Raw genomic sequence first — 205,530 nt, 5'->3', positions numbered from 1 at the left:
AACACTGCTTGCCTACCTCCCCCTGTTTTCTGGAAAAGAACACCATTCATGGTGTTGCCTTTTTCAGAAACATCAAGGTAAAAAGTCTGAGAGTAATTGGGTGCTGTAAGAGCAGCTACCGTTGCTAGTTCTTGTTTCACTTGAACAAATGAGTCCTCTGCTTCTGGTGGCCACACCAAGGGATTAAATCTATTCTTCAGTCCTTGTTCGTTAACTAGCCGGTGAAGTGGGGTCGTCTTGTGGGTGTAGTCTCTAATATGATGACGGCTGTAGCCTGTGAGGCCCAGAAATGACATCATGTCACGAACTGTTTGAGGCTTGGGATATCTCAGAATGGTGTTACGATGCTCTGCAGAAATGGAAATGGCGTTACCGGCGACTAATCTTCCCAAAAATGTTACTCGGGAGCACGCACATTGTAATTTGGATTTTGACACTTTAAAGCCTCCTAAGGCTAGGGATTTCAGGCATGCCTGGGTGGCTTGTAGACACTCAGATTCAGTTTGCCTGCGGCAATGAGAAGATCATCAACTAGCAGAACGGCTTCCTGGTCTACTGGGTGCTCCACTGGGTGGACGGCTTTTTTGTGTTGGCACGTCATCATCACAGTCTTCGCGCTCGAAAACAATGTCACATTTCAGTTATCCTGGCATAGGTTTGTGATCTTTATCACGTGGTTTTGGTGTCAGTGGAGGTCTGTCAGGTAGCATCTCTCTGGGATCCCATCCTCTGGAGTGAGGCAAGTGATATTCTACTCCTGTTCTTGTCTGTAGTTTTCTGACTGACATCCATCTTTCATCAGTACTGGGCTTTGCACACTTTTTAGGGGGCTCAGGGTTCAGTAGGGGGTTTACAAACAGTCTGGGTTCTACTGTAGATCTGCTTTTTTTTTCGTAGGGGCGGGTTTGGTCAGTCTTGTCCTTCTGTGGTTTGTCACCATTATTCTGTAGTAGTCCACCACCATATTCTTCTTCTATGTCTCTATATGCTTGCTCATCTCTCACTCTCTTCTCCCTGTCCTCTCGACTTTCCCTGTTTCCACCTTCATTTCTCAGTCTCTCTTCTTCGAGTCTCCTTCTGGCTTCTTCTAACTGCTCTCTCACCTCATTGTATTCTCACTGTCCCTGTCCACCGGAGGCCTCATCCTCCTCTTCCTCAAACTCCACCTGTACATCTCCCTTCACTGAGTAAACAGGCATCTGCAACACTGCCGCAGGCGCTGGAGGTGCCGATGGACCTTAGCACGGAGGAGGTTTCTCCTGCGTCCCTTTCCGCGTCTGTATGTGACACCTGGTTCCAGCTGCCATGGCCATCAAATGCAACATTGCTCTCCACTCATCTTTCTTTTGACCTGCTTTAGCATGCTTCTGTTCTGCTCAATCTGCTGGGTTTCACTTTGTCATGATCCATCACTTCATCATACGCCGCCTTCTCATCCACACACAATCTGTCCCTAATACACTGGGGTCCACCGACTCCCCACCACTTCTGTCCTTTACATTGTTTAGTGTATTCATCAAGGTTCTGTCTCAATGTTTTCATTCCCTTGTCATCACCACAATAGCCAGATATCGCCTGCGATATGAGGCCTTTCCACCACATCTCCCACTGTTCACAGTTAAGTTTATCATTGTTTACCATGGTCTTTCACAATTATAATCAGACAATACAGTTCAAAATTTTGCCACACACACTTATAGAGGTGTCAGTGGATCTTGTCCTCCTCAGTTATCTCTCCTCATATGCTTCAACGCTATCCCAAGATAGTGTGATGAGGAAACATAGGTCTGAGAATTTTACTGACTCCTCACCAAGTGTCCAATCCCAAAATTCCCACAGACCCCAGAGACACACAGACTGGGTAAGTAATTTTAATCGGAGAGGTTGCAGTTTTCCCAACAAGCTTCTACCACTCGATTTTACTGAGGGGCGGATGTTACTCACTGCAACAGTCTCATTACTTATTCTTCCCACTTGGTCTGTTTTGGATGCCTCAGAAACCACCCACACAATTCCCTGTGCACGTATTTTTTTTTTGACGTCTTTTACTTCTCTTATTCTTCTGTAACCTCTTATTCTTCTGTGACTTCTTCTTTATGAGTTGTTAACTCAATGGACTCCGACACTTAAGCCTGCCAAGCCCGTAGCACCAATTTACTGCTGTCCAATTCATATGTTCGGGGGACTCTATTGCCCCGGGCCTCGAACCCACTAGCGCCATTTAAGTCACTATATTGGACCCTCACTCCAATATTTTAAATCGGACCCTCACTCCGATTAATTTAAAGTCAAACCCTCTCTTCGACCTTTTATGTCAGACCCTCACTCCGACATTTTAAATCGGACCCTCTCTCCGATTAATTCAAAATCGAACCCTCTCTTCGATCTTTGATCATTTCTTTTCTGTTAATCTTTGACGTGTTCAGTTCACTATGAATGACGTTGGTCTTCACAATTCTCTTAATTTGGATTGTCCAATGGTAGTACTTCGATACAACAGGTGACTGCTTACCTTATTTTATTGGCACCGTCAGAGAATTGAGAAGTCCGAAGTCACTCCGGGTGGTCCTCAATCGACCGAGTCACCGATGTCCTTCCTTCATATCACGTCGGGGTCACCAAGTTTCTCTGTAGGAATTATTCAACAAGTCATCATTAATCAATCAGAAGGACCCAAAGAGTCTATACTGCGCCGTTCAAAATCTGGAGAGGACACCTTCCAGTTGGTTCAAAAGAATTTATTCAGATCAACAGGAAAAAATACAGAGCTCTGGAGATCGTGGATCTGGAGTCAGCATACGCAGATGCATCGTCCCTGGCGTTGGGGCAAGAAGTCCAACGATCTAACTATCTCTCCAGTTTTATGTGTTACAAGGAGGTGCTTATGTGATCGCTTCTGTGTGCAAGTGTGTATTTTTGATCTTCGTGTTATTTTGCAGAATCTTCTGTCTGACCCCGTGCCAGCACCATCTGTTCCCATCATATACTTCTTGTTGCATCTGTGAAGATCAAAACCTCTCTTTCCCTGATTCACGACCTTGCTCTAATCTACTTCTGACTCCCACTACTTCATGCTACCGTAGAAATTCTGTGGACTCTGTTCTGACTTAATTAGCTTGAGGGAGTGATGCTAGCCATGAGCTACACTGCTAGTCCCTGTTGTGACCTTTTCACCTGTGTCCACTCTTATACAATCTGGTCTGCGCTTCACTGCCTTGTGTTTCCTGCACTCTATTTTAAGTAAATATATGTATAAATTTAACTACAGTTTAAGCAAATATATATGTATGGCTTAATCTTCAGTTAAAGCAAATATATGAATAAATTTATCTACAGCCCACCGTTCTTCCGTGAGAAAATCCGGAAGTTGTCGCTCACTCCGAGGAAAAAAAACAAACATTTTTAAAACTTTATCTTTTGATCAATAAGACAATCAACAAATTAATTGAATTTCTGGATGTTTATTCAACCTACAAAGTACATTTGTAACCATTATAGACCTAGCAATCAGCATTCAGAATATAAACAATGATTAAAACTAATGGGCGTGGTCTGCTGACGTCACATCCATCACATAGACTAACTCATGCACTCAGAGGTGGCCTTTTAATTCTACCATTTCACGCTATATTTACAGATTTATTATTGAGTGGAACAAACCATACTTATGTCTGGGTTAATCAAGGATATAATTAAAGAAAACCAAACTATTTGGCAAGTTAAACTTATCCTAACTGTTATTCATATATTATGCTGGTAATGTCATGTAATTTCTTTTTAAATGTGTTTTTTTTTTGTTCTGATATGTGTATTTTTACTGCTCCAACAAACCTGTTCCTCTTCTGGGGTAAATCAATCATTCAGGCAATCAATAACTGAATGTCTCTGATGCTGTACAGTAGGTATTGCATTACAACAACACCTTGATCCTTCCTTTTCAAATGTTTTTATTGTGTTTCTCTTATCAAGTGTTCAAAATGATTACAATAAAAATAAATAATTTATATTAAGCTTTGTTTCAAACAATAATAATTTATCAGGAAATGAGGCCTGATGGGCTGAAATAGCAGGCTTTGTGCTGTTCAGTGACACCTGCTATGAAAAGGAGTCAAGGCGGTTTTAAAGATGTGAAAATGTTCCCAAAGATCATTCTTCATTTTTGTCTTAGAACAAGATTGGCTTCAGGCCTTTTTCCAAAGGAGCTCCAAAAGGCTCACTTAACCCTTTAAGGCCTGGCTGAGACATGAGGCCTATTGACCCTTTGACCCTGTTGCTCTTTTGCTCTCATTTGGCCTCTACAGTGGATACAGACCTGAAACTTGAACTGTGAGGCCTCTAAAATTTATAAAATCATTATCTGGTGGAATAATTCTATAACCCCCTCCCAAACAGGAAGTAGCTTCAGGAAGGAGGTGGGGCTTCAAAATTTTAAATATTGGTTTCTGGCAGAGGTGTGAACTCATCCCAGAAATCTCATCTCATTTGGAGCAACTTTGACCAAGTTATGATACTTAATTGATAGACTTTATTGGACTTTGCCACGCCCTTCACAGACAGCAGAAAGGACTTAGGGGGGGTCCAACCACCACAGATGGGATCCTTATGGAGGACAGAACAACATACTAAAATTTCAACTTCCTTGGTTAAAAGAGAAAAAAACTATCCCCTTGTGAAACTAGACAAAATCAGGGTCTGTGACTTCTGCATTCCTAGACCCTTTTGGAGCAGAATTGAGGATCAAATCTGGGTTCTGGTATTTCTACTTGGGCTACATACACCAAACTTTACATACATAATATAATGCCCTAGAGTAGCATGAGTTGTGAAAACTGTTGCAGCTTCTGTTCATTTGCCTATTGTTAATTGTAAATTTGTTTTATATAACTTCATTTGGTGTTAATTTTGGTTTAGCTGTACAAGGATTTGACCTATTCATGCGGCTGAATAGTTTAATTGTACACTCTTTCATTTTTCTTTTCTTTTTGTGCTTGTTTTTTGAAGTACATTTTTTCATGTATTGGTTAGATTTTGTTGGGATTTGTCACAATCCCTGTCTCGTGTTTCCTGTTGTGTTGTGTAGTCAGTGTCCTGTCTTCCTGTGCTCCTCCCTGTGATTACCTCATGTGTCTCACCTGTGTGATGACACCACGTGTGCCTCATTTCCTTGCTTGTGTATTTAATCTCCGTGTTTCCCTTGTCCTTGTCAGGTCAATGTCAAAAGTGATGTTGATGTTGAGAGTGTCATTGATGGTGATGTTTCACGAGGCTCCATTCTCAAGTCTCCAGTCACGAGCCTCCAGTCACAAGTCTCCAGCCTCAAGCCTCCAGTTCCCTGTCTTAAACCTCCGCCTCCTGCTTCCCTCTTGTGTCCAGTTTCAGTGCTGTAACCAATAAACACCCCTCTTGTGAACTTTCCTTGTCTGTTTTGGTGTCAACTTCCACTCAGCACTCCATTTTTTCCCCTTCTCTTACCATGGCTGTTGATAAAGGTTGATGTAAATATCTAACTCTGTTCAAAATTTTGTTCAAAGGCAAAGCAACAGTTGGATTTGGGCAGCCCTGCCAGAAGATTTGGTTAGGTCTATATTTTTGTGTTTCTTGTGTTGTAGCCACTGGCTCAGGGGTAATTTCAGGTGGTTTGGCATAAGCCTTCAAACTCTTCTTGCCCATACCCAGATGTGAGCTTGGGCGGAATTAAAGTTTCTTGCTTGGTAGATACTGTCACAGAAAATTTGTTCCCTAAGTATTTAGAGCCTTGGGGTCAAGAAAAGCTCTAATCTAGTCACGAGCCACAGCTCTGTGCAGCTAATGGGTTGGCCATACCCTGCATTGGTTACTTAGAGCTAGAAGTTGAGCTTTGTGGTAGGTCCATGGCTGGTTATCATTTGTGGTGGTAAAAGACCCCCCGGTGGTGACTCTTCTGTGATTACTGGTATGTGGGGAAGAAATGTCATCCACAGATGTTACCGAGTCACTAAGATCCCCAAGTCAATCTTTCGTCAATCTTTCAGGCATGAGTATATATGCATATTCTGCCATCAGATAATGAGACGGTAAGGAAGCACATCAGCAAATTCCTTGATGCACAGGTGATTAGGAGGACTAGCAGTCCCAATGGATCCCCCCAGAAGGGTGGCAGGTTGCAAATATGTGTAGACCATCAGCAACTGAACAGCATGACCAGAAAAGATGCCTTTCCTCTTCCTCATATCAGGGAGTTCCTTGATGCTTTGACAGGTTCCTGCTGGTTTTACACCATGGATTAGCTCATGAGTATAACCAGGTTCCAGTCCTAAAGGCTGACCAACTGAAAACAGCTTTCTGCACTCCATTTGGCCTCTTTGAATGGATCTGCATGCTTTTTGGACTTTGCTACATGCCCAGTACCTTCCAGAGATTGATGCAGCAGCTCTTTGGAGACCAACAATGCCAATCCTCCTTGGTGACATTCTTGTTTTCTCCTCCACTGTCATCTGGAGAGGTGGGAGTTGGTGCTGGGGCAGCTGCAGCAAGAAGCACTGAAGGCAACTTTCACTAAGCATGCATACTTCCAACATGAGATACGTTTCTTGGGCCCTTTGATCTCTGACAGGGATGTCTCTACAGATCCTAGTAAGGTAGAGGTGGTGATCAACTGGCAGACTCCCTCTACTATTTATGAACTGCAGTCTTTTCTTGGTTATGTCACTTACTACTGTCAGTCTGTTTGAGGGTTTTGCAAAGTTGACTGTCCCCATTCATAGACTAATGGCTTAAGTGGGTAGTACCAAGACAAAAAGGTCAGAATATGCAGTTGTCTGGAACTGCAGTGAGAAATGTCACCATCGCTTTGAAGCACCCAAGACCAAGCTCACCTAGGCTCCAGTGCTTGTTTTACTGACTTCTCCCTTTCTTTCATTTTGGAAGTGGTCACAAACCAATGTGGCCTGGGAGCTATTTTGTCTCAGGAACATGGTGACAGGGAATGGACAATAGCTTAAGCAAGCAGAGGTCAACAGCCCACAGAGCATAATATGACCAACTAAACCAATGAAATTGGATTGTTTGAAGCACAAGTGGGCCATGAAAGAAAAAAATAGAGAATATCTATTTGGCCACAAATGTTAGTTCTATGCAGACAACAATCCTCTTAACCATCTCCTCTGCTAAGATAAGCGCTACTGTAAAACATTAGGCAGCAAAGTTTACATCCTTTGATTCTGAGATCAGCTATCACCCTTGGAGAAGCAACAAAGTGAGCAGCATCCACCTGGAGTACAAGACATGCTCCCTGGCAGGGCCTGTTTTGGCAACACCTTGGAACGCCAAACACCAAAAAAAAGAAAGAAAGAGACAGAAAAAGGCAATTCATCATCCACCTAACTTCCTGGTAATGGTATCAATTGCCTTTTTAAATAGGTTTATCTGAGTTAATAAACAAAACAAAACTATGTATGCAGAGGTAAACAGCAGAAAAGGTGTTTTAAGTCAATGAAGACACTTCTATCATGTGATCATAACTTTTCCATACTATAATTTTCATTCAGTTTCTGCCTAAAGATCCCAATTAATGATAAACACTGTTCCTTTTGACATGTCATTAGACAGCAATCCAGTATGGCAGATTGCCCTGTTTTCATCAGTAGGTCTCCATATAACATACAGGCAGTTAATCTTGAAAATTAAGTCTGTATGAGACTGACAGTATTTTTGGAATTAGAACTGTAACACTGACAGTGTACCTTCAGGGGGCTCTATATATGACACCAATGAAACAAGACAAACCTCCTGACCAGACCACCTGGGAATCAGATTTCCAACTCTGTGAGTCTGAGAGTAAGTAAACACAGAACTGAGAGCTTTTGTACTGCAAGGAGAGAGAGACAGTGTGTTTGTGTGTGTGTGTGTGTGTGTGTGTGTGTGTGTGTGTGTGTGTGTGAGAGAGAGAGAGAAAGAGAGAGAGAGAGAGAGAGAGAGAGAGAGCTGTGAGGCAGAGGAGCACAGATTTTGCTGGAATTTCATCATACATATGCATTTGGAGTTGACTTCCCAACTTGAATTATTATATTTTATTCTCGCTACAATGTTCAGAAGGTAAGATCATTTAAATATTTCCTCCACTAGTTTGTGCATGTAAAGGAAGCAGGTTGGATTAAATTGAGTATTCCAATTTTATTCCTTCACGAAGAGTTACTCCTACCCTGGGATGCAGCAACATTTTCTACTTGTCATGGTTTCAATATATTAATATTTTTTATTAAAGTTAAATTTACAAGGAGCAAAAATATTTTAAGTCTATATTGTCTACAAGACAACACATGTTTAAAGGATTTTTTTATCTATCAAAGTCATCCTGAAGCTTCACAAAGAGAAGTTTGTATGTGACCGATGTTTCTCCTCAGGTTGTCTCTTGCCCTTTGCCTTATCATGCTTGGCTATCTGGCTGCTGCCCTACAAGTTATAGAAGGTAAGTTTCATGCTGATGCAGTGGCATATATACAGTATATATAGTTGAGTTGACTCCTTGTGAGTAGACAAGTTGGAGGAAAAAAATTATTTGGCTTTGAAATAACCAAGCTTCATAGCCAAATATATGTTCAGATAATCAAGTGACATGGTTTTCTTGTTTAAGATAACTGTCCATGAATAGTAAATGCTAGTGCAAGATGAAAGCCAATTTGCTGACCATCAGTCATCAGACCAACATAAAATAATCCTAATGTGCGTGTCCTTGTGATTACTTCAGCAAAGACCTGGTGCCAAACATTCAGTCATAAAGTTGCGATTAGATTTTATACTCTGAGTAGCTGTTCTTACTTAACAGTTAAGATAAGGGGAAACTCCTTAAAATGTTCTTAAAATATTTAATTCTGCCACTAAACAGTCCATATCACCAGAGACTGACATGGACTTTTCCATTTTCAGATCTCTGCTTTTGTGATACACACTGAGTTGCTCCCTGCTGTGAGACTGTTATACAACTCTTTAGAAGATAGATTGTTTGTTTGGCAAGAGAGGGAGCTTCCTCTCACCTCCTCATCCTGTGTGTGTGTGTGTGTGTGTGTGTGTGTGTGTGTGTGTGTGTGTGTGTGTGTGTGTGTGTGTGTGTGTGTACTTGGTTTTTGTTATCTTTTGAAGACCTTTTCTGATATAAACACGAACCTTATCAGGACCCCTACTCCTCATGGGGACCAAAGACCAGTCCTAATGCAGCAGAACTTAATTTATGAACACCTTGTCAAAGTAAGAGTGAAGGTGTAAATTGCAGCTAGGTTGAGGTTAGGCATCAGTTGGTTAAGGGAAGGATTAAGATTAGGGTTTGGGTTAGGATATTCACATAAATGGAAGTCAATGGAATGTCTTAATAAGGATAGCTACGCAAACCTGTGTGTGTGTGTGTGTGTGTGTGTGTGTGTGTGTGTGTGTGTGTGTGTGTGTGTGTGTGTGTCAGACAAGTCAAATGCTGAACTAAAGTGAGACGCTAAATGTTCACTTTGTATAGTAATAGTGTGGGAAGGTAAAGTTCCAGCTTGTGTTTGAGAATATGGGCCAGAGAGGCTATTTGGGGAGTGAGGGAGGTAAGGAGGATGGTGTGAGGAGGGGGTCCAAATTTTATGCTGTTTCAAATGGTGTTGTGTCTACCATCAATGGCTACAGGCCATTTAATTCAATTACTGTTGTTGTTTTACATGAACAAGGCATAATTGATTTACACAATACACATAACATCTTCCAACTGGTTTCAATCAGACTTTCTTTTTGTTAACAAGTTAGCAAGTGGCTTCCCTAATAAATGGGCGTAAATTTGAACACTAACAATGACATTTATCTCTTTTTAAAGAAATATGTTTTTTTTTTTCACCTTTGACTATGATGCTTATTTTACCTTGACTGTTCATTGTTCAGCTCTGTGTGTTTGAAACCAGTAAATCCATCCCCCACCACATTATGTAAATGGTGGTCCAGCATGGAAAAGAATGATTGTTCACATGTATTTTAAAATTCTAGTTGTCATTGTTGTTCAACTAACACAATCATTAAATTTGTTCATGTACATGTTCAAGGGAAGAGCCCCCCGGTGTGGAATTCACAAAATGAAATTTGGGATCCCCAAAACAACTGGGAGCACCAGACTAAAACACTAGATCACAACTTGCTAGAGTGACATTACTTTAATGGTCTTATTGATCACATTATGTTAGCATCCTTTAAAAAAACACATTCACAAAAATCATTAGAAAGAAGTAAAATAAAGAATACTTTTCAAATATTTTATGACTGTGGTTATAATTCTTAAAAAAACATTTTAACATGAACAGCTGACATTTAGTCCTGTCCAAAAAGAATGATTTGTTTTCACTTCTGGCAAGACTTGTGAGCCAGTTGTATAATGATGTTGGCATCATTATACCATGTGAACATAAAGTACCATACTGATATTATGTTTGTGTTATCAGCAATATTGGCGTTGCTATCAAAAATCAGGAATATGATGGTAAGTAGTGACACAGTGGTACAAAATCCCCTTACTTGGAGACAAATGAAACCAGGGAGAATGATGCTGCATTTAATGGGAATTCCGTCTCTTTGTGGTGCACTGGTTAATTTGGTTTGTTATCACAATAGGATATTTTGTCTGTTCATTTTGTAATAGCTGATTATTGCCATCCAAATTCTGTCTCTTGAGATGTTCACTTATCTTTTCTGTTGTTTTACACACACTGTTGATTGTCCTTTAAACTTGTCAAAGCCCAGTCCCACACCTTCTGATAGTATGATTGACATAGATTTGATCTGATATGGAAGATAAATTGTTTTGAGTGACACTAACGCCCACAAAAATTTCTGTCTCTAGAAGAATGTAATCCATTTAGTATACATTGGGGAAATTACTTAATTTTTGTCACATTTTTAACATTTCTTTCCAGCGCTGATTAAACTAAAAAGCAGTCATGCATTAAAGTTGTACCTATTTGTTCATAGTTTAATAGCTAAGAACACTTTTTGGTTGAAGTACCACTTTGAGCTGTGTTTCCTCTGTTATGCCATTTTAGTCCAGACTAATTTCACATAAGAAACTTTCACTCTTGAACATTTTCAGATTAGACTGGATTCAGAGTTCCATGAGAGCATCATGAATAGTGTCTACAAGTGCCAGCACACTATCAAAACTTTTTCCTCTTCACTTTGCATTTGCCCTCAGTTGAGTAGCTCTGAAAAGATTCCATGTTTAGCCAATATAAATGATTGTGAGGTGAGCCCAGTAGGAGTTTGCTCTAAGCGGGATGTTTCTCTGTACAGTAGAATGTACTTACTCTTGATAGTGTCCACCCTTCCATAATATTTGTTTTGATAACTGCAATTCACCTTAAGAAAGCAAACTTTTAAGCTTTTGAAAAATTTGATCTTCTCATTTTCCATGAGTGCAGCCAGCCTCTACATGTATTTTCAGTATCTGAACCATTTCCAATCTTGACTTTATAGGGTCTGTAATACTCCACTGAGTGATTTTATGAGACTGAAACCTAGAGAGTAATCATGTAATAGAAGTGTATGAAAGAGCCTCTGAGCTAAATGTCTGAACTATATTGGAGGACTGGATGCCCTCAAGGCACAGTGGGCCCAGTGGGAGTCTGGAATGTGCTCATTCAGCCAGAGTCACTTTGATTTAAATATGGTTTGTGCACAATGGGCCAACTGTAAAAAGGTAATGGTGTAACAGTCAGATCTATGGCCTTTTCAAAGGAAAAACATTTTTCATAGGAAACTGGAGTCCAAGACTAAGAATGGGCTCAGAAAAAACTTCATTTTCCATGGTGTAACATTCACAACGATGTCATTTTTAAGGGCTTCCATTGCTTCATAGAGGAAAATAGTGTGCTATAGTTCAAACTAAGGCGTCATTGAGCCTGTATTGGACGGATTCAATTTTCTTTTCGAATACAAATGTAACTGCTTCACAGATCTTGCAGATAATAATAATATAATAATAATAATGATCAGTTAATTAAATTCAGTCTTCTTGGATTTTTTTGTCTTTCATTGGCTGTACTTTATAAAGTAGGCATAATCTGGATTTATCATGACGTTTCACTGGAAACTAGGCTTCATCTGTGTGTGTGTGAAACTGATCTCACAAGGATTTTCTTGCTATCCTGCACATTAATCCAAAAATAATATTTCTTTTATGCAATCATGATGCATTCTGAATTGTAAAACACAACATTTTATAATAATATAAGATAAACTTTCATTTGTCACTCAGTGAGGAAACTGTCACTGTTAAAGCAGCAGAAACAGAGAAGTAGCAGCAGAAAAAGTACAGGGGCAATAAATAGTAGAAACTCCAATGAACTACAATAAAACTGTAATACACTATAATAAACTACAATCAATTAAAATAAATATGAGCAGCATTGGCTATTGCAGTGTTGGCTATTGCACAGTACAGTGTTGTGTAATAGTGGATAATAATAATAACAACAAGCACTTTCGCCTCAGAGCAAGAAGGTTCTGGGTTCCAGCCCCAGCTCAAGCACAGGGTCTTTCTTTGTGGAGTTTGCATATTCTCCTGGTGCCTGCGTGGGTTCCCCGGGGTATTCCGACTTCCTGCCGCAACCCAAAAATATGCAAGAGGGCACTAGGTTAATTGGATACTCTAAACTGACCATAGGTGTGGCTGTGAGAGTGAATGGTTGTCTGTCTATATGTGTTGGCCTGTGATGGACTGTCGACCCATACAGGGGGTACCCCGCCTCTTGCCTGAAGGCAGCTGGGACAGGCTCCAGCCCTCCCACAACTCTTAACAGGTTAAGGGGTAGAAAATGGATGGATGGATGGAAGAAGAAGAACTATATAATTGTTATTATTATTATTATTATTGTTATTATTATTAGTGGTGGTAGTAGTAGTAGTAGCATCAGTATTTACATTGTACTTTTTTAAAACAAGTTATAAAGAGTTCACATATAATTAAAGTAGAATAACGGCTCACTCCTCCTCATATTCACATACACCCCTCCCTCCTCACTGACGATTCCATGGCTCAGCTCAGCACACCTGTTCTCCCTCACCAATTTCCACATCTGGCTTCCATTCAATAATCAACTGCTGCCACTACAAAAGACGAGTCTGCACTTCACTCCACACCAGAGCTTCACCTGTCAACACGTATGTCTCTGGATATCCAAGCTCACCTGAGCCAACCTGCGGAGCCACCAACACTCACCAACTCCAATTCCTTTCCCAAGCTCTTTCCATCCTCAAGGAGGGTTCTGTCCCTGAATTTCGCATTCTTGCAGCCCGTTGCTAATGGAATGAGGCCGCATTGTTAAGTGCTTTCCGACAGGGTTTGGCAGAACACGTGAAGCCTTATGACCACGTGCCTTAGCTGGCAAAGAGTGGCCTGCCACCTTGAATCAGCTCATCTCCCTCTCCATCTGTCTTGATGAACGTCACCAGAAGCATAGAGAGGGCTCACCAAGGCTACACTGCAACCAGGCCACTCCCCCCACCTCCAGTGAGTCTTAACTGGCCTGTTCAAGCCTTTCCTGCTCCCTTAACATCTACTGGTGAAGAGGAGCCTATGTAGCAAGCATGTACTGTGCTAGTTCAGCACACTCAGGTGACTCTTGCCCAATCCTGCCTTCCAGAGCCTCCTCAGCTTGGCTGCCAAAAGCCAGGGCTCACCTGCTTGGGGGTTCTGAGTGAGTCACCTATTCAACTCCAGCAAGGCCAGGTTCATCATGACTCTCGCCTGGCAGGGGCAGAATCTCACCACTGATTGACTCTGGGGCTGATGAGAGCTTTATTGTCCATCACTATGCCCTGGAGGTAGCCCTCCCCGTTACACCTTTGGAGAGGTCTCTCTCAGCATTTGGTTTGAATGGATACCCCATGGGTCCCGTCACTCACCAGTGCGAGGCTTTCACCCTCACTGTCTCAGGAAACCATGTGGAAAGCATCCGTCACTACATTATCAACTCCCCTGACACGGCATTCATCTTAAGCAGACCTTGGCTGGAGCTCCACACCCCTCACATCAGTTGGCGCTCAGGCCGCATCCTCAGCTAGAGCATTCCCTGCCACGCCCACTGCCTTCGGTCCACCCAGACGCCTTCCCCGGTTGAGCAACTCCAACTTCAAACCCCTTGTCAGTGCTACCATCTTCACCAAGTTGGACGTCCGAAGTGCGTACACCTTGCACGTATCCGTGAGGGAGATGAGTGGAAGACTGCTTTCAAGACCCCCGTGGACGCTACGAATACTTGGTCATGCCCTTGAGTCTCACCAATGCACCCACCCATCAACCCACCCCTCACAGACAGCTCCAAGGTTTCCAAGGATTTGATTGGGATGTATTGAGGAAACGTGCGTGGATTCTGGTGTTCACACATATTGATACATCTGGATTATGTTTTGCGTACGCAACTCTCTCTCTTCTTGCAACCGCAAGTTTTTAGTATGAGATCCACGTGGCCCCAGGAAAGCTACAGAAACTCTGCTTTTATTCAAGTAGTGTAAAGTTTGTCAAGAGGCAGGCGGTTTCTGCAGATGTGTCATTATCTGACCAGCAGTTCTGAATGAGCATACTGATCCCTACAGGCACAGAGATGCACACAGTATCAAATACAACACTGCAGCATTTCATTTGAGCAATGGGTAATTGTTAAACAACCTCAGTTGGTGGATGGTCCTCTGCCAGTGGCACTGTTATGCAGAAAACATGAGATTATATTTTCCTGCCATAATTATTTCAAGGTTGCCTTTCATTCTAGACAATTTACAGTAAATCTCTGCCACAAAGAAAATGAATGCTCTGAATGCAACTAACCAACCCCCTCCACGCACACACACACACACACACACACACACACACACAAATTAAATTAGGGAATCTCTCTTCATTTCCCTGTACGTCATGCATGCATAAGCAGATATATTTACAGAAACTGTCAGATATCCTACAGCAACAATGGATGACATGGAGGCAGCATTGTGCCTATTGCTCGGTCAGTGGTTTTTGCTTTAACTAAAAGTGAGGGACAACAGACAGGCAAGGCTTGAAGTGGCGAAACAGAACACTCAAGGAAAGTTTAAAAGACTTGAACAAGTGATCGACCAGTATTCCGCTTCAGCCAAGATTATATGAAGTAGACGACATAAGCAGGTAAGTTACCCAATCAGCGCCCCACTATATGTTTATGTCACATTTTAGTCCCTGCTCGGCTCACTTGGAACCACAGCGGTACAGGGACCAAAATGGTATCTATTAATATTATGTTGGGGCCAGTAAAAATGGGGCCAAAAATCCAACCCCACACCACCGGACCTGAGCCAAAGTGAGCCAGTGGAAACGTGCCCTAATACTGCCAACTCTCAATGCTTCCAGGAGCGCAACTGCCGGTGTGTTGTTTGTGAAAAAACAAATCAAAATATATTGATAAGTCCACTCACTTGCTAGAGGCAAAAATGGGTGATAAACCCAGTTTCAGGTCAGATTTTTGATAGTTTAAAGTCAGTACAGTCTGTAACATGATTTCCAATTTGGCAAAAAGCAATTCAGATTCTTCTTACACATTTTATTAGCTGAGTTAAAGCTGATGAATTCATATGGATATTAGTCCTGATAGGATATCATAAATAGTGAGATACTAAATAGTTATGAATACCTTTTGTTTCTCTTCGTTTGTATGTATTTGCGTGTGGGTGGGTTAGCTGTTCTGATAAATCCTTCTCTCAGGTCAGACTCCTGATAACCTCTCTGACAAATGCTTTCTTCCTGTATTGTCTCTTTTCTGTCTTTGCCCTTGGGGCGGCATGGCTCAGATGTAGAGTGGCCATCTAGCAATAGGAGGGTTGCTGGTTTTACCCTCATTCCCCTGGTGACCATGTCAAAATATCCTGTCAGCTGGGATAGGCTCTAGCCCCCCTGTGACCCTCAACGGATAAACAGTATTAAATGAATAGATGGATGGATGAATATCGTTGTCCTCAATCTTGCGGAGGGCACACTCCTCTGCTAGCCTCCAAGTTTGTCCAAGCTGAGATGACATGGTATAATGGTATGAATCTATGTTTAGTCCTCAGCAGCCACAACTGCTACTTCTACCATAGGAGTAAGGGGATAATAATGCAATTTCACTGCTGAAACCAACAACTGGGTGTTCACTGTATATTTAGATATTTATATGGCCAGATATCAAATCGACCTGGGTTTGATTTTTTCTCTAATTCTTTTCATTTTAACAAAAGCTCATTATCTTCACAGAAACCCATCACCAAGATCTTGAGGCCTTTCTTACCAAATTTAATATGGATTAAATAGTCAGAGATGTAATTTCCTGCTGCAACCAGGTAGCGCTGTAACCCATTTAACCTTTATTGAGTTCTTCTTTTGCCAATACTACACCACTCTGCCATGTTTGGCGAATTCAGCCTAATAGTTTGAACATAATCTTGCTGACAGACTGATAAACAATACCAAAAAGATGAATCAAAAAATCAAAATCAAAAGCCTTTATTGACATTGTGTAGCATACAACGAAATTTGAGGAATTTGTTGGTGGATGTCATGATTGTAAAGTCACATGGTCAAATGGAGTATATAGTGAGAACAAAGACCTGCAGAGAGACACCCCAGCTGGATTACAGGCGGGAAACATTAAACTGTCAAAGGGATTTTTACAAAAATTAGCTCAGGAGTTGTCACCATAACACTTCAGCCTGGATCTCAGAGGAGGCCGGTGTTTTTGTCAGTTGATATAAGGTCCTTGATAGTGCGTTATGTGGACAGGAGTTCTGTAATCTAAGAGCTGGCGAAACCATCAAACACAGTGTAGACAAACATCAAGATTTATACCTCAATACTTAGGCCAAAGGGCTATGGGAGTAGGGAGATGAGAATGAAACTAATCTGCCCCCTCCTTTTGGCCAGTTTGGATAAACTGGAATGCATGAATAATATATTTAAAGACAATGTGGATCTTCATGATTTTTAATTTCACAATTTGACTGATTGGTTCATCAAACTTCAATCGTGAATTGAATTTGACTCCAAGATGTTCTGCGTGTGATTTGGCAGATGGGCTGAGATGATGAAAAAAAATTCCCATTTTGATTTTTGATATTGACCTGCAGGTTCAAAGAGAGAGAGAGAGAGTGTGTGTGTGTGTGTGTGTGTGTGTGTGTGTGTGTGTGTGTGTGTGTGTGTGTGTGTGTGTGTGTGTGTGTGTGTGTGTGTGATTTTTGTCTGCCTTCCAAGCATTCTCCTCATCCCAACCCACCCACTGGAACACGAAAGAGGCGTGCACCAACAGACAGTCAAACAAAGGGGTCAAGTGAGCAGAGCTTCAGATGCACAGTACTTCTCAAAGGTGCAGAACCTGAGATCTCAACTTGATATGCTGTGACATTATATTGTATGACAACAAACTAACATCATGAAACAAAGTCCTTCATTTATCAAAGAAACATACTCTCGGAAATTGGCTTATGTTGGGCACATATAGTTTTATAGTATATTTTATTGTATCTTGATGCTAACACTTCCAGCTCAGCACCTTGAATCGGCATAGTCGAGGGCAAGCAAGAATTGGTTCACCTGAATACATGATTCTGTCATGTGTTTACATCAAGGTAGTAAGAACAGTCAGTGTTAGTGTTAGTTATTTGTTTGTTTGTTTCATTCACATCAAAATGTGTGTGGCTTACTGAGCAATGACTGGATAAACATGTGAATTATACTGATAGCTATTTTACAACCCCCCCCCCCCCCAAAAAAAAAGCATTTTTCTGATTACTGGGAGATGTTGCTTAGGTTTTATTTATTTATTTATTTATTTATTTATTGTATTTGCAAACATTTAATTAGACATAAATAGGAGTAAAGTGTAATATGAATAAAACAAGCAAGAAATAAGAAATTTAAAAAAACAATGGACAATAACAAGAGAAAAAACAAAACACAAACAAAAAAACAATAATGGCACAACAGCAAAACAGTCAAGCACACATGAGACAGCAGTGGGGAGTATCCGTCACAACTGTTCAAAATGTATGGTAAGGAAGGTGGTGAGTTATGTGAATGTCTTGGTTTAGTAATACTTTATATAATTTTGTTAGTCGTTACTTTGTGTTTTTAAAGTCAAATAATTCTTCTGTCAGTGCTGGAGGTTGTAGGTTGTTTGTAGTTATACTGATTTGGGCTTTGATAAGGGATTTTAATCTAAAATGCTGAAGATACTGGTTCGTCCCACCGCTGTAGGTGTGAATGACATTTTCAAATGAGATTAATTTATCATGTGGATGATGTGGTGTAGGTGTGTGATTCCTTTTTCTTTCCAAGTGACAGAATCTAGGAGTGAGTTTTTTTTCTGTGTAAAGTCTAGGTTATTCCAAATTGGGGTATATTTGCAGGAGGTTAAAGTGAATTTGAAGAGCTTGTTCATTTTCCACCAAGCTGTCAGAGTTGTCGAAATTACTGTATTGTTGAATGCACTGTAACATTTTAAACTTGTGTTGAGAAATTGGAGGTCAGATATTAAGATGGGTTTCCATTGTGCTTGTTCTAGTTCTGTCCATGAGTGAAACTGTGTTGTGTGATTAATCCAGTTATAAATATATTGTAACAAAAATGATATTTTAATATTGTAAAGAAAATAAAAATGAAAATTGGGTGCCTCTAGACTGCCTGCTGTTATACTTTTTTGTAATGTTGCGAGTTTTTTTTTTTAATTTTTCCAATAGAATTTGTTTTTGATAGAGTCCTGTGATTGAAACCAGTTGGTGGTTTGTGTTGGGATCACTGTAAAAAGATAATTGATTTTGGGTAATGCTGACATTTTGTCTGATTGACTCTGTCGAAGGTTTTTTTCAGCATCCAGGAAGGTGATAATGGTTTTGAGGTTGTTAGATCCAGAAATGTTTATCAGGTTAAAAAGTCTGCGCATGTTATCTGAAGAATGTCATCCTTTAATGAAACAGGTTTGATCAGGATTTATTATATGAGGGATTATTTTTTCGCTGTGGATGGTCAGGGCTTTGCATATTATTTTAATGTCTGTGTTGATTAATGATAGAGGCTGGTAACTGGACTTGGGTCTTTGTCGGGCTTTAGCAGTAATGAGAAGAGAGCAGTATTCATGTGTTGGGGAATTTTGGAGGTGTGTTTGATTTCTTGCCGCATTTTCATGATTAGTGGTGAAATAGTGTTCCAGAAATGTTTGAAGAATTCAGCAGGGAGGCCATCCCGACTGGGTGCTTTATTGTTTGGCATTTTGTTGAGTTCCTTAAAGTATTTATCTTGCATGAGTGGTTTGTCCAGGATATTTGCTTGGTCTATTGTTATTTTGGGAAGATTAAGAATGTCTAAAAATTAATCAATTTCTGATATATCCAGTTCATGATCACAGGTGTATAGTTTACTGTAAAATGATCGAAAAGTGTTGTTGATGTCTTGGGCTGAGAACATTGGCCTTCCTGCTGAATCCCTTACTACAGATATTATGGATTTTTCTTTGTTATTTTGTAATTGGTTTGCCAGGTATTTCCCATTTTTATTGTTGTATTAAAATTGATCGTGTCTTAATCTTTCTATAAATTGAGTTTTTTTTTTGTGAAGTATTTTGTCCAATTGGAATTTAACTTGTCTTCGTTCATTGTGGATAGCTTCTGATTAGTTATTTGCATATGAGTCATTCAGCTGTTTGAGTTTCTCTCAAGTTCATTTCAATCTCCATGTCTTTTTCTTCTTATATGATGAGTATGGTATTATTTTTCCTCTTTTTACTCCTTTTGTCATTTCCCACAGAGTTGCTGGTGAGGTGTCTGGAGAATCATTAATATCAATCAGGAATGCCCACTCTCTTTTGAAATAAATGTCAAAATCAGGATCTATAAGGAGGGAGGTATTGAAGCGTCATCTTGAACAGAAAGGTTTGATAGTATGATGGGTGTTCGTGGAAAAGATACATGGGCCTGGTCACTTATTACAATGGGATGCATATTTATATCAGAGAGTGGATATGATGGTGATGCTAACAAGAAAGAAATCTATGCACAATATTCCCTGGATGTTAGGTTGTGTAATAGGTTGTAAAGCAAACTCATTTATGTGTTGTTTTATTATTTCAGATGAAGTCTTTACTGGAGCCTATAAAGGACTGTATATTCACCTAAGGGGGATGAGCTAATTACCTAACTAATTAGCAAATACTCCAATTTAAACTCGAAGACCCAACCTGAAGAGGAGTGAGAGGAGACTACCAACAAAGTTAACCATGTAATAAAGAACCACATAAACCAATATACAATAGTAGTACACACACACACACATACACTGATACACACTCACACACTACCTCCCTAGCGAGACCTCCCACACTAATTCAATCACACACAACACACACACAGTCCGACTTGAGGCCCCCTGGCAGGGCCAGATGATCATGAAGGTGCAGCGCCGCTGAATCAGTGGTGCGTGTAAGAAGGGGGAAAGGGGTGAGTTGCAACTGCTGGATACAACAGGGGCATTGGAGAGGGGGGACACCTCCCTATGTAGAGAAGGGGGGGGGGGTGCAGCTTGGCTGAGCCTCCTGCCGGGGTTCGCACTCGCCCCACAAGCACAGTCTGGAGCGAGAGCAGAACCAGCCTCTTCCTGGATCACCTCTCTGTCGACTTGTCCGCGAGCACATGCTCCTAGGATTCTTCCCACTCTAGCCGCAAGTTGTCCACCTCCCTTGCAGTGATGGAGCCACGATAGCGTACAGCTACCGTTAATATACAAACTCACTTTGTCTTAACTCCCCCAAAAATGTCCCACAATCTCTCGTTGTCTGACTGTCCACATTCAAAGATGAAAATAGCACGGCTGGCTAACACCACACACACTCTCGGCTCTCACACGTCTAAACCGCACCCGCTTGACTCCACCGCAGACGGGCTGGACGCATGTGCAAACTTGCCCGTAACCATAGCAAAGTTAAAACAAATCATTCTGTACAGAGACACACTGTAGGCTCCCAAAACAACACACGTGAACTTGTAAATAAAATAATCCCTTCACAGAAAACACACTCCTGTAACTGCAGAACCAAAGGGACAATTACACAAACATGCAAACCTTCAGATCAAAGTCCATGGTTTGAAGGTGCTTTGGGTGTACTATCTGTCGAGTGTGTGATCTATAATTGTATTAAAATCTCCTCCGATAATTAAAGGTGAATCAGGCTTGTTATTGAATGAGGAGAGGCACGTGTGGAAAAAAGGGGGGTCATCACTGTTGGGACCATAGACATTTGCAACTATGTAATTTTCACTGAAGAGAGAGGCATGGATAATAATGTGGCGTCCCTCTGGATCTATTTTTGTTGAATTTATAATGAGTGGAATACTTCGATACTTAATTAGAATTGGGACCCCTCTTTTTCTAGAGTTGTATGTTGCTGAATAAACTTGGTTGTATTGTGAAGAGTTTAGTTTGTGTTGTTCAGATGGGCAGAGGTGGGTCTCTTGTAATTGCCAAATATCTGCTTGTAATTTGGTTAAGTGGTTAAGGACCTTGGTCCTTCTAGCCTGTGAGTCTATGCCCCAAATATTCCAGCTGACAAACTTGATTTTACTTATTTTCTTTCCTTTATTAAGTCAAAAATAAAGAAAAGAATGATCCACACTTGAGTGATACTGTTTCTGATCGTGATTTAAGTTATAGTTCATTTTTATCCTGAGTGATACAAAATATAACAAATATATTGGATATACATACCGGACAGACAAACAGAAAACAAAGACAAACAGTCGGTGAGACACATAGACTGACAGACATGGGGACAGACAAAAGATAGATACACAAATGGACTGACAGGTAAAGAAAAAAGGTGCCAGGAGGGTTATGTTCATGTGAGTGGTCGTTGTTCAGCCAGGTTCGCGTTTGGTCACAGAGAATCCATTGAGAGATTCTTGTGGCCAGATTTGAACCTCTGACTGCTATGCTCTAAGAGGCCCGACTAAATACGTTTCCATCCCGTCACGGTATGTGAACTTAAACATGCATCACAGCATGAAGAGCAGCAGTGGTCTTCCTTCTGTCTATAGTACTTAAAATCCTGAGGTGTCTGAAATCTGCTTAGGTTAACTTTTGTCTCCTGACTCTTCTTTGGTGCATTTCGTAAGTACCAATCTCAGCAATTGACTTCAAGCATACTTTACCACACTGTGAGAACACTTTATGTCTTTTCCTATTTGTTTCATAGAACATCCAGCATCATGAAGCGCTTTAATACAGACATTGAGCTCTCAATGTTTTACCACTTTGAACAGAAATGAGGAATTGCGAAATGAATTAATCTTTTAATAATCAAATTTTAGGCTGCTCCCTGGGCTTCTCTGAGAAGTCAAAAATAAATCAAGGAAAACATTAAACCACTAAAACTGACTTTTCTGATCAAGAAGGCAAGTTAATTACTATAATTTGACATCTTGTGCTTTTTGCTTTATTATTTTTCCTATTTTTGTAAAACAGTAAATTTGAAAATTCACAGATAACAATATTTTTTTTTAATTAAAAAATAATGTCTCGGTGAAAGAGCTTCAACATACTTGTGTATTAACCACTAGAGAAACATAATTTTGGTAATCGTTTAATGCTGTTAGGGCAGCTGTGGCATAAAGCTGACATTAAGTGGTCATCTAATAAATTTAAGCATTTTATATACAGCATATTCTGAATATGCATTTTTAATAGGGGTTTTTACAAAAAGTTTATGACTTGTACTGTACAGCCTCTTGCCTGTACTAGGTTTATATTCTAGCTGAATGCAATGGTGTAGATACTGTTAAATGATATAACTAGTCTAACTCTACACAACATATGCAGTCTTATTAAACATTGAACATGTCATAGCAAAGTAATCAAACACTTTTATTCACAATTACATCTTTAATTATGTCAGCATTTCCTAACTGAACATGGCTGAGACACAGAGTGAAAACATACCGTAGGAGGAGTAGAAGGGTGCTGGAGGAAGCAGGAAGGGGAAGGGGGAGGTGAACGAGAAAAACAATTTAACAACACTGGCTCCATTGATTACATGTGAAGTTTCTATGCTGTGTGTGTTTGTTGTGCGTGCGTGCGAGTGTGTGCATTAGTAAGCGGGTGTGTGTGTGTGTGTGTGTGTGTGTGTGTGTGTGTGTGTGTGTGTGTGTGTGTGTGTGTGTACAATAACCAGAGAACACATCCTATCTGTTGACCTTTATGGCCCACCCACCTATGTCTGCTTTGGAGCTGGCTACGGGGATGCACCACAAAGCCTTTCCAGGGTCATGTCAAATATACAGTCCAGTAAAAATATGCCTGCAATCACAGAGATGATTTTATGCCAGTTTCATAAAGATTAAGGCATGTATCTTTTAGATATTCCATGTGAGCAGGGCATAGCAGAGAGTCATAACTGCATCATCACTGCATGACTCATCCTATCGTAGTTATGAGCATCTTGTTTTCATCATATAGTGAGATTTCCATATCCCTCTGTTTTTTGTTGTTTTTTTACAAACTCACTAAAGTAGGATGTAGTCATACATTTTTTCCTACATAAGATAAATATAATTAAAGCTGCAAGCAGCGTTGAATGGGCCTTCGCACCCTTGAGCACATCGAGGTGCGACGCAGTTGCAGGGCTTATGACACGGGCATGTAGATGTTTCAGACCTGGACTGATAGCTCTGACTTTACCCACCCCCACCCTTCCTTCCCTCCTTTTCCCTGTCAGTTTGTTGAGGATTCTAGAGTAGTCTTGTTGTGACATATCGTCATAAATCCCATGACTTTAGCCAAATCTTACATTAGAATTCACATTTTAATAGTAAAATTTGTCCCAAATCCAGTGATAGTTGTTAGAAAGTGGTCAAACTTACAGTTTAGATGTCAGAAGTCTCAGTTTGACCCAAAGTATATGTCCAGAGATTGCCTCCCCATTGGTTTTCATTGTAAGGTATAATGTGACACAGCGAATTTCAGGGCTTACAGAATCCAAACCGTTTGAGTTATTACAAAGTTTTTAATGATTTTGTTCACAGTGTCATAAGTCATGTATCAAAGTTTGAAGGCAAAACCATTAATGCTCTAGGAGGAGATAGCATTTGTTCGGGGTCCAAAATTGGCACAACCCTAACCTAGGTGATGCTATGGAGCACATTTTGGGGGCTAATTTCTACATTTTATCAATTTTTTGACCAGATCTGATGTGCGTGCCAAATTTGGTGAGTTTTTGAGCATGTCTAGGGGGGAAAATTGAGGTCTAACATGGCAGAATTATAAAAAAAGAAAGAAGACATAAACGCAACAGATACAATAGGGTCTTTGTCGCTTTGGAGCTCACGCCCTAATTACAATCAAAAAGTTTTGAATATTAGTCTTGGGACCTCCTTCTTTTTGTGAACTTCAAAATATTATGATGTGAAGACTGTGTTTATTGTGGCATGAGTTATGTCTCTGGCTCACAAGAGGCAACATAGGGGAGTGAAACAATGGCTGCAAAAAAACTAGGTTTATTGGTAACAAAAGAACAAGGAAGAGAATGGTGTGGAAGTTGGCAGCATGGCTGCCGACCCTGGCTGTGGTCTGAGGGAGAGAGGGGGGAGGAGCCTGGCTGGGCCTTTTAAAGGTGAGCGGTAGGTGCTGGCTATTGGAGATCGGGAGAGGAGGGGCTCTATGATAGAGCATGAAAAACAGTGAAACACCTCTGGACATAACACTCCCTCCCATAAGCTGAAGGACGTTCATACGCGTGGGCACGCGGCCACCAGGCTGGACAGGAGTTCAGAGTTTGGCAATCTAACCCGAGAGATAACCTCTGTGTTGCTCTCAGGTACACAGGTTGGAGTATCCACTGCGACAGCCTTCACGTCTGACGACACAGCACCATTCCTGTCACAGTAGGGTTTCAAAAGATTAATGTGACATAAACATGTTTTACGATTCCGATCGGGAGTTCTCACCAGATAGTCACACTCCCCAACCTTCTGCTGAATTACATATGACCCACTGTACCAAGCCTGCAAAGCAGAACCGGGAAGTGGAAGCAACACCAATACCTTGTCATCAGGTCCAAAGAACCTCTTCTCCCAAGTTCTTCGTGGCCATCTCACAGGCCTTCTTGAGCCTCAATCAAAACCAGCACACAAAATCTAAAAGGTTAGTCGGAGGATGCTGGTCTTCAAGCCAGCTTTCCTTCAACGGTTTCAAGGGACCCCGCACCGTATGGCCAAACATGAGTTCAGCGAGACTAAACCCAAGGGACTCTTGAGTCACCTCTCTGGATGCAAAGAGGAGTAGAGGAGTTCCATGATCCCAGTCCTTCTCATCGTCTTTGCAGTAGGTCCTCAACATTGTCTTCAGAGTCTGATGAAACCATTCCAGGGCTCCCTGAGACTCTAGGTGGTATGTGGATTTAGTACAGTGCTGAATTGATAACTGCTGGAGCACCTGAGAGAAGACACGGGACATGAATTTCAGTCCCTGGTCAGTTTGAACAACCCTGGGAAGACCAAACAGTGTGAAAACCTTAATAAGGGCCTTAGAAACTGCAGAAGCTGTAATTCTCCATAGGAACAACCTCAGGGAACCAAATAGCTGCACACATCATAGTCAGCAAAAGTTGGTTACCTGACTTGGTACGAGGGAGTGGACCAACACAGTCAAGCAGGATCCTCTCAAAGGGCTCTCCATTAGCAGGGATTGGATGTAATGGTGCAGGTGGAATTTTTTGCTTGGGCTTTCCAACGGTTTGACATACATGACATGTTTTACTGTACTGTGAAACGTCAGATTTCACACCGGGCCAGAAAAAGTGCCCCAACACCTGATCCAGGGTTTTCCTGACACTCATATGCCCTGCAAGACAACTATCATGAGCCAACTGTAAAATGTCAAACAGATATGCGCAATGAACCACAACTTGAAACACACTACTCCAGTCATCTTCACTTGACATCCTGGGAGAAGTCCACTTTCTCAACAACCCTCCATCATTAACAAAATATTCACAGGAAATAGCTGCAATTTCTTCTTCAGAAACCGCTTCCTCAATGAGAGGGGACAATGTGTTGTCTTTCCCCTGTTCAGCTTTAAGTTCTTCACGGGAGGGGAAGACGTTACCGAACCCCAGTGTTTCATACTTTGTCAGGAAGGTGTCAGAAAGTGTAATCTCCGAACCCAGGGCTTTATCCTTCTCTCTCTCCAACATGCCACACCTGGTAATGCAAACTGAGAATGTGGCTGGATATTTCCTCTGGAGCTCGTCTGGATGTGGGCGCCACAGGAAGGGGAACCACCTCAGGAGCAGCAAGCACCAGCCAGATCGTTCCCTAGAATGAGTGACACACCCTTAATGGGAATGTAGGAACAAACAGCCACAACAACATCAACCAAGACCAGAGCTGTTTCTAGGTGAAGGCGATTCAGAGGCAAAGACAGGTGACCCCCACTGAACCCTTCAACGATGGAGTCAGAGCAGAAGACAGATTTGTCACTGAACAGGAGGACATCCTGGAGGATCGGGGACTGAAAGGCCCCACTGTCCCTCCAGATCTTAATAGGTTTTCTAGACGGATCACAAACAAGAGAAACAAAACCATCCATGAGGAAGGACACAGAGTCAGCCAGCTCACACTTTGGAGTCGGAGGCTCCATAGCCTCAGTTAGACAATGTCGTACAGACTTAAACAAAGCAACAGGCCAAGCAGATTTTTGTTTTCTACTCAAAACAAGGCACTCAGCAATAAGATGACTGGGCTTCTTACAGTAGAAACAAGCCTTCTCTGACGCAGCCCCAGGAGCTGACCTCCTGGTGAAAGGGCTGAAGGCAGAGGGGATTGGCAGTGAAGAACGAGGTCCGTTGAACGCAGCCGTCCCCTGCGGCTGAGCTCGTGCTTTATCAAAGCTGATTTTGTTAATCAGCATAAACTCATCTGATAAAACACCAGCCTTATCAATAGCTGTAACTCTCTGCTCATTAAAATAGGTATGAACAACGTCGGGTAGACAGTTCTTGAGATCTTCAAGCAAGATTAATTTCTGAGGTCTTCTTTTGTGTCCACCTTCTGCGACTTACCCCACTGGGTAAAAAGTGTTTCTTTTTCTTAAGCAAAGTCACCATAAGTTTGTTGGTCTGTCTTACGAAGACATCAGAAACGCTGGCGGTACGCCTCAGGGACAAGCTCACAGGCTCTCAATATAGCACTTTTCACAATCTCATAGTCAAGACTTTCCTCTAGGCTTAAATCAGAATATGCGTATTGTGCCTTCCCCATGAGAACACTCTGCAACAGCAGGGTCCACACATTCTGAGGCCACCTTTAGACTGCAGCCACTTGATCAAAATGAGGGAAAAACTTCTCAACGTCTTTCTACACAAAAGGAGGCACTAGTCTAATGTGTCTAACTACATCAAATTCAGATGACCAAACATTAGTGGGGCTCCTTAAGCAGCATGTTTGAGTTTCAGGGGCCTCATGAATCAACGCGGTTTACGCAAGAAAAACTTGTGTACGCCAGGATCGACGCTCACGCTCAGATGTATCAACGCAAAAAGTCGTCGATACTTGTGCTGTTTCATGCCAACTCCGGAGGTGCCATAGAAGTTGGCGGAAAGCCAATTCTTGCGTTAACTGCACTTTGGGCCATTGGTGACACCCTGTGGCGGTGTTTGGTAACTGACATTATTTGACAACTGCACATACATCGGGCACAAAAAAGGCTTCCAGCGGGAGATGGCGGACCATTCCGGGGTGAGCCAGTCGACCCTCAGCCAGGCCATGCCCTTGGTGGTGGACCTGATCATCCGCCTCTCCCACAGGTACATTAAATTCCCTTACGCTGCGGTTGAACAGGCCAATATTAAAGTGCATTCTGTAGCAATAGCTGGATTCCCTAATGTAATCGGAGCCATTGGCTGCACTCATGTTGCCATAAAAGTGCCGTCCCACGAGGAATAGCTTACATTCATCGTAAGGGTTTCCACTCCATTAATGTGCAGATCATCGATGCGCAGAGGCTGGAGGGATGGACGCCGATCCCGGCCGAGCAGCCATCCTTGCATGCAGAATTTCCACACTGTGAATGGGTAAGAAGCGATTACACGATTCATGAAGCCAGATTAATTTATTTGTCCACGAAACGTTCCAGAACATTTATCAGGTGGTCAAGCCGCTCATTGATCCCCGTTATGTCCTCCTGCGACTGCAGAACCACCTGTGTGAGGACCCTCCCACTGGATCTGTGTGGGCTGGAGGACGGTCCGCTGCTTGTCGGCCTGGTGCTTGTGCTGGGGCCGGGGGACGGGCTGGCCCGAATGCCGCTGGTCCTGGCAGATGACTCTGAGCCGGCGGACAGGCTGGCGCAGGAGCCAGCAGGGGTGCTGCACGTATAGCGGCATGGCTGACGGATCAATTTCTGTTAAACATATTGATTTATTTAAATGGCTGATTCTGTGTATTTGTTGCGTTTGCATCCGTGGCAAAGCATGTGGAAATGTTGCGTAAGAAATGAAGTTGCCACTTACCCTCTAGGCTCTCAGAGTCAGTGTGGGTGGTGGCAACACAGAGGTGCTGCCCATGACTGCCACCACCCGCTGCTCAAAATCTGTCAGGCGCCCCTCTCCCTCACCCCCACTTGTCTGGCCCGCTCTCCTCCGGAGGGCAGCTGTACGCTGCTTGACCTCCACCTTGAGGTCCTGTTGTGCCATTTTTAGATTTAATTCATACGTTTAGCTTGCATTGTTTAAGAAGTTAGAATTGCAGACATGCATTAGAAATAGAGAGGAAATCTTTCAGAGCGCCAGTAGTGGTGCAAGCTTATGACGTAGTTATGCTCGTGCAGGTTTAGTGAGGAAAACTGTGCTTTGTATCACTTTGATCGTTCAGTAAAGGAGGAGCGAACACTTTTCTACCGTTGTCATAAAACCTCAAACACGCATAGCAACTCGTTCTTTCCGTCATTAGAAGTAGTTAAGATGTATGAACATGATGATAAACAACACTGGTGATTAGACGGGAACTTTAGCCAATAACAGGTCCGACCACTTTTTTTCATCTCCGCGGGCGTGCGTTGCTCCGAACCTACCGCGTTCACCCTCTCACACTTCCCACTCACAACGTTCATTGCTTATACTGACACCACTGGTCAGGCTGCCAAACAAAATATGCTGTCTCTCCTCCACCTCTCCTACCAGCACCTCCAGCTTGCAGGCTGTGAACCTCTTTTTCTTTGACATGATTTTGCGAGTGCGGACAGTGGAGACCCTATTTAGATGAACTTGTGCATTTATAGGTGGGCTTAACGGGGGCGGGCCTGGTCACACCGACATCTGCGCTCAATTCCATGCTGATTGGGATGTATCATGGAAACGTGCGTGGTTTCCAGCACTCGCACATATTGATACATCCAGATTTTTTTGTGCGTATGCAAGTTTTGCGATTCTTGTGACCGCAGTTCTTTAGTATGAGATCCACGCAAGTATTGATACATGAGGCCCCAGGTCTTTAAGGGACCGTTCATGCTCAAAATGCATTTGTCTCTCTCTTAATTGCCGCTCTCTATCCCTATCCTCCAGCTGCAACCTTTGCAATGCCAACTCTTTTAACCTCAACTCAATGGCAGCGGCTGACACGTGAGGTGGTGGACGTGGTCCAGAGGCTGGTGGAGGTGCAGGTTTAAGAACACCATGTTCAGTAAGGATAGATTTCAGCGCATCTTTAACACCCTCTTTAAGACGTTTCTCACTGCTGGTAATCTCGACATCAAAGTAAGCAGAAAGTTTCATGGAGGTTTCAGGCTGAGGCAGCCCCTCTGAAGGTGCACGAATAAAATCATCAGTGGTTGCCATATTAAATCTCTTGGTTGAAATTGCACCAAACTGAAGGTTATACTGAACCCAACACACACAGTGCACCCTCAAAAAGTGTCCATCACCACATCAGCTGAATCACATCACATGCTCTCTCCACATCCTGGCTATCAAAAACCACCAACAAATAGTCACAAAAGTAGACCCAGAAACACCCATCAAGCTACTGAAGTAGCACAAAATGTTACTCAAATGAGTAGCAAAAAAAAGCCGAATAGTGAAGAAAGCAATTCAACCGTCATCGTCGTCATCTTCCACTTATTCGGTTGGTCCCGGCAACAGTGTCAGCAAGGAAGCCCAGACTGTCCTCTCCCTAGCCACATCCACCAGCTCTTCTTGGCATTCCCAGGCCAGCTGAGAGATATAATCCCTCCAGTGAGTCCTGGGTCGGCCTCCTCCCGGTTGGGCATGCCTGGAACACTTCCCGAGGGAGTCATCCGGGAGGCATCCTCACCAGATGCCCGAACCTCCTCAATTGACTCCTCTCAACATGGAGGAGCAGCAGCTCTATTCTGAGCACCTACCGAATGACTGAGCTTCTCACCCTATCTGTAAGGGAGAGCCCAGCCACCCTGCGGAGGAAACTCCTTTCGGCCGCTTGTATTCGCAATCTTGTCCTTTTGTTATTACCCAAAGCTCATGACCATAGATGAGGGTTGGAACATAGATTGATCGGTAAATCAAGAACCTCACCTCTTGGCTCAGCTCCCTCTTCACCACAACGGACCGGTTTACCACCCACATCACTGCGGATGCCACCCCAATCTGCCTGTCAATCTCCCGCTCCATCCTACTCTCACTCATGAACAAGACCCAGAGATACTTCAACTCCTCCACCTGTGGCAGGACCTCTCCCCAACCTGAAGTCGGCAAACCACCCTTTTCTGGCTGAACACCATGGCCTCAGACTTCGAGGTGCTGATTCTTATCCCAGCCACTTCATATTTGGCTGCGAACTGTCCCAGCAAGAGCTGGAGGTTGTGACCTGATGGAGCTAAGAGGACCACAGAATCCACAAAAAGCAGAGACAACATCCTCCAGCCACCAAACTCAACTGCTCCCCTTAGGTGACAGACAATTTGCCAGAACCTTTCTGAGCTGACCGATAGTCATTCTCCATGGCCTCACCAAACTCCTCCCATGCCTGAGTTTTTGCCTTGGGGACTGCCATGGCTGCACACCGCTTGGCCTACCGGTACCAGTCGGCTGCCTCTGGAGACCCACAGGGCAACCATGCCCTGTAAGCCTCCTTCTTCACCCTTACTGCCACGACCACTCACAACAGCCGCCTCAACAAAGGCAGAGCGGAACATGGCCCATTCGGACTCATTGTCCCCCACTACCCCCGGGAAATTCACTGGACAGGACATGGTCAGTAATAATTTTACCCTCTAAATCAGAGGTCCCCAAACTTTTTGCTGTGTGGGCCACATAACTTTCCCCTTCTCTGATGGGGGGCCGGGGTCAGTTTGTAACAGAAAAAGTGTGACGACCGTGGGGGTGCCTAAACGTAAAAATGTATTGTTTTCCAGAAAGCCACACAACCAAATAACCCTCTCTGGGTTCTTCACAGAAAAAAAGTCAGGAAATATATAAAGACACTACCAAATAACCCTCTCTGGGTTCGGGTCTAGGATTTATTTCTGGGGTTTGCCAGATAGGGGCACAGACTGCAGATGGGTGGAATAGAATGTCACGTTCTATGCGTATATGAAATAGTTACTGACTGTGTGCTCACACCAAACGTCAATGTGAATTTTCGCGACGCTTTATTCACGAATATAAACATATTGATCCAGCGATCAAATTCGCACGAATACAGTGACGTGAAAATTCGCGTTGCGTTTGGTGTGAAGATTAGGGCTGCAACTAACGCCTATTTAAATAATTGACTAGTCACCGACTATTGAAGCCATTAGTCAACTAATCGGATAATTATTAATTTTTTCTTAAATTTAGCGTGAAGTTGATTTAATTATGTGGCAAATGATAAAGAAGAAAGATGGGCACAATGAAAAATTCAAAACATTCATTAATTTAAAATACGTTTGTCTGGCACAGTGTGGCATAATTCTAGAGCTCCCTTTTATAGCGAAAATACACTTATAAAATGTACAATGTATGTCATAAGAACCGTATTGGCTTGAATGTTACTTGAATCTCACCGAGGCGAGTCAGACTCTGTTTCGTTCAACTGTCCGATGGGCGTCTTTAAATGTTCGTGCATCACGGAGGTACTGCCATGACACCAAGGTCTGCTTTGCAACCTTTGCAAGTAGTCTTTTTATTCGCCGTATCCAGGCTAAAATGCACCAAACTTTAGAAGTTTTGGTACGCGTACCTGATGTTGATGCCGGGTTCCTGTATGTTACCGCTCAGAGACAGAGACGCTATTGCGCATTAGCGATATTCGGCAGAGATTATAATCAAGTGAGATGCCTCACTCTGTTGGAAAAATGCGTGTGGCGACAATAGTCGACGATGGAATTCATTGTCGACTAATCGTTGCAGCCCCAGTGAACACACCTTAATAGTTAATAATGAAAATAGTTCATAGCAAGTTATCAATTTTATTATCAAATACAATTATACATATGGAAAAAAATCAAAATGTGTCTCTGATATTGTTCAGGGGGCCGGGCCAAATGTGGAGGCGGGTCGTAGTTTGGGGGTCACTGCTCTAAATAATGTGTGTGTCCCAGAGAGTTTAAGTCGCTCTGTATGGTTACAGTGGTTTTGGAACAGATTTTACGAACTTTGTGAAAGAGTAACTGTACTTCAAAGACCAACTGTTAGACAAACAGATAAAAAATAAAAATTCCTAAGACCTTGATATAAGACAGGTAGACAGAGCACAGGATGGAGTTACAAACTCCAAAGGACTCTTTGTTGACCTTGTTTGAGAAATGACTCAGTGATCACGTCAAACTTTAGAATGGAGTCAAACACAGGAGACAAATACTTGTACTATGTTTTCAATATTTTCATAATTGATTTTTCCTCAAAAATCAATTTAAAGTTTCTTATTTTTTCAAAACACTGAATTCAAGGAGACTGTTGCCACACCACTCCACAAAAGTAGGAAGAGCACAGTCATGGTCTGACTCCCCCTGGAGGAGAGACAGGAGTGCAGTCCATCCATCCACCCATCCATCCATTGTCGCTCTGATACCACTTATCCTGTTCAGGGTCGTTGTAGGGTTGGAGCCTATCCCAGCAGCCTTAGAGCCATAGAGACAGACAACCATTCATACTCACAGCCACGCCTACAGTCAATTTAGAGTATTCAATAAGCCTAGTTACCATTTGCATGTCTTTGGACTGTGGGAGGAAGCTGGAGTACCCGGAGAGAACCCACACAGGCACAGGGGGAACATGCAAGCTCCTCACAGGAAGATTTCAAGCTCAAACCTTCTTGCTGTGAGTTGACAGTGCCAACCACTGCACCACTGTGCCACCCAGGACTGAGTGACTCTGAAAATTTTATATGAATGCTGCCCACTTAAAAAGACCTACCGTATTTTCCACACAATAAGGCGCACCTAAATGCCTTTAATTTTCTCAAAAACTGACAGTGTGCCTTATAATCCGATGCGCCTTATATATGGATCAATATTGGTTAATTATGGCTACCGTAGTCAGGGGGCATCGCCGAAATAACCGGTAAAAACGGTAAAGGGGAATTCCTGTCCCACACCACTTGTGTGTGTATAAAGACCCCAAAATGGCACCTTTCAAGAGACATGCTTACGACGCAGAGATAAAACTCAAGGCTATCATTCACGCAGCCACCGGTACGTACGGTACCGTATTGTGAATGCACTAACTTGTTTTGGGAGTGAACAGAGTTGTCAGAATGTTGGTTTGTATTCTATTAATAAAGTTTGACTTACTGACTTATCTGACTGTTTTGTTGACATTCCCTTTAGCACAGCTCCATCTAGTGGATGCATAATGCAACCCCAGCCACTACAGTAGTTTCTATTCTATGCGCCTTATAATGCGGTGCAGCCTGTATATGAAAACAGTTTTAAAATAGGCCATTCATTATAATCCGATGCGCCTTATCGCGCGGAAAATACGGTACTGCTTTTAGTGTACATAATAAAAAAAAGAGGTGAAAGGATGCACCCTTGTGGCCAACCTGTTTTCAAAACCAAGAAGTTAGATATAGTAAAACCTATTGCATTCTGCTGGTTAATAATTTAATTTAATTTGAAACAATGTTAAAAGCTGATTATGTAGGTTAAAATAAGAAGTAAACCTCTCAATTAAATATGAGACTTCTTCTTATTAAAAGCTGAATAAAAATCACATATGAGCTTTCGTTTTTTTCCAGGTGTTTATAACCTTTATCATGAATAAAACATTTGACATCATCTACTCCATGGATTCTCAAACTTTTCAGACAAAGTACCACCTCTGAAATTCGGCTCTACAAGGACCACGCAGAGTCACGCTTATTCCATTTACTACAATCACTTTTTTTTTTTACATTCCTTTTGCACCACTCCACACCGGCTACTACTGTCAAGAGTTTCCAACTAAAGGGATTGAAACATCTAGTTCTATTAGCTTTACTGATCTTTTGGAAGAAAACCCAGTGACTGTTATGAAAGTGTAACTGACGACAAAGAAAAGGCCGTGTGACAGCATGGAGAGACAGCTGACAGAAGGAACTCCACCAGGCAGAAAGCCTGAGGATGCCCTGGAAAAAGAAAGAAAAAGCCAGAGCCGACTTCTACAAAGACCCTTTTAAATTTGTGAAAGGCATATTCACAAAGGAGAAGAGAGGATCCTTAAAAACATCAAAAGACCAGGTTAAAGAACATCTGAGAACTATCTATACTGATGAGAAAAAAGATAAACTGATCATTGTCCCCACTGACATCCCTTCAATACAACCCTCACAACATCAGTTTGATATCAGCCCTCCCAAGCTGAGGTGAAGCAGGCAGTTAAAAAGGCAAGATTGACATCTGCAGCAGGCCCTAATGGCGTACTGTATAGTGTCTACAAGAATGCTCCAGATGTCTTGAAAATCCTGTGGTAAAGCATGAGGGTGGCATGGGACAAGCAAATCATCCTGAAATCCTGGCGAAGAGCAAGAGGAGTGCTCATACCGAAAGAAAAGAACTCGACTACCATTGAACAGTTCCACCAAATTAAACCTTCTAAACATTGAGGGCAAGATCTTTTTCAGTTTGTTGGCACAATTGCCACAGTATTTGAAACAAAACCACCCAGTTGACACAGCAATCCAAAAGACTGGCTTCACAGGCTTTTCAGGATGCCTTGAACATAACAGCACCATATGGCATCACATCCAGACTGCAAAGAACCAAGGGAGAGATCTCCATGTCTTGTTCATTGGTCTGCCAAGTGTCTATGGATCAGTCTCTTAATCATTACTGTGGGCTGCCTTTGATTTCTTCCAGGTGCCAACAATCACAAATCTAGTGATTGAATCACAAATATAGTGCAGAAGCATTTCCATCATGAAAGGGCAAGTCACAGATTTCGTGTCGGCAGAACACTTGTCCTAACTGTTCAGAAATGCCAGTAAAGACATTGGGAAGATATGATGCGAAGCTCAAAGACACAGAGCAGTTTGAACAACTAAAAAAATGATACCAACACACACATGTAGCGCATCAACGAGACCTTGTTGCCAGGAAAACTCAAGTAGTAGTGCTTTCTGTTTGGCATACTCCCAAGACTCTTGTGGCCTCTAAATGTGTATGAGATCCCCATCACAAAGGTTGAAAAGTTGGAAAGAGTGATAAGCACACAAATGAGACAGTGGCTTTGAATCCCAAATTGTATCACTACACTCCTTGTACCACTTCAGGAAGCTTGTGAACCATAAATTAAGAATCACTGAACAACTCCCTTACTGATTTGACAAGCATCTTCCTATAAAAATTTTTCCATGACTTTTCACCTCAAGAAAAGTACTAAATGTCTAAATTAATTTAATTCTCTGGGGTTTTTAACGTTCAGATTGGGAATTATAGTTAGGGATTTCCAATTTATGAGTGACTGGCAGCTGTCAATCCACATTTGTAAAAGCTTGAAAAAACTTCACTGAGTTGATCAGCACAGCGGTGCAGAGGCCAACCACAGATGGAACCAGGGCTTGAGGCTTTCCTTTACCCAGTTTATTTTCATAAAACAATGACCTACTCTTTAGATATTAGTATATAACTGTGGGGCACTCGAGAATCCTGAAACCTGTAAACATCTTGAGTGAAGTTAGACTTTTAAACTGTGATAAAAGTACATGGTAATTTCAAATCCTCAACTCTGTTTAAACTGATAGGCTGCTTGGTCTTAATAGCATGCTGATTGATGGATAGATCTGATCCCCTGCCAGGCTGACCCGAGGCTGCGATTCATGTTCTGTTTTTCATTTTTTTCCCTTGTGCTTGGCCATTGCTATTTCAACTTTACTGTCTCTGGAAACTGCCTTTTTCTCTGAGGTTCATTGGAAAAACAACTTTTTTCGCAGGGATTACAGACTCAACACAAAGAGTAACATAGTCAAGAGGTCAAATCAATTTTATTTGGATAGTGCCAAATCACAAGAAAAGTTATTTCATGACACTTTACAAGTAGAGCAGGTCTAGTACCACACTCCTTCAATGAATTTACACCCAACAATTCTCCATGAGCAAGCACATCCTGCAACAGCAGCACTGAAAACCTTCCTTTTAACAGGCAAAAATGTTGAGCCATTCCAGAGTCAATAGGAACAGCCTTTTGCTTTGACCAGTCTCTGTGTTTCCACAGATCCACCAGAGCCCCAACCGCCGCCTGCATCGCCCCCCCCCCCCCCCTTATTCCCTACTGTTACACTGGCCTGCACTCCCCTTCCATGAACCAGTCTGCCATCCAGTCCCCCATCAAGCTGGCTTGCTCTCCCTGCCTCCCCTACCAGAAGCTTCCTTCTTCAGCTGTTATTAACATTTCCGTGTTTCCCACATTTTGTATTGTAAACTGTTTTCTTGTCTGTAACAACATCTACTGCACGTCTGTCCGTCCTGGGTGAGGGATCCCTCCTCTGTTGCTCACCCTGAGGTTTCTCAGATTTTTCCCTGTTAAAAGGGTTTTCTATGGAGTTTTTCCTCAGTCGATGTGAGGGTCAAAGGGCAGAGGATGTTGTTATGATGCCATGTGAAGCCCTTTGAGACAAACTGTTTGTGAAAACGGGCTATACAAATAAAATTGCCTTGCCTTGCCTTGCCTTGCCAGTTGGGGGGAATGAGAGCAGGAGAGCGGGGCAGAGACAAAGACAGATAATGGAGAAAGACAGATAAAAACTGTAGAAAGAAAGCAAGGGGGAGAGAGAAGCCCAGTGCACCATACACATCCCTAGCAGTCTAAGTTTATAGCAGCATATCTAGGGGCTAGCCTAAGGCAGACCTAAGTACAAGCTTTATCAAAAAGGAAGGTCTTAAGAGAGGTTGTCTGTATCCTGGACCGAAACTTAATACGAACAAGCTTTATCAAAAAGGAAGGTCTTAAGAGAGGTTGTCTGTATCCTGGACCGAAACTTAATACGAATAAGCGGAAGACAATGGATGGATGGATGGATGGGTTAACTAGTTAATAACGTGTTAACACTGACACCTACAGTATAATTCATATGAATGAATTTGTTGAATAGCTAGAAAAGCTAGGAAAATGTGTCTGTAATTTTTAAAGTGTTTACTAGATGTTTAAATCAGCAATTTTTCAATTTAACAACTTCTTGTGGTTATAAGCTGCACCCTGTAAGATTTCTACTTTAAAGAAAAGCATCAAACAATAAAAAACACAAGAATGAAAAATAGATTTTAAAGTATAATTTTTAAGGCATTTTGAAGGCAGCCCTGTATATTAGTGACTGCAATCATAAAATACCCTGTCAGAAGGCAGAGTATAGAACCCCAAGCATGGTGAGATATGGCCCACCCCCACAATCACCACCACCCACATGCACATGTCTCATTTCCTTACCCTTCTTCAATGCATCTTATCCCACAACCACTCATCTCATCCTGTCTCATTTCCTTACCCTTCTTCAATGCATCTTATCCCACAACCACTCATCTCATCCTGTCTCATTTCCTTACCCTTCTTCAATGCATCTTATCCCACAACCACTCATCTCATCCTGTCTCATTTCCTTACCCTTCTTCAATGCATCTTATACCACAACCACTCATCTCTGCGTTACCCATGACTAATTACGCTTACCCACATAGGGCAGTTCACTGACCCTCTAACATTTTGAGGCTAAACCCATCATCTGCTCTGTTAGAGTCCCCCACATTCTTTTCCCACAACTGATTATGTGTTAGTGTATCTATTCAGCATTGCTCCTTCAAGAGTCTTACTAAGTGTGGATTTAGTTGAATTACTTCTACTCAGGATAATAAATCTTCACACTTCACAATACTACACAGAAGTTGTTAAAAAAGTGAACAAATGCTTTTTACACAACAAAAATATCTATTTTAGTGGTTTTCAAACTTGTTAAAAATGTAAAAAAACAAAAACAAACAAAGAATACAATCAAAACAGTAAATACCATGAAATAAAATGAATGTAAAACAGTTAATGAAGACTAAAAAATTATGATTTATTTTCACTTGCTGTGCATGACTGTATGAGAGGGAGGGCTGCCCATTAGTGAATATGACAGCAGTGTGGCAGAGATGACAGTTGTAGTTATATGCCTTTGCACATTGTGGCTGACAATGGCCAACAAAATAATAAATTATAGGAATAAATGGAATTAACCTGAGATTGGTTGAGTTGCCCGCCTAAATTAGGCTACATGACTGTTTTCTCAACTTTGATCATAGTGGTGGTACTCGCAGAGCCTAATTTTTTTCGGCGTGAAAAAAATGTAAGAACCCCTGATTTGTTTGATCTGGTCACATTTGTAAAGTTTTAAGGGGCATCAGTTAAGATGTTTAACATTACAGTTGACACATTAACGAACTGTAATTTTATATTAGACGAATTGTTACAGCCATCACATTAACCTTTGGCAATCTAATCTATCTGATCTGGAAACATTTGGGAAATCTGTAGCGCACATGATTAAATTATTTACCATGTTTGCTGGCATTCTGGTAAAGAGCTAATGTAAGCACCAGTAAAAATCTGTGAGAAAAGACATTTCTCACAGATTTTGACTTATACTAACTTGACACTTACAAGAACATCAAACTGAACTGGGATTTTATGATTTTGATCTTAATGATTTCACTAGAGTTGTGTAAATATGAGGAAAAAAATGGCCCTCTGACTTCCTATTGGATGAGGCAATTAGGGAGGCCCACTATATCACATTTTTTTTTCTGAGTGTCAACAATGTAGATTATTGTTTAAAGGTTGGTGTAGTTTTCTTCACTAAATTTTACTCAATGTCATGCACCACTTGTTTTCTAACTGCTATCACCTATGTAGTCACCATAATATGAAACTGTGACCAAAGGCCAAAAAATGTAAACATTAACCATTTAAACAAATCCTTGAATTAAGACTTAGAAATTGTTTAATGTATATACATATATATACATATATATATATGTATATTCATGTGTGTATATTATGTGTATATACTATATATATATATACATATATATTTAATATTTCTCATGATTTTACATTTAACCCTCATCCTCTTTATGAATGGACAGTATGTTCCTCAGTTTCTCTCTTCATTTCATTTCATTTTCTTCATCACAGTTAGATAGTCCATCCATCCATCCATCCATTTTCTACTACCTATCCTGTTTAGTGTCGCGGGGGCGCTGAAGCCTATCCCAGCTGCCTTTGGGCGAGAGGCGGGGTTCACCCTGGATGGGTCACCAGTAGTTGGGGATAGTTTGTTTATCAAAACCTCAATGCTTTCCTGAATGGTATTTCTAGGTGGAAAACATGCAGATTATGGTTTAGTTAATCTTTCTTTGATGTTAGAACCACCATCACAATGGTGTACTGATGTCAGCACAAAGTAACCGCTCAAGGGATTGGTAACTGTGCATCTGCCCCCTTTAAGCACAAACTCTTGCAATTTTGGGTGGTTTCCACAATTTTCTTTTGTTTAAAATCAAGAACAATATATCTATGTACAATATACACAGTATATCTTATAGTGGAAGAAGACTTGATGTTTTTATAAGAATAATTGGTTTTAATAATTGGTCCTAACATGAATATATCATTGTGAAGTGAACCAACACCTTCAACAACACCAGGCTCTATGTTCAACAGCAACCTCATCCTGGACCTCACCAAACATTCAGCAGTGCAAAAGAACAGACACGTCTTTGTAGTCCTCAGTATGGGGCCTCTCTGCTTCCACAATGAGCTGTGGCACAAACAAAGTCCACGCTTAATAATGGCTTTCATTCCAGCTTTTTTCAAGTTTAAAAATTCCCACGTAACATTAGTGAGATGGTTCACAAATTGTATATTTATCGGTCACCTTACTACACATAATCTGCTTTTGTGGTGTTTAACTGGTATTGCTTGCTGTTAAGAGGTTAAGGTTGATGAGGTAATCAGGCTGGCTGTCAATAACTGAGATGGTCAGACAGTGTCCTTAGTGGCTGGCTTCAGCATGGAATATTGAAGGGAGTTGCTGCTGTTTTTTTTGTTTTTTGTTTTTTTTTTACTCAATAATGTAAGGTGCTTATTAAACTGAAACAATAGAAAAGAAAGCTGGAATGGCACAGTAGCAGATGATGGGGTCAAGGAGAAAGAATGTCATTGTCTCAGAGACAGTCATTGACTAAACCATGTGTCAGATGTGGATATAATATCATTTATAGTAAACGTATTCGCTGTCATTTCCTGCTATGTCCAATTCAAACACAGAGAATAACTTTAACCTCACTTATGACTAGTCAAAAGGATATTCCAAAATCACAGACCCAGTAAATTTGAATATGCTTGGAAAACATATGCAAAGTCTTAACAATAAAGTAAATAATCCTTGCTTGTGATTGCTTACCCATCATTGATTTAAATCAGTTACAGTCTTTTCAAAAGTGCACTTGTTGAACTACTCTTGTCTCAAGAGATGGTGGAAGAATGATTGCAGTGTTACCTCAAATACCAAATGACACAATGCTTTCTGATGTTTTCTTTTTGTGAGAGAAACATCCATTCATTTTCTACTGCTTATCTTGTTAAGGGTCACGGGGGGGGGGGGGGGGGGGGTTGCTGGAGCCTATCCTAGCAACCTTCAGTGTGAGGCAGGGTACAACCTGGACAGGTCGCCAGTCCATTGCAGGGCATATACAGACAGACAACCATTCATACTGCACCACCATTTCGCCCTGTGAGAGAAACATTTATAAAAAATATTAAGTAACAATTTATGAGTTCTCAAACATTCATATTATGCCATCAATTTGAGATGCTCATTTTGGCATAACATTAAGCACTGGTGTGGCGAAAACTACTGAAAAGGACTGAAGCATACAACAACTAAAAAAAAAAAAACATCAATGGTTTCTTCTTTTTGATGTTAAATCACTAAGTTTGTGCATGTATAAAATCCTTGTATGGTGTATAGTTTAACTCCATCTGTCACTTTTTATTCATAGTTAAACTGTGCATTTGAATGTGAAATGAAAAGCCTTCGAACTTGAATAATCTGCTTGAGGTTCAGTCTTAATTAGCTCATCATATATTCGCCAACAGTTCTCTTGTTGTGGCACGGTGGTGCAGTGGTTAGCACAGTCGCCCCACAGCAAGAAGGTTCTGGGTTTGAGTCCCTGACTGTGAGTGTGAATGGTTTTCTGTCTATATATGTTGGCCCTGCAATGGACTGGCGACCTGTCCAGGTTGTACTCCACCTCTCGCTCAAAGGCTGCTGGGATGGGCTCCAGCCCCCCAGTGACCCTTAACAGGATAAGAGAAAGAAAACGTATGGGTGGAGTTCTCTTGTTATCCAACAGAGGGCACGCTAAAACTTCAGTATCTTAACCTATTGCATGCCCTTTGACCTATCAATAAATATACAATAGCGAGCAAAGTGAACCTGAGTGGACAATCACGGCACCAAAACGTCTGAGAAGCAATGTGTGGGAGTACTTTGGGTTCTACATCACAAGTTTTTCAAACTCTGTGTAACTCTGTTAAAGGCGGCGGTTACTCATCACCTGCTCACCTGCTGACAACAGCTTACATAGCGGAGGCTCCACAAACTTGAGGAACAGCGCTGTTTAGCGTAGTTTGACTGCATGCTATTGGGAACACTCAGCCTCAGCTGGCCCCTCGTCAGAAGCTTATAAAAGCCGTGTGGATCGCTATTCAGCAGCAATTCAGACTGATCCATACCGATGACCATGTCACGTCAGGAACTCAGTAAGTCTTGGGGACACAGACATCATTTCGCCGTTATCCACTGCCACGTCTGAGAGATTGTCATTACCCTCTCCTATGTAGCTGGCCATTCGTTAGCGGTATTCCACTGCAGTCGAATATTGAAGATGGTTCTTGATCAACTTGATTTTTTGAAAAAGTGACAGGGTTTGGTTTGACGCTGTCAAATAACGTGCTAAAACCTTACAAAGTGGCACACATCTTGAGGCAACACGACTGACTCATGTTGGATTTCATTAATTAATGTCAAATAGCTTTGAATTTAGCAGGTTAGCCCCTTTATTATTATGGATAGATGGGCTTTGAAGTAAGAAATGTTTAGAAATCCTACCATAATGCGTAATGTCTGCAGATGTTTGACTCTGGCAAGCTTTCAAGCCGACATTTGATGACTAGATGGTCTTTACACATATAAAAATAGGTAGATGTTCGCCCTCTCAAAATTCCTCAATGTGATGACAAAGTTTAGCAGCTGTAGTGGTATACATGAATCTGTATCTGTGTGTGTTGGTAACCTCTATGTTGTTTTAAGTGACATGAGATTAAGTCTGATTCAGTAAGAGCACACAAAGGAGATGGAGGAAAGAAGAAAACGAGAAGCAATGAACATTCTATAATTTGCTTGTTTGACTGAGGGAGAGAAAAGGGGAGTGAAAAAAAATTAAGTGCTGTGTTGTGGAGAGCCTGAGGAGGGGGAGTCAGTTATTACACATACAGAAAGGCGAGAGGGAGAGGGGGAAGAAACAGAGATGTTGGGAGGTACAAACATAGCAAGAGAGACTGATAGTGGAAGAGGGGATTTCACGACAGAGGAGAAGAGGCAAGGGCTGAAAGCAGGTAAAAGGATTGTTCCTTTTTCCTCCACGTAATTGCTTACTCCAGATTTACTTGGACACCCTCTGCTGGACTCTTGAAGTGCCTTTGATACTGCATGCAACTTATCCCAGCTGGATACATTGCACTGAACTTGCACTTATTTACTTTGGTATGTGTAGTACTCTGTAGCTACACTTAACAGAAACAGTGTCCATGAACATCCATGCAAGAGACACAGAGAGGATGGGAATCTTGCTTTTCTCTATTTCTCTCTTCCTGCTCCTGTCATCTCCTGTACAAGCTCAGTGGTGGAATTTCTTCTGGTCAAGCCCAAAAAGCAGCCCCAGAGTCTCTTCACCCTCAATCATCTCACAAGACCCTTCTGACATCCCGGAGACAACAGAGTGGGTGTGGAAGGGTGAGAGGATGACAAAGAAAGATCCAGACAGCAGCACCCATCCGGAGATCACTACACCCACAGTGTCCATGTCTGTCCATAGCACTGCAGAACCTGGGACACTACCTCCACATGAGAGTACAGGTGGAATAAGCAGCAGCGATGCCAGATTCCTAATCAAACCTCTAAAACACTGGAAGAGTGGTGAGTGTTTCAGGGGGCTGAGAAGATGAGGGGAAACACATGGACAATTGGAGGGGTTTGTAGGACTTCAGATTGCTGAAACAAGATCTGCTTGGTTGCAGTTATATTCATATTTAAAAGTGGTTCGGCTCATTTGTGATCCTTGAGACACATATTGTTAGAGCAAGATGAAAGATATTTCAACAATCATTACTGTATTCACATTATTTACAGTTAATCTTTAAACCCATCTTTAAAACCATTAATAAAATTAAATCAAAAGTGTATTTTAATCATAATATTTCAGTAATAAATATTGCTGTTCCCTTAGTATATTGTTGAGTTTGAATAGATGTGAGAAGATTAGGGAGGTGAAGATTAGGGGCATCAACTTCAGATTTCAATGTACTTGTCAGCCTTGCACTCACATATGGACATCATTCATGTTATGTCTAAGTCTATTTGTAACTGTGATCCTGGCAACATATATGTACCTCTTGTGACAGCCCATCACAAAAAATATAATATTAATTTGTTTTACTCTTGTTTAAAGATGTTTTACTCTCCTTTTAAAAGTTTGAAAATCAATAAACATATTATTTTAAAAACATAAATGAATGTTACAAGAGCTGCACAATAGATGTCAGTTACTGAGAGTTACTTTGGCATACGGCTTTGCTTTCTTACTGTGAGGCTAAATTTAGAGCATGTACAGAGGCTGTAATAGCTGCCAGCTCTGTTGCATCATTCCCATATATATATATATATATATATATATATATAGAGAGAGAGAGAGAGAGAGAGAGAGAGAGAGAGAGAGAGAGAAAGAAAGAGAGAGAAAGAAAGAGAGAGAGACATATATATAGAGTGAGAGAGAGACTTAAAGCTTCTTTTATTACAAATAATTACAAGGATACAAATTATTCAACAAGTCTTTTCAAAAGACAAATAATTTAAAAGAATGAGAAATTTAAAGTGTTTAAAAATGATAAAATTACATATAACAGCTAACACGCTTCAGGCTGCACGTCTTCTAACAGACTATTGAATTTCAAGGTTTCTTCCCTGAGAAAGCATTAAGCACCTTTATAACGCCATATGTTCTCAAAGAACCCAAGATCCTTCATTTCACTGTAAAAATGAAAAGCAATTAGAACTGGTGATTTCACTAAAGTCATAAACACCACTGAAATGTTGTACCCTGAGTCAAACTCTACTTTGTTTCTCCTGCTCACATATATGACCATTTTGGCTTGTCCAAGCAAGAAATTCAGGAGTTGACATTTAAACCTACATTTCTGGCAATATTTAAAACCAAAAATAAAGGTTTCCATTGAAAAGCATTCATCAAAACATCCAAATAATCTTTCTAACAGAGAAAACAGAGGCTTCAGCCATACACATTGCATGAAAGCATGGAAAATGGTTTCTCTCTCAGTGCAAAAAGGACACTGATGACTCAAAACAGGGTTTAAAACTGAAATAAAGAATTAACCACCACTGCCTCATGTAGAACCCTCCATTTCAAATCCCTACATTTCTTATATATATATATATATATATATATATATATATATATATATATATATATATATATATATATATATATAATACATGTAAATATAAATGAAATTAGTACTCTTAGAGATTACAGGTTTTGAAAAGATCCCAATCACAAGAGGAAGAATCTGTGTCTCTGTTAGGGTTAGGAATTGGGTTTGGTTTTACATATGAAAGTCATTTGAAGGTCCTAACTAGGATGGCTGTGCAAACTTTGTTTGGTGTGTGTGTGTGTGTGTGTGTGTGTGTGTGTGTGTGTGTGTGTGTGTGTGTGTGTGTGTGTGTGTGTGTGTGTGTTTTGTTTCCACATTTTGACTGGAGTAGAAGCACACCCTAGTACACCCACACACACATGCCAAACCCTCTAATCAGGTATGTTTCCAGTTGGTTAGACTGATGAATTAGAGACCCCCAAATCCTTGGCCTGTCTGGTCCTGTCTGAACCTTGTGTGTGTTCTCAAGGGTGACATGTCTGAAGTGTGCGCAAATGCAATTTTGTGTGTGTGTGTGTTCTCATGTTACAATATTTGTACAGTCTGAAAACCAGTAGCCTATACTATAAACCTAAATTTGCAGGATCTGATGTGCTTTGTCAATTCAAAATGCTGGACCCATTACTGTTAAATGGCTGTTTAAGGGTCAGGGTTAAGGCAGGCATCTAGTTGTGATGGTTAAGGTTTGGGGAAGGGGCTAAGAGATTGACTGACATACGCAGCAGGGTTGAGCTTGCATGGAAGGGTAAGGTGAGGGTTTGTCACTCTGGGAGATAGTCTCCATTATAGGGGAATCAAAGGAATGTGTTGCCATCCTTTCACACAGTTGCACACTAACACCCTAATTGCCACACATTGTGTGTGCGGTTCAACTTTGGAGGATTATGTCCATATGAGTCAGAGCAGTGAGGCATAGGCAGAGTCAGTAGCAATCAAGTCAAATAAAGGCCACATCAGGATGATTTTCCAGTTCCTTTCTTCCTTTAGCTAATGGGCTGTTTGAACCAGTAACATGGGTTGCACACATGATGGTTGATGCTAGTTTGTGAGAAGCTTGAAAAATACTAAGAGGAAGCATGGAGAATATGAAGGGCTGAAAGAGGAGCAAGATAATATGTGGGGAGTAAAGGTAATCGTGGGGCCAGTGGTCATGGTCATTGGAGCACTAGGGGCTGTGACCCCCAAACTGGAGAGTTGCTCCAGCAGATTACAAGTACCACATCTGAAGTCTCTGTCTGGAAGAGTGCAGTCCGAGGAACAGCTGGGTGAGAGGAAGACATGTTTATATAGGTTCTGGTCAGTCAAGCAGTTACCCATCTTGAGATAAGGTCTTCCTCTCTCTCTCTCTCTCTCTCTCTCTCTCTCTCTCTTTCTCTCTCGCTGTCTCTCTCCTCTCATTTTTTTATATTGTCTGTTTCTGTTAGATCGAGGCTCAGGAAGTCATCTGGACTTGACAGCAATAATTGGCATACCCCTTCCTCCTGCTGTTTCCTTCACTCCTGGCTTTGAGGGCTTTCCAGCCTACAACTTTGGACCCAAAGCCAATATTGGCCGTCTCACAAAGACCTTCGTGCCAGGGTCATTTTACATTGACTTTGCCATCATTGTCACGGTAACACTCAAGTTTCACTTCTTATTGTTTTTTGAAGTTGACAAATGATTTTAAATGTTCTCCATTAGACATATGTGAACAGCTCACATATAGTGTCTACAAGGCTTATCACAGAACCAAGTAAATGCATATTTCATTGGTCAATTTCAGTACAAACCTCCGTTTTTTTGAGTAACGTCAGACAATGACACCACCTAGTGGATTTCTGCTCATAAAACAGGAGGTGTATCTAGCTACTCTGTAGTTTGATTGTTCGTAATTAAATGACAGCTTGCTGTTACAAAGGGACCATGATTAAATAAGTATGCAAAACATTACAAATGATGCTGGGTGATACAGAGTAGACTTATCCTCTTATTTCTGAAAGTTATTAGAATCTGAAAATAATAAACATTTTTGGGAGGCACAACAGTTGATCAGCAGGATGAGGTGATCAGCTGGAGTTTAGTGGATTGTGAATGACAAGTAGATACTATATGTACTCTGTATATGTTATTTTATGTTTGTGGAGAATTGTACATAGAATCAACTTTTCTAAAGAAAGGCTTTCTGGTGGGACACATTTTCATTATTTCAATTACTTTACAGGATTTATATGTGTTATAGATATGATTTGTATGTCTAAGTCAGCCCTAATTCATTTTATTGTGGATATTATATCTTCAGGAGAGGAACAATTGTTTTAGTGGGTACTTGAAGTTCTTGGTACTTATTTGTACATTGCTACAATATGTAAATTGCTGTTGACAAATCTCATAGCATGAAAATTTATTGTCTCTACATTATGACCCCCTCTACTTTTCCCCAACCCTAGGTGCGTCCAGCCAGCCAGAGAGGAGGTGTGCTGTTTGCCATCACAGATGCACATCAGAAGGTGGTGGAGCTGGGTTTAGCACTCACTCCTGTGAGTGCTGGCTTACAAAGTATTTTACTCTACTACACTGACAGAGAGGAGACCTCCCACAGCAACAAAGCTGCTGCCTTCAGTGTCCCAGACATGACTGACCAGTGGACACGTTTCACTGTAAGCTGTATCCATATATTTATACACACATTTATTGCTTATAATGACCTTTTATCCTTTTTATTAACAGCTTTATAGGCTTTTTAATTGCTTTGATCAAATGTCTCCTCCTGTAAGGATAATGAATCTTAATTGATTTGTGCCTCCCTGCCTTTTTGATGAATTGCCATTCATGAGTCCTCAGGGTGGGCCAGTCATAACTTAAAAAAAAAAGACATTCCAGATCATTTCATCAAGCACCAGTCAAACTTTTCTCTTTGGCTTATTCTGTACATTAATTTATGACAAATTATGCACAAACTGATGTTTGAGCCCTGTTTTGAGCCTTAGCTATATAATGTGCTAGTTAAATACATGATTGTGTGTTGTGTGTTTATATATTTAAGTATATATATACTATATATATATATATATATATACACACACAGTGTATATATATATATATATATATATATGTATGTATATATATATATATATATATACACACACACAGAATGATGAGTGTGAAGCAAATTTCCATGAATTTTAAATGAATTTCATAGCTTTTGTATTTTTTTTCAAAACTTCTCCAAGCCAGGATATCACTATTTTAATTTTTCATGACTATTTACCATGTTTTAATCTATTTCCGATTTTATTATTTCCATTTGAAACAATGACTCTATGAGACTGTACTGAGGAATAGTTGTGCTTTGAGCTAAAGGCCAACGCCAACATAAAATACAATGCCCAATATCCTATTATTTATTAAATGCTCACAATCTCATTCCCCCTCTAGGCCAGATAAAGCTGCTGAGTGTCAAAAAATCAAGGAGTACGGCTCCCAAAACCATAATATATTGGGGCATGACATTTAAATGGAGATTTTTATCAGTCACCATATATATCAATGGCAGGTCATTCATATGCTGTGATCATTGATGTACAACTGGTTTAATTAATTGCATGTGAGTCATCTCTTATGCCTATTCCTATGCTCAGTTTGTCAATGTTGGTTTCTACACTGGGTTGATAAATGAGAGCTATTATGTTAATGCTGTGTGCTGATTTTCGTCTTTTATTAAATTTCAGTGTATTACAATAAATCAAAATCACGTTTCATGCACTAATTAAGATTAGAATGAAATCATATACTTGAATGGCCATAAAGATCATTTGGCTCAAATACATTAATAATCCCACACTACTTGGACTTTACTCTCTGTTGGAGATAAAAGGTAAACAGTGCCCACAATTAAAAGATTATATCTGATTTGTTAGGTTGTGGTGGAGCATGAAGAGGTACGTCTTTACATGGACTGTGGTGAGGCCGAGAGGGTGACCTTTCGTCGGAGGCCAGAAAGACTCACTTTCTCACACAACTCAGGCATTTTTGTTGCAAATGCAGGAAGTACAGGACTTGACAAGTTTGTGGTAAGTGGAATAAAAGTCTGCATTGGTTGATGTGCCTGTTTTAAGTTGAGGAGTTTCTTCTTCCTAAAAAATTCCACAAACAAAAAATACTCCCCTTGTCAGTATCCGTGTGCAGTTTGTGGGCATTGGCCTGGAATTTTTTTTTTTTATTGTACGTGTACATGTGTATCTCTGGGTAAGTGTGCATATGAAGCAAGGAGGGACTTGCACACAGAAATTGAGGTTAATTAGTCATCCCAGGTCTCTGAGGAGCATGAGTGAGATTTTTCCCCATACCCCTGATTGCTGTGGAACCAGGAATCGTCCCAAATAGAACCCCTCTGTTTCTGTTGAGTCCCCAAAAATAGAATCCCTTCCTTGTTCAATAGGGCTGAAATCTCACTCTGTAAGAAGCAAGCTGTCTCCTCCTGTGCTTGGGAGGAGATTGAACCACTGAGTTGAGGGAGCACTACAGAGAACAGAAGCCTGTAGCCTCTGGCAAATGACTATTTGCATTAAACACTCTTTGCTCACCTCTGGGTCATTGAGTTGTAAAATGGTGTTCTCTGGTGGACAACTGTGGTAGCTGCACCTGGCCATCATAACACATTAATCAGTCCAGCAGTTGAACAAAGGCCCTGTGCACTCTTTTTATTTAGATCCATCCTGATGTGATCCGATCATAAGTGGATGACTGTACTGAGTACGTCCCAACTTGGCTTTAACACACATCTCCACACGTGTCTCCTGTGGTCGGATGTCTCTTCCCTGCTCAGTATGTGAATAAACACACATAATAGATACATTTGCATAGTTTTTATTTGCTGTTTTTACCTGCTACAGTTCGTGTTTATTTTAAGCAGCACAAGTGTGTCACTCAGAATTTGTATTGGTGAAACATGCCCATTTGCTGTAGATCATGTAGATCTATAGATCCACCAATGTAAATCACTGATATTTAAAATACTACAGAGGAATCCATCATGTTTTTGACATCTGGTGTCTGGCAGAGATCAGCTGATGAGCAAGACACATTAGCTGCACAGGCAGCATACTTTACAGTCAGAGATTAAAAGCAGAAGAAATCATAAGAAAACCATAACGATCCACACTGGGCTTGTTAAGCAGCATGTTCCAAACAAATCAAACCAAGGAATTATTTTGAGTCAGGTCAAGTTAATTTTATTTGTATAGCACCAGATCACAAGAAAAGTTATCTCATGACACTTTACAAGTAGAGCAGGTCTAGTACCACACTCCTCCAATGATTTACACAAAACAATTCTACCATGAGCAAGCACATCCAGCAACAGCGATGACAAAAACCTTCCTTTTAACAGGCAGGAACATCGAGCAGATCCAGGCTCAATGGGGATGGCTTTCTGCTTTGGGGGAAAGAGAGCAGGAGAGCGGGGCAGAGACAAAGCCAGACAATGGAGAAAGACAGATATACAGAAGGAAAGAGAGGGGCAGAGATAAAGAGAAAGGGAAAGGGAAGAGACTGATGGACAGATGGGGATGTGAGCAGGTGGGGCTAAGGGTGGCGGCTTGAGGCTCTTTGGGTCTGTAGCTCTGTGGGGAGCCCGAAGTCTCCAGAGAAGAAGATGAGTTAGGAACAGAGAGGAAAGTGAGGAGGAGAGAGAAGCCCAATGCACCATGGGACATCCCCTGGCAGTCTAAACCAATAGCAGCATATCTGAGGACTAGCCTAAGCCAGACCTGACTATAAGCTTTTCAAAAAAGAAGGTCTTAAGTCTGCTTTTAAATGCAGAGCGGGTGTCTGCATCCCAGAAACTCAGAGGCGGTTCCACAAGAGGGGAGCCTGATAGCTGAAGGCTCTGGCTCCCATTCTACTTTTAGAAACTCTAGGAACCACAAGTAACCCTGCATCCTGAGAGCAAAGGGTTCTACTTGGATAACAAGGGACTATGAGCTCTGTCTAATATGAAGGTACCTGATTGTTGAGGACATTGTATGTTCGAAGGCGAATTTTAAATTCTCCTCTGAATTTGACAGGGAGCCAATGCAGAGAAGCCAGTACAGGAGAGACACAGTCCCTTGCACCAGTTCTAGTCAACACATGGGCAGCTGCTTTTTGAACCAGCAGGAGAGTCTTTACGGACTCTTTTTTCAGCAACCCTAATAAAACTTTCTATGAACTTTACACATGATCTAATGTTGCAAATATACGCCACTGTTCACATGCTTATTAGTGTGTATTTCCAGACCACCTCTAAAAGATTTCAGTGAATGGGTCTAAGAATTCATTCAGGACACATTTAGTATGTAGTATTAAAGCTGGTCAATTATGATTGGATCACTCTGGATGGATATTAATATGGTAGACAGAAAGTGGACAGTTTTTGAGTTTTTTTTCCTTGAAGTTTTTGTGTTGGAACAGGGCTTTAGACTAACTTTTCCATAGTGATATCAACTTTCTCATTTGGTTGCATGTGCAAATAAATCATGTACTTATGATATAATCAATAAACTGCATTCTAATAAATAATCCTCTTAATTAACATACCTCATGAAAGATTGACGGTTCTTCAAAACTTGATATCGGCAAAATAATTTATTTGATGACTATGTGCAATGTATCTGTGCGTGTGATGAAGGGGCAGAACCATTTGTATGCATGAAGGCTTTTCAACCAGGCACGGGTGTCGGTCAAGGCTGCTCCACAGCAAGCTGAGCTTATCTCTGCCACTGTAATTTCCACCAGAAGCACCAAGGCATGTTGTGGCTCGGTGCACCACTTTGCAGGGAATACATGGTGAGACAGATGGCCCAACAATCGACCTAGCTGTGTGGCATGGAGCATTGTCCTGCTGGAAATAAACAATTCTTAGAGTTGAGAGAACATTATAAGAGTAGAAGGAAGCAAGTTTTCTTTCTGAAAAACCTTGTGCATGGCTTGATGTCACAAAGATAAATCTGCCTGATTCCACCTTTTCTGAAGCAGCCCAAGATCATCATCGGTCCTCAACCAAATTTCACAGTCCTTGCGAACCACTGTGGCTTGTAGGCCTCTCAAGATTTTCTTGTAACCATTTAACAATCAGGTGTTGAGAAAATTCATCTTCTCTGACGAGTCCAACTTTGAGCCTTTCCCAAGTCCTCACAGCCTTTTGCAAACCTCAGCCTGGCTCTTTTTTGATTTTCATTGAGGAGGGACTTTTGATTATTTTGATACAGTACTTGGGCATTATATCTAGGAGCCAGTTTCAAACCATTCTCGCTGTGAACTTCACTCAGCTGCCATTTCCCATATTTTTTGTAGGTCACTTTAAGTCTTCCTATGGTGACTGAGGGAAATTCCAATGAGTTCAACCTGGTCAGTAGAGAGTTGTTTTCACCCTCTGCTGGACTGTAGATTTTTTGTCCCCAGTGTCTGCTGCTTGACCTTGTTCTTATAAACTGCCGTGTAGACATTTTAAGCATGGAAGCAACCTGATGCTCTACCAGTTAAGCTGGAATTGAACCCATTTTTTCCTCATTCAAATAAAATTTTGTCAACTTTTTTGGCATGGTCAGTAGTTATTTTTTGATTCCAATAACTTTGAGGTACTGATAGCACTGTTTTTACCATCTAGCTGGTCCTATTGGAGGAAGATAGTGCTGATGACAATAGTGAATTTTATACTTTTCCTCAAAAAATAAGATTTGGTTCAGGTAATCACCTAATACGTACCTTACCTTACATACGAAAAAAACTGCTGCAGTCTCTTATTTTTTTTCAGAACTATACATATATTACCAGTGAAAAGTTGGGACACACATTTTCATATATCTATTCTTTGAAATAGCCACCCTTTTCTTTGATTACTGCTTTGCTCTTTGTGTTTGCTTGCCATTCTCTCAACGAGTTTCATGAGGTAGTCACCTGAAACGGTTTTCCAACAGTTTTGAAGGAGTCCTCTGAAATGCTGAGCACTTGTTGGCCCATTTGCCTTCACTCTGAGGTCCATCATCCCAAACCATCGCAACTGGGTTTAGGTCAGGTGACTGTGGAGGCCAAGTGATTCGGTGCAGCACTCCATTTCTCTCCGTCTTGGTCAAATAGCCCTTACACAGCCTGGAGGTGTGTGTGGGGTCATTTTCCTGTTGAAAAATAAATGCTGGTCCAACTAAACGCAAACCAGAAGGGACAGCATTTGGCTGCAGGATGCTGTGGTAGCCATGCTGGTTCAGTGTGTTTCCAGTTTTTAATAGATCCCCAACACTGTCACCAGTATGTAAAACTAGGGATGCACCGATGCATCGGCCGAACATTGGCATCGGCCATCAGCAAAAAAAGATGACATTCATCAATGGCAGTGGCTGATGTTTATGTTGATTTAAATGTTGCATGAACGCTGTGCTTGGGAGGAACCTTTCTTTTTTCCCTTTTTTGGGGAGGAAGGTATAATTATGCCCACATGAGGACGCCCACACACTTTTCTCTGTGAAGTAAAAGAAGATAACGACTGTGTGGGAATATTTTACCGTCTCAGAGGAAAATCTGCGTCATGCAGTTTGCAATGCATGTAAAACTGATATTTCAAGAGGTGGGACTAACAGAAAGTCATTTAACACATCAAATCTCAATGGACATTTGAAAAGCAGGCACGTGGTGGTGTACAGAAATTGCCTGCAAGCTGACCACAAACGGAAAAATGAAGCTGCCAACAAAGCGAAAACAGCCACCGCCGGCAAGACTCAGACTTTAATTGACACGGCCTTTGGGAGTGTCAAACTTCTGGCTCCAGACAGCGGCAGATCTAGACAATTGGAGCTCCTTCTGGGGAAAGCCTGGTCTGATTCAGAGAGATGGCGTCCATCCTACTTTGGATGGTGCATCTCTCTTATCTAGGAACATAGGCCAATTTATTAGCCATACTAATCCCTGACAAGCAACCAGAGTTCAGACCAGCAGGCAGAGCTGCAGTTTAACACGCCCCTCTGCTGGTTCCTTCGTGTTGTCACCCACCCAGCCTATAGAAACTGTGTCTGCCCCGAGGCTGTATAAGCCTGCACCCAAATCTGGAGGAGTAATTTATAGCAACTTAGTTAAAATTAAACTAACTAACTTATCACTCCTTAATTACATTTGAATTTACTTTAACAAATAATATCCTACCTGGGAAAAAGTCCCGCTTCAGTAGATGTCTATCTGACACTGCTGTTTCTAGATTTAAGGAGCTTATTCCAGCAGAGCTTGCTGCCACACCTTGTAGTGATATAATGGGCAGTTATGCTGATTTCACCCCCTCGCAGGTAGACTATCTTGTGGACAGCACTGCAGCAGCACTCCTTGGGACACTTGATGCTGTAGCTCCCCTGAAGAAGAAGGTTATCAACCAGAAAAGAATAGTTCCCTGGTACAGCCCAGAGCTGCGTGCCTTAAAACAGAAGACCAGACAACTGGAAAGGAAGACACATTCCAGCCAGCACGAGGAAGTCCGCCAAGCCTGGAAGGAGAGTTTATTAATATATAAAAAAGAACTCCGTAATGCCAGAAGCGCTTACTACTCGTCCCTGATAGAAAAGAATAAGAACAACCCCAGGTTCCTCTTCAGCACCGTGGGCAGGCTCACCAAGAACCATAGTGCTGTTGAGCCATGCATCCCCCCAACTCTCAGCAGTAACGACTTCCTTTCTTTCTTTACTGAAATGATTGTGAATATTAGAACGAAGATTGCCAGTAATGGAGGACAGACTACAGTCCCCATAGAAGCACCTCCCAGACTTGGTGCATACTTGGACAGCTTCTCCCCCATCGACCTGTCAGAATTAACTTCTGCAGTCGGTTCCTCCAAGTCAGCCACTTGTCTGCTGGATCCCATCCCAGCTAGCCTCCTTAAGGATGCCTTCCCTCTAGTCAACACTTCTATATGAAATCAAATTGATCTTTCCTGAGTCACAGGTTATGTGCCACAGGCCTTTAAGGTGGCTGTCATCAACCCTTTACTTAAAAAAAACCTTCTCTTGACCCAGATGTGTTAGCCAACTATAGGCCAATATCCAACCTCCCCTACATCTCCAAGATCCTTGAGAAGGTTGTCCTGGAGCAGCTACATGAACATCTGCACAGCAACGAGCTCTTTGAAGCCTTCCAATCTGGATTCAGGGAACACCATAGCACTGAAACAGCACTGGTCAGAGTCTCTAATGATCTTCTTATAGCTTCAGACAGAGGTCTTGTCTCTGTGCTTGTCCTTTTGGACCTCAGTGCTGCATTTGACACCATCGACCACAGCATCCTGCTACAGAGACTAGACCATGACATTGGGATTAAAGGAACTGCCCTAAAATGGTTTAAGTCCTACTTATCTGACAGGTTTCAGTTTGTTCATGTTAATAATGACTATTCAGAGTACAGCAGAGTTACATATGGTGTACCTCAGGGTTCAGTTTTAGGACCGATTCTCTTCACTCTTTACATGCTCACATTACGTGACATAATCCGGAAGCACTCGATCAACTTCCACTGTTATGCAGATGACACACAACTTTACTTGTCGATGGAGCCAGACGACACAAGCCAGCTTACTCATCTGCAAGACTGCCTGAAAGACATTAAATCCTGGATGTCCTCGAACTTCTTAATGCTAAATTCAGATAAAACTGAGGTAATCATTTTTGGACCTAAACACCTCAGGGACACACTCTTGAATCGGATCTCTACTCTAGATGGCATCACCCTAACTCCGAGTACAACTGCAAGGAACCTTGGGGTCATTTTTGAGCAGGACCTTTCCTTCAGCTCCCACATAAAGCATGTGACTAGGACCGCCTTCTTCCATCTGCGAAGTATCGCTAAGATTAGGAATATCCTTTCCCAGAGTGATGCTGAAAAACTGGTGCATGCATTTATCACTTCTCAGCTGGACTACTGCAACTCTCTCCTGTCAGGATGTCCTAAATACTCCCTGAAGAGTCTCCAGCTGGTCCAGAACGCTGCAGCGAGGGTTTTGACGGGAGTTAAGAAGAGAGAACACATCTCTCCCACTTTAGCTTCGCTCCACTGGCTTCCTGTAGGATCGAGAATCGACTTCAAAATCCTTCTGCTGACTTATAAGGCTCTCAATGATAAAGCTCCATCCTATTTGAAAGAGCTCATTAGTCCCTACTGTCCGACCAGAGCACTTCGCTCCCAGAATGCAGGTCTTTTAGTGATTCCCAGTATCAATACAAACAGACTGGGAGGTAGAGCCTTTAGTTACCGGGCTCCTCTACTGTGGAACCAGCTCTCTCCATGGGTCAGAGAGGCAGACACTTTAACTATGTTTAAGTCCAGGCTTAAGACTTTCCTCTATGACAGAGCCTTCAGTTAGGACTGGTTCAGGTAGCTCTGAACCATTGATAGCTATGCTGCTATAGGCTTAGACTGCTGGGGGACACATCAGGTTCCATGGAGCCCTTCCCCCCTCTCCTCTCCTCTCCTCTCCTCTCCCCCTCTCTCCTCCCTGCACATTTTTGGAACTGTCATTACCACTACTTGTTGCACTTTGTAGTTTGGCCTTGGTGTCTCGCAGTCTCTCTGTGTTTCCACAGATCCACCAGAGCCCCAACCGCCGCCTGCATCGCCCCCCTCCCCTCTTATTCCCTACTGTTACACCGGCCTGTGCTCCCCTCCCATGAACCAGTCTGCCATCCAGTCCCCCATCGAGCTGGCTTGCTCTCCCTGTCTCCCCTTCCAGAAGCTTCCTTCTTCAGCTGTTATTAACATTTCCGTGTTTCCCACATTTTGCATTGTAAACTGTTTTCTTGTCTGTAACAACATCTACTGCACGTCTGTCCGTCCTGGTTGAGGGGTCCCTCCTCTGTTGCTCACCCTGAGGTTTCTCAGATTTTTCCCTGTTAAAAGGGTTTTCTATGGAGTTTTTCCTCAGTCGATGTGAGGGTCTAAGGGCAGAGGATGTTGTTATGATGCCATGTAAAGCCCTTTGAGACAAACTGTTTGTGAAAACGGGCTATACAAATAAAATTGCCTTGCCTTGCCTAAACAAATAACAAACAAGGTGATGTAGTTCATCGCTCTAGATGACCAACCTTTCTCCGTAGTAGAGGACGTGGGGTTTCGGAGTCTGATGAAGTATATGGAGCCACGCTATACGGTGCCTAGCCAACGTCACTTTGCTGAGGTCTGTCTCCCTGAAATCCACAACATTGTGACCACACGCATTCATGAGCTACTGGCCCGTGCAGATCCAGTTGGGGATGAAACTAAAAAGGCGAGAGCAGGATATTTCCACTCGTTGGAATCGTACATTTTACATGTTGGAGAGCATGCTTGAACAAAAGGGCACACTTGCTACATGCCGCAGACTACAACCTCCCCGCCACTCAGTGCAAATCATTGGCAATTAATTGAAAACCTTATTACTCTGCTCTCCCCGTTTGAGCAATTCACCAGAGAAGTTAGCTCATCAGAGGCATCAGCTGCCGACGTCATTCCCTCTGTGATAGCCCTGAGACATCTTCTGAACAAGCTGTTGTGCCAACACAACCAGGACAAGAGATTAATTCTGAGATTTTACAACTAATCCATCTGAAGAAAGGTCTTTAGGCCTTTGAGGCCTATAGAGGATTTGATCGGAACCTCAACCGGTCACCAAGTGACAAAGATGTAAGAATAGACCATAGAAAGAGATAAGAGTACAGCCGACGGGTTTTTTTCTCAAAGTCTCACAAATTCTACAACACAGAGAAACAGAAGTTGCCCATGTTGAGGAAAATCCCCCTCTCACATCTCATCAACCTATCTTCATAGTCAAAGAGGCGTGTATTTTGATTACAGATGTGTGTGTGTGTGTGTGTGTGTGGGGATATGCGTGTAAATGTAAGTGTGTGTCTGGGTCATTCCGACTAGTACATTCCAAGATGCTCTTCCAACTCTAGAGAGCTGGACTGTCCAGGACTAATGTGTGTATGTGTGTGTGTGTGTGCGTGCGTGTCTTGGTGACTGACATTGTTTTGGTGCAACGAACTTCTCGGAACATTGCACCCCTTTCTGAAGCCTGCATTAGGAGTGACCACACGCTCTTAAAACAAAGGGTCGTAAAAAGGGGGACCATCTCTGGCCACTGCCCCCCCCCCCCAAAAAAAACTCGCGCCTCGCTTGACCGGAAGTTCACGTGCCGCGACGCTATTGGCTGAGAGCCAGCACCAACCCACAGGAAGTGACATCACCGGCCTGACCATATAAAAATACCGGGTAAAGAAACACCCGATGTCTTTGGATCTGCTCTTCGGTTCTCTTTGGACCTCTTCGCACCTCGGCCAGGAAGTACAGCGACGGCGAGAACTCCGCAAGCAGTCACCTCTCCCCCCTGTCTACTCACCGAGACAAGACACCGTTGGGCCACGCTTTCAACTTTTCATGTACATTTCGGGATAGGTGGGTTTCCTGCAAAAATAAAACTTTATTATTCTCCCTTTTTATTTTTGTCATGACTTTACTCCTCTTAACAGGATTATTTAATCCATTTACATTCCAAGAAGCTATTGTCAAATTGCTATATCCCATAATGATATGTTTATACAGCTGGCACACGTGGATTAACCTATGTACTTTGAAAAACAAAACAAAAAAAAAACACTTACATGAACAGTAAGAACAAATGCAACATTGACTTCCAACCACAGGGTCTTACACTGCCCTGACTTCTTCCTACACCTACTCATTCTCTGGTGGAGAATCAGTCCTACATGTGGAGGGGCTCCCTCTTCACATTAGCAAAGTGTCCCTTTCCTCTTGAGCCAAATCATCATGTACTCTCCACCCAATCAAGTTAACTCTTGTATGTGCATGGGGGGGGGGGGGGGGGGGGGTTACTGCTGATGAAAATCTCTGAGCCTTTCACAGACGAGTGTGGATCGATCTCTGTCCTTTCTGTTCCAGCACGTGCCCTGGGTGAGTTTCTGTTCCCAGTTAATGGTAGTTTTTTGCAGCAGGTCGAGCTGAAAGCCTCTTTTTCCATCTTCGGTTACTTCAGTTGCATTGTTATCGAGGCACGGTCCATTATCCCAGTGGATCTTTATCCGGGCAGGGTAAGGAGGAGTCTGAAAACGTATCTGCTTTTCTTTAAGTATCTTCTTTGTATCCCTGTACTCCCGGAGTCTGCTGTTAATTTCTGTGGGGAAATCGTGGGCAAATGTGACTGGTCTCCCGTCACAAATGATTATCTTTGACCTCGCATTCTTCAGTATTTTATCTTTGATGTCACACCACTGGAAGTTGACTAGGATAGACCTGGAAACTGCTTCATCTTGAGCTTTTGGGCTGATAGATAGGTGGGCTCGTTGGATATGTAAATCAGCAGTGCTGTCCAGCACTAGCTCCGTCTTTATTAAGTTGTCAACAAATGTTAGAATCGAGCTTCCTTCTGTGCTCTCTTTAATGCCATTTATGCCAATGATATTATGGCGCGATCTTCCTTCCAGCTCTGTTACCTTATCTTGAAGCAGTTTTTGCTATTTCAGTGAGTCGAGCAAAGCATCCTTCAGCTCAGTTTTAGCATTCTCCATTTCTTCCACTCGTTGCTCCACTTCAGTTAGCCTTGAACTGTGGTTGCAGACATCGCTGGTACCACTTTGTATCTTTTGATTTTTCTCCGCTCTTAAGTCATTAAACTCCTGCTTGATGTCGTTCTTGAAGTCCATTAGATCTCACTTGAATTCTTTATACATGCTTTGAATGTCTTAAATCAAGTTTTGAATGGCTTTGGTCACTGTGAGGTTCTCCTCTTCACTGTCAGATTACTCCATGCTAGCTGCGTTTCTGCAAGCTGTTTCTTCCCCCCTCTCCTCATCTTGAGCTTTGTCTTCCTGTTTGTTGTGCTCCTTGTCCCACTCATCCTAAGTCCTATTAGTTTCTTGCAATCGCAGTATTCGTAGTTTCGTTGGTTTTTCTATGAACTTGACCGGGAGAGCTTTCTAGTTATGCCGCCATCTTGCAAGGCTCACCGGAAGTCCGAGTAAATGTACTTTTTTATATATAAATAAATAATAATTATAATAATTCTGTTCAGTGTTTGTTATGTAATGGCTTTTCCCCTTTTTTGTATGACTTACATATGTTTTGCATGTCTTGTAATACCATATACACTCACTGGCCACTTTATTAGGTACACCTTGCTCGTCCTGGGTTGGACCCCTTTATCCTCCAGAACTGCCTTAATCCTTCGTGGCATAGATTCAACAAGGTACTGGAAACATTCCTCAGAGAGTTTGGTCCATATTGACATGATAGCATCACGCAGTTGCTGCAGATTTGTCGGCTGCACATCCATCATGCGAATCTCCTGTTCCACCACATCCCAAAGGTGCTCTATTGGATTGAGATCTGGTGACTGTGGAGGCCATTTGAGTCCAGTGAACTCATTGTCATGTTCAAGAAACCAGTCTGAGATGATTCGAGCTTTATGACATGGCACGTTATCCTGCTGGAGGTAGGCATCAGAAGATGGGTACACTGTGGTCATCAAGGGATGAACATGGTCAGCAACAATACTCAGGTAGGCTGTGGCATTGCAACGATGATCAATTGGTACTAAGGGGCCCAAAGTGTGCCAAGAAAATATCCCCCACACCATTACACCACCAACAGCAGCCTGAACCATTGATACAAGGCAGGATGAATCCATGCTTTCATGTTGTTGACGCTAAATTCTGACCCCACTATCCGAATATCGCAGCAGAAATCAAGACTCATCAGACCAGGCAATGTTTTTCCAATCTTCTGTTGTCCAATTTAGGTGAGCCTGTGCGAATTGTAGCCTCAGTTTTCTGTTCTTAGCTGACAGGAGTGGCACCCGGTGTGGTCTTCTGCTGCTGTAGTAGCCCATCTGCCTCAAGGTTCAACGTGTTGTGCGTTGAGAGATGCTCTTCTGCATACCTTGGTTGTAACGAGTGGTTATTTGAGTTACTGTTGCCTTTCTATCAGCTCGAACCAGTCTGGCCATTCTCCTCTGACCTCTGGCATCAACAAGGCATTTTCGCCCACTGAACTGCCGCTCACTGGATATTTTCTCTTTGTCAGACCATTCTCTGTAAACCCTAGAGATGGTTGTGCGTGAAAATCCCAGTAGATACTCAGACCAGCCCGTCTGGCACCAACAACCATGCCACATTCAAAGTCACTTAAATCACCTTTCTTCCCCATTCTGATGCTTGGTTTGAACTGCAGCAGATGGTATTGACCATGTCTACATGCCTAAATGCATTGAGTTGCTGCCATGTGATTGGCTGATGAGTAATCTGTGTTAACGAGCAGTTGGACAGGTGTGCCTAATAAAGTGGCCAGTGAGTGTATATATATACCGGCATGACTCATGGTTGCTCAACTCATACAAGTTTGTTATCATATGTCAAGTAAGGCTGTTGTACATACGGTCACATTAAATACTTATAGGATCTCAAACAATATAATTTCCCTAGCTTAAAGACATGTACATATTTATGTGTTGTTATTTAAGTAATTTATGGACCTAGATGTCTATCCCACAAAATAAAGTGTTTTTGTTATTGCTGTAAAATATTGTGTTTATTTGTTTGTCATGAAAATCAAAGTTCCCAAACATGAAATGTGATGACCTTTGTTCTATAGGAGTTCAGTCAAATCTATGGCCCAAAATCACAGTGGTTTGCAATCTATAGAAGGTATGATACCCTGACCTTACAACTCCTGAAACTAACATTATCACGGGTCAGACCACCATTTTTGCAAGATAAATGCTCTTATTGCTGCCATAGGATGAGGACTCAGGACTATATTCTGCTTGGTTAGGATAGCTGGACGAGAAATGGGTCTTCATAACAGAGCATATCACATCCTTTGTGTATGTATGCATGTTTGTTGGCCAAAGGAATGGAGAGAACCATTGTTCAGTCTGTCATGTTTTAGCTAATATGCATGTTTGGGTGCTGTTTTGGAAGGAGCTTTTGGTCTCTGGTGATCTCAGCAAATGAACTTTTGGTGAACTTCTACTCACCATGAGAAAATTGGACTGTTATTTTTTATAGTTAGGGTTAGCTCACGTAGATTATAATTGTGTTCAAATCAGTCTGTATAAGATTCAGTTTATTGGACATATTTTTACAGGTCTTTGAGGTTTGGTTGGTCCTTGTGTAATGTCACATGATGACTTGTTGATTATGGCCTGAAGAAACATGTTTTCTTGCCATGATTGTTAATAATCTTTGATAAATCCTATTGTTTTCATTTATCCCTCAGCTCATCAGCTTCTTCTCTCACTCGAGACACATGCACACATTCACTGTGGTTATCACAATTAAATGATAGAGTATGTTCTGTCAGCTGAGTCATCATTCTGGGGAAAAAAAATGTTGTTTATGCGACATTTTAAAAACTCCTCTCTTTCACTTCCCAGGGATCCATTCAGCAGCTAGTGATTAAAGATGATCCAAGAGCAGCTGAGGAACAGTGTGAGGACGATGATCCAGATGTGAGAAACGCATAAACACAATGAACAGTATACTTGTATTGTAGAACAGTAACCCATGATTGACTAAACAGAATTAGACCTCTTGGCAGTAGTTCAAATTTCTGTATACAAAATGGGTGCGTGAATCAATGCGACCTTATGGTGTTGAAATATGTATTTATTGTGCGAGTTGACTGTCTTCTACAGAAGAGTATTAGGGCCAGGGGGAAAAATTGTGGATACATTTGGATGAAGTACCATTTTGAAGAAGTAGATCAAAAAACTGACTGTAAACATAACATCAAAATTAATCCAAATTAATAGTGTTATACAATGTCTCTGTAAAGAAATTTGTGAAATTTTCATTGTGTTTATTAACGAGAACATTCTTTTCTACATGTAACTGAAATACTAATGTATATACTGTACATGTATGTGTGTCATACAAACTAGTCTACTCCATGTAATGTCAAAAGCATTTCGAAAGAAACAAAAAGATGTTTGTTCAAACCATGAAATCTACACATGAATCTTTCTTTCCCATTACTCTCCTTTCCTAATTTTAAGTGTCAGTAACTGGCTGTAACATCATTGGTTTTGACATAAACCTGTTTTCCTAAGTTTATGCATAATGTGATGTTTGAATAAGGCCTCAGGATATGCCAGTGGGGATGATGGTCTGGAGGACAGAGATGAAGAGATAGACAAAAGGAAGAGGATGCAGTGGATAAACCATGACACATCTCAGGTACTTGGCATGAAGGGTTCATGAAGTAATGGAAGCATTTGTCTCATAAGAAAAAAATTAGCTCACAGGCAGCCTGAGTCATTGCAATTAATAATTATGAATGATAACACAATGCTTTCTAAATTACTTTCATAACATTATACACTAAATATTTTCTTTGACCCTGACAATTTACTGTCATATGTAATTATGTCTCCTTGACAATGATAGCGGTGGGTTGAGTTATTATATTTTTGGGTTATTTGTCTATCTTATTCTTGTTAATGCAATATCCAGCATGAATTGCAGGATTTTCAAATTTGGCACAAGCATCCACTGGGACTCAAGGTTGAACTGAAAACATATTTTTTGTTTATATGTCAAGGTCACTGTCAGGTCTAATGTGCATGATGTCTGTCCTATTTTTATAATGCAATATCTCATAAATGCATTGAGGAAATTTCCTCATTTTTTCAGAAACATCCACTGGGACGCAAGGGTGTTATGAAAATATTTCTGATGTCAGAGGTCACTGACATCTTGCATGTATGCAATTTCTGTGACATTGTGACATCTGTGTTAATCTCATATCTCAGGAGTATCTTGAGTGAATATCTCCAAATTTGGCTCAAATTCTCATGAGTGTTTCTCCTGAGAAAAGCACAGTGCTCTCCCAAGATGACTGTTGCTTGGAATATATATAGTATGTATTTGTTAAAGAGAGAAAATGTGGCCTTTTGCTGTTCGTGACGATCATGATGCTGACTTTCTTACATTTCCCCACTAATTATTTCTTGTAGGAGGAAAGTGTTCCAGTCAGAGTGCCTCCCACTGAAGTTCCATGGGAGGAAAGCGAGGAGTATTCAGGTCACCAGACAACAACCATGGCCAATGAAGAAATGTTCAGGAGAGGTCAGAATGAGACATCAAATACTGTAGGGTTATCATTCGTTCTCTGTTTGCCTGAGTCTGAAATATATTGAGACAATATAATTTCATCTACAGTGGGGGTTGTGTTCTTCATATTTTCAAAAGCAGCTTCCAGATATGTAATCCTTTTCTGAACATTATGGTGGCTGATGCATAGAGAACACACTGTACTGTACCTGTTTGACCATATCTTAGTGTTGTATTTGTGACCATCATTGTGAGACCAAATTCAAGACCAAGATCATTAAGATCCAGGACCATCTCAATCTGTGTTGACATCTGATATCATACTACGGGGTCAATATTGCAAAAGGAAAACATGTTACTGGCAATCAACTGATAGAGTTAAACAATTCATGAGTGATTTTGGGCTTGGTGATAAAACAGTACATACCTTCTTAAAGCCTATCCCAGCTGCCTTCGGGTGAGAAGTGGGGTACACCCTGGACAGATCGCCAGTCCATCGCAGGGCCAACACATATAGACGGACAACCATTCGCTCTCACAGCCACACCTACCGTCAATTTGGAGTATCCGATTAGCCTAGCCCCCTCTTGCATGTCTTTAGACTGTCGGAGGAAGCCAGAATACCTGGAGAGAACCCATGCAGGCACAGGGAGAACATGCAAACTCCAAACAGAAAGATTCTGTGCCCGGGCCGGGGCCCACCCTGGAACCTTCTTGCTGTAAGGCGACAGTGCTGACCACTGCACCACTGTGCCCCCCAACATCTAATAAGGCCACTGCAAATTTAATGAGGCTTCGACAAAATTATTACAATCAAGCCTGCTATGCTTCTTGCATGGCCCTTAAACAACAACAGAGGGGACAATTATAAGGATAGAGGGTGCAAATGGGAACATCACTATCAAACCATTGGAAATTAACACCATATTTAGACACTACTACGAAAATCTTGATAAATCAATCTTATATCAATATCGATACCCAGACCAAATTCTTAGACAAACTTAATATTCCAAAGATTTCTAAGGAAAGTCAGAACATGTCTGACAGAAAATGAAGTACAGTCAAAATTCTGAAGCTACAAGTGCGTTGAAGGCAGGCAAAACAGCAGGAACAGATGGCCTTCTAATTGACTTTAGAAACATTTCAAAGACAAATTGATAAACCCCTTATATGAGATGTATTTAGAATCCTACTGTAATGGTGACTTGCTTGCTCTATGTGTGAGGATTTGATTATCTTGCATTCAAAAGCAGGGAAAACTAATAATAAATGTAAGAATGTGCATCCTATAAGTTTAGTAAACACAGACACAAAAATCCTCAGCAAAGTTTTGACGAAGAGGTTGGAGGGAGTACTTTAAAACATTGTGGGGGATGGTCAAAAGGGTTTTACAAAGGGAAGACAAAGGTTTCACAATCTAAGGCAGGGGTCTCAAACTCAATTTACCTGGGGGCCGCTGGAGGCAGAGTCTGGGTGAATAGAATAAATAAGAAACTCAATCAACCAATCAGTAATAAGTAAATAAATAAAACAATAATAATGAAAATATTAATTAAAAAAAGATTCTGGTTCAAATGTCTGTATTAACGGTTCTTTAATGTTTAACCTTCTTCTGAACATGAAGAACATGAACTGTTCTTCTGAACATGGCTTCTCTTGCCCACTCCTTGCTGCTAGAGACCTCGTAGCGCTTCCTCTCACATAGCCGAGCCACATTTGGCTTGAGGGGGGAAGCAGTTGAAACCCTCAGTATGACTTGAAGATGATCATCGGTAATTCTGGACCTGTACTTAGACTTATTGAAGTTCAAGGTGGAGAAGAGCTTTTCGCACAAGTATGTGCTCCCAAAAAGGCACATGATTCACTTGAACATCCGGGAGAGCTCAGGGTAGTTGAAGGGCCAATTCTCTTAAAAATTGCCCAAGCATGTCTGCTTTTCCACTCACCTCCCTGAACTTCGATTTGAGTTCAGAGTTGCACTGCAGGTCAGTGAGCTCCATTTGAAGCACAGGAGGGGCATCTTGCACATCAAAGGAGAAGGGGTCCGCAAAAATTTGAAATGTGGCTCTGTGCATCTTGAAGTCTGCAAATCTATGATCAAATTCCTCCTGTAGCTTTACAATGGCATCAACATGCTTCTCACCACTGAATGGTGTGCCTGCATCCACGAGTGCCATGCATGCTGGGAAATGGCAAAGGTTTGTCTGGGAGAGCTGAGCTTTCCATAACATAAGTTTTGTGAAGAATGCTCTCACATTGTCATAAGCAGCACTGAAAAGTTGCCCCTGGAATTGTAACTTCTTGTTCAGTATATTAAGCTCATGGGTGATATCAACAAGAAAAGCTAAGTCCATGAGCCATTTTGGATCACTTAGCGCAGGAAAAGCCACTCCATCCAACTCAAAAAATCTCTTCAGTACGTTTCCTCTGCTGAGCCAACAAACATCAGTGAGGTAGAGCACATCGCCATATTCTGACTCAATTTCCTCTCTATATATATCTCTATCTATCTATCTATCTATCTATCTATCTATCTATCTATCTATCTCTCTCTATCAGAGAGAGAGAGAGAGAGAGAGAGAGAGAGATCGATCTATATACACACACATGTATATATACACATATATATACATATATATGAGTATATATATATATGTATATATATATATATATATATATATATGTGTATATATATGTATATGTGTGTATATATATGTATGTATATATGTGTATATATATATATCTGTGTGTATATATGTGTATATATGTGTATATATATGTGTATATATGTGTATATATATATGTGTGTATATATGTGTATATATATATATATATATGTGTGTATATATATGTATATATATGTATATGTGTATATATATGTGTATATATATGTATATATATGTGTGTGTATATATGTATATATATGTATATATATTATATATATTATATATACACACACATATATACATATATATATATATATATTATATATACATATTATATATATATACATATATACATATATATGTGTGGATATATGTATATATGTATGTGTGTATATATGTGTATATATATTATATATATATTATATGTTTATATATTATATCAATACACACATATATATACATATATAATATATATACATATATATTATATAATATATATACATATATAATATGTATATATTATATATTATATATGTATATATGTATATATGTGTATATATGTATATGTATAATATATGTATATATAATATATATGTGTATATATGTATATGTATAATATATATATATATGTATATATATATATGTATAATATATTTATGTATAATATATATAATATATATATATGTATAATATATATATGTATAATATATATATATGTATAATATATATATATATATGTATAATATATATATGTATAATATATATATATGTATAATATATATATGTATAATATATATATATATATGTATAATATATATGTATAATATATATATGTATAATATATATATATATATATATATATATATATATATATATATATGTATAATATATATATATATATATGTATAATATATATATATATATATATATATGTATAATATATATATATATATATATATATATATATATATATGTATAATATATATATATATATATATATATATATATATATATATATATATATATATATATATATATATATATATATAAAATGTCCCGCTGGGCAGCAATTTAAAAAACAAATTTTTGGGGGGGTTAGGGTTGGGTTAGGGTTGGCAGCCAGCCAGGCATGGTAGAAAACACCCCATGGCAAAGCTGTTGTAACTTTCACCAATTGAATTATGTTTTTCTGCTTGCCTCAAGCCCGGCCGATGTCCCGTAACCGAGAGCCATATAACCCATCATGATTGATAGGTTCGTTCAGCTCTGCACACAACACTGAAGTGCCATACATATCAAACTCGCAGGCCGCATGAACATGAAACTTTCATATTAAGATGAGGGCCACAAACTATCGTTTCACGGGCCGCAATTGGCCCGCGGGCTGTGAGTCTGTGACCCCTGATGTAAGGTGTCTTCCTAACATTATCTGCAACTGAAAGGAAGAAAGGGATACAGCTCTTTTAAAACTTGATGATGAAAAGGTCTTTGATAGGGTTGAATGGCATTATCTCTTCAATGTCATCACCTGATTTTGATTTGGAAACCCATTCTGTAGTTTGATTAAACTGTTACATCTTATCCCTGTAGCTAAGCCACGAACAAACAATGTATCACCCAAACCTTGTCCATAGAAATTATGAACAGAACCATAAAGTGTAGCCTTGGCAGAGTCCAACCCTCACTTGGAACAATTCTGATTTACTGCCGGCAACGTAAACCAGACTCTCACTCCTCCAGGAGAGAGAATGGCCCTTTGTAAGGGGCCATCCACCCCATACTCCTGGAGTACCCCCCTTGTAGTGTGCTCCTGGGAACACGGTCATAAGCCTTCTCCAAATCCACAAAACTCATGTGGACTGGTTGGGCAAACTTCCAGCACCCTCGCGAGGGTAAAGTGCTGATCCACGGTTCCATGGCTTGGATGAGAACCAAATTGCTTCTCCTCGTTCTGAGGTTTGACTATCACCCTCCTCTCCAGTACCGTGGTGTAGACCTTTCAGGGGAGGCTGTGAAGTATGATCCCCGATTGTTGGAACAGACCCTCTGGTCCCCTTTCTTAAAGATGGGGGCCACCACCCCCTTCTGCCACTCCAGAGGAACTGCCCCCGATGTCCACACAATGTTGCAGAGACGTGTCATCAAGACAGATCTATAACATCCAGAGCCTTGGGATACCCAGGGTGGATCTCATCCGTCCCTGGAGCTCTGTCACCGCAAAGTTGTTTCACTGCCTCTGTGACTTCTGCCCTGGAGATTGGGCGATACCCCCCCCCCCCCCCCCAAGACCTCCCCCAACTCTGTTTCCTCCATGGAATCCATGTTGGTGAGATTGTGAAGTTCCTCAAAGTATTCCTTCCACCATCCAATTATCTCCCCAGTTTATGACAGCAGCCTCCTGTTCCCACTGAAAACAGTGTGGGCAAGTTGGCGCCATCCCCCTCTGAGGTGACGGAGGTGTTTGTGAGACACAGCATCCCATGTGAATTGTTTACAATGACCTGCACTTTTCTAGCTGTGTTTGCTTCCTTTGCCAATGAGTGGGGATTCCAACACTCTACCTCAAGTCCCACCTACCCAAGAGCTAATGGCTTGGCTGAAAGCTCTGTAAAGACAGTCAAAGGTCTGATGAAGAAGGCTGAGGACAGAGATGACTTTCAAAAGAGCTTATTGATCTACTGGAGTGCACCCTTGCCGAACAGCCTGTCATCAGCCCAAATGCTGATGGGTCGGCGCATTTACTCCAACGTATGTTTTAGTGACAACTCGATGACGCCCCAGAGTGCACACAAGGTCAGGAAGTCAAAGGAGAGACAGAAAGTGGAACAGCAACAGCTACACGACAGGACAGGAAATAACTACCTACCTAGAAGCCTGGAGACAGAGTACATCTCAGGGACATCTCCACACAGGAGACAGCAAGGACAAGTGGAGGGAGAAGTTGCTTCCCTCTGTACTCCTGCTCGTCCCCCTCTGATACGCAGCCAATGATGGCTGAGTCATCAGAGAACTTCTGCAGGTGACAGAGGTCAGAGTTATAGTTGAAGTCTGCAGGGCAGAGGGTGAACAGGAATGGAGAGTGCACCTTGGGTGCCCCCATGCTGCTCCCATGCTGCAGGTTACTACATGTGACACACAGCTCACTCGCATACTGTGGTCTGTCAGATAGGTAGTCAGCTGTCCAAGGAGCCACATGTTGGTCTCCTCCATCCTCCCCCACTGCAGTGATGGCTGGATGGTGTTGAAAGCACTGGAGAAGGCAAAAAACATGACCCTCACAGTGCTCCCAAGGGACTCCAGGTGAGATAGGGCCCAATGCTGCTGGTAGATGATGGCATCATCCAACCCGATGCCAGGGGCCTGCAGCGGGTCCAGCTCAGAGATTAGTAGTGCGCATGTGCCAAGGTGCATAGCAGCCTGTAACCATTGCTTTGTCTCATGGTGTGAGCTGAACCATCTGCAGCTCAGTGTGGCAAACTCAAAGGAACTGGTGGTGGACCTAAGGAGCACCAAGTCTCCTGTGACCCCTTTTTCCATCCAGGGGGTTGACATGGACACTGTCACTCCAATGCCTGATCAATTTATCTAAAAATAATTAGTAATTTGGGATCAAAAGGAGATATTTTTTCTCACGAAAAAGGAAACCGCTTATACCTAGACATACAAGATGTTTGCAAAATGACAGGTTGATGCATTTTAATCAGATGGACCTATGTGGTCAAACCTGCTGATGACATTGTTTGTTATTTATAGGGACAGCGGAGCCAGGCAAGAGATCTGGAGATGTAAGTTGAGGTGGACTTCATCACCATACTTTACTTCCTGAGGGATTGAACATATTTTACTCTGTACAGCAAACATTTTTTCCATCTTTGTCCCATCATCTATAGGCATGAATGATCTGAGATGTATTTATTTCCAGGGTTATCTTAAGTATAGGTTAAAAGGAGAACCAGGGGATCCTGGACCCAGGGGCCCACCTGGCCCCCTTGGCCCCACTCATCCACCGTGGCAAGCTCAGCCTGGACTCAGAGGACCACAAGGACCACCAGGGACCCCTGGATACCCAGGACCACCAGGGAAAGATGGACAGCAGGTGTGTGTATATCAAAGAGTGTTTTATTTTATGAACTTTTTTTGAAATAAGCATGTTTGGAAAGAAGTTTTAGCAAATCTTAAAGATTATCACACTTATCTTTTTTGTTTTACTGTCATTTTGATGATTTGTACAGGGGACAAAGGGTGATAAAGGCAATGCAGTAAGTTATTAATTTTTTCAGTTCCTCTCCTTCCTCCTTCTGCCTTTATTAACATTTTACATGTCGGAATTATAATGTGATTTTACCTCCAGGGTCAACAAGGATCTCAGGGATATCCAGGTTTGGATGGAGGGGCTGGAATCAAAGGAGAGAAGGTACTAAAAATGTAGCTACATTGAAATGATTTCAACAACAAATATTATATTCCCATTCAAAGTAAAGTTTACATCTGGGTTCCCCATGGTATTTTTTACTTATCCATTTACTCCTTTGATCCCTCCCTACAGGGAGATCCAGGTGTTGGTTTACCTGGCCCCCCTGGCCTTCCTGGGCCACGTGGACCCCCCAGGTCACACAGTGTACCTGTAAGGGCTGAGTAGTTCTTTTTGTATTTGTTGTCCTGGATATATCTGTTGTGTTTAAAACATCAATAAGTACAAATCCTTATCAGGACAATATGTTCAGGAACCACAAGTGTGTGTGTGTGTGTGTGTGTGTGTGTGTGTGTGTGTGCGCGCACGCGCACTTGCCCTCTGTCTTTCAGTATGGACCAGATGCCTTGGGCTCTGGGTTTGAAGACCTGGATAGTGAGAGTGAACTCATCCAGGTAAAAGGCAGACCTCTGGGATAAGCACAAGTCTCATACTTGTTAACTGACAGACTATACAATATAAATAATATCTTTGCACCAGGGACCTCCTGGCCCACCAGGCCCTCCAGGGCCCCCTGGCCCCCCAGGACCCAGCCTGTCATCATCAGACAAGGCTGAGGGGCTCTCACATGGGTATGCTGGCCCATCTGGTATCCCTGGCAAAGAAGGTCTCCTGGGAGAACCTGGAATTTCAGTAAGTTATCCAGTTGAAAAACATAAATTTACTCCATATGCCCAAATGTGTTGCCAATAGTGGCACATGATTATTATATCACACACGTGTTTATGAAATAACATTTGAACATTTTTATAACCACTGTGATCAAAAACCTGAAATCATTGTGAAGTAGGATGATTTCCAGGTTTTTGACACCTTTTTGTCTGCCATCAGCTAAATATTTGTTGAAGTTTTGTCATTTGACTATTGGTCTTAGCTAAATCTCAACTGTTATTACAGCAGAAGCTTTAAACCTTTTTGAGTGGTGACCTCCCAGAATAATCAAATCAGTGCCCCCCAGCCCTACCCCAAAATACCAGATTACTTTCAAACCCCTCATCCTTACCTACAAATCTCTGCATGCACTGGCCCCTCAGTATCTAACCGACCTCCTTCATGTTCACCATCCCTCACAGAACCTGCGGTCTGCAAACTCCTCACTGTCCCCCACACAAGCAGGCCCGCCTTTTGGAGCAGGGCCTTAAGTTTGGCAGCTCCCACTCTGTGGAACTTGCTCCCAATACATGTCCACCAGGCCCAAACCCTGGAATCCTTTAAATCTTTTTTGAAGAGGCACTTGTTCTCCCAGGCCTTCGCCTGTTAAATTTGTTGTTTTGTTGTTTTCTGTGTTATGGTTAAGCGTCCTTGGGTGTCATGAAAGGCGATATATAAATCAAAATTATTATTATTATACACACACACTCACACAGACACCCCCCAAAACACACACCTTGCGCTGTCCAGTCCCGGCACTTGTTAAAACCTACAAAGTAGACATCCATCACTCAGTCTTTATTGATATAGAGCCAAATCACAACAAATCCATCTCAAGGCACTTTACACAAAGAGCAGGTCTTGAACCATACTCTTTAACATAGATGAAAGAGACTCAACATTCTCAAATGAGCAAGCACTTGGTGACCGTGATGAGACAAAATTCCCTTTTAACAGGAAGAAACCGAAGGTGGAACCAGGCTCAGAATGGGTGGCCATCCACCTTGACCAGTTGGGGTTGACGGGGGGGGGGGGGGGGGGGGCTGGGGTTGGAGAGGAGAGAGGGGTGGGGGGGGCAGGGGAGGAGAGCGAGATGAAGGGGTAGAAAGGAGAGATAAACACAGGGCTAGGGCTATCCATCCATCCATTCATTTTCTACTGTTTATCCTGTTAAGGGTCGCAGGGGGGCTGGAGCCTATCCCAGCAGCCTTCGGGCGAGAGGCAGGGTACACCCTGGACGGGTCGCCAGTCCATCGCAGGGCCAACACATACAGACAGACAACCATTCACACTCACAGCCATGCCTTCAGTTAATGTAGTGTATCCAATTAGCCTAGTCACCTCTTGCATGTCTTTGGACTGTGGGAGGAAGCCGGAGTACCCAGAAAGAACCCACACAGGCACAGGGAGACCATGCTAACTACTGCACCACCATGCAGAGTAGATATAATTTTTTCAATTCTGGCTTTATTGTTATATATATTTCAATAATTTCATTATTTTGTGTGCTTGTGCCTTACAGTAGATTAATGGAAAGAAAAACATTGTCATAATACAAAGGTGTTTTTAGTCCTACTGGGCTGAGATAAACCCATTTAGACCAAAAACACCTAGAGATGTGCCTCCAAAAAAAACTGAGGGGAATTTTAAACAGCCCTTTAAACCTTTATTTCGATGCCTCTATGTCAGTTAGAAAGATAAAACAAAAATTAATACAAAAAACAAGACCAATGGCTTCAATGTAAAATGGCTTGCCTTTGTCCTACTGTTAAATAAATTGTTTTTAAAAAGTCCTGAAATTAGAACAAATTAAATGGCTAATAAAGTCTAAATGGGTTAAAAACTTTTTTCATTTTTTCACCTTTTTCAAGTACCTGCACACTTTTGACTTACACACACTAAAACAAATTATGCCAAGACAAATTAACAACAAAGTTTTGAATGATACATCACAATTAATGCCGTCAAGATCAAGGATTAAATGATACTGTTACAAATATCACAATTTTAAGCAACAATTGTATATTTTCACAAATGGAATATAGTATTTGCAGGATTTGTTCAAGAATTATCACAAAGTCTATTAAATTGTGTAATTTTGTCTGAGAAACAAGCTTAAGGAGAAAAGTTACACAAGCCAAGAGTTATAGTGAAATGCAGATCATTAAAGTTGGACATCAAAGTGGGGAATTTTACAGTATAGAGTGAGTAAAACAAAGCAGTTCCTAATTGAATATAAATCTAAGGTTCAAAGTAATTAAAAAAATTATGTTGCCACTAAAACTATTTATGTGTTAGCGTTTAGGATCATTTCATCACTGAGTGTTGTCTGTCACTTCTTCCTTTTAGTCTATGATTTCATCTGATATTTTTGTATCTTCTCTCCCATCATGATCAATATTTGTGTGTTGCCAGAGACAAACCTGTTTTTTTAACTATTCATCTTTTTCTGTCACCCGCCACTGTATTTATCACCCTTCATCTTTTCCTCCTCTTCACTCTGTTCCAGGAGTGTGAGGATTGGTTTGGTGGCTTTGGGCCTGATGATTCAGGTTTGAGCTCAGCGCTGTACTCTGGCCTTGGCTTGGGTCTCAGTTCAGGGTTCAGGTTTGACTCCAGTTTTGGCTCTGGGTCTGGTCTTGAATTAGGGTCTGCTTGGGTGTCAAGCAAGGTATACTATCTTGGTTCACTTAATGAACCTGCAAATAATAAAGCAGTATTACTGTCAAAGGCCTGGGCACTGCGTCCGCATCACTCATCTAGTGCATGAGTACTTACATGTTGATTTGAGATGGTTGATATTTATGAAATATATACTTCTTTCTCAATGCAAACCAAACACCAGCACTCCTGCGAAAGTGCAATTTCAGCTCACTGCCCCAGTGATCCCCAAATGACTACATTCTGCAAGCATGTTTCAGCCTGTGAACTTTTATTACATTGTGATGATCTAGCTAACAGCCAATGTTACTGTTTTCATATTATATGCTTCAAATTTTCTTCAAAAAGTTTTGGTTCTTTCACTACCAGCCCAGGAAATTGCCAATCTGTTATTAAAGCAATACTTTATTCAAAAAAATTTATGTAGCCCACAGATAGGTGCCTTGCTCTTACAAAGACATTTCATCACTCTTACATTACTTCTCTGTGACTCCAGTCACAAAAGAGAGTCTCTTTTCCAATGCTGAACGAACCAACCACCAGCTTGAACAAACAGAAAAAAAATAATAGCAAAAAGCTGCCAAAAATCAATGATAAACTCTCTCAAATGCTTGTCTGGAATAGTCCCTGTCTTCTTTATCCAGCCATATGCTCTGTAATCCACAAACACTTTGATTTGAGATAAATGACAAATTAACAAACTTCGATGCTTTCTCTCGGCACTACTGTGAATAAGCAGACAAGTTGGTTCAGTTCACTCACACTTTGCATTCCTGCTAATTATCACTAAACCAAAATGATATTTTGTTTTCTTTTTAACTGAAATGAAAGTGTTTTTTGGATCATCCCACTGGGTATATGGCTGGTTAAAGAAGATGTGGATTAAATCTGACGATGTGTATGAGAGTTTGTAAACAGATGTTTTTGAGCGTTTTACTGTAACTGGCCCTGCTGTATCTGCATCATGGAGTCCTCAAAGAAGTCATGCAGGAGGGAAAAATAACAGTGAGCTCAAGACACCGAGTTATGAATACTCGACAGGAAAAATAGACTTTTGGATAAAGTGTCGTTTTAAGTGACAGAACTGGAGAACAACCTTACGGAATACAGTAGGCATGACACCTCAGCTTGAAATGCCGTTTTGCATCTATTCCAATTGATCAATGAGCGGTGATTTTGTTGGGGTCTTTTTTTTCCAGTACAGTGGTCCCTTGCTAACACGGATCACCTTTCGCGGCCTCGCAGTTTTGTGGATTTTTGTTTTAGCACAATTTTGCATGCCCTTTATTTTATTTTTATTTTTTTTACAGCGCATTGTGTTCTGCGTCCTGATTGGCTGTAGACCAATGTCAATCAATGTCCTCCGTGCCGTGTCTCCTGTACAGTACAGAATGCGTTCAGCCAAATTTACATAAATCTTTGACCGCTAGCAGTGTGACTCTGAAGAGCTGTACTGTATGTTTGCAAGTTTTCTCCAACAAACCCCACAATGTCGACGAAACGTTCTGCACTGTCAAAGGCACCTGCGTTAGCACCCAAAAGGCAAAGGAAGATGCTAACCATCACACAAAAAGTTGGACTTCTGGACATGCTAAAGGAAGGTAGAAGTTACGCGGCTATAATAATTGTAAAAAATAAAGCTGACTACTTCACAGATTTCGCCTGTTGCGAGTTATTTGTAGAACGTAACTCCCGCACAAGGGACCACTGTATACTAATTGCATGCAATGGTCTCTCCCAACACACAGTCCCAAGGCATATTGATCGATTCACGCTCTGATTTTGTTCACACTGTATTATTGTGAGTAATGCTGTGTTAAACCCCTTGCTATTTGTGTTAATATACCATGAAACTTTTGAATCATGAAAATTGCATTTTCAAAGATTTGTGAATGTCAAGTTTCCTGTTAAGGTAACAGTACTTTCAGAGGAAATGTGCTCTGCTAGTCGGTCAACTAGTTGACACACCTGACATAATATTTTTCAGTATTTAATTTTCACTCACCAGAAATTTAATGGTCTGCGTTTCTACAGCCAATTATTCAGGCTGCCTTGGAAGGCAAAGTTTTATAAAAAAAACTCTGCTACACAATGCTGTATGTTGCTGCTTCTTGAAAGGAATACACTGAACTTTCAATAATGGCTTCCAAACTTTCCTAGTAAAGCTTGAATACATTATATTTTTATATAAATGAGCATCTCTCATGTTCAAGCTCTGGTCTAGAGTTCACACAATGCTCATCAAGTACATTGGTGCATCTCACACTAGATTGTGTATGTGTTTAAGGTTGAAAGATGTAGACTGTTCATGCTCTATCAGCAAAGTTGGCTACTTCAGGTTAGCCTTCTAAGAACTTGAATATGGATTAACAAATTGAACAATCATGGTGTTGCACTTACAGATTTTCCAAAAGTTTTGGGACAAAATGGATCAAATTCAACAGTGAAATGAGTGTGTTCAACAGAGAAGTAGTTTATCGGCTGTGGCCTACTCCAGTTTACCCCTACACTAACAAGTTTGGCTAAATGATTAAATCATGTGGTTCTTATAACCTTCCAAGTATTGTTAGAACAAATGGATCAAACTGAGTGGGAGTTGTTGCTGGAGGAGTAAAGATGGATAGCCTACATCATAGCCTATGATGTGATGTTCCGCACTATAGCTTTAAGTAATGAGAAGTGATGGGCAAAACATTCAGTGCCTTATGCTACATTCCAGCATAAAATCAATAAACACCCTGCAAAAAGAGAAGTGCAGCCAAATTTAGTGTGGTAGATAGAAATTGTGATATAAAAATTTAAGCTAGTGTTACAGACTAAGACTTAGGCCTGTCATCTAATTCCTGTATCATTCAGTACTGTTAATACTGAAGTGTTTGCATGAAGCATTAAACTGACACTAACAATGATGGTGTACATCTCATCACATTGACAGGGCAGTTTACTCTTTTAACCAATTGTCACATTAGAATTTGGCCCCTTATTGGAATGGTTATGGGGTCCCCTAACAGCTTAGCACTTGCACATTTAGTGTCTTGTGACTCGTGATTAATGAGTCCATCACAGCTTTTGTGTCCATCTTTTTAAGGGTCCAGCAGGGCAAGATGGGGCTCCAGGACCCCCAGGAGCTGTAGGAGAAAAGGTATACTCATTTGAACTGGACATGGTCCAGTTTCTACCCCAATGCAATGTGCCACATTACCATCCATCCGTTTTCTTCCACTTATTCCTGTTAAGGGTCGCGGGGGGGGGGGGGGGGGCTGGAGCCTATCCCAGCGGCTATGGGCAAGAGGCAGGGTACACCCTGGACAGGTCGCTAGTCCATCGCAGGGCCAACATATATAGACAAGCAACCACTCACACTCATATTCATACCTACAGTCAATTTAGAGTATCCAATTAGCCTAGTCCTCAATTGCATGTTTTTGGATGGTGGGAAGAAGCCGAAGTACCCGGAGAGAACCCACGCAGGCACGGAGAGAACATGCAGACTCCACATCGAAAGATCCCGTGCCCGAGCCGGGACTCGAACCCGGAACCTTCTTGCGCTGAGGTGACAGTGCTAACCACTGCACCACTGTGCCGCCATGCCACATTGCCATCCGTCGTCATCTTCCGCTTATTCCTACACATTAAGGGTCGCGGGGGGCCTGGAGCCTATCCCAGCGTCAACGGACGAGAGGTGGGGTACACCCTGGACAGGTCGCCAGTCCATCGCAGATGCCACATTACCATGTAGTTAAATTTTCTGGGAGGACTTAACAACAAGGGCATCGTAAAAATCTTTATTCAAGGTTTAGTTAATCATTAGTCATGCTTTGGTAAACATTAGTTACCAGTTAACAAAGGCGTATAGGTTTTATGCTAACGGGGGGGGGGTGTAGAAAACATGGATTGAAAAACTGGGGGTGGTTGGGATTTGATATTAGAGTTAAGCTGATGTGATGCATGTATCCTCACTTCACAAGAATCACAAAAAGTGTGTGACCCCTTACAGAGTCAATTAGGTTACATGTGACCTCTGAGTTTTTGAGTCATTGATGTCATTTGAGGTGTTCAGTCATGTCTTGCAGTGATTAGATTTTGTTTCAGTTTCCTTAAAATTCAGGAGGTACTCTTTACTTCATTTTTTAAAATCTTCTTGTTTTCCCTTATTATCTAGGGTGATCAAGGGTTACCTGGGTCCCCTGGACCAAAGGTAATTTATCCTAATTAACAGATATGGTAGCAACATGGTATCTCAATTTCTGATTGATTCACAGTTTAGAAACATGAAAAATCAAATACGAAATAGGCTGGCAATTAGGCTTTTACATTTCTCTTAATCCTTTCAGGGTGAATGTGGCATAGCAGGTCCTCCAGGGCCTCAAGGGCCTAGCGGTCCACCAGGGAAAAGAGGCCCAGCAGGTCCACCAGGACCCCCTGGGCCCCCTGGATCTCAAGGAACCAAATTCTTTCTAGAGGTGACCCCATTTCTCCTACATCCCTCTTATCATGTCACCAAGATTTTAGGGTGACATTCAACTTCAGACTGTTGTTTTCAGGATATGGAGGGGTCTGGAAAGACCGACATGCTCACTGGAGCAGGAGTCAGAGGCCAACAGGTCAGTGTGAGTGTTTATGTTAGCTGGACATACACTAGACGATTTGGTTACAGCATTTTCAGTCCTAATCTGCACCTGTTTGCAACAAGTTCTGCGAGGTGGCAAGTTGGTACAGAAATCTGTATAAGGTATTTGATTCACTCACTTCTAACTCCTGAGACTGTTTACTTCCATAACCCCAAATCTTTCCCCCCCAACAAATATTTTTTTCTTTTTTCTGCTTTTTTCAGCTAAGTTCTCTCACCTCAATCCTTGTTTACTCTATGAACTCTCTTTCTTGCAGGGGCTCTCATTAGAGTTTATTGCATTCAGATGGTGTCAGCTGGAGTAAAGAGTTATGTAGAGTATGATTCCTAATCCTGGCATAGTCAACAAAAGTGTGATTCTGAGTTTTTCAGTCGTCATTGAACAAAAAAAAATCTGCTGACCCTAACCTATTTGAATTGTGAAAATTATCATTAATTATTAGGTTTTATATCAGAAGCATTGTGTTTGTAGTGTATTTTTATTAATTACTGTACAATATAAATAGATTCATTAGATTTTGTGTTTGTGTTTCTTCTAGGGTCCCCCTGGTTTACCTGGCCCTCAAGGTCCTAAGGTAGTACTTCTGTAAATGAAAATGAATGATTCATTTCTCCAGAAATTAGTTAGTATTCTGTTTTCATCAGCTCATGGTAGAGTATGCACGTATGTATATATGTATACCTCTGTGAGAACTACAGCTTTGCATACACACATCTCACTGTTCCTGGTTACTGTTTGATAGAAAGAAGTTCTCTGTCCTGTCTTGTATAGGGTCAAGATGGAACAACAGGTTCTCCAGGGCTATCAGTCAAGGTAAGCCATATGAATGTGACGGCTGCATAGCAGTGTGTTCTCTTCTGTTTTCATCTGTTCCAGTTGTCAAACATAGATTCTTCCTGTAATTCGAAAGCAAGTATAAGTCAATACAGCAGCACAACTTCACAAGTGGCTTGCACCTTTTTGTTTTTCTGTTTTCCCGATTTACGGTCATGCAAGCGAGAGGAGGATGTACCAAAATTTTCTCTGTAGACATTTATTTAAAGAAGAACAGGTTATATAAACAGATATAAACAGAAGAACACAATACTTGGTTGAGCAGGAAAGAGTGAGATTGGCTCAAAAATCTAATTTCAATGTGGGTACCAGAAATGTATATTAATACCAGGTGTCAAGGTATGTCGTCAAGTGCTATCTGATAATCCACCAGCCAATCACAAAAACAGATTTTACGACCTGTTGTAAGGGTAGCATACTGCAAAGGTTCTTACTACAGCACTACATAAGACAGTACTGTAGCTATTGTAACTTTTTTCAAGTACAATTCAAAAGCTCTCCTTGGAAATTATATTACTTGTCTGTACTGTGCAGGGTGAAAAAGGTGACCCTGGACCTGAGGGTCTTCCTGGTCCTGCTGGATTACCAGGTGCAAGGGTAAGTCAAGAGCTGGTATTTCAACAAAAGCAAGTAATACTACTCAGAGCATCCTTAGAATCAGCCCCATTGTATATATAGACAAGTGCTTCAAATGCGTTACTTGTGGGTAATGGCATTTTCTAAAAAAGGGTTTTTAACAACATTTTAGGATAGTACTGTAGTTGTTTGCCTGCTGATATGAGGCAGTTGCTAAAGAAAGGCCTCAAAAACATATTAAATTATCAAATTACTTTTTTTGGCCATAGCGGCGGAGCTATGAGGAAGTACTACTCTTTTTGCTCAGTAACTTCAGAATTGTGAGCAAAAGACACCCTCCTCATCTTCTCTCCTCCTCCTGCTACCCCCCCCTCCCCCAGTGCAGAGTTGTACAGTTTGTTTTGTTGGCCTGAGGGACAAAGGAGGTTTTTGTTCTGTTTGTCTTGGTTCTTAGTTCTCTGCCACTGAACAAGCTTCTCTGCAAATTGATACACTCAAAAAACTACTGGCTATTATGGATGATGCCAGTCACCCTCTGCATTTGCTTGTCACAGAGGGTGACTGGCATCATCCATAATAGTCACCAAGGGATCGAGCCCAAAGCGAAATGCCATTACACAACTCAAAGCCTGATACATCTATCACAAGCGGTCACACTTATTACAGATTGAAATTAATAATGGTACATTTCTGAATTTAACAACAGCACACATGCATTTGTTGTGTATGTACGCTAAACTTGAGCAGTCCGTTGACCCAATGGAGGCAAGTGAGAGTGAGGCGTCGCAGCGGAGCCGCGCAACCAAGCCCGGGTGGGGCAGGCTGCAGCCAACAGGCGCTGCCACCCCAAGGGAGGTGGAGAGGGCAGAGGCGGGGGTCAGGACACACGGGGGGGGGGGGGGGTTAGTACGTGCCATTTGCGTCACCAAGGCAGAAGGAGTTCTCCTGGGGGATAAACAGTGGCAACACTGGCAACCACAGACTGATCATTTTAGTAATTGTACTCATTGTGAAAATTAGTTAGTCACCAGACTGGGTAATACCTACTGTTATGTTCTTTCAACTTTTTGACCTTAAAAACATATCAATGTAATCATATAAACAGGAGAGATAGCCTGGACAGCCTTTACTTCCTACACAGTAGCACAAGGGGGTGAGTGATGATGGAGGCTAGTAGAAGCCAGGAGAGCTGGTAAGAAAGAAGACTTGGACCCCTTTTACACCTGGTTTTAAATCATTTTTTGTGATAGGTTGCAATTGGATAGGGCACTTGAGATGCAATGAGGACCGGTTGTGATCAAATCAGCCAAATCAATTTCCGAGGTGGTTTGGGACACATTGTGACTCAGCTGAGGTTTAAATGCAAATGCATCTCCATTTGGTTTGCTCTGTGGGCTAAAACAAATCATTGATATGGTTGAAACTACTGGTGAAGGAGGAGGAGGGAGAGGTGTTACTTACTGTGGGGAGCAATGATAAAATGACAGCTTTGAATGACAGGACATCCTTTCCAGTTTAATAATGTTTCCGGTGCCTTTTTCCTCCTGGAAAATTAATTTCATGTCTCTGCAGTGACATCAAGTCTGACAGACTTCCTAAATGCAGTAACAGATGACCACTGTGCTCTTGATACAAAAAACATTAAGAAACAGGAGCGATAAAAGACCTGAAACTTGAACAGTGAAAAGAAAGCAACTGCATAACACTGCATCCTCCTCTGCTTTCATAGGTATTCCAGCTGTTGAAGACAGCATCGTCCTCACTTCCTTGATTTAGAAAAGTGAGCAGAAAGCCCATACGACAGCATAACTTTACATGTAGCGTGTTTGCAGGAGAAGACAATGCTGTGACATCCTGTGCAGCAAGAAAGCACTGTATGGTGACTATCAAACTTTAATTAGTCACTGAGAGGGAGAAGGCAGGGATCGGTCTGACACGCTGAGTTCAAGGAGAACATGAAACTGTTAATGCAATTTTAGGATGTTTATTTATCCTTTCAGTAAGAATAAAACTTTACATGATGTGCAGATTGATTACTGGACGTTTAGATGGAAAGTAACTTTGCGGTCAACAGAAATATGGACACCCTGCCTCACCCTCACTCGAACAACCAAAAACTGATTCCCAGGCAGGTACAGGTTATTTCAATCAAGCCATCACTCCAGTGACACCCACTACACAGACACACCCTTAGCCCAGTGACAGGTGAGAAAACACATCCCTGCTCTTACATTCCGGCCCCTAATTATTATACCATAATAATTACCGAACAACAATAGCAGCACAGAATGATCAATGCATAATACTTGCAAACGAGATGAGCAGTTTGACATTGTTTCTTGTTTGTTTGTTTTTTCAAACATGGCAAAACATTTTCAATGTCCTTGAATATGTCTCCCAGCGCCAACAAAGTTGGTTCCGTTGTCTGAGCAGATTTCTTTAACTTGACCTCGTCTTGCTATGAAGCGACGTAAGGCGTTGATGAAGGAATCAGTCTCCAATGATGTAGCTACTTCGATATGCACAGCTCTTAAAGCTAAACAGGTGAATATCAAGCCATATCTTTTCACTTTAGATCTTCCCTGTTTCACCTCAAATGGACCAAAGGAGTCCACTCCCACTGCAGTGAATGTTGGCTCATCCGGAGAGATCCTATTGAGTGGCAAGTCCGCCAGCTTTTGGCTGCCAGGTACTGCCAGAATCCGTCGGCACAAGATCTTCCATATGGCCACACTGGCCCCAGTGATCCAATACTTCTGCCGTAGCCCTACCAACATGTGGCTTCTTCCTCCGTGGCCAACTTCCTTATGTACTTGTCTCAAAATGAGGTCCGCGATATGTAGATCTTTGGCCAATATGACAGGATTTTTCAAGTCTTCAGGCATCGCTGACCTCCTGAGCCTTCCACCGACTCAAGACGCCATTGTCAAGCACCGGATTTAGTTTGTAGATGTGGCTCATCTGTTTCACAGCATGATTCTTTAGGAGGCTGGAAAACTCCTCTGGGAATCTTTTCCTTTGGCAAGATCCAATTATTTCTAGCTCAACCTCTCTCAACTCCTCCACAGTTAGAGAAACATGGAGCAAGTCTTTGACCTCTTGCAGCTTCCTTTTCAGAATGCCTTTCTGTTCTTTCTCATCTGTCCTTGAGTGAGACAACAGTGCCATGACCGCCTTCCTCTTTCTCTTACTTAATACTTTGAGGATTTCTGAGACTCCGTTGGCGACAAACGTTCGAAATCTGGAGGTTTCATTGTTGACATACTTTAGCTCTGACGTGCTGTCAGTCCAAAAAATGGAGTCAAGCAACGTCATCTGCAGCTCCTTTCTCCACAATCGGTCCATACATGCTGCTACCACTGCTGCCGTTGGCTCCAATCTGGGCATGGTAACTGGTTTTAGGGGAGCTACCCTTGCCTTTCCCATGACAAGGATGCTGCATGGCCTTGATGTCATACAAAAGCAGGTAGGTAGCTGTTCCATAACCCACCTCACTTGCATCTGCGAAATGATGTAATTAGGCAGAAGCCACAGTGGCCAAGTCCACAGGGTTTAAACATCTGCTGACCTTGAAATCCTCCAATAAGTGGAGCTCTTGGATCCAGTTTGTCCACTCCAGTGCCACAGCCGTAGGTACAATATCATCCCACCCGAGGCCTTTCCTACAGAGATCCTGCAAGATCAACTTGGCTTTAAGTACCTCTGGCACAAGCACTCCCAGAGGGTCAGAAATAGAACTGACCACAGACAAAATCCCTCTACGGGTCAAAGGTTGATCTTGGATTGAAATCTTGAACTTGAATGCATCCGATTTGACACACCACTGCACACCCAGTACTCTCTCAATTGGGAGTGCATCATGGTCCAGATCCATCTCCTTTACATCCATCACTCTCTCCTCTTCAGGAATTGCACACAACACATTTTGACTGTTACTTATCCACTTCTTTAGCTGAAAGCCACCCCTGGAACAAATGTCTCGGAGATCATGATACAAAGCAATGGCTTCAGACTCAGAAGACACTGAGACAAGACAGTCATCCACGTAGAAGCTGTTCATGATAGTATCTACCACGTGCTGACTGAAGGAGTAGCTGTTTCTTTCGCACACTTTCGAAGAGCAAACTTTGCACAGCTCGGTGAGGATGTTGCACCAAAGAGATGGACACGCATCCTGTACTCCTCCATGGGTTGAGAGAAGTCCAGCAGAGAAACCTTAACAAGTTATAGTCTTCAGCGGGCACACGCACCTGATGATACATGGCCTCAATGTCTCAACAGGTTCTTTTCTGAATCTGGTGATGACTCCAATCAATGAGCTGGTAAGACTGGGTCCCTGCAGCAGCTGTGTGTTCAATGATGTTCCTTGGAAAGATGCAGCACAATCGAACACCACTCTAATCCTCTTCTTTTGTGGATGGTATACACCATGATGTGGACTATACCAAGTTTTGCCATGTACACCTGCCAGATCTTCGACGGGCACTTTCTCAGCATAACCACAGGAAATAATGTTGTGCATGAACGCGGTGTAATCAGAATGAAATGAGGCATCTTTTTGGAACCTTCGTCTCAGACTCAAGGTGCATTGCTCCGCGAGCCTGCGGTTATCAGGCATGCACACATAACTTTTCTTCAAAGGTAAGCGAATGGTGTAGTGACACAACAACAGCTTAGCAGTGCCTTTCACCATTTCCATAAACTGACGATCCTCTCTTGATGGACCCAGCTGCTCTTCATGGCTGCATTCAGGGAAGTCTATTTGAAATTGCTGTTTCCACAGCTCATCCAGTCTTACCACAGAGATACGATTAGCAGTGATGCTGGGTTGCTCTGACTCTGCTTCCCCAGACATTGGCCCATTGACAGTCCATCCCAACATAGTCTGAACAGCATATGGCCCTCCATCTTTGCTTGGAATCACCTTTATTGGTTCCAGAGCCTTAGGAACATTCAAGCCAATCAAAAGCTCAATGTCTGCATCAATTTCGGGTAGATGTACCCCTCTCAAATATGGCCATCTAACCAGATCCTGCTCCCGTGGTATGTTGCTCCTGCACACAGGCATTTTCTTCTGTGTAAAGACATCAGGTAGGTCACAGAAGAGGCCACTTTCCAGATCCGACACAATGCAAGTCCCAACCACCTTTTCCTGGCCCATAGTGAGTAAGAGAATCTTAGTTCCTCTTCCTGGAACATTCAGCTTATTCATCAGACTTGCTGTGCAGAAGGAGCCAGAGATCCCTTGGTCCAAAAAGGCATAAGTCTCCACAATCTTATGACCTTTCTTTGACTTGACCTTGACTGGCACAATGGAGAGTTTGCAGTTATGACCGCCAGCCCCAGTGAGACCACTACTTTGAACTGCCACCAGAGATTTGCCCACTGCTGTGTCTGTATCTGCTGCAACTGCTTGACCTTTATCTTGCTCTTTGTTCTTTGGGTGAATATGAAGTATATTAGGATGTTTAGCTCCGCATATTTTACATGACAATCGCCTCCTGCAATCCTTACTCATGTGCCCTATGCACAAGCATCCAAAGCAGACTCCGTGCTCTGTCAGGAAATCAATCTTGTCATTATGTGCCCTCTTTCCCATTAGAGAGCACAACTCCAGTACATTTTCACCTTTGCAGTACAGACAGATCTTTTTCTCCGGTGAGGCTCCTTCCTTTCTCACATGGGCCTTTCTTCTATCAATTGACGCCACTGTAGTTGCAAAACTATTTCCTTGATTTCGTGTGCAACGCTGGTAGTGATGTTTGCTGCCATCTTTGCTTTGCACTGTCTTTGGAGCATCCTGTATTTTGCCAAATACAGGGTCAGGGTCAAGTTGAAGCAACTTTTTGCTCATGTCCAAAATGGTCCTCCAACAAAGCCTTTGCTATTGGATATCCTCTCTGTGCCGGCATTTGTTGACAGCTTCGGACAAGCTCTCGCGGTTGCCCCTTGGTGTACTGTGCCAGGAAGTGTAGACAGTCTCTTACATCACTTGTTCTCTCTTCTACATTGTGTTCAAAGGCTCTCATGAATGCATGATTAGTGAAGTGGATCTCCATCAAACACTTGGATTTCTCTTTGTGGCAAATGAGAGAGGTTGTGTTGTTGTGCCAGCAGAGCGGAAATTTCATTTTGCCTTGCCATTATGGAGAGCATGGTGTTACAATCATCACTGACTGGTACCTGTGCATTTGTACTGTCTACAAACCGAGACTGTGAAACATTAGTCTTCACATTATGAGCCATCCCAAGCTCAGGCGGCTGCTGCTGGACCAGTTGAGATCCATTACCTAAGGTGATTTTCCTTTTACCTGGCTTTGTCTGACGAGACCTTGATGTGGCTTGACTGTCATATACACCTTGGCCACCAGGAAAAAATGAATCAGCCTCAGCATAAAGAGCAGTACAAGCCCCTCTGGCCATGTATGACTCCATACCATCAGATGTCTTACATCTGCTGCCTTTCACACTGTTTCCTGAGACTCTCAAAACTTCCAACCTAGCCTGAGCGGCTGCAATTTCCACTTCAAGCTCTCTTTCTTTTTCCTTATTTCCTCCTCCTGCTGATCCAAACCTTGTTTTTTCTTGAGTAATTTTTGACTTGTGAGAAGAGCAGCCATTTCAGCTTCTGCCCTAACACGGGAAGAGTAAGTAGAAGAGCGTGAAGTCCTGGAAGTCCCAGCTTTTGATCCATACCTTTTGCTTCCAACATTTGAGATACTGTCGTTTGGCTGAATGTCATCATGAACTGCTCCAAGCAGGGCATTGTCCTCAATGTTTTGTGTTTTTTGAGAAATGTCAAATTTCTTTAGCCAACTCATCCTGTCCCTTGTCTGGGGACATGCTGCTATGAAGATTTTGTGCATCCAGTGAAAAGCTGGGAGGATGTTCACATTGTTTATTTCCATGCAGTCTCTCCATATTGTCATTTGTTGCAGGTCCCGAGACCAATCTTTTTGTTTCAGAGAGCCACTGTTCCACATCATCCATAAATCCTTTGCCATGCTTATTGATGCTTGCAAACCAGACATCTTGTTTATCCTGCTCCACTTCAGGTATTATGTCCATCACTGACTCGTGCAGAGAAACTGCGTCTTCATGCAAAAGCTTCAACATGTCCAACTGAGTTTGCATCTGTGAAGCATTATCCTCATTCTCCATGAGCTGCTTTAAAACACTGATGACAATTTTCATTTTATTTACTGTTGCTTTGCGGTCTCTCTGAAGTTGGTCGATTTTATAGGCCAAAGCCTTTTCAGTGAGAATACTTTTCCTTTTGACAACTTCATTGTTACCAGTTTCATTTGCATTTGAACCAGCCTTTGACCCACTCATATTGACATCCAGCAATGAGAACACCACATGTTCAGAGAGCAAATGTCACAATCCACATCCAACTTGTCGCTTAGTTTTGGCACATATTTTCCTCCATACATGCACCATACAACATTGACCCCAAGTCCACAGTCCACACATGAACAACAGCAGTAAAGGCATCAAACATCCATATCCAACTTTGCCACTTTAATGTTCAAGAAACAGCTGATCCATTCATTCCACAGTTTAATTCAGTTTGAATAATATGGTGACAATGACATCAATCAGCAGCCACAGTATCCATGTGCATCCAATATGCAGCAGTAACCAGCATCAACTGTGTCCAGGCAAACTTCACAGCATGAACGAACTGAGTTTCACATACCATGGGTTGTGCTGCGATCCATCATTTCTTTCAATTTTACTCACGGTCTGCATCCAAAGTGGCTGAGTGGTCCCTTGTCTTACATGCAGAAAGCATCAGATGTAGCCATTTCTGTTGACAATGTATGGTGACTTTCAAACTTTAGTCACTGAGAGGGAGAAGGCAGGGATCTGTCTGGCACGCTGAGTCCAAGGGGAACATGAAGCTGTTACTGCAATTTTAGGATGTTTATTTATCCTTTCAGTAAGAATAAAACTTTACATGATGTGCAGATTGATTACTGGACGTTTAGATGGAAAGTAACTTTGCGGTCAACAGAAATATGGACACCCTGCCTCACCCTCACTCGAACAAACAAAAACTGATTCCCAGGCAGGTGCAGGTTATTTCAATCAAGCCATCACTCCAGTGACACCCACGACACAGACGCACCTCCATACAGACACACCCCCAGCCCAGTGACAGGTGAGAAAAGACATCCCTGCTCCTACAAGCACGATCGGATTGCAATTGTGGTCAAGTAAAATCGATTGCAATCCTATCACCAAAAACACATTTTAATTTCAAGTGTAAAGGGAGCCTTATCTTAACATATGAATGGCCAACTATCCATCCAGTCAAAGAAGGTACCAGCTATATCCAAACATGTCCATAACAGTGATAAATCAGACTAGGTCCTCCTTCCTTTCCTGTTCAAATGGAACAGGTGGCTCCATACAGCATACCTTTCCCCTCCTGCCACAAGAGGCTCTTTTCACTGCAGGCATTTCAACTTGTCAAAACAGGAAAACATAAACACTAACAGCACCTCAATTCTAATATATATCCTAATATAGTAAATCTAGGCAAGGCAAGGCAATTTTATTTGTATAGCCCGTTTTCACACACAGTTTGTCTCAAAGGGCTTCACATGGCATCATAACAACATCCTCTGCCCTTAGACCCTCACATCGACTGAGGAAAAACTCCATAGAAAACCCTTTTAACAGGGAAAAATCTGAGAAACCTCAGGGTGAGCAACAGAGGAGGGACCCCTCACCCAGGACGGACAGACGTGCAGTAGATGTTGTTACAGACAAGAAAACAGTTTACAATGCAAAATGTGGGAAACACGGAAATGTTAATAACAGCTGAAGAAGGAAGCTTCTGCAAGGGGAGACAGGGAGAGCAAGCCAGCTCGATGGGGGACTGGATGGCAGACTGGTTCATGGGAGGGGAGCACAGGCCGGTGTAACAGTAGGGAATAAGAGGGGAGGGGGGCGATGCAGGCGGCGGTTGGGGCTCTGGTGGATCTGTGGAAACACAGAGAGACTGCGAGACACCAAGGCCAAACTACAAAGTGCAACAAGTAATGGTAGTGACAGTTCCAAAAATGTGCAGGGAGGAGAGGAGGAGAGAGGGGGAGAGGAGAGGAGAGGAGAGGAGGGAAGGGCTCCATGTAACCTGATGTGTCCCCCAGCAGTCTAAGCCTGTAGCAGCATAGCTATCAATGGTTCAGAGCTACCTGAACCAGTCCTAACTGAAGGCTCTGTCATAGAGGAAGGTCTTAAGCCTGGACTTAAACGTAGTTAAAGTGTCTGCCTCTCTGACCCATGGAGAGAGCTGGTTCCACAGTAGAGGAGCCCGGTAACTAAAGGCTCTACCTCCCAGTCTGTTTTTATTGATACTGGGAATCACTAAAAGACCTGCATTCTGGGAGCGGAGTGCTCTGGTCGGACAGTAGGGACTAATGAGCTCTTTCAAATAGGATGGAGCTTTATCATTGAGAGCCTTATAAGTCAGCAGAAGGACTTTGAAGTCGATTCTAGATCCTACAGGAAGCCAGTGGAGAGAAGCTAAAGTGGGAGAGATGTGTTCTCTCTTCTTAACTCCCGTCAAAACCCTCGCTGCAGCGTTCTGGACCAGCTGGAGACTCTTCAGGGAGTATTTAGGACATCCTGACAGGAGAGAGTTGCAGTAGTCCAGCCGAGAAGTGATAAATGCATGCACCAGTTTTTCAGCATCAATCTAGATTACCTGAATGGCCTTATTCAAATCAACTTTCACTAAACCATCACTGACTGTTCCTATTTCTCTTATGAACAGGGGGTTAAAGGAGAAAAAGGTAGTCAAGGAACTAAGGTAGGGGTGCCCATTAAAAGTGGGATTTTGATTCATGCTAAATTCCCTGATGAACTCTTGTCTTCATTGTATCTGTTTGAGCATGTATTTACATTTTGAGTCCTACAGGGTGACGGTGGTCTTGATGGACTCAGTATCCCAGGACCACCTGGGCCAGCTGGACCCCCTGGACCTGTCATTCATCTGCAAGATGTATGCTCATAAACACACTTCATCAATAATGTTATTCCAGTGTACATTTCCTTTTGTTCCCCACTCACAGTCTTGTTACTGTAAAGTAACTAGCTTTGTGGGCCTGAGAAGCTGTGGAATGGCTGTTAAAAAATGGACTCCATGATCATCCGTTATGATGGTGACAAAGTTGTACAGTTAAAAGAATGACCGTCATAATTTTATGAAAACAAGCTGAAAAGAGACAACATATTTATTATGTATACTGTTGAGCAGAAATGGCAAAAGATTTGGCTGCCAATTTAGTCTTCAGCTTTACACAACATTTTGTTTTTTTATATTTATGTAAAAGTCTATTTTGATATGAAATGTTTTTTTTCATTTTTTATTCATTGTGTTCTATCCCCAGCTGCTCCTCAATGTGACAGAAGGGATCTTCAATTTCACAGAGATCAAGGGACCACCAGGATCCATGGTACATAACTAAGTAGTCAGGTTTTTGACAACGTAAACGTTGCTGAAATAAAATAAAATATAATAGAATCATATCATGTCATGCACTTTACTGATATTATCAGTCCAGCGTGACATGATAATGATGGCAAGCTAAAGAAAGTTAGGATAACCTAGCATAAATATTAGCAACCTCGCTAAACTATTAAACCGAGTCAGTCACAGCACCATGAATGATGTAATGGTATTGGTGGTACCTCAAGGTAATATTAACGCTCACTCAGGCAGCTGCATACTACAAGACTAGATTAGACCGGAGCGAATTACCGTTAGGATAATGCTTTCTCGCTATGCAAAAGCCGTTGTGGGCTGCATTTATTTTCAGCTGTGCTTGGACTGTGTTTTTAAACTTATGGCGTTGAGAAGAAAAAAGGATTTATGTTCAAAGTTATAACTTCATGGAGGAAAGAAAACGTGAATGCACGTTGAGAGGACATCCAAGAAGCACATTTCAAATCATGTTTTACTATAGACATAGACATGCTGTTTATCCACCTGACTCTTACCTTCAAATGTACACTTACTGACCTCTTAATTAGACACTGTGCAATGTAATGCACACCAATAAAAGCGCTGCCTTGAGTTCTACTTCAGTAAATGTATTACTTTGTAAGTGTCACCACGATCAGAGAGACTTCCTCACGTTTACTGAGATGATAATAAGTGTTGCCCTTCAATTTAAATCTTTATAACAATTGTTTAGAACTATATTTAAGCTATCAAAACAGGTATTTTGTCTTTTTATGTGAAAAATGTAAAAAAACAAACAAAACAAAAGCATTCATCGGCAGATATATCAGTTATCTGAATGTTTTATTCCTAATATCGAAATGGGCATTGGACTCAAAAAATCCATATTGGTCGAGCCCAAGTTAACATGTTGGATCCTCTCTTTATGTATCTCACTGCACTAAATAATTTCTGATTATGGATGTGGAGAGTCTGAGTATGAGCTCAAGCAGATCAGCCTGCTTCCCTTTCCCCACTGTCAGCACATTTCAGTCGGGCAGAAGTGCCACTCTGCATGAGTTGCATCTGTCTGCAGAACTGGAGGCTGCAGTTTCAGGACCACAATGACCATGGGTTGAGAGTCTGTTCTTGATGAAATGTATTGTATGTAGTGTATGGTTTTGTCATAAAAGAATATTAGGCCTGTTCTTGTCCAGATGAGGCAGTGATAATCCTCCTGCTTTTGGTTGTTCTGCATGTGTGCATATATAGTCCCATATATATCTATATGTATGTATCTATTGGTGTGTTTATGCATGTATGTGTTTTCCTGCTTGTTGAAGGGCCCTGAAGGCTTGCCTGGCAGAGCTGGATTTCCTGTAAGATTTTTTTTTCCTTATGCTAAGGATGCTTGACACCATTTCATAGAAAAAAATATATAAATAAATACAGTGATAAAAACATTGCTCACACTGTATGAAAAAGATACAGCAATAACTCAAAATTGTTTTAACACTTTTTTTAACGTTGCCCTTTCACTCTGCTGTCATTGGGCTTCCAGGGCAGGTAAAGTACAGCAGTGTTTCTGCTACAGTAATTTCAGTTATTTTTCCTCATGTTACTACAACAGAATATTAAATTACTTCAAGAGAACAGCAACATGAAAATTCCAGTTATCCTAGAATATACAAAGCTCCACTTCTTTTATTTTAGTGTAGTTATCTTTTGTAACTATCCAAATCTACCTACTGTCCCTCTTGAACTCCCCAGGGCCCAAGAGGACCCAAGGGAGATGTAGGCTCTTCAGGTGTCCAAGGGCCACCAGGACTCAAGGTGTGAAGACATAGCTGCAGCGCATTATTATAATGAAACCTCTTTAAATATTAAGTTACCGAAGCGTACCTTTGACATGAAACAGATAAGACAATAAAAGATTATGTCCATAGAAATATCACATGGATTGTACAGTAGCATTTTAAGTTGCAGATGTTTGATATCCATTTCTCCCTGCTAACAGGGGGAGAAAGGCGAGCCAGGTGTGACCATTGCTGCTGATGGATCCCTCTTATCAGCACCAAGAGGCCACCAGGGACCCAAAGGCATCAAGGTTAGAAACAAGTGAAACATTACCACTAGCTAATTCTAGTACCTTACCCAACAACTAATGTTCTGTGAGTGTTTATGTGTGTGTGTGTGGGGGGGGGGGGGGGGGGGGCAAGGTACAGGGGTTTCATAATTAGGAACACATGACAAGTTGAGAGAGCGCAAGCATGTGCAAAAAAGACAGCCAGACTGCAGGGAGGGATAAAGCATGGGGGTGCAGTGAAGCAACAAATGTCGAAGCTGCATCTTACTTCAAGACAGCATTTTTGAGACAAGAAAGGAATTTATGATTCTTAGCTCGTTTTCAACTGTCTGAAGTGTTACAACCCGGCTCCTAGGCCGCAACCACCAACACAGAGTAACGCAGGAGTTATCGGGAAGCGCTTCGTTTATTTTACAAAAAATAGAAAGATGAAAAACTCTGAAGACAATGTCATAGCTGCCAGAGCATAGATGCAGCCACACGGATGAAGTGTTAGCGTAGGCCTGAGGTGCGAGTGAGAGAGAGAGAGAGTGTTTTATTTGTCACCAAGGGATCGAGCCCAAGGCGAAATTGCATTACACAACTCAAAGCCTGATACAACTATCACAAGCGGTCACAATTATTACAGATTGAAAGTAATAATGGTACACTTCAGAAATTTAACAACAGCACATATACATTTGTTGTGTATGTACGCTAAACTTGAGCAGTCCGTTGACCCAATGGAGGCAAGTGAGAGTGAGGCGTCGCAGCAGGGCCGCGCCACCAAGCCCGGGCGGGGCAGGCTGCAGCCAACAGGCGCTGCCACCCCAAGGGAGGTGGAGAGGGCAGAGGCGGGGGGGGTCAGGAACACACGGGGGAGGGGGGGATAGTACGTGCCATTTACGTCACCAAGGCAGAAGGAGTTAGAAGGAGGATAAACAGTAGGGCAGATGACCTTCAGTAGCCGATAAGGAAGCTGTGTTTGGGTTTGGGCAGAGGAGCACACATTCCAATCCGTCTTCTCTTTCAGTCCAATCCAAATTGTAAGTTAAAATTTTTCTGGTCTTCAACATCACTCTCCTCTTGGCAAAGCGGCCAACTGCTCAGAGATGGTTTCCATCCTGCGTTTCAGTTCAAGAGTCTGTTGTTTCAGTTCAAGAGTCTGTTGTTGCCCCGCTTTGCCAGCCTCAATAATTGCGTTGTAAATGACGGTCAGTTGTGGAGATCGAGATCTGGTGGCAGCCGTCGTCTTGCCAATTTTGCGGTATGTGAGGGCACCTCCAAGTCCGAGGAGGAGAAGCCCCACAACCATGAACCCAAATAAGTAGAGGTCCTCGTTGTCCTCCAAGGAGAGAGGTGTCAAGCATGCTGTACGCCATCTCCCCCAGGAATCGAGAACGTAGCCCGCAGGGTCGGTTCCATGTGGACAGGCAGGTTCCTCCGATCCTGATTTCCTTGTCAAAAATATGGTGTCAATAGCGTTGAGAGACCAGCTGATCAATTCCATGATTAGTTTTAGGTAGAGAGCTCACAGCTGCGTTGGATAGAAGTTGAGACAAAGAATGATAGTCAGACAGAAAAGAAGAGGAGGAGAGATGAAGAGTGCAACTGCTCTCGCCGAGTCCCAACCCAGAAGTGAGGGAGAGAGAGCCCCGTAAGGGGCGGGTTTAAAGGCTGTGTGCTTCACCAGGCCCAGGTGCAGCACACCCCGAGCTAGCTCCCGAGCTAAAAGCTCTAACCACTTTCACGCCACATTAGCAACCCCCCCACACAAACTCCAAAGGGAGCTCATGCTACGCCTAACAGGGACAAAGTCACCGGCAACTTACATCGGCCTCATAGAACTGTTGAACTTACCTGTCAAAGTTGGCCCCAGACATGTACACACGGCTTCACAACGATCTACAACTTTCCATTCAAAACACTTACCCAAACATCACTCATTCACAAAAACGCCGCATCACACAAACAAACATGAGCGTAACATCCTGCGGTGACGTCACGTTACAAACAATTACAATACAAAAACAATACAATACAAATACAATACGACCCGGCTCCTAGGCCGCAACCACAAACACAGAGTAATGCAGGAGTTATTGGGAAGCGCTTCATTTATTTTACAAAAAATACAAAGATGAAAAACTCTGAAGACAATGTCATAGCTGCCAGAGCATAGATGTAGCCACATGGATGAAGTGTCAGCGTAGGCCTGAGGTGCGAGTGAGGGAGAGAGAGCCTCGTAAGGGGCGGGTTTAAAGGCTGTGTGCTTCACCGGGCCCAGGTGCAGCACATCCCCTGATGAGAACCCAGTCCAATCCTGTAAACAAACAAAAAGACAGCACAGGAAAGAACCCAACTCACCCTAGTGGTGGGGAAGGGTCACTTCTGAAGAAACAGATAAGTGGATTTTTTTCTGACTGAAAATTACTCTGTCCCTTTTTGAATGAACTGGGAGGCTTTACCTTCCCCTGTGCTCTCTATCCAGAAAATCTCTTCTGCTGTCCCGCTGATGGCCCTTTTTCTCTTCATTAATTCACCACTCTTCATACTGCACATAAACACACACATGCTAACTTCCCCTGTTTAAGACTGAAGCTACCCACACATGTACAAATTCAACAATCAATATTTGAACATCTGATTTGGACTTTTAGGCTGTTTATATTGTTGTAGAGACTCCATTACTCCATTTAATTGAACATTGTTTTGATGAAATGTTGGTTATGAAGTGCAATTGTTGAGAATTAAAATATGTGATTTTTGAGTTGAAATTTAAAGCGATCCTTTTTTGATTGCTTTGATTGGAATTTGAGTTAAACTAGTTTGATAAAAAGCTATATTTCTCATTTTTATTACCATCTCACTATGTTGTAGCATGTGATCTAAGTCGAGTTTAAGTTTATATACGGCAACCGGACATATTTTATGTTTTTGATTCATTTTGATTTTTGTAAAGCCACTGAAATCCAATATAGTGGGAGCCAAACTTTGATGTAACTCAGTGTTTTTGAGGGACCAATATCGGCCAAACTAAACCCTCTATGGAGAAGGATCATTTACTCCAACTAGTCAAGTATGACAGAGCAGGTCTGCGAGAGACAGAGGAGGACATTACAATTGCTGGGATATAAGTTAAGTTATCAGTACATAAGGTTTTAGCCTTGGCTACTTTTCTAAATCAGACGGACAATTAGAATCCAAATGTAGAGGTTTTTTTTTCAACAGCGCAGACAACATTGCAGCGGGGTGCAATGGTTGTGTGTAAAGTTGGTAACCACTACAGACAACATTGCAGTAGGATGTATCATTTAAGAATTTTGAGCCACAGCTATGGATCTTTTTCACTTTTTCACTTACGTCTGCTTTGACCGGTTGAGGGGAAAGAGAGTAGGAACGTGGGGCAGAGACAAAGACAGATAATGGAGAAAGACAGATATACAGAAGGAAGGACAGCGACAGAGAAAGAGGGAGAGAAAGGGGAAGAGAATGAGGGACAGACAGGGACATGAGCAGTGGCAGCTTGAGCTTCTAAAAGTCTGTAGCCTCCTCCAGCATCGGCATCAGTCAGGGATCTGGGGAATGGTGAAGCACAAAGGCTCTGGAGAAGAAGATGAGTTAATAACACAAATGATTATAGGAGGACTGAGAGGACAGAAAGGAGGAGTGAGAGCCCAGAGCACCCTGTGAGATCCCCCGGCAGCCTAAGACTATAGCAGTGTAGCTAAGGGCTAGCCTAAGCCAGATCTAACTATAGGCTTTATCAAAAAGGAAGGTCTTAAATCTGCTGTTAAATGTAGCAAGGGTGTCTGCATCTCTGCATCCCGGACTGAAACTGGGAGACAGTTCCACAGGAGGGGAGCCTGATAGCGGAAGATTCAGGCTCCCATTCTACTTTTACAGATTCTTGGAACCACAAGTATCCTGGGAGCGAAGGGTTCTGGCTGGATAAATGGAGATTATGAGCTCTGTCATATAAAGGTGCCTGTGTTGTGGGCTCGGTATGTTAGAAGAAGAATTTTGAATTCCATTCTAAATTTAACAGGGAGCCAATACAGAGAAGAACCCAGATTTTAGTAATTTTTTTTTGGCCTCCAGTGATTAAACATTTGAAAACTAAAGCCAATTAATATATGGAAAATTGGCTTAAGTGCTAAAAATGCTGTGCAGTCCCATACAAACCAGGACCCCTGGTCACCCTATAAATATTTATTATCGCCAATAATTTCAGTCTCTATGTACCACATTCTGTTATTTACTGAGTTATGCTGGGCTTGTTGTTGTTAGGGTGACCGAGGTTTCTCTGGACTTCCTGGACCTATGGTAAGTAGATATTAATCAAAATTTTTAGATCTGCAAATTTGGAACCATCTAAAAAGGTTTCAATAACAATCTATATTTTGTTGTTGGGAAACAAATAACTTTATTCCATTTGTTATTAAATATCTGGAAAAATTACACCTTTACATATGCTGTTTTGAGTGCATCACAATGTGTGTGTGTGTGTGTTTGTGTGTGTGGCGGGGGGGTTGCTTATTTCAGGGCCCAGTTGGACCTATTGGACAGAAAGGGGAATATGGCTTTCCTGGTCGCCCGGTGAGTTTTGGCATGTCAGTTTGTCAGGAAAAAGAACACCTGCCGCAACAAATTGTGCTTAGTTAACAAAATTACCCCATGGAGGGTCTGTCAAGCTTATTTTGAAAGTTCCAAGAAAAATAATTATATTTTTAGAAATTTGTTCTTTGAAAATAGATTGGAAATTGTCTGATAAAACTTTGAATAGATGATGGTTTGGGAAAGTGTGTGAAGGCTGAGGTAAGAAAAAACGATTTGACGAATGGCAGCAGGATACGGAAGCACACACACTCAAAGATAGACAAACAGGAGACACGGGCGAACACGAGGAAACTCAACCCAGTCTCATGTCAAAACGTGAAAAGGCTACATTTGTCGACAGTGCAAAACGTATCAGTTCTACTATAAAGGCCTAAAAATCGTGAAATGTGTACGTTTTTTTCCCCTATTCTTTTCTGTTGGAACGCTGGTAGGTCATGTGACTCTTTCATGCGGGCATCTCAAAACAAAAAACATGGCGGCCGCTCCTTTCATTTTCGGAGGAAAGTGCCTTATTCCAAGATAGTTTTGATTTAAAAAGCATTCTGCTGACATTTCTAGCGAGAACTATACATTTTATTTTCTTAATATTCGCTCAGTTCTTGTGTAGAATATTTGGTTTGTTCGTTTTTACGATGAATCTTTCACCTCTCGGAAGAGAGTCGTGACAGGGTCATGTTTCTGCTGTTGCCATGGTGGTTGCTAAGGACGCTACTAGCGTCATTCCAAGATAGGTTTGATTCAAAAAAGTGTTTCAAGGACATTTCTGGTGAGAAATATACATTTTATTTTCATAATATTCGCTCAGTTCTTGTATATAATCTTTGATTTGTTAGTTATTACGATGAATCTTTCACCTCTTGGAATAAAGTCTTAACAGTGTCACGTTTTCTGCAGTTGTTATGGTGAAAACCATCCGTCACATAGGCTAACTCATGCACTCAGAGGTGGCCTTTTAGTTCTATCATTTCACGCCATATTTACAGATTTATGATTGAGTGGAACAAACCACACTTATGTCTGGGTTAATCAAGGATATAATTAAAGAAAACCAAACTATTTGGCGAGTTAAAGTTATCCTAACTGTTCTTCATATATTATGCTGGTAATGTCATGTAATTTCTTTTCAAATGCAATTTTTTTTTCATTCTGATATGTGTATTTTTACTGCTCCAACAAAGCTGTTCCTCTTCTGGGGTAAATCAATCATTCAGGCGATCAATAACTGAATGTCTCTGATGCTGTACAGTAGGTATTGCATTACAACAACACTTTGACAGCAGAAAGGACTTAGGGGGGTCCAACCACCACAGATGCGATCCTTATGGAGGACAGAACAACATACTAAAATTTCAACTTCCTAGGTTCAAAGAGAAAAAAACTATCCCCTTGTGAAACTAGGCAAAATCAGGGTCTGTGACTGCTGCACTCCGAGAGCCTTTTGGAGCAGAATTGAGGATCAAATCTGGGTTTTGGTGTTTCTACTTGGGCAACATACACCAAACTTTACACAAATAATAAAATGCCCCAGAGTACCATGTGCTGTGAATTTCAGCCATCTAGGTGCTAAGGAGCCCAAGCACGGTCCCGGGGAATCCACTAACCTGAAGGGGCTCCTCAAAGTCTGGCCCTGCTTCTCTGGTTTCATTTGAGCTGAAGCCACCAGAAGTCACAATAATGATTAATGTCAGTGAGAGGACTGATTCTGACATTTTCAGCCATCTAGAAGTTGGAGCTGAAAAAAAAGACCCCAAAGCCCCTTCCGTGTTTGTTACCAGAGATACAGTAGTAAAGACAGTGCACCTCCATTAAAAAAAAAAAACCAAACTGCTGCAGTCTTTGGGGCATTATATTATGTGCATACCTCGCCCATTAGTTTGAATCATTGTTATTCTTAATACTGATTGTTAGATCTATAATGGTTACAAATGTACTTTGTAGGTTGAATAAACATCCAGAAATTAAATTAATTTGTTGACTGTCTTATTAATCAAAAGATAAAATATTAAAAATATTTTGTTTTATTTCCTCGGAGTGAGCGATAACTTTCTCACAGAAGAAGATTTTCTCACAGAAGAACGGGGGGCCGACTTCCACGGAAGCGGATATATGTAATTCCTGGTGCACTTTCATATTATTTTTATTGAATTGCTGTAGTCAAAAATCACACAAACAACTACAAACAAGCATAACTATTTTATATTTTAATGCTAATTCCTGGGGCAATATGTTGTATATTATTTTTATTAGTCAACAATCCCACAAATATATTATCAACTCAGATAACGACGCAATGTAACGACAAAATACAATAACATAAACGCCATTTAGGTTTCCGTGGTTTTAACCATAACAACAGCAGAAAACGTGACACTGTCACGACTCTCTTTCGAGAGGTGAAAGATTCATTGTAATAACTAACAAATCAAAGATTATATACAAGAACTGAGCGAATATTATGAAACTAAAATGTATATTTCTCGCCAGAAATATCCTTGAAACGCTTTTTTAAATCAAACCTATCTTGGAACGACGCTAGTAGCGTCCTCAGCAACCACCATAACAACAGCAGACAACGTAACACTGTCACGACTCTTTTCCGAGAGGTGAAAGATTCATCGTAATAACGAACAAACCAAATATTCTACACAAGAACTGAGCGAATATTAAGAAAATAAAATGTATAGTTCTCGCTAGAAATGTCAGCAGAATGCTTTTTTAAATCAAAACTATCTTGGAATAAGGCACTTTCCTCCGAAAATGACAGGAGTGGCCGCCATGTTTTTTGTTTTGAGAGGCCCGCATGAAAGAGTCACATGACCTACCAGCGTTCCAATAGAAAAGAATAGGGAAAAAAAAACAGCATACATTTCACGATTTTTAGGCCTTTATAGTCGAACTGATTCGTTTTGCACTGTGGACAAATGTAGCCTTTTCACGTTTTGACATGAGACTGGGTTGGGAAAACACAAAAGGTCATTGTCTTGTTGTAACAGAATTTGCTTTTTGAAAACTTCTGTTTTTTGTTCTGGTTTCCTAGGGACGACCAGGTATTGCTGGGAGGAAAGGGGACAGAGGAGATTCTGTTGGCCTTCCAGTAAGAGGAAACAGACCTAAATCACGTGTTCACAGTGTGAACATGTATTACATGGATGTAAACCATATTAATCACATTAATTATATATATATATATATATATATATATATATATATATATATATATATATATATATATATATATATATATACCAGTCAATACAATTGAGTTTATAAAATGCATAATTATTCTCAGAGACTGCACAAAACAAGTGGACAAAATGTTTCGAAAATTGAATTCACTATGGATGTATTGTAACCTGTCTTTCTCTCATGGTCAGTGCCAACTGCTGTGCTGAAAAAAAGAACCTGTCTATTCGAGATGCACCGATTGCAAAATGCTTGGCTGATACCAATTGCTGGTTTTAAAGGTGGTCTGACCTGCCAAAACCGTTTTTTCCGATACCGATTTTATATCTAAGAAATAATTATAATATAATATAGACACCACACTTGCTTGGCTTGAGTAGTGAGTACCCTCTCCCATATTTAATACAAGTAACCCTTTCCCAGACAACATATTTAACTGCAATTAAAACCACAACTAGTGGTAGGCTATATAAGATGCAATCATCATTACCCCCATTAGTGGCGTTGCATTTTTCACTGTTGTCGAAAATGGGAGCCACGGCGGTGGGTGTGTTGTGGTTGCTGGGACTCTGCTCCCTCTCATCCCTCCCCCTTTTTAGCAGCAGTGTCCTCCTCATTATATCTGTTAAACAAACTGGGGTACTTCTTTTCCAACTGGTGTCTTAAGTGTTTCAGAAGTTTTAGGCGTTTTTCCTCCACGGCTTACTTTTGATTTGCAGTCAAGACAAAGAGCGTGATGGGTCATCCTGGCACACAGCAAAATGGCTCCAAATTAGCAACATGTTTTCCTCATGTGTATGGTTTGTGCTAGCTTTTAGCTTCGCCGCTTCTTCTTCTTCTACGCGCTTTGAGCTTAATGCTGCGCATCACGCATATGCACGTCTTCTTCTTCTTCTTCTTTTTCTGAATTTCTGGCAGAGTAGACGCGAGTCTGCATATTACATGCATGTCAATTTGCTCGGCATAAATTGTGTAATTTGTGGTTCTCTCTCATTTTAGGGACCTCCTGGTCCACCAGGTCCACCTGGACTTCCAGGACGAATTCTCAGACTGAATCGAGTGAGTGCGATTTTTGATTTTCAGTGGGTGGATTGGGACGATGATAAAGATGATGATGTTGAAGAGCTACTTTCTATCCTGTTTTACAGGGATAATTTAGACGAGCAGACACCTATCAATGTTTAACCAAGTGATTAACAGTCAGTGGCTAATTTTAGAATGTCAGCCAGATTACTTGCCATTTGTTATGCCCTTTGGGTGCAGTCATGATGCCAGCTCATTTGCATGATCAAAAGTCTAGCTGTTGGATGAGAACAGACATCACTTCAACCTAAATCAAAATTTACTGTACATAAATTGTAAAGAGTTTAAGTTGCTGCACAAAACCACTTGGGGTTCTTGCAGTAAAAGAGAGCACCATTGTGTACAGATATGTTGATACATTTCTGAAGCATCATTTGTAGTTGCCTTCTACAAATGTAAAACCTCATTTTCCACTGTTAACCAAATCCTGTGTTTATGTAAATCATGAATTGAGATCATAATTCCATACAAAAAGGTAAAAAAAGAAAGACATAATTTTATGTTGTATTAAATTCAATATGTTGATGGAACTTGTGATATAATGTTTAGTGTTGATTGTCATCACTTCTCTTATATTCCTAGTATGTTGTGCTTCCCGTGGCAAATTTAAATGAGAAATTGTATGAAACATTATGCCTAGGATCTATTTGGCAATTCAATGTTCGGTGTATCTCGTTGAGGGTAGTAGCTGAAGATATGCTGCAAGCAGGTTACATTGGAGTTTCAGTCTGAGAACCTTACCAGACAACAAGCAATGCAAAACAAACAGAAATTTTGGGAAAAGTGAAACAACTGAATGGTGCAAAAGCTTGAGTGAAGGTCTACTGTCAAATTAAAGAAAATCATTAAATCATTAATCCTTTAGATAATTAATGAGCAGGAGAGTGAAAAGTTCATAACGTTAAAAGTTGCGAATTTAGTCCTCAATCTCTACCAGTTACAAGTCATGCGTCCACTTTCCAGTAACTGTCACTTAAATTTCCCCCAACTTCAATGCACATGCATCATGTATAGTCTAGAAAAAGCTGTCCAACTCAAGCCTGCATTATTCATTGGAGTTCCTTTGATGATCTGCTCAAGGGTTATCCTAAATCACTGTCATTTTGATTTATGTACTAGGACCTGATTTTATTCTAGCCACTGAGCACATAGCTTACACTTGTAATAGAGTTGTCAGTCAGACTGGAGAGCAGCCAGTGCTTCTGCTGGGGGATTGTAATAGTTTTGACATTGCCACACATCTACCCAATCTGGAGCAATATGTCACAATTTCCACTAGAAAGAAGAACAAACTGGACCTTTATCCTGAATGCATATATCTCAATACCAAACCCACCTCTTGACCATTTTGATTACAATGTTAACCTGTTACCAGGTGTGGCCGTAATTAATTGTCGTCCTCGTCGTTGTCTTCCGCTTATCTGGTTGGTCCAGATTGCAGGGGCAGCAGCCTCGGCAAGGAAGCCCAGTCTGTCCTCTCCCCAGCCACTTCCACCAGCTCTTCTGGGGAATCCCAAGGCGTTCCCAGGCTAGCTGAGACATATAATCCCGCCAGCGTGTCCTGGGTCAACCCCGAGGCCTCCTCCCAGTCAGACATGCCTGGAAAACCTCCTGAGGGAGGCATCTAGGAGGCATCCTCACCAGATGCCGAACCACATCATCTGACTCCTCTCAAAATGGAGGAGCAGCGGCTCTAATCTGAGTCCCTCCCGAATGACCGAGAGAGCCCAGCCACCCTCCAAAGAGGAAACTTATTTCGGCCCCATGTATTTGCGATCTTGTTCTTTTGGTCATTACTCAAAGCTTATGACCATAGGTGAGGGTTGGAACGTAACCTGACCAGTAAATCGAAAGCTTCGCCTTTAAGCTAAGCTCCCTGTTTACCACAACAGACTGGTTTAGCACCAGCATCACTGCGGATGCCGCCCCAATCCACCTGTCAGTCTCCCACTCCATCCTACCCTCACTCGTGAACAAGATCCCAAGATATTTAAACTCCTCCACCAGAGGCAGGACCTCCCCCCAGACCTGGAGTGGGCTGGCCACCGTTTTCAGGCCATGACCTCAGACTTGGAGGTGCTGATTCTCATCCCTGCCACTTCACATTCGGCTGCGAACTGTCCCAGCAAGAGCTGGAGGTTGTGGCTTGATGGAGCTAAGTGGACCACATCATCTGCAAAAAGCAGAGACAACATCCTCCTTCCACCAAACTCAACCCCCACCACTAGCTGGCTGCGCCTCGAAATTCTGTCCATAAAAGTTATGAGCAGAACCGTTGACAAAGGGCAGCTTTGGTGGGGTCCAACCCTCACTCGGAACAAGTCCGACTTACTGCTGGCAATGCAAACCAGACTCTCACGCCTCCGGTAGAAAGACTGAATGGCCCTTTGTAAGGGGCCATCCACTCCATACTCCCGGAGTATCCCCCACAGGGTGTTCCTGAGAAAACGGTCATAAGCCTTCTCCAAGTCCACAAAGCACATGTGGACTGGTTGGGCAAACTCCCATACCCCCTCCAGCACACTAGTGAGGGTGGAGAGCTGATCCACGGTCCACGAAAACCATATTGCTCCTTCTCGATCCGAGGTTTGACTATCGCCCTGACCCTCCTCACCAGTACCCTGGCGTAGACCTTTCCAGGGAGGCTGAGGAATTTGATCCCCCAATAGTTGAAACACACCCTCTGGTCCCCTTTCTTAAAGATGGGGACTACCACTCTGGTCTGCCGCTGCAAAGGCACTGCCCCCGATGTTTACGCAGTGCTGCAGAGACATGTCAACCAAGACAGCCCTACAATATCCAGAGCCTTGACATACCCAGGGTGGATCTCATCCACCCCCAGAGATTGGACGACCCCCGATGATATGCCTATAAAAATCGATCACAGACCTACAACCTAGGATGTCCTGGTGCCACGTGTACTGATGGACATCCTTATGTTCAAACGTGGTGTTGTCATGGACAAATTACGACTTGCATGAAAGTCTAATAACTGCACACCACTCGGGTTCAGGTCGGGCCTGCTGTTCCTCCCAGTCACACCCCTCCAGGTCACACTGTCATCGCCCACGTGAGTGTTGAAGTCTCCCAGTAGGACAAGGGAGTCCCCAGTCGAGGCGCCATCCAGCATCCTTCCTTGGGACTCCAAAAAGGGTGGGTTTTCTTAACTGCTGCTCAGTGCATAAGCACAGACAACAGTCAGGACCCGTTCCCCGGCCCAAAGGTGAAGGGAAGCAACCCTTTCGTCCACCGGGGTAAACGCCAACGTACAGCAGAGTGTCTGGGGGCTATCAAAAAGCCCACCCCGGCCCTCTGCCTCTCACCTGTAGCAACTCCAGTGAAGGAGAGAGTCCAACCCCCCTCAAGGATTTGGGTTCTGGACCCAGAGCTATGTGTTGAGGTGAGGCCAACTCTATCCAGCTGGTAACACTCAACCTCTTCCACCAGCTCTGGCGTCTTTCCCACCAGAGAGGTGACATTCCATGTCCCAAAAGCCAGCTTCCATGTCTGGGGATCAGACAGCCAAGGCCCCCACCTTGGTCTGCTGCCCAAACCACACTGCATGGGACCCTTCCAGTTCCTCCCGAGGGTGGTGGGTCCAAGTAAATGCGATTCCTGATCCCAAGTGTTAACTGTAGCATTGCTAACTTGCTGTCAGCACCCACTCTGCCCTCTGCTCTCTCATCCTACCTGGGCTTGTACCATGCAGACACACCAACACAATGGCACAAAACACACAAACAGCAGCAGCAGCAGCGCAGTATGTAATCATGATCAGTGCTTCTTTTGATCAAAGCAAGGCATTTTTTGGTCTGCTCTGACATTACATATATAAAATGGCTGTATTAGAACCATACCCAACCAGGTTCCTCCTGAGCCTTGTAATTAGGGGTCCACAGGAACCCGTGAAGAACTCTATCCTAGAGCCCTTCACGTAAAAACACATATAAACCATGAAGTCAGCATTCATACCGCTCTTCCTGGGAACATTATGCAAAGCAGACCTATCGTTTATCTGTATAAAAAAAGTGGAGAAGAGTGCAGTTTGTAGCCAGATAATTTTAGCAAAGATAGAAGCGAAATACCTGCTTTAACTCATAAAAACTTTAGAAATGGAAATGGACAAAATGAAAAGATGATTGTGCAATCCCTCAGGATGATAGCACACCATGAGAAAAAGATGCTCAGCAGGGTTATGGAAGCTTATCCAATTGCAGCTGAAGGGCTTGATTTCAGTCAGGTGGCAAAAAGTTGATGTTTCAAGACTTTGAAGGACTAAGATCTTTTTTGCTGTTTAATTTCATACTTTGCAACCTAACCCTACCTGTTTCATTCATCATGGACAGCCTAACCGAAACCCTAATCCTAACCCTAATTTTAACCTCAATTCAGGCCTTCACTTTAATTTAACTTTACAACTTCGAACATCAGGACCCTCTTGGACAAAAGTCAAAACACCAGCAGGCCAGACAGAAGAACAGCTCTGATGGCGACAGAGCTTAAGCACTACAACATTGATATTGCTGTTCTAACTGAGACCAGACTACTGGGTGAAGGATCACTCAGGGAAGGGGGAGTGGGCTACACCTTCTTTTGGAAAGGGAATCCCATAGGAGGACAACACCTGCAAGGTGTAGGGCCAGCAACACGCAACCCTCTTAAGTGCTTATGCACCAAGTCTGCCATCCAAAGAGGAAATGAAAGACTACCTTTATGAGCTACTGGATGAAGCCTTCCAAAAAGTCCCAAAACTGACAAAATCCTGCTGTTGGGCGATGTTCAGCTGCTGGGGCGAGCAGTATAAATGTTCCTGGTGACTTGTTGTACTGAAGCAGCTTTACTCTGCAAAGAAGGAATCTGATATACTCTTCCTATCGCCATCTGTGATTAACTTTATTTGGAATGGTATTGGTTCATTGATAAGCTACCGGACTGAGGCTCAGGAGTGGATAGAAAGAGAGAACAGGGACAGGATAGTGAAGACAGGAGCGGGGGGGGGGGGGACACAGACACAACAAGAGCAAAAAAACCAACAGCAAAAACGATAACAACAGAGAAAATGGAAAACATTGGTTGCACGATTTCCAATGCAAATGTACCATTTCGTTTAATATAATTTAAAATAAATGTCTGAGTGTGTGATTATCTATCAGTTGTGCACTGTGTGTGTGTATGCATGTGTATATGTGTAAGTATGTGTATGTTACGGTTTGTCATTGGATGCTGTGGGTAGCCAACTGTAGCTGATGTGGGGGCCACATGCCAGAATCGCAGGAAAGCATAGGAGCAGCAACCCGGAGGCAGCCCTCAGAGATTCAGGGGAGACAGAGGACCCTGGGCCCACCGGGCACCCCCCACAGCACTAGCTAAGCCCAGGGGCATGGAGCCCCTCCAGCCCGAGATCTGACCAGAGCCCCAACAGGGGGCCCGCCACCATTGAGGCGGACACCCGCCCACACCCCATGCCCAGACGGGGCGAACCACAGCCCACTACAACGACCAGGCCTACCGCCCCCGGATAAAGCACCCCCCCAACCCCCCACCCCCATCCCCTCTACCAATCCCCTGTTCTCCCCCTCACCCCAGAGCAGGCCAAGCTCCAGGCCTCAAGGCACTGCCAGCTAGCAACCCCCCCCCCACCCAAAAAAAAAAAGGAAGGGGACCCCCACTCACCCAAGCCTGACCCGCCCCACCCAGAGCTAAAGCCCCCGTGTCCAGGACCGCCACCAAAAAAAAAAAAAATCACATCCTCATCTTCCTCCGCCCATACAGGGGCCGAGCTCTCCACAGATGCAGACGTAGTCCAGTGCACCTCAGACCTAGTAAGACCGCCAGCTAAGGGTCCACCACACAACGGCAAGGCCCGTGACCAACCCCAGCCCAACCAACATGCTGGGAGGCAGACCACCTGTCCCGAGAGCGCCAGTCAGGCCCGGACCAAAGCCCCGCCCCCACCATGCCACAGACCTCGTGCCCAGCCTTGGTTCAGTTATCAACAGGGGCAGCAACGGTACTCTGGAAACCCGAGTTTATGGGTAGGATAGTCGACTTGACTTAATAGAGTAGTCAGAGATGGTTGAGAATTTATCAATGAGTGCTATCGTTTCAGGGAGAGATGTTTATGCATTTCGTAGGAAACGTAATACATCATCAGCATTAAGGTTTATCTTATGGTTCACATTTGCTGTATCACTTCCCTTGATATGTTTGTTCTGCGGAACTGCAGCTGCAAGTGGCTCTATAAATAGAGCCAAAAGGGAAGGGGAAAGTGGACAACCCTGTCTGGTTCCTCTTTGGAGAGAGAAGCTGAAGAAGTTTGATCATTTGTTCTGACACAAGCACTAGGAGAGAAGTATAATGTTTTGATCCAGCTCACAAAGTTATCTCTCAACCCAAACTATTGTAATGTAGTGAGGAGAAAATTCCAATTTACCCTGTCGAATGCTTTTTCTGCATCTGGGGAGACAATTATGGCATCCTTGTTCTGGCTGTTACAGTAGTCTATCAGGTTGATAAGTCTTTGTATGTTGTGGAGTGTTGGCCTTTAATAACCCGGTCTGGTCAGGATGAGGTGTTATTTTTTAAAGCCTTCTAGCTAGCACCTTGCAAATAATTTTAATATCTGCATTTATAAGTGATATTGGACGATAGCTTGATGGAAGTGCTGGGTCTTTTTCCGATTTAAGGAGATGGCTAATATTTGCACAGTTCATGTTGGGTGGCAGGGTAGAGGTTTCCTGTATTTCAGTGAACATTTTGTAGAATATTGGTGCAAGCTCTGGCCAGAGCTCTTTGTAGAATTCTGCAGGCAAGCCATCCGGTCCTGGGGCTTTCTTGTTTGGCATATGTTTAAGGGCATCTTGAAGTTCCTTGATTGAAATAGGTGACTCCAGAGCCATTATTTGGTCTTGATTTAATTTTGGTAAGTCAACTGTGCTCAGAAAGGTTTTGATGCTGGATTTGGATGGGTTAATCTCAGACGAATAAAGTTTTTTATAAAATTCCCAAAAAATGTAATTTATTTCTTCTGGGTCACATGTTATTTTCCCCATGGAGTTCTTTATTGAGGACATTGTTGCTCTTTCTTTGTTCTGTTTTAGTTGGTTTGCTAAAAATCTGCTGGATTTATTGTTATGTTCAAAGTTCTCCAAGCGTAATCTCTGCATCTGAAATTGTGTTTTGATGTTGAATAAATCATTTAGTTTTAGTTTTAATTTCCTGAATTATCTCAGTAGGTGTTCCTCTTGGGAGGCAGCATAAGTTGTCTCCAAGGCTTTAATTTTTTTTAAATTTAATTCTGTTTTGAGGGCTTTCTCCTGTTTTTCTTATATGACGAGTAAGATATTATTTTGCCTCGCTTGACTGCTTTTGCCACCTGCCATAGCACACATGCTGAGACATCAGGCTGGTCATTTATCTCACAGAATGCTGCCCATTCCTCCTTTAAGAATTTAATAAAATTAGGGTCATTGAGCAATGATGTATTAAAATCTCCATTGTTGAGAAAGTGGTGTTTTAGTTTTTTTTGTGAGTGTCAGAGTGACTGGTGCGTGGTCGCTGATAGCAATGGGGTTGATCTTGGTGTCAAAGACATCCTTCACAATTGAGTTACGAATTAAAAAGTTGTCTAAACTGGAGTAGTAGGTGTATTCCTTAAGCGTGGGGTGACATGAGGGCCAAGCATCGCAAAGACCAAAATCACACATATATATTGGCAATACATACCTCTGTGTTGTGTGTGGATATGACGACTATTATAAACTTACCCTCTGGGTCTACAATGGTGTTCTTACAACTGAACGTAACTGTTTTCTGAATTAGAATGGCTACGCCTCTTTGTTTGGTGTTATAACTAGCTGTGTATGTGTGCGGGAACTGTGAGCTTAATATATGATTTCCTACTTTAGGTAGATGGGTTTCCTGTTGTAAGACAATGTCTGCTTGTAAATTGTGTAGGTGTGTTAAAATTTGTAGCCATTTTTCATGTGAGCCGATTTTGCGTATATTCCAAGTGACAAACCGTAGTTTGTTTGTATCTAAACTAATCTACTGAGTGTAAGTTGTTACAAGTAGGTGAGTAAGTAAGAGAAGGTGTACCTGTGTGTGTGAGCGCATGTGTGTGGTGGTGCCAGAGAGGAAGAGAGTGCATGTGTGTGGCAAATGTAACTGAATATTATATAATTGCACTGCAAACCATATAAACATCACATGTATAAATAAAGTGTAACACAAAACAACAACAGGAAAAACAACGGGGTGACATAAATACACATTATTTGTGAGGGAGATCAGCATGTTGTAGCCTACCACATGCAATGTGCGTTTGTATATTTTTACATGATTAACACATTACTGAAAGGGAAAAACAATGAATGATAGAAATTGGTGTTTCCTTCATCCGTAACCTTAACCATATTAATACCATACTCGTGTGAATCCAGTGAATCTCAGATGGAGAGAGGAGACACGCTTTAATAGAGCCAAGGGGGGATCTCTGGATCACAGAACAGCTGGCCGTTGACATATAGTTTGTCCACTGTGATGACAGCGCGGGATCCTCCGTCGATGAACTTTTTCCTGACAGGGAACAGGCATTTGCAGTGCTGCAGCATCTCCTTAGGGAATTGATCATTCATGCTGAAGTCCGTTCCTCTCAGTTCCCTGCCCCCGCTCTTCACCAGCTCCTTCTGCTTGAAGTGTTCAAACTTCGCAACGATGGGTCTGGGGTGCCGGTTGTCTGGTCTCTTCTCTCCAAGGCGATGCACCTGGTGGAAGGCGATGTTCTTCACAGTCTCCCAGGTTGTCCCGCATGCTTCGAGTTTGGATGTCAAGGATAGCCTCTTTCATCTGTTTATTCTCTGCTGTTATCTTCGTCGCCCCCTCGGTGAGTGATTTCATGGAAGTTTTAAGGGATTGATTTTCAGTGGCCAGTGAAGCCACCTGTTGCTGGCTTAATTCCAGAGGCTTATGGAGAGCCTGGAACTCTCTGTGGAGGATTTACACGAGAGCGAGTCTAGCATCAAAACGTATAAGTTTCCTGTCAATTGAGTCCTGGCTGTCCCTGAAGTCCTTATCGGGTGATGAGGGTGCGCTGGACGGTCGGCTTCTTTTGGAAAGTGGGGTCGCCACATTACTGGTCTTCCCCAGGACGAGTCAGTCGTAGCACTTGTCGACGTACTCCTGCGGACTTTCCACTGTTTCTTCTTCCAGATTTTATTGATGAGGATTGTTGGTGGATTACAGAATTGAAAATTTCCTACTGTAGTTTGAGGTTTTGATGATTCAAACTGTGTAGATTGGCTTTAAAAAGTTAGCTTGTTTGGTTATGTTCAGGTATGTGCCACCATGTTGAATCGTGCATGGGTATGATATGCTCAGGGCAATTTTAATACAAGAGTCGGGAAGACAGTGACATCTCGAAAGGTGTGATTGGACAGCATGGCATCTGCCATGCCAATGCAAATGGGTTAAGACTCTGAAGTATTTGTGCTGAACACAATCTCACAATCACTAACACCATCTTTTAGATGGAAAAACAAATACAAAACCTCCTGGATGCATACTCAATTCAAGCAGTGGCACCCTCTGGATTACATCATTGTCCGACACAGACCTGAGAGATGTTCACGTTCCATGAGCCATGAGAGGGGCAGAGTGCTGGACAGACCACCATTTGATCATGGCCATGCTCAAGCTGAGGATTTGTCCAGCTGTAGTCCTCAGAAAACCCACCATGAGTAGGCTGCACTGTGCCCCAACGCAGGAAATGGAGGCACTCAGTGCCCTCCACTGTTCTCTAGCTAAACAGCTGGAGAACATTGTGTCTCTCCTGGGTGAAGAGGAAACAACTACTGACAAATGGTCCACCCTTAGTTCTTCATTTTATGAAGCAGCAGCCCAATCAATTGGTTATAGAAGGAAAAAAAACACCAGGACTGGTTTGATGAGAACTCCACACATATCACAACTCTCCTCAATAACATGCATAAAGCCCACAAAGGCTTGCTCAATAACCCATCTTCTGCAGCCCTAAAGATCTCTTGCAACACCAAAGGAGAGAGGTCCAGTGTACTCTGACTCAATTTCAAAACCACTGGTGGGTATCCAAGGCTCAGGAGATACAATCATACGCAGACAGACATGACAGCACAGCTTCTAGGATGCAATAAAGACCACCCACGGTCCAAGAACCCATTATCTCTGACCCCTTAGAACTGCAGATGAATCATCCCTCATTAAGGACCAAATCTTCATTGTCCAGAGATGGGGGAGCATTTTGAGGCACTCTTCAACCTCAAATGATCTGTTAGTTCTGGAGGCACTTCCAACCCTACCCACCATCCAGAGCCTTCCACCAACCTTCCAACTTCCGACGCCAAGGAACTTGAAGGACTCAACTTGCTCTACACATTTACTGTTGATGTACAGGGGGGCAGGAGCACCTGAAGTCCAGGATGAGTTCCTTGGTCTTGATGATGTTCAGTGCCAAATTGTTTGATGCATACCACTCACTAAGTTTCAGGACTTCATCCCTGTAGGTCACCTCATTTCCCCCCGACAATGATGTACTCTGGGTGGGCTGGACTACACTTGGATGTGTAGAGGGAGTAGAGTAATGGGCTCAGCACACAGCCTTGGGGGGAGTTAGTGCTGAGAGTGCAGGAGGAGGAGAGGTGACAACCTAGTTTCACCTGCTGGGGTCTGTTGACCAAAAAGTCTTTTATCCAGTCGCAGGTGGGGAGTGGGAGCCCCAGGTTGGCTAATTTGGGGATCAGAATGTCCTGTATTATGGTATTAAGGTTCCCAATCCAGCAGAGAAATGAGAAGGTCAGGATTGATGCAGTGTAAGAGCTGTAAAATAAGATCATAAGGGACTTATCAACATGGAACTTAAACAGTTTCCTCAAGCAGGAAAGATGTTGGCGTTTTTTACACTGAGCTTCAGCATGGCAAGTAAAATAAAGCTTGTGATCTACTTTAGTCCCAAAGTATTTATAGTTTTCAACAGGGTCCAATGTCTGTACCTTAATGATGGTTTTCTGATTGAAGATATTGGGCTGATGCCAAAAATCACACATCTTAGTTTTATCTGTATCTATTTTGAGAAATGCATTGTCACAAAAGTCTATAAAATTACCAGCTACATGGTATTTCATAATCATGTAGGAGACTGACTAATACTGAGTTTTCAGCTAACTTTACAATGAACCTTTTTCCATACTGACTACATTATGTTGGTCTGTATTGGTATACGGAATGTGGAAGACAGGAGAAAGGACACAGCCTTGGGGAGACCCAATGGATAATGTAATTTCCTCTGTGTAAAAAAGCAAGGATCCAGCCCTCAATGTTGAAATCTACACTAAAATTATTGATAAGTTTGTCAATTAAAATGTGAGTCGGGATTGTGTTAAAAGCTAATAAAAGTCCACAAATAGCAGCTTCACATGGTTTTTGCTTCCTTGAAGATGTTTAAAAAGGAAGTTTAATAAAGTGGAAGTAGCATTCCCTAATTCATTGCCAACCCAGTGAATTCAAGGCTACAGTAATTGAAAACCTTGAGGTGGTTTATTTTGGCCACAGGGACTGTGTACTGCTTCCAACACCCTGACACCCTCAGTTGGTTGGGTGATAGCTGGAAGATATGGTTAAAAGTGGGGGTTAATTGTTCTCCACAGGAGTGCAGATGACTACATATGTTATCAGGACCTAAGCTTTTTCCAGCTTTAAAGTGTTTAAAAGACTTTGCCATCAAAGGGAATGAGTCTGTAACAGGATTGGGTTTTTTTTGTCAAATTTAAAATTTCATGTCTAAAAGCAAGAGTCAAACCTAAGATAAAACTTGTTGGACTCCTCTGCCAAATGATGATCAGAATTAAAACCATCCAACTGCTCCTTGTAAATCAGTTTCGTCTATCTAATTTATCTAATCGTTTTTTCACTATCTAATCTCCCTTTTAAGCAGGTTTCGATCTGTAAGACTGCCCTCTTGCAATGACCTTCTCTTCATGTTTGACAGATTTTTCAGGGATGTGGACATTCAAGGTTTTCTGTTTCAAAATACTTAAAATCTGTCATGGAATCACACTATGTCAACAGAAAGCTACACTTCAGTAAACTCATCATTGTCATTGTGGCATTGATTCCAGAAAAATATCCATACAGTCAAAGCAAACTTGCAAGCTCAGGATGGAATCATGAGTCAAGTTGTTGATCTGTTTCCTGATGATTTTACCTCTCCAAAGGGCAGAGCGTTAAACTGGGATCAGCTGCACACACTTTTGGTCAGCCCCTCCCAGGGGAGGGAAGGGAAGGGATTCAAATGCTCCTTTGACGGAGTCATAATGCATATCAAGAATCGTATTGTGTCTGGTTGGACAGGTGACATACTGACAGAAGTTCTAATTAGCTTTTTTCAATGAACATTGGTTTTTAGACACCAAGCACAGAAATTGGCGCATCAGGAGATCCAGACTGCAGCTCCTTGGTCACTTAAAGAGCAGGCTCCAAGGCTTCCACCTCTTTAGTTCATGGTGAAAAAACAGGATGTGCCCAAATATCTGGGGAAATTCCTAGGGCAGATAGTAGGGCCCCAACGACGCAGACAGCAATTCAGTATGCTCAATGCAAAGTCGCTCTCTGACAATGACGGTTTTGCACCAGTGTCAATAATATACAGGCACACTCCCCTGCCCTGTAATTTGCCAGTGACTCCAGCATCCATGCCGAAAGGTTCAGCAAACATTAGACATTTCCGCATTCAATAATCCTTTCCAAAAGCATAGTTTCATAAAACACATTTTTTTGAATTCATGTTGACATCAAACAAGGGCTTACATTTCATCATATATTTCTGAAAGATTTTGTATTATCGAGGATGGTGGATAGTAAAGGGATGCAAGAGAGTGACTGTCTCCGCAGTGGTTGAAGTTTTCACACTTTGCCTGAGCTTCGTCAGTCACCTCCAGCCTAATCGGTGGTAATCCCCTACACTGTATAAGTGTGTGTTTATGTGTATGTGTGTGTGTGTGTGTGAATTCAAGGCTACAGTATATATATACAGTATATACATATGTGACATATATATGTGTGTCTGTATTTTAGCATCATTCAACAGAAAAGGCTGTATATGCTGCCTTGAGTAGCATGCATTAAAGTGTGTTTTACAGCTTTTTTGCAGTGCTGAGGACACAATTTAATGCCATCAATATTTTCTGCACTATAAGCCGCACCTAAAAGCCTTTAATTTTCTCAAAAACCAACAGTACGCCTTATATATGGATCAATATTGGTTAATTATGGCTACCGTAGTCAGGGGGCGTCGCCAAAGTAACCGGTAAAAACGGTAAAGGGGAATTCCAGTCCCACACCACTTGTGTGTGTAAAAAGACCCCAAAATGGCACCTTTCAAGAGACACGCTTACAACGCAGAGTTCAAACTCCAGGCTATCAGTCACGCAGCTACCAGTATGTACTGTGCCGTATTGTAAATGCACTAACTTGTTTTGGGAGTGTACAGAGTTGTCAGAATGTTGGTTTGTATTCTATTAATAAAGTTTTACTGACTGACTTGTCTGACTGTTTTGTTGACGTTCCCTTTAGCGCAGCTCCATCTAGTGGATGCATAACACAACCCCAGCCACTACAGTACTTTCTAGTCTATGCGCCTTGCTATTCTATGCGGTGCGCCCTATATATGAAAACAGTTTTAAAATAGGCCATTCATTGAAGGTGCGGCGTATAATTCGATGTGCCTTACAGTGCGGAAAATACAGTATGTGTTTATGTACATTTTTACTAACCATGAAGATGTTGTCTTTGCAAGTATGTGGATATATTTTGTCACATACATGAAAGTACAGGTTTTGATGTCAATGAGTGTGGTTTTTTTTTTTGTATGTTTAGGATTCTCAAACAGGTGGTGACTCAGCTGGAGCTAAAGGAGACAAAGGGGATAAAGGAATACCCGGAGAGTCAGGCACACTTGGTAAGACTTCAACAACAGCAAACATCCAATTAGCTGTCTGTTATTCACTCACCCACCTACTGTAACGCATAGATTGCTGTTTGATTTCAACTTATTTTAACTTAAAAAAAAACTGACTGCAGAAATATGCATAATTTTGTTCCTCAGCTCCTGGGTTTCCCATTCGAACTGTGGTGAGTACATATTTAATGTTCACAGTGTAACGCAAACAGGGCCAGTCCACTTTCAGTCTAGCAGCATCCTAAATCAAACACTGTGCTCTTTTTATCAGCAGCACAAAAAAGAGATGCAGATTTGTCTGATTAATTCTTTACTTTTCCCAAATTTTGGCTGATAAGGTATTAAAAGAGGGCAAGACAACTCAACCCCGTTCACTCAGTGCTGGTTAGAGCTCCGTTTCCATAACAAAAAGAACACTTTGCAGTATTAAGTGATGGCAGTATACAAATACAAAACTTGCAAACCTTTAACACATAAGATCTGTAGAATTAGAGAGCTTGAAATAAAACAAATAAATGAAGGTCAATTTTTAGCGAAATCCTCCCTATTTTTTTTACTGTGTCTTTTGGAATAAATGTCATGAAATTTGATTTCTTGATTGAAAAATTAGGCAGGGCAGCACGGTGGTGCAGTGGTTAGCACTGTCGCCTCACAGCAAGAAGGTTCCGGGTTCGAGTTCCAGCTCGGGCATGGGATCTTTCTGTGTGGAGTTTGCAAGTTCTCCCAGTGCCTGCGTGGGTTGCTCCGGGTACTCCAGCTTCCTCCCACAGTCCAAAAACATGCAAATGGCAACGAGGCTAATTGAATATTCTAAATTGACCGTAGGTATGACTGTGACTGTGAATGGTTGTTTGTCTATATATGTTGGCCCTGCGATGGACCTGTTCAGGGTGTACCCCGCCTTGCCCGAAAGCCGCTGTGATAGGCTCCAGCCCTCCCGCGACCCTTAATCAGCATAAGTGGAAGAAAATGGATGGATGGGTGGAATTTACTTAACCCTGGCTTAGTTTGAGCTGGACCAAGTCCAAGTTTTGTGCCATCTTCTCTATACTAAGTCTTAATGAAAGGTGCTCAAATAATAATCAAACAAGAAAGTATAATCATCAAGCGTGCAGCTCTCCTCACTTCTACAGAGCTTTGTGAATACTTGCTATGTGTGATGGTGATATGATGTCATATGTCCTTGCTGTATTGTTCTTTTGTGCTGCCAATTGCAAATCAAACTTTCCCTTGAGGGGCAATAAAAGCTCTAAACTCAAATGTTTCAATATATCCACTATCAAACATAAGACACCTAAGTTACTCGCAGGTGAACAACAGTGGAGCATTTGTACATGACATGATTTTAGACAATATATTAGACATTCTCCTGTTGATGGAGACATGGTTTGGCACTGATGCTCCAGTTGTTCTTACCGAGGCTTGCCCGTCAAATTTTAATTTTTTTTATTTTCAATAAGGGGGGGTAGAAAGAGAGGAGGCACTGCCTCAATTGTTAAAAACACACTGAACTCAAAAAAGGTTTCTTTTCACAGTTACACATCATTTGAGTATCATGCATTTGTTTTTAGCAGCCCAGCTATCCTTTGTATCACAGTTTATAGACCAACCTGTCACTCTAACTCTTTTATCAGTGAATTTTCTGAACCATTAACAATCATACACACTACCTTCAACAGGATTTTAATCTGCACGTGGATAAAGTCTCGGACTCAGTGTCCAGAGAATTTTTAAGTATCTTAAGCTGTATGGATTTTAAATAGCACGTCACACAGCCAACTCACAACAGAGGACACACCGTGGATTTGGTCATAACTTTTGGCCTATCCACTGGTGTGTCCTCTGTTGTCGACCTAGCAGTGTCTGACCACTACTTTGTGTATTTTAACATCTCCAGTTTTAACCACCTGGAGGCCCCGGTGAGAACGCTACCTAACCCCCGAAGTGGCTGCAAATTTTATTGAGATTTTACAGAGCACTCCAGCTGCAATTTTACCTGCACCTTGTGATTTTATTGTGGATAATTTTAACAGTGCATTAAAAACAGTGCTGGACTCAGTGGCTCCACCCTTAATAAAAACAATTAAAACAAAACCTTTGCCGCCATGGAGAAATAAGGATGAAATCAGAAACAAAGAGAAAATGCAGGAGTGCAGAATGAAAATGGAGAAAAACCAAACTAACGGTTCATTTTGAAATACTGCTGGAAAACTCAAAAATTACAATAATGGAGTCAAAAAGGAAAGAACATCCCATTTTTCAAAACTCATCGCAGACCATGAAAACAATTCCAAATTCCTTTTTTACACCATCGATCTTTTAACAAACTCCAATTTCAAAAAAATCTCTTAAGACCACTTCGGAAGTAAAATCGACGATATTAGATCCAGTCTTTTAACTCATCATAATGTGATTTTTAACACATCTGAACAGTTGCTTTTACCTGAGGAAACACTGGAGAGTTTTGCCCTGGTCGATGCAAGGACACTTAGTCGAGTTTTCTCCCAAGTTAACCCAACATCCTGCCTTTTAGATCCAATTCCCACATCACTTCTAAAAACATTTTATGAATTCTTTGAGGAACAGATTTTAAGGATTGTAAATTGCTCTCTTCAGACGGGTGTCTTCCCCACTGCCTTTAAAAACGGCGGTGGTGAAGCCCCTTCTGATGAAGAGCAATTTGGATCCTGATGCTTTTAATAACTACCAACCTGTATCCAAATTACCATTTTTAAGTAAAATTTTCGAAAAACTGGTTCTTAATCCATAGTTACGCTGATGATACACAGCTGTACATTGCCGTGTCTCCTGATGACGCAGCGCCTATTGATACCCTTTTTAACTGTATCTTAGATATCAAGTCATGGATGTCAGAGAACTTCCTACAGCTCAACCAGGACAAAACTGAAGTTTTAATCATTGGTCCTGAAGGCAAGAGAGAGAAACTTTTACCAAAACTACAAGATTTTAAACCTTCACAATCTGTAAAGAACCTGGGCTTCATTTTTGACTCTGAGCTGAATTTCATTCCACATATCAAGAACATAATTAAGATAGGTTTTTATCATCTTAAGAATATAGCCAGAGTCCGCTCGTTCCTCTCTCAGGCAAACACGGAGGTGCTGATGCATGCTTTTATTTCCAGTCGTTTAGAGTATTGTAATGCCCTGCTCTCTGGTCTTCCCAAAACAACCATCTATAATCTACAATTACTCCAGAATTCTGCAGCACGTGTGCTTACGAGGACCAGAGGGCGGGAGCACATTACACCGGTTTTAAAATCGCTGCATTGGCTCCCCGTGTGCTTCAGGATCGATTTTAAGGTTCTTTTCGTTGTTTTTAAAGTGTCTTAATGGTCTTGGCCCATCTTATTTATCTGAACTGCTTTTATCATATCAACCTTCGCAGATCCTGAGGTCCTCTGGCACCGGCTTTTTAGTCGTTCCAAGAGTTAGAACTAAAACCCACAGAGAGGCTGCTTTCAGCCATTATGGCCCAAAGTTATGGAACAGCCTGCCGGAGAACATCAGGACCGCAGAGACTGTTGATTTTAAAAGGAGGCTGAAGACTCACCTTTTTAGTTTAGCTTTTAAGTGACTTAACTGCTTTAGTCTCTTTTATCCTTTAATTTTATCACCATATTTTACTGTTGCTTTTATCTTTTAATTATTTTATTCTATTTTATTTTATACTAGCTCTTAAACTTTTAGATTTTTTTATATTTATATTTTTTATGGCATTCTGATATTTTAATATTATTTTAATTTCTTTTCTTTCATATTCTACTATCTTTTAGTCTTTTAGTATTTAGTCTTTTAGTTTTTAGCTCCTGTGTTTCCTCGTGGGGGCAGGTGTGTCTGGTCCGCCTGCGGGGGTTTCGTCCTTGGGATCGTCCAGGCCCGGAGAGCTAGGGAGCTCTGCATTATATGTGGAGTGCACCCGGTCTGTCCGGGTCGGGGGGTCTCAGTGGCGGCGCTCCCTGTGGTTGTGGGCTGTGGCACCTCCCGGTGTGGATGACTCCCATAGGTGGTCTTTCCTCACTAGGATTTTCAGTGCCCTGCCATGTTTCTACTGACAGTCAGTGTGTGGTTGTGTGCATGCGTGTGTGTGTGTGTGTGTGTGTGTGTGGGGGGGGGGGGGGTGCGTGCATGCATGTATGTGTTCATGTGAGTTGGCAAGGCAAGGCAAGGCAAGGCAATTTTATTTGTATAGCCCGTTTTCACAAACAGTTTGTCTCAAAGGGCTTCACATGGCATCATAACAACATCCTCTGCCCTTAGACCCTCACATCGACTGAGGAAAAACTCCAGAGAAAACCCTTTTAACAGGGAAAAATCTGAGAAACCTCAGGGTGAGCAACAGAGGAGGGATCCCTCACCCAGGACGGACAGACGTGCAGTAGATGTTGTTACAGACAAGAAAACAGTTTACAATACAAAATGTGGGAAACACGGAAATGTTAATAACAGTTGAAGAAGGAAGCTTCTGGTAGGGGAGGCAGGGAGAGCAAGCCAGCTTGATGGGGGACTGGATGGCAGACTTGTTCATGGAAGGGGAGCGCAGGCCGGTGTAACAGTAGGGAATAAGGGGGGGGGGGTGCGATGCAGGCGGCGGTTGGGGCTCTGGTGGATCTGTGGAAACACAGAGAGACTGCGAGACACCAAGGCCAAACTACAAAGTGCAACAAGTAATGGTAATGACAGTTCCAAAAATGTGCAGGGAGGAGAGGAGGAGAGAGGGGGAGAGGAAAGGAGAGGAGAGGAGGGGAGGGAAGGGCTCCATGTAACCTGATGTGTCCCCCAGCAGTCTAAGCCTATAGCAGCATAGCTATCAATGGTTCAGAGCTACCTGAACCAGTCCTAACTGAAGGCTCTGTCATAGAGGAAGGTCTTAAGCCTGGACTTAAACGTAGTTAAAGTGTCTGCCTCTCTGACCCATGGAGAGAGCTGGTTCCACAGTAAAGGAGCCCGGTAACTAAAAGCTCTACCTCCCAGTCTGTTTGTATTGATACTGGGAGTCACTAAAAGACCTGCATTCTGGGAGCGGAGTGCTCTGGTCGGACAGTCGGGACTAATGAGCTCTTTCAAATAGGATGGAGCTTTATCATTGAGAGCCTTATAAGTTAGCAGAAGGACTTTGAAGTCGATTCTAGATCCTACAGGAAGCCAGTGGAGAGAAGCTAAAGTGGGAGAGATGTGTTCTCTCTTCTTAACTCCCGTCAAAACCCTCGCTGCAGCGTTCTGGACCAGCTGGAGACTCTTTAGAGAGTATTTAGGACATCCTGGCAAGAGAGAGTTGCAGTAGTCCAGCCGAGAAGTGATAAATGCATGCACCAGTTTTTCAGCATCACTCTGGGAAAGGATATTCCTAATCTTAGCGATACTTCGCAGATGGAAGAAGGCGGTCCTAGTCACATGCTTTATGTGGGAGCTGAAGGAAAGGTCCTGGTCAAAAATGACCCCAAGGTTCCTTGCAGTTGTACTCGAAGTTGGGGTGATGCCATCTCGAGTAGAGATCCGATTCAAGAGTGTGTCCCTGTGGTGTTTAGGTCCAAAAATGATTACCTCAGTTTTATCTGAATTGAGCATTAAGAAGTTAGAAGACATCCAGGATTTAATGTCTTTCAGGCAGTCTTGCAGATGAGTAAACTGGCTTGTGTCGTCTGGCTCCATCGACAAGTAAAGTTGTGTGTCATCTGCATAACAGTGGAAGTTGATCGAGTGCTTCCGGATTATGTCACCTAATGGGAGCATGTAAAGAGTGAAGAGAATCGGTCCTAAAACTGAACCCTGTGGTACACCATATGTAACTCTGCTATACTCAGAATGGTCATTATTAACATTAACAAACTGAAACCTGTCAGATAAGTAGGACTTAAACCATTTTAGGGCAGTTCCTTTAATCCCAATGTCATGGTCTAGTCTCTGTAGCAGGATGCTGTGGTCGATGGTGTCAAATGCAGCACTGAGGTCCAAAAGGACAAGCACAGAGACAAGACCTCTGTCTGAAGCTATAAGAAGATCATTCGAGACTCTGACCAGTGCTGTTTCAGTGCTATGGTGTTCCCTGAATCCAGACTGGAAGGCTTCAAAGAGCTCGTTGCTGTGCAGATGTTCATGTAACTGCTCCAGGACAACCTTCTCAAGGATCTTGGAGATGTAGGGGAGGTTGGATATCGGTCTATAGTTGGCTAACACATCTGGGTCAAGAGAAGGTTTTTTAAGTAAAGGGTTGATGACAGCCACCTTAAAGGCCTGTGGCACATAACCTGTGACTAAGGAAAGATTAATTTGATTTAATATAGAAGTGTTGACTAGAGGGAAGGCATCCTTAAGGAGGCTTGTTGGGATGGGATCCAGCAGACAAGTGGCTGACTTGGAGGAACCGACTGCAGAAGTTAATTCTGACAGGTCAATGGGGGAGAAGCTGTCCAAGTATGCACCAAGTCTGGGAGGTGCTTCTATGGGGACTGTAGTCTGTCCTCCATTACTGGCAATCTTCGTTCTAATATTCACAATCTTTTCAGTAAAGAAAGAAAGGAAGTCGTTACTGCTGAGAGTTGGGGGGATGCATGGCTCAACAGCACTATGGTTCTTGGTGAGCCTGCCCACGGTGCTGAAGAGGAACCTGGGGTTGTTCTTATTCTTTTCTATCAGGGACGAGTAGTAAGCGCTTCTGGCATTACGGAGTTCTTTTTTATATATTAATAAACTCTCCTTCCAGGCTTGGTGGACTTCCTCGTGCTGGCTGGAATGTGTCTTCCTTTCCAGTTGTCTGGTCTTCTGTTTTAAGGCACGTAGCTCTGGGCTGTACCAGGGAACTATTCTTTTCTGGTTGATAACCTTCTTCTTCAGGGGAGCAACGGCATCAAGTGTCCCAAGGAGTGCTGCTGCAGTGCTGTCCACAAGATAGTCTACCTGCGAGGGGGTGAAATCAGCATAACTGCCCAATATATTATTACAAGATGTGGCAGCAAGCTCTGCTGGAATAAGCTCCTTAAATCTAGAAACAGCAGTGTCAGATAGACATCTACTGAAGCGGGACTTTTTCCCAGGTAGAATATAATTTGTTAAAGTAAATTCAAATGTAATTAAGGAGTGATCAGACAAGACGGGGTTCTGAGGAAGAACTATGATGCGGTCAGCTTCTATTCCATAAGTGAGTACTAAATCAAGGATGTGATTAAAAGTGTGAGTGGGTTTGTTTACCCTCTGACAGAAGCCAACAGAATCAAGAAGCGACTTAAACGCAGTGGCCAGAGAATCATCATTGACGTCCACATGGATGTTAAAGTCACCCACTATAATGACTTTGTCTGAGTTCAATGCCAAGTTAGACAGAAAGTCAGGGAATTCTTCTAAGAACTCAGAATAAGGTGCAGGAGGACGGTACACCACAGCAAGTAAGAGTGGTTTCTCTGCTTTCCAGTCTGGGTGGGAAAAGCTGACAATAAGGCTCTCAAATGAGTTAAATGAACTGTTAGGTCGAGGGTTAAGCACCAAATTTGACTGATAGATTGCAGCTACTCCTCCTCCTCTGCCAGTGGTGCGAGGTACATGGTAGTTAATGTAACCAGGAGGGGAAGATTCATTTAAACTAACATACTCATCTTGCTGCACCCAGGTTTCAGTGAGTGCTAATACACCAATCTGATAATTAGTAATTAAATCGTTCACTAGGAGAGACTTGGATGCAAGAGATCGAATATTAAGCAAACCACATTTAATAGTTTTACTGGGTTGGTTTGCTGGAGCAGTGGTTTTAATTTTAACTAAGTTGCTATAAATTACTCCTCCAGATTTGGGTGCAGGCTTATAAAGCCTCAGGGCAGACACAGTTTCTATAGGCTGGGTGGGTGACAACACGAAGGAACCAGCAGAGGGGCGTGTTAAACTGCAGCTCTGCCTGCTGGTCTGAACTCTGGTTGCTTGTCAGGGATTAGTATTGCTAATAAATTGGCCTATGTTCCTAGATAAGAGAGATGCACCATCCAAAGTAGGATGGACGCCATCTCTCCGAATCAGACCAGGCTTTCCCCAGAAGGAGCTCCAATTGTCTATGTAAGCCACGTTGTTATCTAAGCACCACCTAGACATCCAGCGATGGAATGAACGCATGCGGCTTAACATGTCGTCACTCGCTAAATTGGGCAGCGGGCCAGAGAAAATTACGGAGTCCGACATTGTTTTTGCGTAGTTGCACACCGAAGCCATGTTAACTTTAGTTAATTCCGACTGGCGAAGCCGGGTGTCATTTGCGCCGACATGTATTACAATCTTACTGTATTTAACCTTAGGTTTTGCCAGCAGCTTTAGATTTGCCTCAACGTCGCCCGCTCTGGCCCCTGGGATGCACTTTATGCTCGCTGGAGTCTCCACCTTCACGTTGCGAAGAACAGAACTGCCAATAACTAATGTCGGCTTCACAGCGGGGCTGCGAGCAACAGAGCCGACATGAAGAGTTTCACTCTCAGCGGGTGTGTCGCTGAGTGGGGAAAAGCGGTTGGAAACATGAAGGGGTTGGTGGGCAAACACGGGCTTACTGCGTCTAGGTTTCCCTCGTGATGTCACCCAGTGGGACTGGCTAGTTCCCGGCTGCGGGGGAGCTGCTAGCGGTGGCTAGGCTAGGTGGCTCCGCACCCACTAAGGTGGACTGAGCAGCTCCTGAAGGTAAAGGACTACCGCTAGCTTCCATGGTGCGGAGCCGAGTTTCTAACTCACTAAGCCTCGCCTCCAGGACTACAAACAAACTACACTTTTACACGTACCATTATCACTAAAGGAGGCAGAGGAGTAGCTAAACATCTGGCACATGGAGCAGGAGAGGGAGGGAGAGGTGGGGGGAGAGGCGGAAAGAGAGAGAGCGGCCATAGCTAGTGTGCTAAGGTGAGCTAGCGGACCTGTGGCAAATATAACAAATAGAACGAGGAATTTCAGAGCAAGGTCCTGCTAAGGAGTTAAGTGACAGAAACCTATGTATTACACCAAAACGTCGTATACAGTGGTGCTTAAAGCGATTAAGTTAGCAGTACACCTGAGGGAGGATTGAGAAAGTCGAACAACACAGCGATAGTATTACAGGCAGGAAATGACGTAACACGCTCACCGGTATCGGGTCAGCAGGCTGGGTCCAGCAGTCAGGTTGGGAAGGCCGGGTTCTTAACATTTATTGTAAATTGGAAAGGGAGCAGAATGCTGGACTGTTGTTCTTTGTCAGTCTTTGTTCTTTGTCTTGACATGCCTAAACTTGTCTTGCTTGGAAGTTTGACTGTTGTGATTTTGGTTCCATAATGCTCTGTTTGTTTTGGGTTTTTTTTGGATCACTCAGGGAGATAAAGGTGATCAGGGATACAAAGGTCAGAAGGGAGAGAAAGGTGACTCAGGCCTTCCTGGTCCTCCAGGATTGCCAGGGAGGTCAGGACCTGTGGTAAGTTGTGATTGTCATTGAATACATCTTTTCTATTTTATTTCAAATCTCAGTTTCAGATTGGAGTGTCACATCTTTCCAGGTATCTTAAAATTCAGATTTGCATTTTTCAGTTAGTATCAATAATAACATCAGTGTTTAATTTTGTTTACTGTCTCTGCAGGGTCCAAAAGGTGAGTCCATCATGGGCCCCCCAGGTCCTGTTGGTCCTCCAGGCCAGTCAGGAAACCCTGGGTTTGGACGCCCTGGTCACCGTGGGCCCCCTGGTCCCCCTGGCCCTCCAGGACCAGTACCTACATATGGATCAGGTGTGGCTTACGTCTAAAGTATTAATGTATCGTGTTGACTGGCATTTCTTATGAGTTGCTTTTTGTTGTTTTTGTGTTGTCATCAGGTGTCAGCATACCGGGCCCTCCTGGCCCTCCGGGATCTGCCAGCACAGTAAGATACTCGTGACACCAAATATTCAGGTCATGTGTTTCAAAGAAATGTGTAAACCTGCCATCAACAATGATTTAAAAACCTCAATGAAAGTTTTGATAATGTGTTTTGCATGTGTTAAGGTGAGTACATATAAGACCATCCAGGCTCTGACCAGAGAAACCCACCGAGCTGTAGAGGGAAGTTTGGCCTATGTGTCTGAGGGAGGGGGGGGACTCTACATCAGATCACAGAATGGCTGGCGAAATGTTCAGGTGTGTATGGTTTCAGTGTGTATAGATGTATACTTTGTCAGAGCCTATTATTAAATGGCAGTTTTTACCAATGTACATGAAGTTTGAATGTCTTTCCTGCAATATTTAGAAATACCACTCATTTATATATTTTTCAGTTAAGAGTGCAGCTACAGAGTCAACCACCTCAAATTTATGTTATCACTGATGAATTTTGCAGTCATACAAAACACTTGGGAAATCAGAGAAAAAATTGTCACTGGAAAAATTGTTTGTTGTTTTAAAAAAATTATTTTAATGTTCTTCTATTTTCCATTAGCTTTAAATTAGAAAAAGGTGAATCACTTGAGCTCCTCAGAGGAAATTTTTCTCACATTAGATGAACACACACACACACACACACACAAGCCTATGTCAAATTTTGACTGATAAAGAAAACTGGATCAGATTAACACTTGCCCTACACTACACATGCCACACTATGTATGAAGTTCATGATTTCCTCAAGTTTGTGATGGTGGCCGGGAGGAATAGGTTTCAAATACCTGCTAGACAGAGTTGAGTAATAATGAATTGGAATCATGGGTCAAAACAGTGAATGGGAGCCCAACTGAGTGTGTCACACTAGCTAAACACTAGCTGGCATAAGTTTGAAATACCCTTCTCACACTGAAAAATGCGTGTCAACGTGAGTTTTTGGACCCGCGTTTGCTCGGAATTAGGGCGCATTCAAGCTTCCAGAAGACCGGGGTCTGAATTCCCGCTGTGAGGGCTGTGTGCCTGTGTTTTTCTCTCTCGTATGTCATCGCACTGACAACGTCATCATTTCACATAAACGTACGCCAGAACACTGAGAGGTAAACTAACGACAACGTGGACGTCGCCGAGTCCAACGTGAACGTTGGTGTTGCGTGCATTGCAATTTTATGTCTTTTGCAAAGCATACAAACTCAGCGCAGATTGGAAAATGTCTATTTGTGTTGGTTTTGTTTGGTTATTTTAACTTGAGCAGTTTTTCCCCAACTTGAGAAAGGAGTGTGACATCTGACGGAGGTTTGAGGTAAACTGGATTCCACTCAAGGATTTGTGACAAGATGACTTTGTTTCCTTTTTTTTCTCTTTTCTTTTTATTAAAGTTCAGACATATCCATAAAAGAGTTGCAATGGGAGGTAGATGGCGGTTAAAAACAAGGGTTTATTAACAGCAGTAGTTTAGCCTTAGTCAGCATTAGTCAGTCTGTGCCCCTTAACCCCTTAGGTGAAAAACCTTTAAGGAGACAGAAAATAGACAAGACAACAGTAATTATTATTTGTTATATGAATGTGCAATTCTCCTGTGTAAAATGCAATACTCTTGTGCAAGCATGCACCTATGCAAATACACATGTACAATATGCCATTCATACACAAATATGGCTAAACATTATGCCATAATAAGTACAAATTTAAATATGCAATTGTGAAATGTTTGACATTACACACCAGACTAAATTTACATTATAAGCCATCTTGAATTAAGACTTTGTAGAAAGGGAGATATAGATAGTGTAAATTCTTGAGCACATACATTGAAATTACCAAACCTAACCAAATCAAAAAATAAGCAATATAAATTGTCAAGGCACAGCTTTAAAATACCTCCCATGAAGCGCGCTGCAACCATCGTTATCCCAATGCAAATAAAGTACTGAAATCAACGCTCTCACATTGCGCCCGGATCATTATGCTTACGTTTCACATTACTGATAAACAATGAAAGATAAACATCCCCATCGCGTGTATTTAAACAAAAAGCCGGAAAGGACCACCAAACACCAGCACATCCACGCTGTCTCCGTAGCAAACATCAACCAACTCAAGCGCCACAATATAGCTCTTTCACCAATTGTAAAGCGTAACGCAAACCATGACAAAAATACATTGCTTACCAGCTGCCTCTCCAGTTTCCCAGACGTCACGTTCGCACAATGCTCCCAACGATTGCTTAAAGCAAGCAGTAATGTTCGCGTACAATCCTTCAGCGTGTTCTACAAACTCTCTTTGAACAGCTGATTAACTTCCACCTGCGCCCTTCAGGTTGCCACGCTCATTCAAAACTGGCTGGGCGAATCAAACTGATTGCTAATCAGCTGACATGCGGAGCTCTCATTCCCCTGGCTGATCAGCTGACAAGCAAGCTCCCGAAACACACACCCATCCTCTTTCCTTTGCCGTACATTTTGCGCAACCAAAATCGCAACAGAGTGCATCTGAAACCAGTTTGACTTTACAGTTTGAGTTATTAAAGACATTTCCTAAACTTTTGATCCTCAAAGTGTCCTGAGTCATGTATTAAATTTTGGAAGCGATACCATTAACACCCTAGGAGGGGACAGCGTTTGTTCTGGGTGTGTAAATATCCACATTTGGACGTTTTTGTCCATTTTGTGGACTTCCTGGTGGATTTAGGTTAGGGGTGTCGTGTTTGATTTGTGCCTCTTTATGAGATGAATAAATCGGTGTTGGTCCCATGTATGTATGACATTCCTAGGGACGTTTATGAGCCAAAATGCGTTTTTGACTTCCTAGGTGCCGCTATTGAGGGTTTTTTTTGGGGAAGGGGTGATTATCGATTTTTTCACCAGACTGGATTTTCGTGCCAAATTTGGTGAGTTTTTGAGCGTCTTTAGGGGGTCAATTTTAGTGTCAGTGTTTTGAGTGTGTTGAGCAAACTCAATAGGGTCTTCGCCCCGAAGTACCTTCGGGCTTAGGCCCTAATAATGTCACTTTGGTCAGATGCTGGTGTGTCATTAGCTTTAAAAGTCCACACAAGCTACAGTCTGCACATGACTTTAAACTGCAGCATAACTTCTTTGCTTTAAACTGCTCTGCTGACTTCAGTCTGTCAGCTGCACTCCATGTCCCCCAGCCATCTATTTCTCCAAAGACATCTTTCTACTTGTTACTAATTTAAGAAATTTGTGTATTAAAAACATATCAACAATACCTCTTAAGAATTTTAAGAACTTTTTTTTTACTAAATGCTTTTTCAGTTGGTCCTAAGTCCAATTGTGATACGGTATATGTATTTTGTGCTTCCAGCTTGGTGAGTTGATCCATCACGGACCATCGTCATCAGCAGTATCTCAGTCCCTCAGCAAGCCTGCAGAACGAAGCAAACCACACAGGATTCACAGCCAGGTTCAGACCTAAAAAAAACAACACGTTTCAACATGTTTAATTGAAAAAGTCTACATCAAAAAAATTCCTCATCATATATGTATTTGGAAGGAGCTGCAGGAGGGTAGCAGAGGATATCAGCCCAGCTACAACATCCTGCCAGAGACCTTCAATGCTGGATCTGGGGTGAGTCTCATGAATACATGTGTATTAAATGCATGCAGTGCCTTGCATGAAGCATTTAACCTTCTTGGATTTTGACAGAATCAAAAACAGCTACTTAGTCTTTGTGAATGTGTCTGTTTATTTTGACTGGCACACCAGAAAGTTGGAAGCACAGGTGGTCGTACCTGCTTGGCATTTCTGCCTGACGCACCTCCGAGGGTGCCATTAAGCAGACTGCAGGGTCGTCAGCCGGGGGGCCACCCTTCACTGATGTTTCGCTCCATTATCCCCCGGAACATCTCTGGGAGGTGGAGCAGTGACAGGGACGTCTCCCTGCCGCCGCCTGCAGCCTGTTGAAGGATCTGTATTCTACCCTCACTCTGATCCTGGTATTGTTGTTGTTGTGTATGTGGAATGAGTCCCAGGGGACTGTGCATGGCAGGGACGTCCATCTCCCTGAGTCAAGTGTCGGCCTGACCGCATACCATAACGCCTCTCTTAAGAGCCTTCTTTTCCCCACGCCCTGTCCTTCCTTCTGAGCCATAGCCAGAAGCTCCCTTCCTCAGCCTCCTCCACAAGGTCATGAAGAGCTCGCTTCCTGTTGGCTCCTGCGACTCCGAGAGACTTCAGTAGCCGCTGTGTGGATGTCCCTGTGAAGGTGAAACAGGTGTATATATTGAGAGAATGTGACCATGGAAGATTGCACACTACACATAGGATCAAATAATTTTCTCACGTCTTGAAACAACATTTCATCTAAAATTGTATCTTGCCATTCAGTTGTCACCATTAGGTGTCTTGAGCCCACAAACACACCACCCCTAGTAAACAACCTGAACATTGAGAGTTTCATAAAAATCCTATACAATCCATGTTGCCTCCAGGATTAGGTTACTAAGAGCTCGCTTCCTGTTGGCTTCCTGTTGGCTCCTGCGACTCTGAGAGTCTTCAGTAGCCGCTGTGTGGATGTCCCTGTGAAGCCCCTACATCCGACCTCCACTGGGAAGGTGAACGGTCTCCACCCAGCTTGTGAGCACGTTGCTGCCAACTCCGCGTACTTGTCCTTCTTACGCTCGTACGCAGCCTCCATGTGTTCCTCCCATGGGACTGTCAGCTCTACCATGATGATGACTTTGGCAGGTGCTGACCAGAGCACGATGTCAGGACGTAGGGATGTCATTGTGATCTCTGCAGGGAATTTCAGTTGGCGGCTGAGGTTGGCTGCTAACGGCCACTGGCCTCCTAGTGACAGGAGCAACCGCTCTGTCCCCATGCAGCGCTGCCTTTGCCTCCAGCTTCAGGACCGAGAGTTTCATAAAAATCCTGTACAATCCATGTTGCCTCCAGGATTAGGTTACTAAGAAGTTAATAGTTGTTTCCATGATATCATTATGTTTTTTGTGCAGCTCCATCTGGTAGCTTTGAACACCCCGCTGAAGGGTGACATGCGAGGAATTCGAGGTGCTGACTTCCAGTGTTACCAGCAGGCACGCTCCATGGGGCTAACTGCCACATACAGGGCCTTCCTTTCCTCACATCTACAGGACCTGGCTACAATCGTGAGGAAAGCAGACCGCACTGCCATGCCTGTGGTTAATCTCAGGGTGAGAAGTGTATCTTCACAAAGCATGTAAAACAAACTATAGGAATGGGAATCATCTCATTTCCTGTTGCCATCTTTCTTTGAGTTTATTAACTCATCTCCTGTGTCTTCTTAGGGTGAGATATTGTTCAGTAGCTGGATGTCCATCTTCTCTGGAAATGGAGGTACATTTAACCCGTCCACATCCATTTACTCCTTCGATGGACGCAATGTGATGACTGACTCAGGATGGTGAGTATATATCTGGCTACGTGGAACAGCCAGTGAGGGAAATTTTTTGTGAGGAGGGAAATGGAACCCCCAATTTATTCCAGAGCAGCCATGTCAAATGAAAACTGTATTATTAATCCAGTAAATGCTTCAATCCATGATATGAATGTTCTGTTTTCCTTAAACATTGCTCAAGACAGAATTGTTTAGTAAGACTAACCGTAATTTGCGAAGCAGTCATGAAGCCATCAGTGGTTCACTAGCAAGTAACACACCACAACAGTGTGTCATTGAAAGATTCAATATAATGTCTGAGTACCGTATATGTTGAGGACAGATATATTGATGTAATGTGAGAGATGAAAGCGGAAGTAGGATGTTGTCTGTCTGTTAGTTTGGGAGGACTTGCTGAAGACTAGGCAGAGGAGACTTGGTATGGGTGTTCCATCTCAAGATCACTTATAATCAAAATGTTAAGAGGCCCCATTGATGGTACCTAGAATGGGATGTGGGAGAGGTATTCATCAGATTGGAAAAAAAAAGGGATTATCAGAGAGTGTGTCAGAGAATTTAATTTTGTTTCAGACCAAGAAGCGTGAAATGTGTGAAATGGCAAGATGGTTTATTAATACAGGACTTGTGGGTGGATGGTGGTAGGTGTCAGGCTGAGCATGAGCTGGTGAAGGATGCTGTGGTTTCAGTAAGCATAGGGGCAGGCAGGCATGTAGACGTGGTGATGATTTGATCCATGGTTAAAGGTTTAGCTGCACAAATCTGGATATGTTGAGGTTTCTGAAGACAGAGAATATGGTATGAGGATAAGGTTCTCAAAAATGTTCAACTTGTACGTTAAAAAAAAGGTTTGGCATTAACTTACTTTTTCCAATTTTAATACCACAATTAGTAAGGGCATACTGTGGCAGAGAGTTCAATAAAGTGTGGAGTTCTTGAAGGAGAAGTGAAGATACCTACAAGAGTCATATCAAACTCCTGGCACCATGCAGCAGTGCAAGATGGGCTAGGGCATGGCTCTGTCCCTTAACCTAAGTTAATAACTCAGCTGACCATGCAGAGGAAGACTTATGTGGTGGTTCCGTCACTGTAGCATTTCCACCTGACCTGGTAAGAGGCCCCAAACACAGACAGAGTTTTAAGTTGAACTCAGTGGTGTGGCAGTTGAACTCAAAAGAACTGCAGCCATGATAATGGGATACAACTCATAATATACAGATGAAGGAGTATAGGACTTGGAGTCAAGCACTCTAAACTCTGAAAATGTGAAAATGAAAAAAATGTCCAAAAAGTGGAGTAGGTAAGAGAGTGTGGTTATTTAGAGTCAAGCACAGTGCTTCTATCTCTCTTCTGAAAGAGAGTAAAAGATTTTGGGACTGCTTCTGTTGCCAAAGATAAGGCATACAGGATAATAGTAACACCAGAAGTCTGGGTTAATGGGCAAGAAAGTAATTGTGCAAGTGATGTCATCTTTAGAATGTTAAGCTCCAATACTGGCCAGATGGACGAGGGCGATGGTGTGGTTGCTGTCAGCATATTTCATGGAGAAGTCCAGGTTGTGGATGGCACTATTGATAAAGAATATTTCTGACAACAAGGAGGAAGTGAATACATTCTCTATAAGGGATCCCTCCTCAATCAGCAAGTAGCAACTTTGATACAACATGAAAAAACAGACAATGAAAATGTATATGATATATGACAGATCAAGCCTGTAATATTCATGTTTGATATTAGTTGCGCTGCACGGTGGTGCAGTGGTTAGCACTGTGGCCTCACAGCAAGAAGAATCAGGGTTCAAGTCCCGGCTCGGGCGTGGGATCTTTCTGTGTGGAGTTTGCATGTTCTCCCCGTGCCAGCGTGGGTTCTCTCCGGGTACTCCGGCTTCCTCCCACTGTCCAAAGACATGCAATTTGGGGACTAGGCTGATTGGATTCTCTAAATTGACCGTAGGTATGAATGTGAGTGTGAATGGTTGTTCGTCTCTGTATGTTGGCCCTGTGATGGACTGGCGACCTGTCCAGGGTGTACCCCGCCTCTCGCCCGTAGATGCTGGGATAGGCTCCAGCCCCCCCCGCGACCCTTACTAGTAAGGAATAAGCGGAAGATGACGATGGGATGGATATTAGTTGCCTGATACTACAACATGAGTGAGCTAACATTAAACATGTTTGCTTACCACTGACCTATCAGGATGTGTTTCAAGATGCATTCTATACTTTCATGCAATCAACTTTGCAATTCTCAATCATTTGTATTGAAGATAAAGTGAAGTTACCATATTCAAACAATATAACAAATGGCACAACAGATCCAGCAGATATGCTTGCTGTGATGCAAGTCAAACTAAAGTTTGACTTGAGTCTAAGTTGTAAGTATGATCCCCCATCTCTTGAAGGAGTCGGACGAAGACTATATTGTAGCATGTCTTTGAGGTAGAGTGGCTGTCTTGCAACCGAAGGGTCAACCCTCACTTCCCCCTGAGTGACCATGTCAAAGTGTCCTTCAGTAAGATATTGAACCCCTAATTGCTCCTTGCATGGCAGCTCCACTGTGTGTGTGTGTGTGTGTGTGTGTGTGTGTGTGTGTGTGTGTGTGTGTGAGTGTGAGAGAGCAAGATGACATAAATCGCTTTGAGTGCCGCTAAGGTAGAAAGGTGCTTTCTCACTCACTCTCTCTCTCTCTTTCCCTTCCGCGACCCTTAAAAGATCAGCGGTATAGAAAATGGATGGATGGAGATATATATATACACTACTAGTCAAAAGTTTTGACACACCTTCTAATTTTATGGTTTTCTTTAATTATCATGACTATTTATATTGTATTCCTCACTGAAGGCATCAAAACTATGAATGAACACATCAAATTATGTAGTAAACAAAAAAGTGTGAAATAACTCAAAACATGTTTTATATTTTAGGTTCTTCAAAACAGCCACCTTTTGCTTTGATTACTGCTTTGCGCGCTCTTGGCATTCTCCCGATGAGCTTTATGAGGCTGTCACCTGAAATTGTTTTCCAATTGCCTTGAAGGAGTTCCCAGAGATGCTGAGCACTTGTTGGTCCTTTTGCCTTCAGTCTACAGTCCATCTCATCCCAAACCATTGTGAATTGGTTTAGGTCAGGTGACTGTGGAGGCCAGGTTATCTGGCCCAGCCTTCAATCATTGTCCTTCTTGGTCAAACAGCCCAAACACAGCTTGGAGGTGTGTTTGGGGTCATTGTCCTGTTGAAAAATAAATGCTGGTCCAACTAAACACAAACTGGATGGGATGGCATGTTGCTGCAGGATACTGTGGTAGCCATGCTGGTTCTGTGTGCCTTCAATTTTTAATAAATCCCCAACAGTGTCACCAGTAAAGCACCACCTCACCGTCACACATCCTCCTCCATAATTCATGGGGGAACCGTGCATGTGGAACCAAAGATCTCAAATTTGGACTCATCAGACCAAAGCACAGATTTCCACTGGTCTAATGACCATTCCTTGTGTTTCTTGGCCCACACAAATCTCTTCTGCTGTTCTGTTTTTCCTTAGTGGTTTAGCAGCTATTTGACCATAAAGACCTGATTCACACAGTCTCCTCTGAACAGTTGATGTAGAGAAATGTCTGCTGCCAGAACTCTGTGTGGATTTATCTGAGCAGGAATCTGAGTTACTGTTAACTTGCAAATTCTGAGACGGGTGACTCAGATGAACATACTCTTAGCAGCAGAGGTGATTTATGGTTGTCCTTTCCTGGGGTGGTCCCCATGATTTTTTGTAGCACTTCATGGTTTTTGTGATTGCACTTGGCGAACATTTAAAGTTTTTGCAATTTTCCAGACTGACTGACCTTCAGTTCATAAAGAAATAATGGACTGTCTTTCTCTTTTCTTAGGTAATTGGTTCTTGTCATAATATGAATTCTAACAGTTGTCAAATAGGACTGTCAGCTGTGTACCAACCTGAGTTCTGCACAACACGACTGATGGTCCCAACCCCAAATTCCACAAATGAACCTTGAGGCATACCTGTGAAGTGAAAACCATTTCAGGTGACTACATCATGAAGCACATTGAGAGAAGGTCAAGGGTTTGCAGCGCGAAAATCAAAACTATATTTACAGTTATTTAACAGTGTTTTTCTTTGCTATATAATTACATATATCTTGCTTTATATATTTGATGTCCATCCATCCATCCATCCATTTTCTTCCGCTTATCCCTGTTAAGGGTCGGGGGGGGGGGGCTGAAGCCTATCCCACCAACCTTCGGGTGAGAGCCGGGGTACACCCTGGACAGGTCACCAGTATATTTGATGTCTTCAGTATGTATCTACAATGTAGAAAGAAGTAAAAATAAAGAAAAAAAAACATTGAATGAGAAGGTGTCCAAACTTTTGCCTGATTATAGTACTCTACCTTTCAAAAGTTTGGGGTCACTGAGAAATGTCCTTATTTTTTAAAGAAAAGCACTATTTATTTCAATGAAGATAACATTAAATTAATCAGAAACACACTCTATGCATTGTTAATGTGGTAAATGACTATTTGCAAATGTTTTTTTTTAATGGAATATCTACAAATGTGTATAGAGGCCAACATCCAGTCACCATCACTCCAGTGTTCTAATGGTACATTGTGTTCGCTAATCGCATTAGAATGTTAGCACAGCTAAAAATAGTTTTGCTGGTTAGAGAAGCTATAATACTGGCCTTCCTTTGAGCTAGTTGAGTATCTGGAGCATCACATTTCCGGGTTCAATTATACTCTCAAAATGGCCAGAAAAAGAGGACATTCATGTGAAACTCGACAGTCTATTCTTGGTCTGAATAGAAGGCTATTCCATGCGAGAAATTGCCAAGAAACTGAACATTTCCTACAACGGTGTGTACCCTCCCCTTCAGAGAACAGCGCAAACAGGCTCTAAACAGAGTAGAAAGAGAAGTGGGAGGTCCTGATGCACAACTGAGCAGGAAGACAAGTACATCAAAGTCTCTAGTTTGAGAAATAGGCACCTTACAGGTCCTCAACTGGCAGCTTCATTAAATGGTACCCGCAAAACGGCAGTGTCACTGTCTACAGTGAAGAGGTGACTCTGGGATACTGGCCTTCTAGGCAGAGTGGCAAAGAAAAAGCCATATCTGAGACGGCCAATAAACGGAAAAGATTAATATGGGCAAAAGGACACAGACATTGACAGAGGAAGATGGAAAAAAGTGTTATGGACAGACGAATCAAAATTTGAGGTGTTTCGATCACACAGACGAACATTTGTGAGACGCAAAGTGAAAAAATGCTGGAAGAGTACCTGACACCATCTGTCCAGCATGGTGGAGGTAATGTGATGATCTGGGCTGCTTCAGTGCTGGTAAAGGGGACTTTGAATATGGAAGGTTATCGCTCCATTTTGCAACAGTATGCTATACCCTGTGGACAGTGCTTGATTGGAGCCAATTTCCTCCTACAACAGGATGACCACACCTCCAAATTATACAAGAACTGTTTAGGGGAGAAGCAGGCAGCTGGTATGGAGTGGCCAGTGCACTCACCAGATCTCAACCCATTTGAGCTGTTGTGGGAGCAGCTTGACCATATCGTATGCAAGAAGTGTCCATCAAGCCAATCCAACTTGTAGGAGGTGCTTCAGGAAGCGTGGGGTGAATTTTTTTCAGATTACATCAACAAATTGACAGCTAGAATGCCAAAGGTCTGCAATGCTGCAAATGGAGCAATTTGACCAAAGCAAAGTTTGAGGATGAAATTAATTATTTCTAACCTTGTCAATGTCTTGACTACATTTTGTATTCATTTTGCAACTCATTTTATGAATATAAGTGCGGGTTTTAATGGAACCTGTCTTGACTCTGCCTCTGTCTGTGTGTCTGTCCTTTTATCCCAGGCCAGAAAAGCTGATATGGCATGGCTCCAACACAGTAGGAATTCGTCAGACCACTAACTACTGTGAGGCATGGAGGACAGCTGATATTGCAGTGACGGGTCAGGCTGCGCTGCTGCAGACAGGACGCCTGCTAGGACAACACACACACTCTTGCTCTAACCACTACATAGTGCTGTGCATTGAGAACACATATGTTGGGAACATACATCAACGAAGGACCTGACATGACAAAGGAAACATACTAACACAAACACAAATACTGAAAATGCAGAGTAGAAAGTGTAGAGCATACAAGGAAACAATACAGGTGCGAACACACGTCAGCATTTCTAATTGGTTCAGGAACTTTCACGAATAAGGGCACAAGCAAGATGCACATACACACTTAATGAAGCTTTGATTTTACTTCATTTCATTATGGCACCTGAGCACAGGTCTAATGCAACACTTTTTCATACATCTATCCATATTAAGATTCCAATTATTTATTTTTACAACACATTAAACAGAACATGTCATTAACATTAATAGGACTCGAGGAAAAAAAGATATTGAAATATCAAGTGTTGAACAATAAATAATATCACAGCTGTCATCAGATCTACAAATAAAATTTCATGTCAGGTGCAGCCATTGATCTCTATCCATATTGCTTTATAAAGTGGCATACGAATGAGTCCTGAAACATAGAAGCTAAAATTGTTGAATGTCTGGTTCCCTGTCTCAAAACCAAGGGGATTTTGAATAGGTTTGCAGTTAAATGTTTTCAAAATTACCATACAGCTTTCAAATTATACCATGTTAGTTTGGTTTAGCTACACCTCATTAAATCTTTCATCAGATTTTGTGTTAAATTGAAGAAAAGGTCTCAAGTTATACATCTTTGAGTCATCTCAAAGATGTTCAAGCAAATTTTTTTGTGAACTGAAATCCAGCTGGTTGGAATGACGTGATATGAACTAGCCTCAACATTAACAACTGTGCTTTTGCATTAGCAGTAGAGTTGAAATCAGTGTGATTTCACTGCTGTAGTAGGGTATGTGTTGAAAATCTAACAAGTTCATTTTCAGATTTTGATGAAGTTCGAACTACATGTGTGTTTTATTCTGTAGAGGTACGTTTTATAATGATAGGCACTAAAAAATGGAATATTTTATTTCAAGTGTTGATTAGAAAGTAGTTCTTTCATGCTATGTATGGAAAAGAAGATGTCTTTGGACTAAAGGACACATTTTTTACAATCTCAACTGTTACTTTTCCTGATGTCTGATAAAGATGTTGCTGTTCAAAAAAAACCCTGAGTTTCTTTGGAACATTTGTACGGACTCACTGGTTCTCGCTGAATAAATGTCTAATTCTTTTTTATGTTCTGTCCACAATGTAAATATAGTATCTAATCACAACCAGGTTATAAGCCGTTTTTGTTAAATGCATTTTCAAATGACGAGTGAAATTTAACACTTGCCATTTCTGTGGCTTTCTTCCTGTGCAACCATTTTACACTAATCAAAAATATAAAGGGATTACAAAGTCATCACAGTGTAATTATAAGGTCAAATCATACTTCTGGGATATCAACCTGTCCAGTTTGGAAGCTATAATGATTGTGAGTCAATTTCACCCACTCCTATCCAAATGGGACAGACAACAGGTGGAAAGGAGAGGCAATTAAATCCCCATAAAGAATGGTTTTGCATGTCTGCCAGCACAGTGTCAAAAGCATGGAGATACCAGAGGACAGGTGAGTACATCAGGAGAGGTGGAAGGGGGCAACAGCCTAAACAGCAGGACCACTATCTGCTCCTTTGAGCAAGGAGGAACAGAAGGTGCACAGACAGAGCCCTAAAAAATTACCTCCAGCAGGGCACTTGTGTGCATGTTTCTGTCAAAAAAAATATGTCCATCCATCCATCCATTTTCTATACTGCTTATCCGTTAAGGGTCTTGAAGTGGATGAAGCCTATCCAAGCTGACATTGGGTGAGAGGCGGGATGGATGGGTTGTAAAATAGTATGTCTTCATTTAAAATTTGCCTGCTAAGTTTAGACATATTTGACATTGTGTTGACTTCAGGAGCAAAAAAATATACTCTGCATGTTTGTACATTCTTGTGCTTGGGAGCATTCAAAATTTTAAACATTTACTTCAAAATGTGTGTGTTCCAGGCAGCACAGTGGCACAGTGGTTAGCACTGTCTCCTCACAGCAAGAAGGTTCTGGGTTCAAGCATGGGGTCTTTATGTATGGAGTTTCCATGTTCTCCCTGGGCCTGTGTGGGGTCTCTCCAGGTACTCTGGCTTCCTCCAGCAGTCCAAAGACTTGCAAGAGGGTACTAGGTTAATCAGACATGTTGATCAGTTGGCCCTGCAATGGTATGGCAACCTGTCCAGGGTGTGCTCCGCCTTTCGCCCGAGGGCAGCTGGGATAGGCTCCACCCCCATGATCCTAAACAGGATAAGCAGTAGAAAATGGGTGGATGGTATGTGTTCCAGTTTTGCTGCTCTGATTATGTCAAGTCATAACAACTTTGTCAATACATTCTTCTGCTCATTGGTGACAATTGAGAATGACCACTCCAATGCTCCAATGTCATTTAATATTGATGAGGTAAAATGAAATACCATCCATCCATCCATTTTCTGCCACTTATCCTGTAAAGGGTTGCAGGACCACCTGGTGACCTGGTGCAACCAGAACAACTTAGAGCTCAATGCTCTAAAGTCAGTGGAGATGGTTTTGGACTACAGGAAGAACTCAGCCTCACCTGCCCCCATCACCTTCTGTGACTCCACCATTGACACTGTGGAGTCTTTCCGCTTCCTGGGAACCATCATCTCCCAGGACCTCCAGTGGGAGCCGTACATCAGCTCCCTCATCAAGACAGCACAGCCTGAGAATGTACGTCCTGCGGCAGCTGAAGAAATTCAATCTACCAAAGACAATGATGGTGCACTTCTACACAGCCATCATTGAGTCCATCCTCACCTCCTCCATCACCATCTGGTATGTTGCTGCCACCGCCAAGGGCAGGGTGCAGCGTGTCATTCGGTCTGCAGAGAAGGTGATTGGCTGCATTCCCCCATCTCTTCAGTACCTGTACACCTCCAGGATCCTGAGGTGCGCTGGAAAAATTGTGTCTGATCCCTCCCACCCTGGACACAAACTCTTTGAGTCTCTCCCCTCTGGCAAGAGGCTGCGGTCCATCAGGACGAAAACCTCACGCCACAAGGACAGTTTTTTTTCCTGTCTGTTGTCAGCCTTACCAACAATTCTCCATGAGCAAGCACATCAGGCAACGGTGGCAACGAAAACCTTGTTTTTAACAGGCAGGAACATCGAGCAGATTCAGGCTTGATGGGAACGGCCTTCTGCCTTGACTGGTTCGGGGGAAATGAGAGCAGGACAGGGACAAAGACAGATAATGGAGGAAGACAGACATACAGAAAGAAAGAGAGGGACGGATAAAGAGAGAGAGAGAGGAGGAGAGACTGATGGACAGATGGGGATGTGAGCAGGTGGTGCTACGGGTGGCAGCTTGAGCCTCTTCAAGTCTGTAGCCTCCTCCAGCAGCACCCGAGATCTGATATGCTGGGAGCCCGAAGGCTCTGGAGAAGAAGACAAGTTCGTAACACATATGAGTATGATTTATATATGACACATATAGGAGGACAGAGAGGAGTAGAGACGCCCAATGCACCATGGGAGATCCCCCCAGCAGTCTAAGTCAATAGCAGCATATCTAAGGGCTAGCCTAAGCAGCCCTAACTATAAGCCAGGTCAAAAAGGAAGGTCTTAAGTCTGCTCTTAAAGGTAGAGAGGCTGTCTGCATCCCAGACCAAAACTGGGAGACGGTTCCACGGGAAGGGAGCTTGATTGCTGAAGGCTCTTGCTCCCATTCTACTTTTAGAAACTCGAAGAACCATAAGTATTCCTGCATCCTGGGAGTGAAGGGTTCTAGCTGGGTAATAAGGGACTATGAGCTCTGTCAAATATGAAGGTGCCTGACTGTTGAGGATTTTGTATGTTAGAAGGAGAATTTTGAATCCTATTCTGAATTTGACAGGGAGCCAATGCAGAGAAGCCAGTACAGGAGAGACATAGTCTCTTCTACTAGTTCTCATCAACACGCGGGCAGCAGCATTTTGAACCAGCTGGTGAGTCTTTAGGGACCTACTGGTGCAGCCTTATAGGAGGGAATTGCAGTAATCCAGCCTGGAAGTGACAAAGGCATGGACTAGTTTTTCTGCGTCTTTTTGAGACAGGCTGTGTCTGATCTTAGCAATGTTTTGTAAATGAAAGAAAGCAGTCCTAGAAATTTGCTTAATGTGGGAGTTAAAGGACAGATCCTGATCGAAGAGAACTCCTAGATTCCTTAGGGTAGTGCTGGGGGCCAAGGTAATGCCATCCAGGGTACTTATTTCATTCAATACGGTGTCTGTAAGATGTTTTGGGCCCAGCACAATAACTTCAGTAATATCAGAGTTTAATCAAAGGAAATTATGGATCATTGTTATGTCCTGATGGCTAGGTGTAGTCAGGACAAACAAATATAGTGCTTTTAAAACCGGATAGAGAAGGGAAAACAAGGAAATATGGCAGGCATAGGTAGCAAATTAGGTATTTTAATCAGGGAACTCAGGTCAGCGGCACAACAGAAATCAGTCCTCACAAAACTAAGGACGGCTGAATAAAACTATTCCATAACTCAAAACTCTCCAAGGAGACCTAATTCTATCTAATAAAGAAAATAAAACACAAACAACTCCAAAACACACAAATGGTACAGATAACATTATATCAGGCTTATGTGGCTGCTCACACTTGCTTCTGCTGCCGCTCTGTCTCCCACAAGACTCTGACAGAGGCAGGTCCGTAACAGTCATCCAAGATTTTATCTCCTTTCGACAGGCCTCCAGTTTACTCAGCTGATTTGTTTCATGTAGATGCATTGATAAGTACCCCTGCGTGTTGTTTGCATAGCAGTGAAAATTAGTGGAGTGTTTCCTAATAATGTGACCTCGAGGAAGCAGGTATAGGGTGAAGAGGCTTGGTCCAAGCAGAGAGCCTTGTGACCCCATGCTCAAGCCAGGGCCCGGGCCGGAACTTTCTTGCTGTGAGGTGACAGTGCTGAATTCCCCAAAATTGTACTTTAGTCCTTGTACATTCAACCACAGATACCATCTTTACAAAGCACAATTATCACAGGAAAAGCAATGTTAACTTCTTAAAAGACATGGACAAAGGTTGTTGTCATTGGTTTGTGGTCAGCCATGAACTTTAATCCCTAGTATCCAACATCCAATGTGAGACATTTTTCCCAGTGTGCATTTCAAACAAAAACACAATTTGTAATTTTTTTTTCTGCATTGAGCACATAATGTACTGAAAAACATCATGATAAAGCCTTTCATCCAAAAACTATGCATATGTTTGTGTCAAGACCGAGACCTGGGCATTACACAAAGAGAACACAGGAGGTCAGTCAATATGAGCTGCTGGCTACATGGAGCTGAAATTTAAGTGTGAATGAACCTTTTCCAGTAGTTTGAATGGTCAGTATCAATTTCTATAAATATATATCTTGAAGTCTTTACACAAAAAATAAATGTAATTGTCAATGTTGTATATTCGCAATTTAAACTCAGAAAATAAGTCATTAAAAAAAATGTAACTTTTTCCCAACAAATGGTGACTTATCATATTCAATAAATTAAACATACAAATTCAAAACACATTTTAAACAAAGCCCATCTTACAAATGTTAATACTCCATATTTTCCAGCTTCTTGCAATTCATTTTAAATTTTAAAAAAATATACATTTTATTTTGTTAAGGGTCTGGTCACAAAGTGAAAATGAAACTTCTGGTGTATTACATGAACTAGACTGTAACAGTGATGCTTGCTTTTCTCTGGAGAATTTCATTGCTCAGGCATGGCTGACTGGCAGCTGTGTCAGTGGATGGGACACGAGAGGCTGAAGCAGAAGTGGGTCTGGAGTTTGGACTAGAAAAGTAAAGCATACAACATGTAATTTAGTCATACACATAACTCATGCAGTTAGCAATTGATATGTTTCTGACACATGAAAATGGGGTTTAGTTATAGATATACTGTAATCACATTCATTCAGTTACAGTGGAATCTCTGAAACTGGATTAGATGAGCACACAATCCAACATGTTTGGTATGCTTGTTAATATTTGCTCTGAATCACTGTGTGCATTTAGAGGTAAGAGAATCATTCTCTTACCAGCACCTTTACAAGTATGAGGTGAGAATGAGTCTCACCATCCATGTAAGTCAGTGTGGTGAGAAGAGGTAGATCTGGGGAAATGTAGGTTGTGTACTGCAGATCATCCATCAAAGGTGGTGTCAGCTGACCAGGGGGCAGTGTTGTCATCATTGTTGATGCAGAATTTGGGCTAATGTGTTTCTTTTGACGAGCCCTGCAGTTCTGAAACCAGACCTGAAGTGGACAGACGAGATTGGTTAGTTAGTTGAACTTCCATTTTCTGCTTCTGCAATGTAGCAAGGTCAGTCCTTAGAGTAAAATGAACTCATCTTGATCAGTTACCTAGGTAGTCAAAGTAATCTTTAGTCCAAAATCACAAGTTGCAATGAGGGGCTTTGCATATGTACAAAGTACTCCTCTCTCCAGTTTGTTGGGTGAGGAAAAAAGGCTTACAGCAAAAAACAAAACAAAATATTTTAATGGGAAAAAAGCAGAAACTTCAGGGAGAACCACAGAGGAGGCATCCCTCCAGGACCAAACAAAATATGCATTAGATGTGGCGAGTACAGAGCAATTCATTGAACAAAATGCATATGCCAATATACAAACATACAAATCATACAGTCACAATCACAAATATCCTCACCTCAAAAGACATTATAGTGATGTGGATGACAGATAATTACAATAAGAAAACCTCATTAAACAGCAAAAAATACTTGATACATTTAAATTCTTTTGACAACAGAAGTTGACTCAACTTTGAAGTTCAAATGAAAAATGTAACTCTTAACACATGCAGTATAATTCGACCCTCAGGTTCAATTCTTTGTGGTTCAACCTTCAATTTTCCTAACTTCAAACAAATGATTTTGGTAAGTGCCAAAAAGCTTCTTACACATCTTGAATGGAATCTTTGCCCATTCTCCATGTGCAAAGCCTCTAGCTCAATGATGTTTGATGACTTCCGTGTACCAACTGCCTTCTTTAAATCCCACGAAAAATTTTCAGTCAGTTTTAAAACTGGTGAATGAAGGCCACTCTAGGATGTTTCAGGATCTTTTTCCTCAACCAAGCTTTGGTTGACTTGAGATCATTATCTTGCTGGAGAGTTCAATGACCACCAAGGTTTAATTTCTCAATAGAGGGCTTCAAGTTCCTCTTTAAAATGGCCTAGTGTTTCTGGGAATCCATGATGCCAGGTACACAATAAGATTGACAGTTCCTGCCACAGATAAACAGCTCATCAATGACCCACCTCCACGCTTGACCATGGGGATGATATTCTTTGGTTAATAAGCCTGGCCTTTTGCACACCAGACATACCACTGGTTCATGATGAAACTGAACAGTTTCAATTTGGTTTCATCAGTCCATAGAACTGTCTACCAAAACTCAATATTCTTATCCAAATTCCTCCTGGCATTTTGTAGTCGACTTTTGATGTTTCTTGTGGTCAAGAGTGGTCCTGAAATCCTTGTTTATTCAGGGCAAGTGTTATAGTTGCACTTGTACCAGCCATAATCAGGCCATCCTGTTGGTGTCTTGGACTCATGCAGGGGGTTCTCTTAGTTGTCCTGACCAAGTTACTGTGGACCCTTAATGACATTTTCTTTCACAGCCAGGCAGGTTTACAGCTGCTCTGTGAGTTATAAACTTCCTTTATAATGTTCCCAATTGTGTCTTTTAAAATGTTTTTTTTTTCAAAATCTTACAACAAAGGCCAAAGGCTTAATTATGTTTCAACTCCACCCTAAAGGGACTGAACAACGGTGACGTGTTTGACACAAATACTTTTGGGGGGGGGGGGGGGGTGTTCAAATATTTTTCATAACAAGTGCATTTTTATTCCAGTGCAGGATATAGGACTTTTAGAGTTTTGTACAGTATTTCTAGCTGTTTGACAACTATCTGTTTGAGAATTCATTCCCACCTCATGTGAGTTAATTTCACTTGTTTGAAAAGATGCTGACATAATCAGGTATTAAAAACTAGAAAAACTCCTGACAGTCAGAGTTGCACTTTTGGCCTTCCTACCTGAATGACTCTGCGGCTTAGACCAGTCTTTTCTGCTAGCGCCTGGAGAGTCTGGGCATCTGGATTGTTATCCTTAGCAAACTGGGTCTGCATTATCTATAAGTGGAATTGACAGAGAGTAAACGTTAACATGACTGCTGCACTAAATGTGCAATATAATAACTGACACTAGAGGGCAGAAAAACATCAAAACTCACCAATTAATGGTTTCATAAATATTTCTGGCTCACGTACACAGGAAGATTAATTCATTTCAGGTCCTTCTCTTCGGCAAACAAACATTTCAGCTACTTTAGAGGAAGTCATGTTTACAGATATGAGAGGAACATTTCCAAGTGAACTGTGATTGAATTTACCTGTAATTGGTCAACAGTAAAGCTGGTCCTAGCCCTCTTAGCAGGCCTGGGCATTGTGCAAGAGCCATCTTTGTCCATTTCCTCCTCTTCCACATTTGATTGCTCTTAAGAATGCAACACAAAATATGTTACAAGGATTATTCTACATGTTTAGATTTGGCAGTAACATGGACATTAAAATGGAAAAAGGTTCAAACAGAGCATTTTGCTGCTGCTGCTGCTACTACGCCATTTGGCTTCATACTAATGAGCATGAGAGCCCCCAAATTAGAATCAAGTAATCTTGTGAGGGTAATGTTAAATGTGGCCATTTGTTTGGTATACATTGGTATATCCTTGGTCAAGGGGAAATGTTATCTAAAATGCCTGTAGCACTCTGTAAAAATGGCATGACTAGTTAATAGGATCTCTACAAGACAAATGGGAGGATTTGATTACATTTGGTAAAAAGACTGGTAACATATGACAGCTTCATCCTGATTGCCTCCAAAAGTTAGGGCCTGGATCTTAGAATTTTTTAGGCCAGTGGTAGGATATAACTATTAGCAGAAGCTTTCTACTTGGCAGAGGTGCCCTGTGAGTCCTTCCTGACATTTTCAGTGCAGTGAACTACCAGTTTACTCAGAAAATACCTCGCAGTTATGTGCAATTTATGAGATAAAAACAAATCATTTTTAAAATTTTTGTTTTAATTTTGTTTTTTTAAGCCAGATTTTTTTCCCTCATAAACCACCTGTTGCTGCTGCCCCTTCCCCCCAAATTGTTAGAAAACACACAATAGTTCACCTCATCTACATGCTCACCACTTTCCTTTGCACGTTTGATATTCTCCATTATGATGTCATAGTGGGGCCTGCAGAAGACTCTGTTCTCTAATAGTCCACATTCCTCCCCAGTGGACAGCTGACGCTTACAAGTGGTGCAAGAGAAACAGACCAGGTGGAAGGTGCTGCCTCGTGCCCGACGCACCCAGTCAGTTGAATGGATGTTACGGCCACAACGCCCACAGCGGGTGCCATACCTCCTGGAGAGTGCCCAGAGGAGGATTTAGCTGAACAGAGTGGTTAGGTGATAAATAACATTCATTCTAATCAGTCCAATCATCACTCTGGACAAAAACAGGTCCCGAATCAACAAATAAAGAATGAGGTTATTGTTGCTTCACATCTTCCATCTAATGGATTCCTCCAAGTAATCTGTACCATAGCATACTATAATATCTCTTATTTGATTATTACACAATAATCCCGTTTGCCATCAGCAGAGTGTAGTAGTATGTAATGCCTACAAGGCCTTTGACCACCTGTTGTGTTGTTCTGCAATCAGACTTCGGGTTCTTTTAAGGTAGTTAGATTTTAAATGGTGTTAAAAGAGTACATAATTTACTTGGGTGTGATTACAGTCACAATGTTTTAATGCAAGCAGAATTCAGTCAATATTCATGCAATACTGATCAAAGGTTCCTTTACAACAACCATGCCAATTTTGATATTCAGTGCACTCAGCCAGCTCAAAAATTACCTTTCCGGGACTTTTTGTCCGATTAACAGGGAATTTAACAGTTTAGATGTCAACTTTAATCAGTTGTTTCGACTTTATCTAATTATTATCATTATCTAATTTTGGCTAGGTGAACCTTCCTGCAAATATGAAAAATTCCTGCAAACGTAATGATTAGTCATTTGCAGTAGTGACAGGCAACTGCTGTTATACTTGCTGGAAATTACATTAAAAGCTGCAAATTTGTATTATTTTGTGTTCTATTATGTTTTTGGTATGTGAAACTCTCCATATAAAACAAAATGCACATTTTGGGCACTTTGTACCAATTTAAAATAGATTGCATTTAAATCTAAAATTAAATCTTTTAGAAACCTTCATGAGTGTTTCCCTTTCCTTTTATTGCATCTGAATGTTTGGGGACTGATTAGGGATTTTCAAATTCTGAGACTGTGGCCCTCTCCTCAAAGCTTGGAACGAGACCCTTTTTGAATAACTAATGTACGCTTAATATTGTAACACCTCCACTGAGCCACCTGCACCTTAACTGAGCTTTCTCTGCGTCTGACCCAAAATGACAAACTTAAGCATGTTGTGTTGTTCTACAATCAGACTTCTGCTTCTTTTAAGGTAGTTATATTTTAAATGGTATGAAGACTTGCCTACCTGAAGTAATCCAATTTGCAGAAAACTTGCTTCTCTTTTATGTAGCAGCTCACATGCCGCCCAAGGGATGTCTTACACACACTACATGAGAGGCAGCGCACATGCCAGCACAAGTTGTTCACCTGCAGTAAAATTAGTTTTTAAGAATTGTTTCCCTTTACATTTCAAAATGGAATAACTGCAAATATCCATATTAGGCTACAGATAAACAACTGATTAAATTAGTCCATCTATGTCAGAGCAACAAAATTTGGATTGCAATGCCCTCGTGACAACAATGTTGATTTATACCCTTCATATAATGAATAATGTTACCTGTGTTGATTGTGTGTGCAGTGTTTTAATTTGTGGATGGGATTATGCGCTGCAAATAAATTACCCTGGTCAATAAAGATTTCTGAGTCTGAATAATGGGTTGCTTTACAACACATTCTGAAGTTGTGTTTGTACCCAATTATACATTTTTATTTAAAAATCTGAACAGTTGAAACGAAATAAAATAGGCCATAACATAATTCTTAGCAATAATTGAAATCACAAATTGGCAACAACTACAATTTAAAAATCACATGAAAGCAACACAGTGCTAAAGTCTTATTTGTGTAGTGTTTTAAATTAGATGTTGTGGCACTGCCACAACTACTAGGCCATGAATGAGAGCCCTGCTCACTGAATTGCAACATCCTGTCATCTTGGGCCATTATTTCTGTGGCACCAATGTCTACTGCATAGTGTATGTACCTTGAGGAGATACCTGTCCACTATCACGAGGCCGCAAGAGGTGCAGAGGATTTTTCCCTGTTGGGAGGCAGCGGGGATGAAGCAGGACGAGGAAAAGGAGCACGGAGAACATGAGTCCTCTTCAAAGATATCCTCAGGCCCAGACGAGCCCTGTTAGAAGCCAGACTCAGTGTAACTGCAGGTTTCTAAACCTTTCTCAACAATAAAATTATTTTGGAACACCGCATCATTTTGGCCCAAAAGAAAAGGCAAAACAGTTTTTAAAAACAGGTGGTTTGGCTAGCGCAAAATTCGTAGCAGCACTTTAAACTCAAATCTGAGTTAAGTTATATTTAATAAACTTTACGCTATCTTCCCACAAATGACAGTCTCTCTCCTTATCTCCTTAATCACACTGAAAACACCTACCGAGACAACTAAAACATGTACTTGTAGCTGAGTGTAAAAACTGTCTCCGTCGGTCCCCTTTCTCTCCGACATCTTTTCAGCATCAAATCTGGCCATATGCTCAAACGGGATTGTCACTTACTCTGAAAATGTCTCATTAATATTTCCATGATAACCATCGAAATTGCCCACTTTAAAAATTGTCTCCCCTCCAAAACGAAATATTCGCTCGTACTTTTTGGGGGAACATTCATATATAAATGGAGTTTTAAAAACTAACAGGGTTATGAATTATGGCCCACATTCTAAAGTCAGTTGAGATGTCCTTTTCACATGAGAGTCTATAAGAGAATAAGAGTCTATTAAATAATAGCAAATCATACGCCGGCAGCATAAAACTTGTCTCCCTGCGCAAGTACATGCGTGATTGTGTCTAATTGAGCGCAGCCTGCACGTGCAGATAATTAGGCCATTTAAATGGCACCATAGTATCCCTTCTCATAAACTCTAACAATGGCGCATATGTACATAAACCACAAGTCAAGAAGTTAAATTATCATGCGGGACCGCTTTTAATAGTACAAGATGTTAAGAGCAAATTTCACTTTCCGGGATATTATGGATAATTACATGTGGGGCCATAGCATCGGCCGAATGAAATTATCTTTGAAGACAGGCCATATTATACACAAATCCAAATCAAAATTAAGACAACAGCCTAATATCATGAACTCTATAGATTAGGTATCACATACAAGACAATCTATTGTTTTAATTGCCCAAAGCCATTTGAAATACATGCCTTTTACATTCCAAGCCTACTTCAAAGTCCCCTGGACTTTTTAGGCTATCTTTAGTCATAAATAAATAAATCTCATATATATGTACAGTTAAACTTTTTCCGAATAAAATATTACATTAAGTTATATTGTTTATGCACATGGTCTCTATTTTTCAATTGTCTGATTGAAGTTTATAGCCTTGTATAATTTGTACATTTCATTAATGTAGGCCTTGTACAGCCTACATCATGCGGATATATAGCAATTTATCAAGATTTTCCAAAACGAATAATAGCCTTGTCTAGACGTGTTCAATCTAGCATGGCGTTTGATCTAAACAACAGTACTTATGATGGAAAGTATGTCTAGTTAAGCACATTAATGAAGTTCCGTGAAGCATTTTACTGTTATTATTACAGGTAAAGGTAGCCAAAACGGTGGGAAATTCATACGAGCTCGATAACATTTATTCTATGTATTTGTTCTAAACATAACTCACCATGCTGTTGGAGAAAGAGTTAAACATTGTCATACGGCATCTGCTGACTCATCCGGTGACAGCCCAGGTGTCAGATATTCCACAGCAGCAGAATGTGCAGCTCCTTATTGTCCAAAGTCGTCCAGCGCATCAACGTACCCCCTACACTGCCTCTGTCCCTTACGGAGACTCAATTGCTTCGCCTCTGCGGTAGTTTCAAGGGGCTCAGTGGTCCTCCCACTCTGATGGGCTGGAACCTTCCGCTGCAGACCGCGGTGAAGTTAGTTTGATGTTGGATGTTCGGATATTCGACAGATATCCACCGTCCACAAATTACATTCTATGGAAAATGGCTTTTTGCTCAACAGCTTCCAAGTTATGGGACCCAGACACGTCAGACCAATGCGGACCCCTCCTGTTCAGTGGTACTAAAAACACACATATCACCAGAAATTTATATTTTGCAGCTACTATTTTATTTCATTTTTTAAAGAATCCTATTCATTTCCTATGGAAAATGGCTTTTTGCTCAATAGCTTTCAGGTTATGGAACCCAGACATGCCAGAGCAATGCAGATCTCTCCTGCTAAGTGGTACTAACAAGAAAGCTATATTTTGCACCTTCTATTTTATCTATTTTTTCAAGAATCATATTCATTTCCTATGGGAGATGGCTTTTTGCTCAATAGCTTCCAAGTCATGGTTCACAGTGTAAAAAAGGACTGTTAGATGCATTGAAATTTGGGGAAAATGGCCTGCAAGGCATGTGGTTCAGTTCTAGTGAGGTGCGTGTTGTTAGCACCACTTTGCAGGACATGTCTGCATTAGTCTGGGGTGTCTGGGTTCAAAAATCCTATTATTTTCAAGGGAAAATGGCTTTTTGCTCAATAGTTTCCAAGTCATGGGACCCAGACACCCCAGACTAATAGTTTCCAAGTCATGGGACCCAGACACCCCAGACTAATAGTTTCCAAGTCATGGGACCCAGACACCCCAGACTAATAGTTTCCAAGTCATGGGACCCAGACACCCCAGACTAATAGTTTCCAAGTCATGGGACCCAGACACCCCAGACTAATAGTTTCCAAGTCATGGGACCCAGACACCCCAGACTAATGCAGACCTGTCCTGCAAAGTGGTGCTAACAACACACACCTCACTAGAAATGAACCACATGCCTTGCAGGCCATTTTCCCCAAATTACAATGCATCTAACAGTCCTTTTTTACACTGTTCTCACATACTTGGGCCTATAATGAATTGCCTGGGTGGTCCGTGTAATGCTTATCAGTTTGATTTTCAATTTCAAAACAAAACAATGAAAATTAGAATATTGAGTAATTTCCCAATATTTTTTTTGTAACTGATGCCCCATGTTGTAGCCTAATGTAGATACTAGGGGCGCATTTCCACAGGCTCACTTCGGCTCGGGTCGGGTCGGGTCGGTACGGCTCAGTATGTGTGCGTTTCCACATGCCACGTCAGCGTGGTTGGACTCACCAGCAGAGAGTTCCCCAGTGTAATTTGTGTGCGTTACAACAACAACAATGGACGACATAGAGGTAGCGTTATGTCTGTTGCTCGGTCAGGGGATTTTGCTTAAACTAAAAGTAAGGGATGACAGACAGGCAAGGCTTCAAGCGGCGAAACGGAACACCGAAGAAAACTATAAAAGACTTTACCAAGCAATCGACCAGTAGGCCATCGAGGCCAAAATGATAAGAAGTAGATGACATAACTGGGTAAGTTACCAATCAGTTCCCCGCTATGTGTTTACATAACATTTTAGTCCCTGCTCGGCTCACTTGGAACCCCAGCAGAGCAGGGACCAAAATGGGAATGGTTAGTACTGTATTGGGGCCAGTGGAAACGGGGCCAAACTGACCCGACCCTAACCAACCCAAGCCGAAGTGAGCCAGTGGAAACCTCCCCTCGGCTATGGCCCTATGCTGCAACTGAACCCTCCTATGGCCTAACGATAGGCTATGACTGGGCTTACCCAGCATTTCATCATCATATTACACAATAGGCCTACACCGGTGCTGGAGTTCATCACTGAACTATCAATGATCATTACAAAAAATAGAAATGCAATGCCTAGGAATAGCAATAACGGATGGAAGCTGCTGGGTGGATGTTGGGGAGGTTTTATAAAAAAGCATTGAATCACTGCCTCTTTAAGACCCTACTAACACTTATACCAAATTTTAAGCACGTATCCAGGTTTTCTTGAGATTACAACCAATGTCTCAATGGCCTTGACCTTTGACCTCCAACATCAATTCAATTCAACTTTGACTTTATATAAACACTCATTACACATTTGAAGCATATGTGTCAAGGGATTCTGTATAATTACCAGGATTTCACAATATTCAACTGTAATATTTCACACTAAATATTACTAATAAATCACGAAGAATTCACATTTTAAACGAGTGTGTTTGTCAAATTAATTACTTTTTTCTCTGACACTTTTATTTCTTTAGAGCCAGGTTTCCTTTCGTTAGTGGAGTGACACCCGTGGAAGCTCCGGAAAAAAATAAATTAAAAAAAAATTGGACTTGGCTGAGCTGCGAGAGCTGCTCACTCATCTCTCAATAAAGTTTTGGCCTCTGCCATAAGATCAGTCTTCCTGCTGATGTCCCCAAGACTCAGTTTCACTCCTTTTCTTAAATTTTTTTTTATATGCATATGATCTTACATGAATTAATGTGTTTATAAACAACTTGGATAGCAATCTTGCACATCTTTTTTATCGATTGTGGCAGTAAACTGGCAAGATCGTGAAGTCACGATCACCCACTGTGAAGAGGAAATTCGGGAGCAGATTTCTGGAACCGTACAAGACACAGTGATTTATAGGAACATCACTGGCATTTTGAGACACAACGCACGTTTACCTGTAATGATGATGTTGCCAGCGCAATGAAGAATGAGAGAGAAAAACACAGGCATGCAGCCCTCACAGCAGGAGTTCAGACCTGCGTCTGCTGGAAGCTTGAATGCGCCCTAATGCCGAGCAAATGCAGGTACAAAAACCCACAATGACATGCATTTTTCAGTGTGAAAAGGATAGAGCTAGTGTCAGCTAAACCCAAAGACTGGATAAGTAAGGCTACGCCACACATTTCAAGTCAGGCAGTGTGAGGAAAAAAGCTCCGGTCACTTTTCCAGCACTAGCATGGTAGACAAAGTTGGCTAGTGAGACTATTTCCAAAAAAAAAAAAAAAAAAACCTTGCATTTAACCTTGGTGCACCCCGTAATTTTTCATATACCAATATTTCTTGCGCAGTGTTTCTCAACCATTTTGGGCTTCATCCTAGGCAAAAATTCACAGGGGCCTTCAAACTTAGGCAAAGTTAGTCTTATTACGTGTCATTATTACACAAAATGTTCTGACTGATGAATCTCCAAATCAGTGAGACCAGTGAACTGACAACTATGCACCGTGCAGAATCTTTGCTGCAACAGTTGTATGATACAGTTTTCTTATTTTACAGCCATGTGCCACTGCCGCTGATGTCCAAAGGACAGAGATTCTGCCAAGCACCCCCTGCTTGATTGTACAAGGTACTGTTTGGATTTATCTTGATATTTGAAAGAAATAGGTGAAAATTGTGAATATTTTATAAATGATTTAAAAGTTATTACACATGCTCTCATCTTGTAACTTGCTGATTGGTGTTTTGAGATTGTTTTGTTTAATTTTGTAGCTTGTCTCATCTGATTCTGATCTTGTCTGATTATTTTTCTTTGAGCATGCAATGTTGCTAAACAGACAATTGTATCACGTGGCAAACACAGCTTTTCTTCCTCTTCGGTAGTTTCTGCAGCGACTTTCCAGTGCACTGTTGTTGATCCAGTGCCTCTACAGCAGCGCAACCCTGCAACTGCAGTTAAAATATCATCCATCCAGTACAACGCTTGCCAGAAAATACCTATTTTCATGACGTCGGAGTTTTGAGAGCTGGGGGTGGCACGAAATTAGCCGGAGGCGGCCACCTCTCCGTTTTATATGCAGGAAAAACCCTGATAAAAGATCACCTGATATTAATGCTTTCTTGATTATTTGATTTACAGATGCTTCTTGGGCATGAACCCAGAAATCGGCTCCAAGGCGAAGAGGAAGCGTGGCAACATCAACCCACATGTGAGCACATTCAGCAGGAAACGAACGGGCTTTGAGTGGCAGGCAAATTAGAAGGAAATTTGAGAAAACTTTGAAAACCCCTTTTAAAGGTTTATGTTGGTTTAAAGGTTTTTAAAAAGGTTTTGTAAAGGTTTATTTTGCTCACTATAATGCAGTAATATGTACATATTCTATTGTTCAAATGTTTTATTACTGACTTGACAAAAAAAAAAGGCATGTCATGTTAAATGTAATGCAACTGGCACTTGCCATTAAATTGAGGTGAAAACAAATTATTTTTTGTTTTCTTTTTTTGAGCATATGAAAGCATGGTTGTGTAGGTACAGTAAAAGCACAATTAAGTGAACATTACAATATCTTACGCTATTATTTAAATTGTTCATTTACAGTAAATAATTGGCTAATAATTGCATTATTTTCACAGCAATTCACTGTAGATATTTTCACAGCAATTTACTGTAATTATTTCACAGTAGTTTACTGTAAGTCCACAGCTAAATACTGCTGTATCACAGTAATTCTATGGGCATGGCAACTGTGAACTTACGGTAAAGTGATGTAGTTTTATTGTATACTACTGTGAAAATGCTTCATTTTTGAGTCCATACAAACTAGTTATACTAATACCTCCATGATTCCATACAAATTTCAAGCATGTAAGTCGTTCTGTAGATATCACACTTAAGGTATTTATGACCTTGACATTTCACCTTTGACCTCTGATACCAAATCACTTGATCTTAGAGTTCATGTAAACGTTCATACTAAAGTTGAAGTATATACACATCAAGCCATTCTTGAGAGATCACACACTGATCACACATCAGTTGTACGATAAAGGCCTAAAAATTGTGAAATGTGTACGTTTTTTTCCCCTATTCTTTTCTATTGGAACGCTGGTAGGTCATGTGATTCTTTCATGCGGGCCTCTCAAAACAAAAACATGGAGGTCGCTCCTGTCATTTTCGGAGGAAAGTGCCTTATTCCAAGACAGTTTTGATTTAATAAAGCATTCTGCTGACATTTCTAGCGAGAAATATATATTTTGTTTTCATAATCTTCGCTCAGTTCTTGTGTATAATCTTTGGTTTGTTCGTTATTACGATGAATCTTTCACCTCTCGGAAGAGAGTGGTCACAGTGTCACGTTTTCTGCTGTTGCTATGGTGGTTGCTAAGGACGCTACTGGCGTCATTCCAAGTTTTCTGCAGTTGTTATGGTTCAAACCACGGACACCTAAATGGCGTTTATGTTATTGTATTTTGTCGTTACATTGCGTCGTTATCGGAGTTGATAATATGTTTGTGTGATTGTTGACGAATAAAATAATATAAAACATATTGGCCCAGGAATTACCATCAAAATATAAAATAGCTATGCTTGTTTGTTGTTGTTTGTGTGATTGTTGACTATAGCTATTCAATAGAAATAATATGAAATGGATTTTAGTGCCCCAGGAATTACAAACATCAGCTTCCGGGGAAGTCGGCCCCCGTTCTCCGTGAGAAATTCCGGAAGTTATCGCTCACTCCGAGTAAAAAAAAAACAAACATTTTTAACACTTTATCTTTTGATTAATTAGACAATCAACAAATTAATTTAGTTTCTGGATGTTTATTCAACCTATGCGTTTGTAACCATTATAGATCTAACAATCAGCATTAAGAATATAAACAATGATTCAAACTAATGGGCGCAGTCTGCTGACGTCACATCGATCACAGAGGCTAACTAATGCACTCAGAGGTGGCCTTTTAGGATAGTTTTTTCTCTTTTAACCTAGGAAGTTGAAATTTTAGTATGTTGTTCTGTCCTCAATAAGGATCGCATCTGTTGTAATGCAATACCTACAGTACAGCATCAGAGACATTCAGTTATTGATTGCCTAAATGATTGATTTACCCCAGAAGAGGAACAGCTTTGTTGGAGCAGTAAAAATACACATATCAGAATGAAAAAAGTTACATTTGAAAAGAAATTACATGACATTACCAGCACAATATATGAAGAACAGTTAGGATAAATTTAACTTGCCAAATAGTTTGGATTTCTTTAATTATATCCTTGATTAACCCAGAAATAAGTGTGGTTTGTTCCACTCAATAATAAATCTGTATATATAGCGTGAAATGATGGAACTAAAAGGCCAACCTCTGAGTGCAGGAGTTAGCCTATGTGACGAATATGACGTCAGCAGACCACGCCCATTAGTTTGAATCACTGTTTATATTCTTAATGCTGATTGTTAGATCTATAATGGTTACAAAGGTGTAGGACGAATAAACATCCAGAAATTAAATGAATTTGTTGATTGTCTAATTAATCAAAAGATAAAGTATTAAAAATGTTTGTTTTGTTTTTTTTTACTCGGAGTGAGCGATAACTTCAAGATTTTCTCACAGGAGAACGGGGGCCGACTTCCACGGAAGCGGATATATGGAATTATTTTTATTGAACAGCTGTAGAAAACAACCACACAAACAACAGCAAACAAGCATAGCTATTTTATATTTTGATGGTAATTCCTGGGCCAATATGTTTTATGTTATTTTTATTAGTCAACAATCCCACAAATATATTATCAACTCAGCTAATGACGCAATGTAACGACAAAATACAATGACATAAATGCCATTTAGGTTTCCGTGGTTTGAACCATAACAACTGCAGAAAACATTACACTGTAACGACTCTCTTCCGAGAGGTGAAAGATTTATCGTAATAACGAACAAATCAAAGATTATATACAAGAACTGAGCAAATATTATGGAAATAAAATGTATATTTCTCGCCAGAAATGTCCTTAAAATGCTTTTTTACATCAAACCTATCTTGAAATGACGCTCGTCCGTAATGGCATCCTTAGCAATCACCATAGCAACAGCAGAAAACGTGACACTGTAACGACTATCTTCCGAGAGGAATAAGGCACTTTCCTCCAAAAATGACAGGAGCGGCCGCCATGTTTTTTGTTTTGAGAGGCCCGCATGAAAGAGTCACATGACCTACCAGCGTTCCAGTAGAAAAGAAAAGGGGAAAAAAAACATACCCATTTCACAATTTTTAGGCCTTCATAGTAGAAGTGATACGTTTTGCATTGTGGACAAACGTAGCCTTTTTACGTTTTGACATGAGACTGGGTTGTCATCTTGAGTCCATTCAAACACTTACACATTCAAAAACAGTACCAAATTTGAAGCATGTATGTCAAACTGTTCTGGGAGATCATGTTTCAAGCATGAGATCAGGCTAGGACTTCTTTTGAAACCACACAGGGATGGGATTTGTAGTTCGGGGACAAACAGGTTGTATGCTGAATCAGTTGGACTCCTCACAGTTGACTGTAAGTCTAAGTAGGCCTAAAGTGTAAGAAAAACTTGGTTCCATCCATCCATCCATCCATCCATCCATCCATCCATCCATCCATTTTCTACCGCCTATCCTGTTAAGGGTCGTGGGGGGGGGGGGGTTGAAGCCTATCCCAGCAGCCTTTGGGCATGAATCAGGGAACACTCTGGACAGGTCATCAGTCTATGACAGGGCCAACACATATAGACAGATAAGCATTCACACTCAAAGCCACACCTATGGTCAATTTAGAGTATCCGATTAACCTAGTCCACTCTTGCATGTCTTTTGACTGTGGGACGAAGCCAAAATACCCAGAGGGAACCCATGCAGACACAGGGAGAAGATGCAAATTCCACACAGAAATACCCCGTGGTTGAGCAGGGGCTCAAACCCAGAACCTTCTTGCTGTGAAGTGACAGTACTAACAACTCCACCATGGTGCTGCTTGGGAAGAAAAAAATCTTGGTTCATAATCCCAAATGCAGGTTGACTGAAATCTTAGGACCAGTAGAAGGCGAACATGAGCTTGAATGACAGTGACGAAATGTAAATGAAGAAAAATTTAGAGCGCAAGGGAGATAAGTTGAGCCAACTACATGGTTGATGATGGGTGGCTCAAATGTGGACAAAAAATAAAGGAAAAAAAAACCTCTGGCAAGAAGAAGGAGGAAGAGAAAATGTTGTTAAATCTTGCTATCTTGCTTGCTATGTTGTGGTTGAAAGTGATTTAGCAACACAACAGACAAGGAGTCCGCACTGAAGTGTTGCACACAGGGAGGCTCCAGACCACAATTTCTGTTGTAGACAGAATTGTAACCATCCAAAACCATTACAAAGGCTGTCAAGGGAGGCTTATCAAGATACTGCTGTAACTAACAGCTAGAAGTAGGTGGTGGGAAGTGGTATGCTATTACTAGCTGTTTAGTATCTTTCCATTAGCATTGAAAATCACCTCAGCAGTTATATTTTTTTAAGAAAAATAACATATTTTTTAATTACTAAATATTGTTTAAATATTTTAGATATTAATGATATTGACATGTTTATTTATCAATAACATTACTTTGAATGTCTTTTTGAATATCATCCTATTGAGGAAGAGAAGACGATGAGAGGGAGACGGGACAAAGGTCCACACCAAAGTACCAAGTGAAGACAACAGGGAAACTTTTCTGGGTGATGCAACTGAAGCACAAAAATTGTCTGAAACAGGACAGCAGTGAAACAGGTTCAGAAAAAGGTAGGAAGGAATTAAAGATGGGGGACAGAAAAACAGAAAAGGGAGAAGAGCACACAAACCAAATGATAAAGCGGACACGAACAGAACATGCATCGTGGGGCCAAAAGATTTCAAATTTAAGGTAACCCATCATGAAAATAGATTTTTAAATACCAACATACTAAATTATGTAACAGACGAAACAAAAATTAGCCATATCCTTTGCGCCACAGCAAGTGCAAATTTGAAGGTTGTGAGGCACTTTATACTTTCACAAGGAGAGGCCCACCAAAATCAAAGGCAAGAATTATTGCAATCAAAGTGAGAAGGTTTGAGGAAGTCAGCCACCCACATTAACGGAGAAAATGTAGGCCACCAAGATACTAAAGGAGAGGAAAAATTGCAAGAGCAGTTAAAAGTGGTGTGTACAACTGCTATTACTGTTATTCCTCCTGTTCCTCTTCTTTGTTGCCCATCCCTTGTTTTTCCTAACTTTTTCTTAGCTTTAAAAAAAATTAAAATCAGCAAATTTGCACGTTTGCCTGCCCTTTTCAATTATTTCGGCTGTATACATAGTGGAAACTCCCACCCAAATCCACAACCACTCTTCACTAGTTTTACAAATACTCTTCACTAGTTTTTCCATCTCACCACCACTACTAAAACCTCCTAAACACGAGTTTGTATCTTTGGTTATTTTTTTCTTTTTCACAGCCAAAAAGGACACTAAGAAGTTAGACGAGCTTGTACTGGTAGCACAGAGTCTATCAGATATTACTGCAGCAATCAGAGAGCTCACCAATCTGGTTTCCACTCAAAAAGTCATCCTGACTCCTTCCCAGCAACAGGCCATCAAGCAAGGGTTCTGATGTGTTGTTTGCATGAGTAGGTATGCAATAGACAGTGACTGTCCCACATGTAAAATAATTTTAGATCAATTTTTTGGAATTTGAGATTTTCAAATACACTTACATTTTTTTCATTCTCTAACCAAGGTTGTTCATCAACTATAGTAATTACATATACCGATGCAATCCTTTGCAGCACATGGTGTAATGAAACAATTAAAAAAAAAGAGCATCGGGGTTCCCATAGTCATTAAATAGCTCAAGATTTGAAATTAGAAAAAAATTTCCCAGGCCTACAAATGATTTTAATTAACAAATTAAATCATTTGAAGTTGGTACGGTAATGCAGTGGTAAGCACTGTCGCCTCACAGCAAGAAGGTTCCGGGTTTGAGCCCAGCTCAGGCATGGGATCTTTCTGTTTGGAGATTGCATGTTCTCCCTGTGCCTGCATGGGTTCTCTCTGGGTACTCCAGCTTCCTCCCACAGTCCAAAGACATGCAAAACTGGACTAGACTAATTAGATACTCTACATTGACCGTAGGTGCGGCTGTGAGTGTCAATGGTTGTCTGTCTATATGTGTGGCCCTGCGGTGGACTGGCAACCCGTCGTGGGTATACCCCGTCTCTGGAGGGGAAGGAGCCGGAGCTATGTGTTGAGGTGAGGCCGACTATATCTAGTGGGTAACGCTCAACCTCTTCCACCAGCTCCGGCTCCTTCCCCTCCAGAGAGTTAACATTGCATGTCCCAAAAGCCAGCTTCCATGCCTGGGGATCAGACAGCCGAGGCCCCCACTTTGGACTGCTGCCCAAACCACATTGCAACAGACCTTTTTGGTTCCTCCGATGGGTGGTGGGTCCACGGAAGGATGTGTATCCTTTTTGGGCTAGGCCCGGCCGGGCCCCATGAACTAAGGCCTGGCCACCAGGTGCTCGCCATCGAGCCCCTACCCTGGGCCTGGCTCCAGGGTGGAGCCCTCCGGGCTGGGTATACAAACACCAGGCTGGGTACACAAACACCCGGTCTGGGTACACATCTGATGTACATGATATTAAGGTCCATTCTTGGAACATCCGTGGCCTCCAAAAACCTGACAAGAGGTCATCATTTATCATTTTTGAAAAAGGAAGATGTTCCCATCGTGTTTCTCCAAGAGACTCACCTGGAGGATAAAGATAATACTTAATTGCAAAGGGGCTGGGTGGGGCACGGCTTTGCTACTTCATATTCTTCTTTCAGTAGGGGCATAGCCATTCTGATCAGTAAAAAGCTGGCATTCAGGTCTCTTGATTGTGTGAAAGATAGCCAAGGCATAATTGTTAAAGGAATACCTGCAGGTAAAGAGGTCACACTTATGAATCTATACTGCCCCCCAGCCTATTCCCCTGATTTTCTCTCCAAGGCTTTTGCAGTTTTTATGGAGTGGGCTTCAGTGGACTTTTTTGTGGGTGGATATTTTAACTGTCACCTTAACCCATCTCCATCTAGTACTTCTCCCCCTTCTAAGCAAGCGAGGGTGCTCACCATTTGTCAGGATATTGAGTATTCTGACGTGTGGCGGCAGCTTTACCCAACAGATTCAGAGTTCACTTTTTTCAGCCCTGCATAGAAGTTATACCAGAATTGACTAAATTTTCATCCCCTCCTCGAAGATGTCCCTTGCTTTATCATGTTCTATAGGCAACATGGTGTTATCAGACCACACCCCCCTTTATTTGGTATATTCTCTTGCTGAAGACAGGGAATTGTCACGGCTTTGGAGATTTCAACCGTATCTTCTCAATGACAACAATCTCCTACTTCACCTCAGAATTTAAGATTTTTTATTCTATCAACTCTTCATCCACAGTTAGTCCCTCCATTCTCTGGGAGACATGTGAAGTAAACTCTCATGTACGTCTTGTCTCATGTATGTCTTTTGTTGAGTCTAAGAGATGGAGGAAGAATGAACAACGTAAACTTCTTGAATCCCAACTAGCTGAACTGGAGAAGAATCACATATCCAGCCTGACTCCTGATTTGTTTCGGGAACTGTTTCATGCACATGCTGCCTTGAACACTTAACTGATTCAAGATTCTGAACAGTCCCTTAAATTTGCCAGACAGAAACTGGACAAGTTTGGGGATAAACTTGGTAGATATCTTGCTAATCTGGTTAAGAAGAAGGCAGATTCTCAAAATACAGTCTCTATTACTGACTTTACCAGTGTTAGATCATTCGATACCAGAACCATTAATACCACTTTGCTTTATTTTAGTTCTGAACAACCTGACAATGCCCTGATACTTATGTGTCAGTTTTTTTTGCAGATTTAAGACTCCCCAAAGCCACAGATGACTAAAAATCTCAATTGAAATGCCCCAGTTTCCAGAGAAAAAGCGTTGTTTGCTTTGAAGTCTATGCCGTCTGGTAAGGCCCGAGGCCAGACGGACTTGAATGTGAGTTTCACAGGAGTTTAGTGGTATTCTTTTGGACCCTCTGCTGGATATGCTCAACCATTCATTTGAGAGCGGGATCCTTCCTCAATACCTTCGGTAAGCCAACACCTCTTGCATTCTTAAAAAAGGGAAACGCCTTGATAGTTGTGCCTCATACAGGCCGATAGCCCTCCTTAATGCTTATCCCACGTCCAAGCAACCAGGCAAAATACTCTAATTTCTGGTATCTTAATTGGTGAGAGGGAACACAAAATTACTTAATATTCAGACAATGTTTTGATACACTTTTTGCAACCCCAAACATCTGTTCCCTGTCTGATTAAGGTCATTTCATCATTCAGCACCTTCTCGGGATATAAAATTAACTTTGCAGAATCTTAGACTATGCCCCTGGGATCATTAATGTGTGATTTAGATATGGCCGAGCTTTTCCATTCCGCTGGTCTCCTACCGGATTTATTTACTTAGGAGTACATGTAACACCTACTTTTGACTAGATGTTCAAGTCCAAATTTTCCCCCCTCTTGGATGCTATAAGGGCAGATTTAGATCGCTGCCCCCCCCCCCCCCCCTTTGCTGGCTAGGTAGGGTTGCCCTTATAAAAATGAACGCCCTGCCTAGACTGCTATACCCACTGCAAATGATCTGTATTTTATTATCGAACTGGGTTGTTCAGGTGCTTGAAGGCTGGCCAGACTCCTTCATTTGGGGCAAAAGTAAGCCTCATCTCAAGATGACAAAACTTCAAATGGCAGGTTGTGATGGACAGTTAGATGTGCCAAATCTTAGATTTTACCAACCGGCATCACACCTGCGGGTGGCTTGATATTGAGTCCTCTCAGTCAAAGTGTTCCTTGTTGAATTTATTGTTTGTGAAAAATCCTGAATCCATTAAAGAATGCTGCTCCAACCTGATTACTCTCAGTACCATCAGAGCCTGGAGATCCATTCATTCTATTGAAGGCTAGGCTCTATTATCTTCTCCTCTCACTCCCATTCTTGACAATCCAGATTTCCTGCCAGGCTGTAAGGACCAAGGCTGTAAAATCTGGAGCACCCAAAGGCTGAAGAAAATAGGTGATCTATTTAAAAACCAGATTTTATTATCTTTTCAGCAGTTGCAACAACAATTTGGTTTATTTAATCAGGGTTAGATTCAGAGTTCACTTTTTTCAGCCCTGCATAGAAGTTATACCAGAATTGACTAAATTTTCATCCCCTCCTCGAAGATGTCCCTTGCTTTATCATGTTCTATAGGCAACATGGTGTTATCAGACCACACCCCCCTTTATTTGGTATATTCTCTTGCTGAAGACAGGGAATTGTCACGGCTTTGGAGATTTCAACCGTATCTTCTCAATGACAACAATCTCCTACTTCACCTCAGAATTTAAGATTTTTTATTCTATCAACTCTTCATCCACAGTTAGTCCCTCCATTCTCTGGGAGACATGTGAAGTAAACTCTCATGTACGTCTTGTCTCATGTATGTCTTTTGTTGAGTCTAAGAGATGGAGGAAGAATGAACAATGTAAACTTCTTGAATCCCTCTATTATCTTCTCCTCTCACTCCCATTCTTGACAATCCAGATTTCCTGCCAGGCTGTAAGGACCAAGGCTGTAAAATCTGGAGCACCCAAAGGCTGAAGAAAATAGGTGATCTATTTAAAAACCAGATTTTATTATCTTTTCAGCAGTTGCAACAACAATTTGGTTTATTTAATCAGGGTTAGTTCTACAGGTATTTACATATTAGTGATTTCATTATTAAAGACATCACCTTAATGACTAATAATACTACTTTATGTGTGGAGAATGCCCTGTCTTTGCAGATTAGTAAGAAATGTATTACTGTTTTGCCACTAGATGGCAGTACCTGTGACCAAATCACAACTGAAGCACTTTTGCGCTTCCTATGGGTTTTTCCTTAATTAAGTCTGAATTCTTGCTTGTGTTGTACGTCGCTTTGGACAAAAGCGTCAGCTAAATGAAATTGTCAAATTGTTTTGTACAGGGCCTTGAACTCTATCTCTCCTCTTACTTCACAAACTACCAAGCAAGCTTGAGAGAAAGATCTAGGCATTACCAGGCATGGTCTGGTCCCAGGCCATGAACATTTCAGTGTGTAACTGCACTCAATCCATACAGTTCAGAATTGAACATCGCACACTGTTGTGAATTCATCCATGCTATCGAAATGGCAGCATCTGGTGGTCAATCATGGTGCATCTGTTAAAGGAGGGGTAAATGCTGACAGGTGTGTTGGGAGCACAGGTGTGCCTGCAGTCAGCATTTAAAGCCCAGCTCAGTCATTCAGTGCTCTCTCTGACCTCCATCCACTCCCAGGCCATGCGTCTTTGACCATGTAAGACTGTTTAATCGTTGTTTGACTGCATTTTCTTTCTCTTTGTTACAAATAAGATCTAGATTGTTTGGAGTTATGTTAATATATTACTTTAATTGTTTGTCAATACACAAATGGTTATGAGTGGAAATAAATCCTCAAACTGGCTTCAGTTGTCATTGGCTCTTTAATTTGAGACACTTGAGTGGTCAGCACTTTCAATAGAACCCACAAGTTGTTGTTATGCAGTGTTATTATGGACTGCATTCCTAATGAATACATCACATGTATGCTTCATTCAAATGGATGCTTTGTATAAGGTATGGGACCCTTACTTGCAGCATATCGGGCCCACGCTGTCATCCTCCTTGCTTTTAGGATTTCCCAGATCAGTCTAACCTGTCTTCTTGATTTTGTTTTTGAGTGCTTACTATCTAATAAGCAACTTGTGACTTGCTGTGTTTGTATGCTCTATACTGACTCATTGGGTCTTGTCTTGCTGCAGGATATTGGAATGGGGGAGGTTGGTCAGAAAATCTACTTGTCATTTATTTTTGCTTTTATAACTATTTACTGTACCCACATGCCCACATTTTATTTTTTATTGTCTTGTTGGAGCAGTTCTGTGTGTTTTTGAGAAAATTAAAAAAATATATAAATTTTTCAATTAAAAAAAAAAAAAGACACAATGGCATGCTTATACTGGACACCCTGAAGGATTGTGCAGTGATCAAAACCATATTATAGATATAATTTGTCATGGAGGAAAATGATACCTCAGGAGTCTGTAAGATATGATCTTCTCTTTAATGTAATAGACAAGTGTGAGTGAAATACTGGAGTAAACAAATGAGGCAACTTATTATTTTGCAGACTTTTATCAGTCTAGTTGTAAAAAGATACATTCAACGCACATGTATGTGTCTCATATCATTGTAAAGCTCAGTTTCTCCCATTTCATATGTGTGTGTGCTATATCTGTCAGATGACGAGTTCGTGAGTTATTTAGATGAGTAAAGGAATGCAGATCACTGCAGTTTTTTTGTGAACTATTATAAAATTCAGCCAAATTAAAATTATTTTCGAACAAATACTTGGAACACAAAGTGATGGGTATCACTGTAAAGGCGCAGCTGTGTAGTGTGTGTGTGTGTGTGTGTGTGTGTGATTGAGCTCTGATGAACCATTCCAGAGAGACTTGAGTGCAAAAACGTGTCTAAAGTCATGAACTTTGAATGAATGGGTCCTTCAGGGCAAATTTTCCTGTATTTATTCTCATAACTAGTCCATAAGAATAAGAGCTGATCTGACACCAGGCCTTGACCTGGGTCTGGGATTGAACCTGCAGATGTCTTCAATAAGTTCTTTGTTATTTTAACTTTGAGTGACAGCTGTACTATCAGTAGGTGTTCTAACGACAAAGTGCCAGCGTTCTCTACATGCATAACTGTGTTGGTACTATCTGAAGGTCACATCTGTGTGTAATGTTCTGATGAGAACGTGACTTTATAAGAGGGGAGGAGATTAGGGGCCTCATATCAATACTTGCATACATACTAAAAAAACGGCGGTTGCAAGAGTCACGATAGTTGCGCATGCAGAAAAAAAATCTGGATGTATCAATCTCTGCGAGCGCCAGAATCCATGCACGTTTCCTTGATACATCCCAATCAGCGTGGAATTGAGCACAGATGTCAGTGTGACCGGGCTCTCCCATGTTATGCCCACCTACAAATACGCAGATTTATTTAAATAGGGTCTCCGCTGTCCTCGCTCGCAAAACAATGTCAAAGAAAGAGAGGTTCACAGTGTGCTAGCTGGAGGTGGAGGAGAGACAGATTTTGTTTGGCCGCCTGTCCATTGGTGTCAGTGCAAAAAAAACATTGAGTGGGATAAGGTGTGCAAGTGGGTGAACACAGTGGGTTCGGCGCAACGCACCCCCGTGGAGATTAAAGAAAAGTGGTTGGAACTCAAGGCGGAGGTCAAGTGGCGTACAGCTGCCCTCTGTAGGAGTGCCGACCAGACACGCTGGCTGCGTGGGTCGCGGCTACGCTAGCATGGAGGGAAAGTGGCAACTCCATTTCTTCTACAACATTTCCACATGCTTTGCCACAGATTTAAATGCAACAAATTCACAGAATCAGCCATTTAAATAAACCAGTATGTTAATGTTTAACAGAAATGGATCTGTCAGCCATGCTACCAACGTGCAGCACACCTGCCAGCTCCCACGCCATGCCATCTGCGTGCATGTGAAGCAAGAGAATTACTTTCGATGCAGTCACATACCTGTCAGAAAGAAAAAAATAGATTTAGGCCTCATAGTAATAATGCTGTAATTATTATAACATTATTTTTGTATAACAAGCATATTCATAATGAACAGGACATAAGTCTTAGTTATTTTTGTATTTAAGTCAAGCCAGAAAAGGAGCTTGAGTGACAGATTTATGACTTTGTTTGGATTTGAGTGAACAAGTGAAAATCAGGTCTTAATCACATTATTCTCAAATGAGTGCAATAATATTAAAAAATACTTACCCCTCAATGCTGATTTCCAGTCACCTCTTCAAAGGGCTTTAGCATGTCACCGGCCTGTTTAATTTCCTCCCACTCATCTGGTGTGAGGACAGCCAGTCTGGGATTTGTCAAGGCCAGGGTTGTTATGATTGCATCTTTATTTTCAAGGAACCTCAACATCATGTGATATGTTGAGTTCCAACGCGTAGGACAATCCTGCTCAAGGCGAGATTCTGCCAACCCCAGCTGCTTTTGTGTGGCCTTCAGTTTTTCAGTTGCAATTGTACTCCTGTTCACGTACTCCACAATTGCCTTCACTTTTTCCACTGTTTGCTTGATGGCAGCAACACCGCTGTTGACGATCAGATTTAAGGTGTGTGTGAAGCAGAACAGGTGAGGCCAACCTGTATTGCTGATGGTTTTCACCACATTTGCAGCATTGTCAGTGGGAAATACAGCATAAGGTGTGTGCCTGTGTATCTCTCTTGCCACCCTCAGCTGTTCAGACAGATTATCAGCCGTGTGCCTCTCGCTCATTCGAAAACACTCCAGAAGGACAGACACCATCTTATAGTCCTCAATGAAATGGCATGTCACAGACATGAATGATTTCGTCGTTCTGGATGTCCAGCAGTCTGTAGTCAAGCACACAACTTTGGCTTTATCCACCTTCTGTCTGACTTTGTCCAACACAACTGTTCCTGACATCTACTGAAAGACACGTGACAGAGTTTTTCTGCTGGGCAGCACATAGTTGGGGTTCAGCTCCTTAACAAATGCTTTAAACCCACTGTCCTCAACGATGGAGTGTGGCTTAAAATCCTTTGCCACCATTCTTGCTAACATTTCATCCAAAGTCCTTTGTCTCTTTAAATCAAGTGTGAATGTATGTGCAGATGTGTAGTGACCCCTGCCTTGCAGGCCCAATGGTTGAGTCCAGCAGGTAACAACTCTCTGAAGAAAACATTACAATTTAGAAAACAAAGATGAAGGGCAGTTTTTTTTTTTCAAGTCAAACATACAGTCAGATAAATTGTAGTTATTTTATTTTTGAATACAGTGACACCAATTTCACATTTAGTTCGGAACAGTGAGTTCAAGCTTTACTTGAAGCTCCTCTAAAAACAAGGTTCCACAGCAATGATCTAGGTCAAACCACTGAAGCAGGAGACAAGAAGGAGCCAAAGCTTGATTGACACATTCATGACTTTCTATGGCTGTAAGTGACAGTACAAGTGAAAATTATGCCTTCAAATCAGACAGTATCACACGATTACAATGCAACTACAATAACAGTATAATATAAGAACTATGAAATACCCTGTCAAGTAAAAGCTTAGTTATTTTGCTGTTTTACTTTGTACATGATTCATAATGTGTTCTTCCAATTATGTTTCCTTAATCTGAAATGTGTATTAACGTACCGTTCAAAATTTTATTCTGCATATTTTAATTCTAGGTTACATTATTCATAATCTAGACATTTGTTATTCTTACACTAATGAAGCAACCCCCCCCCCCCCCCCCCTCCATATGATTCATTGATTCGGTGAACGACTCTTTTGAATCTTTTGGGGGAACTGTAGTGCCCATCACGACCATCCTCGCACGCCAGAATCTCATTTTCACAAAGTGAACGGGTAAGAAGCGATTACACGATTCATAAAGCTGGATTAATTTATTTTGTCCACTAAACATTGCAGAACATTTATCAAGCAGTCCAGCCACTCATTGATCCCTGTTATTCCCCTAATAATGTTCTCCTGCGACTGCTGGACTGCCTGTGTGAGGACCGTCCAACTGGATCAGTGTGGGCCGGAGGATGCGCCGCTGGGTCCAGGTGGGCTGGTTGACTGTCCACCACTTGTCAGCCTGGGCCGGGAGACGGGCTGGCCCGAATGCCGCTGGTCCTCACGGATGACAGTAGTAATATACAGGCACCTGTGCACGTGCGTGCAGTTGCGTGATATGCGCGTGCAGTTGCGTGCAGTTGCGTGATGTGCACGTGCGTGCAGTTGCGTGATGTGCACGTGCGTGCAGTTGTGTGATGTCACCGTGCGCGTGCGTGCAGTTGTGTGATGTCACCGTGCGCGTGCGTGCAGTTGTGTGGTGTCACCATGCGCATGGTCACGCGACTTTGTCCGTGCGATGACGTCAAGTCAAGTCAGTTTTATTTGTATAGCGCCAAATCACAACAAAAGTTACCTCATGACACTTTACAGGTAGAGCAGGTCTAGAACCACACTCAGTACCACACTTCAATGAATCTACACCCAACAATTCTCCATGAGCAAGCACATCCTGCAACAGCAGCGACAAAAACCTTCCTTTTAACAGGCAGGAACGTCGAGCAGACCCAGGCTCAATGGGGACGGCCTTCTGCTTTGACTGGTTGGGGGGAAAGAGAGCAGCAGAGCGGGGCAGAGACAAAGACAGATAATGTAGGAAGACATTTATGCAGAAGGAAATAATGGGACAGAGATAAAGAGAGAGAGAAAAGGAAGAGACTGATGGACAGACGGGGACGTAAGCAGGTTGAGCTACGGGTGGCAGCTTGAGCCTCTTCAGGTCTGCAGCCTCCACCAGCAGCAACCGGGGTCTGGGATGAGGGGAGCCCAAAGGCTCCGGAGAAGAAGATGAGTTAGTAATATGTATGAGTATGATTTATGTATGACATATATAGGAGGACAGAGAGGAGTAGAGAGAAGCCCAGTGCACCATGGGAGATCCCCCAGCAGCCTAAGCCTATAGCAGCATATCTAAGGGCCAGCCTAAGCAGCCCAACAAAAGCCTGATCAAAAAGGAAGGTCTTAAGTCTGCTCTTAAAGGTCGAGAGGGTGCCTGCATCCCGGACCGAAACTGGGAGACGGTTCCACAGGAGCATAGCCTGATAGCTGAAGGCTCTGGCTCCCATTCTACTTTCAGAAACTCGAGGAACCACCAGTAACCCCGTGTGACCAGATTACACAGGGATGAGACTGGCACAAAAAAATACACTTCAGTGGGTCTTTATTGCCCCGACTGTCCTCAGCCGAGAACAGCATTAATTAGTTTAGTTTTGAAGTGGATTTGAAGAAAAAAAAAATATATATATATTGTTTGCTTATCCGTCTTAATCCTTCTGTAACTAACAGACAATCTTTTTATGATAAAAAGGCAACATTTTTATCCTGGACAGACAACAGTAGTGGCTACTTTTTCCTATACAGACAGGAAATAAAACAAAATACAAATCGTCAGCCACACTTCCATTATTTGAATAAACACACTTCACGAAGGTCCTAAACATCTTGCATGTAACATAAATCAACTACCATGTTTTCATGTCAGGATGGATTTAAATAACAAGAAATTAGCAACTGAAACAAACTTACTCAGTATAGCCGTCTGAGAGCTTAGCTTCCTCCAGCACGTGCACAGACACCTCCGTATCTCCCCTCTAAATGGGTATGCAAGCTAAGCATGAACAACAACATATAAACAACACAGGACGAATGTTTCTAACTCTCTCATCATTTCTCACGCTGAACCGCTGCCGTTTAGGCGAACTCCCGACACAACACCGCCAACACACTGGACACTGGACAACACACTCGGACCACACCCGGACATGTGAGACTTTCCCCCCACAGCAGGTCTTAAGGTGATACACCCAGAAATGTATTCCGTGACAAGAAACAACAGTCACCCCTATTCACCTGGTTAGACCCGCATCCTGGGAGCGAAGGGTTCGAGCTGGATAATAGGGGACTATGAGCTCTGTCAAATATGAAGGTGCCTTACTGTTGACGACTTTGTATGTTAGAAGGAGAATTTTGAATTCTATTTTGAATTTGATAGGGAGCCAATGCAGAGAGGCCAGTACAGGAGAGACATGGTCTCTTCTACTAGTTCTCGTCAACACGCGGGCAGCAACATTTTGGACCAGCTGGAGAGTCTTTAGGGACCTACTGGTGCAGCCTGATAGAAGGGAACTGCAGTAATCCAGCCTGGAAGTGACAAAGGCATGGACTAGTTTTTCTGCGTCCTTTTGAGACAGGATGTGTCTGATCTTAGCAATGTTTCGTAAAGAAAGTAGTCCTAGAAATTTGCTTAATGTGGGCATGAAAGGACAGATCCTGATCAAAGAGAACTCCTAGGTTCCTTACTGTCGTGCTGGGGGCCAAGGTAATGCCTTCCAGGGTACCTATCTCATTAGATAAGGTGTCTCTAAGATGTTTTGGGCCCAGGACAATGACTTCAGTTTTATTGGAGTTTAATAAAAGGAAATTAAGGGTCATCCAAGTTTTTTATCTCCTTTAGACAGGCCTCCAGTTTAGTCAGCTGATTTAGTTCAGTGGATGCATTGATAAGTACAGCTGTGTGTCGTCAGCATAACAGTGAAAATTAATTGAGTGTTTCCTAATAATGTGACCTAGAGGAAGCAGATAAATGGTGAAGAGGATTGGTCCAAGCAATGTGACTTTGTCCGTCTTTTGCATGTGTGACCATGCCCCCACGTCACTGAGTTTCATATCTAATAGGTGATATTTTATACAACTATGAAAGTATGGTTTTTTTGGCATAATTTTTATCAATTTATGCAGAGCCTACCGTTGCGGTGTTGTCGCAAAGGATTATGGGAGTGGAAAAGTTAGCTAGTGTTTGAGCGTAACTTTGTCGTTGAAGTAGTTTTGGCTGGTCGGAGTGCGCGCACGGGAATCACAACTGAGAACCGAAACGAGGCGACGGCGTAAGTAGGAACGTTGGGATCGAGGGAGCGGCTGGCAGAACCAGACTGTTACTGGACAGGAGATGGCAGAGGGAAGTGACGGGTCAGGAAATGAGATGGAGTTAGGAGGCGGGAGAAATGGAAAATGGGATTTCGTGAATAGTGTGAAAGCTAAACGTAAACGCGAGACTGTAAGACAGAAAGGAAGGAATTCAACGTCGGATGACACTGATAGTGAGCAAGTGAAGGAAGGAGAGGAACAGCATAAAGTGATCATTAGGTTGGAGTAAGAGGGAGCATTGTTTGGGGAGTGGAACCCTGTGTCCCTCACCAAAGCGATTAACAGAGAAATGGGAGAAGTGAGGAGAGCTACAGTGCTGCAGAATGGAGCCTTGCTGGTGTGCTGCAGAGACAGCACACAGCTCGGCAAGGCAATCAGGATCAGTAAAATGGATGGGAAAAGAGTGCAAGCTACACTAGCTAGGAGTGGAGGTGGCCTTGTGCGGGTACTCTACGGTGTTCCTTTGAAAGTGACAACAGATCAAATCAGAGAGAATATAAGAGGAGCCAAAGTGAAGGAAGTGGTACGGCTAAAAACAACACGGGAGGGACAAAAGTGGGATAGCATGGCGATAATGCTAACATGTGATGAGGAGAGACTGCCAGAGAAAGTCTATATTGGATGTTTGAGCTATGGTGTGAGACTCTATGTGCCACCACCTTTACGGTGTTATAAATGCCAGAAGTTTGGACATGTTGTAGCGGTGCATAAGGGAAAACAAAGGTGTGGGAAATGTGCTGGGGAGCATGAAAATGGGTAATGTGAACAAGGAGCCAAACTTAAGTGTTGTAACTGTGGACGGGAGCATGCATCAACATATATGGGATGTGAAGTCAGCAAAAAAGCAGCAGAAGTGCAGAGAGTTAAAACAACTCAAGGGATAACATATGTAGAAGCGATCAAAGAAGTAGGAGTTCAACCAACAGGGAATCAAAGCAGGGCAACTGACAGGCAGGGAGTGAGAGAAAGTGAGGGGTGCAAGAAGGTAAAGGAGGATACACTCATTGTGGGGAAGAGAGAATTTATATTGTTTATGGTGGATATAATAAACTGCACGGCACAAAAAGACAGAAAAACGGAAAAAAATCAAGATAATAGTGAGAGCAGTAGAAAAGAACTTGGGAGTGGAGACCATTGGATGGGAGGAAGTGGAGGACATTTTGAAAGGAGGTTCATCGAGTTCACAAACACCATCACAACAATCATCAGCACAGGAGGGTGAATTACCATGGGCTTAGGTATACTGCAATGGAATGCAAGAAGCCTAATTGCTAATGGACAGGAATTTAAAACTTTTGTTTATGGCTGCAGGACAAACCCAGTATAATTTGCATTCAAGAAACATGGATGAGGGCACAGTGGGATTTTATAATACACGGGTACACAGCGGTGAGAAATGACAGAAACAATGCTGCTGAATGCTCTGTTTATGTGACAGAAGTCCTGTAATTAGCAGAAATTACATAGCATTATACATTATGTATTGACGTTAGTTATTAATAACCGTGACATCTCAAGAAGGTGTTACCGGTTCTGAATACTGCACAAGTGTGTTAACACACATTTTTGGGTTCACCTTTGTTCTTTCCTCTCTCTCTCTCTCTCTCTCTCTCTCTCTCACACACACAGCGCTCCGCTTAGTTATTAACATTCCGCAAGTTCTACCTCCACGGTGCTAACTAGCGGCTAGCTAGACTCAGCTAACTAGCCTAGCTGTTAGCCCTGCTGCGACGCTAACTGGTTGCTAGGCAACCATACTCCCCCCTCCCCTTCCTCACTCCCTCACGCACACACACACATAGTATCACTTGTGTCTTTTGTTTAGATAACCGTTATACCAACGTGTTGCTGACTGATGGATGCACTGTGTTAATAAATATATTTTTATAGTATTTTTATATATCCAGTGCTGGATATCCTTCAACATCAGAGCTGTCCCTAGGTAGTTAATGTTACAGAATATTTACTGTTTAGTAGATAAACTCTGTTCAAGACTGATAACTGTTACAAGTTTGGTCGTATTATAGTTTCCCTGAACTCATCAGGGTGGTGCCCCGGATAATTAATATTTAATATTAATTAGTAATTTATTTAATAATCGATAATTATATTCATAATTATCGATTATCATTATTTTTGACCAATTCGCTCTTCAGCGCACAACAGAGGAATAGGGCATTTAAGGCATTAAATAAAAAACATACAATGGATTCATTGATAAAATACAAAAGGTCACAGGCAGTGGTGTGGAAAACAGTCAGAACAGTAAAGAGGGGGTGTTGGAGGAAGTATTGCAGTGGGATAGGACAAGAGGTGCAGTTGGCAGATGTGTAGGGAATGATTAAATAGATGAGTGGAATGAGAAGAACCATGACAATCCCAATATTGAGAAGAGATGACAGAATTGCAGTTAGTAGACTAGAAAAGGCAGAGTTGTTGACAGAATTACTCATACAGGTGCATAGCTCAAATAATATCTCATCAGAGGCAAAACTACAACGGCAGAACATTTTGGAGCAAAATCCGTCAGTGAACAAGAAAAAAGATGTAAGAGGGGACCAGTTACATCTAGAATTCAGCATGTATGAGCTAAGGAGGGGCTGCACGGTGGTGCAGTGGTTAGCACTGTGGCCTCACAGCAAGAAGGTTCCGGGTTCGAGTCCCGGCTCAGGCACGGGATCTTTCTGTGTGGAGTTTGCATGTTCTCCCCGTGTCTGCGTGGGTTCTCTCCGGGTACTCCGGCTTCCTCCCACCGTCCAAAGACATGCAATTTGGGGACTAGGCTGATTGGATTCTCTAAATTGACCGTAGGTATGAATGTGAGTGTGAATGGTTGTTCGTCTCTGTATGTTGGCCCTGTGATGGACTGGCGACCTGTCCAGGGTGTACCCCGCCTCTCGCCCGTTGACGCTGGGATAGGCTCCAGCCCCCCCGCGACCCTTAATGTGTAGGAATAAGCGGAAGATGACGATGGATGGATGGATGGATGAGCTAAGGAGAGCCATCTCCAGAACCAGGCAATCAGCACCAGGAAAAGATGACATCTGCTGTTGCATGTTGGATCATATGGACGAAAGTTCATGGAATGAAATATTGAAATTATTCAATAGCGTATGGGAGTCAGGGGAGGTACCACAAGCATGGAGGCACTCATGCCTCACAGTAATCATTCCTATGTAGAAACAAGGTAAAAAAGCAACAGATCCATCAAATTACAGGCCTATAGCATTAACGTCACAGTTTGGGAAAACAATGGAAAAAATGGTAACGGAAAGGTTGATGGTTTTTTTGGAGAGCAAAGACCTGTTGTCTCCGTATCAGATTGAGTTCCGTAAGGGAAGAAATACCATGGATGCAGTTATAAGGCTAGAATCAGAAAAGCACAAACAAACAAAGAGATGGCGATGGCAGTGTTCTTTGATATAGAAAAGGCATATGATATATTATGGAAAGAAAGGGCTGTTAGTCAAGTCAGAAAAGATGGGAGTAAGAGGAAAGCTTTACAACTGGGTGTTGTTTTTTTTTTATTTGTGAGAACAATAGAGGTGAAAGTAGGGAAGGAGTATTCACAGGTGTACGAGGTAGAAAATGGAACGCCACAAGGGAGTGTTTGTAGTCTGGTCTTTTTTAATTGTATGATAAATGATATACAGTATTTGAAGGAGTGGAAGAAGGGATAAGTAAGTCATTGTTTGCGGATGATGGGGCACTGTGGGTAAGGGGAGGAAATCAAACATTTTTGCAAGGAAAACTGCAAGCAGCAGTAAGGAAAGTAGAAGAGTGGGCGAACAGGTGGGGATTTGTAATATCAGTGGCAAAAACCCAAGTAATGTGTTTCGCAAAACGGCATAAGGAGGTGTCAGTAAAAATATACGGTCAGCAATTAGAGCAGGTAAAAGTTATTCAGTTTTGGGGGGTTTTATTCGATGAAAAACTTACATGGAAAGAGCACATAGAGTGGTGGACAGGTATAAAAGAATGAACAATCTGATGAGGTGTTTGGCAGGGCGAGAGTGGGGAGCAAGCAGGAAAGCCATGATAAGTATCTATCAAGCTCTGTTCAGATCAAGAATAGACTATGCCAGTGTGGCGTACATGTCGGCAGCAGAGAGTCATCTGTAAAAACTGGATGCAGAGCAGGCGAAGGCACTGAGAATGTGTAGTGGGGCTTTTAAAACATCTCCTGCAGCAGCTTTACAGGTTGAAATGGGGCAAGAACCCTTAAGATTAAGAAGGCTGAAGATCATGCTGGAGTACTGGATTTACTTGCAGGGACATAATCAATCGCACCCAGCAAAGGCTGTAATAAAGGAGTGTGCAGAATATTATAAAAAACAACTTTTGGAATTTGGGTTGGATTGGGAATATAAGAGCGGAACATATTGGGTTACACAATATGAACTACAAAATGAATGTATCACTCACAGACACTCCACCATGGGTATTCCAGGAGCCATCAGTTGATTTAGGAATCCAGAACAGTATCAAAAACAGGAAAACAAGAACAAGAGACATTGGTGCAATGGTGCAAAAATATCTAGAGCAAAGTTGTACAGATAAGTTATTGATTTTTACAGATGGGTCAAAAGACCCAGAAACTGGAAGGACCGAGGCAGCAGTGTACATTCCACAGCAAAGAGTAGAAATTAAGAAAACAATAACAGATCATGCATCAGTTTACTCAGTGGAGTTAATAGCAATCATTCTTGCACTAAAATGGTTTAAAGGAAATAGCGAAATGCATTCTTTGGTGGCTTCGGACAGTTGGGCAGCATTAGAAAGCATAAAAACCATGAAATCCTGCAGACAAGACCTGGTGTTGGAAATACACCAGCTATTACATGAATTACATAGCAGGGAAAAGACAGTCAGTTTTGTGTGGGTCCAGGCTCATGTAGGGGTGGAGGGAAATGAAGAAGTTGTTTTAGCAAAACAGGCAACCAGATTACAAGCAATTACCATCAATATTCCAATAGGTGAAAAAGAAGGGAAGACGATCATCAAAAGACATACACAAAAGGTATGGCAAGAATATTGGGACACAAATGAAACAGGACGGCACTTCCACAGTATACAGAAACAAGTGGGAGAACAAAAGGTTTTGAGCGGGAACAGGAAGGAGGAGGTGGTCATCACAAGACTCAGACTGGGACACACAGGTTTAAACAGCACATTACACTTGATAGGGAAACATCCAAGGAAACAGTAGAGCATGTGATGATGGAGTGTAAGGAATATGAGAGGGAGAGGAGAACGTTAAAGACATGACTACAAAGGAAAAATAGGATTCACATTAGGGAATCTGTTAAAAAGGACAGAAAATGTAAATAAGCATGTAAGGAAATACCTAAGGAAAACAGGGTTAATGGAGAGGGCGTGGACCGGCTGCCGCGAACAGAGCGGTATGGTCAAATCAAATTTTTTAAAACGCTGACTGTCTCTGAAGCATGGCTTCGCTACCTGCAGACACTTTCTCATTAGGGGTGTTGTATTTTGAGCAACTCATCCTGACAGAAAAACATGTACAGAGTGAAAGCACCGATTTATACAACTAAATTATTTAATATATATGATCCTCCAATGTTTCAAACGGATGGTTTTAATTGACCTTGCTGTAACAAAATGAGTTTCTATGATGCTTTTATTCTTTACTTTATGTGGTGACCATGTCATTAAACAAATAAACATCTGCTTTAGTAAAACTTTTAGCCCATGACCTGCAGAAAAAAGGTATTTCCAGACATGTCCTCTCTCAAGCCTCAAACAGACCATATGGTCGTGTTTGGTGTTACAAGTCACACGTCTGGCCATTTGTTTTAGGGGAGAAAGGTGTGGGGAACCAATTTAACCAACATTCCCATACGGTTTTTAAGGCTTATATTAATTAAGTAATTGCTAACAGACACTGCAGAAGCAGCACGGCTCAAAAACAGGCTCAGTTGAAAGAGAAGACGAACGCCCGGAGCACAAGGGTGAGTATCCGACCGAAACCACCCATCATGTATGAAAATTCACCTGGAAAATTCAGCCTGCTTTGCAATACATTTAATTTTAAAAGTACAGACCCATGGAGAAGATTTGTAGGACTATGAGAAACGCCCTGGGCGGAGGCTATGCTGGTAGGTAATGTGTGTGTTCTTTCAAAATTATTTTATATGCTGCCAATATGGCATATGCTAACTTAATGAAACCATTTTTTCTTCCTCTTCGTAGATCCAACACCAGGACCGTCTTATCTGAAGTGGGAGGATGAGATGATTGAAAGACACCCTGCTCCCACATCCAACATCTATTCGCCGTCTCTGAAATCAGATGTGGATAGAGGGCAAAGGATTACAGAATCTACTGCTACACTCGTGGGTTTGACAGCACTGGAGACCGTACTTCAAACTTGCCCACAGAGGAGGATTTGAAAAATCTTGGAGATTTTCACCCAGGATTTTGAACCATCACAAGCCACGAGAGATCAAGAACTTTTAAATGGTAGGCATCACACCATACCATCACAACAACGACAACATACTGAACTGGCTGTCACTACACAAGGGTCTGAACTCATCGCTAGTAGCAGTATTAACACACCAAACATTCCTTCTACAAGCGTTGCCAGGCAAAGTGGCTATGGTCAAGCGGATATGAGGGAAATCAGGCCTTTTAATGCTGTAGAACTGCATCGAAAAGTTGATTTCAGGAATGTATTTGTCGACAGCCCCGACCATGTGCCATCCATTGTTAGAGAGAAACTGTCCGGGGTGACTGGCCAGGCATTAGAAATGTCACAACCTGGCAATGTTTTAAATGTTGTTTTGAGAGGGCCGTCCCTGGCTAGTGACGTGCATGCTGTGTTACGATCCGACGACGAATACAGTCAAGATATATTTTTAGAAGCGGTGGCTCAGGCTACTCAGAGTAATGACACATCCATGACTGAAGATGAATTGGAGTTTGTTAAAGTTGCACAAAACCACTTTGGGGCTGGACGTCTGAAATTGGGAAACTTGTTCTATGATGAGATTCTTTCTAAAAAAGCAAATTCCCTCTTTAACCCCAACAACCGTATAGAGGACAACAGTCTTTGCTTTTCTCTATGCATTGCCCATGCCATCAATGCCTCAACGTCTGCTCCAGACAAACTGGCGCAGGCTGAGCGTCTGCATGCGTCAGAGGGTCTCAACCCCTCACAACAGGTTTTATTCACAGATGTCCAGATTTGAATCCATAGTAAAATGCCAAAATAGTGATTTACCACCACGCAGAGGATCGTAAACGCCTACAATGTTTCCAAACTACCACCACCCCAAAATCAAACACAATCTGGCTTTATTTACACGATAATCATTACTACTTACTCACCAATGTAAAAGCCTTTTCGGAGATGCTTATGATGTAATTACTGCTACAGCACTCATGATGCTCGTCTAATGCACAACTGCAAATATTTGTGCAATGTGTGCTTTACTGCGACACAAACTCTGTGATTTTCATGGCACAAACAGGTGAGTGGGTCCCCCCAACAGGGCCGTATCTGGGTGATTTAACAGACAAGCTAAAGGGTGGGGATTTCATCACAAAGTTTGCGTCCGGAGGACCCAAGTGTTACGCGTACCGAACACTATGTGACAAGACAGTGATTAAATGCAAGTGTGTAACATTAAACTCTGTTAACTCCAAAACAGAGTCACCCAAGAATCTCTGAAGGGATTGATTCAATCATTCACAGCCAATAAAAACACAGACACCTACTTGACAGCTGCGTCGCATACAATCAAGCCCGATAAAAAGCGCATTCAGGTGGTTTATAACAAGCGTTGACTTTTCCCCGATTACACCACTTTGCTTTACGGTTTTTAAAAAATGGATCCAGGTTTTGACCCTCAGTTAAAACATCCCTTTTGCAGGGGGGTGAGCGGTGTTGGAGTTGACCTCGGATCTCTCATTCAAGTTGAGTTGACAAACGAGACTCAACAATGGATCATCTTACAGCCTCTTGCGGGTTTAATGCACAGATCAACCACCTCACATCTTACATACAGACAGAACCCTCCTTACAACTTGCATTCACATTTTATACCTTTCGTTGACGTCATTACTCATGTGTGTGTACGTGCTTCTCTTCAGCAAGGTGCATCCTGTTTGGCAAGATACTGGGGTACAGGTTTACTGGAACATCCAGTCCATTGTCCCGTCCTCATATGACCTGAACTTAAGACCTTGTACTAACAATACCCTGTTTACTTGGAGACAAGTATATCTTAAATAAACTTTCTCCAGACACGTATGTCTTACATAAACTCACGCCCCTACATAATCCCCCTTAAATATCGTATTTGATATTTACATTAAATTGTCCGCTTCACGATAGACACACACAAGATTTTACCATTCACCTATTAGGTTCACATTTTGTAGAGGCGAAAACCTGCGCGGCTGTTTTTAAGCAGGAAATTCCTCTACGGCCCCCCCGCTAGCGACCTTCATCATGAACCTTCACAATTCTACGAGAAGCGATTTATCAACACAGTGTACATTCATAAACCAAAACATATAACATACATGATTAACCAACTTGAATACTAATGAGTTATGAGAGTGATACTGATAATGCAAATAAAAGGAATGCAGAAAAATGTGTAAAAGCTTAATTCAACCAAAATAATGTCTCACTGATTATACCAAATTAAGAGTCCACAATCCGTTGCTCCATGGGATTCCTTCTTCAATGGACTTCGAATCCACAGTCCATCATCCTATGCGATTCACTCCTTTAATCAAACGACAGTTAATTTTACCTCACTCCGTGCTCTGTCCATCATCATCAGAGTCCTGTAAGAAGTTAGGATTGGGAAACAAGTCCGGAATTCTCCCATCCTCAGCCTCCCTCTGCAGATCTGTGCCATTTGCACGGGAGTCATCATGTTCAACATTTGAGCCCGTTGGAGTCCAGCCGTCATCATCGTATGCTCGTCCATAGCCCGTGTGCAGCGTCTTTTCATGATGGGGATGATGCAACATGTCAAAAAGAGAACTAGTATTAAGACTATTAAGGCACTGAGTCCTGCCTTAGCCCAAACGGCTCCCCATTTACCTCAAATTTGGTCTAACCAATCCCATGATATCTTTCCCCCCTTACCAGCACTCTCTCCAAGCTCCAGTTTAAGTTTAGTCAACTTGTCCATAGCAACAGAAAATATTCCATCAGGAGCTGTGTGATTTGGGATAAAAGTACAACAATATTTTCCAAACATTTGACAAACTCCTCCTTTATCAGCTGTCAACCAATCTAGAACCTGTCTGTTTTGCTGAGTCATTATGCTAGTTGCATGCAGTTGACTACCAAAGGCATGGAGTATTTCAGACGTTATGTTAGCAAACCTTTGTTGATTGTAGTAAATGTAATTTATCCACTTAACATCCTTATTGATAGTGATCCAGGGAAGTATAGACTCCAATCCAGCTCTAACCTCATCCTGGGCTTTAAACTCATCTGGGATCCCGGCCAGTAGACCCAGAGCGTCAGTGTATATGTTAGTATCGTCGATCTGCCTTTTGTGTCTGTTTAGTTTAGCGATTTTCTCTTCAATTTCGAGGATATCATTTATACCATCATACATCACAACTGCTGGTAATTTTAGTCACACTAATGTACAGAGTCCTATCCACCGTGGTGGAATTGTGTTACGTACAATGTTATCTCCACACATCCAATAGCTATCAGCTACAGGAAAATTTTGATTACTTAGAAGGTACACAGTAGGCAAAGTCATAGTTATGTTCTCACACGTTTGGTTTATTGGTTGGGGATTTTCAAACCACACCGGTCTAGTTACAAATGGATCACTCATGTTAGCCTCTGGAAACCAAGACAATACCCATGTTACTTTACAATTAACCTAATTCAAACTCACTGTAGTCGTCATAATCTGTATAAATCGTATCTCTTAACGTCTTAGTTGGCTCTGCTGTGGTTGTTATTTTAGCTACCTCTTTTGGAGATTTAGTTGCGGTCAGCTCCGTCAGAAATTTGGTTATGGTTGGCTTCGATGTAGTTATAGCCTTGTATGTAGCATTGGTTGAAAGTGTGAGGGTCTTAGTTTTAGCAAATACTGGCCAAGTTAAGATTTTACCTGATGAGGTTATGGTTGCAGTTTGTCTAGGGGCCACGGTTGATGGAACTTCAGTTGTGGACGGAATTGATGAAATTGTGGCTGCGGACGGAATTGCGGTTGTGACTGTTGAAGTTTTGGCTGGAGTTGGAGCTGGACTCATCTCTGCTGGGATCGTGGCTACAAGAACGTTCTTAGGGGTAGTTACCCCTACCGGTTTAACTACTTTCGGTGTGGCTGTGGCTATGGGTGTTACTTTACCTGGGCTTTTGACAATGTCACTGAGGTTGACATCTCCTTTATTCCTATGGGCATCCAAATCAGAATGCTCACTACTGTCAGAGCGCCCCACATTGTCATCTTTTCTATCTCTGTTTTTCAACTCAATACCGCCCTTGGTTTTTCCGGGGACTTTTGTGCAGTGATTCAGATGATACCACGTTGTGCTTCCTTCGACTTGTACTGCCGTTGGAGTCGCCCGCACCACCGTATATGGTCCTTCCCGTCGTGGTTTGTGCCACTTTCGTCTGAAGATCTTGATGTACACCTGATCACCAGGCACGACAGGTTTCTTGACCTCCTGGTCAAGATCTGGCTCTTTTTTCTTCTCCTGAAGGTAGATAGACCTATGTATTGCAGTTAGTTGACTCATATAGTCTTTTAGCTCGACTTGCAGTTGCTCAAGCGGAGGTCCCTTATACTGGCCACGCAGTTGTGAGGCCGGCATAGGTCGGCCTGTTAGCATTTCATGTGGTGTTAGATGCGTGCTCCTGTGAGTTTGCATGCGGTAGCTCATTAGTGCAAGCGGCAAAGCATCTACCCAGTTCAGTTTTGTGCTGGCACAGATTTTACTGATTTTTGCTTTTATTCGCTCTACCATACCATTGCTCTGTGGATGGTACACTGCAGATAGTCTTTGACACATAACTGCTGAAGAACGCCTTTGGCAACCTTATGTACAAATGCAGAACCATTGTCAGAACTTATGGGATACCAAACCTTGGAATGACTTCTCTTGTCAGAAATTTAATCACTGTTTCTGAGCCTAGGTTTTTAGATGGAACTGCTTCCACCCATCGTGAAAACCTGGAGACAAGTATATCTTACATAAACTTTCTCCCCTACAGCGGCCCTTCCAATTGCAGAAAACTTTTTTGTTAAAGATATTATAGAAAACGCACAGCGGATTATTTCACATCCTGTAGACAACATTGTTTACATTTATTCTTGTTGGTAACCAATGTTTGACCATCTTTTAAAACTCAGAGAGAAACTTTGTGGAGGGTTTACCAGACTCGTTGTGTGACGATTCTCTGCTACCCCTGAACTTTTTTAACGACTGTCATTTTTAAGGTTGGCGTGGGCCCTGTAAGGGAGGACGGGATGGAAAAGCCCTCGCGGTGGCAGCACAACGCATTGAATGAAACGGAAATATTTTTCAATGTCGTCAAAGTTGTTGTAAATTATTTGAGGATGGGCAGTAGGGTACTGTTTTTTTAGACTGCAGTGTAGGGTAGAGGCTGGTGAAGTCATAGTCGTAAATTTTTTTCATCAGCTGTGCATTGATGGTACAGTTTAATCATATTCATGCAGCCGCCAAACAGTGCATCTCTAGGGTTTAGATGTTCAGGTTTTTTTGTACGTGGATAGAAAGCCCATAACTGTCTGGTCAGATCTACAAAGAGCAGCCCACTCACACTCCCACATCACAACCACCCTCATGCCATGCTGCAGCCTTATGGTTGATGCGCGTTCGGAAAACTGATGGACGAGTTCCCCATAAGACATTTTATTAGTTTCAGCAGCAGAAAACCTGAAAATCACGTGATTTACGTTGAAATCCGAAGATAAGGGGACAGTGTTACAATCAGTGAATGACCTTCTTTGTCAGACAGTCACGGAAAGCGGGTACACTTGACATCGATTCTGGACGGCAGGGGGCAGTGACCAAACGTCAATATATGACGAATAGGGGTGAGACTGTGTTGACACCAGAGGGTCGTATTGCATGGCCAGTATCCTGTAAACGTTCCGGAGAGTAAGAGGATGGTGACTGACTGGTCTATGTTTATATCCCAAGGTGTCTGAAGAGCAAAACCATACTAAACCCAGGGCTCCTTCCCAGGGGTCAGTGTGGTCTTGGATGAGGCACATTTCAGTGCTCTGGGATTGGCCCTCTTTGGGAAGGTGCTGAACCACTGAGGGGAGGTTACTGATCCATTGGTGGATCTCAAAGCCACCACAGGCAAGCCGGGCTCGAAGGCGATCAAGGAGACTTCTGGCCTCCTCTTCTGTGGCGAAACTCTGCAGACAGTTGTCCACATAAAAGGACTGCAGTACTGATGTTTTTATGTCTTCCTCTCCTCCATCCTTAACATGTCGCTGAAGAGCATACGTGGCGCAACAGAGACTGCATGTCGTGCCAAATGGCAGAACTTGCCACTCGTAAACTGCTGCAGGCTCCTCACGATACATTACCCACCAAATAAAACAGAGAAGGGGTCTGTCCTCAGCCAGCAGTCTGATCTGGTGGAACATGCCTTTTAATGTCATGAGAGATGGCAACAGAATGTTGACAAAAGCGCAACAGAACACCCATCAAGGAAGGGCACAGAATCGGACCAGGAAGAAGACAGTCATTCAAGCTTCGGCCATGGTATTGGAATGAACAGTTGAACACTAATCTGTGTTTACCATTGTGTTCCACAAGGTGGTGTGGTATGTACTATGATGACTCACTGTTCTGGACCACTTCTGGGGGATTGAGTTTCTTTACATATCCAGCCTCCAGCAACTTATTGATTTCATTGTGGTATATGATTGCATGCTCTGGGGTCTTTAACAGTCTCCGTTCAATACGTCTAAGGGCAGGTAAGACTGATTCCTTTGGAGCTTGGAGTTTGGGGGTATTTGGTCTATGGAGTAGAGGGGTTGCATCGTGACTCACTCCATTGATGTCCACTCTCACGGTGTGGTTATTCAGCAGAGCTAATGCTTCCTGGTCTTTTTTGAAACGTGTGATGACTTTCTCACTCTGGTAAGGCAATACATCTACTTTCCACAGCTTTTCCACGGCACGATACAGGTCTGCGTCTGGGGATATACAGGAAATGAACAAGGACTGGCTAGTTAATCTTTCATCTTCAGAAGGAGAACAGTCTGAGGTGGCAAGGAGATCCTCTGGGAGCATTGTGGGTCCTTGCAAAGCCCAGCCAAGGCGTGTGTGCACTGCCGCTGGGCCACCCCCTGGACCCAGACGGACTCGTTCCACAGGGCACACTAGATGAGGATGCTCCGAGCCAATAAGGAGAAGGGGTTGAACTTTTTGAAAGGCTTGGAGTGGTAAGTTATGCAGATGCTTGAATCTCTGGAGAACATGCGCAGGATAAGACTGTGGGGCCAGACCCAAGTTCTCAGCAGCAAAGGCATCCTTTATAATACATTTCTTGTCTTTATTAGCTGCAGAGGAAATAGTGAAAGGAACAGTTGTGCTAGTGAATGTCTCAGTTTCCTGCCATACAGTTTTCAGCTTGAGAGACTCAGCCGCTCCGTCAAGACCAAGACATCGAACTGCAGCTGCCAAAAGCATGGTTCTTTCGGACCCGTCGTCTAATACGGCATAAGTTTCAAGGTCTCTCCCCCTATAGCTTAGCACAACTTTAACCACTTTTAAAAGGACTCTGGTACTGCAGCTGGAACAAATAAGGCAGGAGGTGCTTGAGTCACTTTGTGGTTGATTCACTTCATGAAGGATTCCAAGGTGCCTTTTGTTACACTTTGGGCAGCATTTCTTTAAATCGCAGTCTGGCCCAATGTTCACGAGCACATTTCCAGCAATGGGCATTCTCTTTAATCTATCTCTTAATGGCATCCTTTGACAGTTGGCGGAAATCTGGGCAGGCACTTATATGATGACCAGGGACACTACAATGAGGGCATATCTGGCTACGGCATGTGGCAGAATCATTTGAAGGTTTCTGAACTTGGCATTGAGGATGACTAGTACCATGAAAGACAGTAGCCACTGAGTTACTAAACTTTGGGTAATTGTATTTCATGGGCTTTCGTTTCTCTAGGGGCCCTCCCCTGTCACGTGTCTGTGTGGCCATAACTTGACACTCAGCTTCTTCTTCAAGCCAGTTGGAAAAGTCAACCAGGTTATAAGGGACCACTGGTTTGGTAGCTCGGCTGAAGCGAGCATAATTAGCAACCTGCTCAGAGGGAAGTTTGCCTAAAAGCTGCTGCACATGAGAGACGCAAACCAACTCTGCATCCCCTTCACCATTCTCTAATGACTGGAGCATGCCTACAAGAGCTTGGATCCGGATGGCAAAGTCACTAAAGCTTCTAGAATCACCAGAACTTACAGAGGGAAGATTCCAGATGGCTGTAATCTCCCTCAAGACAAGCTGCTGTGGCTGACCATATCTCTCCTGCAAGGCTAGCATAGCTCTGGTGTAAGGATGGGGATGATGTGCATAGGCCAAGGCGAGGTGACAGGCTTTGTCCATCTTCAAGTGGTCCAACAGCACATGGTATTTAAACTGTTCACTTTCATCATGGGTTAGAAGATTTGTAAGAGCCATCTTAAGCAGTACAAACTGTTTGGGATCCTCATGGGTAAGGTAGGGGAAGGAAGGGGCCGCAACTGGATGAGCTCTTTGGAATTGCGGTGGCTGCTGTAATGGGTATTGACACACTAACTGAGCTTGGTTAGTAGCATCTACACTGCCAACATGCTGGAGAGAAGGATCAGCGTAACAATAGGCTGATGTAGCCTGAGGATGTGGATCAGCAGCTGGAGGAAACTGTTGCTGATACAAAGGGGCACAAGGCTGCAGGGAAGTAGGCCCAGGAGGATGCATAGCTACTTGTGAAGGAGGCTGTGAGTAGGGATGATTAGGCAAAACAACCGTGGGAGAGGGATGGGACCCTGGAGGTAGTTGAACAGTCAGCTGAGTGGGCTGAGAAGCAGAGGATGCTCTAAAATCATGGGTCCTAGGGAAGGGCAAAGAAAGATAACTTTTTGCTCGGACAGTAGGCTGGGGCTCATAATTTTCCCGAGGCCTGGATGATAAATCCAGGGGAGCACCATAAGTCAAAGCTACTGCTCCTTGACCTGGTTGCTGCAAGTCAGCAGGTTCACTTGTCACATCAAAGTCCGACTGATGCTCATCATGATGCCCAGTGACTTGGGTTGCCTGGAACAACTTGGACGTAGCAGGCTGCGGGGTAGCCTGTGAAGTACTAGGAGGCGGTGGAAGGGAACAAAGATGACTGAGTGCTGGTAGTGAAGGAGAGTGAGAGACACAATGAATGATGGGAATGTTAAGCTCACATAACTTCTCATGCAGTTCGTGCACTATAGGAGGGGGTTTCTAGGAAGAAAGAGATTGTGGGACTTGCTCAGTGTCACAATCATCCTCTAATGAAGGTAAAGAATGAGGAGAAGTATATGCACTACAACATGACTGGGCATCCAGTCTGTCTCCTAAGGCCGCCACGCTCTTCCCCAGCTGCAGAATTAGGCCTTTTAGCTGGTCCATTTCTTTCTTCATAAGTTGCAAGTCCATACTAGTAGATTCTTCTGCAGGATTATGGGGTTCAGAGGGAAGGAGAAGTGATCCACTGGAAACTGATCTTTCTGCTGAAGTTGGATATCTAGCTTGTCCTGGAGGCTTTGGAGGCTGAGGGATAGGATCAGACTTAAAGGGCTGAGGATTGACTGGAGGTGGGCCTGAGAATGGTGTGATAATCCCTCAGATATGTAGGTTGTCTATGGGAACGTGCTGGCCTATTTGTTTGTGCTTCATCCATTGAATTGATCTCTGCATCTGGCTCGAAGGACCATGTAAAATATTATATGAGTTTTGGTTTGTGGTGAGGAGGTACACCAACGCAATGGTTTGCGTTTAGACAAAGGCACAAACAGCAGGGATCCAGCTCATCTCCATTTATTGTTGAACTGGTTCTTTCTGATATAAAAGTAAAGAATATAAAGGTGAGAAAACATTAGTCAAGACAACCCATACATCATTTTCAAACAAATAATCTAAACAACATAGCTCAACTTAATAAATGATAAGGCCTAAAATATGAGTTACTATGTTAACTAGAAAGCAAAGAGTTTGGGGAACAAAAAGGGTTCACTCACGACATATACACAGCTCAACAATCACTGCCAGCTTCTTTGTCCTCAGGCATGGAAAGAGGATTCACCCGGGTGAGCTAGCAGCTTAAATAGGTTCCCATGCTCCACCCACCACTCAGGTGAGATGGGAGGAGACAGGGGCATTTGATGAAGGCAGGGATTTTCTACACACTGTCTGTTAAAATCTGATTCAGACTCTCTCTTGCACTCTCACTGTGCATGTAGTGGGGTCTCCAGATATATCTGTGTCTGCTTTGCTGTATGAAATAAAGTGTTGATTTGTCTAAAGCAGACGACTCCAGTTGATCTCTTCTCATCAACGGACCCGGTGAAGTCGGCGTACTTCAACAATTTGGGGGCTCGTCCGGAATGAGAGTGAGGTCTTAATTTGGCTGTTTTGACTGAGCACAAAGGACACCACAAACTCTGGTCGACCAACAGAAATAAGGTAAGCAGAAACCTGTTCCAACAAAATCTGCGCATTTGAGAATTCTACCAAATTAAGAGTTAACAGTGTCCTAGTGTTAAGTTCCAAATTATGGAGTCTATGGTGAAGAATGAAAAGAGTGAATAAGAGTTGATATTGTCCTTGGTTTGGCAACCCCACTATTCTCTTGACGAGGGAATAGGGCCTTGGGTTAAAGTCCCATTGGGTTAGAAGCCCGGGGAATTCAGGACCCCCGAATTCTACTACATATTTTTATATTGTGTGGTCACAGCGGACCAGGAAAATTTTAAGTCTCTCCTAATGAGACAATATTGTTTGACTGGGCCAGTTGCTCGGGTGAACTCCATACAAACTGGCTGGCACATCTCACTGTTAAGCAGGGACAGATGGATGGAGAAGTTGACAGAGACATTGTTGATAATGTTTGGGGCCCAAGGACTCAATGGAGGCCACTGGGGCAGCAAACAGAAAATATTTTTGCTTGTAATTGGGAACGTGGGTTCAGGGAAAGACAAAGAAAAGGCAAGAAATAAGGCAAAGAGAAGAATGGAGGAGGTGTTAAAAGAAAGCAGAGCAGGGAAAGAGGATCGGATGGCACTTGGTAAGTTGTTGTGGGAGAAGGAGAAAGAAAACAGGGAAAAGAGAGATGAGGCTAAAAAGAAGGGTGACCAGGCAGGGCTATTGGAAAGGAAGAAGTGGAGGAAAGAAGAAAAAAGACATGAGGAAGAGAGAAGGGTGTTGTATGGTCTGGCTATGTTTTGTCAGGGAGCGGAACATGCAAATCGAGAAACCCTCCCCACCAAGGATGACCCGGAGCACCAGCAGGCCTCACCACCATATGAGAAAGGTGGGTGTCCACCAACCGCTCCACCAGCAGGACTCTATCCTGTGCTACAGGTCACCACCGGCAGGTTCATCGTGGAGACCGAGAAGGCATCCACAGCCCGACTGCACCTAGGGAAGCCAGTACCGTGCTCCAAGCCCTACCAACCCTGGCTGAAAAGGGAGAAGAGGACGCCAGAAGTGTAAGTTCTCGAGGCACAAATTCTGGTCACGCAGAATATGAACTTCTGTTGGCAGACGAAGGAGAAGTGAGTGAAACGTTTGATGACCGGGTGCGATGAATGACCCACGAACACCATCCTTATGGACCCGCGAGGCGATGGCAAAATGCCCTGGAAAAAGAAGACGAGTTGAAGTAATGGGCTCGCTTTCAGGCTATTGGGAGAAGGAGGAAGACTGTGAGGAGAAGAAGGACCTCATAACACTCGACGAGATAGAGCTCAGGAGTGAGGTATCAGGACATGCTATCACAAAATCCAAAACACGGCCACCACGTAGTACATGTAACATGACACTGCGCAGCCACAAACACCGACACGATACCCCTTACTGCAAATGAGAGAGGGCAGAAGTGACAAATACAGACCTCTTGCGTTTGGTGATGTGCAATCAATCGTTGATAAAATGCCTCCACTGGCGGAGGGAGGCGGACTCTTGTTAACAAAATTAGATATGTTAACCGCCAGACAGAAACAAGCACTCTGTGATTTCAGAGCTGTAGCATCCCGCTGCATGTCCAGACATAACTTTAAAGACATTGGACTAGACGCTAACACTAATGAAGACCCTGATGACATGCCACTAACAATAGTAATAGACCCCTTAGGGAGTGGAAATTTGCTCCTAATAGCTTGCCCTAACACAGCCGCCATTCCTAAATTAACCTGGAGCTCGTCCCACCATCCTTGAGAATATCTGACTCAGTCTAAAGATGAGTGGACCAGACACACCGGGTGCCACCCCGGAAAGGCAGGAATGGTTTCACAAAGCTGTGTTGGATGTAGTGCCTGAATCGGTAAGAGAAAGCATGATGAGTAACCCTGACTTACCAGGAAGTGATTCTAACATATGAGAAAAGCATCTTGTGCACCACCTGCTGAGAGCTAAAGATGAGGCGAACAAAGAAGAAAATTCAGTAAGAGATCTTCAAACAGAATTACTGAAGCTGCAGCTGGGAGAGGCGAGACAAAAGGTAAATGACAAAAAGAAAAAAGAAACTATGATGCATAAACAAATGATGTCTAGCAGTTTACAGAAAATGGCTGGGGAGCTGCCCCGCTGGACCAGAGACACCAGATCTGTTCCCAGTACCCCCATGGGCTCCCGAGACCGCACGGTCCACCAAGGGGACCAGCTGCCCAATGGCGAGCTCAGAACTCATGTGGAGGGTACAGGGGAGGAGCTTGAGGTGGAAGGGGTTGGGCGAGAGGTTGAGGAGGCCGTGGGGGACCGCCTCGGGGACAGCAGGTGGGAGGTGAGTGCTACATGTGTGGACAACTTGGACACTGGGCAAGAGAATGTCACATGCAGGGACCTGCACCACGTGGGCATGGAGAAAGTGGCGGACCACCCAGAGGAATGAGGGCCTGTGATCCTCAGGCAGCACCGATCCAGGGTGAACAATATCCCCTGACAGGAGGGGACGAGTGGGAGGAGCCCGGCACCTATCAACAACTGTGAAACCCGGATGACATAGGTAAGGCAGATCCTATGTTATCTCTAAGGGTGTTGGATGACGACCTGCCATTTTTGGTCGACACAGGAGCGACACTCTTGACTTTAAACCATCTTCTTGAGAACGGTGAATGCTGTGGGCTTCTCTGGGGTTGGACAGAAACTGCCGGTCACAATACCACTGAAAACCCAATTAGGTAAACAGACTCTTTTGCATCCATTTGTTGTCTCTCCGGGTGTACCTGTTAACCTGTTGGGGCGAGATCTTCTCATCAAACTAGGAGCTTCCATCCTATGCAGTCCGGACGAACTCACTGTGACTCTACCAGATGGAACGTGCCTCCAATGTAATACGAACACCCATGGAGCAGGGCAGTACGTTCTTAAGCCACTGGAGGATGAGCTGGGGGACATCTATTGGGTATGTTACAGCCTGAAACCCCCCTATGTAATAACACCCTGTATGCCTACCTGCAGTGGAAACACTGGATCTCCCTACTCGAGCCCTACGTCCCTCCGCCCGACCCACCTCATGTCACCCTCGTCTACGACCGAATGAGCAACGAGTGGTGTCAGGAAGAATTTGACGCACATCTAGAAGGTAAACAATGGCAAATCACTTCACAAAATATTTATGCCGGTCCAGAGGGTGTAGCCGTGGGCACAATCCTCTCCAAAGAACAGATGGTATGGTATCATATGCAAGGACGAAGCAGTTCCACATGTTTCCCTCGCATTACATCCTAACCATCAAGCTAAAGATCTTGGCCCGATGGTCAAAAAAGCTACAGCAGCCACCAATTGGATAGCTACTCAGATACCTGCTGTCTCGTTCTCACCCACCTGCAAAACCTATTGCATTAACCTAAAAGTAACAGACACAGTCACGCTACAACATGATCATGTTGCTAGAAACCACTGCAGGGAAAAGATGGACCACCCCTCAGTGGAAGAGATGTTATCTACCCTCCCTGTGGAATTGAGGTCCCAAGGGCCCACGGATGTCGGGCTCACTGATTGTCAACTGTTACATTTTCAGTGGTAGACACCACTCCCTTATGGATCAGACAATATCCTTACAAACCAGAGGCAGAAGCAGGTATAGCTGACACTATTGCAGGTCTCATCAAATCCGGGGTATTAGAACCATCCACCTCCGCATGGAACATGCCCATACTCCCGGTCGAGAAACAAGGGACAGGTAAATACCACATGGCACATGATCTAAGAGCTACAAATGAAATTCTGACTTCAGCCACCATTCCTGTGCCCAACCCCTATGTGGCACTCACTAATTTGGGACCGCACCAACCATGGTTTGCATGCATTGATTTTGCTAACGCTTTTTTCTGCTTACCACTTGTGGACAAATGCAGAGACATTTTCTCCTTTACCTACAAAGTACAACAGTGGCGATACACCAGGGTACCACAAGGATTTGCTCTATCACCAGGACTGTTCAATCAGGTACTAAAACAAGCCCTGGATGGTTGTCCGCTTCCTCCGGACACCACTCTAATCCAGTATGTAGATGATCTTCTCATTGCAGCGCTGACACCAGCAGCGTGCCTGGCTGCAACGAAGGCTGTCCTCATCCAATTGGCTGGATGCGGTTTTAAGGTCAGTAAAAACAAACTCCAAGCTGTCAGGATGTAAGTTACCTTTTTGGGCAGAGTACTCTCGCAAAAAGGAGCTGGCATGTCGCCTGCACATAGATCTACCATATTGCATCACCCAAAGCCCATGACTGTAAAGGAAATGTTGTCGTTTCTCGGTCTGACTGGGTACAGTCGCAATTACATTCCTGATTATACGGGCACGACACAGGCTCTCTGTAACTTGATTAAAGAACATGGCATGTGTAACCTCAACGCTAAGCTAAATTGGACTAAAGACACTGAGTCAGTGTTCATGCAACTCAAACAAAAACTAGCACAGGCCGCAGACCTGGCTCGACCTGACTACCAGTCTCCATTTTTCCTCGATGTTTCTGAAACAGAAGGAGTTGTTAACGGTGTTCTGTTTCATAAAAAAGGGGGAGAAAGGAGCATACTCCTGTACATCAGCATAATGCTGGACTGGATGGAAAAACGACACTCAAAATGCATACAACACGCAGCAGGGGTAGCAAAACTGATTAAAAAAACAGCACACATAGTTATGGGACACCCCCTAAGGGTACTCACGTCACATAGCATTATAGCATATGTCAACTCCCAGACATTCACCCTGACATCACTAAGGCAACAGAGACTCAGTAAAATACTGGAAGCACCAAACATCACATTCACCCATAAAGGAATCAACATGGCTGACTGGATGGGAACTGGACCACTGCATGCGTGTGAACATGAAGTGCAAAAGGATGAAAAGGTACGACCAGATCTGAAAGCTCAACCATTAACAGATGCTGAAGAAATGTTCACAGACGGATTTTGCTACAAAGAGGAAAAATGTGGAGTGAAAGCAGGACAATACGCGGTGGTGAAGAAGGAAGGACCCAACTTGGTGACACTAGAGGCCAGGTGACTGGAAGGACAGCAATCCACACAAAAAGCAGAGGTAATGGCTCTCATTACAGCTCTCAAACTAGGAGAAGGAAAACAATTAAACATCCAACAAGATGGCACCAGTGTGTTTGTCGGCTTGCCGTCTTTTCCGACAGCTCCTACCTGTTAATTTGTTGTGTCTCTCTCTGCTAATTCCCCTGCTGCTCTGTGAACACTCTATGGCTCTTCATACTTATGATTGCCAGTCTCTGCTGCATATTAAGAACTATTTCGAGCAGTACACGAGTGGAAATCCTGCTACCAGTTTCAGACACCATCCTGTGTTCTCCCACCTGCCTGTGGAGTGCGCTCCCTGGCTCCCTTGCTGCTCTTTTTGCCGCCAGAAATGTCGGAAGCGGCGGGGTAAACGTGGAGGTCTCTGAGTGAAGATCAAGGCCTGGGCCTGTCTCACTGTCTCTCAGCCATGGTCAGGTTCCCGCTGCCGCCGTCTACTCCACACAGATCCGGTTGATCTCTTCCTGACGCAGCGATCCTGGGACCTAAACTACTCCTGCCATGTACCCATTGTCCCACGGCTTCCCTCGGAACCTGTCATCCCCATCCGACCGAGACCTTGCATCTGCAGCAGTGGGGTAAACCCGGATAACATTCGACTGTTGGAATACTCTTGTTGTGTGCAGCTCGCGACACACACCAAGGCGAAAGGGGCGCTTGTCAACAGCAGATCAGTGTCAAATAAGACGTTCATACTGAATGACTTTTTCTCCCGTCATGATCTGGATCTATTATTTTGAACTGAGACCTGGATTTCTGCCGGAGTTGGTGAGTCCTCTGCCTTTGGTGAACTGTGCCCTCCAAACTGCTCTGTTATTAGCACCTCAAGGCAGAGCGGACGTGGTGGTGGAGTAGCTCTTGTTGACAAAAACGTTTTAATAATCCAGCCACTTTCCATGAGGACTTATCCCACCTTTGAACTGCAATGTGTTACTCTGGAATCAAAACGCAGCCCACTGTTGTGTATGTTGATTTACAGATCTCCCAAACCAGATAAAGACTTCATTACAGAATTTTCATCTTTTTTATCTGACTTTGTGTCAATGTATGATCGTCTGTTGTTGCTGGGCAATTTCAATATCCACGTCTGCTGTCCGGATAAGTCCATGGTCAAGGAATTTTGTGACGTATTGGATGCGTTTGGATTCACCCAGCACATCGACCAAGCCACCCATATACTGGGTCATACTCTGGAACTTGTCCTATCCTATGGTTTTTCTGTTGAGAACATCACAGTTGACAATGCTACATTTTCTGATCATAAGCCCATCTTTTTTAACATCAACATTGCTTATCCTGTTCATATAGTCAAAGCTCCTGGACAATACCTCCATCGCTTAAACCCTCAGGCTACAGCCCAGTTCACTGACTGTTTTTTAAGTAAAGATGTAGCCTCAGCTATGACTGCAGCTGCTGATGTCTCATGTAGCCCTGATGATTTAAGTGTTTTATTTAACTCATCCTGCACAGAGTTTTTGGATTCAGTGGCCCCTCTGATACAAACATCCTGATTTTAAACCTAAGGTGAGGCTTGATGACCATACTCGCTCACTCAGGCAGGCCTGCCGTAGAGCTGAAAGGAGATGGAAGAAAGACCGTCTTACTGTCTCCTTTCAAATTTTCAAATCTGCTTTGTCATCTTTTCAGGCTGCTGCCAAAGAAGCCAGAGCCAGACATTTTTCAGATATCATTAACCGGCATTCCAATTGAAATCCTGTTTAACACAATAAACTCCATCATTAACCCACCTCTTTCTCCAGCCCCCATTATAAATTCGGACGTCTGCAAGAACTTCCTTCATTTTTTCACTGAGAAAATTGAGAACATCAGAGCTCTGTTCCCTCCTTCTGCTCCATCTCCTCATACACCCCCACACCCCATAGCTACTTTCTGTCATTTCAACCCTGTCTCCATGGTCCATTTAAAGGACATTGTCCTCCACATGAAAACCACCTCGTCCACTGGTGACAAGGTTCCATGTTCCATTCTGAAGGAAGCCTTTGATGTCATAGGACCCTCCCTACAACTCATTGTAAACGCTTGTCTGTCATCTGGTACTGTCCCTGCTTGCCTCAAACATGCCGTTGTCCAGCCTCTACTGACGAAACCCAACCTAGACACCAAATGTTTGAACAACTATAGGCCCATCTCGAAACTGCCTTTTATTTCTAAAGTGCTAGAAAAAGTAGTGTTGTCCCAGCTGTCCCCTTTCCTATCGCAACATGCCATCTTGGAGCCCTTTCAATTAGGATTCAGGCCCTGTCACAGCACTGAAACTGCATTGCTGAAAATAACAAATGACTTGCTCCTCACACTCAACGCAGGTCAAAATGCAGTCCTGGTCCTGTTGGACCTCAGTGCAGCCTTTGACACCGTGGATCATGCCATCCTGCTCAACCGCCTGGAAGAGTGGCTGGGCATTGAAGGGACATCACTACTCTGGTTCAAGTCATATCTCCAACATAGAACTTTCTCAGTGTCCATCGGTCATTCCTCATCTGCCTCTGCCCCAGTCTCCTATGGTGTCCCCCAAAGCTCAATTTTAGGGCCAATAATCTTCTGTTTATACATGCTCTCCCTAGGGGACATTATCCGTAAGCATTTTGTTTTTCATTTTTACGCTGATGACACACAGCTATATCTACCATTAACATCACAGGAGTCCGCCCAATCTCTCTTAGACTGTATAGAAGCCATTGAGCATTGGATGTCCAACAATTTCTTACAACTCAACGACAGCAAGACCAAGGTAGTAATTTTTGGATCCCCTAAATCAATACCCACAGTTACTGACGATCTATCTCACCTCTCCTCCTTTGTTAATCCCTCTGCCAAACCCCTTGGGGTTATCTTTGAGTCTGACTTGTGTTTTAAATAACAGATTAATACTGTCATAAAAAAGTCACCACCAGCTGAGAGTGATCACCTGGCTCAAGCCCTCACTGTCCTTTCAAGACCTGGAAACAGTTATACATGCCTTCAAAACATCTCGGCTGGATAACTGCAATGCCCTTTATTTTGGCCTCCCCTAGACCCAGCCTGCTCGCCTGCAGTTGGTGCAGAATGCTGCTGCTAGGCTTTTAACAGGCACCAAGAGGCAAGAACACATCACCCCTGTCCTCTCCTCTCTGCACTGGCTCCCTATCTGTTTTAGAATTCAATTTAAAATGCTCCTTTTGTTTTTTATATCACTTCATGGCCAGGCCCCTATGTACATCTCTGACATGCTCCAGCATTACTCTGCACCCAGGTCCCTCATATCTGCTGACAAAGGTCTCCTCCATGTTGCCCGATCCGGCCTCAAGCACAAAGGGGACTGTGCTTTTGCTTTGGCAGCTCCACGTCTCTGGAATGGTTTACCTCCTGACATCAGATCTGCTCCCACGATCACTACTTTTAAATCCAGACTAAAAACACATTTCTACACATTAGCATTCGCCTCTTAGTTTTTCTATTTTCTTCTATCTCTTTTATCTTGCCTTTTTGTATTGCACTTAATGTATACTTTTGTTGTGCCATGTTGTCATGTTGCGCTATGTCCATGGCCTCCTGTGCTAATATGTGTGTCCTGCTTTGTCCTTCTCTATTGGAATGCTCATTTATTTTTTGCTTGAGCATGTCTTGCTTTTAGCTAAATTTTTTTTTTTTTAGTCTTTTAGTTTAACACTGTACTGCACTTTGGCCAGTTCTCACTGTTTTTAAATGTGCTATATAAATTAAACTAACTTACTTACTTACTTACTATCCATACGGACTCTGCCTATGCTGCCGGAGCAGCACATGTGGAACTGGGACAATAGATCAGAGCAGGATTCCTCATGGCAGGTAACAAACCGATTAAACACAAGTAGGAAATAAGAGAATTAGCAGAAGCTCTGCAACTTCCCCAGGAAGTGGCTATCATAAAATGCAAAGGTAATGACACCGCCACGACGGAAGTACTAACAGGGAACCGAGAAGCAGACGCGGCAGCGAAAAGAGCAACAGGTTACCTGCCCCAACTACAAATGGTGAGAATGGAAGAAGAACTACAAATGTCTCCACAGGTCACGCTGACTGACATCAGCCGGTGTCAAAAGGGGCCTCGCCACAGGAAAAGACAACACGGAGACAGAGAGGAGGACTTGAAACTGAGGGGCTCTGGCGAGGGCCTGATGGACAACTAATACTGCCCCCTGGAATCAGAGAGCGGACACTGGAAGAAGCACACAGAATCTGTCACGTGGGAGCAGCTCAGATGAGTCAAAATCTGAAAGAACGGTGGCATCCGTTCTTATCAGACATGATAAAGAATTGGGTAAAAAGCTGTTCCATATGTTCCCTGTACAACTCTAAGCCAACCATTAAACCTGAGACAGGTATGTTTCCAGGCCAGGCAGGGAGATTGTGATAGACTACACGGACATGGGGACGACGGTCAGAGGGTACAGGTATGTGTTGATGTGTGTGGATGTGTTTTCAGGATGGCCAGAGGCGTGGCCAACAAAGAAGGAGGATAGCAAGTCGTGGTGAAGTTTTTGATTAATCAATACATTCCTTGGCACGGGTTCCCGCAGAAAATAAGATCAGATAATAGGATACATTTCAAAAACCAACATCTACAACAGGTGGAGGCAATGTTGGGGTTGAAGCACTTGTTTGGCACCGTGTGTCACCCTCAATCACAAGGTAAGGTGGAAAGAATGAACCAAGCCATCAAAAAAAGATTGGCTAAAATCTGTGCACAGACAAATTTAAATTGGTTGGATGCTCTACCATTGGCTCTAATGACAGTTCGATGCTCTGTTAATCAGGGAACAGGTTTCACCCCATTTGAACTCTCCACAGGAAGGCACTTCCCAGGACCAGGAGCAGGCCTGCCACCAGTGGAGCTGGAATTCGAAAGAGGGCACAAAGCATATTTTACTGAACTCCAAGCTCTCATTTCAGATTTTTCCAAACAGGTCCGGGACAAAAGACAGGCGAAGATCGAGGGCATCCTCCCCATGGTTGACTGGGTCCTGCTGAAGGTCATCAAGCGGAAGTGGTCTGAACCCAGGTGGACCGGTCCATTCCAGGTGACTGAGAGGACGTCCCACGCGGTGCGGCTCAGAGGGAAAGGAGACACGTGGTACCATTGGAGCCAGTATGCAGTGGCAGCGGAACCAGGCAAATTGGTCCAGGAGATCCACGCAGACCTTCAAAGACGGTGCACTGACTCGGCTGAGTCAGAATCAAACCCTGACCTCAACAAAGGGGCAAAAGAATCCCTGGTCAGTGGCAAGGTCACAGGGCAGTCGACCCCTGTGACTGAGAGAAAGAAGATACCACCCAAAACAGCTGACAAAATGAATGATGGACAATTGATTCTGCTCATCATCCTCTGGCTGGTCGTATGTTTTACTTTTCTTACCGCTATGCTCAAGTTAGCCCTCGCAGGTAGCACTGTGTTTTAACTGCTTAAAGCTGAATCAAGTGTATTTAAAGGTTCTTTGCATTCCTCTGTTAATTGATGAGCCAGAAGATCCGGAAGAAACTTATTTTCAACGGTACTAATTAGAGTGATCTCCTAAAGGAGATCAAAAAGGGGGAATTGTGAGATCATGAGCTGCTGATCATGTTCTGTTCATATGTCACCACCATATCAGGAGTTTATTGTGTGTAAGTACATGACATGATTGTTTGTATTAAGTTGTGCAGGCTGCTAGTCGCACCCGAACTGTCAAGGCTGATTGTTAAAAAAAAAAAAAACAAACAACCAATGAGGCTATGGCTACAGTGTCTCTCCCTGCGCAGAACTGTGTCATGAGGCTAATGAAATATTGTACGATAGAGACGATTCATAGAACCGGCTCTCTAGCGTGAATTACGTTCAATGAATCGCGTACTGACTCAACGGATGTGCTGGCTCTTCGCATATGGTTCTCCGACTCACATACTGGCTCTCCGACTTGTGAATCGACTCAGGTACTGGGTCACCCAGTGAGTCGCGTACTGACTGATTCACCTGAATCACATGTTCACTTAGCAAGATGGTTCACTTGGCTCAGTCACTCTGCCACTCCTCCTTCCCCCTTGAAAATAAATTTATTCATATATTTGCTTTAACTGTAGATTAATCCATACATATATATTTGCTTAAACTGTAGTTAAATTTATACATATATTTACTTAAAATAGCATGAAGTAGTGGGAGTCAGAAGTAGATAAGAGCAAGGTCATGAATCAGGAAAAAGAGAGGTTTTGATCTTCACAGATGCAACAAGAAGTATACGATGGGAACAGATGTGCTGTTAGGGTCAGACAGAAGATTCTGCAAAATAACACAAAGATCAAAAATACACACTTGCACGCAGAAGCGATCACATAAGCACCTCCTTGTAACACATAAAACTGGAGAAGATAGTTAGATTGTTGGACTTCTTGCCCCAACGCCAGGGACGACGCATCTGTGTATGCTGACTCCAGGATAGAGGAAGACGATCTCCAGAGCTCGACCCTTCAGCTGGCCAATGGCCCTCTCCACTACTGACCGAGTGCGGGAGTGGAGGTTGTTGTACCTACACTCTCGGTCAGTGTGGGGGTTGTGGAGAGGGGTCATCAGCCAGGTTCTCAGGGAGTAGCCACTGTCACCTACAGTGAAAGCACAGTGTTGCACCCTTTTGGCTCAATTTACTGGTGCAAGTTAAGTTTCTCGAATAACATAATATTGAGCATTTACTCACCCAGCAGCCAGCCTCCATCACCGCACCTGCCTGCAGCCTCTCCCCAACAGTGCTGTTGGACAGAATGTGCGAGTTGTGCATTGAACCAGGCTACCTCGCAACAATGTTGAGCAGATTCATCTGTGCATTGCAGATGATCTACACATTGATGGAGTGGAAACCCTTATGATTAACGTAAGCGTATTCCTCATGGGACGGCACTTTTATGGCAACATGAGTGCAGTCAATGGCTCCAGTTACATTAGTGAATCCAACTATTGCTGCAAATTGCGCTTGATATTGGCCTGTTCAACCGCAACGTAAGGGAATTTAATGTACCTGCAGGAGGGCGGATGATCAGGTCCACTACCAAAGGCATGGCCCGGCTGAGGGTCAACTGGCTCACCCTGGAACGGTCCGCCATCTCCCGCTGGAAGGAGCCAGTGGCCAAGAAGCCGAGCGTGCTCAGCACCAGTGTCGGCACTGGCACAGCTCAGCTCCTGGCGGTTCTGCGCTTGAGCGCCGGTTGCAGCACCTCACAAATTTGCAGGAGGATGGCCCGCAATAGGCGGAACCGGATCATCAGCCACTCATCAGAATTGTGGAGCAAGTCCTCCTAATCTCTGAAATGTCACTCCCGTCTTATTGCACCTTTTGCCATGTCCTCCAACAGCGCAAGTGCTGCCATTGTTGAAAGTTGCACATTCAGCACAAGCATGAAGGCTCTTTTATAGCCGCTTAAGTAATGCTAACAGATGTTTGTGGTTGTGTTGATGGCTTTTTTTGTGCCTGATGTATGTGCGGTTGGCAAATAATGTCAGTCACCAAACACTGCTACACAGTGTCGGCAATGGACCAAAGTGCAGTCAACGCAAGAATCAGCTTTCTGCCAATTTCTACGGCACCTCAGGAGTTGGTGTGAAACAGCGCAAGAATCAACAAACTTTTTGCGTTGATACATCTTAACATGAGCGCCGATCCTGGCATACGCAAGTTTTTCTTGCATAAACAGCGTTGACACATGAGGCACCTGATTCAACTTCATCTCACAGCAAACCTTGTACATCTGTGATGAACTTTCATAAAGTGTCCAGTGTAAGCCATTTCTGAGTCTCCAGCCTGTTTCTTGTATTTGACATGGGCCTTCACCACAAATTCCTCTAGTTACCTTTTACCGCTGGCATCTTCTGAAACTCCTCTATTATTTGAAAACCAATGGTGGTCTTATTCCTGAACCGGTTCTCTGGTACTCTAAGCGTGTCTTCAAGTGTGTCGTAACTCGAAAGTTTCTCCGGGTACTCCGACTTACTCCCACAGTCAAAAGACATGCAAATGGGGACTAGGCTAATTGGATACTCTAAATTGACCATAGGTGTTGGGTGTGAATGGTTGTCTGTCTTTATGTGTTGGCCCTGCGATGGACTGGTGACCCATCCAGGGTGCACCCCGCCTCTCGCCTGATAGCTGCTGTAATAGGCTCTAGCCCCCCACAACCCTTAACAGGAGAAGCAGTAGAAGATGGATGCATGGATGGATGGAAATCTCTCATGCAACCGCTGAATTTTGGTTGTTTTGTTGGTTGAAGGCGTATTCTCAGCATGAATGCAGCTTGGATGCCTCCTGCCCCCAGGGTTGCCATACTGGCATGGAGAGCTTCCTCCCATGCTTTCCACTGAGCCCTAGCTAGCTCAGAGGTCTCTGGCGGCTTCTGCCATCCTTTGCCGAGCTTCAGCAGCCTTTCTCTTAGCCTTTGTTGCCTTCCCCTCAGACTCAGCACAAACTTCGGCAATCTTTAGCCTACTCTCAAAAGGTGATCTCCTCAGCAGCTTTTCGTCTGACCTCAAAGGCTCTCATTTCAGCCTCCCTTCTCTGAGCTTTGCAAAATTCTACCAGCCATTTTCCCCAGAGATCATATCTCTTGTCTTCTAGCACCTGAAGTTTCTTTCTTATGTTGTACAAAGCCTTTTCAGGGATCCCCTCTTCCCAGACCACCAGCAGACTTTCTGCTTTGGAGATGAGGCCTTCCAAAAGTGCGTTTTGCTCCTTACCCTTGTTCTAGATGACCTTTTCTAATTTGGCTCCTTCTGCACCTTCATAGTGTCATTCTGCCCATCCAATAGCACAAAATCAACTAAGCTGTGTCCACACAGCTCATTTGTTGGATCAGGTGTTGCTTTGGCTCGGTTGGAATGAAAACCTGCAGCCACACGGCCCTTACTGGACCAGTTTGGACACCCCTGCAATAGCAGATATTAGATTGGTCTCCGCATATCTCAGCCAAAGATTTGATTGGACCTGTCTCACCTCGTCAACTTTGAGCTCACACTATCTGGCTACTCTCGCTATGTCTGCTTTGAGCTGCCAATCAACAACCTCCGCATCATTGTTAACTGCTGCCAGCAAACCAGTTTCATAGTCATTATTTGCAGAATGGAGCTTTCTTGAATCATCAGAATAGAATTTCCTGAAGGATATGGTTGGCTCTTTTTGGATGCAGAAAAAACTAGTCCATGCTTTTGTCACTTCCAGGCTGGATTACTGTAATTCCCTCCCATCAGGCTGCACCAATATGTCCCTCAAGACTCCCCAGCTGGTCCAAACCACTGTTGTTACATGTTGACTAGAACTGGTAGAAGAGACCATGTCTCTCTTACACTGGCTTCTCTGCATTGGCTTCCTTTCAAATTCAGAATAGAATTTAAAATTGTTCTTCTCTGCATTGGCTTCCTGTCAAGTTCAGAATAGAATTTAAAGTTATTCTTCTCTGCATTGGCTTCCTGTCAAATTCAGAAAAGAATTTAAAATGATTCTTCTCTGCATTGGCTTCCTGTCAAATTCAGAATAGAATTTAAAATTATTCTTCTAACATACAAAGTCCTCAACAATCAGGCACCTTCATATTTGACAGCGTTCATAGTCCCCTGTTATCCAGCTAGAACTCTGATGTAGAGCTGCTGCTCCTTTGCAGAGAAAAGGAAGAAGGTGATTTGGACAGCAGGTGCCTTCCTCAGGAGGTTCTCCAGCTGTGTAGGAGGGGGGGAAATGCTGGTGTGAGTATTGCAAGATTCGAGCAAAGCAGAGGTGAGATCCAACATGGCGGGGCACTGTTGCAGACAATGCAACAGGAGAGCAACTTTTAAATTTAAAACTTTATTTCCTGCACCAAACAAATTAACATTTCATTGACTGTCACACACTATACAAACTACAACTGGACTGCACCCTGGAGGATTTCATCAACAACCACTATCACCAACTGCATTCAACCATGGACCCAGATGTAAATACTCAACCCGATTCCAAAAAGAGAAAGAGAAACTCTGCAATGGACGCTAACAATCTGCAATCCACTGAAGTTGAGGTTAGTATGGTTGCAAGCATCAATAGCAAACTGGACATGCTGGTCACTATTCACGAGGAGTTAAACAACTTGCGCAAAAGCCTTGAATTCGCCCAGAACCAAATCAAAACTTTTACAGCATTTAAAACAAGAGCTACAAGCTTCCGTAGCAACACTCACCCAGCAAATGCAAACTGTCACCACCAAAAACAAACAGATGACGGAAACCACTCCAGACATCCAAACCCACTCGATGCGTGGTAACCTCATCTCCTCAGGAATTCCAGAAACATCACCCGACAACCAAGCATAACGCGTCCAAAACTTCATGCGAACTCAACTCAAACTACCAGCCGACGTCATCCATAACATCACCTTCCACCAAGTTCATCATCTCGGCAAACAGCTTGATGATAAAATCAGGCCCATCATCGCAAAATTTGAACACTATCAGCATGAAGAACTTCTCAAAAGCAAAAGAAAACTACTCAAGGACACCAATTTCGGAATGAATGATCAGTACCCACAGGAAATAAACGAACATAGGAAAGCTCTCTGCCCCATATTAAAGGACATATGGAAACACAATATACTGTATGTTTAGTTATGGCAGTTAACAAACACTACACAAATGGACAATGATTCCAAAGCCCTGAAATTACACCTTGGCTGTTCTAAATACTCAATTCACGTACACCTCTGAGCTCACAGCTAGCCTTACGTTCCACTGAGCTCTCTCTCTACTTGCTCATTTTTTGTTTTGTTTCCCCCTTATTCAGCTCCCCTTTCTCTCTCTCTCTCTCTCAGTCTCTTTCTCTGACTATCTCTTTCTCTCTGTGTGTCTGAGAAGGCATGTTTCACTCATTGCATATTGCTTGTTTATGCCCCGTCTGTGTGTCTGTCTTTGTCAATATGTTTTAAGTCCCCTTGTTCAGGATGACTGTTGGCAGTGGCCGCTTTTTCCAGGTTTCACGCCTCAGTCAGCAGGTCGAGAGCAAGCGGAGCTGGAACCGAGTTGAGGCTGATGCACTGCAGCATCTCTCATGTGTAGGTGATCCTTGCTGCCTCCACAGGAGAAGATTCCATGGCAGTTGTGGTGGTGTGTGTGTGTGGGGGGGGGGGGGGGTGCTCAGGCAGCAAAAGTAGTCTGTGTTTTGATAGCTTGTGTGTGTTTTCTGAGGGTTAAAAACTATTTGGGACCCAGATGTTGGTTGCTTGTACAATTGGCTGTGAGTTTTTTGAATTGTGTGTGAAGATTTGGGAAAATGGTGAGTTGTTCTAGGAAATGGGACAAAGCAATTAAGAAAAACTAATTTTCAGTGCTTGGAATTTTGGTGAAAGTGCAATTGGGTCCAGTTCGTGCATCAATCAGTCCAAAGAGCATCACCCATCCAAGGGTGAGACTTTGTAGGTTTTGCAGATATCCACGCCTTCAAGTACAACACCAACATTGGCATACATCTTGTTTCCAGGATTTGCACCCTTCACTTGAAAGGCATACCCATTGTTGTCTGGGCAATCCCCAACTCAGCCTATGCACATTTGCTGTCCCAGAGAACAAACAAAGACAATG

At 42.5% G+C, this 205,530-nt stretch overlaps 2 protein-coding genes and 1 pseudogene across 5 annotated transcripts; 2 read left to right on the top strand and 1 right to left on the bottom strand.

The window, feature by feature from the left end:
• The first annotated feature begins 7,926 nt into the window (after positions 1 to 7,926).
• On the top strand, positions 7,927 to 138,888 carry col15a1b (collagen, type XV, alpha 1b). 2 transcript variants are annotated; one of them, XM_086205149.1, is made up of 43 exons: positions 7,927 to 8,073; positions 8,382 to 8,446; positions 46,649 to 46,836; positions 47,651 to 47,860; positions 49,121 to 49,273; positions 62,632 to 62,706; positions 63,335 to 63,433; positions 64,213 to 64,324; positions 70,732 to 70,763; positions 70,901 to 71,074; positions 71,211 to 71,237; positions 71,330 to 71,392; positions 71,525 to 71,602; positions 71,782 to 71,844; positions 71,930 to 72,082; positions 77,850 to 77,903; positions 78,924 to 78,959; positions 79,096 to 79,224; positions 79,306 to 79,365; positions 79,931 to 79,966; positions 80,164 to 80,205; positions 80,761 to 80,823; positions 90,590 to 90,625; positions 90,734 to 90,817; positions 91,206 to 91,271; positions 92,602 to 92,637; positions 93,029 to 93,091; positions 93,276 to 93,365; positions 97,614 to 97,649; positions 97,869 to 97,922; positions 100,981 to 101,037; positions 102,126 to 102,185; positions 116,115 to 116,196; positions 116,344 to 116,369; positions 125,524 to 125,622; positions 125,786 to 125,930; positions 126,017 to 126,063; positions 126,186 to 126,317; positions 129,378 to 129,476; positions 129,567 to 129,641; positions 131,027 to 131,224; positions 131,339 to 131,454; positions 137,327 to 138,887. In XM_086205149.1, the coding sequence occupies exons 1-43, from the start codon at positions 8,009 to 8,011 to the stop codon at positions 137,547 to 137,549; spliced, it is 3,801 nt and encodes a 1,266-aa protein (XP_086061275.1). In that variant the 5' UTR covers positions 7,927 to 8,008; the 3' UTR covers positions 137,550 to 138,887. The 2 variants fall into 2 exon arrangements, with proteins under 2 accessions (XP_086061275.1, XP_086061274.1); XM_086205148.1 differs by lacking the exons at positions 7,927 to 8,073; positions 8,382 to 8,446 and adding an exon at positions 43,076 to 43,692 and having other exon boundaries at positions 137,327 to 138,888.
• Positions 138,889 to 141,987: 3,099 nt separating this feature from the next.
• On the bottom strand, positions 141,988 to 150,726 carry LOC147260978 (LIM/homeobox protein Lhx8-like). Of its 3 annotated transcripts, none has more exons than XM_086204804.1 (8): positions 149,268 to 149,656; positions 148,860 to 149,009; positions 148,119 to 148,240; positions 146,756 to 146,976; positions 145,953 to 146,056; positions 145,597 to 145,692; positions 143,616 to 143,793; positions 141,999 to 143,330 (listed from the first exon to the last, which is right to left on the bottom strand). In XM_086204804.1, exons 1-8 carry the CDS (start codon positions 149,361 to 149,363, stop codon positions 143,254 to 143,256), a joined length of 1,044 nt encoding a protein of 347 aa, XP_086060930.1. In that variant the 5' UTR covers positions 149,364 to 149,656; the 3' UTR covers positions 141,999 to 143,253. The 3 variants fall into 3 exon arrangements, with proteins under 3 accessions (XP_086060932.1, XP_086060930.1, XP_086060931.1); XM_086204805.1 differs by lacking the exon at positions 149,268 to 149,656 and adding an exon at positions 150,528 to 150,726 and having other exon boundaries at positions 142,015 to 143,330; XM_086204806.1 differs by lacking the exon at positions 148,119 to 148,240 and having other exon boundaries at positions 141,988 to 143,330; positions 148,873 to 149,009; positions 149,268 to 149,661.
• A 47,445-nt stretch (positions 150,727 to 198,171) lies between these two features.
• On the top strand, positions 198,172 to 199,369 carry LOC147260977 (protein NYNRIN-like; annotated as a pseudogene).
• Positions 199,370 to 205,530: the final 6,161 nt, after the last annotated feature.

This window comes from Aulostomus chinensis, chromosome 5 (assembly GCF_037954235.1).
Source record: "Aulostomus chinensis isolate RoL2024-O1b breed Wild chromosome 5, RoL_Achi_v1.0, whole genome shotgun sequence".
In the NCBI taxonomy this organism is placed as follows: Eukaryota; Metazoa; Chordata; class Actinopteri; order Syngnathiformes; family Aulostomidae; genus Aulostomus; species Aulostomus chinensis.
Note: the sequence above shows the minus strand (reverse complement) of the source record. Positions and strands in the feature narration are given on the sequence as shown.

Bases quoted from the DNA above. Each gene is read 5' to 3' on its own strand.
- col15a1b (XM_086205148.1), top strand. From the start codon at position 43,305: ATGAACATCCATGCAAGAGACACAGAGAGGATGGGAATCTTGCTTTTC. The intron at 71,845-71,929 runs GTAAAAGGCAGA...TCTTTGCACCAG, and splicing joins GTGAGAGTGAACTCATCCAG to GGACCTCCTGGCCCACCAGG. The intron at 79,225-79,305 runs GTGACCCCATTT...TGTTGTTTTCAG, and splicing joins GAACCAAATTCTTTCTAGAG to GATATGGAGGGGTCTGGAAA.
- LOC147260978 (XM_086204804.1), bottom strand. From the start codon at position 149,363: ATGGCCAGATTTGATGCTGAAAAGATGTCGGAGAGAAAGGGGACCGAC. The intron at 148,241-148,859 runs GTACATACACTA...ATTTTACTGCAG, and splicing joins TGGACAGGTATCTCCTCAAG to GTGAACAACTTGTGCTGGCA. The intron at 146,977-148,118 runs GTAGGCAAGTCT...GGCACTCTCCAG, and splicing joins TGCAAATTGGATTACTTCAG to GAGGTATGGCACCCGCTGTG.